Source organism: Apodemus sylvaticus, chromosome 1, assembly GCF_947179515.1.
Source record: "Apodemus sylvaticus chromosome 1, mApoSyl1.1, whole genome shotgun sequence".
NCBI lineage: Eukaryota > Metazoa > Chordata > Mammalia > Rodentia > Muridae > Apodemus > Apodemus sylvaticus.
The window spans coordinates 124140488-124389330 of NC_067472.1; the positions used below are offsets into that span (position 1 = coordinate 124140488).

Here is a 248843-nt window from a genome sequence, read left to right on the forward strand (position 1 = left end):
TGTAAAACGAATTCTGATCAAGCCTGGAACTTGTGCCAGTCTATCAGCAGAAGGCCTGCGGGCAGGAAAAAGGCCTGAGACCTTTAAGCTACCAGGCATTTGTTCAGGAGGATGAGGAAGAAGCCTTAAAAGCTCACCATCTTTATTACATAGTTTTGGCCCTTCTGTCTGTCTAGCAAGGAAATATGTCTCCTAGTCTTTCACCAGTCCTGAAAAGAAAGAGTGCATTTCTGGAAGCTCCTAAAGATGTTTTCTACTACTGGGAAGAATCATCTCATGTGGTCTTGCTTGTATCTTTATGCTTGTCATAGGGAGGTTAGGTGACTGTTTTCATTGTAAGCCTTGTTACTGAGGACAAAATCTGGGCTTTGTCTTCAAGAAAGGTGGGATAGCTGCATAGCTAAGCAACAGAGCACCTGGATACTGCCCATCAAGTGTGATGCTAGCAGGGATGTGGGTTGCTTTCATCTTCCTTAAGGTCACATTACATTAACACTGCCCACACAGGGAGGAACAGATTTAGTCAATAGAGGGATTTAGCAACCTATTCATTCATCAGCAACTTAACTAACATTTTCAAACAATTTATGCTTGTCATAGGGAGATCAATGATGGACAAAATAGACATGTCCCTAGTCCCTGACTTCACACAGTATCTGGTGTTAGTAAGAAGAAAAACACAACAATGTTTCCATCCTGACAGATGAGAAAGGTTTTCTTTTCTTTTCTTTTTTTTTTTAAAGATTTATTTGTCTTATGTAAATACATTGTCATTGTCTTTAGACACACCAGAAGAGGGCATCAGATCTCATTACAGATGGTTGTGAGCCACCATGTGGTTGCTAGGAATTGAACTCAGGACCTCTGGAAGAACAGTCAGTGCTCTTAACCACTGAGCCATCTCTCCAGCCCAGGTTTCCCTTCTTCCTTCCTTCCTTTTTTCCTTTCTTTCTATCTTTCTTTTTAAGATTTATTTTATCTTCATTTTTAATTGTATGCATATGTGGAGGAAACTGGACTCAGATCCTCTGTAAGAGAGGTACCTGCTCTTGACGATTGAACCATCTTTCTAGCCCCTAGGGCTAATTGTTTTAAGCAACCTTCTGTTGCGGGATATTTGATTACATTGTGAACTCTGAGATTGTGTTAGTTACAAAACAAAACAGAACAACAACACCCCCAAAACTGTTTCTAGTTGTGGTGTGGCTCAGTCCTTAGTACATACCTTTCATCCTAAACAATGACGGTAATGGTAGTTTGTAGAAAAAAGTACCCCATGCTTGAAAGTGATGTCTAATTGAGTGGCAAACAAAGTGATGTATTAAAGATTGGACAGAAGAAGATATGCCCAGCTCGCAGCACAGAGAGAAAGAGGAAGGGAGGCAGTTTTACTGGGACAGTTGTACAGAGACAGGTTGTAGAGCGAGAACACACAAGACACAGGTGGAAGACAGAAGCCAGAGACTGAGAAGGGAGATTAGAACACATAGTCAAAATGAGTATGATGCCAAGCAAAGCAACTCAGGAGAAACTGCGAAAAGTGAGATTGGATCAGTCAGCTAGGACAGGAGTTTGAGCCAAAACAGCTGAGTTGAACCCACCAGCCAGAGATCAGAAAGAGTTTGGAAAAGGGGATCATATTCAACATTAAGAGTCAGAGGCTGAAAGCCTTCTAGGTCTAGGTTAGACTGTATGGAGGCTAGAAACTTCTAGTACTAGGTCTAGGAGAAAAAGGCAGCCTCTAGACAGCAAATTACATCAGGTGAATAAAAGTTACTTTTACACCCTTCTCTTCTGGTCATAATACATAAGTCACCTTTTCCATATTAATATGGGGTTGCTTTTACAAATCAAGTCAATCTCCAGTAACTCAGCACCTAGAAGACTAATACGAAAGACAATGTCAAACGTGTAAATGCCAATATCAAATACTAGAAGCCAATGTCTTCAGCTACATGGTTTGTTTAGCTCATTAGCCCTAGGTGGTGGGTGGGGAAAGAGTTACTTCAACAGCAGTGACATTCCTAACACTTGGCTGTGATATGACCTTGTCCCTTCACGTCCCAAGTCAATTCATTGACTAGACTCATGCTAAGGACTCAACAAACACATTTGCTGGTTTGAATTCAAAGTTAGACTTTACTCTGCTAGAATGGTAAGACTCACATAGGAATTCTTAAAAGTCAAATTAGACAGCTGTTAACCCTGGTCCTTGTATCTAATAGGTCACAGCTATTCTCCAAGGTAGATGTTAAACTCCCCCAGCAAAAATGCATACTGTCTCACCTGTGGATGTTCACACCTAAAGATGGTTGTATAGAGAGGTTAGCATCCAAAGACTAGAAAGTATTTGCTGAGGGGCTTTTACATGGCAAATGTGCTGAGATGCTGAGTTTGTCAGACCTGGGCAACACATCTCACCTTAGACAGTCACACAAAACCTAACCTCAGCTCTGCACAGCATGGTGAGCAAGGCTTGCTCTCTACAACACACAACATAAGGGTCTAATAGTCAGATAAACACAAATCAGTTTACTTTTACAGGAAGCCTCCCTCTGTTTAGTCTCTTAAAATGATCCCAAAATTCTATTTAGTTATCAGTAATGTATGAAATCATATTCCACAAGTCCTTTGCAGAAGGACACAGAGACTAAACTAAATAAGCCAGCTTTAAGCTTCCCAACAGGACTGCCACCAGAACATGTGGAATAGGATTGCTATCCTTCCTATTGGCAGCACAAACATGTGGACTTAGGAATCGTTAGCTGTCCTTTCATGAGCTGCATGCTGGTGCATTCTGTCAGGTGGGAGGAACGGTGCTGGAGGAAGACTGAGAGGAGAGGAGACACTTCTCACTTCAGTTGTGTACTCAAAGTCCTCTGTTTTCACTCTGCGTTAGAGTGAAATGTTCTAGCATCTGCTCCTCCTCACAGAAACACCACCAAATAGGGACCTGAGACCATTGCCTAAGGCTACAAGATGGCTCCAAGAGTAAACAAGTCTGATGACCCAAGTTTGATTCCCCAAACCTACAAGATGGAAAAAGAGAACCAACTCCTATAAGTTGTTCTCTCATCTCCAGACCTATGCCCACCCCCAAAATACACGTAATAATAATAATAATAAACAATAATATCACGTAATGTTCACAAATAACTGATTTGTTTGCTTGCTTATTCATTTATTTGAGACGTGGTCTCTGCTCAGTCTGGCCTCAGCTCACTATAAAGTTGGGAATGACCTTGAACTCCTGATCCCCATTTTTGAGTTGGTTTAATTCATATGCAAAACATTGACTTAATACAAGAAACAAGCAGGCAAAATATTAACATGAAACAACTCCCACAGTCTTTGGGGAAAATGAAAGTCAGAGCCAGACGCCAGCTAAAGCCTGGCTAGGGAAGAACAGTTTTGTCCATCCAACTTTAAACAGACTTGAGGCTTTGTGGGCAGGCTTTTGGGAATTCAGGGAAGATATGGCCTTTTAAAACTCAGGTTACTACTGAAGTTGGTACTGGTAAGTTAATTTATGTTAGGATGCTCAAAAGTTTTTTGTTTAAAAAAAGTTATAATCCTTCTTGGGACATTTATGAAGTCTGGAGTGGTGACTGCCCACTGTGGCTCTGGTTGCATTCATTACGGGTAGCCTGGGATGCCCTCTTCTCCCTGAAAGGAAAGCCTGGTGCCAAAGTCCAGAGGAGAGGCTCTGCCAACTGGACACCAGGGTTCATGGTTTCAAAGGCCCTGAGTTATATTTCAAAAGTCACTTAAAGCCTATAGCCAAGACAACAGTGGATTAAAATCGTTGAAACATGTCTTTCATGATTCAAATATCTGGTGCCAAAACAATTCTAGAGAAACTAACATCAAAAAGGACAGATAAGGAGTATGGAATATACAGGTGACACCACAGGGGGTGATGTAAGGTGTGAGGGTGAGAAAGGACCACTTGGACACCATTTGTTAAAACCAACAGGCTCTGCTGTAATTGTTACAGAAAGACCCGCGTAGCCATACCTACACAACAGTCGCCTGCAACACGGGAACACTTACGAGATGGGCCAGAGCATTTATGGTAGGGGCTGTTCAAAAAGTCTTGAATCTCAGCAACTGGTGGTAGAGGCAAGAAGCATGTAAGTTCTAAGACAGTGTAGGCTAAACTGTCTCAAACAACCAAAAGACAAAAAAATAGCATTGATTAGAGGAAAGCAAGGCATTTTTAAGGTATTCAATTCTCTTTCTCAATAATTATCTTTAACATAAATTCCCAATAACTCCACCAGGAGAGAAAGCTGGTTTTGGAGAACCGAATCCTTAAATTATCTGTACACCTACCTACCTTTTCAATCCAGGACAGCCCCAACCGACCTAATCTCTTCAGAGCCCCGCCCTAATCGCACTAAGCCCCGCCCCAGATACCAGAGCCTCGCTTCAGACCAGGGAGTTTGTTCTAACAAGTGGCCCCGCCCAGATGCGCTAACTCCCGCCCAAGAGGCGGGAGCTCCGCCCAGACCGGGGAGCCCTGCTTCAGACTGGGGCTTTCGTTCGGATGGGTAGCCCCGCCCGCCAGTGGGGGCGTGCAGCGCGGTAACCCGGAAGTGGCGGCAGCGTGCGGGGGCGGGGCGGCGCGCTCGAGCGGGCCATGGCCGCCGCCGCCGCGGGCTTTGTGTGCCGCGCGCTAGCCCCGGCCGTCCGCACCCCGCCGGGGCTGCGGGGCTGCCACTGACCCGCCCCGCTCGCCGTGCCGCGCCCGCCTGGCCCCGCCCCTGGCCTCTCCGCCTCCTAGGCTGGCTTCCAGTTCTCAGCGCTCTACCTCTGCGCTCCCTGCGCTTCCCTCCCGCCCGCGGCGGGCGCCAGGCCGCCCCGATGCCCGAGCCCGGCCCCAGGATGAACGGCTTCTCGCTTGGCGAGCTGTGCTGGCTCTTCTGCTGCCCTCCTTGTCCGAGCCGCATCGCCGCCAAGCTGGCCTTCCTGCCGCCCGAGCCCACCTACACGGTGCTGGCGCCCGAGCAGCGCGCGCCCGCTCCCGCTGCGACCCCCGCGCCCGCCCCGGCGGCGCAGCCCGCTCCGGCCGAGGAGGGTGCGGGCCCTGGCGCGTGCAGCCTGCACCTGAGCGAGCGCGCTGACTGGCAGTACTCGCAGCGCGAACTGGACGCCGTCGAGGTCTTCTTCTCGCGCACGGCCCGCGACAACCGGCTGGGTTGCATGTTCGTGCGCTGCGCGCCCTCCAGCCGCTACACGCTGCTCTTCTCTCACGGCAACGCCGTGGACTTGGGCCAGATGTGTAGCTTCTACATCGGCCTGGGCTCGCGCATCAACTGCAACATCTTCTCTTACGACTACTCGGGCTATGGTGTGAGCTCCGGCAAGCCCTCCGAAAAGAATCTCTACGCCGACATCGACGCCGCGTGGCAGGCGCTGCGCACCCGGTGAGCCCCTAGCTACGGGTGGGGTGCGGGCTTGTGCTCCGGGATTGTTGCATTCGCTCGGGATCGCCAGCCTTCGGGCTTGGGGAGCTCAGATTTAAAGGGTCCTGCCTGCTTTTCACTGGCCCGCGCGGCCTGGAGTCTTTGTGGCTCCGGTTAAACGCACGTGGCCGCTGTGGGGGGTGCTAACGTACCGGCCAAACCAACTTGGTTGGGCTTGAGTTGTGTCATGAGCTACGTGCTGACCCCGAAGGTCTGGTAGAAGTGACCTTGGGGTTTTCAGAGCCCGTGAAAGCAAGGGGTGGGGGGGAGCCGATGACCTCTAAAAGACTTTCCAAGTAGAAATTGTCCCTGGGGCGATGCCTGAACTGCCCTTATGGCAGGTTCGGTTCGGGTGTGGTGAGGACTTTGCTTCCTGGTCCGGCAGAATATATGGCACCAGGAGATCAGGAAGTTAGCTGATGTCGGAACCCTCCCTAAACCCCACCAGTAGCGCAGAGTGTCTAATAGGTGTGAGGGAATCTGTTGACCTTGAGCTAGCGTTCATAAAACTGGAAAGTATTTATTCAGGGTCTTTTACAAGCCAGGCACAAATTGTTATATTCTGAGGACAGAACAGGTAGAAAAACTCCAGCTTAAGTTTTACTCTGAACTTAGACGTTTGGTTTGTGGGAAAGTCAAGTGACCTGCCCTGTTTTGGTGCTTGTGACCTTCCCATGTAACCCCAGTAGCACAGGTGGCAACCGTCCCCGAAGTCCTGTTGTAATGAGCTTGGGTTTCTTTAGAGGAATAAGTCCCCAGAATAAGGATAGTAGGCACTGTTGTTTTTAGAGATCTTTGTATAGTTTTTATGAAAAGTCTGTTTGCTGGGCTAAGTACATGGCCAGTAATAATGACTTTATTTCCATATGTGTTGCACATATGTTCATAAATCATCCCATATGCTTCTTGGGAAACGGCTTGTATAATAGAGAAGTACTTAGTATTTACTCTGTGTTGATTACTCAGATTCTTCTGGGGTTTTGGAGGGATCCTAAATTGAGGTATAGTTTTTGGAGAATGATGTAGGCGAGTGAGGCTGGATTCTGTCCTGATGGAGTGAGTGGCTGAGGATCCACAAGTAGTCACAGGCCACCTGTTCCCAGAACAGGTTTCAGAAGTGTGTGTCAGAGGCGGGGAGTGGAGTGCAGGTGTGGGCTGTGCCTCAGCACTCCGGAGGCAGAGGCTGGAGAATTGCTGAAAAGTTTCAGGCTAGCTGGAGCTACATGGTGAGATCTGTGTTGGCTAGGGCCATAGTAAGATCTTGCCTGGAAAGAGTATGTGGGGTAGCTGGATGGCTGAGTGAGTGGAGGCTGCTTCGTGGGCAGACAGAGTGACCAGAGTTTCCCCTGTGGAGTCCAGAGGAGGGAGAGAACTGGCGCTCCGAGGCTGACACCCCATAATTGTGCCCACACTCATCTACCATACCCAGTCGCACAATCTTGAGCTACTTAATCTGCCATAGTGTAGGTATTAAAAATAAATTTTAGTACTAGATTTTTTTACAGTGAAACACCAAAGTCGTACCTGGCAGGAGTTGATGTTCTGTAAAAATTCCTACAAAACATTGCTCCCATGTGGACCTTTCTTGAGTGTGTATGTCTGTCTTACCACATAGGTGAGGTTCGGTCTATTGCATATAAAAAGCATTGTTTGGGGGTGTGTTAAAATGTGAATTACTTGGTAACATTTTAAATTTTGCTTGTGATTTATTTAATGTTTTACTGGAACTCATATCTAAAATAAGCATGAGTTCTTTGTTGTTGCTTTTAGTGTTTTTTTTTTTTTTTTTAACTGCTTTTGGAGACTGGGCCTTATGACTCAAGAGGCTGGTCTCAAACTCACCTTACAGCTGAGCCTGACCATTAATTACCTCCTCCCCTGCTTCACAAAGGCTGGTGCTAGAGGAGTGTGTCCTCAGTCCTTGTTCCCAAAATCAGATCTGAAGACACCCACAAAGCCTCATACTCTGCTTTCCCAACTCATTAGATGGACTGCAGTAGGATGCTTATTCTACACCTTGGTCATGCTTGCACATCACATACATCCATGTGAGGCTACATGTCTGAACCAAATGTCTCACAACACCTCCCCATCCCCCACCCCCACTCCGTAGGTACTTTGCATACCAGAATGTGGGGATGTGTTCTGCTTTATTTGACTTAAAAAAAAAAAAGAGAGTGCTGGGTATGAAGAGTATTTCCCAGCGCCCCACCCACCCCAGGATAATCTCACAACCAACCAGCAGGTCTCCTAACTGGTAGTTTAGAATTCTCCCACCCCGAATTTGTAGTCATTGATTTTCTCAAAAGCCTGATCCCGAGCCTGCTTCCTCATCCACCTTCCTCAGCCTGAATTTCTGTCTGTCTCGTCCTACTGTATGTGATCCTTCAGTAACATAGTCTGGAGTAAGCTATCTCTGCCCCTTCCCAACTGTGTTGAGGTCCTTGCTATTGAAGGACTTCTGATCCCAGTGACAGAGGGATCCTCTTGGCTGGTTCAGAAACCCTCTCCTGAACATCAGATATTCTGTGAATGGTTCCCCTCTGACTTTCTGGTTAACCAGTACTGCACTGATACTGACTAGAGAGCTTGCTGCCTCCTGAGTCGTCTCTGTCCTGGCCCGTAGATTATTTCCTGAGAAATAAGTGGTCTAAGTCAGCACTAGGTAGCCCCAAATCCCAGTCACTTCCTGAGCTCCTGGTTGGTGTTTGGAGAATGTCCTTCCTGTTAAGAGTACTGATCCTACCTGGATCCTAGTTATATTAGGAGATTCTAGTGCCCCCATCTTGTGGCCCATGGGTTGAAGACTGTGCTCCCAGCCTCAGTTACAGTCTTCAGAAGTGGAGCTTTGATCGAAGTGATGGGATCATAAAAACCCAACTTCACCCACAGATTATTCCACTGATGGTTCTTAGTCAAATGGACTTTGGAAAGTGGGAACCTGGAAGGGCCTGATTGGAGGAGTTGATTACCATTGTGCTTCTGAAGGTTATGTTTTTCCCTGGCCACTTCCTCTCCTCCCTGCTTCCTGGCTGCCATATACTGGGTAGGTAGGGAGAACTTTATTATGCCTTTCTTCCTTAATAGTCAGCTTTGGCACAGTTCTAAAAGCAGCATAGCCAGCTGAACCTGGATAGAATAAAGGTGTTGAAACTGTGAGCTAAAGTAAATCCACCCTGAAGTTGTGTACCCTGTATCTGTCATAGCCATGAAAAGTCACCAACACACTATTGCAACTGTCACTCAGTCCCTTTACTTGTGCTGGTTGTGGCACTGCCTCAGCTGCTGTTTAATTGTCAGTTCCTTGTGGGAAGGACCCAGAAACTGGCACTGGGACTTAAAATATAGACTCTGATTAAGTATTTGCTCAGGGTGTTTCATTTATAGAATGAGTGCACTGTTGACAAATGGCAGTCAGTCAGTGCTGCTAGGTTGTAAAGAGTGGCTACAATCATTTGCCAAAAATGGTGGGTGTTCAAATGGCCCATGGTCTCAGCTGCTTTCAAGCCGTCATATTGGTGTTCTTATGACATTGTGGTGTCTGTGTTAAACAAAAGAGTGATTATTCTCATTCTTCATTTTTCCTCTGTTTTTATCCATTACATGTCTGTACAGCTCCTGTGTTATTGTGATTTTAACAGAGAGCTGGAATTCTCCTCAGCACATAGACCCCCACATACATTTATAAAGTTCATCAATCCCTTCAAAAAGGGTACAGAGGCAAAAAAGGTGATTTGCTATTTGGGAAATAGATTATTGATTTAAGGATTTAAACATTTTCTGGGGCAAAAGTGTTGGAGAGGAGGTAGAAACCGTGACCTCCTGTGGAAGAAGAAAGTTGGCCTGTGACATAGAAATGGCCTGTAAGCCGGTTGGAGGGTACCTACCGGGGATAGAGGTGCACCCTCTGCAGGTTCAGAAGCATTGGAGAACACACTGTAAATCATGGGGGCTTGTTGGCACCTGTGGTGCTGCTTGACTGGGAAGGTGAAGTGGTTGATGTATGCAGGGCAGGGTGAGGATAGGTGGGTCCAGGCTCTGTGCATGCCGTGTAAGAAGACAGATCGTGTCAAGAATTGTAGACTGCAAATGTTTAACTGTGACTTAGTGGGGTTGAACCCAAATAAGCAAATAATCCCCAAGAATGGGGTGTAAAGTAGGCAGAGAATTTTAGCTGAAGTCTTTTCACCTAGATTTCCAGAAGTGGGAACGTGGCGTGGGGCATTCATTATTAGGTTTGGTTTGGTTTGTCATCTCTGGACCTTTCATTTGATGTAGGTGGCAAGGACAGTGGAGGAGAAAGGCATTTGGTAACAACGCAGATGCCAAGAGGGGAAGATGAGAAGGAAATTTTTTCGTGCTTTGGTTCAAAAAGCATTTTAAAGACCCAATATCTTAGTCAGCAAACTGTTTATTAGCCATTGTCTGTTTCTCTCTCTGACAACTAATTTTAGAAGCAAGTAAAGATACATCCACATGCTGTTTGGTAACTTTAATATCTGCCACTCACAGGCTATGTGATTTGGAGACTCCTGTGACAGACAGTAAAACTATGGTGACATAGGTGATGGGGGTGAAAGGCACTGTCTGTTGATTGTGATTATAGAATTGGCACTCTAGGTATAATTTCCTCAAGAGTCACAAAGCTCTCCTTTCCTGAGCATAGTGAAATCGGTAGCATATCTCTTTGTTCTCGAGGGCATACTGTGTATCAGTTAGGGAAAAAGCCTAGGATTTTTGTCTGTCTTTGATCAGTAGTAAGAAGACAGAACCTGTTTTGAGTACTGTTTGCTACAAGGAGAAAGCACTGTGGTATTTATAGAAAGGAAATGTACTTGTCTCCTGGTATCCATGGGCGGTTGTTTCCAGGACCCTGTGGATACAAAAAATCCACAGCTCAAGTCCTTAGTAGAAAATGGCACAGAATTTGCATATAACCCACATGCACCCTTTAAGTCATGTCTAGATTACTTGTAAGATCTAATGCAATGTAAATGCTATGTAAATAGTTGTTGGATTGAACTATTTAGGGAATAATGACAAGGCAAAGGTCTTGTTCAGTAGAGATGCAGTTTGTGTTTTTTGATACTTTGATGGTGAATCTGCAGGTGTACAGCATGTGGACATGGAGGGTCAGCTGCAGAGGGGGTGGACTGTCTGTGCTGCTCACAGTACAGTCTCCAGCAGTGGGAGACTCCGGTTGGGAAGAACATGGCACAGCAGCGTGGTGGAAGCCGTCTGTCTTCTAGTCTGCAGAGCCCTCCCTCTGGCTGCTCGCTCTTCCTCCACGCTTGGCGCCTAGGCTTACTGCTTCAGCCCTGCAGGGAGCAGTCTGAGTTCTCTCCCGGGAGCTGCTGACTACTTCTCTTCTGATGGACCTTGTACTTCTGCTGTTATCCAGTTATAGGACATCTGTTGTTTTCTTTGGTAATGTTTAACTTCATGATGAGCCTGCTCTCCTCTCAGCATTTTATTTAGGATATTCTTGGAGAGTATCCTAAGTACTCATCATTTAACATTCAGTTGCTAGTGCTGAATTAACGCTTAAGCGTTAAGCCCTTTAAGGCTGTCTGTTCAAGTCTACCTTACCCTTAAGGTCCCTTGCTACCTTCTGCTTCCTCTCTTCATCCTCCACCACACTTTTTTAAATCTTTGTTCAGCAGTCATAATCCCAGGTAAGACTCTGATGTCTGGCTTTAGAAATTGCTAAAGTCATTTGGTCACACCTTTCTTACCTGCACTGTCTTCTGCCAGCCTCACACTGAAGCTAATGGTCTGGTTCAATCCCCACCCAAATACCCACGGGAGATAGAAAACAATTACTTCTTTTTGACACACCTTTAAGTAATTGGCTCCTTGATTTTGATAAGAAGATAGAGACAGTAGATAAAAGCCAAAACTTTTGGATTTGGCAGTCAGTTTTAATTCAGAATCACCACTAACTCTGTCTCTCTTTGTCTCTTTGTGCTGTTGTAGCAGCAATATGCAATTTATAAAGAAGAGAAATTAATTCTTCCTCATTTGTACCCTGTAAAGTCTAAGATCAAGGCACTAGTAGGTTCTGTGATGTGGTGAGGGCCCTGCCTTAGCTTCCAAGTTTCTTTGAATATCTTAGAGGGGCAGAAGGCACATCCTCACAGGGGTTAGAGTTGGGCAGGGTTGATGGGGTTTTGTTTTACATCGAATTATCTTGTGCATGCTTACTGTGCCCTTTCTTGTAAGGCTTGCTTCTTCCCTCTACACTTACCTTCTACTCCCTATGGGTTCTCTATTCTATTCAGCAAAGATGGTGTCCTGTTATGATGAGCCCATCCTGACAGAAGGCATTATTCCTTTCAGGAGGGCCATCTTGGTCTATCATCTCCTAACAGTGGTCCAGTGGGAATGAGTTTCAGCATTGGTCTTGGGGAAGACTGTGGCAGATGCTTAGGTCAATGTTGCCTGCTCTCTCACATCCAGTGCTCCATCCACCCTCACTGTCTGTGCCCAGGTGACTCTGCTTCCCATTCAGCTCGGATTTGTGGCCCAGAATCTCGGCCTTGAAAACCGTACCTGGTTAATTCCTTAAGCCAGGTCAGTGGGGCAGTAGATGTCACTGTTCTTTTGTGACTTCATGTGTGGGCATCTGATCAAAGCCTGGGAGAGATGGTAGAGAGCAGCCAAGGAAGCTGGGGCTCTTCCCTTTGGCCACTTCTGTCTTCCTACACTTCTACAGACAGCAGATGACAGAGGGGTGGTGGAGGTGGCCTGCTGCAGAGATGCCATTCTGAACAGTCCACAGAGCAGAGAAAGCAGGGAAGGGGTGAGGGCGCACGCCGTGCAGAGCAGTAGGCTTGTATGTGGCTTAGGCTAAAGACCCTAGCCTGAGATGGCCCAGTGCTTTATTTCTTCATTTAGGAGATTTACAGCTGGAACTGGTTTTCAATTTATGCCAGAATCACAATAGGCAAGGTTGTTAGAAGGGTAGCCCAGAGAAGCACGTCCCTGCCAGCTTGAGCTCTCAGATAGCGAGTTTAGTGATTAAGGGAACAGATATTTTAGTGGATTTAGGACTTGGCTGTGCCACTTACAAGTTGCTTGGCGCCATTAGGATGTTGTGGCCTTCTTCAGCCTCCATTGAATACTGTAACTGATAATGTGGTGTAAATGGTAATGCCTATGCCAGTCCTGGCGCAGCACCTCCACACAGTGAGGCACAAGCATGAGATGCCATTGGTGGGGATTGTTGATATAACTGTTGCAGTTGCTGCATCAGATGCTCAGGTGATCCTGGAGACCAGTCCCATCGCTCGCTAAGCCCTCCTTCCCCCACTCTCCGACTGTCTGTGGGGAGATGTCCAAGTGGAGCCTCACTTTGTGGGGGTTTAGAGCTGAGAAGAGAGAGGTTCTCAGGATTGTTGCTTTGGAGAGCAGTGTGCAATGGTGCTGTGTTCCTACTATGGTATTTATATACTTGCCAAAGAAGTTCTTTCTAGGAGCAGAAGCCTTACCTGTAATCCAATATCCGCAGTCACTTTGCAGGCTGTCCTTTGTATTGCTACAGCCACAAGGGAGCCCTCTCAGATGCAGCAGGAGGCAGAGGCTCTGGGGGAAATCAGGACAGGGGTGAAGCCTTGGCTGCTCAGGCCATTCAGAACCTTCTGGCTGTTCTTTGCTAAGAGGACAACCATAAGCAGTCACTTGCCCATATCCTGAAGTTGGCCAAGGGACCTGAATCATGTTTCCTTTTAAAATATGAATGTTCCCAGAATGCCTTGCACGTCCTATTCAGGGAGTGTTTTCAGGACTATGTAACAGAGCTCATTGATAAGTTCCATGATATTGATTCACTGTAAAGCTAAAGGGCTGTGGCACCGAGGTGAAACTGGAAGCCTGTTTCCAGGAAGTCTGGATTGCTCAAGTTCGGGGCTCAGGCGACAGTTAGCTGAGTATCAGTTACACACTGAGTAGCTGAGAGAGCCGCTGTAGCTCAGCACAGGAACTTCAAAGAAAAGAACAACAAAGGACCCCTGCCTGCTGCTGCTTCACCTGGCTTTGTAAATGTGTGGAGTGAAGTGTGGGCAGTTGCTTTGGGGAAGAGTGGAAAGCAGACCTATTCAGAATATATTCACCAGAGAACATGTTTGCAGATAGGAAGTGTGACTGCCAGCTGCTACTGCAGTGTTAGGGTTAGAACTCAGAAGGGAGTTCCAGCTTTGCCCCAGTTGACTTTAGTGAATGTCCTAGATGTACCCAAGCTCTGCAGTGATAACAATACTGACTGTAAAGGTTTATGATGCCAGAACAAGATCAGATGATGATGATGAGGAGGAGGAGGAGGAGGAAGAGGAGGAGGAGGAGGAGGAGGAACTACATATTAGTACATGGTGTGGGTGGATGCCAGGGGAGTTTTGCTTCCCCCCTCATGTGGGTTTGGGGGGTTGAATCTGGGTAGGAGAGCTTGCAGCAAGCCCTCTGTGTACTGTGGGATCTCTCCCAGCTTCTATTGTTTTAATTTTTATATACCTGTTAGGAAAAGACTGTTCACATGCTAATTTGTTGCTGTGCATATTTTATATTATAATTAGACTAGATGAAGTAAGTTAAGAAATGAACATGTCATCTTGGAGTTAATGGAAGAAATTAGTTTTTCTACTAGATTAGGAACTTACTGAGCTAAAAATAAGCATACAGAGGGGTAAGAGTTCAGGCTGTCATTGGTGTGTAGAGTAGATCATGAGTTCCTGCAATCTGAAAGTTCACCTTCTCAGGTGGCACTCGCTGGCCTCTTCATGGTGTACGTAGGCTCAGTGTTCTGTAAACATGGTCTACCCTTGTTCTGAGCCTGGAGAGCCCTATGGCGCTTTCCCTCCTTCATCACGTACCTGAGCAGTCGGTCATTTTCCTGATGTAACACCTCTTCCCCTTTACAGCCCTGGTCCCTCTCTGCCACCTTCCTTTGCTGTTTTCTGCAGGCCTCTCTATCCAGTCCTGGGTCAGACCTGAATCTACATGGTTTTCTTGGCTTGATAGTGCTTCTCACTAGCCATGGAACATTCTGGCATGCTGTCTGCTGAGTAGCTAAACAGATGTGTTGGCAATCGCAGGGCTGATGTGAGGGTGTGTGATCTAAATCTTAGGGTCACTGGGCCTTGTAAGCTTGTGGAGTAGGCAGTGGAGAAGCCTGCATGATGACTGGCTTTTAGCTATCACCCTTCCCCTGACATTGCTGCAGTTCTTCACCTGGAGTGGAGAAACATGTCACTGGTGTAACAGACTTTAGAAGTTTGTTTTGAAGTAAACAGATACTGTTTTGTTGTTTTAAAACAGTCTCTGTAGCCCAGGCTGACCTGGAACTCAGCATTCCTCAGCTTCTGAGTGGAAGCTACCATACACGGCTGATGTACAATAAATGCATAGTTCTCCTGGTTTTTAAGCTCTTTTGGCTTTGGCCAGGGAATCACAAGTCCAAGGCCAGCCTAGGCTACATGGGAAGATCCTGTCTCAAATAAATAGATGGATAAATGTACAAATAGTTGAGTTGTAGGAAAGCTGGTCTTGTTTCTGTTGAGTTAGGTGGCTAGGGATAGGGACACCTAAGGAGTGTGCTGGTAAGCTTCTGAGTTTGAGGTGTCCACCATACAAGTGTGGGGTTCAGGAGGGAAAGGACTGGAGGTAAGAGAATTGAAAAAGGAAACCATAGAAAACAAAAAATGTCTGTTCTGGCTAGTCTTACATGAACTCAACACAAGCTAGAGTTATCTGAAACAAGAAACCCCAATCAAGAAACTTCGTTCATAAGATCTAGCTGTAGGGCATTTTCTTAAGTGATTGATGAAAGAGGGTCCAGCCCATTGTGGGTGGTGCCAAACCTGGGCTGGTGGTTCTGGGTTCTATAAGAAAGCAGCCTGAGCAAGGCACAGGGAGAAGCAAGCCAACAAGTAACACCTCTCCATACTTCTCCACGCCTCTGCATCAGCTCCTGCTTCTAGGAGCCTGCCCTGTTTGAATTTCTGTCCTGACTTCCTTTGAACAGCAACTTGGAAGTGTGAATCAAATAAACCCTTTCCTCCCCAAATTGCTGTGATGTTTCATTGTAGCAATAGAAAAACTTACCTAAGACAGCATATGAAAGAGTTGTCACTTTGGGGCCAGCAAGCCGGCTCAGCAGGTGAGAGTGAATGCTACAAGGCTGAGACCTTAGGTCTGAGCACTAGAACCCACGGAGTGGACTGAAAGAACCGATTTCTACAAAATGCCATGACTACCCCGCCCACCCCAACAACAGATCTAGAATGGATGAATATAGAAAGTTAAGAGTTCCCATTTTTGCCTGAGATGAGGCTGCTTCTGTTACCATCCTTGCCAGGACAGCCCTGTAAGAGCTCTGGTCTGTCTATTTTCTCCTTCCAGGGTCTCTGGTTGGTGTTGCCAAAGGCCTGCTAGAGGCCAGTGCCGAAGGCAGAGCACTAAGGGCTGGCGTCCTTTCCTTGGGAGAGAATCCCTTGGGGTTAGATTGTGTGTTCTGTCTGCCTGGCTCATCTGTTTGGATAGCCATCCTAGTTTCCCTTGTACCCTTAACCCTCCCAAAGCCCGTGCAGTTTTGTGCCTCTCTTGTACTGTGCACTGCAGTTTTGACAGCAGGCCCCATGGCTGTATGCTTCCTGGCTTCCAGGGATGGGATCAATTTGGAAAGCCTTCCTACTGGCCTGGTGTGCTCTTGATCTTTTTGATGTGTGAAGTGCCAGAGACCTGTAATTACTTTCACAGGATTAAGGATGGCAAAGGCTAGCCATCTTAATTTACTGGCTGCCTGTCTGTCTCCTCCATCCTCTCTGAATGAACTGAAAGTGGGACAAGTCTTTCTTGGGGGACTTTTGCAAGCTTCTTCTTAATCCTCTTAACTTTACATTTAACAAAGAACTGCAAAGTTAATTAACACCCCAAACAATTGAAATCTTTTAATCTTTTAGGAGTTGGAGTTTTCTGTTCTGTCTTAGCTTTTTTGCAGAATAAGAGACTTCTACCTGTATATTTCTGAAAGGGACTCGCCCCATCCCAAAGGCGTGACTTTCTCTCTAGAATCCTCTGGCTCTTGGTCCCTTGCATGTGCCTTGCCAGCATAGCTGTCTCATTCTCTCATCACTCTGATGTTGCCCCTGCTGGGCCTTGTCCCCACCCTAGTCCTCTGAGTAGCTTATGTGTCTGCCTTCTGGGAATGTGACCTCCGTGAGGAAAGACAGTCACAGCTGATTGTCCTTAGATGTAGTAGACGCCCAGCACGTTTCTTCTGCAGAGCTGGCCCTGCCTGTGCTGACAGCATTAGTGGATGGGCTGAGAGAGTCCGAAGCACCGGGTTGTGTTTCGGCACTTGGCCTTTTCAGATTAAAGATCATAATCTTGATCTCCTTAATTCTGGCTACAAAAGTACCAGTCAGGTTACTGGTACAGTTTAGCTTTCAGTAAAGTCCTCTCCAGGGTTGAGTATGGGCAGATAACCCAGCTCTGGGAAGTACAAGGATCTGGGAAAATTGAGGTCTTCTCTATAGCCTGCAGTACAGCTCCTTAAACAGTCTTGATGAAAGGTGAAGCTTTCAAAAACTCAATATCCCACCCCCCATATGTGTGTCCAAAAAGGAGGGATAACCAAGTTGCTTAGAGGGGACAGGGTGTGTGTGTGTGTGTGTGTGTGTGTGTGTGTGTGTGGTGTTGGGTGCAAGTCTAGCTACTATCAGGTAACTACCATACTTAATATGTATATGTGCAGCCTCCTCATTATGTTCTATAATAACTTGTGATAATGGTTGTGGGTATTACAAATACTGTCAGCTGATGGTGAGAGGAATGTGGTCTCACTAACTGCATCCCCTCTGGTCTATGAGATCTTGATGCTCCCTTTTCCCATACCATATTGTTTATGGAAGGCTACTTTATTTGGAAAATCTCAAAATGTAAGTAAAGTAAGGAAATACGGGAATAAACCCGATGATATTAGTATTCCTCTTTGAGCAATTATTAACATCCTGCCATCCAGCATCCATCTCCACTCATGCTGCACCAGGCTGTTCTTGGTACTTTGTGTAGGCTGTTCATTTTCAAAGGAAGAATGTAAAAGCCTTGAAACACAGCCATGCTGGCTGTCTGATTGCTGGCAGGATCCCATTATCTGGTCTGGTGGTGAGCAGGTGTGGCCCCCCACTTTCCTCACCATACAGTAGACACAGTGCTAGGTGGCAGCTGGAGAGGGCTTCGTGTGTGATGGCCTGAAGGGGCCTGCAAGTACATGCAATGCAGATAGAAGACGGCTCTAGGTTACTGGCTGATTTTTTTTTCCCCTCCATTAGTCGTGTAAAGATGATGGGTGGATCAGTGGCAGAGTTGGTCAGAACCTTAGGGGAACAGTGACTTCTGGGTGACTACTAAAATACACAGCTGTCAGCTCCTGTCTTTAGGCCTCAGTGCCTGTTGTAATGAGAGTTTTGTGCCTATTCTGCTGAGGCAGCATTTGTGCTGAAAAAACTATTTCATCTATTATATATTTTCAGCACACTACATCTATGAAGCAGGGATTTTGGCTGACCCATTTCACAGGTATAGAAACTGAGGACTACAGAAAAATGAATGACTTGATTTGGATCACATTGAATTAAACAGCAAGCCAGAGTTTGACCCCAGGTGGGCTGGCTGACCCTGGAGGCTGTGTTCCCAGATCAGGCACCATTCTACATGGTGTGTGTGTGTTGTGGGGGGACACTCAAGCTTAAGTATAAGGCAAGATCAGAGTTTAGAGTTCTGTGTGCCAGTTACCATCCTCACTGCCTGCTTCATTTTTCTGTGCCTTGGGTGAGCATTAGTTGTGTAGCCTAAAGTCATGCACAGGCGCAGACTCCTGCTCTCATTTCAAGTTCAGAGGCCAGTACCCTACGATTTCTTCTCCTAAATTATAAGATTTGAGCACAACAATAAAATGTTTAGAAAGTTCAGTCTTTGAACAAATTGAGTACCTGGTGTGTCCCTGTAGGATGTAGGGCTAAATGCCAGGTAGGGGTTTTCATTGCACACACTTAATATTTAATTTGCATCTGAAAAGATGACTTTGAATCCTTCATACGGACTTCCACCACCCCTTAGGAACTCAGAGCTGTTGGTTGTGTAACAAACAGTATTCTGAAGACAGTACTTTCTGGCTCTGGAGAGCACCTGGAAGAAGGAAGCAGCTTCTCTAGAGAGCGGTTGTTTGGGTTCCTGAGGAGTTTTTGAGCCTTCAGTTTCCTCCTCTGTAAAATGGTGTCCTGTGTCCCCATCCAACCACCCCACTCCACACACACACACACACACACGTGTTGGCAAAGTTTGGTAAGTTGTTTTTTGTTGTTTTGTTTTGTTTTAACTGAAGAGAATTGAGTCAGTTCAGTGTATAGCTAGTCCTCAGCGATGTGAAAGATAGAAACCTGCTGCTGTTTCTAAGGGAGTTGAGTCTTCAAAGTGCTCCAGGGACCTTTGATCCGGAGAACAGTTCTGTGGGAACAGCAGGAGAGGTGCCCTGCACTTGGGGAGTTAGCAGGAGGAAGCCAGCTGGCAGGTTAGCTGATCCAGGGACTGAGGACTGAGTGTCACTTGTTATTATTTCTCTAAACATTCCTGTGACCCGCCTCAGGGAGTCTGTTGGTAGTTACTTCCAAGTAGTGTCTCCTGTGTTGGACCCTTTCCTCCATATAGGGCAGTTGAGTGTTCTGCCTCACCTACTGATATTTCTGTTGGTGGTGTATGATTAATGATTAACTCAGTTAACTTGCTTGTTTATTTTGAAATACTCCAATGCAGTTGAGGCTTTGAAACTGTAGCAAAGCCATGGCAAGAACACCACCATTTAAGTAGGGTCCAGCTTTTTCTATAAATTGCCATCTTTGTGTGTGTGTGGGGGGGGGGGTGGTATTTAAAACAACAGTTTGATTTTTTTTTTTTTTAAATGGAGCTTAAATTAGCATTGCTAGTCCCTTCCTTCCTGGAGTCGGGTAGACTCATGGGGTAGAGCGTGCTTGGAAGACTGGCACTGGACAGTTCTGGAATGACTTACTGACCTGAGGACCTGGCTCCCAGTGGGCTTGTCTGGAGACCACAGGAACAAGTAAGACAAGTTCTGTGACCCAGTTGGAGGTGTGATTCATAGCTTGTTAGCAGTCGGTACATCGGTCTCAAAGTTTAGACAGTGGTGGCCTCATTTGCTCCTGAAGCAAGGGGGACTCTAGAGACCTGTCCAGACAGAGCCTGTAGACAGCTGGGCAGGATGGAGCCGCCCCTCCCCCCACCGGATCCCACTCAGGTTTAGTCTTAGATAGTCGGAGAGATTCAGAGGCATGGTACCTGTACTTTTCAACAGGTTTTAAGATTTTTGGCCCTTGCATTATTAAGAATACCCTTATACATGATTATACATGATCCTTGGGGTGAGGGGGATGGGAATGATCAAGTAAACTAATGCCAATGGCCCAAGAAGACATTTTGACTCCACAGCAAAGTAGGAAACCAGGAAGCAAAGACAGCTCCAGTTCCTGGAAAGCCAGATGCAGAAATTACCTCCTTTCTGCTTTTTATTGAAATAATTGATTGCTGTTTGCAAACTTATTAACGTCTTTGTTTTATTTTGGGAAAAAAGGAGTAATTTAGCAAGTATAAAATCTAGACATCTAGGATACACTCATACTGACCTAGGACTTAATTCCTCTCACAAAGTTCTGATGCTAAGTCCAGAGTTAGTGTGCATTTCACAGTGCTAGAGATAGACCCTGTGACCTTGCTCATGTTAGCAGGTGCACCAGGATTGAGTCACACCCCCAACACAAAATTTGGTTGATCGAATTATCAGTTGTTGACTTTGCATGACCCGTCTAGCTATCAGTTTATGTTTGCATTTATTTTAAAATGCACTGGGTTTGCCATGGGCAAAAGGTGAAGACGTGGTCATCCACCTCCTGTGTGGTTCCCATCCTGCTCTTTCTCCTGCCTCCCAGCCCAGTGTGCATCTCTACAGTGAATCAAGCAGAACTGCAGACAGTGTCAGGGGCCACTTCATTCAGTGAGTGCTGGAGACAGAGGTAATCTTAGTTATGTCTTGACTTTTAAGGATGATTTTGTAGCTTTTAAGTGTCCCCTTTTCCTCTTTATAAGTGAACATGCACTCTCATCCAGAGGCTAGTGATCATTTACTGTATGGGCTGTGTGTGCTGGGGAATCAAAGCTGTATGTGCTGAATCCTTTTTATCTTCACTGTTGTCATTTCAAGCACATGCGTATTAATTTTAGCACTTTTATCTTTCCATTTGGAGCTAGATGATTGCTTGCCTACTGTGCACAAAACTAAGCCCTGGGTTCAGTTTGCAGTACTGCATGTGCTGGGCACCGTGGACACATATGTGATTCCAGCACTTAGGAGATTCATAATTCATGGAATTCAAGGCCAGCCTTAGCTACATAGTGAGTTCCAGGCTACCCTGGGCCACATGGGACCCTGAAAGCCTTATTTGACTCCTGGCATATTTCTTTCCAAGTAGTGGATATTACACCTAGCAGGATTTCTAAGGTTCCTAGGAGCTCAGGTGCTCTAGTTCTGGGACAGCTTTATCAGACTAGTTTTGCTGGATCTGTAGATCAGGTGTGGGGGAAGCAGCTTGCTCTGGGACTGTGGGGACTCCGTGTGTTTAGCAGTGTGATTGCACTTCACACCTGTGGTAAGACCATCCCCACTGTTTTCCCTCTATAAGAACCCTGGCCAGAACAGGTCCCTAATTTAGTATTTTAATTTTCTAAAACCAGCTTTGAGTATTTTTGAAATACTGTTAGTAAATACCTTCTTGATGACCAGACATGGTAGCACACATCTTTAATCCCATCACTGGGGAGGCAGAGGTAGGAGGAACTGGGAGCTCAAGACCAGCAGGGGTACAGGGTACCACCCTGTCTGCAAAGGAAAAAAAAATTAATAACCATGTTCTTGTAATTTTGAGTGACATGTTTCTTCCATATCCCCCTGCCACTGATCTTGTTAATAACTCTGTCTTGATTTTTTTGATGAGAAATTGAAATGTAATTATTGTGCATTAGCGTCTGGTGACCTGGGGGCTAAGTGACAGCATTGCAGTGAATAGTTTGCATCTTTTGTCACAGCTTAAGAGACAACTGATTTGTAAAGGACAAGAAGTAAGAGAGAGAAATAGTCATTTGGGGGATCTGTCTGAACCAGACCTCTTTAATTTCCCCCTAAAGTGATGACCAGTGAACCCAGGTAGTGCCACCATCCTCAGAATTTTTAACTGGGGACACTCACATAAGTTATGTCTCAGTAACTACAGACTATCTTTAGGTACCTACACTGACCAGTCAGTGCACCTGTAATATGTGCCAGGAGAGCTGAGTGACTCTGATGACCAAGTTTCATGAAGAGAATGCATATATATAATGTCAGCAACAGGACAGAATGCAGCGGAGAGCACAGGTGCTCTCAATTCCCTAACTCCTCCCCACAGCAGCTTCACATAGTTATCAGCATTCTGTAGAGGAATGTTAGTATCAGCCCCTGCCAGGCACCCCAGCTCTTGACAGTTTTGTTTTTGGGTCTGTGCTTTCTGTGCGGGTGATTTTTAACTAGTGGATCTGAACTTCTTACATGTACGTTCGAGGGGGTCACCCTCCTGTTCCCGTACCTCTTGCTTGACTTCAATTCCGCTTTTATTACCACAGGATGTAATTTATGAACATTCACATCCTTTCTATTGTTATCCAGTGACTTTGCGCATGTGTGTGTGTGTGTGTGCACGTGTGAGACAGACAGATGGACAGAGAGACAGCCGGTGCGTGTGTGTGTGTGTGTGTGTGTGTGTGTGTGTGTGTGGAGGTCATAGGATAACTTGCTGGGTTTGGTTCTTCATGTGGATTCCAGGGTTTGAACTCAGGTCATCAGGCTTGGCACGAAGCCATCTGGCCAGGCTCTTTTGGTTTTCTGTCATTTGAATTGCATTACGAAAGCCAACAAATACCATTCCCATTGGCATGAAGATGCGGTAGGAAGATGTCTTCATCTTGGGCCTGATGACATGGCTCAGTGGCTAGTAGTGCTTGCTGCCCAGCCTGATGACCTGAGTTTAGTGTCCAGAACCCACACAGCAGACGCTGAAAAGCAAGTCCCACAAGTTGTCCTTTAATACATTCACACACATGATAAACAAAGGACTGTAAACATGAAAGGAAGAGAAAGAGTATGTACTTCTTTACAGATCAGATTTCTGAGCTTTGGGGCTGCTCCAGTGAAGTCACTTTTATCTTCCTAGATTACCACATAGATCATGTATACTCTTTTTTTTTTATTATTCGATATAATTTATTTACATTTCAAATGATTTCCCCTTTTCTAGCCCCCCACTCCCCAAAAGTCCCGTAAGCCCCCTTCTCTTCCCCTGTCCTCCCACCCACCCCTTCCCACTTCCCCGTTCTGGTTTTGCTGAATACTGTTTCACTGAGTCTTTCCAGAACCAGGGGCCACTCCTCCTTTCTTCTTGTATCTCATTTGATGTGTGGATTATGTTTTGGGTATTCCAGTTTTCTAGGTTAATATCCACTTATTAGTGAGTGCATACCATGATTCACCTTTTGAGTCTGGGTTACCTCACTTAGTATGATGTTCTCTAGCTCCATCCATTTGTCTAAGAATTTCATGAATTCATTGTTTCTAATGGCTGAATAGTACTCCATTGTGTAGATATACCACATTTTTTGCATCCACTCTTCTGTTGAGGGATACCTGGGTTCTTTCCAGCATCTGGCAATTATAAATAGGGCTGCTATGAACATAGTAGAGCATGTATCCTTATTACATGGTGGGGAATCCTCTGGGTATATGCCCAGGAGTGGTATAGCAGGATCTTCTGGAAGTGAGGTGCCCATTTTTCGGAGGAACTGCCAGACTGATTTCCAGAGTGGTTGTACCAATTTGCAACCCACAATACAGATGTGTGTTTTTGGAGTTTCAGTCATCAAATAATTTTTCTCCATGCTATTTTCTTTTTCCTTTCCTCGTGCTTTGTGATTGCCTTCCCCCCTCCCCCCATCTAGCCCTCAGATCACAGCTTTCTGAGATTGGACGGGCTCCATGGTGTGCAGAGGTAACTGAGCCATGGCCTTCCCTAGCACCAGTGAGGTGTCCGCCCACTCAGGTGCTCCCTGGGTGGAGTGAGCCCTTGTGTTGCCCACCACAGCAATGTATGCTTGAAATGTCAAATAGATGCTTTTGGAGAACGTAAGCACCAGATGCGGGTTCTTGTGCGTAGCGCACAAGGTGCTCAGCCACCACCAGCCAGGCATCCTGTGTGTGCCACCTGCTCCCCAACAGGATCCTAAGAACAAGGCAGCCTGGCTGGCCTCTATGGCCTGGATTCCAATGCATGTTCAAAGGCAGGAAAGGGCAAAAAGCCTTTCTTTCCTACAGTCAGGCAGAGCCCCCTAGTCAACTGTGGCCAGCAGTGGTCAGCTGTTAAAGAATGTGGTTTGCGCAGCCAGATAAACATTTGAGTAATTTGGGCTTTTTGTTGAGCTGAAGAGTAGAGTTCCAAAGTCTAGGAGCATTAGACCAGTCTAGGAGTCCAGTTCCAGAACACTGCTGGGGGCAGACACTCACTGGTAGGCCAGATCCTTTTGAGGGAGCTGCAGTCTGGCTATAGGTCTCAGATCTTCAGAGCTGGTGTGTGTCCTTTTAAACTTCAGAACTTAACAGCAATTTGTGATAAAATAGGTCTAAAATGCCTTGATGTGCTTCCTTTTCATTCTGTGTAGAAAATGAATGGCATAGTCATTTATCAGTGACTCTGGATTATCATTAGGAAACTTGGTATTCACTGTGTAGTTTTTGATTGATTGCTAACTTAATATCTTGCCTCAAGTGAGGTCTATTATACATGGAAATAAATGAGAGTAGGGGGGAACAGAATAAAATGGAGCCAGAGGTGCTTCTGGGATGACCTGAAGTTTGTTGATTTGATGGCTGTTTCTACATGGCCGTGCCTTGGGGTGTTTCCTTCTTTCCCATCCTTTCCCCCTTCCTCCTCAGCTTTCTTATGCCTTCTTTTCTTGAAGGTAGAGCTTTCATCTCTCAATTCTTTCTTGGGATCCTTATGGTGAGTTCCACTGGATGGGAACAAAGTAACATCTCTTTAGTTTGCCAGTTTTGATTATGAGTTGCATCATCAGCCTGTACCCAGTGTTCTCTCTATACTAGTTATGTGATTGTCATTTTTATGTTCTTTAGCTCTGGAACCTTGCAGAATAACCAGTCAACTTATCCAAGGATCTCGGGGAAAGGCCTGGTGGCATGGTTTCATTCAGAGATGCTAGTGTCCATGAGTGTCCTAGGTTGAATTAACTGACAACTTGACCCAGCCTGGGATCACAGGGGGAAGGGTCAGGAGGAGGACTCAGTTGAATGGTTATCTCTGTCAGCTTGGTCTGTGACTGTCTTTGGTGGGGTTCTTGGTGGTTACTGATGGAAGGCCCACCTTGGATGGGTTCTACTGGGCTGCATGTGGAAGCTAAATGAGTGCAATAGAAAGTGAGCAGCAAGTTACTGTTCTCCATGGTTTCGGCCTTGAGTTCCTTCCCTGACTCCCCTCAGTGGTGGACCTGCACTGAGAAGCCAAACAAACTTCCTTTCCAAGCCGTTTTTGCTGAGTGTCTTATCACAGCAGCAGAGAGAGAAAACTAGAATGATGGGTTCCAGACTGGCAGCCATATATAGATGAATACCATTGAACTCATCAAGACTTGTCCCAAATAGTTCACAATTCAGAATGTTTTAAATGTCTCAGCTATTGCAGACCCGTGTAGTAGCGATGGCCTAATGCACTCTGTGATGTCCTGAGGATGCTGGGCTGCTGCAGGCCGGAGATGCAGGGAATCTTGCTCCATGCACTTGGCACATGTTGCCTTCCCCACAGTCTTTTGTGCACTGAGTTTCAGATTGTAGTTCAGTGTTGCTGGGGATGGTTTGGTGATGTAGATGGTCAGGGGGATCTGAGTAAGTTACGTTGCCTCAGTAGTTGGTGCTCTCATTGTTTGTTTGTTTGTTTGTTTGTTTTAATCCTGGATTTCCCTCAAATACCAAGGCTTTCCCCTACTCTTGGTTAACTACTCCTTTACTCTTGTGCTGGGCGTCCACACCACAGTGAGAAAGGGTGCCATGTTGTTTACCGTGGTTCTTGACCTCAATCCCTTTCAGCACACGTCTAAGTGGGTTTTTTTCCTTATAGCCTGCTCTGCTGTCCCCACAGTTGTCTGGTGCTAGGGGTTGAAGTAACTTCAGTCTCAGGTCACAGGTAGCCCTGTTCCAGTCTTGCAGAGGAAGAAAGAAATGTTAACCTGAAGTATAAAAAGAATTCATTAGCTCGCTTGTAAATACCGTACTGGGGTACTGGGCACGATGCAGTCAGACCTTGGCCTCATTGCCTCTGTGGAGTCCTTCCTTCCACTACAGAACTGAATCACTGAGTGTGGTCTGGTGTGCAGGGCATTTATGCAGAGTCTGGGGCAGCCAGCTGCGGGAGGCTATGTGAAATTATTTGGCTACTTGAGAACTTGAACGTGAGAAATTCAAACTATGCAACTGGTTGGCAGGTGGTACCTCCTAGCTCTTAAGCGCTTAAGCACATGTGATGAAGTGCATTCTCTGTGCCCTGCCAGCCTTCTGTGCTGTGAATAGTCCACGTTTCCTGAGCCGCTCTGGGTCCTTCAGCCAGCCATCGCTGTCATAGCATTGCATTCTTTTAAAATTAGAGCATGGCCAGGTTCCCAAAATAGTTGCAGTAACTGGGAATGCTGGGCGGGAGAAAGGGAGAGTGGCTGTCACTGAGTGCTCCTGTGGTCCATGGAACCCGTGGCTATACTGGTCTCACAGGCCATGCTGTGACTAAATTGCCCCGTGTCTCGGGCAGCCTCCTAAGATTTGCACTTCATCCTTAGCATCATGAGTATGTTATGGCAGAGGCCCGGGTCACCTCCTTAGGAAATCCTTGGCTGCTTGCATTCCTGATTTCATATTACTTTGCACTGTGTAGCAAGGCTGCTCACTCACCACAGCCTTTACTGGTCTTCTGTGGAGACCTGTTGCTCTGAATAGAGGCTTGGACCCCTAACTGTTGACCTGACTGATGGGAGATGAGTGTCTTGGTCTGTATACTGGAGCTGGCAATGCCAAATTGTTGCTAAGACCAGAGACTAGGTATATAGAATGGTCCTGCTGGGTGCTGGGCATTTGCTAATGACAACAAGATCAAGCCTCTGCTGTAACACTTTGCCTGCCCGAGCACATATCTTCCTTCTCTACAGATACTAGTCGCCCTCGATGTGCAAATATTCTTGCAGAATCAGGCTGTTGTTCACATGAGAGCTGAGCAGATGGTAACAGTGGTCCCCGGGCATTGGTCTGCATTGGTCTGTTCCACTTGGTCTGACCTGGTACACAGGTTGAGCTAGTAGGGGAGCTAAGCCAAGCTATTGTAGCTAAGAGGAGAAGGCATGGGCAGGATCCAGGCCTGATCCAGTCAGTGCCTAGGACAGTATTTAGGATTAGTGACTTGTGAGCACAGGGTCCTGGACTTCACCTGGTTGGTACACCTGTCAGTAAGCCACTTAACCAAGTACCAGGGCCTTCCAAGGTCTGAAGAAAACTGAGACTGCTTTTAGGAGATAGAACCTTATCTCCTAGGTGATCAAAGGGATTATCTAAAAGCACAGATTTCCCAAAGTATATTCAGCCTAGGTTGAGACCCCTGAGTGGCAGCCCTGGGAAACAAATTGGCTAGACTTAAGAAGTCTTGTGTTCTGGTACTGAGTACAGGTAACACAATGTTCCGATGACCTCTAGGGGCATCTCCCTAAGTGAGAACTGCCTTTCCCCAGTTCCTGAGAGGCCTGGTGGGGCAGTGCCAGGATGCTCAACTCAAGTACTTGCCTTCCATTCTTAAATCGCCTTTCTCATGAAGTTTGCTTTGTGATGGAGCATAGTAGATTTTCTTAAATACTTTAGCCATGTTTCCTCATTTTTTCAGTCTGAGGAATTCTAATCCATTGTAGAAAATATGCTCATTTCAAGATAAACATCCAAATAAGTAGATATTATGGAAAGCATTTGTTCTTGCTTTGTAGATTTTATATCATATTTTATTTCCCTGACCTCCACCCCCCACTTCTGTCTTTAAGACCATACTGTAAATTAACAAAGGGGCAGTATCAGAAATAATGAAGAGAGGGTGTCCCTAGGCTGGGGATAGATGTAAAAGTTTAATATGTTGAAGTGCCCAGAGGCATCTTGGAGGGATTTCACCAGGATTTGAAGTCAGGTGGATTTAGAAGGAAGAACCCACAGGGGAAGCTATTGAGTCCCTGAGAGGGCAGATACATGGTAGTTACAGATAAGCCTTTCTCTAGTTTTGAGCCTAGCCTTTAACGGCTGAGCCATCTCTCCAGCCTGATAAGCCTTTCTCTGACTCAGTAATTCTGTGCTCAAAACAGAGCAGGAGCACTTGTCTCTCTGTCTTGACTCTACTCTGCTATTTACGTCATCCCCTGCCTTGGTTTAACCTCTCAGCCGAGGGTACTGGCCTGGATGTCCCCTGTCTTCATAATCCATGAAGCCCACTTATGCCAGCCCGTGCTGTCCTCTTCTGTTCCTGTTGGCTGTCAGAGATGAGGAGCCACCTCCTGCCCACCTCCCGGGCAACTGAATGTGGATGATAAATGCATCCAGATGTTACAGTCTGAAGGGTTTACAGTGACAGAACAGTTTCATTTCAGAATATGAAGTGGGTTTGCATGTAGAGCTGACTGAACATTTTTAGCGTGTAGCTTGTAGAGCTAGCACCATTTCTGAAACAACTGAAAACAGGAGATAGATAATATTTTATGTCCTGTCAAAGAAGCGCGATCATTACCATGACAACAGTGTAAGACAGGTGTGGGCCTGCTGCTTAGATGTTTGTGAATGTAGCTGCATAGTGGTGCACACCTGTACTTCCAGCACTAGGGAGGAGAGGGTCTCTGGGAGCTTGAGGCCAGCCTGGTCTACATAGTTATGTTCCAGGACAGCCAGAGCTATATAGTGAGACTTTGTCTTAAAAATAAACACCAGGTGCTGAAAGTCTTATCGTGAGCACGTGGTGCTGTGTGTTTGTCTTGCTTGCCCCAGCACTCCAGAGCTGCTACACCTCTGGGTACTTTGCATTTACTCCAAGGAGTGCATTATAAGATATTGTAAGTGGTTATGGGGAAGTGTGTGGAATGGAATGTGGTTAGCTGGAGATTTTGAATTATTGATCATGTTACTTGGTGTTCTTAGTGACCTGGAAAGCCTCCTGTTTATGATAAGTAAGAATGTAGGATTTGCTTCATTAAGTTTATACATGGCATAGTATTTTAATTAGAATAGAACATTGAAGACTTTATTTGAGGCCGACTAGGAAGAGAAAATGAGAGGTTCTATGGGTTAAGCCTTAGAGTCACAGAGTCGCATCTGCTGTTTTCAGGGTATAGAGATTGGATTTGGCACACAAAATCCTAGAGCCCTTGACAGGAGGGAGAGATGGCACATTAGAATGCAGCCAGCCCTGTGACAGCTGCCCTTGAGTGTTCAAATATGGAGTTCTCTTACGGTTTTAGTCAGATGAAATAGACCATTGAGAGGAGTGCTTCTGTCCTCAGTACGTTCCCACTTAGCACATAGCTTCCTGTTGTGGGTCCCCAGGGAGTCCTTTCACCTCCTGAGAATAGGCATGGTAGACAGGTACCTTCTCTAGGAGGAGGGGCGACGGATGCCTTCCTGGCAAAGAAAGTAAAGGGATGTTCACACGGCAGTATTTAGGATCTCACTCATCACCCAGCTTCCCTGAGCCTTTTATGTCTCCTCCCCTAAGTATCCCAGAGAGGAATAGTCTTCCACATTGGTAAAAGAACATAGCAGGATTACAAGGGTCACAACACCTGGCTAGAGAGACTTTTGAAAAAATAATAGTACCAATAAACCTTAATGCCCTTGGATTTATAGTAAAAAAAAAAAAAAAGACAGTTTTTACTGTGTTTCTGTTTTAGCCACCTTTTGCTATCTTTACTTTTATAGTAAAATCTCATTTAGAATTTGGGAGAACTGGTCTTCCATTGTAGAATCTAGAACAATAAGGAAATAAGATGTTGGTTAGATTTGGGAGGAATGGCCACACTATTTTCTTCATAAAAGTTGTGGTATATATATTGTAATCTGATACTGTTTTTTAAGACAGTCTTAAAATGTAAACCAAGCTGGCCTTGAGTTCAGAGTAATTCTTCTGGCTCTACTTCCTGCATGCTAGGATTACAAGTGTGTATCAGCACACCCCGCCTTTACAATTTATTATTTATCACTTTTAAAAACTTTTTTTTTTTTTTTTTTGAGAAGAGGTGTAGGGGCACACACCTTTAATTCTACCACTTGGGAGGCAGAGGCAGGTAGATCTCTTTAGTTCAAGGTTAGCCTGCTTTATGGAGTGAGTTCAAGGACAGACAGGACTACAAAGAGAAACCTTGGTTTGGAAAAACAAAACAACAGCAACAACAACAGCAAAAATTGTGACATAGGGTATATCCTTGGTTTATCCTGGTTGACCTGAATCTTGCTAGACTGGCCTTAGATTTAAGATGATCCTCTTGTCTCTGCTTCTCTATTGCTGGCCTTCTAGGTATTTACCACCATGCCTGGCTCCAGTTATAAACACTTTTTTGTAGGTGGTCCCATGGCACTGGGCGCCCTGACATTGTTGTGTAGGCCTCTCCTCCCCATAAAAGCTAAAACTGCTAGTGGATGGACTTGTTCTACTGTTGGATCCAGCAGCATCACCTGGGTATAGACTGCGGCATCTTTTGAGTTGTGGGTGTGCTTGTGCTAATGAACAGTGCTGAGCAATCACCCACTACCTCTGGTAGGGAAGACTGGCACACGGTGGGAACTAAAATCCAGTTCAGGGTTGGAAAGCATGCCCCCGACGTGTCAGCGGTGGAGGTGGAGTACCGCAGTTACTGACCTATGGAAGCTGTGTTGATACCAGCTCACTCAGTACCTGCCAGGGAGCTTGTAATCCACAGGATCTGTGGTCCTTTTCCTGCTTGGTGCCGACTGATTCCCTCAGACCGTTGTCTTGGTAATCACACCCTCAGTTTACTCAGCACCCTTGCTTAGAACTAGTGTTCCTTATCTGTCCAACATAGTCTTCCATCTGCAGTCTCTAAGGACCTTGCTAAACTGTCTGTCCTGTGGTTTGATTTATTTCTATAATTGATGATGTGAATATTGTATGCTTTTAAGAAAGAGGGAGATGGAAGATTCTGGAAGCAGAAGGAAGAGTGGAGAACACAAGGAGACAAAGAACACGGTCCATACTTGGAAATTTGACGCAGAGGAATGGAGCTGAAAATACCACTGAGGAGAGGCCAGTTGGTCGGATCTGCACAGAGGTGTAATGGAGCATGTCTGGAGCATAGTCAGGATGAGTCCAGGGGAGGGCCGACAGCCAGGCAAGTGAGCCAGTGTGCTAGCCTCAGTCTGGGGATGCTCTGTGCTAGCTGGGGCCACAGTAAATCCTAGCTCGGCAAGGCCTGAGATAGGAGTCAGGGAGACAGGACTGTGGAAAAGAGCGCTTAGAACTTGTTCACTTGTAGGTGTATAAAAGTTAGTCTAAGAATCGGGATTGCTGCCCTGTCCATCTATCTGTTCTTCATTTGCTTCATTTGTCCTTCGCTGCAGTCCAGGAGTCACCCGCTTTGTGGCCAGAGAAGCAGGGTGTTGGAGCCCTCCTACTGTGGTGCAGTGGAGACCTGGGTGTATTCCTAGGACTACTAGTTCCCAAATGTGTATTTCCTCCTGCTCTGTTCTGCACATCCCACCAAAGTCATGACCACACTGTTTACCAGAGTATGTTGTTACCCAGCTTCCTCAGGAGTCATCATGGTCAAAGTACAAGACTGGGCGTGGGTCCTCAAGCAGTGGCATTAAGAACCAGTTTCACTTGTACCCTTATGTGGCTTTCCTTGTAGTAATTGCCAGGGAGGCTATGTGGTGACAGAGATGTCCTGCCTTAGTCCAGGACATGGTTCATTCAGACAATAGTGCAGACACCCAGGAGCGACCTGGAGAGACCATGCTTGAGTCCTGTGTTTACCCTGATACTACCTGTGATTACCCTGTTAACCTAGACGCTCCAGACCTCTTTGACCATCCCAAATGTCGTACTCTCCAAAAAAGAGTAAGTCATAGGTAGCCTCTGTCTTCTCTCTTACCATTCCAGGACTTCCTAGTGGAATCTGTTTTGCTTCAGGAGCTGATGGGACGTGCAGTGTCCGTCCCACTCCTGCTAAGGCAGGGCCACGTAGGAAAGCTGCTCTGAGACTGTGTAGAGTGAGATCAAGTACTTCGATGTTCTAGTTCTGAGAAGTGACTTTCTGCCTTGCCAATCATGTGGGTCATGGAGTTGGTTTTTGTTTTTTAAACTTTGTCTTCCCATGGAAGAGCTTTCATGAAATCTGTAACTTTTCATTGGGGTTTCTAAGAGGTGAGATGTGTGTTTAACTGTGTTTACTGTGGACAAAGCTAACACTTACCTACCAGTCTCTTGTCAAGTGCTGATCTAGGATTTTGCATAAGCCAGCTTCCTAGGCCTCTGAGGACTTAAGGGCAGCTGTGCTCTCACCTGCTTGAAGGTATTGTGCAGCTGTGGGGGAAGTGGCATTTTCTGGCTTTTCCAGCATGTCAGATAATTATACAATGCCAAGAGTCTGATTATCATTGGGATAATTTCATGCTCAATTATATTTAGATGAATTCAAGTAAGTGATTCTATTTTAATTGTAACAGATCCAAAGACAGTTAATTCTATATTCTTTAGAACTGTAGTTTTCCTCTGAAAGATGGTTTTTAAAATATTAAAATTAAGTCATGTCAGGCTTTATTTATTTTTGCTTTGACAGAGAGTTGGAGTAGGGAACAGTTTTGAATGTCAGAAATATCGAGTTGTCAGAGAACCCTTCCCTTAGTCTCTATTTAGAAAGAAATTGCAAGCATCTAAGCTAGAAGGGCTCCTTGTGACAGGGGTGGCGCTTTATGAAAGGAAGTGCACAGCCTAATGGTGTTCAGATAAGCACTGAGAACAGCTGCAGTGATAAGCATTGTACACCACGGCGAGCCTTCCTGTAAGTTATTATTTTTCTAGAGCCTTCTGTGTCCTGTGTATTTTATTTTATCATTGGAGATGGGATCTGGGCTACTTGATCCCTCCCGGAGTCTCTGGCATTAGCAACACTGTGAACAGAACATTCCTTACCCATGGATTCTGCATCTATGACTCCACCGACTACAAATTGGGAATATCTGGGAGAGAGAATTAGATTCTAGAAAGTTCCCAAAAGCAAAACTTGAATTTGATATTTGTTGAGAAACATGCTAAAACCCATATGAATAGAGTGATATGTATGCATGCAGCTCCTGCCTCTCAGGACGGTTTCCTCTAGCCCCCATTGAGCACTGTGGACTGTAGTTAGACCTGCTGTGGCTACACTTGTACTGAACATGTAGGCTTTATTTTCCTTGTCATTATACCATAAACAATATAGTTAGGTATCATATAGAGTATAGATATATGATTTAAAGTGTGAAGGTATGCATAGTTATATACATACATTACACTATTTTTTTGATGTTGTTTTGTGTTTTGCTTTGTTTTTCATGAGAGGCTTAAACATCCCCCAGTGTTTACATACACTGGCATGCACCAGACTGCCTTTCCAGCCAGCCATCTTCTACATTGTATCAGAAGATAGGATAAGGAGAACTTTGCACTCAAGGATGCTCTTTCTAGCGTATACATCAGACAGTGTATATGGACAAGGCTGTTCCTTACAGCTGATCTTGAGAAGTTATATCACTGAAATTCCCAAGTTCCCAGTGACAAACCAGGTTACAATCCTACCAGAGTTCACTCTGAGTAACCAATGAGTTGATTAGGCTTAGTTACAGAGATAGAGTGAGGGGCTGTGGGGAGGGCATAGGTGGCCTTGAAGTAGTCACACTGGAAAGTTTGCACCCAGCAGGCACAGTTGAACTCATGGAGATTGTAGTAGTTTCTCGCTTGGAAGAAGATGTCATGCAACAGGTTGACTTTTATGTGCCTACCTAGTATTCCAGTTTCCTGAAATTCAGTATATTTCTAAACAGAACTTCCTACTGAAGCAAACAAAATTCTAACTAGATCTAGTGGATCTCCTTTACAACTCTTCAATTCAGCCAGTTTTCTCAAGAGCCCTTCCCTCTGGTGTAATTTGAACACCCCCTCTTTTTTTTTTTTTTAACCCTTCCCTGTTCCTTCCTGTCATCAATGTAAACAGCTTCTGACTTCTACCCCTGGACTTCTCCAGACCACAGCTTACAACAGTCCTTATTCTGGGTATCTTGTGCCTGACCCTCAAGTCCTTCCTTTCATGCTGCATCTTCACTAATTTCTAGTAGCACCCTTCTACACCCCAGGTCCTTGTGTGAGCTGCCTTCCCCATCTGGGGCCCTGCCTTTTGTGGGGGGGGGGAGGGGGGGTGTGGTAATTCTAACCCTACCCCAGCTGGCTTCTAACTGCCTTCTGGAGCTTTCCCCAGCTGCCGGTACCATCCTCTCTACCCTGTGTTTGGACTAAACCTACCAGCTGTATTGTTCATTTTGCCTTCATTTGTACCTGGGTTTCTGTCTGTTCTCAGCTTGGGTCTGTTTACTTTTTATTTCCCCAAAGACATGTGACTCAAGAGCACATAGTTTACACCCCACCCCTTGTAACTTGGATCCAACAAGGCTACTTTTCATGGTTTAGGTGGCCTGTTTGATTTTATAACCAGTATGGAAGGATCGTGGTTGTGCTCACATTGCTTTTTGTTTTTTCTAGACAGGGTTTTTCTGTGTAATTCTGGCTATCTTAGAATGCAATTTGTAGACCAGAATGCCCTTGAACTGACAGAGATCCGCCTGCCTCTGCCTCTGCCCCTCTGCCCCTCTGCCCCTCTGCCTCTCTGCCTCTCTGTGCTTCTGCCTCCTCTGCCTAAGTGCTGGGATCAGACATGTATCCCAGCATGCCTGGCTGTGCTCACATTCTTAAAGCTTCCAGCAGGGACAGTTTATGGAGTAAATGTCCCTTTCAAGTAAATTAACTAAAAGTTAGAAAGAAAAGAAACATAGCTCATGGCAGTAACCTGTAAATCTTTTACTTTCTAATGTGGCACCATACAGCAGATTCAAGAGTGCTTCCTGTTTATCACTGCAATAAACTCCTGGGGAAGCCAGTATGTGATGCTTTTGCTAGTCTATCACTGAAAACCCTCTCCAGATATACAAAGGTGTGCCTAGAGAAAGGGAAATGAACATCTTTAGTGGTGGTTGTCTTTTCTCCTCCTGCTGTCCGGCCTGTGTGCACCTGCTTCCCTGGCTGGTGTTCTGCTCTGCAGTTCTGACCCACAGTAGACAGGGCTTCTCCTTACCCTTAGTCCCCATCCTTCAGTTAGCATCCCTGCTGCCTTGTCTATGTATCTTCATCCTGTGACTTAAAAAATTTCCCCTAGGAATTCTAGCTCTGAAATATTTAAAATGTTGACTTCAAAGTCAGCGGAACTGTGCCAGGCACACTTGTGAAGATAAATGAGGAAGCTTTTGACAAGGGACAAAGCCAAGGTCCATTAATGCACACAGGACGCGGGGTGGGTGTCTCAGGGAGGCTGGGCTTGTGCTCTTGTACGGAGAGAAGAAAGCCTTACACAGAAACAAAAACAGATGACTTTAACCTTATAGGAAATGATTCCAATGGGACAGGAGCTCCTTGACACTCAGCTTCTGGAGTAGGTCTTCTGGCGGCCCAGCAACTCTGGATGCAGAGAGGGTCCTGGTGCCTCTGGCTCCAGACCACTCCTGGACTTCATGTAGCTTGGGTTACAAAACTACAGCGCACATTTGGAGTGGCTAAGAGGATGATGTGCAAGGGTGTGTCTGCATATAACCCTGTGATTACAGAGTGGTACCCAGGGCCATGGCTTCCTCAGACACCGACTCTGAGACCTTGGGCATTGTTTCAGGAAAACCTTAGGCCTAACCTCTAAGGCCAAAGCTCATATGCTTACTGGGTACTAATATGGATAATATTCCTGTCCTCTTTGCATATCAGAGATTCTGCTCCTGTCCAATAGATCCAAGGAGATGTCAGACTTTTCAGTGAGTTTATACCATAGGAATATTAAGTATGCATGGAATTTAGTTTTAAGAAAATAGCTTTTGGGTCTGGAGAAATGACAGAAATGGAGAAATCACTTTATAGAACCTGAATTTGAGCTTTAGAACCCATGTGAGAAAAAACAAAACAAAACAAGACAAAAAAAAAAAAGGCATGTTGGTGCACACATGTAATCCCATAGTGTAGGAGACAGATAGATACTGATCTGTGGAATCTTGGGGCTCACTAGCCAGCCAGCTTAGCCTACTTGGCAAGTTCCAGGCAAGCAAAAAAGGTAGGTAGTATCTCATTGCCCCCACCCTCCTGCATCGTGTGTGTGTGTGTGTGTGTGTGTGTGTGTGTGTGAGAGAGAGAGAGAGAGAGAGAGAGAGAGAGAGAGATTGTGTGTATGTGAGAGAGATTGTGTGTGTGTGAGAGAGAGCGTGAGAGAGAGATTGTGTGTGTGAGAGAGAGATTGTGTGTGTGTGTGTGTGTGTGTGTGTGTGTGTGTTTGTATCTCATACAAGTAGCCTTTGACTCTGATCACATTAGTTCAAAGCTGGAAATGCCTCCCCCTGATCCCTAGACATGGGTGTCCTTGACTTTCTTTCCTAAGGCGTAAGTTAGGGTTGTAGGCTTACACTCTGAAAGCAGTGCTGAGCTCACCTCACTTCACAAATGGGCACAGTGAAGAATAGCTCAGGCAATGGTAGTGCTGGTGGATTAGGGGCAGAGGGAAGTGTGGGAAGGAGGTGAGACTGAGAGGAACTTGGAGGGCTCTGCAGGGCCCAGTGTTTTGCAGTGGTGAAGAGCAGTGAGGGCTTTCAGGAAGAGGGTGTTTGTGATCAACAAGAAATTCAGCAGTCCATGGCCGAAGGACCACTTGCAGAGAAATGTGGAATAGTTATCTGGGTCAGGTGTAGGTTTCTCTTCGGGATGTAGGCTTGAATGTAGGGATTTGCTGAAGGGCTTGATTCGATAGTAGCATGATAAACTGTGTTTTGCAGTGCTTTGCTTCTACACAGGCGCCTTCTGTAGTGAGAGCAGGAGACATGGGCAGGAATGAGCAGCGTGAAGGTCCGTGTAGATAGAACTGGGAGTGCGTCAGCTGAGAAGGGCCGAGGTCCGACACAGTCACTTGTCAGGTGTAAGTAATATCTGAGCTTCGCCCTGGGCAGAGGGCAAGGCCAGGGTGGAAGCTGGCAGGTGGCAGAGTTGTGTATCATTAGCATGAGTCAGTGAGCCAGGGGCTTGAAACTAGGACAACTGCCTCCCGTACTCATGAAATGATCCACAGAAACAGGAAGAATGGGACAGATTAGAAGTCAGCAGTCTAAGCACCCTGGGGAATGATCAGACAGTGCCAGTGAGATCTCCAGAATAACCTATGGAAACACCCCAGATTCTGCGACAGAAATGCGCATTACCTTGAAAGCACACCTCCTCTTGGAAGTACACCTGTCTTACCAGGACCCCCTGCTTAGTTGCTCACAAGATACTGCCATGTGGAGCCACCTGCTTGTATGGGCAGTTAGTGTGGAAAACATCTCACAGACAGGAATGGGTTGGACTCAGTGACTAAGAGGGTGTGCAGTAGAAAGGGGAGATAAAAGAAAGAAATTTCCTCCTGGATCCCAGCCCATGGGCACAAGTTATGGGATGGGAGAGAAAGAAATATTAAGATGAGGAAATCAGTATGAAGAGTCACCCTGGGAAGGTGCTGAGTGTGAGGTGCCGAAAGCTCAGAAGAAATAGCAGCACAAATTGGGGTGAAAGTCAGGCCTACCCACTCATCCATCCGGCAAAGAGATGTTGCACAGCTGTGATACATCTGCTACTGTTGGAAGCCGACACTGGAGAGTTGTACATGGAAATGATTATGAAGAGATTCTAGAAAAGGCTGAGGACAGAGGCTGTAGGGTTCCTGAGAGGACGGAGACATGGGCAAGGGAGCAAAAGGAAGACCCAGAGGGAGAAAGAATGTAACACTCTCACGGAGATGTGCAGCCAACAGCAAGTGCTGCCTCAGTACCTTCCTCACTGGAGAGGAGGTGTGGTTCGCCCCCTTCCTGACCAGAGAGCACAGCTGCAGTGAGCCCCTAGTCTCCAGAGAGTGGTTTTCTGAGTTGTTGGCTCCTTTGAGGCCAGAGAACTTATACAACCTTTTACCCGTTTGTTGTTTTTTTTCCCCACAACTCTCATCTTGGCTTACTGGACATTTTCTTCCTTGTCATTTCTCAAACTGATGGTGCCAGATAACTACTCAGCAGATGCCAAGTGGCCTAACCTTTGGATACACTCATGTCTCGCTTCCTGCTGCCTAGGTTTGCTTCTCATGTTGATTTTTGGACCTCTCCTCTCCACACATGCATACTTCCCAGGTCCTCTGCTGACTGACTCTGTGGTACAAGATGCAGCACCTACCTCAGTTTGCCCTGAGCTCCTTCCATGTTCTTCTGTGAGTCTCCCTGCTGGCCTGCAGCATAGTGTTGCCCCTTGACATTAAAACAAAACAAAACAAAACAAGCCCTTTTTCTTGAGGTGCGTCTTGATTTCCATGTCCTCAGACAGATTGGGCTCTGAGTCTTTACTTGTTTCCCATTCTGTAGGCTGAATTAGCTGTGAAAAAAGGGGGAAAACGATTGGATTTTACCAAAACCTGAAAATACACCATAATTACCACTTCCCATTCTGCTCAAAAGTCCCTTTCCTTGGGTTCTTTAAGTTTTAAAGGAGCACTGTCTTATTTTTGTAGGTTGCTTTTGCTGAACATTCTGGTGTTAGCTTTTTTCTACAGTCTCTATTTATTGACCTGTTTTGTTAAAACGTGACATTTTTGGAGACTGGAGAGATGGTTCAGTGTTTCAGAATACTGACTGTTCTTCCAGAGGATCTGGGTGCAGTTCCCAGTACCCACATGAATACTAACAGCTGTCAGAGGATCATAAGCAGGCAAATGTCCAGCTTAATGACCAGCAAGATGGATAGTGTAACAAGACACATCATTACTGCTCTGCGCCCTGTGTGGGCAAGGCTTCTTCCCAGATGAGACCCTTCCTTGTCCCATCATCACTGTCCTGACTTCAGGGATTCAGTATTTCTTTTTCAGTATCCTATCAAGTTAACTATAACAATGTTGTTGATGAGTGAACAATATGCAGTAACATTTCATTTTGGTGGGTTTACACACTTTACATATGGTACATTAGTGTGGCCAGATAATGTCAGATTGCCAGATTGCTTCCCTAAGTTTCTGTAGCAGATGATACTCCTAAAATAAGGTAACACACTCTACTATAAAATCTTCTCATCTGTATTCCATTTCTCATTGCTGTGGCAAAAGTAGCAAAACAGCTGAGGAAGGCTAGGGGTTATGTTGGCTTCGTGCCTGAGGGCAGTGAGGTCAAGGCATGGCAGCAAGAGCAGGAATTGCTGGGCTCCGCAGTCAGGAAGGAGCAGAGAGATGGGGCCTAATTCTTAATTTCACCTAGAATTCTGGTCTTCCAAGACTCCAGCCCATGGAATGGTGCCCTCTTCAGCTAGAATTGCTGCAGAACTTGCACATGTTCAAAGATTCTAGGGTTTCCTAGAGGATTCCAGACTCCGCCAAGATGACGGAGAAGATTAAATGGCACACTGTACCTTGACGTTGTCAGTCTTATTTTCCTCAGTCTTTTGGATATAAAATAGCTATTCACTGCTTTCGTGTGTATCTTCATGAACAGTTATGTATCTGTCTGTGTTTGTGCCATGTTGCACATATGTCAGTCAGATGACAATGTAGGAATAGGTTCTCTCCTTCCATTGTGTGAGACCTAGAGATAGAACTTAGGCTCTCGGCATTGGCAATAAGTATTTTTATCCATTGAGCTATCTCTCTGTACATTGGTATTTTTTGTAGGCCAATAAGGGGATGTACTTGGTGTCTGCCTCCTGATTTGTTATACCTCATAGGAGAGTGGAGCATTCTTTCCTACCTTCACCAGACATCACTGTCCATCCACATGGACAAAGGGGAGAAAGGAGAGCAGACTTCCCTTCAGAGCTGCACCTAGCGCTTGCTCCCTTCCATGTGCCTGTGGCTGGAGCTGCCTGAAGGCTGGGAAGTGCAGTCGTGTTCTGAGTATGGTGTTTACCTGGCCAGCCTTTACACAGGCAGATCAGGAGACCACTGCTGAGTTGAAACCTTAGAAACATTTAGCCCCAAGAAGAGGCTAAAAAATGTGATTGCTTTCAAATTTGTTATCTTTTAGTGAACTGTTCTATGATAAATGACGTTGTCTTTCATCTCATTAAAACTTTACTTGAAGAGTTGTTTGCCAAACCTTCTTTTTACTTTGCCTTCAAAAAACATGATTATGAAAAGGGATGTTAGGAAATGTAAGGACTAAGTAAAACCTTAACTGAAGCTCATAGTGCATCTGTTTAGGTGAGTAGCTAGGAGCAAAGTCATGATTGTAGTTTGCAAATGTGGAAGTCAGATTTGTAGTCATTTAATTGTGAAATAGGTCTCTGATTTTATAAAATTAATGTTCATTTTAAGCTAAAATACACAAAATAGAAGATAGCAGTTTTAAGCTAATGCATGTGGGAGTTTGTGGGCTTAAAGTACTGTTGTGCTCCCACACACTTTATGTTGTGTAACCTTTGCTCTCCTCAGGTATGGCGTGAGTCCCGAGAACATTATCCTCTATGGACAGAGCATTGGCACTGTCCCCACTGTGGACCTGGCCTCGCGGTATGAGTGTGCAGCCGTCATCCTCCATTCCCCTCTGATGTCTGGTTTGCGTGTGGCTTTTCCAGATACCAGGAAAACATACTGCTTTGATGCTTTCCCCAGGTGAGCTTACAACTGGACAAGCGAGAAGTCGACCAGTGTTCAGAGTCCACGTTTCTATTAATTTCTAAGTATTGGCTGCACGCCCCTCTATGCCAGGCACCCCTGGCTATCACTGTAGATGTGAGGCAAATGTAGCACACTAAGATTTCAGCTGTAACATGGCAGCATGTCCTGAAGGAACTTCCAGTTCTGTATTCATTTATTCTGGGACCTGTAGTGCTCAGTTACTGAATAGCTATACACAAGAGGTGTCAAGAAGCAATTAGCCCTGGCTGGTATAGACCCTGAACTAAAAACAAGCACACATAAGACATTTCTTTTTTCAGTCAGAGAATATGGGTGAGGGGAAAGTGACACTATAATCTTTGTGAAAAGAATAAAAAGATAGCCCTGGGGATGACTGAAGCAGCCTTCCTGATCTTATACTTTGAGACTGTCCCTGCAGAGATACTCTGCCCTGGGACAAGCATAAGACCCAGTTGTGATCATCCTGAGGCCCCTCCTGCTAGCTGACCCCTGCTGTTCTCTAGCTCCTCCTAATGGAAGGGAACCAATAAATGTAAAAGCTGTGAGCAAAATGTTTGCTTTGCAAGTTCTTCTTGGCTAATTGTTTTGGTTTTTTATTTTTTAAGTGATAATGTGAGAAGTGTTTTTAAAGTATTTGCCCCCTAGGTTTTCCCCACAGTGCATTGCAGAAGCTAGCCAGCTTGCATTGCACTTTCCAGGAAAACATCAGCAGGAGGAATGCATGGTCCAAATGAAGATTTTGGTTGACCTATTAATTGCCACTGTTCTGCTGTCACTGGAGAAGAAAATACAGCATTTGGCTGCATGACGTTATGTTCTGAGTGTCTCATTTCACAGGAAGAGACCTTTGTTAGTGTCTTGGCTGATTCTCAACATGTGTAGCTTGTACCAGGCTTCACTGAAACTGCTTCCTGGGAATGGGACACTGCATTTCTGGTGGCGTGGCTGTGAATGCTAAGTAGGGTTGACATGCCTGGCAAATGTGGCCTTATTTGTGCTGAATTGGTAATGAGAGGCAGTTTGTTTAAAGACATGTTTTGTGGGAAGCAGTTCCAGGAGTTACCTTGGCAACAAAATGATGAGATTAGCTTATATCTTATAATGTAGCCACTGAAACTAGTTCCCTTGTAACTAATTATACTGTATTAATTAATAACAACCCAACAACAAGTGCTTTTTGTCTGATTCACCAGGCATTGAAGTCTGGCCCTTCAGTTAGCCTTCCCAGCAGCTTTGAAAAGTTGATCCAGTTACTGTATTCTTTACAAATCAAGCCAAAAGCAGTGACGTCACTGGCTTCGTAAGGTTGGAGACAAAGAGGCCACCTCTCCCTAAATTATTGATGGAATAGATTTCAAGCCATTAATGGCTACACTGGCTTTCATCATTAATTGGATTTGGAAGCATTTTCTTTTATGCTGTTCCTTGCTGTCAAATGGCAGAATGTTGTCTTTCTCAAAGGGAAGACGGCATTCATGGTTCCTTCCTGTGTTAAAAAGATAGAGATTGAGTCCTGCTCATGTTCAGTGTTGTTTATCATCTGCCTTTGCAAACAGGGTCGGTCAGACAGTGACTTTCAACTTGAGATGCCCTCTGCAGACAGTAAGAGATTTCCATAAATAGCAGCCTGGGATATAGTCTCAAGCCTGTCATAACTGTTGAGTAAATACATTTTTTAATTGAGTATAATTGAAGGCTTATAAAGCAAGGCACTTTAAAATTAAATCCAGGAGAAGAGTAAGTTTTTGGTACAAAAACTGGTCTGCAAAACTGCAAAATGGTCACAGAGGCTCTGATCTTCACTGGTCCTGTGGCTTCTGGGGTTTTGGAGTCTTTCTGGGGTGCCTTTAAGCAGTTGGCGGCTTCATGAGTTGTTCATGAAGACTGTGACACTCACTTACAGACCTTTGGAATGTGTAGCTAATGTTAGCCCTCTTTATTGTCTCCCTGGCCTGGTGCCTGTTATTTTATAATCTCTGAGCTTCAGTTCCCTCCCTGATCAAACAGCAGTCAATTCCTCATGGGTCCTTTTTCATAAGGATTAAGTGAGACTTCATGTGGACTGTGCAAAGTGCTCTGCTCTGACGGATGCTGGCTGGTGTTATCAGTCAGGCAGACTCCCACAGATCGTCCCCATCTGTATCCTGCTGCAATCCTGACTGAGGAGCACTGTAAAACAGAGTCAGCAGCAAGCAGGTTTGGGCGGAAGGACAGATGGAAAGAGATCTTTATTCATGGCGTACAAAACCATCACCCCATCAGAACAGTCCCCCAATCACCCAGCCTGGTACAAGCTGATGACCCTTCGCTCCTCCCTGGGATGTGTGTGAGAACCTAAAGCACAACAGTCTTGAAGGTCCATGAGAAGTCGCCCTGTGCGAGTACATTTCTATAAACAGTTGGAGTAAACTCTAAGCACCACATTAAACTTTTGATGGTACTGAGTTTTGTTTTTGTTTTTTGGTGTTTTTTTAGTCAAAAAGTTAGTTCTCTGCTTTTATGAAATGGGACTTGTTTAAAAACATGTTTTTTTAAAGATTTTTTTTTTTTATATGTGTGAGTGTTTTGCCTGCATGTATGTGTACCACATGTGTGGTTGGTACCGAAAAATGCTAGAAGAGGACATCAGATCCCTTGGAGCTGGGGTTACTGATGGTGGCGAGCACCATGTGGATACTAGAAGTTGAACCTGGGTTCTCTACAAGAGCAGCAAGTGCTATAAACCGCTGAGCCATCTGTTCAGCCTGGATTTGTTTCTTAAGAGTTCTGAGAATTTGAGGAATATCCAGTCCCACTTTACAGAGCTATTCATTCAGATTTAGCAAGTGCTTGTTTGTTTATATCTTAAAGTCTTCTCAAAATATTAAATCAAAATTAGTTACTGTTTTTCTAGTTTGATGGCTTTAGTTGTTTTTAATAAAACTACTTTTTAAAAAAAATCACTAAATTCAATATAGTATTCTTGATGGGATGTTGGAATAGGAAAGAGACATGGAAAAACAAGTGAAACCCAATTAGAGTTGGGAGGTTTTAATTAATAGGAAATACTAAAGGTGGTTTCTTGGTTTTGACAAATACATTATGGTAATGGCTGCTGTTAGCCCAGTAGAAAGTGAGTTAGGAGTTATGGGCATTGGTAATATCTTTCTTTGCCATAAATCCTAAATGATTCCAAATTTTTAAAAAAAAAATATGTTAAGGAAAAAATATTAGAAAAACAATGGGAAAGCAGGCTGAGCCATTATAGTATATCAGTGTGAGGTTGTCTCATGGGCATCCTCACACTGTATACCTGGGCATCACTCCTAGTTAGGAGGGCATGGCACAGCTCTGTGATGCCCAGCTGGGATGCTGGTGGTGAGCTTGGCAGGGCAGCATTTCCTTCTCCTGTGAGTGTGACTAAAGGAGTCCTTTTCTCCCCCTCCCACTTCTGTCTTGCAGCATTGACAAGATATCTAAAGTCACCTCTCCTGTGTTGGTCATTCACGGTACTGAGGATGAGGTCATCGATTTCTCCCATGGCTTGGCGATGTATGAGCGCTGTCCCCGTGCTGTGGAGCCCCTGTGGGTTGAGGGGGCTGGGCACAATGATATAGAGCTCTATGCACAGTACCTAGAACGACTAAAACAGTTCATATCTCACGAGCTTCCCAACTCCTGAAGACGGCAGCCAACCTTACCTCATTACTGTGAAGCGAGGAGCCTTGTTTGCACACGCTTTGACTGGATTTAACAGTGATACCCAATAACCACAGAGAAGGGCCCAGCCTTTGTGTGTTCTTCTTAAAGAGCTAACACAGTCTGTCTTTTGTACCTAATCTCCACCTTCCATTAGGCTGAGCAGCTGGATTCTCAGCTGCAAGACCTTGCAGGAGTGGGAACGAGAGCTGACCGTGAGGACTGTTTCCCAGGGCCGTAGACTAAAGTGTGATCAAGTCTGTTTCCCCCCCTGTCACCTCTGATTCCCCCACCGGTGCAGGATCACCGTCTCACCCATGTGCCGGTGTTTGACCTGCGGCGCTTTCAGCCCTGGTGCCATGGGTGAGATTCATTTGTGAAGCTATGGTAGTATAACTGGAAAACTGTTGTGAGAAATCCTCCATTAACTTGTGTTAACACGCCAGTCTTTCCCACACACATGAAGAATGATTTACTGGAACTATCACTAACAGCTTCATCAACTGTTACCATTTAAATACAACTGGAATATTCTTAAACAACAGGAAACTGGGGTTTTTTTAAGTGTAAATTTATTACTAGCCAAGAGTTTTAATATTTTGATTGTCTGGTCTAATAGAGCCTGGCCGACTTTCCTTCTGTAAAGTCCTCCTTGTCGGCTTTCTTAAAGTCCTGTACATATTTGCAATTACATTGTGCACAGATTCTTAATGGATAGATTTCTTTTGTCAGGCTCCAACAACAGACTGCAGATTCCTTGTTTGTATTGTAAATGATTGAATACATTTTGTTAATATGTTTTTATTCCTATGTTTTGCTATTAAAATTTTTATAACATTTCCAAGACAAAAATTCCAAGTTTCTGCTTTGAAGAATTTAGGTAATTAAATTACCCTAAGCTGATCTCTTAGTTTAGGAGTTATTTGGGTTTTGACACTGGAGTTGTGCCAGGTGAATATCAGAAATGAGATGCTTAAATCACTACACTACTTGTATTGGTTGCAAGATTGGGTTTGGGGTCGTTTAGTCTTATTTTAGTTCTTTTCCTTTTTTTTTCAAATTTAAAGCCTTAAATGTACTGTAAGCCTCAGATCGTTGTACAACTGGATCGCGTTGGTTGCCAGTTTGTGTGCTGTTGCCTGGATGCGGCACGGTGGTTGGTAATGGAATAAAGGACGCATGGATCAGAATGTGGACTTGTGTGCTCCTTCCTTCAGCTCGCCATCAAAGGAAATGAACGCACCATTCATCTCGCCTTAAGAGGGGATCCGTGGGGTACCATTGTGGTAATGGCCTGGGATAGTGCCATCAGAAGCTGAGACAGAGCAGCAGGAGACATAGATGGTCCCTAAGTGGGCCATGCTGTAGCATTGCCACAGATGCTCAGACTCAGCTGGGAGAAGACAGAACCTGTTCTCTGGGGAGGGTGAGTCAGGGGAATGCTGTAAGGTCTTTTTGGCCTTTTGATCACCTTTCCAGAGAAAGGAAGCTAGCTTTCAGCCCGAAGCCTTTCCTGATCATACTTGAAGAGGATATAATGCTTGCCTAGCATGGCACATGCTCTGGTTCCAGCACTTAGACAGTGAAGGATATGGATGTGTGCATGCACGAGCAGAGGAGGTACCAGGGAAGTAGCAAAGCCTCCAGAAGTCCAGAGCACTCGATGGGAAAACACCCCAGAGGCCTGTTCTGGAGAAGCTAACGGGATTCTAAGCATCTAAGCACGGTGCTTGGGTCTTTAGTACTCTTACTCCCTCTTGTTTCACAAGTTACCAGTCCATCATCTAAATGTCAGCAGTTATTAACAAATAGGAAACTATACAGTGGGCACATATAAACTGAGAGGCCTGTATTTATTATGCTTCATATGCATTCAATGAAACTCACGCTTTTCTCAGAGCCAAGGGGGGTGTGGGACACAGGAGCAGCACCCTTCTGAGCATGGCTTGTGAAGGAATGGATTCTTGGGGCGGGGGTAGGGGGGCGTGCGTCTTGAGCCCCTGAAACTTGGCCATGCTGACTGGAGGTTCCCTCCTGACCTTGCTCCACCACTACTCAGATGGATGCCCACCAGATTTGCTGTAGTTGCAGAAGTTTCTACGGGAGACATAAATTGCCTTTTTCTATAGTTAACAAGAGAAATCAAGAGGCTATGAAAAGCCCCCTCATAGACTGGAGATTAACTGGGTTATTTCTAATATATGAGTGTGTGCTTTTCACTTACAAAAACTCATCTTAAACTCAAAGATGGGCTTAGAAATCACATTCAGAGTAAGGTACTGTGACCGAGTTCTCTTTCATTCTGATGATTATTATCTCTGAAGTCAAGAAGTCAGTTACTTTTCTATTGCTATGAAGACACAGAATGACCAAGGGAAACTTTAAAATAGCATTTAATTGGAGGCTTAGAGTTTCAGAGGGTTAGTCCATGACCATGACCATCATAGTGGGGAGCAAGACAGCAGCAGGCAGGCATGGTGCTGTAACTGTAGCTGAGAGCTTACATCTAATCAACAACCAAAAAGCAGAGAGGGAGTTAACTGGGCCAGTGTGGGCCTTTAAAACCTCAGTGGATATTAACCTAGAAAACTGGAATACCCAAAACATAATCCACACATCAAATGAGGTACAAGAAGAAAGGAGGAGTGGCCCCTGGTTCTGGAAAGACTCAGTGAAACAGTATTCGGCAAAACCAGAACGGGGAAGTGGGAAGGGGTGGGTGGGAGGACAGGGGAAGAGAAGGGGGCTTACGGGACTCTCGGGGAGTGGGGGGCTAGAAAAGGGGAAATCATTTGAAATGTAAATAAATTATATCGAATAAAAAAATTAAAAAAAAAACCAAAAAAACCTCAGATCCCACCTCCGGTGGCATTCTTCCAGGGCCTTCTGCTAATTCTTCCCGAGCACTTCCACTAACTGAGGACCGAGTATTCTGCCACTCAAACAGCTGAGCCTGTCTGTGGGTGTTGTTCTCATCCAAGTCACCAGTCAGTGAGTGATCCAGACTGCGGTGAATGTGGTTTTCATCATAGGAAAAAACATCAAATCCTAACATAAAGCACTGTTTTGTCATATTCTTTGTAAACTGGAGAGTAAGGTGGTTTTTGTCTCAGAAAAAATATCTTCTGTCCAAATAAAATCGTTCTTATATAGGCTGTGAGAACCATTTGAAGCGTGGAAGGGCCGACGACTTGTCAAGATACCCCTTTGAGGTACTACAGTTCCCTTACTCTGGAGATAAGCAGGGGAGTGCGGAGTCCACAGACTTCTGAGACAAGAAACCACAGATGTGTGCTGTGTCAGAGAACAAAGCTAGAAGCATCAGGTTCAACCTGAAAGCCTCTGACTTGTCTGCTCCTGAGGATAATTTCAGAGACCTGGGAACAGCTTTTCTGGCCTTTAATAGGCGGGGTACAAAGGCCTTCTCATAGCAGAGATACTCAATTGAGGCGTAGCTTCCTGAAGAAAGCGTGCTGATAACTGGAAAAACTGGTAAAAATGGAAAACTGTCTCCAAGGCTCAAGTAGTTCATACAGATAGTTGTTCACATTGTTAAAGGAAACAATAAATTCATGTAGAGACGTACTTATGAAGACCAGAGTAGCACTCCCAGGCAGAAGCCAGTGCGTGGAGTGGACCGGTAGGCATTCTCTCAAGGTCACAGCATTCTGATTACACAAAATGCAGATACTTGTTAGTAAGTAAAGCAAAGTCTCAGAAACACAAACAGTAATGGTTTGGGGATCAAGCCCAGGATTTTGGACTTATTCAACAAATGCTCTACTACTGACCTACATCCCAGTCCAGCAATAATAATGTGAAGTTCATTTGTTTTGTTTTTGTTTTTGTTTTTTGTTTTTGTTTTTCGAGACAGGGTTTCTCTGTATAGCCCTGGCTGTCCTGGAACTCACTCTGAAGACCAGGCTGGCCTCAAACTCAGAAAGCCACCTTCTTCTGCCTCCCAAGTGCTGGGATTACAGGCGTGTGCCACCACTGCCTGGCAAAGTTCACTTCTTACTTGAAATCTCAATAAAGTAGGTAGAGAAGGATGGTTTCTTCTTTTGACAGAGTCTTATCCAGTAGACCAAGCCGGCCATAAAATGGCAACCAGTTCCTCCTACCTCAACTGAGACTCAGGTATGCACCACCATGGTTTTTTAATTAATTGAAAAAGAACTAAACACTTAGGTCTGTGGTTAGCTTATATTGGTTATATTCAAGTTGTTTGCTCTGTAGTCAAGGATTAATGTTGCCATCAACACTACAGTATAATGCCAGGAATTCTAACCATGTGTTAATTAAGCCTGGAAATGGAAAGAGACTGCAACAATCTCAAGAGAGGCAATTGCACAAAGATGTAAGATTCATAAGAACCATGACTTATTACTGTGATAAAACTCCTTGGACAAGCAGGGCAGTGGTGGCGCATGCCTTTAATCCCAGCACTTGGGAGGCAGAGGCAGGCAGATTTCTGATAAAATCCTGGTCTACAGAGTGAGTTCCAGGACAGCCAGGACTACACAGAGAAACCCTGTCTCGAAAAACAAACAAAAATTCCTTGGACAAAAGCAACTGGGAGAGGAAGGGGTTTATTTGGTCTATATTTCCCCCGAGGATAATAACCAAGGCAGGAACTTGAAGGCAGGAGCTGATGCAGAGGCCGTGAAGGAGTGCTGCTCACTGGCTTGCTCTCCATGGCTTGCTCAACTTGCTTTCTTACAGAACACAGGACCATCAGGTCAAGGATGGTACTGCCCAGAGTGTCATGAGTTCTCCCACATCAATCATTAATTGAGATGATACCCTATAGAGAACTGTTTTGTTTTTTTTTTATTAGAACTCTGTCTTCCCATTTATGTATGGGTTTGTGTCAAGTTAACAAAAACTAACCAGCAAAGTTGACAAATAAAAATGGACAAAAAAAAAGTTAATACCAAAATTATTAATAATAATAATGAGTTAGAAAAAGTATTCATGAGATCCTGTCTCAAGAAACCAAGCCACCCTCCCCACCAAACACATACACACAGACACACACACATACAAACTCACTAATATTTGCAGATTTTGAGGATTGTATAAAGGCTGTGGAGGGGTTGAGGAGCCTGAATCTACTTTGCAGGCTCAGGGATCCCCAGGAGGCATGTCAGGGCTTTGTGCATAAAAAAATTAGTATCTGGAGATGAGAGAGTTGAGCGAGGAATGCCCAGAGAGTATTACACAGTTGCTAATTCTGTGTGCAGCAAGCCTGGCTTGGATTTCTTACTGTGTAGTGAGCTCATGACCTTAAAGAATCCCCTCCCAGAATCTCTCTGAAATAATGGTAATATCTGCCACAGTCAAGAAAGAATTGAATGCAATTCTGCAAGTAGAAACGCCTGGCAAGAAGAAATGGGAGCGTGTACCCATGTTAAATAGAGGTCCAGAGTCTGGGTTTAAAACAAAAACGAAATAAGAGACTGACAACTATTCACTGAGTTAATTTGTCTGCCTGTGTCCTGCCCTGCTGCATGATCATTGCTGTGTTCCCTGAGAACTTCCCATCTGACTGCTTCCAGCCTGTTCATAGCTGGCCCTGTCTGCTGAGGTCTGAAAGTATATGGAGGTCGCTCCCAGCTTGCAGACCTACGGGGACAATTAGCTGCTTGAATCCCTACACTACCCTAGCACTTCCAAGATGGGCTGCTCCAGGCAGGATCTGGCTGTGAGTAGCCCAGGCTTAGCCCATACTGACTCTGAGCCTTCGAGTCTCTTATTTATTTATTCATTGTTTGTTCATTCATTGGACTGTAGAGATGTCTCCGGTTAAGACCAATTGCTGCTCTTCCAGAGGACTATGATTTCATTTCTAGCACCCCCGTGGCAGCTTACTATTATCTGGAACTCCAATTCCAGAAATTTTGAAGCTCTCTTCTAGCCTCTGAGGACATCAGGCATGGACTTAGTGCATATTCATCTGTGCAGGCAAAATACCCTTACACATAATATTAAAAAATAATGAAAATAAATTACCCCCCCCCAATTTTACAACCAGATTTCTGTTATTGAATTAAGTAATAATTATCTTGAAGACCTTAGAAAACCATTTTGTTCCCTTTCTCCCAGGCACACTCTCTTTCCTCCCATATTCCAGAGGGGTCACAATCCCAAATACCCTCCTTTGCATCTGTTCACATTTCTGTGTAGCCAGAACATCAGTGACATGCTGGAAATAATGTAAGACATTCAAGAGACTAGTAGTAGACATGAAGCTGTTTTTAACATGCAATTCCGCATGTTAAATAGGCACACGGTGGGGCTTTTCAAGTCTGCTAGTTGAAAAAAAAAATTCTGTCCTCTTCTCCCAGAGTCTGGGACTTGACCTTTCCCCAAATTCCCCATTTCACTGGTTTAAGACACAGAGCCATAGTTTGGGATTTGAGCCTGTTCCCGTTTTTATTATGGGCCTAGTCACATTCTAGACAACTAGTAATTCTACAACATTTAGAGCTCTAGCCACCACCTACGGAAGAAAAGGCCCAGGGCCTCCTGCTCATCTAACTGATGACACTAAGCACACCTCATATGGAAAATAGACTAGTACAATCTTACAGGCATGTTCATGGTATGACTATGCATGTCTGTATGTGTGTATGGGAAATGTTCCTCACAAACTCATGTTTGGCTGCTCTATTTCCAGTTGGTGACACTAACTTGGGAACTTGTGAAACCTTCAGGAGGCGGGGCCTAGATGAAGGACATAGATCCCTGGGCACCAGTCCTTGGGGTGTATCACCCCATCCACTTCCTGTCTCCCTTTCTGCTTCCTAGTCAGCCATGAAGTGAACAGCTCTCCCCCACCGTTTGTTCCCCACACCCTGATGTTTTCCTCTAAGCACACAGATCCAGATGGCCAAAGATTGATCTCTTTGAAACCAATATCTTGCCTCCCTATCATGGTCTGTAGGCAAGATGCTTCTCAGGCTGTATTTGAACATGTGCTCCCCAGCTGGTGGTGATATTTTGGGGAACTGTGGAACCTTTAAGCGCTGGGCTTCGAGGCTCTGCTTCCTGCCCAGGCTCCCTGCTTTCTGACTGATGCCATTACCAAACAGCTGACTCCAGCACTGGCCATCTGAGACCAAGCCACATGGGTTGCCATCCTTTTCCTGCTGTGGTGGGCAATCTCCCCACCACCACCCCGCGCACCTTTTTAAGATTTATTTATTATTATATGTAAGTACACTGTAGCTGTCTTCAGGCACACCAGAAGAAGGCGTCAGATCTCGTTATGGATGGTTGTGAGGAGCAACCACATGGGATTTGAACTCAGGACCATTGGAAGAGCAGTCAGTGCTCTTAACCACTGAGCCGTCTCTCCTGCCCCGACAATATCCTTAAACCATGAGATAAACCTTGAGATAAACCTCTCTCGGCTCTTAAGCTGTTTTAGCCAAGTATTTTGTTTACAGCAACGAAAAGCTAACTAATGAAAGTGGTGATAGTGAACACCTTTGTCTCATTCCTGATTTTTTAGAAGAAAAGTTTATTTTTTAATATTTCCCCATGCATTATCATATTGGCTGTAAGTTTGTCATATCTAGCCTTTTCTATGTCGCAGTATGAACGAACCATCTAGTCCCAGGTTCTTTGGGATCTCATTATGAAGAGCTATAGACTTGGTCACAGGCTTCTGTGTCTTTCAAAATAGTCATGTGATTTTTATTGGTAAAAGTAGCTGGAGGAAGAATGGGTTTCTTTGGCCGAGGGTTGAGGGTTTAGCCTGTCATAGCGGGGAGAGTATGGAAGCCCTGTGTGCAGAAGGCCTCAATGTCTGAGAGAAGCAGAGAGAAAGGAGCTGGTGGTGCCCAGCCTGCTTTTCCCTTTCTTCCCTATTTCATCCCATCCAGAATCACACACAACTGTAGGATGATGCCACCCACATTCAAGGGAAGTCTTCCCTCTGCATTTAAACCTCTCTGGAAACACCATCGCAGACATGCCAGAGGTGAGTTTCCATGTGACTCCAAATCCAGTCAAGTTGACAGTAGAGAATGACCATCACAATATCAAACTACCTTTGCATCATTGGTCCTAGCCAGGGTCCACCATTTTGTACAGATCTTGCATTTTGCTTGAACTGTGATAATTCCTATAACATTAACACAAGTCATTTGATTTTTAGGAGTAAATTAACTTTGTTTCTCTAGACCAGTGGTTCTTAACCTGTGGATTGTGACCTGTTTCGGGGTGCTATCAGAAGACCTTTTCTTTCACAGGGGTCACATATCACATACCTGCATATCGGATACTTATATTATGATTTATAATAGTAACAAAACTACAGGTATGAAGTAGCATCAAAATAATTTTATGGTTGAAAGTCACCACTGCATGAGGAACTGTATTAAAGGGTTGCAGCATTAGGAAGGTCGAGAATCACTGCTCTAGATGACTGCCCTGCCCTGTAGAGCCCAAGTGATGGCCAGCCAGGCAAGATGCATATTGATCACCTAACATTCTTTAGCTTACAGCTCACTGGGTACCCTCTAGCAATGCAAACTGCTGACCAGGAGAGGAAAATCTTCCACTTCTTTCCCCATAAGTGGAAGAGGCTTTGATTCTTCCAGGAAGCCCCTCTGTAGAATCATTCCCCTAAATACAGACCTTCTCTGTTTCAAGTAGCTTGCTCTCTCGTCTGTTTTTCTTTCTTTCTGACTTTTCACCCAGAATGAAAATGCTGTGTGACCTTTCAAAATGACCTTTTAAGATGTTTATTTTTTATTCGGTTTGCAAGTATAGTTTAACAATGTAGGTATTTATAGTGTCTTAGTTAGGGTTTCCATTGCTGTGAAGAGATACCATGACCAAGGCAAATCTTATACAAGACATTTAATTGGGGCTTGTAGTCCATTATCATCAAGACAGGAAGCATGGCAGCATCCAGGCAAACATGGTGCTGGAGGAACTGAAAATTCTACATCTTATTCTGAAGGCAAAAAAAGAGAAGACTGGCTCCCACTCGACTAGGAGGAGGGTCTCAAAGCCCAACTCCACAGTGACACACTTCCTCCAACAGAGACACACCTCCCAACAGTGCCACTCATTCCCTATGGGCCAAGCATATTCAAACCACCACATATAGCCATCAAGGAAACTGTTCTATAGTTTTCCCTCTTGGTGTGTGTGTGTGTGTGTGTGTGTGTATGTGTATGTATCTTTATCTGATTTTGGTATCAGAGTGATGCCAGCTTCAAAGCACAAACTTCCTTCCACTGCTGTTTTATGGGCCTGTTAGATCATATTGGTATTGATCCTTTGTTGAAGGCCTGTAGCATCCAGAGTGATTCTGTTGAGTTTTGGGCTGCCATTATATTTATTTTATTTTAATGTTTTTGCTTTCTATTCTGCTTCAATCTCTTTTCTCATTATTAATGTTTAGGTTGTTTGTATCCTCAACTCAATTTTCATAAATTGTTTGTGTCTAGAAACTTAGTCAATTCTTCAAATTTTTCAAATTTATTCAGTGTATGCTTTCAGAATATTCCCTCAATGAATCTTCGAATTTCAGTAGTATCTGCTGTGATAGCTCTTGTTCCTCTCATTGCAAATTTTATTAATTTAGCGCTCCCTCCCTTCCTCCCTCCTTCCCTCCCCCATCTCAGTTTCACCAAGGGCTTACCAATCTTGTTAATCTTTTCAAGTAACCAATTCATTTTTCACTGATCCTTGCATTAATATCCTAGTCACATTTTGTTAATTTCAGCTATGATTTAAGCTTATCCATGTGTCAGTTAGCTTTCCATCGCTGTAACAACATCATAGATGAGCCACCCTGTTGTATTCCATAGCTGCCTGCAGCTATCACGAACTGGGTTGCTGGAACAGAAGCTGAGGGATAGATAGAGAAGGGGCGAAAAGAAAGAAGGCCAGGACAATGTTTCACTGATGAAGGCCCAAACTTTAATGTCGGTCAGACCTTTTAACAGTTTGGGCAAACCCTTCCCCCCAGACTCAAGGAGATATCTGAAAAATCAATGGCTCCTCTTCTCAGCGGGTCGCCTGCTGGGATTAAAGGACTTCATGTCTTACAGTTCCCAGGATGTTTCTAGGTGAGACTGCCCTGAAGCAGCCTTCATTTCCAGGTGAAAGCAGCTGTATTGTTCTCAGAAGAACAAAGGCCAGGTATAACACAAGCAAGGCTGGGGGTGGGGGCCAGGAATGTTGCAGACTGATCGAATGGGCTGAGAAGCCCAGCTCAATGCTGTGGGGGAAGGGACAATTCCACCCCAAGAGAGGGATTTAGTTTTGATTTAACTTTGGAGAGTACAACCCACATTCATTGGCTCCGTGCTTTTTGTTTATGTGCTGTGGAAGAACATTACAGGAGAGTGTGACGGATCAGGATGCTCATCTCACACTAGCCAGTGAACGAAGAAGTCAATGAGGAGTACAGTGGATCCCATACTTCCCTTAGAAGTCACCCTCTAGTGGCCTCATCTCACACTATACACCACCTCTTAAAGATCTTGAATATGTCCTGATAGCACCAAGGTGAGGGCCAAGTCATTAACATGAAAAGAACTTGAGATGAGATGAACTAGAGCCATTACAGCAGATATTACTGATATTTAGAGGATCACTGGGTTCTATTCTGTAAGCATACACTGAATACATTTGAAAATTTACAAGAAATGGCTAAGTTTCTAGATGTAGCACATGGGCTTTGGGAATGCAATCCAGATCCAAACTGCAGCCCCTGTTAATTCATGTGGCGGTAGCACATGGGTATTTGTAACTATTCTATGAGCATATTCCAGTTTATGCTATGGGTGGATGGTGGGCATTTCATTTGAATTCCATGTTGTTGTTGTTTTGTTTGTTTGTCTTTGGTTTATTTGTTTGTTTGGTTGTGAGCCTAGCCTTTAATGACTGAGCCATCTCTACAGTCCCAGGTTTTTGTCTTACTAAACATGGTTTTTCACATCTCATGATTTAAGAGACTTCTTCCTGATGGTCCTTAATCTTACTAATGTGTTGAAATTCCCAAGCTACATTTAACTGTGTTAGTACCTGAATCCTCATCCTCATAGATTCTAATTGGGTTGCTGTCTAGTTACGGTTTTACTGCTGTAAACAGACACCATGACTAAGGCAACTTTTACAAGGACAACATTTAATTGGGGCTGCATTACAGGTTCAGAGGTTCAGTCTGTTATCATCAAGGTGGGGCATGGCAGTGTCCAGACAGGCATGGTACAGGAGGAGCTAAGAGTTCTACATCTTCATCTGAAGGTTGCTAGCAGATACTGACTTCCAGGCAGTTAGCATAGGGGTATTAAAGTCCACATTCACAGTGACACAACTACTCCAACAAGGCCACACCTACTCCAACAGGGCCACACTTCCTAATAGTTCCACTCCCTGGGCCAAGCATATACAAACCATCATACTTGCTCTGGGCATCTAAACTTTTAAGCAAAATGCCTCCAGATTCCCAGGTAGACATGTAAAAGTGGAAAAGTTGACCTAGAAGGGCTTCCTGGTCTACATGTGCACTCCCATTTTGTAGACTTTGACTCAGTACATCCATGATGGTTTGAGATCATAGACCATGATGGTTTGATTTCATAGAATCTCCCAGATGACCCTGGTCCACTGCCCCGGGTGGAATACAGCTGGGTCTTACAGATGTGCCTTCAGCTCCATTAGAGCCATGCCAACTCATTTTTAAAAGCCAGGACACATGTCTTCTCTCTACATTGGATTAGAGTTCTAGACTTCCACACTTGTTGTATCTAACTTGGTGTCTTTTGTCTAAATATGAAATATTATATCCCTGATCACTCAACAGATAAGAAGATTTTAAAATCCCAAGGGACATTTGAGAGTTCTCTACTGAAAGGAAAAGTATTGGTTCAGGAAACCCAAGACCAAGTTGTCAGACTAAGTTCTCAGAACAAAGGAGATGTATTTGCCCCAGAGGGACAGAGAGCAGGGATGAGGGACAAAGACAGGAGACCCAGGATGAGAGAGAAGGAGAAGGGAACAAGAAAGAGGGCTAAGGGGTATTTGTCCTATAGTGGGACAAAGGACTGCTTCTGGAGACAGAAAATGGCAGTTTATAAGGGTACATGGGGAAACCCTGTGTTAGGATGAGGTGCTTAATTCTCACTGGGCACGTTAACTAGGTGAGCCAACGGAGACTTTTCATTGCTGGACTTTATACTTAGAGAGCTGGACCTTGGTCCTCAGGAGGAGGAAGTGGCCAAATAAGGGAATAGGGACTTTTGGGGCTAGCTTCAGGAATGTCATCTAAGGCTTTTAGCAAGGCTGAGGGACTCAGGGACAAGGGCAAGGCCTGCCAGAGCTATGCTTGCCCCACTCAAGCTGGCCAGAGTCCCTTCATAGATGGCTGGCCCTCGCCCGGTCACATGGTAAATGCTGTACTTCCATTGTTCTTAGTAATTCCTCATTAATTCTAGGTAGAACTTTCTCTTAGTCAGGGTTTCTATTACTGCACAAACATGACCATGACATCACGACCAAGAAGCAAGTTGGGGAGGCAAGGGTTTATTCAGCTTACAGTTCTGCATTGCTGTTCATCACTAAAGGAAGTCAGGACTGGAACTCAAGCAGGTCAGGAAGCAGGAGCTGATGTAGAAGCCATGGAGGGATGTTTCTTACTGGCTTGCTTCCCCTGGCTTGCTCAGCCTGCTCTCTTATAGAACCCAGGACCACCAGCCCAGGGATGGCACCACCCACAAGGGGCCCTCCCCACCTTGATCACTAATTGAGAAAATGCCCCACAGCTGGATCTCATGGAGGCACTTCCCCAACTGAAGCTCCTTTCTCTGTGATAACTCCAGCCTGTGTGAAGTTGACACACAAAACCAGCCAGTACAAACTCCTTTATTTAATATATGTAAATATACTCACTCAGTTGTCCCTCAAGGAAATGCTCTTTTCGAGAATCATGTCTCAATGGTGTTCTCATTGGCACACTAATCCCTGGTTAGGAAGGATTCTTGTGAGGTGCACTGAAACCCGTCCTGTGCCCCAGGTTCTCAAGCAGTTTAAGAAAATCTCAGGCAACGAAGGGTGAAGAAACTTCCTCAACTCACACAAGCAGCCATGCTGCTGTGACAGAAAACATGTGTTCACAGTCTTGGAGGACCTTTTACTTCTCAAACAAACATTCAGCCAGGGTTGTGAAATCAGAACCATCCAGCTTACAGTGTTCTGATCTGATACCCTGATTCTATTACAGCATTTACTCCCCCACCAAAAATGATACTTAAAAAACTCTTTGCCTGGGGCTTGGAGAGATGGCTCAGCAGTTAAGAGCACTGGCTGCTCTTCCAGAGGTCCTGAGTTCAATTCCCAGCAACCGCATGGTGACTCACAACCATCTGTAATGGGATCTGATGCCCTCTTCTGGTGTGTCTGAAGAGAGCAACAGTGTACTCACATAAAATAAATTAAAATCTTGTGACTTTCGGGGAGTGGGGGACCAGAAAAGGGGAAATCATTTGAAATGTAAATAAAAAATATATCGAAAAAAAGAAAAAAACAAAAAAACAAAGAAAATCTGAGGCAATGGATAGATTGGTGAGACTAGGCGCTTACTCTTCACATTACTTGTCCCCTTAAAGGTGACTTCTGTTCCTCTCAGTGTAAACCCCAGGCTGCTTCTTGGAACCAAGACCACCTGACATATAACTAATGTATAAGGAATGTTTAATACAGTCTTTTAAATATTTTTTTTTACTTTATATGCATGGGTGTTTTTGCTGCACATTTGTCTGTGCACCATGTGCATGTTATTACCTGCTGAAGGACTTTCGGCACCACGATGAAGGGGCTTAAAAGGGGGGAGTATAGGGGGTTAGGTGAGTGTAGCTAGGCGGCGTGGGGGAAGGTGTCCAGGCGGGCCCTTGCCTGGGCACCTCTGCCCCTGAGGGACCACACACACACAGACATGGTATAGAATAGAGTTTATTGGGAGTTAGTGGTAGAGAGAGGTAGAGAGAGAGAGGTAGAGAGAGAGAGAGAGAGAGAGAATAGAGAGAGTGGAGAGTGGAGGGCAAAGAGAGAGAGGAGGGACAAGTAGCCCCTCTTATAGTGGGCCAAATCTCTGGGGCAGGGCATACCTGGCTATTGCCATGTAGGTATGGGGTGGAGCTTAGACAAAACCTCAACATTCCCCAATGTTTGGTTAATTAATAAAAGAAAAAGAAAAAAGAAAAGAAGTGATGGCGCATACGGCGAAGCAGGAATAGGGTCGTTGTTGAGAACTGGCTGCTTCATGCTGACATTGGGGCTTTATTTAAGATAGGGAAGGGGTAGCGGGCGGGAAGGAAGGGGAGAAGAGAAAAGAGAAAGAGGAAAAGAGCGCTGCCCAGTTATATACCAGGGGTGACGTAATTACAGGTAAAGGTGGGCTATGGAATTCTGGGTAAACGGCAGCTGTTGCCTTGGCAACAGACCTATACATTGCTTGTATGGCGTCACAAGCTTTGCAGGCCTCAGGTACCTACAACTGCCAGAGGCCAGAAGAGGACATCAGATCCCCTAGAATGAGGCTTACAGGTGCGATGTGAATTGCTAGGTGGGCACTGGGAGTCAAACTCAGATCCTCTGGAAGAGCAGCCAGTGTTCTTAAGCCTTCTCTTCCACTCCGTATGCAATCTTTTAATCAGACCTTAGAATGGTTGATATCCCAGGTTCAGCACTCAGAGAACACATTCTGACACTCCTGTCCTGGGCTTCAGCAGAGAACAATGTACACATTCTTTCAGAGCTTATTCTGATAGAAAAATGACAGTAAACAATGTAAAAATTAAAATCCAAAGTGAACTATGATTTGCACAATGAACAGAACACTGAGAAGAGGCTAAGGCTTAACACATCCTTTAGTCTTTGAGGGGCGGAGCAGTGGATTGACACATGTGGAGTCTGTTACCTCAGTGAGCATTTCAGTCTCCACCCTGGAGCCAGCTGTCTGTCACAGGGATGCTTTTTAACCTCTCTGTGGTGTTTTTTCTTTGCTAAGCAATTTAGGAGACCACTATCTTCCATCCATCTAAAAGCTAAGAATGCCATCAGATGGCGTCTGGGAGCAGTGGCAGGGAGTTCCTGGCTTTGCTATAACCTACCTCTTGGATGTTCCTGGCATGGCATTTGAAAAATATCTTGATTATGGTTTTGTTTCGTTCTGTAACTATAAAACTACATTGCACTGTTTGAGCATTAGAGCACGGCATGGTAGGCAGCCCGAATCTCTATTCTTGGGCCACAGTCACACATATTTGGCTTAAGAATAATCAGCTTTGTATCTCCTTTGAGGTGAGTGTTTGCAACACAATGGGCCTTCTTCATCAGAATTACTAACCCAAACAAGTCCTTGGAAGCACTTGGTCTGGGAATTCCCTCATATGAGACGGACCACAATGCCAAGAAAGAAGATGGGGCGATAGAACCCACTTTTCTGACCACAATATGTAGATGGAGGATATCTCACTGTCAGCACCAGCAGCCGTGCCTGCACGGGGCCTGAAAAGCCCCGCAGAACCGCACCTCGGGTACTCAGCTCCAACTGGGTCCTTGAAAACCCAAAGAAAAGAATTTTAGGTCAAGTCAGAGCAAAGCCAGCAAGTTTATTCATTATTAGAAAGGGCAGCTGCACTTTACAGGAGTTCAGGGCTAATGCTGAGAGGGACCTATCTAATAAGTACTGCAGAAACCACAGGACTTTTGCAGTTTTGTTGTTCAAAGGAGGTAACATAGAATAAAGGTTGATAGAGAGAAAGAATATCTTGATTTGTTTATTTCAGCACAAGAAGGCTTTAAGCAAGTATTTTATTTATCGTATGAGAGTGGGTATGGAGGTCAGAGAACAACTTGCAGGAGTAAGTTTTCTCTTTCCACCATGTAGGACTCAGGGGCTGAACTCATCAGCCTTGGCCACAGTCACCATTTCCCACTGAACCATTTTGCCAGCCCACAGGAACGTTTGTTGGTGTGCATGTGTGTGTGTGTGTGTGTGTGTGTGTACGTGCATGCATGTGGTGTGTGTGTGTGTGTGTGTGTGTGTGTGTATGTGTGTGTGTGAGAAAGAGACAAGACAGAGACAGAGAGACAGAGAGAGAGAGATGAGATTAGATGACAGAAGAGTGAGCTTCCTAGGCAGGTTTACATATCAAGAACACTATAACAAATATAAGGACATGGATAAATTATTAGAAATTGAACAATTTTGCTGTACCTAGGTCATGCAGAGCTTAGACCATGGTTCAAGAGCTGTGGTTTCAGCCCTGTATGTAATGGTGACTGTGTAGAGTATTCTCCAGCCAGCAGGCTGTATAAGCCAGATCTCAACAAGGTAGGTGAGGGACCCTTTTCCTGTCTCATGGCCCGTCCGTCATTCTGTGTTATTCTAGCCATGACTCTGAAATGCAGATAATGCTGTCGTAAACCAGGCTGTAATCTTACTTTAAGGTGTCCTCAGACCCACTAGTATCTTATTGTCCATGTGAATCCTGTCACTGCCCCAGTAGAGATACTCAGACTTAATTCTGGGCCAGTTGCAGCCACTTCACTGGAACTTGGGAATTCGGAAGGCAGATTCTTGGCCCCGCTCCAGGCCTATTGACTGAGAGAGTCAGGGCTGGACTGGGTATGTGGCTCAAGGATGGACTGTGTTTGTTTTCCAGTGATTTCATTTCATCCACAGTGAATCTGAGAATCACTAAACAGATTATTTTCTATTTAATTACAAAAGGGATTCTCCAGAGTATTGATGGCTCTTGAAAGTCTCTGTTGACTATTCTTAGAAAGAAAGATATACTGTTCTCTGGTCATAGAAAGAGGAACAAGAAGAACCGGTTTCATTTATTGATTTAAATTATTTACCCTTTGACAATTTTATATGTGTAAATATACATTCTGGTCACACTTGTTACCTCACCCTCTCTTCTCTCCCTCCCCCAGTCAAGCCCTCTTTGTGTCTTTTTGCTTTGCTCATATTTTGTGACATTTGGGTTTTACCAGGACCTCCCTTCCTGGCACAGGCAGAGCTATCCTCTGGAGAGCACGTAACTCACCAGCCGTTACACCACTAGTGACAAGGATCGAATCTTCCCATCCCAGAAGCCATCAACTGCCAAGAGCTCTCTGGAATGGGGCTTCGACCCATGAGCCTCTCTCCTACCCACGACTGAATATTGACAGATGAGGTTTTGTGCAGTCCCTGTGCAGGTAACCACACCTGTGAGCATGAATGTAATGGCCGTGTCATGCTCAGAAAACACGGTTTCATGGCCTTCCTCCACAAGATCTGGCCCTTATGCTATTTCTCCCCCTTCTTCAGGGATGTTCCCTGAGCCTTGGCAGGGCTAATATGAATGTTCTGTTGAGACTCCTTTCCTGCACTGGGAGGGGTTACAGGCACGCACTGCTATGCCCAGTTTTTTATGTGGCTGCTGGGGACACACACTCAGGTCCCTATGCTTGCCTGGCAAGCACTTTACCAACTTAGCCATCTTTCTGGACCCTCTGGAGCACACTTTTTTGCTTTCAAAGAAGAAACAGGGTTTTGCAGCACCGAAGATCCAATATGATGCTGTGTCAGCAGTGAAATCACCAGGGGTGCGTGTGCCACCTTAGGCTATCTCCACGTCTACTTCTTCTCTCTGCAAGAATGACGAGCATTTTGCTTACACATTATGTTCCATACTAAGGCTTCTCTTTGGGAGGATTGTCTGAATCCATCTTAGGGTTTTACTGCTGTGAGCAGACACCATGACCAAGACAATGCTTATAAGAACAACATTTAATTGGGGTTGGCTTACAGGTTCAGAGCTTCAGTCTATTATCATCAAGGTGGGAACATGACAGCATTCAGGCATACATGGTGAAGGGGGAGCTGAGAGTTCTACATCTTCATCTGAAGATTGCTAGCAGAATACTGATTTTCAGGCAGCTAGGATGAGGGTCTTAAAGCCCACACCCACAGTGTCATGCCTACTCTAACAAAATCACACCTACTCCAACAGGGCCATACCTTCTAATCGTGTCACTTCCTGGGCCGAGCATATACAAGCCATCACAGAATCCTTGTAGAGAAATGTTGTTGTTTGACATAGCATCTACTTGAGTCATCCTTGTGCTAACCTGTGGTCAGAGATGGGGTGATGTGGATCACTATTCCAGACTCACAGCTGGAGAGAAGAAATGGACAAGACACCTATGCACATATGCACACCTCTGGGATTCTATAAGGACCTTTTATAGTCCACTACTGAAGCAGCATAGAAAGACAGGGGGAAGTGAAGGGGAAATGGGAAGAGAGAGCACTCCCTCATCCCTGGAGTCTGACTGGGACGTCTTCCCAACTGAGAGTCAAAAATTCCAGCACAAATGATAAAATGTACTTTGAAGAATACCTACACAGAGACAACATCCCCCTCACTATAGAGATATTTTCAAATAAGAATGGTAAAATTGTAATGCACCATGCTTTGAGTCTACATACAAACAGATTGCATTCCCAGCATGAAACCACTAGTTTTCCAGGAATTTTACAAACAAGATTACACATTTTTATTTACAGTAAAAACATCTCAACTTCTGTAACCCTTGTGACCCAACGATTTTTTTTTACTTTATTAGCTGTAAGCTCACCCAGTGCACCTCAGCAGCCACCCTATGATCTCCCTTAAAACTTCTCAGCAATGCTTTGAGGTGCAACAAACTTCAGAAGCCACAAAAATCAGATACACGTCTGCCGTGACGTCATCTCTCCCTGGAGAAGCCCACTTTCATACTGGGCTCTGCCTTGCCTTTTCTCTGAGTGTCTCTCTTTCTCTAACTCCACTCTTAAATATATGTTAAAAACTCCACCCAATAAGCCCCAGCACTACTTTACACTGAGTCATCCTGAAATGCTTTTCTGTTGTGACTTCAAGTGATATGGAGGTTTCTGAACCAACCCCCATAAGTGAAGGTTTCTGAAAATAACATATGTATCCCAGCTTGAGCCCCCAGCCACTGATGCCATGAGAATTCATGGGGAGATCAGAATATTTCTCTAAATAACAGTGACATTTGAGGTAGGTATTGAGGGTGGCTTCATGCTTGCCAGACAATAGGACAAGGAGCTGTGTGTGTGTTTTCCTCATCTTCCCAATCTTCAAATTATCAATAGTACCAAGCAAGAAATCAGGCCAGGCATATGGCTAATCAGGTAAAAGAGCTTGCTTTCAAGCCCGATGATCTGGGTTCAATCCCCATGAGACTGATTGTGGAAGGAGAGACTCCTAAAAGTTGTCCACTGTCCTCCACATATGTGCCATGACCTATATGCACATATGCACACACCCACCACATACCTTAAAACATAACTATATAAACATTTGAAAAAGAAACAGTAGTTGCTCAACTTTATGAATCTACTAAATATTGCTGAACACACACACACACACACACACACACACACACAAAAACAAAACATCATGTTCTTAGCGTCTTATGCACCATCTAGGTCATTTATATCCATGTGCATTTTCTTCCCGTGTGTGCAAAACTGGTAGTATTCATTTTAATTTTTCATTTTATTTAAAATCACTTGAATTCTTATTATGGGGCTAGATAGATGGCTCAGTTATTGAGACTATATACTGCTTTTCCAGGGGACTAGAATTGAGATCCTCACACCCATGTCAGGCAGCTCACAACTCCTGAAGATTCCAGCTCACAACTCCTGAAGATTCCAGCTTCAAGGAATTTGGTATTCTCTTCTGGACTCTGTGGGTACCTGTGTTTATATGCATATATACACAGACATAGACACATATGACATAATTAGAAATAATAAAAGTAAATCTAATAAAATAATAATTTTTCTCTCTCCTTTTGTTCTCTCCCCCATCTCTCTGTCTCTGTGCCTCCCTGTCTCTCTGTCACTGTCTCTGTCTGTCTCTTTCTCTCTCTCTCTTAGATGTAGTTAGATGTCGTTTTACTCTGCCACATGGGCTGGTGTTGAGTTTGCAGATCTCCTGCCTTAGCCAAGTAGCAGGGATAATAGACGTATACCTCTGTGCTTTTTTTTTTCCAGACAGGTACACAATACTCCATCCTGTGGCTTAACATCTTTAGCAACTCCAGTTGTATTGTAAACATTAAGCCATTTGCTTTGCTATAATTATTAGATATAGAGTTACAGGAGTTGGGGGCATGGCTCAGTCAAGCACTTGTCATGCAAGCATGGGGACTTGGGTTCAAATCTTTAGAAGACACTTAAAGCTAGTTGTAGTACGGTGCACATCTGTAATCACAAAACTCTTTCAGTGAGATGATAGACTGGTAGAGGCAGGAGATTCCCTAAGAGCTCATGAGCCAGGAAAGCCTGATGTACACAGGAATGAGAAGACCCTGTCTAGAACAAAATAAAAGGCAAAAGGGTTGATACCTCAGGGTGTCCTCTGACGGCCATACCCACACTGGCACGCACTCACACTCACATAGACCAATATGTGCATGAATAAACACACACACACACACACACACACACACACACACACACACACACAGAAAGCTGCAGTGTAAATCTGGTGCTAATCATTTTCACATCATATCTGTAGGGCACATTCCTGAAGGTGGAGTTACTAAGTGAAATGCTATGTACATTTCATAAGCCTTGTCAAACTGTCCTCACATATTGCACGGACACAGGCTCATGTCAGCAAGGAATGCGAGGGTCTGTTCTCCACCCTCACTGCCCAGCGCCAGCAAAGGTACTATCAGATTTTTGACTTTTTCCAACCAGATTATTTGCATTTTCTTACTTTCTCTCTCTCTCTCTCTCTCTCTCTCTCTCTCTCTTTCTTTCTTTCTTTCTTTCTTCTTCTTTTTTTGTTTTTTTTTATTTGTTTGTTTTTGTTTTTCCAAGACAGGGTTTCTCTGTATAGCCCTGGCTGTCCTGGAACTCACTCTGTAGACCAGGCTGGCCTTGAACTCAGAAATCCGCCTGCCTCTGCCTCCCAGAGTGCTGGGACTACAGGCATGTGCCACCACCGCCTAGCTTTGCATTTCTTTATTAATGGACAAAGTGGAGCATCTTTTCAAGAGTTTGGGCCTCCTCTTTTTAAATACTTTTAAACAGATTGTGTGTGTGTGTGTGTGTGTGTGTGTGTGTGTGTGTTACAGCATGAATGTGGAAATCAGAGGATGACTTGGGGAAATTGGTTTTCTCTTTCCACCATATGAATTTTGGGAATGAAACTCAGCTTGTTAGTCTTGTTAGATGGCAGATACCTTTACCTGCTGACATCTCTACTGCGTTCACCTTGTCTGTCTGTCTTTTTAATTTTTTTTCAAGATAGGGTTCCCCCCCTTCCCCCCCCCAACAACCTCCCCCACCCCCAATCCCCCCACCCCCGTGTAGCAATCCATCTCACATTGTCTTTCTAAGAAACATGTATTCGTGTGATCATTCATTCCTAACCAGTTATACCTGGTTGGGCTGGAGGATGTAGGAGTTACTGCAGGTAGACAAGAGCATCCAAAACAGCCCAGGACACATACTGTGGTGGAGAAGGATTTTGAGCTATAGGGCCATTTGTTGAACACTTATCTAATTCATGTATTTCTGCATTTCTCTAAGTAACATACATGGGCAAATGTTTGGCTGTGTATTGAAACTAACAGAGATGGGATTGATTTGAAGAGACTTTCCCTCTTTGTGTTTCAATTCATTTTCAAGCTTTGGTTTTGCTTATTTGGGATTAGCCCTCAAATAGCTCAACCTGGTCTTAAACTATCTATCTTAGGCTTCTGTTGCTGTTTATAAAGATCATGACCAAAAGCAGCTTGGGGAGGGAAGGATTTATCACAGTTACCATGAATGAAAGTCAGGGCAGGAACTCAAGGCTGCCACCTAGAGGCCAGAATTAGAGCAGAGCGCATGGAGGAACACTGCTCCCTGGCTGGGTCCTCTTTAACTTTTTTTGCTAAGCTTTTTCATGCCCGACAGGACCCTTGGCCCCAGGATGATATCAGCTACAGTAGGCTATGCCCTCCTACGTCAATCATTAACCAAGAAAATGCTCTACAGAGTTGCCGACAGGCCTAAATGATAGGTGCTTTCTCGATTCAGGTTTGAGATGACCAAACGCATGTCTACAACTCATCAGCACCCATTTCTGTGGAGCTCCAGGTTTCCTTTCCTCTGCCTACTGATCTGAATTACAGGCGTGAGCTACTGTGTCCGGCTTTTAAAAACATTGTCTACTGTAACTGTCTACATGGTAAACTTGTTGGTACATTGTACCAGAAGCTAGGTGATACCCCTCCCACCTCCTTCCCTCTCTACCACTCATTCATTTCAGAAAATGAACTCATTCATTTTCTGAAAAAAAATATTTCTCTTGAAAATAGGAAACACATAGAATTTTTTCAATTAGGAAAAATATATACACACCAGCTTACATGTATTTTATATATACTTGTTCTCTGCGGTGAGGACCAGCTCAAAGGAGAAAGGTAGAAATTCACTTAAATGGCTCCTGAGAGGTTGACCAGGGTCCGAGGACTTCCTGTCCCAAGTTCTGGCCAGATGTGCACTCTTCAGCAACACTGGTGACCTTTCATCCCTCCCTGCCGGGCAAGCTCCTTTGCAGCCAACAACCAGGAACCTAGCAAGTTGAACTTGCTAGAAACCGGGCGTCAGGATGCAGACGTCAGAATTTTCTTTTTCTGATGCCAGCTTCAGGCTCTGTGTCCGAGGGTGACCCCTGTTGGTAGGATTTCAATTTGCTCTTTTTCTCTACCTGAGCGTTTTGGGCTCTGGGGATATACCTGAGGCTCGCTGTTTTGCTTGTCTAGGAGAACTCTCAAGGCCTACAGCCAACTCCTGCGGCCTCATCCTGCTTCTTGTTTCTAATGGTTTTCTCAGTACCTAGAGGGGAAGCCAGAACTAGAGGCTTGGAGAACAGAGCCACAGGTGTAAACAGCCCTTCAAACTTTGCACAGGCATGTAGGGGCGATGGTAGCTTCGGTGGTCAATAGGTGAAGTGAGGTGACCTTTGTTTTAAGGGATGGATGTGGACTATGGCTGGCCGGCCAGAATCAGGCAGTTTGTGGAGCAGGGGCAGACAGGCTATCGCGTCTCACAGGATGAGGTCTAAGGAATGAATATCCCGGGAAGGTGGTGTGAATTCAGTGCAGGATGTGGAGGCTGGGTGCGACTCCGTACCGCCCCGCCCCCCCAGCTGAGAGCACCACTCTTCCCTCTGGGGATCCTGGCAAGAATTTGAATGCTATCAGTTCATTTTACAACCAGCCTCCATCTCTGCATTTATAAGTCTTGGATTTAGAGAAGTGTAGATAGGAAATCCATCAGGTTCACATTGCTGGTATTCACCCCAAAAGAATTACCCGTCATACCGTGCGGGTCACAAAGGACTGGGTAGAAGTGCTGAGTGGATGTGGCTGGAGAATCTGGTTTTAGACATGTGGAGCCGGTCTGTAATTCATCAGCATTGCTTCTCCCATCCCGGGCATTGGCCAATGAGAAAGAAAAAAACTGGATGCCAGCGGAGTGAGTGGCTTGGAGAAAGCATGACAAAGCACTTCCCAGAGCCCGTCCCCTTCACAAGGGACTACTCCTCACCTCTGAGATGCCTCCATTGCTTTGCAGCCTGTGCTCCCCTGCTTGGAGAGGGAGCCCCAGTGAGGCCTTTGTCCTCTGCGCACAATGCCCAGCCCGCCCCTCTTTGTTGGTGGCCAGGGGAATGGTTTCCTTAGGAAAGGGATTCAGCCAGACCCACACTGCAAGGACAGGATAGGCACTTTACAAGGAGGTAAGGTCCCAGTTTCTTTCTGCTAGAAAGGAAGGGCCGAGAAAGGAAGCCTGCCCTGGACCCTGCTGATGGTGTTCTTGGATACCAAGGACAAACTGAGACTCCTGATCGTTGTTTCCAGCTTCCTAGAAAGGATCTGGAAGCCGAATGCTGGGCTTCTCTGGTTCCAACACGTGCTCACAGGCTTCTGCCCAGAGGACCTAGACAAGGCTTCCACAGTCTGCCATAGACTGGCCCTAAACCTGAACTTAGATTCCTAAAGCTGGTGGCCACTTCCTAGAATGAACGCCCTTTTGCACAGCAGTGAGCATAAGACATTGGCAGGAAGGAAGAAAGAAATGGGTGTTTGAAAACTCTTTAATCAGAGGAGGGAGCTGGAGCAATAAGTCTCGAAGAGTGATAGGATGTAGAGTTGAGATAGGATGTAGAAATTGCAATCAAAGCTGTCATCTTAGAATTAAAATGAAATGGAAAAAAAAAATCCCCAACACCTGTCGCCCTTTGCCGCCTCAGAGTGGGTCAATAGCTGGTGCTCAGGGCACACACTGTTGAGAAGATGCTCTATGCTCTGGGTGGGTTTATTTATTCCTGTGTCAGAGAATAATTCATTGGTGACACTGTCTTGGTTTGACCTTTGAGAACACTGACCTTGGCCTGTCCAGGCAGAGAGGCTCAGGGTCCTCCCATCCTACATGCAGGATAGCAAACACTTGCTATGAATTAGTACCCAGAAAATCTCACTGAAATGCTCTCCCCAGGCTCACGGGAGCCCAATGGCGAAGTCCCTTGTTTATGGTCAACTGGCATGTGCAGAAAACTGGCACATGTGAAGTAACTCTACCATCCGTGTGTGTGTGTGTGTGTGTGTGTGTGTGTGTGTGTGTGTGTGTGTAAAGCAGAGGTCAAGCTGCTTGGAGTGTTGTTTATTTGTTTTTGAAACCGGGTATCTTTATTTTACCTGGACTAGTCAGCAAGCCCCAACAAACCCCCTGTCTCCACTGCCCCAGCGCTGGAATTACAAATTAGGGCTATCACCCAAGGCCTTTTTATGTGGATTCTGGGAATTGAACTCTGATTTTCAAGCCTGTAAACATCTTAGTGACCATCTCCCTAGCTACTTTCTCCCTAACCTCGTTCCTCTAAGAGACCTCTAGACCTAGGCGATCCTGGATTCTGTTGCTACTTTGGCTTACAAAAAGGGTTCCGGGTTTGAAATCTAACAGCCTGAACGTAGAGTGGTGGCGACTCTGTGAAAGTCTTCCTGCCTGTCTGTCCCTTGGGGAGGGCACTGAGTACAAGGCGCTCTTCCTTCACTACAGCCCTTGGAGGTCCGCAGCTCTCGTCCTAGGCTCCAGCGCCCTCACCTGGTGGCCGCGGCTTGTCCCGGCGGCGGCTCTCAGACTCAGGTCTGCTCCTCCCGGAGCGGCCGCCAGAGCCCGCCCGGTCCGGCCCCGCAGGCCGCCCACCGCGGTGAGTGGGAGGACGCTGCCCTAAGACAGGGGTGGGACAGGGGGGACGGGATGAGTGCGGGCGCCGGGGGCTCTGGTGGGGAGGAGTCAGCCCCGGAAGGCGACTATAAAAAGCGGCGGCTCGGGCTGGCAGCTCCGAGCTAGCTACTAAGCCAGTGAGCGCGCGGAGTCGAGCGACCGGCGCCTTCTGCGCTGAGTGGCAGTGGTCTGGTGCTGGGGGAGCACTGTGCCGAGTGAGGCCAGAATCTTCACCCACTTTCCACGAGCTCCCGTGCCGCTTGCTTACGCTCAGGAGCTCAACGCGTGGGATCAGATACCAGACTCCGGGATGCTGCACTTCAGATCCCCGAGGCGTGGCGGGGTCTCGGTCATCAACCTGAGGTAAGAGGACCGGAGCTAGGGCACGAGGGCTGCTTGGATTAAGCCATGGGGAGGAGAGGAGAGACGGAATCCCACACCTCCCCACTGTTTAGGTAGAACGTTGCCCTCGATCAGTCTGATTGTCCAGCCTATTCTATGCTGTCTACCTCTGTCTGTCTGTCTGTCTGTCTGTCTGCTTGCCTGCCTACCTGCCTATCCATGAATATATTGGTGGGCACACGCCCCCGTCACGGTCCTTCGTCTCTGAAATCTTTACAAACGTCAGGTATTGGGGACACCATCGTCCGGGAATGCATTCGACGGGAGGTGGATCTCTGTTTTGCTTAGCTTGTGCCCCTGTGAATGGCACCGGATGTTCACACAAACAACAGTGTCTCATCGAAGAGAGATGGCCCCTAGGCAAGGAGCCCGGTGCAGGGAACGCGCTTACCCTGTGGCTAATGGTGAGCTTCGCAAGTCTGCACCTTGTCGCTACCACCTAAGCAAGGTCTCCTGGGCCCCCAAGCTTGGCTCTGCCCTCCCAGCGATACGCTGGCACAGGGCGGAAGGAGATGATCTGATGTTAGACGACCTCGGTGGCCTCTGCAGTTATTTAAACAAACGCTAAGCCTGGCAGCGCTGCAGGAACATTTGGTGGCCCCTAGCAACAGATATCATCTGCAAGAAGGGTCGCGCTAGATTGACAGAAAAAAACCAAGGTCTCCACAAGGCACAAGTCTGAGTTGTCCACGGTTCTCAAGCTCTCCGCTCTGGGACCGAGGTCCAGTGACATCTCGGAATAAACCCCAGAGAATGCTTGTGCTCTGGACCAGAGCATTGCGCTGCTGTTTCCCAAGAGCTGGACGTTCTACCCGCACCAGGTCTGAGCTTCTCAGTCCTGCTCCGAGCAGCCAACTCTGCCCACAGGTAAGCCCTTCTCTTTAAAACCAAGCTTTTGATGTGAGAGCCATGACCTGGCTGAAGCCTGCCCAGGAGACAGAGAGCCAGGGAGTCATTTCCATCTCCGCGGTCTGGAGAGGGACCCCAAGGCGCGCCCGCGGGCGGGGAATAGGCTGCTCTGCGTGCCCAGGCTCGGCGCCACCATGGACAGCTCCCAGCTACTTCCGCCACTCGGGGCCTGTGGCCCTGAGTCTGGTGTGTTCAGGCACCTCCCTCACCGATTAAGGTGTTTAGACTCTAGGAAGGTAGAGAGGGACTAGCCTCGGGGGCCTAGGTATTTTTTCTAGAGACGCTAAGCACTCAGGAGGGAGCCTACTTTGCCGGAGGCTGTGGTTTTCTACCAGGTCCCAGCAGAGCTTGCATCTTTTTCTGTGTAGCCCCTTGATGTCACTAGGGGCTTCCTTTATTCTTATGTGACACCATGGAGATCCCTCAGAGGTGAGACAGGTGTAAAACTTTTGTTATATGACCCAGACAATGAGATAAAAGTATATATAATTATGTACAGAACGAAATTGCTTTCAGTGCAGGGTGTAAGATCATTTTTTAAAATAAAACAATTTAATAATTATGGTAATGAATCAGTACTTTAGTTTCACAGTTTATGAGAGAATGGAGAAGAAACCACATTTAAAAAATTTCAAAGGAAATGTCTGAGTGTGTGTATAAAGAAAGCAACAATGCTCTTTCTGATCCTAATGGTGTCCTCTAAAGCTGGACTCTTGAGGCAGCTTCCAAAGGCTCCACATAGCCCAGTAGCTGATGATGCTTCAAACTGATAACTTGGGAGTAGAGTGAGACGTTATGTTCTTCTTCTTGTAAGAAGTGATACTGCATGGGCTCTTCTGTCAGCACCACCAAAACTCAAATACAGAAATGTGTGCCCCTTTATTTTAAAAACTATAAGAAATCAGCTCTTTTTTGCTTGTGACTGAAGCATACATATAATAAATAATTACAAAAAAGAGAGGGGGAAAGGAGGAGAGAGGGAGAGAAAGAGAGACAGAGAGATCTATGACTTCGGGAAAGTCGGCTAAACTACGCTTCCTCACCTCTAAGTGGGGGCAAGTGGAATCTCTCGGTAAGTGGCTGAAATTACTAGTATAAGGCCAAGCAGTTAAGCCCAGTGCTGAGCACAGAGAACTCTGCTAAAATGGTTCAGATTACAGGTGCATTTCAAAGTGCTGCACATTTTTCTGAGCTGTCTACCCGCCCTGTGTCCTCTTTCTTAGCCCAGTAACTGGTTGGGAGCAGTTCCACCGCCTTGTTATTTTCATATTGGTGAAAGTGCTGAAGGAAGAGAAATGGAAGGATTTTTATGAGACAAACCGGTTTACTGTTTCCCCACCTGCACCGCTTGGAGGAAATACTGTTTTTTAAAAAAGAAGTAAGTAGTTTTCAGTGCTTTGTTTCAGTCCTTTGATCTAGGACAGCAGTTCTCAACCTATGGGTTGCAACCTCTTTGAGGGGGTGTCGAGTGACTATTTCACAGGGGTCACCTCAGGCTATAGGAAAGCACAGATATTTACATTAGGATTCATAATGTAACAAAATTGTAGTAACATAATTACAAACACAATTATGAAGTAGCAAGGAAAATAATTTAATAGTTGGGGTCACAACATAAGGCACTGTATTAAAGCGTCGCAGCATTAGGAAGGTTGAGAACCACTTATCTAGATAATCATTTCTTCCTGATTCTTTTCCCACATGATCTGGTAAGAAGCCTCACTGTCTTTCTAAGACAGTGCAGGCTTGGGGTGCAGGCCTGGAGGGTCTCCAAGGCCTTGTTTCTAGATACTTCTGGTTAGCTACAGAGGAAAGACATTGGTCTTATTAGACATAGAGTGGTCATGTCAAACACTCTCAGTCATGTTTGAGTTTTGCTTAGACATGACAACTTAGTCAAGACTCTTGGTTCACGATATTCTGGTCTATATTGGATTTGGAGGTGCCCTTAGGTTCTGCATTTTGGGGTTCTGGTAGAAACCACTAGAAACACACCACAGAAATTTGACTACCGGACCCATAAGCATACAGGACTGTAGGTAAATCTTTCCCTACAAAGTGTGCATGCGCATGTGCCTATTTCTGTCAGCTTCCCATTCCGATGTGCTCAGATTTTCCTTCTTTCCTCCTCTCAACAGATCAGAAGGATTCTTTGTTTCCTCACTTGAATAAGTTCAGGAGCATCCTGCAGATGCTGAGAGTCTCTCTGTGTGTGACTCTCCTCAACTGGTGATGTCCCTACAGCAGAAGTCTTTTCCCAACTCGTGCTGAAGTCTGGGCTGTGTTCTTTGTGCTAGAGTCCAGTCTCCTGTGTCCCTGTGACTTCTAGGTAAGAAAAATGACTGAACTGCTGAACCCTTGTGGGAAGCAAGGCCAGTGGGGAGCACGCTGCCTGGGTGGAAGGGAGGAGCTCGTCCTTAGTCCTGTAGTCTTCTGACCGTGCTAGCCATGCCTGAGTTTCTGGGGCAGACAGTTTCAGATGGCAAGGGTGGCGTTTGATAGGAAAGATGACTCTAGTTATTCTCGTTGGCTCCTTTGAAGCCCGAGGCATAAGTGACCCCTTTCAGTCCCGTGTACTCTTGGCAGATGAGCACTATCATGTGGATTACGTGCACTTTACATTTTATCTGTAGCTCAAAAGACACCTACTTGCAAGGAGGTTGGCTTCCCATGGGGAACAAAGTTATGATCATGAGTTTCATTCACAAGATTCCCTAGCTGTGACAGTTTGGGTGACATGTGTCTTTGTGCACGATGGCGAATACACAGGTATTTGATCTCATCGGAGTGATGTGTCAGCTGTCTTTGCTGTTTTTCATCACTGCAAAGGCAGCTTGTTTCCTTTGAATGGGGACTATGAGGATCTTGCTTGTTTGACTCTGCTTGGGTTGGCAGCCATCGGGAGTGGGTACTGGATAGGTTCTCAGGGCCCTGTGTGTCTTTCTGTGGTTTGTCAGCTGCTCTGCATGATCTTCAGCTCCCCCAAAAGCCATACTTGTTGGAACTTTGCAGATTTGGATAGGGTGGCGGCTGTCATGGTGACTTTTATTAGTCTCCGCACCTTGCTGTCTAGCCACTCCCTTGGGACCATCCTGGCCTCTCTGGCAGGTTTCTCGGTTTTCCCTTTATCTTCTATCTGCCCCAGTGCCAGGCTTTATTCTAGCCTAGGTCTCTGGCAGGGAGGCTGCTTGCTGAGAAATATCATCAAATATACATTATACTGCTCCATAGTCCCTCGGTGCCAGGAAACACACTTACCCACCCAGAGGGAGAGGAGTGCCTTCCTGCCCCTGTTATTTTCCAGGGCCTGTCCCCAGATTCTGCTTGGCTTCTCGAGGTTCTACTTGGCTCCAGGAAGCTAATATGGCCTTCCCTTCCCAGACCTACAAGGGAGGGGTCCTCTGGAAGCCCAGCAGACTTTCCCTGCAAAGGCACCTACTCTGAGCAAGAATCTCTCTCTCTCTCTCTCTCTCTCTTCTACTCTCCACCATAGACAACAGAGCTTCTTGCCTTGGGAACTCACTAAGGTATTCACTTTGAATCCTTTGCAAGGGCAATGAGACCACAGGATTAGCACAACTTTATATTGCTTTAAACAACTGCTTTGGAAGGAACTATGCATTTTTTTCTCCATCTGCTGAGAAACGTAGCCATCAGGCATTTTCTCTTGCAGGGAAGTCATGACTAGAGTCTGGTGGCTTTGCCGTGCAAAGCATCGATGGCTGACAGCTGTCTATCTGTTTCTAGGTAGGACAAGGGGACAGAAAGTCTGAAGGCTTCTTCAGTAGCCTACTGCACAGCTGTCCCATTTTGAGCTGAGGGGCTTGTGCTGTTGACACCCGTCTTTATAGCTTCAGGAAATGGGGCTGAGGACATCATGGTGAACATCAAAATGGGACTCAGATTTCCCTTCGTATGACTGCACTTCTCAGGAAAGATAGAGGACACTGGGGCATCCTTTGGAGATTAGATAGAAGGTGATGGCCCTTGTCACTCTGCTCCCCACCTGGACTGTCAGTCAGACCTTGGGCAGGGTCCTTGGCTCTTCCTATCTTCTGCTTTCTTACTTTCTTACATTAGAGGAGCATCCTGCGCTTGAACGTGTAAGTAAGAAGCTACAGGGGGGCTTGAGAAAGCAGGATTCTGGCTCAGCACATGAGGGACAGCCTTGGAGGGCCTGCTTTCAGGGGAGAGCACTTCTGATTCTCCCATTGACTTTCTGTGATTCCAACTAACTCACTTTGTTGTCATTTAAGCCAATATCTGATGTCCCAAGTAGATGGACCCAAGCTGGCCCATAACCTCTTAGTGACCTTATAAAGACCTTTCGAATTCCTAGAGACGATTATGGTCATTCCTAAGCTGTCTTATCAGCAGACTAAATATCTTGAACCCCCTTTTCCTGTCATAATAAATTTCCCCAAACTCTCTGGACCCAGTTACTTTTAAGTGCAAGATTATTGTGTAAATGGTAATTTATCTTTGCCTGGCAGAAGTATTTGAATGCAATTTTGGTAGCATTAAGAGATCATTTGAGGAATTTCATCTAACTCTGGTCCCAGACAGTGAGAATGCATGCTTACATTAAACAATTTTTCTGGACTCTAAAAGATTACATTTTTCTCAAAAAGTGAAAATGAAATTTAAAACCCCAATTGTCTTCCCCAGTCCCCCATCCCTGCAGCTTTCCTACAAGGGTGGGGTGGCCATGGAAAATGCACTCTGGGAGCTAGAGATGCAGTGTGCTCTTGCAGTCTGCCATGCACCACCACAGTCAGAAGCTGGAAATAGAGAACCTGTGATCAGCCAAGTGGCTTAGCTTCTGGGGACACAGAGTAGAAGCCATGGCCCAAGATCTAGAGGAAGGACAGACCTCAAAGCCTTCTGGGAAGTTGCTTCAGAGAGTGAGACGGACCACTGGATATGGCTCACAGGGTGGAGGTTAGGACAAACTGGGGCGGGGGGACAGAGGTGTTATTGACTGAGCTGGAGGTGAAGCCAGGAACCTTTGTGGAAGTCTAGAGGCTTCTTCCTTCCTTCCTTCCTTCCTTCCTTCCTTCCTTCCTTCCTTCCTTCCTTCCTTCCTTCCTTCCTTCCTTCCTTTCTTCCTGCCTTCCTTTGACAGGGTTTCTCTGTGTAGCTCTAGAACTCTCTCTGTAGATCAGGCTTCAAACTCAGAGATCCACCCACCTCTGTCATCCGAGTGCTGGGATTAAAGGCATGCTCCACCACCTGGACTAATAGGTATTTTTAACTTAAGCAATATGGATTCTAAGAGGGAAGCTCAGAAGCATTCCACATAAAGAGAAGGGCACTGAGAAAGGTCCAGAAGCAGCAACAGTCCTAAATGGCTCAGTTTTTGCAAGTCTCAGGTGTGTATCTGACTCGGGGACACATGCTCCCTAACACGCCCAGACCTTGGACTATACCATGGAGAAGAACAAGCCTGCAAATGGTGGTAGGTCTTGTCTCCTAGACAAGAGGCTTACAAAAGGACTTTGACTATAAAGTGTTTTATTTCTATAAAATCCAACTAAATTCCATTCACAAACCAGATAAAGAGTATCTGTGACTAGGAGGGGTAGCAGTCTTTGTATTGACGTCCATACAAGGTTCCAAACATCCTCTGGGTTTCCAGGCACACAGTTGAAAAGCTTTTGTCTGGGATCTTTTTGTTTTGCTCCAGGCAGCCATATTAATGGTGTTATCTTAATTTCATTGTAGTCTATCTTGCTGTGTCTTCTAAATATTTTGGTGTCTTGCTGTTTTTTTTTAAATGGTATCTGTATGTGTGTGGCATTAATTTTCAAAGAAATAAGGCCACAGTTATTTTGTATGTGGTAGCTTAGAACACAGAGGAGGAGGCTTGCTATTGGCAAAGTCTCTCTGATAGAAAACGCCAGTTGAGCTCACCATGGGAGGAAGCAATACAGCTGTGAGCTCTCTGCAAAAATAGGCTGTTTATTTTCAAACCTGTCAATCAGTATTAAACCTCCTAAGACTTTCATATGTTATAAAAGCTGGAAATGAAGAAAATTGGTTTATTTCCTGGATGTAAAATGTTGACACATTTACAGAAGACCTTGAATCTTTTTTTCATTAATGAAAGGTAGCCAAATTTGAATGCAAAGTGTTTTTGAAGGAGGAGTCTGGTAACCGGAGGCAAGGCTGATAGGTAGGTTATGGTGGAGTTTCGATAGCAAAGTAGTTCAGGTTATGGTTCTTGTGAGCCTCCTACAAAACTCTCTCCTAAAGAGGAAATGGATATCCTGATAGGACTCCATTTGAATAGAACCTGTCCATTCCTGATGAGTGGTCCAAGTCACTCAGAGGGGATCTGGAAAGCCAATTCTGGGGCTGGTACCAGCTCTTCCAGTATAACCAAATGAATGATTTAAGATGGCAAAAGCAAGTCCTGTTTAGTCCGGAGAACTAGAAAGCACTGCCTTTAGAAGAACCTGCTAGGTATTTGAGGAACCCTGGCAGAGGCACACAGCACATCGGTATATAAATTCCACCCGGCTAAGCATCTGTGGTTCTCGGAGGTTCCCTCTGTCCTTTGGGAAGTTTCAGAGAAGGCTGCAGAATAAGGGCAATCGGTGACCCTGTCCTCTGGGGAGCATCTGGCCTTCATCCCTCATTGCCACAGCAATTGGAACCCTGCACAAAGACTGGTACCCAGAACATGGTGTCTTGGCCTCTCCCTTCTTCCTAGGCTATTCCTTGGACTACACTCAGAGTAGGTCCTGCATTGCCCTAGTGTCTTGACAGAGGTGGTCCCTGACTGTGGTCCTCTCAGCCACATGGGAGGCTAGCTGGAGGTAAGCCTGAGCCATGGTAGACACGGGTGTAGAGGCTACTGCTTACTATCATCAAACTTCACCCCTTCTTTCTCTGCCTTCCTGAGGGGCCGTGGTATCTGCAGGTAGGACTTGAGTACACTAATGAGTTACTGAGGTAAGCCTGTGTGGTTCTTCTGTCCAACTTTCAGCTTAAGGCACTGCCGTCTTGCCTTTCAAAATAAAATCGTTTGTGTGTGTGCACATGTGCAGCATGTGTGAATGTGCATGTACTTGTTTGTGCATGCACGTAGGGGCCAGAGGTCAATATCATCCTCAATTGTTCTTTACCTAATTGTTTTGAGAAACACCTCTCACAGAACCTGGAGCTTACAGACTCAACTGTAAGTTGGCCAGTGAACTTTAGAGATCCTGGTGTCCCAGCCACTCCAGAGCTGGGATTATAGACACAAGCCACTACTCCTGGGGACCAAACTCAGGTCCTCATGCCTCCCTGCCCTGATTCCTGCCTCCTGTAGAAGACACTTGTCACACTGTCTGATGGGACACTTGTTCCTGCCTTGTCTCTGTGTGGTGGGACACAGCTGTCCTTCCTCGAATGAGCAGTAGAGATCAGCCCCCAAAGGAGTGTGCAGTGAGCAAGCTTGAGTGAATTACTAACAAATGCTTTTAAACAGGCTGGTGGTTTGTGACAAGCACATTTCAAAGCTGGGTGGCAGGCCCTGAGTAATTTGTTCATGTGCTCATTTTCCAAAGGATCGGGTTAAAAAAAAAAGACCTCAGACACCGCAGCTAAGTACTTTTCCTTTCCTTCCCTTAAAAAATCATGTTGTTTTTCAAAGGAACTTAATCCATACATTTCAGATCCATTTCCATGTTACTCAGCAAAAATGTTGCATTTCTCTACTGTTGCTCAGTCCTGAGTGAGGTCACACATTCCTCTTTTGCTCCGACTCATGCACACTGGCTGGCTCACAGCTGGGCGACTCTACAGCCATCCATTGCACACTAAGAAGCTTATAAACAAGAGACAAAGGGAGAATAATCCACTGAACTGACCCTATTCTTAGTTAGAATTTTCTCCCTTGGTTCTTCATGGAATGGAATGTTTAAATCTTTAAATGTTGGATTACAGTATTATTTATACATTAAGGACTGAGCTTTCTGTTCTTTCTGATGATTGTGTGTGTGTGTGTGAGTGTGTATGTGTGTGAGAGTGTGTGTGTGAGTGTGTGTGAGTGTGTGTGTGTGTGTGTGTGTGAGTGTGTGTGTGTGTGTGTGTGTGTGTGTGTGTGTGTGTGGTCTCTTTATTTTATACCTAAGGTAAGTATTTTTACTTGCTTCACCCTAGGCCAAGGCGGCTGTAGCAAGCCTGTGGACATGCTGAGGGCACTTGTGACTCTGTTGGGATGTGAGAGTTTTGGGACTGGCATCTGAGAGGCACACAAAGCCTGTGTAGGCTCTGGAAATGAAGTTTCATATTCTCTTTCCCCTTGCTTACCTGTCTGTCTGGCCCAGGAAGAAACTGGTGGCTGATATAAGGGCCTTCTGCAGGTTTTGCTCTACTGCACCGGGCCTGTGTCCGTGACTTCTTCCTCTATCCACTTTCTCTAGGGTTGCATGCATCCCAGGCTGGTCTAGAACTTACCGTGTAGCTGAGGATAACTTTGACTTTTTTATTCTCCTGCCTCTACCTTCTGAGTACTGGGATTTTAGGAGTGTGAGTCCAGACCCAGTTTATGTGGTGTTGGGGATGGAATCCAGGCTCCTGTGCATGCCGGGTACACATTCCACCAATTGAGCTATGTCTCTAGCCCATATCCCGGGACTTTCTGAGAAGGCACCGATGCCATGAGAATCCTTCATTCTCTTCCAGGTAGTAAGAGTGAAATCAGTTGAAGGTTTGGGCTTCAGGATGCCCAGACCCATGGTTTTCTTCTTACCGAAATGACGTTGTGAAAGTGAGAAGGCCTGGCCATGCTGGCGGTGTATATTGGCATCACAGCTTCCAGCAGCTTGGTGATGATGCTGACCACATAATTGTGGGCTGTTCATACGTTGGGGCTTTTCAGGTGGCTGAGGAAGACCTTACATATGATTCAGATTTTAAAATCATAGGGTACGGTTTGTACAAATGGTAGCGATGTCAACATCTGAAATTTTCTGAGAATGACCATGTGATGAAAGTCTTTTTTTCCTTTAAACATAACCACATACAGTTGCTTTAAATAAGAAGCTATTCTTGACATAAAGACAGAGGTGATGGTTCTTTCAAATGTTGCTTTGCAACTATAAACTTGAGCCCACACTCTGTGGAGGTTGCCTGAGGACACTGGGATCTGGGGAACTGAAAGGGGAGAGTCATAATTTGAAAAGTGTGCATGCATCTTTCCCGCTACTTGTTGACCATTCTGGAGACTGTGGCCCAGGAGGCTGTGGTTTCTTTTAACTGGAGATGACTTTTCTCTCATCACCAATAACGCAATCAATGGCCCTTTCCCCATTCAGAGACAAAATCCCTACCTGGTGCAAAGCAAAGACTTGTGTTCTACTTATTGCCAATGGCTAGCATGTAGTAGGAGCACATGGCTCTTGTAGGTTTTACAGGCTGTCCAGATACCTAGAACTGTGCTCAAGCCTGGACTACAGGAGGATTCCTGGTAGTTAGAGAAAAGCAAACACTCCTCAGGAGCTCATGAAACTAGTTTCCTACTGCCAAAGGGGTCATTTCCCTTATCTCTGTCGGAAGGGACATATGGCTCCATTGACACATGGCTATGGACTTATCATGGCTCATCAAAGCCCCCACACCAGTGTCCTGGCCCTTCCCTGCTCCCAACTACCCACCTTTCTTATAACCTGATATTTCCTACTATTCAGACACTTTCTCTTATTCTCTCTTTTTCTCCCTTCTTCCCTCTTTCTCTCCCTCCCTCCTTCATTCTCTTATCTCTTGCTATCTCGGTCTCTCCACTATTCTTTCCCATTCTCCTGTTTCCCTAGCTCCTGACATGCCCAGTCTGCTGGTCATGTTCATTTTGCTGCTCTGTTCTCTCTTAAGACCTACAATAAAATCCTTAACCATATCATGCAGTGGTCATATCACATCACGTATGTTAGATCATGAGTTTCTTTGCAGCACTTTGAAACAGTGGCTCACTAAGTTACCCATCCTGACCTTCAACTAAATTCATGGACCCAGCATGCCTGCAAGTTTTGATCTTTCTGCCTCTCAGCCTCCTGAGTGGCTGGAATTTCAGGCTCGGGCAGCCAAGGCTAGTGCTGATAGTTCTTCTATATTTCCTCTGGGAGTAGGACAAAGCTAGAGACTGCCAGTAACTTCTGAGTTGTGTATGCTCCTGTGGCCCTGTGGTCACCTCCATCATTTCAATTACTGCCTAGAATCTACTGAGCACTTACAAAGTTTAGATCCAGGTGAAACACTTTGTACACACCACCATATTTTATCTACCTGACAACTATGACAAACCTTTGTCCCATTCTGCAGACAGAGGGGACCCAGTGAGGTGACATGATTTAGTCAAAATCACCTACTTAGAGGTGGCAGAGTTGAAAACTGAGACGCAGGGCTGCATGACCTAAAAGGTGTTGCTCTTGATAATGACTGCTGTGGCTTGACTCTTGAGCTTGGTGAAATACGTTTAGGGGAATGTTAATCCTTCTCAGTAGAGCAAGGTGAAAAGGAGCTGCGGCCCCAACGCAGCCACTGTTAATTGTGGATCTGTTCTAACACCGGGGAGATTAAGGGTGTCTTCATTGTCTCTCCACAATGGCGAAGTTCACAGCTTAGCTGGAGAGATAGACAGACAGCCCTCTTACAATCTGGGCTGTAAGAGGGTGTGAACAAAGCAATATGGGGTGCCACTGCAGAAGCAGCACAAACAGCTCTTCAGGCAAGGATTAGGCTGCAGGCATCTTGGATGAACTGATTAAGTCTTAAAGGAGAGGGCAGTTGGTTTGCAGGCCAGAAAAGACAGGGTCAGGAAGAAAGCAAGAGTCTTGGCCACAGACAGAGGAGTTAGAGAATGGGTGTTTGGAAAAGCTCTATAAGTTTCCTGGGACTGGAAATGAGAGGCGAGGGAGGTTCAGGTAAAGACCTCCCTTAAAAGCCGAGTCTAAGAGCCTAGCTTTCAACTTCAGAGGCTCTGAATGGAGGAGGGTGTGAACAGGAGCCAGGCATTAGGCCACTGTTCCTGGGGGCAGGGGTGGTGGGGGTGGCCTAGGCAAGGCTTGTGGTATTTTGGATAGCCATTACTTTCCAGAATCCCCACGGAGAGGCCAACCGGTCCAGCTCTGAGCAGACTCACAGACCTGAAGGAAATGACACTGTCTGGCTTACTCACTGGCACCAAGGCCACGTGTGGCAGTTCCCAGGGAGCTCTGCTTGGGAAGCATCTCAGAGTCTTAGGGCTCACTCCTTGGGATGTGGATTTTGGTTGCCATACAGAAAAGGCTCAAAGATTTGAGGGAGCATTTCTGGATTCATCAATTGCTTGATGATATCTGTAAGTACTGTTGGATGAATTTTGTTTTTGTTTTTTGGTGTTTTGTTTTTGTTTTTTTTTTTGTCCAACATCAGGACATGGGCAGTGTCTTCATCCTGTAGCCTCTGCTGCTATGTAAAGTTTTTTTTCTGATTCTTCAAAAACTTCCCATGATGCTCAGCCTCTGAGTCTGAGTCTGCTCAGCTTTTTTTTTCCCATATACTGTCTTTCCAGCCAGAACACATCCTTTGCTTACTTGACTAAAGTTGACTGCTTTGGCAGGTCCATGAAGCCAGTTCATAATATCAGAGTCTTCTCAGAGGTGACCATTGACCCATGGAAGTACAGTGGGAGCCTTAGACAGACTTTGGAGTATTCTAGCCATCCCGATAAAGTGGAAAGGGCAAAGTTAACTTTTATTGGCTGGGGAAGCTGGTCCAGCAGGTAAAATGACTGCCCCTCAAGCACAAGGACCAGCATCCATGTAAATGTTCGGTGGGCGTGGCAGTCCAACCTTAATCTCACCCATCACTTAGAAGGCAGAAATAGAGGATTCCAGAGCAAGCTGATAACCAGACTAACTGAACTGGGAGGCCCCAGATTCAAATAAGAGACTGTTTCCCAGCATTTATAGTGTACAGAGTGGTTGGCAGATAACCATTCTCAACTTCTGGCTTCCACATGTGCATACACAGACACACACACCACATACTTATGCACACATATACAAACACATGCATATATAAAAAGCTCATTAATTTTTCACAATATACATTGTATGCATTATTATAATCTAATGCATACAAAATATTGCAGCTTCCACAATAATTCATAGATAGTATAGTCAGTCTAAAAGATAGTGTACATCTTATTATAACAAGTCTTGAAAATTAGTGTGTATCTTCCATTTAGGGCATATCTCAACCCTCCTACCTGTTCTGTCCATTAATAGCTATGTGTGGATAGGGGAACAGTATGGTCCAGAGGGAGAGAGCAGGGGAAAGCAGCACACAGAACACACGTGGAAACTTTAAACCGTCGTCAGTGACATGAATCAAAGGAGCAAGGTCTCAGGAGGGGCAATAGAGAATCTGAGTGGGAATCTGACTGCAGGTGGCCGCCGGTAGAGGTAGAGGTAGAGGTAGAGGTAGAGGTAGAGGTAGAGGTAGAGGTAGAGGTAGAGGTAGAGGTAGAAATGGGCCCAGTTTGTAGCTCTCAGATGTTTCATATGGGTGGGTGTGGGTGCTTATTGTTAGCAAGAGGAGAGGCACAGGAGGCTAGGAGGCTGGGGTCAGGACAGGGTGGTGGGGGCTGAGATAAGGAGAAAGAATGTGGAAGGATCTGGGTGGGGTTCAGGAGATACAGTGGACATGGTTTGATGGTGGACTGAACACAGGAGGAGGTCCTGGAGGCTCCAGCTGCAAGACTAGAGAAGGTTTGGGCTAGACATTTATACTCTGGGACACCATTGATCAAACAAGGAACCCTGAAATTTCAACAGCATTATCCATTGCAGGATGGGGGGGGGGGCATTTTCTTTAAAATACTGTGGAATTTTAGTTAGCTCTCATTGAGAATGTTATGAAATTACTTTTGATCTGCCTTACATTATTATTGTTGTTATTCACAAAACTAAGCAGGTAAATAGAGATTGGGATTGTCCTCTTTGTTGGGCAATCTTAAGGACCCGTTCTACTTTCTCGGTAGAGTGAGCCGTAAGTGGTGATCTGTGGTGAGGTCCAGGGCCACTAGTGTATGCCTTCAGGGCTCCCATTTTGTTATTCTGGAGAGCTCTGACTGGGAATCTGAAACTCAAGATGTATGCCAATGGAGACTACCAGGACAGGAATGAGCAGTCTCGGGGATTCTGGGTGAGAAGCTCTTACCACTTGGTGCTTGCTTTGTGTCCCACTTAGGGCTGTGATGAGCCACCCGCGAATTTAACAGTCTGACCTGTTTACTGAAAAAAAGCTAGATGAGTTGGAAAGTCTGGAGTCAGTGTCAGTGAGATCTAGAGTTTGCTTGGACCCTTTATGCTAAAGGTATTTATTAACCAGCCACTCCACACTAGACCGGGAGGGCACAAAATCAAGTGATTACCTCTTCCATCTTGCAACCCCGAGGCAGTGGTGGAAGCGAGTGGGGTGTGGTCATATAGACAAGTGAGAATAATATATGCTTATAAAAAGCACACAGAGGGCAGAAAAGGGGAAAGTGTTCCTTAGGCTTGAGGAAGCTGAGGACTATTTAAACATTAAGAGATCTAGTTAGAATTTGTCTGCGGATCACAGATGGGCCCTCTGGGGAAAGAGAGATCGGATAACCTAGTGAATTTAAGAACCTGTAAGCAGAAGGGACACAATGAGTTGGAGGTTTGTTTTTGTTTTGTTTTGTTTTTTTGTGACTGTAAAAGAACACTAACAAGTCTGCAGTGGTAAAGTGTTTCCAGAGGTTGGTTTGTTGGTTGGTTGGTTTTTTTAAGACTGGGTTTCTCTGTGTAACAACCCTCACTGTCCTGGAACTGGCTTTGTAGACCAGGCTAGCCTTAAACTCCCAGAGATCTGCCTGCATCTGCCTCTTGAGTGCTGGAATTAAAGGTTTGCACCACCACACCCAGTTGTTTCCAGGTTGTAAGGCACTGTTTAGAAAGAAAGTGCCCAGTTATTTATATATTTCTTCATTCATTAATGATGTCATTCATTTTCTACATTACTTGTCTATTTGTTCATTACACTAACATTTAGTGTAATGAACTGGATACTGTAAGGAATCAGTCTGATTTACATTTTTGACGGAAGAAGCAATAACTGGGAGCTAGGTGACTAAGAAAGCATGTGATTAATATTTTAAAAATAATATGAAAGTTGCATATGTATCTGTATTTAACAAGATACTATATAAATACTACCAGATATCTATATTTATGTACTGTTTAGGTTCGATTGCTATGATAAAAACCATGACCAGAAGCACCTTGGGGAGGGAAGGGTTTGTTTCAGTTTACAACTCCAAGTCACAGTCCATCATGGTGGGAAGTCAGAGCAGGGACTTGAGGCAGGAGTTAGAAGCAGAAACTGAAGCAGAGGCCAGGCATGAATGCTGCCCTCTGCCTTGCTCCCCAGGGCTTGCTTAGACTACTTTCTCACCCACCTTAGGACCACATGCCCAGGATGGGACCACGCCATGTTGTCTTGGCTCTCCCACATTGATTTTTAATCGGGAAAATGCCCCATAGTTTTGTCTATAAGAAATCTGGTGGAGCCATTTTCTCAGTCGAGGTGCCTTCTCCCAAATATGTTTAGGTTTGTGTCAAGTTGACAAACCAACCAGCGCAATTTATCAATTGGAAATCACAGAAAACACAACTCTAGGACAATTACCTAAAAGCCACGATAGGAGTCTGGATGAATAATTTTCTGGTGTTATTAGGTGTCTGTATAATGCATAAGTAACTTTAACTTACATACATATGGTTTTATGTTTTTGTCTCAGTTTTAAAAATCATCAGTTTTATTGTTTTTTAAAGGGTACCAAATTCCTTGCTAAATCTTTTTTTATTATTAAGAAATTAGAGAGAGTTATGTAGCATTTCCCTCAATTTTGATAGATTTGCACAGGAAAGATTCCTAGACATGGAATGCAATGGGCCAAAGTGTTTGGCTACTTCTGATTCTTCTTTCAAGGCATCTCCAAAGATTTATTAAAATCTATGCCATCACTGCTTATAACAGTGCCAGGTTCACCAACAGTCAATATTTCTAAAGTTAAAACTTAATTTTGGTATGTGAAAATCATATTTATATTTATTTGTTTGCAGACACATATTTGTATTCATTTACCACTGGTAATGTTGAAAATAATCAAGTCATCTCATCTTTTATGTTTACTTATGAGGTGCTCATTTTTTCCTTATAATGTCTACAACGCCTATAAATTTGTAAAGTTCTCTCTTCTATTTTTCACTTAAAAAATAAAATATGGTATGTGAAGTATTTTCATGTAGCCTAGTCTATCAGTTAGTTGCATCTTAATCTCCTTACCAAGGAAAATTCTAGAGCTACCTGATGATCCATGAGTTGATTTTTAAGCTCTTTGACCTGTCTGGAATTCCTTTCAGCTCCTGGTGCAAGGAGATACGCTAACTCCATTATCCCTTCAATTACTAACCTGTTAGCCCAGCACAATTCTATCAAACAATCTTTCCTTTATCCATTGATTGGTGCTGCCAGGAAGAGTATATTTGATCCAGTTACCAGCATAGAGATAACAGGAATGCGATAAAGCTAGCTCAGTAGGAATTCAGGCAGACACTTGATCTGACCATCTGGGCCAACTTCAGTGATTGCCTCTGAGCAGGCCAAGCCTGGATATGTCTGGGAGTGAAGACTGGGACCAGCCTGCAGTGACTGCTCTGAGGGTTAGCCAAGTGAGGATTAGGCTGTGGCATGCTGGGGCGCTGGCTGCTTAGTGTAGGAGCCACTGAGTCCTTCTCCTGAGTTGGCTCGGTAGCTGTTCCCTAGGTGTCTCATCAGCCTCCATTTGTGGCCACACACAGTCCTTTCACTTCATCTCCAACTTCAGAAGTCACACTACTAAGCTTCATTGACTGTCTCTCAGGAGATGGGGGTTTATGTAGGATTTAATTCACAGGTGGTGGAAGAGGCAGCTGTAATCACCACTGTTTTGTTCTCTGAATGCCTCCACTCTTTCTAGCCACATGAGATGTGGTATGTGGCATAGAAAGACATCATCTCAAAGAAAACACTGCCTCTCTCTAAAATCAGCCAATCAATCAATCAATCAATCAATCAATCAACTAATCTTGGGAAACAGGCTTTCATCTCACTTTGGGACTTCTTTCTCGTCTTCTCATCTTGTTGGGACTCCTTCCTTATTCTGTCATGGGCATGTTCTTGAGGGGTCTGCACTAACCATAGTTTTAAAAACTTTCTATCAGAGCTAGAGAGGAAACTTGCATGATAGTTGACATCCCCACTGTGGCTGCTCATCTTTGAACTATTTCACTCCTCAGCATGGGGGCAAATGGGGAGGACTTTGCCCCTTTTGATACTTTGTCAATTATCTGTGATAAAGTGAGGCTATTCGGTCAGAGGTCTGGGGACCAATGGGGAAGCATCTCATGGCTGGGTAGTATCCTTCTCTCAGAGTCTGGCCCAGGTACATCCCCCTTACAGTTTATATTCTAGTGACACCCCAACATTCTTCATGGCCCTTTGGAGCATATTTTTTTTCTTTCCCATTCTTCTCTGCTACATGTTCTGTTTTCTCTAACCAGTCATTCAACAATCCATTATTTCTTCCTGCTCCCTTCTGGGTGTCATCCTCTCCTCTGTGAGGCCTTCTCAACATTTCTTCTCAATGTATGCTATTGCTGTGTAACAAAGCATTCTCCAGACCAATGGTTTAAACAACCATAAGTCTTCAGCCTGTGGACTGGCCAGCTGGATTCACTGATGTAGATAGGGCTTTTGGTTCCTGATGAGCTCTTAGGTCTACATTTAGTTGGCAGATAGCTTGAAGCTGGTTGGTCTGGAACAGCCACATCTACATGTCTGGTCTTAGAGTCAGCTGTCTACTAAGGGGAGGAAGGTTGATGGGACCACCTGTCTCTCAATACCATTAGATCAGCCCGGAGTTGTCCCAATGGTGATTCATACAGTTCTGTGAGGTAGAAACAGCTTGCATTGTCTCTCTGAGACACCTCCCAACTTAATGCTACATTTCTCCTTTCCTTTCTATAGGTTTAAATTAGAACTGTCCCCCATAGACTCAGGCATTTCAACACTTGGTCTCCAGTGGTGGCTCTGTCTGAGGAGATTTAGGAAGTGCAGCCTGCTAAAGGAAGTATGCTTCTGGAGGAGGGCTTCCAGGGGTTAAAGCCTGGCCTGTGAGTTTATCCTCTACTTCATGTTTGCATTTGGAGACATGGAACTCTCAGGGTCTCTTTTCCAGTTGTCATGCCAGGTGCCAGCTGTCATGCATCCCCACCATGATGGACTGTGCCCCCTGGAACTGTAAGCCAAAATAAACCCTTTCTTCTATAAGTTGCTTTTCATCATGGAGTTTTATCAAGACAATGGAAATCTTCCTTCTTCCTTTCCCTTCTGGCTAAAGCAAGGCCAGCTCCTAGAAAGAAGAGATGTAGAGTCTACCTCCCATAGGGAGAAGCTAAAGTACATGGATCTGAGGAGAGGCAGGAAGGTAGGCAGAGAAAAGGCATTTGTGAAGTCAGCCTGCCACACTCATTTTCATCCGTCATGACACTGGGTATAGTGGAATGTCACACTGCATTATCTGCCCGAGTCCCAGTTCTGCCAAGGGGCCTTGTTGTGTTCATTTCTTATGGCATCTAGCTGTCAGCTCATCTCCTTGGGATATGTGGGACAAATGTGGTAGCAAGGCAGGATGGGAGCAGGGGAGGGTGCATGCCCAGAATCTCAGCTGCAGATCTTAAAATCTACTTTAACCTGACAGTGGCTGCAGGGAAAAGCCAGAGAACCAAGGAAAGCCAGCAGTCCCCTGACCATTCCCAGTGCCCGGCCTCAGACTCCAGCCAGGCACACCAACCTCTCCAGAAGGCGGCTTCTTCCCTACCCACTGCATCAGCATATGGCCCTTAGGGGCCTGCCCACACAGCGGATGTTGACAGGGGCACAGCTCCAGCGCCAGCTTTCATAGATGGTCTCATCACTTTTAAAATAATGACCACGGGGCGTGGGCTAGCTAGAACAGTGACATCACTTTCCAGTGATTCTGGGTCAGTTCTCACTGTTTTCCTCTGAATCTTTAAATGACGGAAATAAGTCTTTCTGGTTTGGTACATGTTCTGGGAGCTTTCTCACATGTCCATATGCCCGTCCTTACATGTAATCAAGATGGCTTCAGATTTCAAGTCAGAGGTCCCATGTTTTAGGTTCTGGAACTGGTTCGTGTGGGATTTGGTACTGTTACTGGCAACATAATTTCCCTAGTTTTTATGTGTACAATGATAGCAAGAAGTCACTGGTTTGGTAAAGAAGTGAGAAAAATGAGTTGGCATCTTCTCTCAGAGCCCTGTCTCCATCACTTTGGTTTACTGTAATAAAGTATTGGGTGGGTTATAAATGAAGTTGGCTTCCTATACTTCTGGATAGTAGAAGTCTGAGATCAGACGGCAGCATGGGAGCTCTGATGAGGGCTATCTCTGGCTTATAAACATCCATCCTCTGGCTACATTTTTCATATGACAGAAGAATGTATCTGCCCAGAGTCTCTGTGTAAGAGCATTGATCTCTTTTATGAGAGCTTCCCATGCATGGCCTAGTTACTTCCCATAGGAAGTTTAGATACCGGAGGGACCTAAGCATTCAGTCTGTGGCATAGCCGCTGGGGTTTGTCAACTGCACAAAAGGCCTGAGCCAGCATCAATGTGAGATGACATTCCTTTTAAATAGGAAGCAGTCATTGTCACAACCTATTTGGTCACTGGTAGTTAAAGGAGGCAATGCATAGAGAGTGCTGGAGCTGGAGCCAGCCCTTGCTAGAGTTGAAGAGGTGACTCACTGCGTGCCTTGCTCATTCCAAAATGAGAGTTGTATTTCTGGATGAAGAGAGCAGTGGAAGGGCTTCTGTCTCCTCTTCATAGGGCAGAAGCACTCCAAGAGAGGAGATAATCTGTGCTTGCACCTCTGTGAAGGCACTGTCGCAGGAATGAGCCACTTGGAGTGTGCATGATGTACAGACCTTCTGAAGGATGGCTTCTCAGAACTGCTGTTCTTTGTTGATGCCTTCCAGAGCTCAAAGTAAGAAACCATTTTCCTGGTTTGATTGGAACTGTTCCTCTTTCCACTGCCCAGTCTATACATTCTTAGTTAGAGGCCAGAAATGGCTCTGACTTTCTCTGCTGAGTAAAAAGGTGCCTAGACCTGTCCATCTTTGCACATGAAAGCCAGATGGATTGTGGTACTGTTCAGAATGAGTATGCTCATGTGACATGGCTTTGGGTACCTTGAGATGGTCATCAAAGGAGCAACCAGGGGTGCTACTACCTACTTAGCAGATACACGCAAAGTAGTTTGAACCTAGAGTTGTAGGTTGTGGGAAAGGTGAAACCAAGAAGGTTTAACTCTCAGACTTATTTAAATATCAAAGTAAAGGAATCATTAAAGAAGAAAAAATTGCAGTGCAAAGTGTCTTGAATTGAGAAACAGATGATGGTGGTGGTGATCATGGTGAGGGCGATAAATGTGTGGTGTGATGGTGATCATGGTGATGGTGTGGTGTGATGGTAGTGGTGGTAATGATGATGGCCTGACTATAGTTGTGCTGATGGTGGTTGTCTTAGTTATTGTTCTACTGCTGCAAAGAGACACTATGAGCAAGACAACTAATGAGAGAAAGCATTTACATTGAAGCTTGCTTACAACTAATTTCAGAGTGTTAGTCACAGAAGGAAGCAGAAGGCATGGCACTGGAGCAGTAGCTGAGAGATTTACATCCTGAGCCACGGGCAGCAGGCAGGGTGTGGTGGGGGATGGGGACTGGGCCTTGCTTTTGAAATCTCAAAGCTCACCCAATGGACCTTGGCGGGTATCATATGATTCTGGCATCTCCAACATCTCCTGGGGTCTTCAGTGCGATCCAGGCTTCATTTTCACAGCTGTATGCAGTGGCCTCTCTGGGCCTCTGTGCAGGGACACCCCTGATACATGCCTGGCCTCAGCAGCTTTTCTTAGCCACAGAGGGAGACTCTACAACTCCTTCCTTGTATCCTTGAGTCTAAAAGCCAGAACCATGTGGCCAAAGCTGCCAAGTTTTGCTGCTTAATGGAGCTGGAACTTGGCCCCTTCCCTCAATTACATCTGCATCAGCTTTCTGCTGTTGATGCTTCTTCAATTCCTTTCCACAAGTTGGAAGCTGGAATGGGTGGGGTCTTGAGCTGAGGTCACCTCTCCTTTTATTACACTTACCATCAGGCTTTTCTTTAAACCTTTTATCTCCTTGAGCACAGGAATTGGCTCCATTACACTTTCTGGTGCTCCTTTTTTCTTCAAACTGTACTTTTTGTATTTCTCTTTGTCCAGCTTTCCCCATTTCGTATAGAGCTGCAGAAGAGTGATTACTAGTAACCACACAACAAAGTCAATGCTAGGCTGCCTTAAATCTTCTCTGCTGATGCAATTAATCCAAAAACTCTTTAATTTAGCCTCAGATTTTTAGAAGAAAAAGCAAAAAGCATCCACATTCTTTGCCAAAATATCACAAGAATGGTCTCCAGAGAACTTGCTAATATTCTTTCCTTCTGACACCTTTTGAGTTGGGCCCTTATAATTTACATCACTTTCAGTACTGTCTTCTGTCATTCTACTGCAATGGCCCCCTTAAGCCCCACTTACAGTGTTCAACCACTTCTAGTCCAAAGTCCCAAAGTCTTCTATAGTTCTTCACACAAAAGCATGGTCAGGTCTAACACAGACTGTTGGTACCGGCTTCTGCCTTAGTTATTGTTCTATTGCTGTGAAGAGACAGTTATGAGTCTATGGGGGCTATTCTTATTCAAATAACCACAATGTTGTAGTGGTAGGGGTAACAGCGATGGTGGTAGCTACCAGAACACTGGATAAGTCCTTACACTCATCATTTTGTTCTGATTTTCAAACAGGCTATGAGCTTGGCTCACAGCTAATCTGTGGCACACAGAAGGTGTGCTGTCTAATCTCAGGGACTCCCTTGGACTCTGCCTACAGGTCTTCTCTCTGCCTCTGACTCATTTTTCTCTTGTGGATAAGTAACTATATCTCTGAGCCTCAAAAATCCTATCTGGAATTAATTCTTAAGAGCTCTCTCTCTCTCTCTCTCTCTCTCTCTCTCTCTCTCTCTCTCTCTCTCTCTCTCTTTCTTTCTCTCTCCCTCCTCCTCCTCTAATATTTTGTTATTCATAATTGCATTGTGTGGGCTATGTGTTGGGGTAGGACACATGTATGGTGGTCGGAAGAACAACTTTGTAGAGTCCATTGCAGTGCATGGATTGAGCTCAAGTTGCCAAGCATGCACACCTTTACACACTAAGCTATCTTACCAGTTCTTAAGATCTCTTTTGGGGTCTAAGACATTCTGATTTCCTTGTCTTGCATCTTCCTGAAGAAGCCAGTGCTTTCTCAGGACCATCATTGCAAATGATGTTGCTGCTTAGCTAAGGAATGTGTGAAACTGTGCCTCCTTGTTTGGAAGATGTAATCGTGGTGCTCAGGAAAGAGTTCTGAAGTACGGGTCAGCTTCAATACCAAGTGCTTGTGTGAGCTGGCATAGGTGGCTTTTATGAGCTTGTCCCTAAACAATGAAAGAACAACTTGTACTACATTATCTCTGGGCTCCTTCCAGCTCTGACAGGAGGCCGAGGACACCAGGTTTCTTTGCCAGTTTTTTTTCTAACTATCCTAAGGCTAATTCCCAGGCAGGATCAGGCTTGCTTGAAGTATTTTCCCAATGTATTCCCCCCACCACCACTTTTCACCTCAGGTAAAGATTTAAATCCTCTGGGAAAGACTCTGATGTTAGAATAGATGCTTCCCTTTAATGATGAAGCCAATATCTTCCCTCCAATTGATAAGAAACTGGCACGGAATTCTCACCTTAGTACCCGAATGCAGGAGCAAGCAATAGCAACAGGTTGGTTGTTATTTCCATTCCTTTTGGAAGAGCTTCAATGCCTCTCTGACTTAGGAGCAGCCAAGGCTGGGGACAAACTCTCTGGCTATATGCAGAGCCACGGTGGCAGCAGCTCTGGGTTTGCATGCTTCCTTATAAGTTTGCCTGCACAAAGGCTTCAATTCCTGTATCCACACCTCTCCTCCTCTTAGCTCCCAAGCCACATGAAAAGCAGGAGGGGCAGATTTATCCCTAAACAGGCCAAAGAACAAGCTTTGTACCTCGATAAAATCAGAGATCCCATCAGCCCTGGAGAAGGCTGGTCGGCCTTGCTGCCTGGCAAAGCTGCTAGGGGCTGTTTGCATTCTGGAAGTCAGACCCAAGGCAGAAGGAACACAGAAGAAGAAGATGATTATGGGTGTTTTGAAAACCTGCCCCTTCCTGCCCAGCCCGGGACAATATTTACAAAGAGGACTTATGAACAAGCAAACCTTCTTTTCAGGTTAAAATCACCAAGGCAGGTTCTTCCCGTGCCCAGCCATGTCCAGCACCAGTTAAAGGTTTGGAGAGTGAGTTTGCCTGCCAGCTGCTGCCTTTGCCTCGGTGGTTAAGCTGTGGTTTATCAGGCTCAGGACCAGTGTTGCTCTTACTCCTGCAGCATACAGCCTCTTTATAAGGGAAAACATTCCTGAGGATGCCCAGTGTTGACTCAAGCCGCCTTTATTATTATATTATTTAAATGTGTGTAAACATAAGACTAGGTACAGATCCTTCAGCTTATACTTCGTATACACTCTTAACTCTAAAACAAATTTACAAATGATATACAAACAAAAATGTAACTTGAATAAAACCCAAACTGCCACCATGAAGTTTATCTCTCTGATGGTGGCCTTAGTGGGAAGCGACTCACCTCTCCATTTCGTATTTCACTAACTGGTGTCTTGATTTGATTTTTCACATAAAGGACTATTTTCTGAGTCATCATAGGCCACTTTTCCTACTTTTTAACATGGGACTGATTCTGTGCCACAGATCCATTATTCAATTAAGCCCACTTAACAGCAGTAAAAGAAAATACCAAATTGTTGCTCTGTGTGTGTGTACACGCATGCATGTATGTATGTAGGTGCATGTAGCATACATGTAAATGTCAGAAGTTAGTGTCATGTGTCCCCCTTGGTTGGTCTCTTAATTACTAATTCGGCTTTTCTGTCTGGCCAGCAAGCCCTAGAGAGCCGGCTATCTCTCCCTCCCAAGCACATCGCCATGCCTGGCTTTATTTTTATTTTTGTGTTTTTAACTTTGGTCCTTGGCTATCGCTCTCAGGTCCTCATGCTTTCATGGAAATCATTTTACCTACTGAGCCTTGTCTGCAGCCTGGGAATTTCATAGCACCTGATGCTTATCTTTATTTTTTAAATTCAAGTTCTAATTGGTAGAATATTCTTCAGTGTTTACTTACTTATCATTAACCAGTGATGTTGGTGTGGCAAAGACAGAGTCTGAAGAATACATCTGCCGGCCCACAGAATAACCACTGAGACGTCTACAATCAGGAGCTTGGCATGGCCACAACACAGGTGCCACGTGACAGCTGTTCTTTCTTTACCTACTAATGGTCGTTCTCTCAACATTTCTTAGATGCTTCTAGACACTTGACTTTGGCTGCTCTAATAAATTCACTAATGCAGTGTGGGTAGGGGAATATGAGCAGCACTTCCTTCATGGTAACATGTTCACCCTGCCAGGCCACACAATTCTTGTGTTGTAGAACTCAGAGACCATGTCTACAGGGGCTCAAGAATCCTTGTTTTGGAAAATATTCTCTGAAGTGAAGCATTATGTGTGCTTAGAGGACAAATACTCTCCCTGCAGCATGAGATGACCCAGGAGAACCGTTTTCTTCCAAGAAAGAGGAAGGAATACATTTGATCATTTGGTCACCAGACATTTCTGGAACTCCATCTTTTGCCTGTATGTCACTCTGAGGACAGAGGAGAGGGCAGTGGGTAAAATGCAGTGTGACTGTGCTCTTGGACAGCTGCTTGGGGCAGTCTGGAAGCTCATTGGAGCTGATTTCTAAGATAGGCCATAAGCCCCAAAAGAAATTTATGGCTAGTCTTCAGAGTCATAGGATCAACATCTTTTACAGTAGGGTTCTGTTTGGTCATTTGCTCATCACTACTCTTCTTTTTAAGTGATGTCTGCCCATTCCCAGGAAGTAAATCATAGGAAGTATTTAAAAAAAAAAAACCTGCACTGTTAAGAGTAACCTTAAACTGGGCATTGTGACACAAGCTATAAGCTTAACATTCAGATTAAGGATCCTGAGTTTGAGGCCAGCTTGGGTTGCATAGTGAGTCTTGGACTCAACAAAAACAAAAACAAAAGAAAAACAAACAACCAAACAAATACTCCCCCCCCCCAAAATCTCAAGAGTGGCCAGCAGGTTGTCCCTCAAGAATTACACTACATTAGGTCCTTAGTTCCTTCAGAGGGGCTGTAATGACGGCCCACAAAGTCTGCCTCTTTATGGGCCTACCTTGCATCATTGTTATGGAAATTTTGAAATGAAAAATTTTTTTAAAGAGGGGACATTCTACACACATCCCATAATAATCCACATTCAGGCCCCCTCGTCTTAAAAACAGTCTGAGCAAAACCATATACATATATGAAGGGCTTCTTTCAGGATAGGATAGGCCTCTTTAGGCATGTCCAGCAACTTGATATTGTGACATGATAGCATCTTCACTGTTTTATGCTTGAGAATCACACAGTCAAGTTTTACCAACCCCTCATGGTGTTTTAAATACGTTTGGAATTTTGTTTTAGGTCCTATTCATAGCTATCCCTGGGTGTGTGTGGTCTGCAGACTCCAGTTAGACACACCTGGAACTATGTTCATTACACCGGCATCATGAAAGCCATGTGATTTGTGTTTGGGGATGCTAAGGCCTCACCTTAAAGGTGTTAAAGAGCCCAGGCCCATCAAACGGCTGTGGTATTCCCAACCCCCACTGTAGCCTCTAGCCTGCATGTCTTTCTTGCAGGGATTGCTGGGACACCAGCTCATGGGATCATGCTACCTACATTCAGGGTGGTCTTTTTTCTCCAATGAACTCCTCTCTGGAAACACATTCACAGCTGTGCCTCACCAGTGCCCTAGGTGTCTTTTAATCCAATGCTGCCTTTGTCCGGTGATGGCTGTTGTACTGATTTTTGTGCAGACCTATTTTTTTTTAATTTAATTTTATTTATATGAGAACTCTGCAGCTGTCCTCAGACACACAGAAGAGGGCATCAGATCATATTACAGATGGTTGTGAGTCACCATGTGGTTGCCAGGAATTGAACTCAGGACCTCTGGAAGAGTAGTCAGTGCTCTTAACCACTGAGCCATATCTCCAGCCCCCTGTGCAGACCTATTTGTGGCCAGGACACCTCACCTCTGGGATAGGGGACTGCTTCCTGAGTCTGTTCCTTTGTGCTTGTCAGCCAGTATTCTCTGGAAACAGCCCATGCAAGCCCATTCTCTTGTCCCCAGGCTTGGCTGGTATGTATTCTGCTGTGTATCAGCTACTTTTCTCATCACTGTGAACTAATACTTGACAAGAAGCAACTTTAAGGAGGAAAGGGTTATGTTGCTTTTTGGTTTGAGGGAGCAGGACATCATGGCGGGAAGGGCCTGGCGTGGGAGCATGCAGCTGCTTGCTGCCATCCAGGAAGATAAGGAAGCAGGGGCTGGGAATGCTGATGCACAGCTGGCTTTCTCCCCCTCCCCCCTTTTATTTTTGTCTTCAGTCTGGGACCTCAACCCGGGCGATAATGCCACCTACATTCAGGGTGGTCTTTCTCCTCCAATGAAATTCTCTCTGGAAATACCCTAATAGCACATTCACAACCATGCCTCACTAGTGGCCTAGGTGTCCCTTAATCCAATCAAGCTGCTGATCAAAACCAGCCTCCCACCCCACTTCAGGTCTACAGGCAGAATTCTAACAGCATCCACAGAGGCAGCCATGAGGTAGACTATTTGTCTATACCGTGGCCATGAAAACCAAGTTGTGATTAGAGTGGTATCACCAAGAGCGAGAAATAAGAAAATTCAAAACCAAGCCCTGAGCCATGTGCACGTTATACAACAGCAAAGCTAACCATACTGTGAACATTGAACAGACACAAAAACAACATAACAGAATCATCACAGGAAATGGGAGAGAAGCTTTGAAAGCATCTGTTATGGAGTCTGTATTAAAGAAAACCAGTTCTATAAATGAAGAGCCATCAGCCTGAGATTAAAGAAAGTACAGGAAGACGTCCACAAGGAGATCAGCAACAGAACCGGGCGACTTGCAGCAAGTTAGAGATGCATGCTAGAGGTGAGAACGGACTTCCAGAAAGCTGTAGCTGTTGCATTTGATTGTCAACATAAGCTGTTCCTCAAAATTCAGAGACATGGGATGAGATGCCATTGATATATGTGAAGGACAAAATAGTGAAGTGTTTTCAGTGTCTCGCCTGTGGACAGGCATGGGGACTTGAGCAAGTCATATAATAGTAGCAGAAAATAATTGCAAATGATAGGCAGCAATGTCACTTCTTAGACTTTAATTTACTTTTTAAATGTGTCCCAATACATTTAAAAATATTTACTTTTAATTATGTATAAATGTGTGTGTGTGCCTATGTGTGTTTGTGTGTGCAAGTGAGTGTAAGTACCTGAGGAGGCCAGAAGAGGGTGTCGGATCCACTGGATCTAGAGTTACAGGAAGTAGTGAGCCACCTATGTGGGTGCTGGAGACCAAACAGAGGTCCTCTGTAAGATCAGCAAGTGTTCTTAACTGCCGAGCCATCTCTCCAGACCCTTGGACGTCACATTTTAGAAGTTCCCAGTGAAGAACACAAAGTTTCATCTACAACATACTTTTAATAAAATGATGGTCATAATAACGAAACCTTGGAAATTCCCAAATACCCAGCAGTAGGGGAAAGGTTGAATCCATTGTTCTGCCTCCACTGATTATGTGGCCATTGAAAATCCAAAAAAATGGTATTTAATTTCATTGGGAAAATATTCCTGTCATACAGTCAGCATTTGAACCACTCTGAGAAACACTATTGCTGCTGAATATTTCCTCAGTCAATTAGAAGGGAACCCATTGTTTATCTAGACTGAAGTTCTTTATGAAATGTTGTGGGGGAAATTAATGTGTCAGTTTATATGACTGCCCTCAGTCCAAGGACTGAGGATCTGGGTAGGGGTTCAGAGAACTTTGTGCCCTACAAATGGGTGAACTGTTTTCACTTTTCTCTTCATTTTTTTTTTTTTTTGGAGGGGGAAGGAGGTTGGATCATACTTTAGCATTGAATATTCTAGAAAAACTGAACTACACTCTAACTCCCATTTGTTTTTTTTTAAAGTCATATGACATACAAAACTGCGACATTGTTGAGACCAACCTTAATAAGACAATTGAAATGAATAATACAGCTTAAATAAAATAGCTTAAAATTATTTTCCATTTTGATTTAGGTAAGATTAGCTTTGGGTTGAAAAACAACCACCAATTCTCTTTCTTGAGTCATCTCAGCCTTTAAAACTTATGTTTAAGATGACTCAGTGACTTGGCTTCTGGAGATCTTGTCTGCTCTTTGTCCATCTAACCACCCACTAATCTCTCCACTAACTAAATTTTCTTCCCCTTCCTTCCTTCTTTTCCTTCCTTCCTTCCTTCCTTCCTTCCTTCCTTCCTTCCTTCCTTCCTTCCTTCCTTCCTTCCTTCCTTCCATTCATCTATCCATCATAACTCCTCTTATCTATCTGGTCACCCATCCAACTATATATTCAGTTATGCTCACCCATCTCTTTGCCTGTTCAACCTTCTGTCCATTCACTCACTATCCACCAAGTATCAACTCAGATGTCATCTTTCTTGACTTACTAAACCTGTTGAAAATACTATATCACATTGAAGGCCTTGTGGTGGGTGTCACAAACTTAGCATAAAACCTTTTCTCTTAATTTGCTTATGTCTAGTAAAAAGTGGGACAGGAAATAGATACAATTCAATGTGAAGAATCCTGTAATAGAAGTCTGTGTTGGGTGGGTTAGGAGCCCTACAGGGGTAACATCTGGAGAAATCAAGAAAGAAAACATAGAATTTGATTTTGAAGGATTAACAGCTGCCTAATCCTGAGTGAAAACCATCTGTGTCCATCATCAGAGCTCTCATTCTTTAGGAAGGCGAGATTTGTTGAGTGTTATTGATACACTACAGGAATCTTAGTCCACAGCTCTGGAGGACTAAATTGGGGCATGGTCTTTGAACATGGTCATGTAAATGATGACTCTGAAGACTGAGGCCATGAGCCCAAACATGGCCCACAAACACCTAGATTTCTCTGGCATAATTTGGCCAGTACTGTTCAGTGCCTGGTACTCTCCCTGTATTCTGTGGTTAGGCTCACAGCAGTATACTATTTACTGTGAGTCCAATGATGGTTCTAACCTTAGGTTTTGACAGTCAGTTTTGGCAAATCCATTATGAGAAGAGTGTTCTGGTTACCTGCATAACATAGCATATAGGAACTACTTAAATACTTGTCATATTCACCTGAGACAAGTTTCAAACAGAGGCTTGGAGGTCCTTTGTGTAGATTCCTCTTAACCCTTTTCTGTATGAGTTACTGTTCTCACCAATGTAACCACATTCCTGGCAAAGAACACCTTAAGTGAATAAGGATTTATTTTAGCTCAAGTTTTGAGGTAGTAAGTCCATCATACTGAAGCAGGAACTTGCAGACGCTGCTTCTGCACATGTCTGTGGTTCGGGAAGCAGAGACAAGAGAATGCCTATGGTCAACTGGCCTTTTTCCACATCTGTATTTTATTTAGTCAGGGACCCTAGCTCATAGGATGGTACTGACCACATTCAGGGTGGATCTTCCCTCCCCAGTTAAGCCTGTATGGAAATGTCCTTGCAGATATACTTAAATATACCTAGATATATTCATTAATACTTTAGGCATTTTTCAATCCAATAAATATGACCACTAAAATTAGCCAGCAGAGTCTTCTGTTTGTATTACCCCGAGTGAAAACCATCTGTGTCCATCATCAGAGCTCTCAGATGGTGTATAAGAGCAGGGAGTTTGGAGATAATCTTGGGTCTAAACTGTGTTGTGTTGCCAGTCAACTGTACAGTCCCTCATCCTGGCTGAGGCTCAGGCCTCTCACCTGCAGAGCAGACACAGTGTCACCTGTATGAGGGCTTGCTGTGGGGGACATGTGCTCAGGCTTCAGGGTGCAAAGCATGAGGCAAATTAACATCATTAGTAAAAGGGAGTGGCTTTTGTCACTGCTCTCAGTACTGTCACTTGCAGGGACATTTGATATTTTAAGCTCCTTTGGGAGAATCTCATATTTTTCTGCAGGCAGAATTGGCTCACTGATCAGACGAAGCAGATTTACGGTTAAACATGTTTATAAAAAACATGCAGTCATGTCCTTTTAAATGCAGCAGGAAAGCAACTCATTAGGCCTAATTTATTAGGCTGGGAAAATGCTGGAATGAAAGCGTTCATAAACACAGCAGAGGCCAAGCAATGACCACAGCGCTGTATCTTGAAAGGTTCAGATGCTGTGTTGGAAGAGGGAATGGTGGGAAAGGGAGGGGGGCCCGGATCTTGAGTGACAATCAAGGCTTCTCAAGATTTGTGCTGAGCAGGGACATCTCTACCCCAGAGTCAACCCTGAATTGCAACAGACAGGCTCCAACGACACCACTGCCTTCTCCCTTCCTCAGGGATGGTTAGTTTTGCTTCTATTCATGCATCTGTCTCTTGGAAATAAAGGGAACCTATGAGCAGTGCATTTGGTTGGTTTTCTCCAACCCCTTAGCCTCTGGGCTTCACAGGGACAGGAGAGCCCCTTCCATTACCTGGCCTCTTTCCAACTCCAGCTTCAGAGCTGCCAGCAGCCAAGGTTTATTGGTCAAAGCTGAGCCAACCCCTCCTACCATCTCAGGGTAAAGTCCAGACTCGCTGGCTTGTTACTGGCTATAACTCGAGCAGCCTAGCTGCTGTCCTCGGCTAAGCCTGGTCCCCTGCTGATCTTTGTCTGCTACAGCTGGGATGGCACACTGGCCTTTGTCTCAGAAGACCCTCTCTAAATTCCAGGTTTCTCTGACAGTCGCTTATTTTTCCTTGAGTCACAGCTCCACTCCACCATCTCCTAGAGATCTCCTCTGTCTGCTTTTGACTCCCCAGGCCTCTCAGAAGAACATGCAGCTGCCTTAGTAGGTACCATTTCCTCTCAGGGTCTTCAGGAGGCTCTTAAAGGACAGGTGTGCTCTGGGCATGTACAGATGAGGCATCTTAGCCTCACAGTACACAACAGTGTGCGTGTGTTAGGGAAATTGGTAATGCATGACTTCTGGAGACGCCACACTTGAAATTTGTATTTTCCTCAAAGTTAATTGAATGGCCTTTTCCTGACAGGACAGGGCTAAATTCCATGTTACACTCTCATTTATTTACCAGCTTGAGGTGGTCCCTCCCCTCTGTGGTATAAAAGCTACTGTTTGTGACTTCATCTCTGATTCTTTTCATCAAGGACGTGTGTATTCTGAATATCAGTTGAAGCTGTGAATGAGATTCATTGCTGAGTTTATTCTTGTTTCCGGACTTTGGTGATGTTATTATGGTTTTCAATGTCAGAAGTTTTTTTCTCCCCCTCCCAACCATGGGCATTTTTAAAATTTGTTTTGTTTTGTTTGTTTGCTTGCTTGCTTCATTTTCTAAAAGGCAGCTTTGAGTGACAGACTTAACAATTTCGATCTAGGCCTGGTCTGAAGCAGTCTGATCTCCTGCACCTTTTGTGAACGAGGGCAAAGGCATTTAGCCACCTGAGCTGCAGGGAGCAGGAGGTGTCAGTTACCCTTCTGATTGCAGTGACGAAATGCGGGACCAACGGAACTCATGGACTGCACATTGACTTTGGCTTGTGCTTTACAAAGGGATATAGTTCCTCACAGCAAGGGAGGTGGGGTGGGGGCGTGGGGCAGCAAGCTCGCACAGCCAGGAAGCTGAGAGGTGTGACACTCACCTCACTTTCACCTTTATCCCTTTTTTTGAAAGTCAAAGGCTTTATTTTTTTCATTGAATATCTTCTTCATTTACATTGCCAATGGTAAAACCTTTCCCGATTTCCCCCCTCCCCAAAGACCCTCCCACCCCTTCTCCCACCCCCCACCCCCACCCACCCCACCCCCCCGCCTCCACATATATGCCCCTCCACCCACCTCCACCCCCACCTCCCCACCCCCCTACCTCCATATATATGCCCCTCCCCCCACCTCCACATATATGCCCCTCACCCTCACCCCTGCCTCCACATATTTGCCCCTCCCCCCACCCCCACCTCCACATATATGCCCCCCCCTACCTCCACATATATGCCCCTCCACCCAACATTCTTATTCAGCCCAGGATGACAGCTCAGGTGCTGTGTAGATAGGCAGGCCATTCCTCTTCCTTTAAACCTCTCTAGAAAAACCCTCACAAGTACACCGGAGCTATAGCCCCCCAGGTGATTCCAAGTCCAATCAAGTTGACAATGAAAACCATCTCAGGAGGCATCCAGGTTGGTCTCCACTGGGGAGCCTTCTCTCTACCAGCAGAACAGATTTCTGACATCTGCTTCTGGTTTGGTGTGTCCTCCTTAGAAAGTACCACCAGTGACTGTGACCCTGCCCTTTGAGAGCACATAGCTACAAAAGCAGACCATGACTTGTTTCAAAATGTTTACTTACAAAAATAAGATGGGGAGTGGGTTTCCAGATAGCTTGGCCATGAGGGTGAAATATGGTTGCTTGGTCCCTGTATCCCCCAGATTCTTGGAGGATGCCCTTCCCTCACCCCAACCCACCCTGCCCCTTCTAATGTCATATCTCTCTCCTTCCCCTCCTCCCTCCCTCTTCCTTCAGTTTGTCTCCGTTCTTAGTTTAAAAAAAAAAAGTAAAGTTGGAATAGAAATCTTCCAGTTCAAGTGTTCAAACCATTTCCTTTTAAATAAAGAGAATCAAACACCATTTTTATTCTTTTGTTTTTTAAAGCAGGATATTGTTTGGAAATATAAAGGAATAGGCTTCTTTGCAAAGGAAGGGCAAGATTCCTGTGTCTTCTGCCCCAGGAGCAGTAGAGTTAAAGGTAGGCTTAGAGGCCATCAGAACTGCAACTTTATTTCTATTTTAGCTTTCACCATACAGCTTCATGCACGATGAGGTGCTTTTTCCAGAGCAGAAACTTTCCTTGGCCGAGGAAAGGCGAGAATAAATACTTTTCCTGGGATGACTCCATTGCCGGTGCCCTCCTTCCAACATTCCCCCACACTGGAATTTATGCTTAAAATCCAAGTGAGTTGAGAGACACAGATTTTCTCCAGCAGACCCTTTGCGGGAGGGTTTTGTGATGCAAAGCCTGAGATGGTCTTTTTTAAGGCTGAGCTAGCTCTTTGTGTATGCCTCATTCCTCCTGTCTGGGCTATTGCTGCTTCACATGGCCAGGCCTATTCACGACTCCCACCCACACCAGCTACCTTTCCTGGCCCAGGTAAAGCTGCATCTCCTCCTCTTGGAAGCCTTCTCTGATTTCTCCAGGTCTCTCAAGTTTCTTTCCTGAGAGCTTTCAAAGCTCCCTCTGAAACAGGGATGTTTTTGTTCTTCCAGAATCCTAGACTTCCTCTCCAGTTGAATTTGAACTCTCCTCTTGAATGCATGTGTGGAAGGGGTAGATGGGCCTCAGGACAGGCCATTGTAGGGGTGGAGAGTGATGGAATTAGGTGAGGGAACTTCATTTCTGTGCATGTGCAACCCAGAGCTCAGTAATACATATGGACCAGGAGAGCAGTTGGTCCCTGTGACTGGGAACTAGCTGCTTGTTTTCCTCCAAGGCAGAGTCAAGGAGGTAGTTTCCTCTCACTATTTCATTGCTGACATATTTATATGCCCAATGAAAAGGCGGAGAAATCTACTATGTTTTTGTGTGTGTAGCATGTGCTCTGCCTGCTTGTGGAAAATAAGGAGGCTGGCTCACAGTAAAGTGTTTGCAATAAGGCTATTTATGTGAAAGTAGACATGGAAAGCCATTGTATTAGAAGGAGTTAAAATTATAATATTGCCTGAACTAATAATAATTATTATTACATATATACTTGGAAGCGGCTATGGAAGTCTGTTGGGCAGGCTATCCTGGAATGTGTAGAATCTTGTCATTTAAGAGAATAGGACTGGAGAGAAAGGTTTAAGTAAGTGCACACTGCTTATTTATGGAAAGGATTTCCATAAATAAAGTAGGGGCAGAGAGGATGATGGGAACATTCAGGGGTGTGGCTGGTCTCGGGATTTGGGTGACTGTTGCAAAGGGTGTGAACCTTCATTTAGGAGGCTCTGGCGGTAAATTATGACTTTATTTTTAAATGACTGTATTTGCTTATCATAGAAATGATTTTGGTGTTGAGTCAGCCTTGAATCTTCAGTGAGGCCTTTCATCTCTTGTGAAAATCACATGACTTGGGCATATAAATCCCTTGTTAAGATTAGTTGGCTAGCTAATTACTTTACTTTTAGGCACTATTTAGATATAATTTGTATATGTGATGTATACATGAATGTTATTTATAGAATGTGAACAGTAACATGTTTCCCCTTTGCAGAAGGCTGTTGATAGGATCAAAAGAACTGCTGACTGGTTGTAGACATTTTATAGGAGTCAGGTTCAGCAAAGCAATGCTACAGAGACAAATAATTCCAACTCTCAGAAGCCCAAAACAAAACAAGTCTTATTTCATGTTTGTGATCATGCTCAACATGGAAATTAATGAGGAAATGCCCATCATACTTACTGGCCAAAAGTTGCATCGTAGCATGTGCTCCCATGATCACCAGGGTGGAGGGAAACATGGTGGACTCCATGCTGACCTTCTGCATATGATACATGCTGCTCCTGCTCACATATCATTGGCCAGATCAAACCACAGTACCACATCCAACCTCAAAGAGGGCTGAGAAAGGCAAACTTATCGTGGACTCTTAGAAGAGCAGGATGAGTGTGCGCATGGTTAATGCAGGCACTATTGTTGGCTCTAGATTTTAAAGTGCTTGTGATTTGTTCCAAACAGATATGAATACTCCACTCTTGAGCTAAACAGAATCCGTACACACTAAGCTACAGAGAGCTCTTGGCCATATTAGAATATTTAGAGCTCAGAAGGTTAGCCTCACAATACGAACAGAAGCTAGTGTGCTGCTTGCTAGTGATTGAAGAGAGCATGAAGAGATATTTTCCTGCAGATCATCTCCCACTGACCATTGTTGGTGGTTTCAGGGAGTCTTGTGTAAAGAATTCAATGTGGGATTCACAGAATATGAGATCTGTGATTGATTAGTAATGCCTAACATGGGGAAAGAAAGCAAAAGCCAGGTCTTTGTCATTCTTGATCAGTTTTGTCTCTTGGATGGAAACATGGAGGCTAATGAAAGGATTTGTCTATGGAGAGCCAGATGGGGAATGGTTTACAAACACCTTTCCTCCTGGCATGCATTTGGGAGCCTGGTCAGAACTTAGGAAAGCTTCAGTGCAGTAAACATTGTTCCGTCATAGTCTACTCTCCTTTGTTGGTCCAACCAGCCTGGGTGTCTTCATCCCTCTTTGGTGGTGTCAGATAACCCAGCTTCCCAAAGACCCAGAGAGGAAACTGTTTTTCAACTTCCCTCAGGCTCTCCAGAAAGACTGTTAAACAACTCATCCAGCCAGTTCTTTCCCAAAATACCCACTCCTGTTTAAAAAAAATGGAGGCTTATATAATTCTTCAAGCAGCCTCACCCATTTCCCTTCTTGCCTAGATGCCATGGCTGTCACTGTGTGGTTAGGATCTCAGGAAGCCATGGAGAGGCACATGGGAAGAGTTGAAATCTGGAGCCATACAGCCAGGAGGTCTGTTTCACTCATGATGGGGCTGGGTCCCACTCGAGGACTGAACACTTTCTTCAAGATGTTCCAATATGTCTGGCTGGGTTGGTTTGAATATATTTGCTTTCAAGTAGGAGGCCAGTGGCTACAATTCAAAAGTTGCTTTTCATCTGGGATCTTGTCACACCCATTTATGTCTGGGTTAAGGCAGGATGTGACCTGGAGTGAGAACTCTGGTACATTTCCTCAAATTAGTATCCACTAAGCCAGCCTGTGCAAGCCCTCCTTACTCTCCAGAGCATTCATGAATAGAGGTTGAAGAGACGCCTCATTTAGAAGAAGGGCTAGATTTTTCTCAGTGAATCTCATTATCATAAAGAAGAGAAGGAAAGTGACAGACCAGCCTAGGACATGCACATTTATAATATACAAAGTTTATGAAAGCCTTTGAGAGATAAGTCTTATTTATGCTGAGGGAAACTGAGGCTCAGTTAAATTGAAATATTTTGCATCTTATCTTCATTCGGGTAGTCAGGGTTCAAGGGTGAGCTGGCCTAACCATCATGGGTTTCCGCTGATATCTTCAGAATCAAGCGAGAGACATCCCAAACTGCCCAGGCCCAGCAGCCTGAGTGCAGAGAGCAAAACTCAGCCTGGATTTTTCTCACCCATTGCTAATCCTCTCTTCTTGGCCTCTGTGAAGAGCTTTCCTGGAATTGTGTGGAACTGTACAAAGGCACTAGACCCGGCTTCTGCATGTGTCTGTTCCCAGACTGGCTTTTCACTGTTTAATCTGGAATTCTCCTGGGCAGTGGCATCCCATGGAAGTTTAGCTACTCAAACTGGCTAGAGGAAAGTGGGCAGTCTGTTCCTTATAAATACTGTGAGCCACATGTCTTTCCAATTGCAAAAATGATGCAGGCAGAGCTCAGGATTTCTCTGGCCTGCATAAATTTCCAGAGGACTGGTAGCACAGTACAGGCTTTATATTCTGGCAAGCTTGCTTTCCTGGGATCTTCTGAGCTTAGGATGCTGCTCCCCATAGGTCAAGCTCTCCAATCCCAGATACCGCGATCCGTCGTCAGGCCCACCTGATGGAGAGAGTGGTAGGTGGTCATTGAATAGAGAGGACAGGCATAGCTACTTACTAGCTATGTGACTCTGAGACACCCTCTAAACTTTCTAAGTCTCAATTTCTTCATCTATAGAATAGGTTAGTAATAACTTGTAAAGGCTGCTGGTTCTAGACTTAATTCCTGAGGATTGGGAGCAAGGGAACTTTAGTCTAATTACCCATCCTTTTCTAGCCTCAGTTTTATCAGCTGTAGAGTGGACTGATAACAGTCCTTAGCCATCAGGGCTAAGGAACATAAACAAGGAAACTCATGGCAACTTCTCATTTGATGAATGCTGAATTTTTTTTTGGATATTCTCATTTTATTGTAATTAGTGTCTGTTTCTCAAGGAAGGGCTGAAGTTCAAGCACACTGAAAGCCCCAAAGTGTCTACTGTGGAATGTAGACCACAATGCACAGACTCCAAGGTCAGCACATTTAGACTTATGAAAGGGTGTGAAGTCTTTGAAAAGGCAGTGATAAGAAAGTAACTGTTCAAATAGCAGGTTCTGTGCTGGTTGCTGAGAATTAATTAACATATATATGTATATATACATATATATTTATATGGTGTGCATTCATTGTACATTGTGCATCCATGCAAACATATCATGTACTTTGACCATATTCAGCTGCTACACTTTTCCCCTCTCCATACCCTCTCCCGCTGGTCTCCTTCATTCCTTCAGACAGTTTCATGTCTACCCTCATGACACAGATACATAAAAGATTTTATGTCTCTATAAAATAAATCTAGGACCCATGAACGAGTGAAAGCAGGTGATGTTTGTCTTTCAGAGCCTGACTTATCTCACTTAACATTATGATCTCCAGTTGCATTCATTTCCCACCCAATGGCATGATTTCTCATGGCTAAAACCTCTGCTTTCTCTCTTACTCTCTCTCTCTGTCTCCTCTTTTTCTGTCTCTTTGTCTATCTCCTCTCTCTCTGTGTCTCTCTGTCTCTCTGTTTCAGTCTCTCCTCCCCACCCTGTATATGTGTGTGTGTGTGTGTGGGGGGGGGTCTTTGGGATGTAAATCCAGGAGTGGCATATCTGGGTCATACAATAGTTCTATTTTTACTTTTGTTGAGGATGACCTATCCTGACTTCCATAGTGACTATGAAAGTTTGCATTCCCACCAGCAATGAATAAGGATTTTTATTTCTGTACATCTTCATCAGCATTTGTTGCCATTTTTATGGGAGTGAGATAAGATCTAGACACAGTATTAATTTTCTTTTCTCTAGTAGAGTGATGTTAGACACCATTTATATATTTATTGGCCATGTGTACTTCAGCCTTTGAGAACTACCTATGCATTTGATTAGCACAGTTAGTCTTAGTGTTCTGGTGCTGTGAAGAGACCCTATGACCAAGGCAACTCTTAAAGGAAAGCATTTAATCAGGGACTTGCTTAGTTTCAGAGGGTTAGATCATGATCATCATGGCAGAAAACAGACAGGCATGGTGATAGAGCAGTAAGTAGCTAAGACTTTACATCCTGATTCCCAGGCAGCAGGCAGAAAGAGAGAGAGAGAGAGAGAGAGAGACAGACAGAGACAGAGACAGAGACAGAGACAGACAGAGAGACAGAGACTGGGCATGATGTAGACTTTGGGAACCTCAAAGTTCACCCCCCAAAAGGGTGAATGTAGTGGTTTGAATAAATTTGTCCACAGATTTGTGTATTTGAATGCTTAGTCCATAGGAAGTGACACTATTAGAAGGTATGGCCTTGTTAGAATAGATCATACCTACAGTGTTGTTGGAGAAGGATGTTACTGTGGGGGGCAGCCTTTGAGGCCTCATATGCTCAAGCTCTACCTAGCATGGAATTCCAGCCTCCTGGCTGCTTTCAGACCAAGATGTAGAATTCTCAGCTCCATCTTCAGCACCATGTCTGCTTGCACCCTGCCATGCTTCCCACCATGACGATAATGGATTGAACCTCTGAAACTGTAAGCCAGTCCCAGTGAAGTGTGTTTCTTTATAAGAGTTGCTGTGGTCATGGTGCCTCTTCATAGCAATAGAAATCATAGTGAAGGCAATGACACCTCCTTCAACAAGGTCACACCTCTTAATCCTTCCCAAACAGTCCATCAACTAGTGACTAAGCTTTCAGTCATATGAGCCATTCTCATCCAAGCCAGCACATTGATGGTGCTGTTTTTTTCCTTTGATATTACTATATTGAGAATTTTATATCTATGTTCATCACAGAGATTGGTCTAAATTTATTTTTTCTTTCTTTTTCTTGAGTCTTTATCCAATTAGTATCAGGATTACCAAGAAATTTTTAAAATAACTTTTTTCATACAATATATTTTGATCATATTCTTTCCCCTCCCCCAGTTTCTCTAAGTAATCATTCCTACCTCCCTAGTCACTCAATTTCATGTCCTCTCTCTTTCTCAAAACAAAAGACAAAACTAAAAATCAATACAGACAAACTAAAAAAACACAAAACAAGAAAACCAATAAGACACCAAAAAAATCAGACTAAAAATGCACAAAAAAACATGGAATCCATTTTGTGTTGGCTAACTACACCTAAGCATTGGGCCTTCCTCAGCGCAGCTGATATATCCAGTGACACTCCATTGGAGAACATTGGTTTTCCCTTCTCCATCAGGCTTCAATTGCAAATAACTTCTTGATCAGGGGTGGGACTTGAAAGGGAAAGGTATGTCTACTTCCACCTTTCAGTCTGATGAGCCTATCTGGTTTGGACCTGTGCAGGTCTTGTGTGTGCTGTCACACTCCCTGTGTTCATATGTGCATCAGTCCTGTTGTGTCTGCATATTTCCTTGGAGTCACATTTAGGGCTGAGTGCTCCAAAGTCTCTTACTCTCTGCACACTGTCCACTTGTGACTCTGAATATATTAAAACGAAAAATTTACTTTCTAGTCTACAAAATGACTTGAGAAGAAAGGCATGGTAGAATTTAGATATTGAGGATTTAGAGATGGAATTCATGATCCCCATTCTCCATTGAAGCAGATATACTCTTACTGAGACAGCCCCTGACAGCACGGGATGAGGATTGTGATGGTTCATACTCAGGATAGCACATGGAAAACTCCATTCTCCACTGGCTTACTCTAGTCACAGACTTTAATTCCTGCTTCATTTTATTCCTGGTAATTTCATATGCCAATGAGGTCAGTGACCAGAAAGACAAATAGAAAGACAAACAGAGATCAGGCTGAAGGATCATTATGAGAAATGATGACCCTTATGTAATTAAGAACCATGAGGTTAGGAAGACTCCAGTAGGAGAGAAGCATGAGAGCATTTGCGTTCAGGGAGAGGTTTGGGTTAAAGAGGTAAGGCAAGGGCATGGACACTGGCTTGGATGCTTTGCCCTTTGGTTTTTGTTTTTTGTTTTTTAAATATATACAACCAAGGATTTCAAATAGGGAGTCAGACCCAAGAAGTCTTCAAAAGTTGAAAAGTTTTGTTCAGGAAGATGGAATACCAGGCTTCTACTTGGGGTGTGAGGTAGGGAAATGCATGAAGTGGAGATGGGGGCGAAGCCAAGGCTGATGTACAAATGCTTCAGGTCTCCTTCCTTTCGGATCCCTTAGATGTGCCCGTAAGTCAATAGTACAAAGTTCAGGCTGACAGGAGATGGGACTTGGAGCTTTACTCAGGGGAGAGAGAACTCGTGGCAAATTCCTAAAACAGCCTCCAGCTGTGCCTTTCTGCCTTCTCTTGGGATTACAAAGAGGTACATGTCAGACATTCTTGGAGGCTCTTGAACTTTGTAGAGACCACCATAGTAGGGGTGGCTTCCAGCTGTCACTGAATGCTCAAAGAATAGCATTTCTTTCCCTCCTTGGTTATTGATATTTGAGACCCTAGTTCAGTGATTGGATTGTTTCATCTAGAAGTTGGGAGGAAATGGAAGTTTGCTGACTTGTTTCAGCTTTACCTGGATGGAATCTGCTAGTACCTGAAGTCATGGTACAGCCATTGGCTTTGATGGATGTTCTGGTTAGGACAGAAACCCTATGGATGTCCCTATACACAGATGCCTGGCTGCATAGGGGTCTTTAGTTGCATTTTCCATCATCCTCAATGTTTGGCCCAGAGCCAGATCTCTCCAGCCCTTAGAATGGTCTTTTGGTGACATGCATGCCTCTCCTTAGGGTCACCACCTCAGTGGAGGTGATAGATGGTTGTAATGATCTCATGGTGTTTTGATGCTCCTCTCATTTGTAAAATCATAGCTCTGTTCCTTTCCAAGCCAAACCCAAGCCTGTGCCAGGCAGCAGGTCTCGGGGGGCAGGGGGCCAAGTTCCCTTTGGCCAGGGTATCTCAAGTCTCCCTTTCAGTGCCTACCATCTGGGTGTCAAGCAGATTCTGTTTTCACAAGCCTCTGCCTTCCTTCATTTGTCACAGCAGGACAGAAGAGATTATGGACAAGCCAGGAGCAGAAAGCTTGGATCTGACTCTAGCAGAGTCATAGTCTTTGACATAGTCACTCGCTGGGGGACAGTGAACATGATGGAGGAGCTGTGTTTGGAGAAGCAAATACAGGCACTCGGCTAGTGCTTTGGCTTTCTTCCCCTCCTCATGTCACTTGTAGCATAAAAGGAAGCTATTTTCAATCTGAGAACATCTCTGCCCCCAGTGTGGTGCCATTTGGTTCATACTCTATGACTGACTTCCATCTGCTGTCACAGAGAACACCTCACTTTGCAGCCCCTAGAGCAGATGGCCAGAATGAAGAGCCAAGTTTGGGAAACAGGCAGCCTAAGTGAGAACAGGGGCTGGGGAGTTGAACCTTGCAGGAACTACTGTGGATGGTGTGGTCCTGACAAACATTACCTAATATTTCCGGGGCCAGGCTATCTTATACACTAAAGCATCAACAGCAAAACCCAACTCTATTTTACACTGAGGGGTGGAATGGGAAAGAATAGGATTCCAGGAGGGAACTGGAAAAAGGGCCTGTCATAGTTCCTTGTTGAAATGAGAGTATGCAGGTGTTTCTTTCCCTAAGAGTGTTAGCCTGTAGGATCTTGCAAATGTTTGAAGCTAAGTATGAGACACACCATAGATTAAAGCTGGCTTCAGGTGCAGTGGGACTCCTCAGATGGTGAGCAAGGAGCCAACTGTCTTCTCCGGTCACACCTTTGCCGTTGACTCCACTAGAGAAATTTCTTGTGGCAGCGGAAGGCCAGAACTTAGGACAGAGATGAGGACCGGAGACCCTCCCCATAGCTATAGAACTCTTCTAACACATCCCCATAGAGCCACAGGCCAGCTCTCAGGTCCCTCCTTTACCCCACAGACCCCAGAGGTCTACTGCTTTCTCTTCTGTAATCCTGACACTACCCATGCTATCCCCAGACCTTCCCTACCTTCAGGACAGATGTGAGGTGGCCTTGTTCTCCCATCTCAATCCCTTGATAGGTTCCTCACAAGCCAGATGTGGACAGATCTCAATGGGTTTACTAATTGTCATGATGTTGAGGGAGACACTAGGCATGCCCAGTGAGCTGCGTCTGATTGTACCAGATCTCCCCTTTCTCAGATACAAGAGTAGATACAGAGTACCTCTGTTATCTACTCCAGACCAGCAACTTCCCGCCCTGGAGTGTGCAGTGCTGGCTCTCCCCCCAATACTATTCTTGGACACATCAGCAAATTCTACTCTCCTGTCTTCCTAACAGGAGTCAAGGCATTATAACTAGTTTTACTAACTCTTATTTCGTTCATAGTATGAAGAACGCTTACTCAATGGCAACGACTCATCGGTTTTTACTGTTACTCCCCTCAACCTTCTTGAGATATCCAGGGTCCATACTTCATTTTCAGGTTCCCATGTGATTACGGAGCTCATTATGACAGAGGCTTGCCCTTCAGAAAGTGATCTTCGTGAACCTGTGAAGAAGCAGGTTCTTCTGAGAAAAAAAAACAACAGCTTTGATCAGTTTGGGTTGAGATGTAGAATGTTCTCAAATGTTCCAGCTAGCGGTTTACCTATGAGCCTTAATAATAACTTCCATCTCCATTTAGGTTAATGTGTTTTTTTTTTAATCAGCTAAATAGCAGCAGTGAGCTCCAAGACTGTTTATATGTTTTATCTCCTGGGTTTTCAAGACAAATCTGTACTGCAGGTTGGTTTAGTCTTGGTTCCTCCACTGATGACAAAGAAAACCATTGAATGTGATATAGCATGTCCCAGGGCTACCTCATCACTACAGGATGCCCATAACTCTCTGAAAACCTATATCTGTATCACCATCAATTTGCAAATGGAAAATTAAATGCTGTGGTGAAGGACTTACCTGTACCAGGGTAAGATTGAAATTCTCACTCAACTCCAAGGCTCCACTCCTTAGCTCCACCTTCAGAGAGGCAGGCATTATTTTCTCCTCTCATTCTTGGAAATGGTCATAAGAGTTTCCAGGACAAGGCTGGGCTGCGAAGGCCCCTGCCTGACCTGCTATTTAAACCACTCCAAACACTGAGCACGTGCCAAGCCACAGTACACATGGCCAAGGTTCAAACAAGTAAGCTGGGCCATTGCACTTTCATTAGCATCTGGGATGAGAACAAAAGTCTCCACCAGCCACTCTGCGCTGGAGCCAGGGCAGTGACTTCTGGCTGGCCAGGGAGCTCAGGTATCCTACTATCCAGAGGAACTGCAGGACACGAGGGGACTTTTCAGGCTTTGAGAGTGCTCCTTTCCTCACTAAGATCTGTGGGCAGTCCTCCCATAAAGGTTTGTGGCTGCTCCCCGTCTTGACCATTGCAGGCTATCTGAAGGTGAATGTAGTGTGTTCAGTGCTGTGCAAACACCTGAAATCCTAGATAAGAATGGGGTGGGTGCATATTGTTATATGTGTTTTGCATTTCTTACAAAACTCATTTCTTGTCAGGTGTACAGGTTGGGTAATTTGTTATCTGCTCAGGTATTCTTTGCTCACAAGGACCCTGCGGACTTTCTCGTGCATAGTGATTTCTATAGCCCTGCATTTTGAGTTTGCAAGTTGGGATAGGAAGGAAGGTTATTTCCTTGGTGTCCATCATGAATGTTAGCACACTGTTGTATTTGGGGCTCTTTTGGTTTAGTGGTGTGTAGACTGAGCTGTGGCTTCATACAGAAGTTGATTTTCTCAGGGTGTAGCTGAGAGAGAACAGAGATCTGAATGTGAGCTTCAGATCATGAAAGCCCTCGGCTGCTAAATTCTGCAGGCCTCAGATCAGACTTTCCAGCTGCAGCTGTTGTACTTAGGACAGACCGAGTATCAAAGCAGGGGTCAGAGGTGACAGTAACAGGCACAGTTTGGCCTTTGACCTTCATTAGTATAATTTGAACGCTTTCCAATGCAACATTCATTCTTCAGGGCGACGCCCACAGTCTCTACTGCTCTGTCTTTCATTTGTCACCTATGCATTCCCTATGGAAATTCTAATAGGTAAGTCTCTTTCCAGTTCTTAAGTGGAGGTTGTGCCATATGTCCTGAGTTCCAGAGTAAGAATCAAGATTGAGGCTGGAGTTTGTCTTTCTAAGGTCAGGTTCTCCCATTCAACCTCGCTGTGCTATAGCCAGCTTGACCTTTTGTCATATTATTAGCAAACTGTTACCAATATGGCCCCAATGACAAGTTCATCCCATGACCCCAAAATACTTAACTCAGGATTCTGTACCTGGGACAGGAGAATGGGTGGAAGTTAGAGAGGAAGGGCAGTAAGAGGAGCGAGAGAGGGGAAGGAGAGAGGAGGGAAGGAGGGAGGATGGTGGGAAAGAGAGAAGCTTTTTTATAACCAGCCACGAAGCAGTGACTAGAAGATGAAGGGAAACTAGCTTATTGACAGAGTCTACAGTTAGCCTGATGGATGATTTTTAATACGAATTCAAAGTCAGTGAGTGATCTGTATAGCACTTTAAAAGCCCTAGCCCTCCCTCTTTGGAAAAAAATCTCAAAGAAAAAAAAAAAAACCTAACAAGTCCTAACAGGAAGCAAGCATGTTACTTTTGTGCTGACAGGGAAAGGCATACCAATTCACCTGGGTGTGGAAACACTTTGATAAACTTTAGTAGAAAGAAAGTCAGAATGAAGACCTCCTTCCATTCCTTCAAGAATGCCAGGGTCCTCCGATAGCAAAATTAATGCAGCATAGTACAAGTCTGGCCAGTTTACAATCTATCTAAATTGTCCTTGACTCCCCTCATTTTTTGGGAAAGATGTAGACAGGAATTTGCATTATCTGGCAGGATCTAAACCAGGCAGCAGGTAGTGAAAAGGGATATAATCAAAGGGTTAAAGGAGAGAAAAGAAAAAGAATTTCTTACTAAGAAAAGCTCTTAGATTTGTCCTAAAACTTCTTCAGAACATGGACTCTCAGGAACTGGTTCCAAAGCTGGATACAAAGGTTCAACCCAAATATCACACTGTTTAAGATATCAAGACTATAAACCATTTGGGCTACTGTATCATCAAGCGTCTTAATTTGAAAGATATAGCTTGATTGCTGAACCTCATATTTTAAACAATCTGTATCTTATTTTTTGCAGAGTAAATCAACTCCCCTCCCCCCTCTCTCCAGTCAATATCTCCCTAATGATGTAAATAAGCCCTTCCAGAATGTTCAAGAAATTCATGATCTAAGAAAATGACAATAACTTGTCAGGGTATGGGTGACTTCTTGTTTGTCCCAGCCTGTGTTGCAAGTTCCATCATGAAAAAAGTTTCTGTAATAGATCTACTGAGTAGCGGGTCTCCACAGAAGTGGTCTTCAATAGACTTAACGCTTGCTTCATGCTTCTAAGATAGTTGAACCCATCTAGGCAGGTGTCTAGAGATTGGAATTACAGTCTGGGTTTTAGATCATTCTCCTTTTTTTGATTGAGACATACTAATTAAACACTTATGGAGTATGTTTTTATAAGTTTTCATATGTTGAGATTAGCCAATGTTACAGACATACAGAATAAACTGCCATGGCAAAGCAAGGAGAATGTAGTCTTACAGTAGTTGACAAGTACTTAGAATTATAAAATATCTAGAAAGGATGTTTTAAACATCTTGTCACAAAGAAGTGGATTGATTTCTTTTCTTCTTCTGGGAAACCTAGTCAGTCCCTTCTTCTCCACAGAGAACTGTTGATGAGATTAAAGGATCAAACAGTCTCTTGGCAGCCATGCTGGGATTCTCAGTTGGGTGCTCATACACATCCCACCACTGCCCCATGCCTTCTGTGCTCCCCAAATGCCCCAACCTCATAGAGCATATGCTATGCTCTGGTTGTCTTCATCCCTGCCTCTAAATACTTGCCATTGCCTGTGTCTTTGGCAACCGCTTGGTTCTCAGTAGTGAACTGGGTTCTCCTTTTATTTCCTTTTGCCACTTGAGCATCCTATGGTGTTAATTGGTCACTGAGCCACCTAAACCTCTGCTGTTTCCTGAGGATGCATGTGCACTGCCCTCCCCCATTGCCCAGTCCCTTGCTTTCACTGCTGGCTTGAGGGGCATTCAAATACCACTGATGGTTCCCATTCTTCTGGGGCTACTCTGCTGCTCTTTGTCACACCTCAGGTCTGTAGTCCTCAGACTGTTCTGTGAAACTCCACCCTAACCACAGACGTTTCTCGGGTGTTTTGGAGGAAGAAAAAAGGGCCAGCTGGTCTCTACCCAAATTCAAGCAAAGTGGATCTCCTCTTGACCTGTAAAGACTTGGGAAGTTCTGAGGAGTTATTAGAGCAAGGTTGTGTAGCCCAGGCTCTGGTCCTCATCTGGATGTGACTAAATATCCTACTATAACACATCATAGCCAAGGTGAGATTCTCCAAGGGTCAAATAAACATCTCCAGAGAGAACTGGACTTGTATATGGAAAATGGAGAGGCTGGTAGACTACTTCTTTCATTCAAGTACCCCAATTATCAGTCCTCTCAAAACTCTTCAGACTTTTCTCTAAGAGAAATCTTAGCTTTTCTCTAAGAGCCTCTTATGAATTCATGCTTCTTAACCCAGCAGCCCAGAAAGCAGACATGTGTCTATGTGTGTCTGTGTCTATGTATGTCTTTGTATGTCTGTCTGTCTGTGTTTATGTGGTTTTGTGTGCCTCTATATGTCTCTGTGTATATCTGTGTGTGTCTGTATGTATGTGTGTGTCTGTATGTATGTGTGTGTATGTGTGTCTTTTGTGTCTATGTGTGTATGTGCATGTGTGTATGTGTGTCCCCAGTGAGTGACAAGTCTTAGTCCTGGTCACACCTAGCCCATTGTTCATGTTCTAAGGTGATCTGGGACAACTCTGCCTAGAATCCTCTTCTTTCTCTCCTCTGTCCGTGGCCCAGGTTTCTAGTCTGTGCCGACAGCTTTCACATCCACCAAAAAGCTTTCTTTGTTCAGCATGCCTGTTGTCAATTGCTCAACATTCTCTAATTTGGTTTCTTTCATATCTGTCTGTTGAACCAAGTTCAACCCTCTGCAGTAATTACCACCATCACGGAAAGCCCCAACTGACACTGCAATCACAGCTCCTAAGACAGCCTGCTGAGAGGCCATCCTTGTCCCTTAGCTGTCAGCCTAAGAGCAGCAGGAAGGAGGAGTGGGGCACACCTTAGTCTGGGGTGTCCTGCTGGTTCTGGAACTCCAGTTCCTCTCTTTTGACTGCTCTGCCACACGCTGGGCTCTCTCCCTCCTATCTCAAATGCAGATTGGGTGAGATGGGCCTCATGAGATTACCCTTATCAATGGCTTATGTAATCCTATTGTATGTTAAGCAAGTGCTGACTTCACAATGAACCCCACACCCCAAGCCTTCCACAAGGTTTGGGAAGTCAACTGAGAAATACTTATGACTCAGGGGACTTATATCCTGCTGATTTGATAGACATGGCACCACTCTCCAACCTGGAGGATCTGGTAGGTGTGGTAAAGAGATTGGTAGCCTTGGGAGGCTGATGGGAACTCTGGGAATGAACTAGGCTGAGATGTAGGTAGGAGGTGAAAGAAACCCTCTGGAAGGAGGCTAAGGCCTGGGCAAGGTACAAGGTTCTGAGAGGTGCACTGATTAGACCAAGCACAGGCTGCTGGGGTTGGAAAAAGCAATACCAGCGGCCTGCTGGTGACATCCAAGAAAACTGAAAAGTCACACACATAGCGGCAGCTACAGCACTTCTGAATCACTGATCTCTCCTGGGAGGGTAGAGGAAGAAGCAGGATGCTAGGATGTGAGGAGGGAGCTTTGGGAGGGGCAGCGGGACCTGGGCTAACCAGGCCTCCTTCAACCAGGCAGCAGCAGCTGGACCAGGAAAGAATAGCTTCTGTCTAGGAGTCCCATGTGGAGACAGTGAATGCCAGATGCCTTCAAAGGACCCCATGCATTAAAGTTCAAAAGCCAAGGCTGGAGCCATGGGCTCCCAGATCTCTGCGTCCATATCCTGGCACCCCTCCTTATAGATGCCCAAATTCTGAGTGTCAGAAAGTTTTAAACTGGGAATGTCAGTACTGAAGGTCAGTGTCCTTAAGCTGGCCACAAGGTACAACTTGTCATCGGTCTTCTCAGAGGACCCTGGGTACAACTGCTGACCCTGTGGCTCCCTCCAGATCAACAGTAGCAATTTCCTTTGACATTCCCCAGGTGGGTGTCTAGGTACTGAAGCCTGGGAAAGTTAGCTTTAGACTGAGTGACTGAAAGAAAAGGGACCTGAAACAGGCATTTCCTGGCTGTCCTTTTGTTGTAAGCCTCACCTGCTCAGTCCTACAGGATGAGAATGTGCTTAGGAGAGCTTGCATGCCTAGCATACACTGCCACAAAGCCCTTCCTCGTCGGCCAGCTTTGATTTAAAAAATCTGGTTGGAGGCTTTTGCCCTTTCCACATTTAGCACATTTCCGTGGGTGCAAGCTGGTATTATTAGAGTCACGGTTGCAAGTAGTGCATTCTTTGATCTGGGCTGTCTTCAGGTTACTGTCCTGGACGCTGCTCCAAACTGATGTAGCTTTCAGTTCAAGCAAAGCGGGCGTGTGTGTGTGTGTGTGTGTGTGTGTGTGTGTGTGTGTGTGTGTGAAAGAGAGAGAGAGAGAGTACAGAGGGATGAGGGAGAGAGAGAGAGAGGAGAGAGAGAACTTACGCAAGGCATTTCCAATTCCATTTTATGGTGAATGCTTTGGTCCAAAAGTTGGTAGAGACTGCACATGTATCAACACCAGGATTCAGTGCCTGCTGTCACATACATTCTCAAACAATCACATGATCTTCATTTACTATCTCAGAATGAGCTAGTGGTGGTCAAAGTGCAGCAGGCTCACGGAGAACGTGGCATCTACGAGTGCTTGAAAACTCTGGCAAGTTCACACTAAGCCCTAGATACTCCATGTATCAATGACTGCCCAACTGTCCCAATACTCTGATTTTTTAAAAAAGCAATATTTTTCCTTTCTCACAACCCCAGGACGTGGGCAGCTCGGCAGGGTCAGCTGCTTTGGTCATGTTCTGCTTCAGTTGAAAAGCTGGGGCTGGAATCATCTGAGGCTGCTCACGTGTCTGGCAGCAGGAGCTGCCTCCCCACAGAGACCTCCCCTGGGCTACAGTGGCCTTTCCATGTGGCTGTCTGGCTTTTGCACAGCATGATGGCTTTATTTAAACCGTGACAGTGAGTGGGGGAGAGAGGGATGAGGAAAAGGAAGAAGAAAAGAAGAGAAAAGAGAAGAGAAAGGAGAAAAAAAGACTCCCCACACCTGCTGGTCTAACCTCCTCTCACAGACAGCAAGACGTCACTTCACTTTACTGGTTTCTAGGATGAGTTGGTAGCAAGTATAATGCCGTACACCCACAATCTCAGTATTTGGGAGGCCAAGGAAGAAATATCACTACCAGGTTATAGTAGCCTGGGCTACAGAGTCAAATCATGTCAAAAACAGTCCCCTGCAAACTGAGTCATAGGCCTGGCCCATGGGAGACACGTTCAGCATTGGCACGGTCTTCATACCACCATACTTAATCCAGTCGGACTGGATCTGAACCGTACCTGCCCGAGCACAGGACCTATGAACTCTGGTTCATCTGAGACCAGTGTTACCCCTACCTCCTGTGTACCTGGTCCCTAGACCCTCAATGTCACAGTCAGAGACATACAGCAGTTCCCCATTTGCAAGGACTTCTCATTTTGAAAAGTTAGAACCAGTCCCAGAATGTGGTAAAATTTACCCAAATGAATACAGTTTTTTTCTGGAAACTATGGCTCTCATTACCCATCCCTAGGGTGTCAGATATGTGGGTGGGAGATGGTGGTGCTGGAGCTCTGTGCTACATGACCCTAACTTGTGTCTAACTGATAAACAAACAAACAAACAAACAAACAAACAAACAGCTAGCCAGCACATCTGACTTAAGATATCAACAGTGGGAAGACTGAGGGACCCTATTCTAAATTCATTTTTAAAATTAAAATTAGCAATCTGGTAGGAAATGGACAAAGGTTTGAGGAGAGTCTCATGGATGAGAACATTTTAAGGCCTGTCAAGAGCTCCCTGGGGCACTGGGAGTACATACTGTGACCACGCTGTGCCACACAGCGTATGGTGAAGAGACTTGGAACAGCCGACCCTCTCCTCACTACCAGTAGGAAGTGCATAAACGTATTGGATCTTGGCCAATAGCATCCGTGACAAGCCAAATGCAGGATGGATCTAATGCTCACCATCTGCTGATGCGATAAATAAGTGGTACGCGGATAAACAGTGGCAAATAATTAGTCTTCACTTTTTTTTTCCTTCTTCAGGATTGTTTTCATGGTTCTGAGAACAGAACCCAGGGCAAGTGCTCTACACTGAGCTATGTCCTAAGATGCTCACAGACACACCCAGATAGCCATGACTCATGTGTCATATATGGTGATCCAGGCAGACAAGAGGAGGGACCAGAGTCAGGGTCTGGGGAGGAGTAGCAGTAGACTGTGCTGGCAGAACCAATACAAGGGGAACAATCAGGAATTCCCAAGCGGAGAAGAGGGGCGTCTGCCTCCCAGTAGTGCCTCGTCTTGTACAAGAGCACAGAGGCTCCATCAGCATGCATTCATGGGTAGTATTGTCCGGCCCGGGGTCAGCGTGGCCCTGGGTGCTGTTGAGCCCTCTGGGGACAGTAGATCTGTGCTCTTGAGCCCACAGAAGAGGCTGATTTGATGGAAGTGTGTGGAATCTACCAGGCAGTCTTTAATAATCTGAAGCTCTGGGGTGTCTCAGGAACTCTTGGAGCACACGTAGCCTTCCTTGGCTTTTATGGATTGGAGTCGTGATTGAAGATCTGTGTGTGTGCACCTGTGTTTCTAGAATTTCTGAGAACCTGGCGGTCCTCACAGGTTTCCTCTTCCCAGGGGACTGCGTGGAGGATGCTTTCGTGAGCATCTGCTCTCTTGCTTCCCACCACCTGTCCCCACCTGTCCCCACCGGGTAGGACAGGCTGGAGCCCGTGTCTCAACTTGAACAGTATTTTCTTTTTTTTTTTTTTAAGTAATAATATCCATAAGATTCAGGTGAAAATGGAAAGATCCACACTTTTATTTTTAAGTGGCCTTTTCAAATGTTAAGTGCTTTGTTGGGAAACATCAAAATAGGTCATGTGTAACTTGGTCTGCTCGTGAAAAAAAAAAAAAACCATGCTTGGTATATTTAGAGAGGGGAAGAAACTTTTTCTTTGTAACTTTTTGGTTCTTTTTTTTTCCCTTTTAAACTAAAAAGTGTCTGGAAAATTCCTCCACCCTCTCTACTGCTGGTGGTTTTCCTGGCCTCAGATCCCTGGTGTGGGTTCCTGTTGCCCTGACTGAAGAGGGAGATACAATGAGTTCTGTGGGACCTGAGCTCTGCTCTCTATCGGCATGCTGACAGGGCTGAGGCTGCTAATGGCCAGCGTGGTAGAGACTGAGGTGCCTCCTTTTGTAAGTAGGTTAGGTAGTAATTTAAAGTAAATTGTTTTTATCACTGTCTGGCTGTCCCTGTAGCTTGTATTGAGGTTTTGTCCATTTGTACCAAAATTGGCTTGAGGGGCTGGGGAGCTAGCTCAGTCAGCCACGCCAGGAAAACGTGAGGATCTGAGTTCAAGTGTTACACCCACTAAAAATGCTGGGTGTGGTGCTATATGCTTATAACCCCAGTGCTGGGGGACAGGTAGATCCCCAGAGTTCAGTATCCAACCAACAGTGTTGCCAGTGAGCCTGAGGCCCCAGTGAGAGACCTGCCTCAAAAGACAAGGCAGATGGCAGCTGAGGGTTCTATAAGTTGACCTCTGACCTCCATGCATTAACAACACACCCAGACACACACTTCAAAACACAAACTAAAACCCGGCTTGAAACCCATCTCTAAACACATGAATCCTCTATTTCCCTCTTCCTTCCAGGATCCAGTCTCCCCAGCTTTTTCCTTCTCCTTTTCCCCCTTTTCCCCCTTCTCCAGTCCTCACTCAAACCAAAGCCTTTCCCTTCCCTGCAAAATCCTGTCTAGCATCAGCTTCCATGCCCAAACTTCTATTGTCTAAATCCACAGGGTGTTGTGCAGCAAACGTTCTCTAAGGACCTCGGCTGCAGAAGGCATAACGGTGTTTTATAACAAGCCAGAATAGAAGACGGTAATGTGAGGACCAAACTTGAAAACCTCTAAAAGACTTTCTATTACTTGGATGCTTGGAGCACTGTTCTAGAAAAATTATCTCTCATCTCTCTAGCTTTTATTTATACCATCCTTCCAGGCCAGGACCTTTCCTTGAGGACACGTTTAGCAGTTTCTATTTCTGCAGTCATTATTAAAACAAGATCCAGGTGATGTGTCTTCAAAGGCTGAGGAGCAGCTAGAGTTACTAAACCCTCAGAGGAGTCCTGAGCCTTCCTGGCCATTCTGTGGCTGCCTAGAACCATCTAGAAAGCGTAGTATGCCCAGCAGGCACCTCAGCATGCATGCTGGGCAGATTGTTGCATGCAGGTCCTGTGATACAGAGGTGTGTGGATGGCAGGGATTGAAGGGGCGTAAAGGATGAGGGGTACCGCTTAGAGATGAATAAGCAAAGGGACTCCCCAGGCTTTTCTGGGAGAGCTGTTTAATGTGGCAAGGCCGAAATGAATGCCACAGTTTCTCCATGCCAGCCTGGTATGGAACATGTTGCAGACATCGGCTTGTGTCTGTCTTCAAAACATTCCTGAGAGGTTGCTGGAAGGAAAGAAAACCAAGTAAGAGCTGTCTAGATTGGAAGCCACCAAGTTCAGCCAGTGGACCTCTGAGCCTTGCTGCGCCAAGGAGTTTAGCTGGCTTGCTGGGACTCCTGTGCTAAATATTGTCATATGTTTCCTTTGTCCTCATCTGCCTTCCATCAAGAGAAAGTGTCCGGATATTGCAGAGCATCGGAATCCAGCAACCTTGTATTTATTTAGGGACACTGCTTGCTGACATTTCTCGATATCCAAGATGCCCACTTGTGGAAGAAAAGCCATCCCAGATGAACTGAGCTCACAGTATAGCCAGGATGGTGGCTAATATAATTCACTCTACCAGGAGGCTTCACCTACACTCACAAACCCTCCGCTCAGTTTGTGGGTTTTCTCATGGGACTTCTCTGGTTTCTGTCTAAGCCCCAGGTCTCTGCAGATTTTCCCTGGTCCTTGCTTCTGGCTCTCTTGTGTCCACATCCTAACTATGGTTTGAGTTCAGGTGTAATGTTCCCTCTCTCTGCTGCCTAGCAGCAGCTGGCTGGATTAAACTCCTTGATAATGATGTGTGATGCCTCAACGGTCCCCTCTCAAAGGTCTCCTCTGTGTTTGTCTGCAGGTTACATCCACCTTGCTTATGGAGAGGCCCTAGGACATCTTTAATAGCCAAGGCCATCCCAGAGCCTGGTCCACAGCACTCTCAGAACCATAGAGTACTTACACTTGGTCTCCTTGGATGGAAAAGGAGGGAATTCTCATTATTTTCTCCAGAGATAAGATAGGTTAGGCAACTAGCTTCAGTGTCTCAGCAAGGAAAGGCAGAGGGAGCATTCAACCTTAGGCTTTCCTGCCCCCAAAACACATGCTCCCTGCCGCTGTCCCACTCTCTCCGAGAGACTGGCATGTTTGATCTCAGGTATCAGAGAGTTTGAGTCTTGGGGTACCTAGTACTTATCATCTGAAGATAACCAAGGCATCCTGATGTGTGCAAGGTCCTTTGAGGGATTAGGGATGGAACAGCCAGGCCTGGTTAGGGTGTTGCTGAGGCTGAGGCTGAGGCTGAGGCTGAGGCTGAGGCTGAGGCTGGGCTGTTCTGCCTGGCAGGATAGAAGCAGCAGTGAGGTCACTCCACTCTTCAAGGTGGAGTGGTGTCCTGCCCCACAACAGGAACCCTCTATTTTAAGGAGACTTGTCAGAAGAGAAGACTCTGGAGTCAAATGTGTGTGTCTGTGTTTCTCTGTGTCTGCCTGTGTCTCTGTGTGTGTTGTTGTGTCTGTCTATCTCTCCACCACTCTGTGTGTGTGTATGTGTGTGTGTGTTGGAGACCTAACTAAAGACTGAATTAAGGGGCTGGGACATACCTCAGTTGGAAGAGTGCTTGCTGTCATGCAAGAGGCCCTGGGTTCCATCCCCAGAACCACATAAACTGGGCACAGCTACATCTACAATCTCAACCCTTGGGAGATGAAAGCAGGAAGATGAGCTACAAAACTGGGTTGAGACGGGCCTAGGCTATGAAAAACTGTCTCAAAAAGCACGATCGAATTAAGGCAGACAAGGGAAATTGTCTCACATTAGGGAGTGATGAGAGGGGTCAGGGGACATGAAGGCTACGGCTACCCAAGGCAGTCAGCTGTAAAGTCATGGTCTTCCCCGGCTTTATGAAATCCTCCCGCCCTCATCTGCTCCTGCAAGAGTACCTGAAGAGTGCCCCTGCTGTCTAGTAGGCCACTGTCCCCTGCTCGGCCTGTAGGGAGAGCATTCAGAATCTCTGTGCTCTGAGCAGAAAATGCTCTTGTTTGTCTTTCTGTCCCCGCAGCATCTCTGCAGCCCAGAAGTTAGATGGGCTCAGAGCTAGGCCAGATGATGGTTCTAGAGCTGACCTCCTGGGATATGAGCAAGTGCCCAGGTGGCACTGTCATGGAAACTCTCACCTGCCTACATTCCTGGGGGCCAGTGCAGCATCAGGCTAAGGGGGCTGTGAGTCCCGACTCTCCCATTCAGGGCCTTATTCCTCTGGATTTTTGTCAAGTATTTCTAAAACCCTCCTTGTATTTCATCATGATATAGACTCATCACACACCCCTCCCTTTGGCTTCCCAAGTCTTCCCCGAGAATGTTGTGAAGCTTGCGTAGCTGTAGCTATAGAAAGAGAATTGTAGGGGTGGGGGGAGGGAGTGGTGACTAGCTCATCCAAAATCAGCCATCAAGGAAAGCAAGGTGGGCACTTGGGGACTTAATTGAAGTTTTTATGAATTCTGTAATGTTTAGGGTCCCCCAAACACAAAAGGAAGAGAAAAGTGCAAGTTCCCAATTCTAGTGGCAGATGGGCAGCAGAAGAGGGGCCCCAGGCAGAGGGGATTGTGGGAAGGCAGAAGCCAAAGAGGCCAGTATTCGCAAGGTTCTATTAGAGGTTCCTGGGAGCTAGAACTCTGGTGGAGGGATGGGAAATCCAGGCCAATAGGAACAGAGATGACTGCCTGCTATGTCCTGCTCCATGAGAGGAAGGTTGGGCTCTCCAGGCTGCCTGGCCCAGTCGGGCGTGTCACCCTGGCCTGTGGGCATCCTCCCACCTCTCTGGGTCCTGCTGGCTTGTCATCTCTGCCCTTCTTCTTGGCTCTGCCTCTAGAGTCATGGCAAGGCTGCTGTTATGAAATATGTGCTTGGATTTTTCTGGAAGCTTCCTGAAGTTGGAAAGAAAAGTCTGCCTGCTGGTTCTGAGATGGCTTCCTTGCCATCACTGCCTCCCCTGAGGAAGTAAACAGGTCTGGGCTCCAGGGAAGCTGCCTGGGATACACTGCTCAGATTGTAGGGTGCCACCAGCCTGAAGTGCGGGCAGCCAGCCTGAGCCTTCAGTGCCCAAGTGTTTGCCCAGGTGCCCTGGGCAGACCAGCCTGGGGCACGTGGGGGTGGGGAGAGGGGCACTGTGGCCAGAGGAAGAGCCCTTGGGTGTCCAGGCCAGGAAGCCAGATGTGTTTGATGTTGCTTTAAAAGTCCCAGAAGTCTTCCTGGAGGGCCTGAACCCCGTGGTCAAGAAGAAATAGGCAGCTTGGAGGCTTCCTGGCTCCCCACCATGAGGCCACCATACCTCAGCTTCATTAGCTGACAAAGCCACTCTGTGTCCTCACCAGCTACAAGCAGAGGAAGGTACAGCCTCTCTCCTAGCAGCACCCAGGGCCTGGGCCAGGGATGGCCGGAGGGTACCCTCCCTCTGTATTTCCCAGAAGAGCAGCTATGCCCAGCTGAGGCAGCAGCTGCAAAGCCCTCCATCTGACAGTTGCTGGAGCTGCAGATTTTCCAGCAAATCTGGAACTCCAGAAATGTGTGTGAAATTTCTCAGTTGCTACAAATTCTTACAAACAGCGCTGGAGGCTCAGCTAACCACATCTGCAGGCCAGACTCTCCCTGGGTAGCGAGCTAGGGACTACTGTTTTCAGCTTGCAGACACCCAGGGCCCTCATCTAAACACAGTCTCCATGTCAATAACAGAAAATGAGGGAAGGGGAAGAGTGATTGATGGAGACTCCAAAGTCCAGAGACAGCAGAGCAAGTGCTCTCCCACTCTCTTCAAAGAGAGAAGATTGCTTCATGTGTCTTGGTTCTTGCTGTCACTTTAACACAAGGACAGAGGGAGGCATTGAGGACATATTCTCTCTCTCTCTCTCTCTCTCTCTCTCTCTCTCTCTCTCTCTCTCTGCATCCCTCCCTCTCTCTCTCCCTCTCTCCTTCCCTCATCCTTCCCTCCCTCCCTCCTTCCTTCCATCCATCCATCCATCCATCCATCCATCCATCCATCCCTTCCTCCTCTCTTGTATTTCTAGTCATAGTTTATATCACTCCATTGGGTTGGTTCACAAGATATGTCTAGAGCAGATCTTTCTAAATATGTTATTCCCTTCTCTACCCATATCCTTGGTAGACACCAGTGCCCCCCCTCTAAAAGGTGTTGGCCAAGAGAAACCTACCAGTCAGTGCGGTAGGCCATATCAGAAGGGATTAATAGCAGCATCTCATGGGGAAGGGGAAAGGCATAAGCTCTGTGGTCAAACAGAATCAGATGCCGCCAACAACTCTTCCTAACTGACCATATGACCTTGAGAGAATTACCAGATTTCCTAATCCCTCATCTGTAAACCAGGGTACGAGTTCCTTCTTGGTCATACTCACAAATGGAGATGAATGGAAAGTGCCTGGCGTGGTTCCTGGAACAGATTATTAAGTTACATGGGTTGTCTTAGTTAAGGTTACTATTGCTGTAGTGACATGCTATGACCAAAGCAACTTGAGAAGGAAAGGGTTTATTTGGTTTACACTTCCAGATTATAGTCCTTCCTTAAAGGAAGTCAGGACAGGAATTCAAACAGGGCAGGAACCTGGAGGAAGGAGCTGATGCAGAGGCCATAAAGAAGTGCTGTTTACTGGCTTGCTCCTCTTGGCTTGCTCAGCCTGCTTTCCTGTACACTCCAGTATCTCCAGCCCAGGGATGATCTCATCCACAATGGGCTGGGCCCTTCCCCACCAATCACTAATTAAGAAACTGTTTTACTGGCTTGCCTACATCTGATCTTATGGAGATATTTTCTTAATTGAGATCCCCTCCTCTCAGATGACTTCAGCTTCTGTCAAGTTGATATAAAACTACCCATCACACTTGGTGTTGCAAGTGTCTTGAACTCCTCTTAAGTCAAAACTCTTCCCAAAGACACAACACAATACCAGGTCTTCAATAACCCACATGGAAACTTATTTGGGTGCCATCTGTGCCAACTTTTTCCTTTACTTAGTTGTGTGTGTGTGTGTGTGTGTGTGTGTGTGTATGTGTGTGTGAGACTGGTGTGTCTGTCTGCCTGTCTGTCTGTGCATCATCTGTTTGTGTATGTGGGTCTGTGTCTGTGTGCCTGTGTATGTCTATGTTTATGAATGCATATGCATACTGAGGCTGTATATGTGGGTCTATGTCTATGTGTGTCTGTGTATGTCTATGTTTATGAATGCATATGTGTACTGAGGCTGTGTATGCGGGTCTATGTCTATGTCTGTGTGTCTGTGTATGTCTATGTTTATGAATGCATATGTGTACTGAGGCTGTGTATGCGGGTCTATGTCTATGTCTGTGTGTCTGTGTATGTCTATGTTTATGAATGCATATGCATACTGAGGCCAAAGGACAACATCGGCTGTCATTCTTCAGATGCCATCCACCTTGTGTTTCGAGACTATTTCTCTAACTGGCTTTGAACTCCTTAAGTAGGTTAGACTGGCTGGCTAGTGAGACCCTGGGATCTACCTGCCTGTCTCCTATGTGCTGAGATTCCAACTGTATTGCCACACCTGGATTTTTCTTTTAATGGAGTCTTAGAGATTGCACTCAGATCCCCATGCTTGTAAGTTGGGTATGCTGTTCTCGCCATCCTTTTCTTAGCCTCTGAAACAGTCCTGGTCACATAAGGGCTATCAGCTAGGCCATCAGCAGTTCCTCATCTTGGCTGCTTTTCATTTTTTTCTCCCACTGTTGAGCTTCTCCATTCCCCAAAACTCTTTTTTGGGCTGCTATGTTCACTGTTCACTGACACATTAGTCAATAATTCTCCACAGAAGCCTTGTCCTCCTGGGCAGCGAGAGTCAGACCTGCAGATAAAGGTTGAGGAATTTGAGGACAAAGGTATTCTGGTTGGGTGTGGAGAGAGTTACAGTCCTAGAGATACTGGGGGAGGGGAGGGCTTGAGAGAAGATTAGATCAAGGAAACAGGAAGTAAGGAGATGAATTCCAGAGCCCTGTGGATGACAGTGTGGAATTGTGATCAAGGAGGTACTAGGGATGATCCTGTGGGAAGAGATCCAGGAAGTGACCTAGTTTGTTCATGTTGGTGTTCAGGCCATCAACTGAGATTGAAAACGGTAGAAAGAGAATTTGGCTAGTGGGGTGATGTCCTGGACTAGGCAAGATGGCCTTAGAGGTTTGAGACACACAGGAGGAACTGCCTGGTAGCCAGGACAAGTCTAGGGAACCATTAGAGAACTCTAGGCATCTCTGTGGCCTGTCAGGAAAACTACTGTTTATATCCCACTGTTTTAGGTTCTGAAGGTCAGAATGAATAGAATGAAGAAACTAATGGGCCTGGAACTAGTAAGTAGAGCTAGGCTAAATTTCTGACTTGCTTAGCTTTGTCTGCATCCAGCCCACACATGCTGTGCTCCCTTGAGGCTGGGTGTGTTTACCTTCGTTCAACAGTTAAAGACACCTGCCCAGAGGAAGCCCTCTCACCTGTCTCTGCTGTCCCTGTGTATGGCGTGGAGGACATGGAGTGTGAGTAGGAGCAGGTGTGAATTTTTAATCTGAAAGGTTTTCTCTTTACCCCGCCCCCCATCTCCCCGCCCCTCTCACTCAGTTCCTGGCTGTCCAGCCTAGGTTCAGGAGAAAGGCCCCTTATACACTCTGACAAGAGACAGGCACAGATGATTTAGAGATTGCAGCCACATGGCACACACACACACACACACACACACACACACACACACAGACACACACACACACACACAGAGAGAGAGAGAGAGAGAGAGAGAGAGAGAGAGAGAGAGAGAGTTATAATTTTACAGATGGCTAATCGAAGGCAGGGAGGGAGCAGGAATTACCCAAGGCCTCCCATGAATTTGAAACATGGCCAGGTGAGGATGGAAGCTGGCCAGACACATATCTCCAAAAGGTATGCCACTAAGGCCTTTGCCCTACAGCCATGCCAATGGGTCCTCACTTCACCCATTCTAGCCTAGAGAGCAGCTGGTCAGTGGGCATGGACTTCCTGCTCCTGTGACCACTCTCCCTTTTGCAAGACAAGTTGAAACTACCCTGGGCTTCTCTGCCTGAATCCTCCACCCACCAGCCTGTATCCCCTGGCAACATATGCCCTAGGATCCTTAGTGCATCTGGGGAAAAGAAGCCCAGGCCAGAAAAAAAAAAAAAGGCCATTAAAATAAGCAGAATGCCAGGATGGAGGGGGTGGGAACAGCTGCAGTCTCCTTCCTAAGCTTAGGCAGGTTACAACTCTGCCTGTTCCTTCCTCTCTGGGCTTTTTGGATGACCACGGCCTCCATGGTATAAGAATGCTACTGAAAGCCACCCCCAGGGTGACTCACAGGCTGTGGCAGCCTAGAGAGGAATTTCTCCTCAGTTCAGTTGGAGCTTTTTAAAGCCAGTTGAACCCGACCAGCTGCTGTACAAGGGCACCCTTTATTTCCTGTGTCCCTACCCTACTTCAGTGCCTGTTGCTACAGAGTGGCAGCGGTTTGGGTGGAATGAGGAGGTGATGCTTAGACATCAGAGATGTTTAGAGATGCTGAAGACTCCCTGCTTGTTCTAGAATCCAGCAAGGCATGGAGCCGAGCCAAGTACAGCCTCTGTTGGGCGAGCAGGACACCAGGACACAGTGCTCAGCATGTCCAGTTCTCAGTCTTAGAAATATCCTCCAAATCACCTAGTCTAGAAGTCTTAATTGGGAAGTGATATATGGGTGGCATGAGGTTACAGCACAGAGACCAGTTATTGTCCCTGAGTACACAGGGTGCTGACATTCATACGCCTCCAGGTTTTGGTTCTCTGGTCTCTTTCTCCATTCTCCCTCCATGGTCTTTGTCTAGGAGGACCAGTGTCCTCCCGAAACATTTTTCCTGGACTGATTTTCGCTTAGCTGAGTCTAGGACACCATACATTCCAGGCTTTAACATTCTGTGTTGACTTTGGCAGCTGCTGTGGGGCAGACAGGCCAGGACTGAGGTGGAAAGTCTTGTAAGTGAGTTAGACAGACTCACCAGGCGGGGCCACATTGAGCCAGAGGAAATAGGAGAGAACTGAGTCTAGAAGCCTTGTGCAAAGTTGCACCTGATAATTTGTGATGCAAGCAGACATTCCCCGACCTGCTTTCCTGTCCAGAGCTGAGAGACTTCCCTGATACACCCCTTCTCCCCACCCTAGCTGCACCTCAGTCTGACCCTGTCCTGGGTGTGCACACTCTCTACTACACCCACCTGATTCAGGGGGCAGGGCTTCCTATACCCACCCACATAGATCCAAGTCCCCACACAGACCATTAATTTACTTAAGTCCAGACCAGGTGGCAGAAGGAAGGAAACACCAAGAAAAGACCATCAGAACACATTTTCTTTGTTCATTTTTTTGTTTTCCTAATTCTTCTGTAGCATCAGATCCATAGGGAGTCTGCTGTGGAGTTAGATGCACCCCCCCCCACACACACATACTTGCATAAACTCATACACAGGGTTCAGAGTATGACATTCAGCCACTTACTCTGCCCTCTCTTCTCTGGCCAAGTACATAGGTCCTGCTGATAGCCCAATACTCAGGCCTCTATATCCCGTCCCTTTTTTCATACTCTCTATGACATTCTGTGGCAATAATTTACCATGTCACTTGGTATTCATTTGTTTTGGTGATTGACTGATGTTATCTACCCCAGTAAATTGCAAGCTCTGAGAAAACAGAAAACACGCCTACTCTGTTAGACACTCATTTCCTAGGGCCAAATCTAGTGCTGATAGGTAGTAGGTATCCTATCAATGGTTCCTGAGTAAGGATTTGGGGGACTTTGGAATCGAACCAAGCAAAAATTAACCTTGATTCAGCCTCTTCCTTCCTGGTTGTTGGACAGTCAGCATACTGAGCATCATTCTTTCCCATGTAGTGAGAAGCAAAGTTACGTACCAGGTCATGCTGCAGAGAGGGTGTGGCAATGTGTGGACAGAGCCTAGATTCTCATGATGGGAGTAACTACAATGGTCTCCAACAGTTTTCATGGGCTGTGTGACACCAGTATAGTCCTTATGATATTTTTTCTCATCCTTGAGTGACAGACAAGACCACAGCTTAACAAAGGCCCAGGGACTTGTCCATTGGAGACTGAGAAAATGACTAGATTTTTTTTCCTGACAGCTTTACTGAAATGTAATTTGCATCTATAATGCCTTCCTTTAAAGTGTGTGATTAAGTAGTTTTTGTAGAGGGTCTCTTAACTGGCACCACTATAATATACTTTTAGGACATTTTTGTGCCCCAACTCAGCAGTCACCGGCTATTGCTACTTTCCAATCACCTCTCTCCCAGTGCTTGACAACCACTCAACTGACTTCTGTGTCTGTGACTTTGTCAATTGTGGACATTTCTGATAATGCATCAGAATCAGACAACATGCAGTCTTTCTGATCTCTTTCACTGAGCATATTTTCAGGGTTTGTCCTTGTTCAAAATATATCAGTACGTTGTCCCTTTGCCTGGCTGACTAATATTCTCATGTGTGGAAAGACCATATTTATTTATCTGTTTATGTGTTTAGCTGATGGACATTTGTGCTGCTTCTGTTCCTGGCTGTTGTGAATGATGAATGCTGTGTGTCAATTTTTATGTGTAGATTTTTTTCCCATGGGCAAAGATTCTGATTTCTCTTGAGTTTACAGGTATGAGTGGACAGACATTCAGGGTCCCGTGGTAACCCACTGAACAAAAGCCTGACTGTGTTCTGAGGTAGCTGCACTGATTTCCATTTCTGCCAGCAGAAGACAAAAGAAGCCTGAATTTGAACCCAGCTTGAACGTTCTTGCTGGGTGCATGGCCTCTGAGATGTTTATTTTGCTACACTAGTTATCACTGCAGCAGGTACCTGGAGTCGCTTGTTCATAGGCTTGAAGCCTGGGCCAAGCCTGTATTTGGAGCCTTTTCTTTTGATCTGGACCTTCACAGGGTCTGGCTTTTCTTTGGGGAAGTGATGATTAACCTAAATCCCTTGTTAAGGATTATCTTTTAGGGGTGTTTTCTTCCAGTGAGGATCAGCCCAGGGAGGTGAACCCAGAACACCCTAACAGCCTGGAGTATGTCAGGGCAGAGCTGCTCTGCAGCTGTGGATAGCAAGAAGGTGGCCCTAACTGAGCAGGTGGTGTGGCTGGCTGGCAGCCAAGTATGGCAGGTGGACTGCCAGCCCCACAAAGTGCCAGACAGCAACTTCAAACACTCTGATAACATCACTGGCCTGAAGGTGTGGGCTTGCGTGAAGAAGAAGGGGGTGTGGGAATTTGCACCTCAGAAGCAGTTGACCTTGATGCTGTAACGCAGAAACAAGACCAGGGTACAGCTTCTAAGACAAGGCCAAGGCTAATTGCATCTGTGCTCTTAGGGTTCAGTCTTGGAAGTTGGCTGTTCCTCTGATTCGTGACACATGGCATTCGAGACTTCTTTTTTGTTTGTTTCTGTGTTTGTTTGAGACATGGTCTCATTGTATATCCCCCCAATAATCTGAAATTTCCTGTGTATATCAGGGTAGCTTTGAACTAGGACTCTTTAAACTATGTCTAAAACTCATACCTCCCTCTTGAACCTCAACTAACTCCTGCCTAATCAACTCTACACTCAATGGCTCCACCATGGTTCCAAGTGAGGAGGGACTTCCAGAAGCTCACTGCTTTGCCTTTCTCTCAGCAAGGGCTCCGTCCTCTGTTTCAGCCACAAAGCCTCAGTTGACCTGCTCTCCCCCACCCCCTTCATCAACCCTGACCATGACATTGGCAGTTACTTGCCCTGCCCGTGAGCACAGACTTCCTAGACCAGTAATTCCCCAGCTCCAGCTGTAACTGGGGCAGATGTGAGGAACAAAGGAATCAGGGACACCCGGGGTTTCTCTTTCTGGGAAAGTTGTGTGTGGTTAAGAGTGATACTCCTAGAGACAGTCGGGAGAAAGAAGGGACGTAAGGAAGTGAGTTGTCTCTTGGTATTTATCAGTGAATTCACAAAAATGGGGCTCAGTTAAAATATGCCAAAGTAGGTGGTGGTGGTGCACACATTTAATCCTAGTACTTGAGAGTCAGAGACATACAGGTCTCTGGGGTCGAGACCAGCCTGCTCTACAGAGCACAATCCAGGATAGCCATAGCTATACAGAGAAACCCTGTCCCAAAAAATGCTATTCCTGAGTACATATATCGAAGGGAGAAAGATATATGAATAGGAGAAGAGATGCCAAGCACAGAAAACACTGAGTCAAGACAGACAAAGACCCTCAAGGGAGGCCAGTTCTGCTTCCTTCATGCTGAGGAATGATTGCACAGATGTGACAACCAGATGGAGAACACCCTCTCTGAGCCACGGTATCTGGGAGGAGTAAGCATTTGGGGCTTTGGAGTAAGAGCTGGATATAAGGATTGTGTACTGGAGTGAATCAGTTGACAAGATAGGTGGTGGGAATGCTGGCCTGAATGGACCAGTCTGGCCAGAGGAAGGGTAGGTAGTGCAGGTATTCATGGCAGGAGCTAGGTGGGAGCAGTGATTGCTAATCAGGCTTGATGCTATGTTTGGAGACTGTTAGCAGTATCATTATTTAGTGGTCACCTAGGACCAGCCAATCAACTGAGCCAGCCAAGGTGGTGCAAATTCCTGCAAGGTTAGGGGTCTGGGAGGAGAAGGTGACAGATAGGCTTGGATCCTCCACCAGTGTCTCCACTGCAGGACTAGAGGCAAGCGAGGAAAAATGAGTCACGTTGGGCCAGTGACTGTGACTTCATCACTCCTTGGGTGAGACCTTGGTCCACTGATCTGGGAATCAGTAATTCTGTTCTTCGTATTTGCTAAGTGTCTGTTCCGGGCCAGATCTCAGATAAGAGAAAGAAAATAAGACTCTCAGTCATTTAGTAGCCCACTTAGCAGCATGGACATCTCATGCAATAATATCCCCTAATAACAGAAACAAAAGGCAAATGCTATATAGGATAGGAGTGAAGAGGGAAGCTTTGGGTTCTTGTGACTTCTTTCAGGGAAGCAATGACTTCAGGGCCCCTTGACAACTCTGATAACTCAGGCACAGACAGTGTAAGCACAGAAGGCTTTGATAGCTGCTGTGTCATCTGTGTAGGTAGGTCTAAGTGGGTTCACTCTAGGGAATAGAGGATGATAGGTTTTGAGGGGTGAGACTGGGAATCATCTGGGAGCCACATGCAGGCCCTCATATGGTACTGACATTTTAGGATAAAAAACATAAGACCCACTGTTGAGAATGCTCATTGAGGGCAGTGTTGGTGACTTAGTCATGAGATGGCAGGCAGTATCTATGAAGGCCACTGTGGATATCAGAATACAGAGCCTGGGTTGGAAAAATGAAAAGAAGGTGAGAGGTCAAAGGTGGTACAAAGGTCGAATGGGATGAGGAAGGTACAGAGTAGGAGAGACCCCTGAGATTTGTAACTGTGTGCTAGCGGAATTCTGAGTTCCCTTTATTTGACTTCACTCCCGTTTTTTTGTTCTGATGTGGATTCTAGCACACCCTTATAGATGTCTGAATAGTTGTGGGCATCGCCCTGTGGTCCACACCCTCTCCCTCTCTAAGCTGGAGAAAATTCAAGAGCTTAAACAACTAATAATTTGGACTCTAGGATTCATGCTAAGTTTTTTTTAAAACCACTTAACTTCTGAGGTGTAGATAAATATCTCTCAATGGCCAGTACAGTGAAGAACCCTTTATCAGAAAACTACTTTGAAATAATCTCTACTTTTAATCTCTTTCCTTTGTTTCCTTGGAGAAAAATGAATGATAAGTAACCAGTGGGAGAGTGTTCTCCATCTCCTAAGAGGCACAGTCCTTATTTATATAACACAGGAAACTTTCTGAGCCAGCCTGGCATTTCCTCTGCACTGCCTTCCCTTAAACTGAGATGTGGTTTTTGGTTTTTGTAAAACAAAACAAAAAAGAAAAACAAAAAAAACAAAACAACCAACCTTTGTCCCTATTCTCAGCAAGTTCTTATATGTCAACACATTTGGAAGAGTTGTCTTCCCTCCCTTCATCACATGTCGGAACCCTGGAGACCAGTCAAACAAGGTGGGCTTAGCTCATTTTTAACCCCAAAGGAGGAGGAAGACTGCGTGCTGTTAACTTCCTCAGTTTATTTGATTTTGCTCCCATCTTTGTTATGATGTGGATTCCAGCACACCCTTATAGACATCTGAGTAGCTGTGGGCATCGCCCTGTGGTCCACACCCTTTGCCTCATCATCATCAATCCTCCCAGGCCATCCAGGTGACCCTGGGGTCCTGCCCTGGGATACTGAATGAGTCAGAGAATCACTTCCTCTGTTTTTACAACCTGTTGAACATGAAAGACAATGAGGCTAATACACACAGGAGCGGCTGTAGAACAGGACAGAAGTCCATGCAGGAGTCGGACTGAATGTCCCTAATGGGTGGGGGAATTGGGCTTTTCTGGTTGCCATTACAGGAATCAATGTCGGCTGCCTTCAGCCAGCATACATGTTAGAGATTGTGAAAGACAGGGATTCTCCTGTAATCAAAAGCCACCGTAAAATGGGATTGGGGTCAGGGTAAAAATGACCACTCGTGTTCAGTTGGTAAAAATCTTGGCCTAGTAATTTCACTAATGGCAGAGCCTTCCAAGTCTCCAGGGTAAGCCTAGCTACAGGAGGTGATCCTGCAATCTCTTGCTTCTGATGATCTGAATAGAGTGCAGACTTTGCTCAGGGTGAAGCCTGTGGTGCCCCAGAACCCCTAAGAAAGTGACTGGCTCGGTTTCAAGGCATAGATCGCGAAGTAAAAAGGTGGGGTGCCCTGGGAAAGAGATACAAACAGGGAGATTAGATTTTAAAAAAGTCAACACACACTCTGAAAGCAGCTCTGTCCCTCTAATCTTGTGTCCCCACCTCACCCCCAGTCTCAGACACAATGGTGTCTGTATGCACTGAACTGCTAAATGATGAACAGGTTGAATTTCATGGGCCCCACATTTTTGTAACAGTTGAACATGAATGATTTCTTTTTGCTCAATATAATTTGCAAAACATGTGTTGACCAGAATTGAGGTTGCATTTTATTGAATTTTCTCTGTGAGACCCTTGAATAAGTTAAGGGTTCTGTGGGGTTCTCACTTTCATGTTTTATGCTTACTTTGTATTGGCAAGTGACTATTTATGTGCTACAAGGTGTTTCTTCTTTGTCTTGTTTTGAGACACTGTCTTGTGGAGCTCAAGTTGGTCTCAGACTTGTTATGTAGCCAAGGGAGACCTTGAACTTCTGAATCTCCTAGCTCCACTTCCCAAGTGTCTGGGTCATAGACATATGCCATTATATTGCTTTATATGGAGCTAGGGATTGAACCTAGAGCTTCATGTGTGTTAGGCAAGCAATCTGCCAACTGAATTTTGGAATATTCACAAAGGAATATTTTGATGTCCTCACACATGGTGGAATCATGAATATACTGTGACTATATCACAGTAGTTAGCAGAGCTATCACCCCAGATGGGTAAGAGGAATCTGAGGAACAGGCACAAAGTTACAGTCAGGTAAGAGGAAGACTTTGGGCATTAATAGGTGATTTCTGATAGCATGTATATTTCAAAATAACTGAAGAGAGGATTCTAAATACATAGAGGTCTCTGAAAACTGTCTCATTCTCAGTGACTTAATTGCATGGCAAACAGAATCAGGAAAAGGCTAGAGTCAGGCAAGTCTAGTCACCCATCCTCTGGATGTCTGCAGGCTGTGAGTAAACTAGTGAGGACAGCCCTAAGTGACAATCCCCTCTTCTCTCTGCTGGGATACACATCCCCTCTCTCAGTGAGGAATAACTTTTTCCAGAGGAAGCTTCTGGAGGATCTTGGGCAATGCAGTCAACTCGGGTTAAACTCAGGCCAGCATCACGGACCTTTGCTCGGCTCAGGAAATGTAGCCAGAGCTGGAGGCAGGGACTATGCTTGCTGCTTGGCCACCATTTCTACCTAGGAACCCAACCTAACATGGGCTGTAGCCTGAGGGCCTAGGGGCTGCTTCAAGCACTTGGTAGATGGTCTCCTTACATTTTACTCTTGGTACCTTCTCACAGGCAGGGAATCTGAGGCTGACCTCTACTATAGTCAGTGTTCTGACTTCAGAAGCTATAACTCTCCCAGAGTTTCTTGCTCTGAACATTCAGAGAATACAGCTGATGTGTGCTTGGGCACAATTGAGTGCATGTGCATGCCTCTGTGTGTGTGTGTGTGTGTGTGTGTGTGTGTGTGTGTGTGTGTGTGTACAGGTACTTTCCTAAGCTGACTCCTCCCCAACTCTTATCTTTTGGTTCAGGATCTCACCATGTAGCCTGGGCTGACCTGAAATTTACAATTCTCCTGCCTCAGCCTCCTAAATGCTGAGAATCTAGGTGTGAACCACCCACACTTAGCTATTATCTGAAAGTCTCCCAAACCATCCAGTAAGAAGAATGTACTAATCTATTATTGTGCTAGAGTAGATCCTTAGCTGGGAAACAGAAGGGAGGTGGTGGTGAACACAAGGGAACATGGGAGAAAAAATAAACCCGTAAGATAATATCATAAGATAGCTTGAATAGTGAAGCTTAAAAGGAGCCTATGGAAATTTTCCAGACTCACAGAGCTTCGGTGTGGCACACGCTGGGTGCAAGCTCCCACCCATTAGCAGGCAAAGCTCCTCCTCCCCAGTTGATCGAAACCTCTCCATGTGCTCTGCTGGCTGCTTCCCAGCCACATGAGGATACTTTTTCAACTCTCAGGACCTCTCAGCTGAGGAACCTGGAGAACAAAGAGGCACAGACGCCAATCTCACCATTCTCCCAGTTTGTTAGATATGTGGTCTTTTTTTCTGTGGCTTCAGTTATCCATAGTCAACCATGGTCCAAAACTGTCAAGAAGAAAATTTAGGAAATACATAATTCATATGTTTAAAACTGAACAACACTACCATGAGTCGTGTGATGATATCTTAGGGCATCCCATGCTTTCCTGCCCAGAACGTTTCTTAAGTCAATGTAGCCACAGTGTTTGCTATCTGTTTGCCTCTTGGGAGCCATGTCAGTTATCACTCTGTTGTCATTGCATTAGAGTGCCTGTGTCCAAATGACCCCAAAGCTTCCTTTAGTGTAACATGTACACATACTTTGGAGCTGTCTGTGGTCCCTGGCATCCACCAGGAGACATGGCCTGTATCTCCCACAGACTAGGACCTACCCAAACTGGCCCAGTAAGTTGTGAAATGGATTTGATCCAAGAATACCTACTTTCGCAGCATATTGACCATCTATCTCAGTTTTCAGAGCAAAGCTACACTCTTCTTTAGTCCCCAGTATTACTTTATGGGAATTGCCTAGAACAGCAGTACCAAAGCCACCATGTGGCATACATAGTATGCATGTGCACAACTGGCTACGACTTAGCATGAACTCCTGATAACACACACAGCGACCAAGATACATCTCTAAAGTGCACTGGGTGTGAGCAGTCTTGCACAATGGGCCGCATGCTATACAATGCTTTGATATGAGTTCAAAAAGAAGCAAAACGTGTGCTATTCTCCGATACTTTCAATTGGAGAAATGGCTGCCCTCCATGAATAGACTAGACTGGGCAGGAGCTTACTGGAACAACAGCCTTGTTCTGTGCCTGCGTGGGGCTTTGGTTAATAGGCACACTATGCTTGCCCAAACTCAATACACACATCCTTTAGCTTTGTGTGTCTCATTCATATGGATGAATTTTGAACTCTAGTGTACAATATGCATATCAAACACATTAGAAAGCCAGCAATTTCTTCATTCTACTTGGAAATGCATCAAAGAACTAAGGTTGATTTTTGAATGGATAGAAACATGGATAGATGAGTAGTTAGTTACATGAAAGGTCAAACAGAGCATGGTGTTGCTGGTAGCAGGGAGTTGTGGGTCAGTAAGATTTACTGTAAAGTGCTGAAAAGTTGCCTGTGGTTTTGAGCATTCTCACAGCAGAATGTGGAGCCCTGGTGTCTCCTGGTGGCCAGTCAAGGGCCCTGGGACGTGGAAGGAACTTCTACAGGCAGGAATCTATCTGTGTTTTGCATTTTCCAGTCACAGCTCATGATCTTAAGCAAGTGCTAAAGGTCCAACGTACATGTTTCCCTTGTGAAGATAAGGCTGAGGCCCCAGTCTTATGATTTCCAGCCATGTCTTGTCAAAACTCATTTTCTTCCTGAGAATGTGGGCATTTGTTGCATAGCCCAGGGCTTCAGATCCCACCTGAGAGGTGCGATGCAGGTAACACAATAAGCTAGGCTCTGAGAGAAGCAACTGGTTCTACTGTAGAGCTTTCGCCTGCTGGCTTCCTGTTGGTGGATTTGGAGTAGTAGGAAACCACAGTAGTTATTACAAATAAATAACCCAGTAAAGACAAGTCTCTCGGATCAAAGAAGGACTGTGGGTCCAGCCTGGGGCCAAAGCAGGCATGCCCCTTGGCACCTACTGTGGCCAGGGGAGGAGGGCGTGGAGAAGGCCTATCTGCTGTGCAAACATTCCCTGTCTCAGCCCTTCCTGGGTTTGTGAGAGCCTGAGAACAGCCGCCTGGAGGAAGGCTAACTCTCTGAACTGCTGCCAGGCCTGCTAGGCTAGGTCTCCCTCATGACCTTGCAGCCTGCCTGCCCAGCCCAACGGGCCAGCTGGAGCTTCTGGTTATGTCCCAACTGGAAGCGCTCCTTTGTGGGTGACTGTATGCCTCAGAACTCTCAGGGGATCCCTCTCTCATCACCCCCCAAGGAACTAGTCTGAGTAGCCTTTTGTCATAGGTGTGGTGACCCTGGTAGCAGACATGATGTTGGGGGAAAGGCAAGGAGCAGAGAGATAACATGACAGCAACATAGACTCTTCCTGTGGAGCAAGAGAGGATACAAAGGTATCTCTGGGGCCAGCAAGTTGAAGTTCGCACACTTCAGTGTGCACAGCCGCGACTAGAAATTTCTGATCAGTTGCCTGGGCCAGGACCTCATTACTCAGAAGCTTGCAAGTGATGTGGAGGCTACTGGTTGCAGAACCACATTCTGAGTAGCATTAAAGCTGGCCATGGTTCCTCTCTGCATGAGGTTCACACATCCTAATCAAATCTGAGGCCATAAACTGTGCCGAGTGAAGAAAGCAACACAGAGGCTGTGAGAGGTACTAAGGGCAGGGTGGGAAGGGGGGGGGTCCACAACGGCTCTCCAAGAACAGGAGCGTGCACCGAGTCCCCAGGCTGGGGGTGGGGAGGGGGAGGATATTAGACAATGGGAAAGCACAGGAAAAGGTCACAGGGGATCATGGGCTTGGTGTCTCCAAGGAAATGTTCAACAGGCCTGTGTAGCTGTAACAGACACCAGAGTGTGCAGCGAATAGGGAGCAGCCATCAGAAGATCTGACGTAAAACTGCCATGATTGTCCCTGGCAGGTCTGGGGAGGTTCTAAAGAGGTGAGGGTTGGGAGTAGGAGGTTAAATGGATGGTGCAGAAAATGTCTTTTCTTTCTTTTTCCTTTCTTTTCCTTTCTTCAGTGGTGTTGGCAGTTAAACCTAGGGCCTTGCATGCTGGGTAAGTGCTCTATCACTGAGCGATAGCCCCAACCTCTTAAAATTCAATTTTATTTGGGACAAGACCTCTTAAGTTGTCTAGGCTGCCTTCAGACTTGTAGGCCCACAGGTCAGGTCCTACCCACCGCAGTGACAACACTGTTTTCTTTCTTTCTGGGGTGGCCCACATTTCTTGGGGAGACAGGCATGCTGCAGTTTGGAAAAGGAAGTCTTTTGTCCCTGTTTTATGAGATCAAAGAGACCTGGAAGAACTTTCATCTTGGTTTCCCTTCTGGCTCCTTACTAGTTGGGACCGTTTCCATAGTGAATGTCAGAAACACAACTCCAATTGGCTTAAACAAAATAGAAACGTTATTTCCACGTGTAATTGAAAGCCCCGAGGATACTATTACTTTCAAGAATAGTTGGATCTGGATGCTCAACGCTTGCTCTTTGTCTCCCCTAGGCTCTCTGCTCCCCTGTGCAGACTTCACTTTCACGGTGTAGAGGCTGGCACATGCCAGCCACAGTAGGATGAGAACCTGCATCCCCAATAACTCCAGCCAGTGCCCCTCTCTTCATTGGGTCATATGGCAATCCCTGAATAAGATAGACCAATGGATCCAGTCACTGTTTCCGTCAGGAGTGCATGTGGGGGGCTTAGTCCCACTCGAGCCCATAAGAAGTTTCAAGAGGCAGAGGGGAGTGCAGACAGGCAGGCCAAGTGCCCCCCCCCCCCACTCTGGGAGCTCAGAAAGCCTGTGGCACGTCCTCTTGGTCATGCTCCTTCCTGGCCATCTCCTTTACCTCCTTCACACCGAACACAGCATGTCCCTCCATCAGCCTCTGAGGCTTCAGATTAATCACCTTCATTCCAAATGCTCTCTGGACGCTCGTCTGAGGGAATCCCCAGGCCATACTCACATACTCACCCTCCCCTGAGTGTATATGTGTGGGTGTCTGTCTGCTCTCCAATCTCCTCCCAGCAACGTTCTGATTAATTTTCATGTTGGTTGATTGGTTTGTTTATATTTTTGGAGATAGGATATTTAGTTCCAATTGGCATTAAACTTGTAGCAATCCTTCTAATTCAGGCTGCCGAGTGCTGGAACTGCATGTAGTAAGCTTGCTATGATTAGCTACTGTGTCGTGAAGGATGCCTAGTTCACAGTGTAGGCATCCAAATTCCAGCATGAGCCCTTTCTATGGTAAATAGGTGTCAACCCTGTGAAGGCTGTAGACACACAACTCACGACTCTGCCGGGACTGAACTGAACTGCAGGACACCAGTTAGTGTGTACAGAGACCTGGAGACTTGTGTGGTGTGACGCCCCCTGGCATATTCAGTGGACAGTGGTATCAGTATACTTATGGGAAAATGGTTTTCCTTTATTTTGGTAGAAAAGAAAACACTTTTCCATTTTGTTATGCCTCCAAGAGAGCTCTGCCTATGCCAATCTTCCAAAGGTCTGGGCCACAAAAGGCTGGGCCGTGCATGGAAACAGGATCTCTGGGAAGTGAGGAAGAGACTGTAAGCTTGTCAGGTCTACACTGTGATGCCCCCCAACACACACACACACACACACACACACACACACACACACACACACACACACATTCTTTCTTGTCAAACACTCGCACACCCACCACACCTCATATCCCCCAGACCCCCCAGTTCACATCCCTTCCTCGATGCCTGCCTTCTGAGCCCATGGTGTGCTTGCTTTCTCTGATCCTCCTCTCCTTCCTTTAGTGAGGGAAACTTTCAAATGATATTCTTCCCAGGCATGGTGGACCAAGCCTACAAGCTCAGCATTTGGGAGGATGAGGCAGGAGGATTAACTGGAGTTTGGGGCCAACTTAAGATAGAGAGTTCTAGGCTAGCCTGGGTTGCAGAGTAAGACTATCTCTAACAAAACTAACTAGCTAACACCTACTCTATACTCTGTCATACAAAAGCAGCTTGGATGCCCAGGACAGAACTGTGTGCAGAGCCCTTAGACACAGACTTTCTTCAACTGTCTCTCTGACAAAATTTCCCTTCCCATGTGTCCTGTGTGGGCTGGGAAACCACTTCCCTGGACCTACCACACTCCGGCTCTCCCCCAGGGTCTAGGTTCAGTTTTTAGCAGGGCTCACTCAGGCCTTGTGATATACTTAGCATGTTTTTGGAGGCATTTCTCCAGGAGAAATTATGGTCAGCACGGGAGCCATAGATGGAGCATGGCCCAGCACAATGGCAAAGGCACAGAAGGAAAACAGCAGCCAACAAGGGAAATGCTTCCCCAGGTCAGAGAATGGATTGCACACCGGCCAAGTGGGTCTCTGCATCAGACAAAGATGTCAGCTCTCTGACACGCCCTGGACAGACTCCTTATTTCTTTCACTGCCCCTTGCTCATTCCCAGTAGAGCTCCTAGCGGCTCCCTACCCACCTCCTTGGTCCATGGCAGCATCCCTTTTGCCATCAGCTCAGCCCCACTTGTAGCTCCCCTCAGACACTCTCCTCCCCCTGTGGACGCCCAGGCACTTTCAGCTCCACTGTCTCTCCCTTAGGTCTCTGCTGACACAGCACCTTGTCAGACGGTTCTTTTCTTACCTGTTCCTTACGGTTCTTCTGCTGTGCCCACCCCACCCTGCCAGCTCCCAACACCAGCAGATAGATAGATACATCTGTGTGTTTGGTTTACTCTTCTGCTTTATCTACCAAACCCCAGACAGACTGTAAGGGTGGAGTATTTCCTGCTGCTTCCAGTGATGACCCGTCTAACAGGCATTAGTGTGTGTGTGTGTGTGTGTGTGCGTGCATGTGTGCATGTGTGTGCTTGTATATGTGTTTATACATATATATGTATATATACATACATACACACATGTGCATATATACATACATACACACACACACATGCACACATGCATATATATACATTCTGAAGTTCCCAGAATGCTCTTCTTCCTGTCCCAGCATCCCTCCCCATCCTACCACTATGTCTCATAAAGCACACACTAGCCAGCTTCCAGATGCTCCCATCTCCCCATCGGCCGGTGGCTTTCATGCTTTCAGGAACAGTCTGTTAACTTTACCTTGAAGCTGCTCTATAAGCTGCATCTGCATCCCACACTGATCTGCTTAGCCTTGTCATCCTCACTTTCTTGTAACTTTCTTGATCCTAATCTCTTTGTGTACCTATGAGTCCCCACCCACTGACCCCATGCATACCCTAGAGAGGAGCTGCATGGATCTCCAGCCTGATGGGACGCCTGATGGGGAGGGGCACTTGGCAGAAACAAGTGAGCATGCACGGGGAACTCTCAAGCCAGAAGGAACACCCAGTCAATCGCTGATGCTAGGATTTTCACTTAAAACTCCAGCTGATGAAGTGTTTACCACTGCAGTCACTTTCCGAGCCAGGGAAGACATGAGGCCAGCGTCTCTGACTCTGCTCCACAGGAACTCTCCATGTCTGTGATCCAGCCAGATGCTCATGGTCTGATGTGTCCTGGCCACAATGAGTTTGCCCAGTCTGCCAGGAACAAAAGCCTTCGGCAGATGAAGGCTTAGGAAACTACAGTTGAGGTCTAGGGCAAGTTGCCTTTGAATCCAATTGACAGTTCCTGTCTCCAAATTCCTACTGGAATCAGCACACTCGTCAGGAGTCCGAGGAACCAGGCCTGGGCAGTACAGTTTCAAGTTCTTTCCAGATAAAGATAATTTTTCTATACCCATTTGATGGGCCGAGAAGACTATGTTCCTATGTAGGGAAGGACAAGAGTCTCCCGAGGGAGGCATGACACAGTGGAAAAAGGTATCATGTGCCATGCACACAAAATGCTGGAGCTGAAGGGACAGTGGGGAGGGCCTTAGGATAGAGGGCACAGCTACCCATGCACAACATGTTATACAGACCTCTGTGTGCTGAGAAAAACATTCTATGAGCTTCTCAGTGCCTTCGTGGGATGTAAACCCAGCTCAAGCTCCATTTCTATCCAAGTGAGATGCAAACAGCTTTCATTGTGAGATAGGAGGCAGCCCCGATCCCACCCTACCCCACCCAGGGATGCCCGCAGCACTAGGTATGGAGCTAGCAACAGGGCCAGAAGCTGAAGCTGAGTTGGCAGGGGTGAAGCTAGAGGTCCGTGAAGCTCAGCGTGGCAGACACGGTGTGAAGTCCCAGGGCATTTGCATCTGGAGTGGGGAAGAGGTTGTGTGCAGGAATCACGATGTATCTCATTCATACCTGAAAAAAATAAGACACTATTACCTATGTGAGCAAGTGAGTCTTAGGGGTGTGTCAGGTGCTCTGTTAACGTTTATAGCATTCGGTGGCCTCTCCGGAGATCACTGGAGTTGCTGGAAGGGGCCAAGAGCCTTCTCTCCTGCGACCTCAGGTCACCCCTAACTGAGCTACAGGCAGGCTGACCTGGGTTGGCAACTGTCTCAGTCAAGACTTCCTCTCTTGCTTCATGATGTGTGGGGTCAAACCCAACTTGACATTATTTTCCTCAGGTGAAAGTAAGGCTTAAGTGGCAGACAGAAAACCAAAGGAGAAGAAATAATATTTTTATTTAAATGGATCCAGTTTCAGTATCAAAAAATACACTCACCTGTTTATGGAGAGTACAGAACCGGGTCCAAAGTTAGAGTGACTAGATGGATAACTGGTTTGTTCATTCAGTGAAGAGCTGGTAACCCCTTTGGTGATTGTCCAGTGCTAGCTAGGCCCTCACTGTATGCCAAGCCTTGAGCTGATGTCTTCAGTTAAAGAACTTGGTTTGCAGAGTCTGGACACTTGGGCAAGTGTGCCCTAAAGTGAAAGGCACAACAACCTCACAGCTTAGTGAAATACTTTTAAAAAAAAGATTTAAGCAGGGCCTAGGGAGCTAGCTTAGTCAATAAAGTTCTCACCACACATACATGAGGATCTGAGTTCAAGCACCCACATAAAAAGCCAGTGTGGTAGTGGGTGCTTATAATCCCAGCACCAGAGAAGCAGAGACCAGTGTTCCTGGAGCTTCCTGGCCAATCAGCTTTCTCTAACTAGTGAGACCCAGGTCACAGTGAGAGACCCTGTCTTTAAAAAAAAAAAGCTAGATGTTTCCTAAGAAACAACACTTGAGGTTAATCTCTGACCTCCTCACATAAGAGCACACATATATACCCACATAGAGATGAAAACACACACACACACACACACACACACACACACACACACACGCACGCGCGTGCTTATTCAGTAACCTACAGATGCAAAGGAAGAAGCAGAGATGGAGACTTTAAAGGCAGGGAGAGCTCAGGGAGGTGGAAATTGAATATTCAACTGTAAATTACAAAATGTGTGGGGCGGCAGTGGTGAAGTGGGAGAACATTTTTTTTTCTTTTTTGGCATTTATGTGCTTTATTGTATAACTAGTGTAAGTTTGGCATTCAGTAATTCATAAGTTATAGCTAATTTATTCATCTTGTAGAAATATTTATCAATTGAGCTCAATACTTTCTTTTTTATTAATTATTTTATTTATTTACATCCCAAATGTTGTCGACCCTGGTCCTTACTCCCAGAGTTCTTCACCCCCATCCTCCCTCCCCTACATCTCTGAGAGGGTTCTTTCCTTCCTCACGGGGCATCCTCCTTCCCTGGGGCATTGAGTCTCTACAGGACTAGGCCCATGCATCCTCTGCCACTGAGGTCAGACCAGGCAGCCCTCTGCTACATATGTGCCCGGGCCTCGGACAAGCCAGTGTATGCTCTTAGGTTGGTGGCTCAGTCTCTGGGAGCCCCCAGGGGCCCAGGGTCTAGGTTAGTTGACACTGTTGGTCTTGTGAGGAAACATTTAAATTAAGGAGGCAAATCACAGACTGCGATGGAGACCTGTGGGCATCAGGGGGGCAAGGTAGGCTGGGGCACAATGAATCTGCTCTCTGGGTGCCACATGCAACTTTGTTCTCTTTCTCGAGCACATCTTCATACAAAACCACAAAAGTGGTCCTGGAATGCTGAGTTGGATGGACAGGGTTGTCTTCTTCCTAGATTTTCATCTCTCTCCCCTTTTTTGGGAGTTGGTTTTTGCTTAAATTTGGGGGACACCCAAGCCTCCCCTCTCCATAATAAAATAATCTGAACAAAATAAAAAATGTAATTAAAAATGTAAATAATCAAAGAAGCGTCCCTCTCTGGCCCCCGAGCCCCAGCCTCTGAGGCAGAAGGACAGCTCACAGCTTTCTTGTATTCTCTCTGATAAATAGGCTGGCGGCATCAGGGACCCCAGATGAATGGTGCATTCGCCACACTGCATTTTCCAGGTAGACCCTTTGCTTGGAGCCCAGTGTGTGCATCCCATTAGGTCATGTTTATGTTTTCTCCTCATTCTGTAAACACACTGCCCCATGTTGCAGCTTCCTGCTGGCAGTCCTGGTGACAAGCTTTGAGAAAGCACTTCTTGTTAGATACACCACCAGCCCATTACTGAGAGACCATCAGCTCTAATTAATAACCCAGGCTGACTGCAGACTGAGTCAGACAGCAAACACAAGCCAGGTATGGGTGATGATGACATGCCAACACCCGAGGAGGGTCACCCTGGACCCCCACTGTGCCATACACTTTAGGGGGATTGTGTCACTGTACCCAACAGCTCTGTGCCTCTCCTCTTTGAAGCTGAGTTAACCAAGTCTCGGTTATTACAGGATTGGATAAATTCACACTCAAGTGGCCCATCAGAGGCCCCCGGTGCAATGCATCAGGAACTGTTAGCAATTAGCCAATACCATGTCATACATTCACAAAGCTGACACTTAACTGCTGGCTGACAAGTGTTCCTTTTGGACTGAATCAATACTCTGCCCACATCACAATCACTTGGGGGATTTGTTAGAGAAGGTTGTATGACCCTGAACAGGACAGTTTCTGATAGGATGGTCAGTAGGCCTGAAACTGTGTTCTAATCGCTATCGCTGACCTGGGCCCAGATCACACCATGAGCCCCCTTAGCTCTAAAAAGACTCATCCTGTCAGTGTACATCGTCTGAATCCCCAGTCACCGAGGCTGGCCGCCAGAGCTGAGCATGGGCAGACTGTTCAGGTCCAGGGCTCACTGTGGAAGCCCACCACACACTGCACCTGCTTCCTGTTGCTAGGAAACTCAATTTGGGGCTTGGGAAATAGCACAGTCAGTAAAGTGATTTTCATGTAAGCATGAAAACCTGAGCTCAGTTCTCAGAATCCATGAAAAAAGTTGGAAATAGTAACATATAGCTATAATTCTAGTGCTGGGGAGGCAGAGACAGGGCCATCCCCGTGACTCTTTGGCTAGCCAGCCTAGGCTAATCGGCAAATTCTAGGCCAGCGAGAGACCTTGTCTCGGAAAGCAGAGTAGGCAGTGCTTGAGGACTGACACCTGAGGTTGTGCTCTAGCCTTAACATGTGTGCAGTGTGTGCATGCATTGCATGCATTTAGACACACGCACGGGGCCGGGGGAGATACAGACACATGGGGGAGGAGGGGGATGGGGAGAGATAGAGATAGACACATGGGGGAGATACAGACACACACATGGGGAGAGAGATACAGACACACAGAGGGGGAGAGACAGACAGACAGACAGACAAGGGGAAAGAGAGGGAGAGTCTGAGAGTTTTTTTTATTTAAGTTGACATAGCCATGTGTAATAAGTAGATACTGATTTAGACAGCCAAGCTCTAAACAAAAAAAGGAAAGTGAGTTGTCCCTTGCAGGGTAAAAACTTAAGCACCCATGTTGAAGTAAGCATCTACTCTCACTGCAAGTATCTGGTTTGCTGGAGATCTGTGCCCATCATTTCCATTTCGGGGCCTTCTGCCTAAAGCGATGTGATTGGAGGGGTCCCTGAAGGCAGAAGCCTGGTTTACTTCTTCCCACACCAGTGTAGTGCTCACGGGGCCCCAAGTGTGGAGGGGAGCAGGGTACGGGGGCTGCGCTTTCCCGGCTGTGCTGGCACAGCTCACTGCTGATGATGCGGTGACAGGGAGACGAGGAGCAGCCGATGGTGCAGAGGACCGTGCAGGGTTCTCGATGCTGTGCTCGGGTGTGGAATAAATCTGTGATGAGGATTCCAGCCATGTGTGTGCACTACAGCACCCAGGCATGGCTCCCACAGGTGGCTCCAGTGGGAATTTCCCAGATCAAAGAAAGTTCCTCTGGGCAAGAGAGTCATCCATGGTGGATGATGGATGACTCTCTGCCTCTGCAGGACACCCAGGACATGTGTTCACATTCTAAACTGTGACTTTTGGGGGGAAGGGACAAAAGGGAGAAGCCATCCACCCAGTTCTCCCAGTTCCCCCTTCTTCCTAAACAAACAGGATGCCAAGGAAGATGGCATGTGCCTTGTAACTTTGGTCCAAACATTCTCTATTAGATTCTGAATCGAACTTTCCTTTACCTGGTTCTTCTTAATACAAGCAACTTCCTTCTACTCTGTGGGTCTCCGTTTGTCCACTTGTAGATTGGAAAGTAGCAAACTAGACCCTTGCTGCTAAGAGTCTACTACCCAGCCGTATTGGCCTCACTTAAAAGCCTGTCAGGAAGCCTCAATTGGAGCCGGATGCAGGGACAGTGTCTGTCATCCCGGAACTTGGGAGGCTAAGGCAGAATCATGACTTTGAGACCAGCTTGAGCTATGTAGACCTTGTTTTCCCACCCCATCCAAACAGAACAAAACAAAAAACAAACAAAAGCCCAACAACAAAACCTAAAAAAAAAAAAAAAAAAAAAAAAAAAAAAAAAAAAAAAAAAAGAGCTGAGCGTTGATAGCACACATTTGCCCCAGCATTTGGGAGGTAGAGACAGATGGACCTGAAACTCAATGTCATCCTCTGATCCACAGGGACTTTGAGGCCACCCTGGCATGCATGAGACCCAGTTTTTAAAACAACAACGCACAAAGCAAGCAAAAGCAAAAGCAAAAGCAAAAAAAAAAAAAAAGTAGACCTGCCAGGTGAGAATCTGCTCATAGAAGGGTTTCCCTGGTAACAGGTACCCACAGGGAAGTGCAGCTGGGAGCAGTGCCTGTGGGCTGGAGAAAAAGTGTTTCATCTTAGGAAGCAGTGGGCTTGGTTTGTGAGACCTGCTGAGGCTCTGGTCTGCAGCAGTGAGGCGGGGTCTCAGCAGGTGCATCATGGTGGACAGGCACATGCCCAAGAAGCCAGTTTCATGGAGTAGCCTGGGGACTTCTCAGCATCAGAGCACCTATCTGAGGGACAGACTAGACTCTGTGACCCTGGCACAGATGTCTTACATATATCATCAAAGTAGATTATGATAATAGGGCACCCTGAAAGGGCAAAGGGGCTCAGGACTAAGGGGGCTTCCTAGGGACTCAACTTCCTGTTTACCCATTATTCAGAGCAGGACTCAATCTGTCTACTCTCCTGCTTCCTTCTCCTTTAGAGCGCTGCTTCCAGATCAGGTGGCCAGAGAGATACCTGTCCCTGTCAGGAGAAGGCTAGGTCTGGGTACAGATCAGGTGTGACCATGGAACTGCTGTTACTGGCTTAAGGAGGGGGTGGCTCCCTTGGAACATGTTGGAGAAGGTGTCTGCTTTGTTGCATCTGAAGGGCTTTCTACCCAGTGAATGACATCTCCTGGCTTCTGTATTTCGGTTCTGCTGTGATTCTTGGTGGCTACTGGGATATCCTGTGGGTGTCCAGAAAAAGTCTGAGCCAATACCATATAGGTGACCTGGCTCTTGGAGCCATGGTGGAGGTGTGGGGTTCACTGAGAGAAAAGCTTGTTTTTATGAAAGAAGGTTGAAGCCACAGCCTCTCTGACCTCTAGAGTGTTGGGAGAGAACACATCTCAAAACCTTGTTTCAACTTTACTTCAGGGTCACAATTAGGTCTTCAGGGGTTTACGGTAGAGATAAAATTGGTGTGCCAGTTTTACGGCGTGGGATGCTAGTCAGACCCAGGGGTTAAAATCCTGATGGAGCTGCCTTCCAGCTTTGTCTCAGCCCTGTGTGTGAGAATGTGCCTTTTAATGAGCACTCTTGGGAACCTACGGACATGATGAGGTGTGAAGGCCCCGGCAGGTGGAGTGAGCTTCTGGGCACCTCAGAGCTGACGGGAGCTACAACAGGAACTCAAGCCTAAAGTTCTAGATTCAAGTCTTTCAGGGTCTTCCTACTGGACCCTGAGCATTCCTGATATGAGCAGCTCCCAATGCTCTCATGCTGTCATCAAGTCAAGCTCAGAGCTCTGTGGTCTTCATGGGGAGGGCGGGCAGCAATTCTGATGCTCGTAATGGCCCTGCCGCTTGGTTCTGTTTCATTTCATTTTTCTGACCTCAAAGAATGAGAGCTCCCTAATGGCTGTGGCCTTAGGAAGGCTCTGGCGCCCACATTCCTGACCACCTTGTTGTATTGTTCATCTGTTAAGTCAGGGTTGTCTAGGGCTTGGCTGCTGTGTCCCCCATAGGGATGTGCTCTGGCTCACTCTGGGGGCCTACGCTTCAGGAGACATTTCTCTCTGCTTGTCCTTATTTCTTCCTGGAATCTCTATGGAAAGTCCCACCTTCTGCAGCCTCTGAGGTATCAATAATTCCCATACCTGGGAGCTGGGAAGCCACAGGACACATGATGTTCGTGTGCATACTCTGGGACACCACTGGATCCTCTTTAACACTCTGCTTGGTCTACAGGTGACAAGCCCAGGACTCCAGGACAGTGACGGGAGGATGAGCCAAGCCCCTGTGCCTGGCAGCCATGGACATTCTTGCTCCTCTGTCGATCCCTGCACCTTCAAGGCTGGTACAGCAGTTAGGCTGGGGTCGCGGGACATCTGGAAACTTGATTTGTTACTGTGAAGATGTGCAATGGCCTGGAGTGAGGTCTGCTGAGGAAACCGTACGACTCTTCTCACGTGCTGACGGGGTTCCCACACCCTTCGGGAACAGGCCAGCTGAGGCCATCATCACCAATCTCTTAGCAACCCTGTAGCCTGTCCAGTGCAGACTTGGCTGACTATCCCCAAGAAGTCCCCAGCATCATTCCCTGTGAGCTCTTCTGAGACCTTCCACAGCTGGAACCTGCTTCCAGCCTGTCTCACCAACAAAGAAGCTTAAGTCCACTCCTATTGCCAGAAGCTTCTGTGGCCAGCTGAAAGTGCTGTCCTTCTGGGAAGACAGCTCCCAAGAGACGCTTGGGGATCTGTAGGATCCACAGTAGCGGGACCATCCCAGGCCCTGGGAGCCACTCTGCACGGGAAAGCTTGAAGTCTGTGTGCTCTGCCATGGGGCAATTCTGGGCATAGGGACCTCTCTACCTCCTGTGCCTCAGACACTGAAGAGAACACAGCCGAAGGTGTAATGTCAGGAACGGGTTCTGGACATCACTCCCTTCTGTGGAAGTGCTCCTCCATCCATTCACAAGGAAAACAACCTCTGACACTTGGCCACTTACGCATGACTCTGTACATGAGAACTGTGAGGTCCTCACAAGTCCATCCTGGGGAATGTCCCGCCTCCTCATACTGCACTACCAGATTCCATTATAAAGTGAGGGCACAAGTTGTCCAGTCAGACCTCCCTGGAGAATGTGGCCCAGGGAGGTTATAAGGCCCATTGGCAGCTGGTGGCAGCCTGCCTTTTCTTTCTTTTTGCTAAGCCAGTGGAGACCTGAGAAGGGCACTGTGCCCTCCCCCCAGGTCTGGATGCACCACTCACTACCATCCCTCTTCAAGCTATGCAGCACTCCTCTCTGGGAGCCTTGGGAAAGGTGGCCTCCCAGATGTAGAGACAAGTGCCTCTGTTGTTCTGGCAGAGGCAGTCTGGGTCGGGCAGGGTGCTGGAAGAGGACACCCAGGCATTGATTCTGAGTTCTTTCTTCCTCCCCAGTCCTCCTCCCAGCCCACCTGTGCAGAAGGCCCCCTTGTCCTGCCTCGGTTGGCTGAGCTGGCACAAAGAGCTTCACTGAGCCCAGGGTCAGGGGCATCAGATTAGCCACTGAGCAGGCCTGAGAGGTGGAGTCTCTGTGAGCCACTTTCTGGGGATAATGTCTGCTTGTTCTAGGCACAAGCACAGGTCTGTTGGGAAGGACCTGGGGAGAGGGCTCTGCAACTAGAGTTATCCTTCCCAAAGCTCAGACGGAGCCTCTGGGCACAAAGACAAAGTCAAAACCAAACCAAAACAAAACAAATGAACAAATATCTGTGCTGTTACATCCCCATCTCGATCCTGTAGTCACCTTCTACATAAGTACAAAGTAAAATGAATAAATCACAAAACAAATCCTTTAGAAACACAAGTCTAATGAAATAGAAATTAAATTGTCTCAACATAAGAAGGAGCCCACCACCCAGCATTATTTTTGCCTCAGATGTCTTCTCATTCGCTTTGCTGTTCCCAGAGCTTGGCTCCTACTTTGTGACTCATGGGAGTTACTGGAGGTCCAGCCATCACGTCTGCATCCCAGCCAGCAGGAAGGCAGAAGGAAGGAGGGGAGCCCTGTTTCCTTTCCCTTAAGGGCATTTGCTGGAAGTCTGCTTCATTGGTTCAACTTAACCCCAAGGCCACAAGGAAAGTGAAGAATGCTCTGCCTATTCGAGGTGGCTAGGCACCCACATAAAAATTAGGGGTTCTGGTACTGGGCAAAGAGGAGACAGCCGCTAACAACAAGTTCAAAGGTCAGCAGATCTACTACATCCCCAATTAAGCAACAAGGTCCAGGGAAGTCCTCCAATCAGCAGAGAGCACACCAGCAAGCCTGTGGCATCAGATTCCCAGCTTACGCTTCCTTTCTTCTCTGTTTGCTGGCTTAAGTAGAAAGGTTCCATTTCAGAGGGAGGGAGCTCAAGGGCCACTCAGCTGAGAGCTACAGGACAGGGGCAGAATGGTGACCGAGTTTGCATGTCCAGATCTGCCTGGCCCTGAGTCACGGTAGGCGAGGAACTACTCGCCAGGTCTCCGCTCTGGGCCTGTGGGGTGTGCCTCTCTTGCCATGACCCTGTCCCCTGCCTCAGTGTGGGTGAGTCTCGGCCTCATGTTGGTGCTTATTGTGGGGCTGTGCTCTGACACTCCACTTGTGTTTCAGGGAGCAAGCTGTTGGAATGAGAGATGCAGGAAGGCACAATGTCTCCCTCAAGACTGTGCTGGCCACGGGCTGCCTCCTCCTGATCGGCTTCTCAGGGGCCACATCTGCAGGTGAGATGCCACGAAACGTGGACCTCAGTTTCAGCCAGGCTGCTGGCAGAGGGAGTTCACAGGGAGTCTCTCAGGAAGGTCCTCACTGAACACCATGGTTTCTGGCAAGCCTCTTCCTGCCCCAAGTTTTCTTAGGAAATGACAGGCTGGCCTAGAATCATCCCGGGTTGCAAACTCAGCGTCTGCCGGAGTCCATTATAAGCGAACCTAGCTGGAAAGGTACTGTGGTCTCCATGGAGCTGAGACTTCCCTAGTGGGGCCCCCATCGCTCAGTTCTGGACAATTGGGAAGGGGAGACGCTGTTGTAAGGTATTTTGAATTATTTAAAGAGACCAGAAATTTGGATTTAAAAAAAAATCTTGTTTTTAAATGTTAGTTACTAATGTAAAAGGTGGAATCTGTCCAGGAGAGAGTCGGGGAGTTGGGAGGGAGAATTCAGGGAAGATTCAGCTTCCCTACCTCTGGTCTACTAATTTCAGAACATCCCTCCCCAGTGCCATCAGGTCAGGATCTGGGACCGTGAAACCCTTTTCAGCCACAAGGCTCTCAGCAAGGATTAGATTGTGTTTTTCTTGTTATTTGGTTTATATATTAAGGTAGGACCTCACAAGATAGCCTAAACTCACAGATCAGCCTCTTTCTGCCACTGGATTTCTGGCATCAAGGTACACACCATCACACCCAACTGTTTTCTGTTTGAGACAGTGTCTCAGTATAACCCAGGCTAGCTTCAAACTTTCAATCTTCCCACCTCAGCCCCCTAAGTGCTAGGGTTACAGGCCTGTATCACAGCCCAGCACCCTACTCAGATCTTCTTTACTGTCTCAGTATTGTCAACTTTGCTTTAAGTGGTTTGTTTTATTTTTTCTTGTGTGGCTTTTTTTTTTCCCTTTTCCCTCATGGTACTAAACAACTGATCTTTAAGTGAATTTTAAATTAAGATTAGAAGCACAGGACACTTCACCCAGGCTACAAGAAGCAACCACTGAATAACTGGCACCTTTGGCAGACACTGGAGACACAGAATACAAATCTTAGAAATTGAGCAGGGGGTTTAATAAGACCACCATGGATACCACTGCTCATCATAAAATGCTATCATTACTCATTGAGTTTTACACTCTTCCATGATAAAGGCTCTTCCATTGAATTGCATTGTTTACCAGCCCACTGGGGGCTGGAAGCACTCTGCAGCATGGAGTGCCTTCACAGTGATGTCTTAGAAAATCAAATCAATTCTTGGGTGACACAGCAAGTAGGCAAAGTGTCAGTGCTCAGTGCAATGATTTACGACATTGCCTGAGTTCATTCATCTGTTCTTTCAATTAATAAACACAGTGTAGGTGTTGACTCTGGGCTAGGAACTGTATTTGGGTTTATGTTTTGGGGTGATTCAGCTTGGGGAGTATTCAGATATGTCCTGGGTGTTTCCTCCCAAACCCCAGTTTGCATGTAAACGCTTTGGAACAAAGGCTGTGCCTCTCTCTGGTACCCTTTAGTCTGTGTTCTTTGGGAGAGAAGTATAAACTGCCTATGTCATTCATGCTTTAAGTAGTCGTAGCCTGCACGCTCTTACAGCCTGCTTTACAGGCCCTTTGCTGTAGTCAGGGAATTCAGTCCGGTTGCCATGGTGATGTTTCAAAGATGGCACTGGTGGGTTTTTAGATGATTTACTGATCCATATGTATGAGCACCCAGCTTCCACAAAGGACAGCCCACCACATCCAGTCACAGAAGTACTCTGTCTTAGCCAGAGGCTCGGAGCTTTGGGAGTGGGGCTCATGATCCTGATGGTGGCCAAACCTGTAGTGTGAGGCCCACCACAGCCAAGCTGAGGGGCAAAGCTGGCTGCAGAGTCGCATGCCTACACAGGGAAAGGCTTGCCTTGAAAGCGAGACAGTGAGACCTGAAGCACTGTCCACTTAGTGGTCCTGCCCAGGGGGCTCTTGGTCTGGAGCACTGGGCACTCCGGGAGGCTCCGTTTGGTCTCCATACTGTGGTAATCAGCTCCTGGAGATGGATTCCCACATCCAGGTGGAAGGCGCCTAGGAATGCGTGACTCTCCTCTTTGGAGACAAGCCTGGGTGTGGGATTTAGCACTGGCTCTCAGAGCTGTTGCTCTGAGCACCAGCTTGAGCATTCTGAATCAGGGCGGGGAGCCGCCCAGCCTATGCACGGGCTGGTAGCAGCTCTTCTCTCCAGCCAGCAGGGAAGTCTGCTTCTGTTTCCTCTGTGATTATTACTTGGAGCCTAGTGACCCGTTGAAACCCTACAAATGTTCTCATTATAGTGACACTTAAAGTCTGAGTTCACACCAACAATGAATCAAAGGTGCGTGCTGCACACCTGGGAGAGGATGTGGGGGCTGGGGACCCACACTGAAAACTTGGGCTCAGTGGAAGACTACATAGTCCTTATCTGGTGCTGTTGAGTGTAGACAACAGCATGTCTCCCTCTAGAATCTTCTTTAGATATCTAACTACGGCAATTATGGCTTCCATCTTGCATAACTGAAGAATAATTAAATATCCCTTAGAGCAGCTATACCTGCCATGGGACTAACTGAATTGGAACTGGTTCTGGTCCCATGTTATAGATGCGACTCCTGAGCCAACTTTACCTGTGGGATGTAGTGATTCCAAGTCCCCTGCACTGTGGTGCTTTCTTCCACTCCTGATACCCACTCTGGTCTCCCAAGTGAACCCTTTACCTTATGGGCTTACCTAAGCCTCATCTCTATCTCCCCTCCTCTTCTCCACTATGTGTACATCTGATTTGTACATCTCTGCTATTCTTCACAATCTAATTGCTGAGAAAATGAAAATAGTCTCACATCAATGAGCCCCTTCTCCCTGCTTCTTTTTCTGGATCTCCACTTGCTTTCCATAGGGTGGTTGTCCCAGCTCCTGGGACATAGATATGTCCCTTTCTGTATCTCCCAGGGCATAGATTTGGAACAGATCTCAGGAAACCCTGTGAAAATCCACACGTCTCCCAATCCAGCTAAACACTCTGGCTGCATGCTTGCGTCCACACTTGGCTACTGACTGCCTTGGGGCATATAGGGCCGGAAGCACAGCCTGACCCTAGAACAACAGCAGGTGGCTCCCTACCCTGAGGAGTCCACACAGAGAGAGCTCAGAGCCAGGAGGTGGTGGCACATGCAGTTAATCCCAGCATTTGGGAGGCAGAAACAGGAGGATCTGTGAGATCAAGGCCAGTCTGCTCTAAAGAGTGAGTTCCAGGACAGCCAGGGCTACACAGAGAAACCCTGTCTCAAACCAAACCAAACAAACAACTAGCCAGGACAAGTGTAGAAACTGCCCCAACTCAGTGGCCATATACTCCACCAAAGGCAGTGTCTTATAATGATGCTACACATGTCACATGGTAGATGCCTGCAAAGGATATGTGTAGTGATAAGAGTTGTTACCCACAGAGGAGCCACCAGGCAGAAAGTTATTTAGGACAGGCATGGAGGAGATAAATACAAGACTTGCCTAGGTATATGGTTATTGTTGTCTCAAAAATAATACTAATACTAATACTATATAGTTGCTCCTTGTTTAAAGGTCATTACTAATGGCAGATCACATGTGTTGTAATCAGTGCTACTTATTTATCCAATTCATTCCTTGCCATCTTTCTCTGGTCTCTAAGGGAACAGAGTTAGAAAGATATTGGTTGAATCAGAGGAGGAAGGGGGCTGTCCAGAGTAAGGTGACAAAATCAGGAATGGGGTTTGGCCATACCCAGGGTACCTGCTTCTCAGATCAGTGCATTTCTCTGGAGTCTGAGAACTTGTTTATAAACCTAGTAGAGAAGAAATGTGTGTCATGAAGTGTATTGCCCTCACCCTGTCATTCTTTGCCTAGTGATGTGGTTGATCTGAGTGGTGGCATGTGATTATCTTTGGCAGTGGCAGCTGAGTGTCCTGACCAGAGTCCTGAGCTGCAGCCTTGGAACCCTGGCCATGACAGAGACCATCGAGTACACATTGGCCATGGCAGGAAGCTACTGCTCACCTCTTCCGCCACAGTCCACTCCATCACTATCTCAGGGGGAGGTAAGCCTTCCTGTCCCTTCCACTACACCTTGAGTCCTGCAAATGGATCTACAGAGCCAGCTGAGACAGACAGAACAAAAGCTCTGGGTTCATGTCAGAAGATCTGGAAATTAGAGATCGCTATCCACTCAGAGCACTGAGAAACGGCTTGTCAAGGTTCTAATCTTGAGGGGGCAGGGAGAGAATGTTTAAAATGACAGTTCCTATTTGTGCTCTGAAGGGACATGTTATTCTTACATCTACATGCTTGGCAATTAAGCTCAGGACATGGGGTAGTGACAATGAACCGGATGACCACTGTGGATATCGTGCAAAACAGATGATGGAGAAAAGTAACTTCTGCAAGACAATGGGCATAGAACTGCTGCGAAGATGCCCCTTTGCCTGCCTGGGGGGATGGGGTACAGGGAATCTGCTCTGGGCTCAGCTCTAACATTACCTAAGATTCTTGTCTTCTCAGACATCCCCTTTCCTCTCTCTTCAGGAAAGCTTGTCATTAAAGACCACCATGAACACATCGTGCTGCGCACCCGGCACATCCTAATTGATGACGGTGGAGAGCTGCATGCTGGGAGTGCCCTCTGCCCTTTTGAGGGCAATTTCAGTATTGTGCTGTATGGAAGGTGGGATGACTTTGCTCGATGGTCAAGCACTGCTGTTGGGTCTAACGGGAAAGAGGTTTTCCAGAGGAGAGGGAAACCAGAAGTCTAGACTTCTATAAAGAACAGGAACCACCGCCGTGTTTCACTAGACCGTAACCATGAATAAGATAGGCGTGATGAAGTGGGTAAGCAGGTATCCAAGGGGTCCTTTGTTTATCATGTCATATACGGAGCAGCTGCATTGCAGCCGTCCCTGACAGGCTCTCAGTAGCTTTCCAGTCATTCTGTGATTTGAAGAGACTCTGAAAGAGGTTACTTAGTGCTATAAACACGTGTGCAATGTTTCAGAGGGAGGTGTGAACAAATGTGAGGGCACTCCAGTGAGGGCACCAGTGACAGACCTGAGACATAATTCTACCCAGGTCTAGCCTGTAGAACCTGTGGGGTTATTGGGGTTACTTTTAACAGCATAGGTGATTCAAAGTAGCTGCATCATGTGAAAGCAAGCACAGCATGGGTACTGACTCAGGAAAACTGCATCCCTGGAGCCTGCCGCTCAACAGTCAGGCCACTCCACTGGAGAGCCCCCTCTACCTAAGCAATTGTTTACTGCTTGTATAGAACCACGGGAGGGGTCCTCCTGAGACTTGTAACTTACCTTAGGTTTCTGAGTCTTATAAACATCCCTCCACTCTCCAAGAAAAAACATTTGGAGAACAGAGGAGCAATAAGACTTAGGAAAGTTCCAGGTGCCTTTCCCTCAGTCCTGTGACCCAGCCTCCTCCTCCTCCTCTTCCTCCTCCTCCTCCTCTTCCTCCTTCTGCTTCTGCTTCTTCTTCCTTTTTCTGTGACCCATCTTTAAGCAATTGAGAGTTATAAGAAGTGATAGTTAAGAATGCTTGACTGTAGGCAGGAACACAATGGAAGTACCTGTGATTCTACAGCCCATAGGGCAGAGGCAGAAACCAGGGATGAAGACAGAGGCTGCGAACAGTGTCTGCTAGGCACTCCTGCTGCCCTGTGCTCCCACTGTCACTCTGCTTTGGGAAGGTCATACTTGCTAATACTTTTCTGCAGACCTAATGTCATCACCCAAAATTCCAGCTTGGCTGTCTGAGGCCACAGTGGGAAGCAGGGACCAGTGATGTTCCCCTAGGGGCTCAGCATCTATCTGACTGAGATGTGCTGGCCAACCCTTTGGGACCTTTCTCTTTCCAGAGCTGATGAAAACATCCTGCCGGACCCTTACTATGGCCTGAAGTACATTGGAGTGGACAAAGGAGGCACTCTTGAGTTACACGGGCAGAAAAAGCTTTCCTGGACTTTTCTAAACAAGACCCTTCATCCTGGTGGCATGCAGGAGGGAGGATATTTTTTTGAAAGGAGCTGGGGCCACCGTGGAGTCATTGTTCATGTCATTGATGCCAAATTGGGCACAGTTGTTCATTCTGACCGGTAAGGTTGGCTTTCCTCTACTCATGCCCTCCCTTGTTCAGGATCTCCCCCAGTCAGAGAGCTTCCCCAGGGGCTGGCATGTTGTGTGGATGGTGCGGAGGGAAGTCCTGCTCCTTTCCTAGACATTTGGCCAGCAAAGCTGAATTTAACACAAATGTGTGCAAGTAAACACACACACACACACACACACACACACACACACACACACACACACACTTCAGGTGGTGATAACTGGTGATAGAAATGTAAAAGGCATCGTGGAATAAATTGGAATAGTAGGAAGGGAACCAGTGCGTCACTTCACACAGGTGATCAGGAAAGGGCAGTGTGAAGGAGCAGCCTGTGAGCTGAGCACCGTGTCAGAAAACAGCTCAAGCCAAGTGCAAAGGCCAGAGGTTCCCAAAGCACTGCACTCTCAGATCATGGAGAGGGCCTCAAAGGTGGACATGCGGAGCAGGGAGGAGGAGCAGGGGCACAGGTGACAGTAAAGAGGTGGATTTTATTTTCAGTAAGATGTGAAGCCATCTGAGGTCTTCAAGAAAAGCATCATCTAATTGAAGAGAACATTCTAGTGACTGGGAAGAACCTGGGAGGATAGTGGAGAGCAAAGTGATGACTGTCAAGTGTTGAAATGATTCAATTGCAACCCAGGGTTTCTACCCTGCGTTTGACCATGTAGTTCCCGGATAAAAGACACGCATGATCTTTACATTTATAATAAGCCTTAATCAGCATAACAGCTGGGCAGATAGCTACCTCTATATTATTATGTCTATTTCCCAACCAGTAATCCCATTATATAATTTGCCATGTTTCATTTGGGCTGCTCTTAATTCCAATTAGCCAACCCTCATGGCTGTGCTTTCGTGACTCATCTAAACCATGTTGCTTCCTCCTCTCCCACCTTCTTCTCCCTCTCATAGCTCTTCTCCCACCCCAGCTCCGGAACCCTAAACCCTGCCTATGTCTCTTCTGCTCAGCTGTTGAGTCTTAGCCAATTAAAATAACTTGGGAGCACACTGACTCTATTGTCTCTGGAGCAACAAGGTCTTGGTGTGTGTGTGTGTGTGTGTGTGTGTGTGTGTGTGTGTGTGTGTGTGCTGCATTTAGCATTACAATACATAGCAACAGATGAGACCTTAACAGTCAAGCCCTAGCAGTGGTCCAGGAGAGAGGCATAGGTGAGGATGAGGCGTCTGCAGGAAGTACTGAAGATAGAAGACTCTAGTGCAACTTGGAAGGCAGAGCAGCAGGCCTCTGGGGTCTAAGAGATTCCACAGAGCTGGACCTGCTCTGTGTCCCTGTCCCTGAGGCTCTTAAGCTCCCCTCTAGAAGGGGAAGGAGACAGCTGCAGAGTCACAGAACCTCTTGGGGGCAGGTATGGGAATTAGTGCCACGTAGCCCAGATGCGGTCAGAGGAGCTAAAGTGCTGTCAGAACAGGGGACAGCTAGTACAGGTGTTTGAGTGACAGGTGCTTGCTTCACCTCCTTGGCTTAAAGGATGTTGGAGACCTCGAGGATCCCACAGCTGAAAGAATGGGGAGAGGTTAACAAGCACAGAGAAATGCAGGTTATAGTCACATGGGGAGTTTACCTGAAGGATCGAGAATTGGGGCTGGCTTTTAAAGGTAGCTGAGCTTTGATGGGGTTGGGGTCAGGGGAGAAGGCAAGGCTCCTGAAGGGGGAGCGGATGTGGCATTACAGGTCTTGGATAAGGGCTGGCTGTGGGGACAGCACTTCAGAAGCACACTAGAACCAGCGAGATGATAAGACTCAGCAGCTGGGTGATACCTCTCTAGTCACCACACTACACTGTGGTACTTTGTCCTTCTCAAAATTTTCTTAGCTAGTCACATGCGCTTATTTTTCAAGATTCATTTTAGAACACTTTGCTTGTTAAGTTCCAAGCCAGTTCTCTTCTATTATAACTGTACAAACTGTCACATGGCCAGAACAAGGACCACACCAGTAGATATGGCAATGTGGAAGTGAGCGGTCAAAAGGCCTCAGCCCTACAGAAAGAACCATGGGCAACAGTGAATGCTGAGAGCGGGGGGAAATAGCTTTCCTTGGGGAAAACCACACCAGTTGGTTACTAATACCAAGTGGTCAGAGCTGAAAACATACATGTGAGCAACACTATACAGACAAAGCAGGTTGAATTTAGAAACACACACACACACACACACACACACACACAGGACACAGTTAACAAAAAAGGTCATACATTTGAATGAGACACAGGTGGATGTACATGGGAGAGGTTGGAGACAGGAGAGGGACAGTTTGGGTGAAAATGATATAATTATATTATAATTTCCAAATTAAAACAATCATTAACAAAAGAAAGTCCCTGCTGCGGCGTTGCCACCTTAGATTACTGATGCTGGAGCAATTGTTTTCCTTTATGATTTCTTACTAGCAGGGTATAGTCATTGGCTTTAAACATCTGTATCTTGTGTAAGTTTTATTTGTAAGAATGAACTAGCAAAAAAAGAAAGAAAGAAAGAAAGAAAGAAAGAAAGAAAGAAAGAAAGAAAGAGTGAATTAGCCAGGCATGGAGGGGTGCATCTGATATTCCAGCTACTTGAGAAGCTGAGAACGGATTACTTGAGTCCAGGAGTTCAAGGCCAGTGGGATACACTCTTCCATCTCAAAAAAAAAAAAAAAGTTAGAACCCAAGGAGATGACACATTCCTGTAATACCAGCCTTTGGGAGGTTGAGGAAGGCTTCCTCTGATGTCAAGAACCTATCTCAATCTGTAACACACACACATACACACACACACACACACACACACACAATGTAATAAGGGATGATCATTTCTTACAGCATTGTACTTGTAAACAGTCATAATGTGTTCCATACTTAAAACTTGTTTAAGATCATTTCTTACAATATGGTACTTGTAGTCAACCATGATGCTTTACATACTTTCTGTCTGTCTGTCTGTCTGTCTGTCTGTCTGTCTGTCTGTCTGTTTTGAGACAGGGTTTCTCTGTATAGCTCTGACTGTCCTGGAACTCACTCTGTAGACCAGGCTGGCCTCGAACTCAGAAATCTGCCTGCCTCTGCCTCCCAAGTGCTGGGATTAAAGGCGTGTGCCTCTACTGCCTGGCGCATTACTTACTTAAAAGTTTGTTTAAAGGGGTGAATTTCTTGATTAGAGTTCTTACTATACTAAAGTAAATTTTTTTAAAAAGAGAGAGAGAGAGAGAGAGAGAGAGAGAGAGAGAGAGAGAGAGAATAAGGGAACAAGCAGAAATGCAGTAGCACTCACAGTGGTTAAAACGTCTTACCACTGCTGCAGTAGAATCAGATGCGACAGCTTAATGACTCTGAAATACACACGAGCTGCTGCAGGATAGGAGACAAGATGTGAAGCAGCCTCACAGTCATTCCCAAGAACTTTGGAAGAGTTGCTTTGGTCTGGATCAGAGAGAGAAATCCCTGCTGCTCTAGGTGTCCCAATTGTCTCCTAGTGCCAACCCCTTCCAAGAGGCATGAGCAACAACTCCCAGGAAGAAGGCGGTGTGTATAAAGCCTGAAACCCAAGCATGTGACTTATTCTACATCCCAGATCCAAAGATCTCTAGCACTGGAGTTATTTCTGAGGTATTTTCCTGTGTGAATAGTGAGTGTGGCTAAATCAAAGCCCCCTTCTTGAGTGTCTCTGTATGGCAAGCCAAACAGCCAGACTAGCTTGCTCTCTGAAGACACTTCCTTGTTCATAGCTCTCAAGGTCTACGGACAATATCTTAGCTGCTAAGACAGATGTGTACTTAGGTCACTGTCCTTTTCAGACTGCTGCCAAGACCATCCCCATCTTCACTCTTTCTGCTCCTTTTAGGTTTGACACTTACAGATCCAAGAAAGAGAGTGAACGTCTGGTCCAGTATTTGAATGCAGTGCCCGATGGCAGGATTCTTTCTGTCGCAGTGAATGATGAAGGTTCTAGAAACCTGGATGACACCGCCCGCAAGGCAATGACCAAGCTGGGTAGCAAACACTTCCTCCACCTTGGATTTAGGTACTGCCCATCATTTCCATCTCCGCTCAACTGAAGCAGTCCGCGCTAACCAGGGTGTGCCTCCAGCTCCACAGGGCTTAGAATGACAATACAGGGCACTGAAGGCACATTGCTTACCCGTACTGGACAAACTCAGGCATGGTGCTCAAAGGAAGCCTGCGCTTTTTATTTTGGTTTGGTTTGGTTTGGTTTGGTTTTTACAGGAAAAGCCCACTACTGCAATGCACAGGTTTCTATATGAACTTACTTCCTCAATCAGTGACTTACAAGCCCTGAGTTTGCCTAGAATGAGCAAGGAAATAAGAACCCCGATAGACAGCTAAGGTCCGTTTACCCTTTCAAGGTTCGTATTGTGCCTGGGGATTGGCAGACAGTGCTTTAGGGATTATGCAATTGTCTCCACCCAGCTAAATACCCAAGGAAAGGGAACCTTATTGAACAGGTTCAAGTGTGTAGCCTCTTGCTTTGGATTGTAGCATCATGCCTGATGTTGGCATGTGCACACACTGACAACTGCAGGAAGTCTTTTGGCACACTGCAGTCACATCTTTTGATCCTGCAAGCCAACTCTCAGCGTGGCTAAATTTGAGATGATCGGCCTCATAGCTGTTTGAGACTATGCTACCCATTTTCAGCTCCTCCGACAAGGGCAAGCAAGAGATGCTCAAAGCCTTTCCTAGCCTGCAGAGTAAATTAGCTGGCTGGACAAAGATCCTCAGGTCCCAGGCTGTATTCTCTGGCTGCTGCTTCTGGAAGGGAAACTGGGGCAGGAAACTCAGGCAGCCAAATATGACAATGATATCTTGGTATGGCAGGTTTCCTTTGTCAGCAAACGCCAGACACACTTTCATTTCACCACATTATAAACCAAAAGTCAGTTTATTAATTTATGATGAGAGAGGGACCGTGAAGAAAAAAGCTACTGAAGGGCCTTTGGGAGAAGGTTGCAGTGGCTCAGAGCCCAAAGCCTGGCTTCGGATGCCTGGCTTTGAATCTCTGCTGTGCTGCCTTTGAGGTGTGACCACAGGCAAGTGACTCAGCCTCTGCTTAATTCTCGAATCTGTAAAATAGGGTATCTAAGGATCTATCGCAAAAGAGTGCCGGGAGGGGTTCCATGCGATAATATGAGTAACAGAGTTGTCACCCTGCCTGGCAGGTTCTCTCCTTATAAGAGAGTCACTGGAACAATGGTAACCTCCACGTCATCCTGGTCACAGCAAGCAGGAGTTACATAATCACCTCTCTTTTATATGTTTGGGTGATAAGAGCTGAGCCTCTAAAATCAATAGATGTGCTGGGACAGGGACCCCTCATTTATTCATTCAGGAAATAGGAGGTTTGATGAGAGTCACCCAGCTGGGCCCGCTGAGCTTGCATGAGTAGATGGAGATGAATGGGACCCCATGAGAGGTGGGGGGGGGCAAGGGGAGCTGATCCAGGGGAGTGGGCCACAGCTCACAGGAGGCCAGGCTAGCTGGGAAACCAGTGGAGTTGGGAAGGACTTAGTAGTGATGTGTGTACATGGGAGGGGTGCGTGAGAGACAAGGATGCAGGACTGACGTTGGAGGGTCAGGCTCTGTGCTGAGGAACTCCAGCTTTGCTCAAGGCAATGGGGAGCCATTGAAAGATTTAAGGACGAGTGTGGCATAGCTTAATTTCAAACCTCAGCTGAGCATCGTTCAGCACTGACTCACCAGCTCAGGAGGCCCAAGCAAAATCAAAAGCTACTCACATCATGATCTTTTTTTTTTTTTTTTTTTTTTTTTTTTTTTTTTTTTTTTTTGGGTTTGTTTGGATTTGGTTTTTTCGAGACAGGGTTTCTCTGTGTAGCCCTGACTGTCCTGGAACTCACTCTGTAGACCAGGCTGGCCTTGAACTCAGAAATCCGCCTGCCTCTGCCTCCCAGAATGCTGGGATTACAGGCGTACGCCACCACCACCCGGCTTCATCGTGATCTTTTGCTTTGTCATAAAGAAGCACTTGTTGCATTCCTGGGAGATGGGAGAGTCTTCAATAAGAGTCCAGTTCTCATAAGAAGGCTACGCTATGCTAAGTTAAACACAACGGAGGACCTTCCTAAGGAAGCAGAAGCCACAAGAATCCAAATAGTGAGCTGGGCGGTGGTGGCACACGCCTGTAATTCCAGCACTCTGGGAGGCAGAGGCAGGCGGATTTCTGAGTTCGAGGCCAGCCTGGTCTACAGAGTGAGTTCCAGGACAGCCAGGGCTATACAGAGAAACCCTGCCTCGAAAAAACCAAATCCAAAAAGCAAAAAAAAAAAAAAAAAAAAAAAAAGAATCCAAATAGTTCATTCAGTCTGAATATTTTTGTGCTAAGTTTCATGAAATGTGGAGAACAATAAGAAAATCTGAATAAGTCTTTGTCCAATCAGCCAACTGTCATGAACGAACAGACTTGGAGTTCTTACCGGAATCCCTCTTCATTCGGTTCTAGAGAGGACACCTCTGTCCTGGGTGTGAGGAAGAAAGGACAGAGAGTCATTTCTGTCATTTCTCAGTTCTCTTCATAATAGAATGCTCAATATGTCAGGGTGGTATATTAGGGTGGGGCCCTTATCCCAATCACTGTATGCAGCATGCTAGGCAAAAACCACTAAGAAAACCTCCCAATGAGCAGTGTACTCTTTCAAAGGGAAAGGCTATGTGACTTTTCCAGACCACACGCCTTTCTTTCCTTCCCTCCCCATACAACATACTTCATCCCTTTCTAAGATCCAAGGCTTATGGCAAAGCATCCAGTCCCAGTAGCCTGTGTCATTTTCCTTGAGCTCACCTCTTTTGGGCAATGGACACGAGTGGAATCGTCTCTGTTGGAACTGATCTGACATTTGCTGCAGGATCTAATTGGGCTTGGCGGGTGGCATGGTTGGGTGAGTTGTTGGCGTGTTTGTTTGTGATTCATCTCCAGGGAAGAGATGCCCAGGCTAGCTGGCTGCTGAGGAAGCAGGCAGCCTTGTGCTTGCAAAGAAAGGTTCTTGTTTTATGGGAAGAGGAAGCCCATGGATGGATGACTGGGAAATTCCTCCGGTAGCTAGGGAGACTCAGCTGTGAGAATGTGTCTTCACTCTGTGAGCCCTACTGAGTGCCAGCTCCAGCATGTAAAAAAAACCTGACTCTTTGTTGTTTTCAGACATCCTTGGAGTTTCATCACTGTGAAAGGAAATCCCTCCTCTTCAGTTGAAGACCACATTGAATACCATGGTAATAAATGATTGGTGAGAGGCCCAGTCCCCTCCAGAGTCTCCCTGATGAGAGACTGTGGGTTATGAGTCACTAGCTACACTCAGAACATAGCTGCCCTCTGTAAGGACCCAGATAAGAATCTGGCCACTTCATCCACTGCACTGTGAGCCAGAAACACAGGTTCAGGCCAGAGGGAAGTAGATCTCTCCCTAAGATTTTGTATGTCCGAAGAGGTCTTCACTGACAAAGAAAAGCTAAGAGCTGGGAAGTGGTCTCTTGGCCTCAAAATCAATATATAACAGAAAATGACCTTGAACTTCTGACCCTCCTGCCTCTCCCTCCTGAGCGTTGAGATTACAGGTATATACATACCCCAATATCATAAACCTATGGCTGTATGCATGCTAGGCAATCTCTTTGTCTGAACTACACCCAAGGCCTGTAGAGGGTCTTTCCCAGACAGTGTAGTGTCTTTGCCCCATGTGGTTAGGGTGAGTACTGCCAGTTTTAAGCCCAGGGCAGAAATAATAGATTTTCTCAACTTTCCCTTGTCAGAAGACTGTAATTGAACTTTCAAAACTGAAACACACACACACAGACACAAATGGATGTAACCTCTTTCTAAGTGACAAGAATTATTTGAATATGGGAAAAATATTCCTTAATGAAATGGTTCAAGATCCTTGAGTTTTTTTTGTTTTTTTTTTAAATCTACTGTGAATTGGACTTGGTAGATGGAAGCAAGAAGACAAGTTTAAAGTTATCCTTGGCTACATAAGTCAAGGCCAGTTTGGACTACCTGAGATCCAATCTCAAAACAAAAACAAAATAAGACACTAAAACTAAACCAAATCAAAACAAAGAAACATGAGTATAGGGGTCACCTCTTTGCTAAGGTCAACATCACCATGGATTTAAGGGTCTGTCGGCTTCCTCACATTCTTGTCCTTCCGACAGGTCACAGAGGCTCAGCTGCTGCCCGGGTTTTCAAACTGTTCCAGACAGAGCATGGTGAACATTTCAATGTTTCTTCATCCAGCGAATGGGTTCAAGGTGAGATGTTTAAGACAGACTGCTAAAACTGAATAGCAGCAGAACAGGCAAGGAGTAGCACGGATTTCTTATACCGGTAGGGACACCTTACAAGGCATCAATGGAGAAATTGCAACTGAAGCTGTCTTTCATTAATCAAGCCACATTGGCAAATTGTTAGCAAGCTCTCGCCTGTGGTTAAGATTTACATTGTGCCTCCACAGGTAGCCTTTGGTTTTTTTTTTCCGTTTTTTTTTTTTAAAGATTTATTTATTTATTATATGTAAGTACACTGTAGCTGTTTTCAGACACGGGAAGAGGGCCTCAGATCTCTTTTCGGGTGGTTGTGAGCCACCATGTGGTTGCTGGGATTTGAACTCATGACCTTTGGAAGAGCAGTCGGTGCTCTTACCCACTGAGCCATCTCTCCAGCCCTCATAGCCTCTGGTTTTATATGCCAGGTAATAGAACTGGCCGGGAAATGCAGACAGAGGCTGAGATAGAAACTGGCTTTCGAGTAGCTACCTCAGGCTTACAGAAAGCCAACCATGGTAGCGATGACATTGGGGGCAGGCTTACGCATGGGCTTTTATTTCTTTCTATCCTGCTCATTTCTTTTGTAATAACAAGAAACTTTTATTGCCTTTGTAAAAGGAAACAGTCATTAGGAGACAAGTCAAAATGAAACAAGGTCCTGTCTGACATTGTCTCTGCTTTCTACCTAGATGTAGAATGGACGGAGTGGTTTGACCATGACAAGGTGCCTCAGAGCAAAGGTGGGGAGAAAATTTCAGATCTTCGAGCAGCTTACCCAGGGAAAATCTGCAATCGACCCGTTGATATACAGGTACCAACTGTACAACAGCCAGGGAGTCTGTAAGGCTTGCCTTTGAAGAAGGCTCTGCGGGTCAGAACTTTTCTTTTTTATTTTCTCTTTTTTTCATGTTTACCCATTAATTAATTAATTAATAAGTCCCCCGTCACATATCCCATCCCCCATCCCCTCCCCTTCTCTGATAAGGGGGAGGCCCCACCCTGGGTACCAACGCACTCTGTCACATTAAGTCACTGCAAACTAAGCACATCCTTTCTCACCGAAGCCAGACAAGGCAACCCAGTTACAGGAACAAGATTTACAGGCAGGTGACAAAAAGTCAGGGGTAGCTCTGTCTCTAGTTGTTGGGGGACCCACATGAAGACCAAGCTGCACATATGCTACATATTTGTGGGGATTGGAGGAGCTAGGTCCAGCCCACGTGTGCTCTTTGGTTAGTGGTTCAGTGTCTGGGAGCCCCCAAGGGTCCAGAGTAGTTGACTCTGTTGGTCTTCTTGTGGAGTTCTGATCCACTCCAAGTCCCTTAATCCTTCCCCCAACTCTTCCACAAGAGTCCCCGAGCTCCACCTAATGTTTGACTGTGGGTCTCTATGTCTGTTTCAGTCAGCTGTTGGGGAGAGCCTCTCAGAGGACAGTTATGCTAGGCTCCTGTCTATAAGCTTAACTGAGTATTATTAATAATGTCAGGGATTGGTTCTTGTCCATGGGATGGGTCTCAAGTAGAGCCAGTCATTGGTTGGCCATCCCCTCAGTCTCTGCTCCATCCTTATCTCTACACTTTTTCTAGGCAGGACAAACTTGTGGAGGAATAAGGACACTAACTCGCCCAGATCTTTTCTTGTCACCTGGGTGGAATTACTCTCTGCCCTCCTCTGAAGCAGGTTAACCAGATTGCACTATTCCCACGTGAGAGACAGAAGGGAAGGTTCCTTATCTGTTTGAAGCCATGACTCCAGCCCCTGTCTGAGTTCCTTCCCCCTGTTGTCACTGCTTCTTCAGCCATGGCTACAGGATCCTGCTTGGCCCGCCAAGCTCACTTCTGTGTTGATGCCCTATGGGCCCTTAGGCACACAGTGGGCAGATAGGATTTGAAGTACAACCCGATCCCAGTAGGTACATAAAAGTCAGCATTCATGAAGTCTGCAAAGGATCTCCACTCACAGTTGATTCTACCTGGAGAAGGAAATGACCTCCACATTGGGCACACATTGAAGTGATATTCATATACCATCTTTGCCCCCATGGTTCTCACGTCCTTGGGGACTCAGGGCACTCACTAAGCCCTCTTCATGGTTGTACCACCCCCACTGCCCAGGATTTGCATCTGACACAGGCTCTGGACACCTGTTCCACCTAGACGTAGTTAGATCATCTGGGACGGAGTAGGATGGACATCTGTGACCTCCAGAGGACTAGAGACTGGGGAACAATAACAGGATTATCATTGTCACCCGATGGTAGCTGACATGGGGATGGAAGACAGCTCTGACTAGCTGAGAAGGTCTCCATCCACATCACTTTGGGATGACTGCTGTGAATGATCTGGGTGGTGTGCCACCTCAGGGTGACTGTGTGTGTACTACCCTTAGAGTGAGCAGCTGTAAATCCTGTCCTCGAGTTTTGCATGTATACTCTGGCTGTAGATATACATAAAATATTTGACTTTATGGCTAAGTGCAAAAATAGGAGTCATAAAGGTTCCCTCACAACTTGGTTTCGTGGCCTGGCCATGTATGGACATGGGTGTCTGAGTGTCCTCTATAAATTTTATTCAAAAACCCAGAGAGGGGTTTGAGACAGGGTCTCATGATGCCTGGCTGGCCTGGACCTCACTATGTAGACCAGGCTGGCACAGAAACCCACCAGCCTCTGCATCCTGAGTGTTAGGATTAAAGGCAAGTACCATTGTGCCGCACTGCCCTGCTCAAAATTAATTTAATTTACTGTTAAAAATGAAATATTATTAAGTGTTTTATTATTATCTGCAAGCATGGCTAATACTAATAATTCTTTAAAGATTCCTGCTATTTAATGGAATTAGATTTAGGATCTCTTTTTACTCTTCTTATACAAGACTGACTGAGGTCATTAAAAGAGAAAGCAGTATAATTAAGCAGTTCCCTTGAAATCATTACTGGATTTTTTTGTACTGTGACAAATATCCAACTCTAATAGGTAACGAGTTGAGGCCCTGTTGTTAGGGTGACAGGGCTCCCACTGAAGATGGAATTGGCTTCGTGGGACTTTGGGGTCAGAAGAGCAGGCCTTGGTGAGCTTAAACTTGGTGATGACACCTTTAGGCTTTTAGCAGGTACTAAGGGACAGGTTTACTGTACCAGAGACCATGGAAATCACGGCTGTGAGGGTGATGTGGAAGGAGCTGGATTTTTATGGAATTTTAGTATGCATGTCTGGGAGACCTCCTCTCAGGCAAAGACAAAACTGGTTCTGTTAGCCTGTTAGTTAGATTCTAGATAATCTTTCCTAAAAAGTCTCTCTCTCTCTCTCTCTCTCTCTCTCTCTCTGATTGGTGATACTTTTCTCCTTCTCTAAGCCTGTCTCCTTGTCTCCATGGTTTCTGTGCCAAAGATGGCCCCAGTGCTTTTCTAAATTGCACATGTTTGAATGACATCCACAGTCTGCAGAGGGACACACCCTGGCTTTGGGATGAGCCCCAACTGGCAGGAACCACGGTCCTTTGAGCCTGTTACTAAATTCTATCCTGTCCTTGTGCTTCTTGCCTGGCATCCCTGGCTGGTTGCAGCCTCACTTTCAGGGATGCAGTGGGGGTGGATGGGGGGATGGGAAACAGGACATTTGAACAAAGACTGTTAGGCTGGGCTTACCTGAAAGCTAGAATGGGGGCTTTGAAGCTAAATGAGCTTGGGCTTTAATTTTCGCTGCACCACTTACTGGCCTTGTGATGTTTGGCAAGTTACTCATCCTCTCTGAAGGCCGTGTTTCTTATCTGTAGAACCAACTACCACAACATAGTTTCACTCTGAGGATATAATAGATATTCACACACACTTAGGTCTTTAACTGAGAGATGATCCCAAACTTTCCTACCTGTTAGAATCACCTGGGCAGTTTTTAAAGTCCAGATGCTCAGGCCACCACCTAGACACACCAGACCTCAGCCTTTCAAGTAGTGTTTGGTTGGAACCACTGCCCACCCTTGTATAAGCTGGTAAACCCCATCTGCTCTCCTTCCCTCAACTCCACCCATACAGAGAAAACTCTGGCCTAATGTGTCATCACTCTTACTTGTTTCCAGAAACCTACCTGAGAGTGCCCTCCAGAGGCTCAGGCTTTAAGCAGATATGGGCACAATCCCAGATCTCATCAGACACATCATTCCTCCTCACCTCATTCTATAAAAACCCCTTGCTTTAGAGGGAATACTCAACTTCACTGACCTGCTCTTTTGAAATCGGTGAAGATCTTAAAAGCGATCTACTTCCCATTAAATCTGCCTTTAGATTCCTGATTTGGGCTGAACTGGTTTATTATATCAGTAGAGAAACCTATTAGGTAGAGCCTGGGCACAGAGACTTTTGAGATTCCTGATGGCGTACAGAAGCCCATTTGGGCGCCTGTGGGTTGTATAGAATGAATCCTCGGTAAATAAATGCTAGCTCCTTTCATAGACTGATGGCGGTAAGGTAGTCATAAGAAGAGACATATCAGGGTTCTAAGAGAGCCTGTGTATGGTGGGTGCTTGGTCAATGCGCACACAGTGATGAGCAACAAGTGGGACTCAGGACTCCCGCTGGGTGACCCTCTCCAGAAGTCAGGCCTCACCACCTCCATTCTGAGACTTAACACTGTCTTTCTTATAACAAAACTCACAAAGAAAATTGGGATACTAGTCCTGGGCTATTGTAAGTAGTTTCGCAGTGGGGACAATTTTTAGACTTGTAAATATAAGTTATGGACATTAATCAGCACTTTCATAAAAAAAGGCATCCTTGCTCTGTAATTTCATTCCATTCTCAGGCCACAACAATGGATGGAGTTGCTCTCAGCACTGAGGTTGTCTACAAAAATGGCCAAGATTACAGGTTTGCTTGCTACAACCGTGGCAGAGCCTGCCGCAGCTATCGTGTACGATTCTTATGCGGAAAACCTGGTAAGCAAGCAGACAGATCCTGGCTTCTTATTGGGTTAGAAATGCAACTGCGCTCTGATCCCTGACCTGGCTTCTGTGCACTGTGAAATAAGATGGCTGGGTTAGCTGAGTTGAGTATTAGAGTGTCACAGTCACCCCCACTGAGTGCAGAAGGAGCCAGATGGTCCCAGGCACTGGAAGCAGATAGCAAATCTCTGTCCTATTGTAAGCCTTTCTAGAAGGAGTGGGCATGGTCTAAGAATGCAGTGTGCTGATGGACAGGGCTGACATAGACAACTCTCTGTCTCTTCCGGTGCTGTTGTTTTAAACCCAGTTTCCCAGGCAGTGCTCATTAGAAATGACTGGAATGGCTGGTTTGTTCTGGAATCAGCATCTCCAGAAAGCAGTCATTAGGGATGGACTTGGGGGATGGGACTTCAGGCTACTGTAAATAATAGTGGAGAGGGACTATATTTGTTTTACATCTTGGGCAAAGTGGGTGTGGTGAGGCAGCACACTGAACACCAGCTTAGAAGTCAGTGGAAAGTTTCTCTGCCCAGAGCTAATGAATGGGTCTTTTTTTGGTTGGGTTTTTGTTGACTTCAAAAACCTGTAAGTACTGAGACTGGGATGAGAGAGCGCCTGGTGATTTGGGTTTTGGAAGGGCACACCTGGCATTTACCGATTTCCAGAGGGGGAGGGGAAGAGGTGGGCAGCCACATGTTTGCTGAAGGCAAAGGGCTCCATCTCAGTCCTTCCTGTTTTGGGTTACAGTGAGGCCCAAGCTCACGGTTAGCATCGACACCAACGTAAACAGCACCATCCTGAGTCTGGTGGACAATGTGCGGTCATGGAAGCCTGGAGACACCCTGGTCGTCGCCAGCACCGACTACTCGATGTACCAGGCAGAAGAGTTCCGGGTGCTCCCCTGCAAAGCTTGCAGCTCTACCCAGGTCAAGGTGGCAGGTAGGCATCTCCTCACTTCAGCCTGCAGGAATCTGAAGGCTGGTAGACCTCAAGTGAAAGATCTCAATCTGTGAGCTATTCTCAGAGTCCTACAAACCAAAGAAAATGCTGAGATCCTCACTGGCTCCTTACTGATGCATCTGTACATTGTCCAGGCAGGCAGCCTAACTGACATCCGAAATAAATTCACTTAAGAAGAAAGACTCATGGGTTTGGAAGTTTCAGTTCATGGTTCGTTAGCCCTGTTGTTTAAGACAAGAACTAGTGATGGAGGAAGTTACTTATCTCTTGGCATCCAAGAAACAAAGAAAGGAAGATGTTGGAGTCCTGCATCCTCTTCGAGGACATCTTCCCACTAGACCTTACCCCAATAGCATCACAGGTTCATGGCAAAGTTTTAACTCATGAGCCTTTGGGGGACACTATCATAGCCCAAGGCTTAAGCCTCTCTTTCTTTCTTCCTTTCTTTCTTCCTTCCTTCCTTCCTTCCTTCCTTCCTTCCTTCCTTCCTTTCTTTCTTTCTTTCTTTCTTTCTTTCTTTCTTTCTTTCTTTCTTTCTTTCTTTCTTTCTTTTTCTTTTCTTTTTCATGTATGGTTTATTTTGCTTAATATATTGATTTCTAGTTTCAGTACTTTCTTTTTGTTTGTTTGTTTGTTTTTGTTTTTTTTTTTATTGAATATCGTCTTCATTTACACTGCCAATGGTAAAACCTTTCCCGATATCCCCCTCCCCTAAGACCCCCAGTCCCTCCCCTTTCTCCTTCTCCCTGCCTCCAAGTATATGCCTCTCTACCCAACACATTCCTCTTCCCTCCCCTACCTCTGTTTCCCTTTGTTCGGGCCTCTGTTGAGCCTTTACCTGACCAAGGACCATTCCTCCCACTGATGCCCAACAAGGCCTTCTTCTGCCACATTTTTGGGCTTAAACCTTTCTAGGCCGAACCTAGCTTCAATCTAGAATCTGGGCTCAGATTGGCTATTCTGAGTCTTTCCCAGGTGCATTCTTTTCATGACAGAGGGAGGAAATTCCTATAGAGGGGAGGGGAGAATGGAGGACTTCTAAGGTCTGGGCTTAGAACTGGCTCACAATAGGCATACTAGTTCATGTCTAGAATTCTAGAGCTCGAGAGACCAGAGAGAGAGAGTGGCTGTGAGTTTGGGACCGGCCTGGGATATACAGTGAGTACCAGGCAAACCCAGGCTTCGTGATAACACCTTACTTCAAAAAAATTGCAAACAGAATGAAGTCAGAAAAATTAAACAAAACAGTCGCATTTTGCTGGCCAAAACACAGGTCATTATATAGTGCATCCCATAGTCAAGGTCAATATGAATTGTCAGAGAAGCCTATTTTTCTCCCTGAGATTGAGAGGACAGAATGAACGTTTGTTTGAAAATGAGTTAGCTGGCCTCAATGCTTTAAATCTCTTCTTTCCATAGCTTTTGAGTTTTCTTTTTTCTCCTCCTGAATCTTAACTTACATGTCCTATATGCCCTGTATTTTATGTTTTGTGATATTATCAGAATCACAGGTTCTAAGAGAGCAAAAAAGACTGCCTTAGTCAATGTTATATTGCTATGAAGAGACACCATGACCACAATTCTAATAGAGGACAACATTTAATTGAGGCTAGCATACAGTCCAGAGATTTGGTTCATTGTTGTCGTAGTAGGCAGCATGGTGGGACAAAGGCAGACATGGTCCTGAGAGTTCTACATCAGACTGGCAGGCAGCAGGAAGAGAGGAAAACACTCAATCTGGCTTGGTAACTTAAAATCCCAATGCCTACCCCTAGTGACACACTTCCTCCAAGAAGGCCACACCTCCTATTCCTTCTCAAGTAGTGCTACTCCCTAATGACCACACATTCAAAGATATGAGCCTAAGGGGCCATTCCTATTCAAACTACCACAGAGACCTTATATATAATATAGGTCAATTGTTCCTGGAAATTATGTATTTATATCTTTGGGTTGTAAGCAACAGAATCCAACCTGATTATCTGAAACAAGAAAGGAATTGATGGGCAGGCCATTCATGTCAGTTAGATACTGAAGAACAAAGCTTCAGAGGACTCAGTGCAGGGCAGCTCTGAGTGCCTGGGCAGCAGGGAGCAGTAGGCAACATCTCAAAGCATCCCTGTCTCTAGGAAGCATGCCAAGTCCCTGGGATATCATGCTGCACAGCCACTGTCCAGGGAGAGGGGATCTGGCCAGGCTTCTCTGAGAGGTCAGTACTCATACCAGCAATCTTTAGACTGCCTCAAGTCGATAAAAGAGTCATTTCTTAAAGGAGAACCAGAGTGACCTGCCAGAAGGGAAGAGACTCGCTATTGAGTGTTCAGACTATCATATGCCTGGGGAAGTAGCCCAATCTTATGAGAAGACTGAGCGTTGAGAAGGCATGGCCAGTATATTTCAAATGTCTAGTGTTTTAGAAATGAAGCTTGAGAAACTAAAACTCAAAACAATGTCTTTCCGCTGGTTAGAAAGTACTCGGAAGAATTTGAGCCTCATTTCAGTGAAGTGAGAACCAGTTATAGAGTCCCACCTCCTGAATTTGTTCTTAGAGTAAATGGCCCTGTGTGTCAGATGCATGAGGAATCCCAAGGCACAAATTCTCAGATTAGAATTGCAAAACACACAGTTTTAGTGAGATGCTAGTTTTGGAGTATAGCTGGAGAAAGGAGGTAGCAGTGGGCAGGTCGTGTCTAGAAGTCCACAAGGTAAGATCTTATTCAAGTGACAACGTTTGAACCCCTACAGTCTTCAGGAACGACATTGGGACATCTTATAAGTAAGTCCAGATCAATGTGACACCCAAAGGAAAGAAATGAAGTGAAAAGGGGGTCATCTGGAGAAGAACGTCTAAGTAACAAAAGTATGAAAGCAAAGGTCTGATGCGTGGTGGACATACAGGTTATCTCTGAGCCTCCACCAGCCAGAGCAGAGAAACTTACCTGGATTCAAGAAAGGGAAGGAGATCGACCTAGAAGATCACCCTTCTCTTACACCCTGAGCTTGAGGAGTTTGGCTCATTCACAGGACAGCTGCATGAACTTGACACTACGCTAAGATGCTCTGGATGGGGGTTGTTTGAGGTTTGAGTCCCGATGTTAGGAGGGAATGAGATGCTGGGCATAATCTGTGAACACATTCTGCCAATGGCATCTTTGACCTTGTGTTGTTTGGCAGAGGCAAAAAGGAGGACTCAAGAAGCTGTGGCCCCATTTGTAGAGATAAGATCTCAGTAACATAGCTCAGGATAGCCCCAACTCAACAATCCTGCCTCTATCTCCCAAATGCTAGGAAGAGCCTGTGCCACCACACCTACCTTGCTGTACTTACTAGTAACATCAGCTACAATCACTGTTTATATTCCTCTTATTTATGTATGTGTTTAGTGTTCATATGTGTATGCATGCTCACATGTGTTTAGGCATATGTTGGGGGATGTGCATGTATGTGTATGGTAGCTCAGGTTTCATATTGGAAATCATCCTTTATCATTCTCCTGCTTGTTGAAATTTACTGAGGTAGTCTCTCAACTGAACTCAGAGCTCGCTAATGCAGCTAGTCTGACTAGATCGCTTGTTCCAGGGATCCCTAGTTTCCACCTTCTGAGCCTGCCTTCTTGGCAGGTTCTTACAGCCAAGCAGCATTCACATAGGTTCTGGGAACTGAGAGAGTCTTCACATTCATGTGACAGGTACCACAGAGCAGTCTCCACAGCCCTACCTGCAATAATCTAGCATCTAACCCTCAGTATGAAAGGCTAGAAGGGGCATAGCTGATTACTAGTCGTTGGACCTTGTATGCTTCAGTTTGCCATTTCTGCTATTTAGGACCTGCAGGTACATGGCATTGTAGAGGAAAATGCAACTTCTATCATCATTATTAAGTAGAATTTGAGGCTGTGGCAGCCTGCAGTAATTTTCTGGAGATCTGACCAGCTAGGTGTGGTTCAGGTGTGGGAGTCATATCTGTCAGCACCTTCCTCCCCTGGGGATGGGGAAGTACCCTAGGATCTGCCTTTGTGGGGACAGAAAGAAGGTTGGACCATGTTATCATCCGTATACCCAGAAGTTCCTGAGCACGTAGCATGTGCCAGACAGTGCATCCAGATGCCATCATGAGAGAGATGGACGACATTCTACGCCCCAAGGGAAGCTGCATCCCAGCAGGGAGAATGGCATCCATCAAAGAGTCACTACACTAAAAATGAGACTCCAGCCACAATAATTATAGAAGAGATGTGTAAGGAACTGGGCAGAGGGAGGAGGCTTCTCTGTTGGAGTGGGCATGGTGCGTTCCCTGAGGAATTCACAATTAACTGAGAAGCTGGGAGAAAATGACAGAGTGGCCAGGAAAGAGAAGCATTGCTAGAAGGGAAGGCATATGGCCACATCTCCCGAGCAGGGATGGGCCAGTCATGAGGAGGACAGGTAGGGGATGATTATGCATGCACAGCTGCCCTTCCATCTGTCTGTCCTGAAGAGATCCATTGCTCCTCTTCCCAAGGTCCATTCTCTTCTTCCCATCCCCCACTAGCACAGGGTAAGGACTCCTCCTGTCCATCCCTTTCTATGCCTGAATTCTTCTCTCACCTGCTGCACTCTTTCAGGGTCAGTTCCTCAGCCTGGCTGCAGAGAGGGGTACATTCTTCTTGTACCCCTGTCTCCAGTCAACAGCCCTCTTTGAATTTTAAGATTTTTGTTGGTGAGAAACAGATGGGAGTGACAATGTGCTGGAAATATATGACTCACCTAAAAAAAGTTTTTTTTCAAAGTTTGCCAGCCTCAGTGTGATTCCCAGCACCCCTTGGTGTGGCCATGGCACTTGAAATCTCCGCCTTGGTTATTTTTGCCATCCTCTCTCTTTGTCACCATCTCTTGTCTTATAAATACTTCCACCCTTGAACTACTATGAGGACTACTTAGGATGAGCACCATTTCCCAGTCTCAGTACCGTACAGGTCCACCCGTCCCATCTTTTTGAGGCCCTTACTATCTGGGAGTTCTAGTTTTATATATGAAGCAAATGAAGAAACTGAGGCTTTAGAAGTCAAATACCTAAGTCCATGATTTCCATAGTGGTAGCCACCAGTCACATGTAGCTGTTTCAATCTAACTAAAGTTAAATAAAATTTCACCCTGTTCCTCACAGTGGACAGATTTTAAGTGTTTAAAAGCCACGTGGGCTTAGTTGCTACCATGTGGAACAGCATTCAATCTGTTGTTAGAGGATGCCCTTGTAGGTGGTGCTAGTATAGACCAAGCAAGCCAATATCTTTCAAATTCCCAGCTGTCTAGCTACAAACTCATGTATGCTACATTATCTTCCACAAAAGTTCACAATCTTAGTACCTCCATCTGAAATAGCCACAGGAGCACCAGGCTACTCTTGTTCCTTTGGACTAGTCCTTGTCCCTGATGGTATGAGAATGAAGTTGCCATCTTCCCTGACTCCTTGGGTTCAAATCTCTAAGTACCTGTTGTGTCAGTCTCCCAGAGAAGGTGTTTGTAGTTTATTTGTCTCTTGTTCTTGGGGTGTCTGGTTCTCTCCTTGTCCTGTGGATGTTCAAAGAGTATGGTATTGGGGTGCCTATGGATAAACCCAGAAAATACCAATGTTTAGAGCCTCCCTATGTCCCAAGTCCCCTTCCCCTTTCCTAGTAGGCCCAAGTCATTTGAGACAGTTCTGACCTGGTCAGCTTGCACATAAATGCTGAGAGAAGACAGGGAGTGGGCTGGGGGAAGATGGAGAGTTGTGGGAGAACCCCACACTCAGGAAGGAATGAAAGAAATCAGGCACACCACTTCCCTGGGATTGCAGTTGGGAGTGGCCTGTGAAAGGGACAAGGAGAGATAACTGCTTGCACTGTGACAGAAGCAGTGTTGTAAAGGTTCTGATAAGGAGTCTTGAAGCAGGGGAGGTGGCTGGGACTGCAAAATTCCTACAGTTCTCAGTGGGACCTGCATTTCCTTAGTCCATGGGAATCTGACACACACAAACCTTCCATCTACCTGAAGTCACTCATGCCCTGCTTCTCCTATGAAGCCAGCTGTCCTTTAGTTCCTGTCACTGGTGAAGCTCTGGAGACAAAAGCCCTGACAGCTGCAAATGTCATTTCTGTCTCTCTAGCTTCCAACCATGTGCCCAGGGCTGTTTAAGCACATTCTATGAATTAACTAACTTGTTGATCTAGCTACCTTTTAGAATGTGAGCTATTTTTATCTCTGCTTCATAGATGAAAGGCCCGAGGTTCAGGGAGTTTAAAGCATAGGCTCCAGGACTCTACTGCCAACTGAGTCATACAGCCTGTTTCAGAGCTATATGGAGAATAGCTCTCCTCATAGAGGCAACCAGGTGGATGGGAACTCTGAGATAACAAAGGGCCTCAGGAGGCAATCCCAGCCAGCCTGGAGGGAACTGAAGAGATGAACCCACTAGGAGCCAGAGTGTCTTATCCATCCTCCTTGGACTATCAGAGGTGGGCATTCAGGGCTGATGTGACAGAGTCACTTGCTTAGAGTGCCACCTGTTCCTAAAACAAGTCTAGCCTTCTGGGGACATATGGAAAGCCAGCTCTAGGCTGTACCTCTCAGCATACCCATCACTTGCCTTGACCCATTCATGAACAGTAGCAGTCCATTCTCCCACTGTACCCCTGACACAACCCCAAGCCATCTTGCTTGATGGAGAAATCCTTTGAGAGTTTCCCTGGGCATTGTCAGTAACACTGGCCTTTGGAGTTTTCACTAGGAAAGAATAGCTCTGGATCTAGCATGACTGGAGGCCTGGGACCAGAAGACCAGGATCCCAGACGCTTTGGGGGATGGATACCTAGCTTTGTAAGAAGACCCAGTTCTCTGCATATTGACCTGGGGTGGTTTAGGAGAGCAGATGTTCTCCATGACAAGGAAAAGAGAAAAAAGGAAGCTATATCAGACAGATGTAGATGTGTAAGAGCCCACGCTGGGAAGATGCATGGGAGGACTCTGCAGGATCTGCAGGCTACCATGCAAGTGCAGAAGGAAGGATGGAGAGCAATCAGATAGACCTCTTCCTTCCAGGAAGCTCTGAGCAAGTTAGAGAGGATCAACAGGCATTCTGGAACAGAGATGGGAGGAGTTTGAGGCCCTGTGACCTAAAACTGCAAGAGCTGGAATAGAAGGAACAGTAGTGGGAGAGAGCTCTTCAGTCCTTGAAGTGGCACACCCCTGTGGCCACTCACAGTGGTATACTCCTGTGGCCACTCACAGTGGCACACTCCTGTGGTCATCATACAAAAGGACACAGAGATATAGTGATCTGCTCAGACCTTGAATCAAAAGCTAGCAGAGCAAAAGCAGGATGGTCAGAGGTCCTCCATGACCAAGACATCATAATTAGAGAAGAGATACATCAACTTCTAAAATGTTAATTTCTGAATTTGAGTCTCTTTCCTCTTCATCCACCAGACAGGCTTCATGTTGCTTCTGTCTGGCTCTCCAAAAGTCCCTCAGAATCCATGCACACCACTTTTGAGGACAAGCTTTGCCCTTTAGAGGGCAGGCCATGGGGTTAGCTTGCTTGTGAAGGCCACAGAACCAACAGGCAGGGAGAGCAACGGGGATAGAAGCAGAGGCTTCTACAGGAATGGCCATAGGACCTTAAAGCAGTAAAGACAACACATAGCCCATGACCCAAACCAAAAGCCACAGTGGGTTCAGGGAGGAAGAGTCCAGCATTCTGTAGTTAACTTGTTTCCAATGATCTTCTCTAGTATGTTAGACTAAGGTAGAACTGTTGGAAGGTGGTAGAACCTAATGGAGGTTTTAAGTTTATTTGGGATAAGTCCTAGAAGTAGACTGTGAGATACTAGTCTCTTCTCCCTACTTCATTCCTGGATACAAAGTCACTTTCTGTTACTATAACTAAACTCTTAAGGACACTGTAGTAGACTGAATCTATGTCGTGATCCTTAGTTCCTGTGAACATTGCCTCACATGACAAAAAGGGTTTACAATGATGACTAGATTAAAGTTCTGGAAGTGGAAGTGTTCTGGATTATATGTGTGGGTCCAATGTAATTACAAAGGAGAAGAATCTTCCAGAGAAGAAAGATTATGAGGAGATTAGTAAAGAGGAAGCAAAGGAATGACAGAAGCAGAGGGAGCTATGGAAAATGGTAGATGGGGGTCTCAAGCCAAGGAACACAGGTGGCCACTGGAATCTGAAAGTGCCAGGAGCAGATTCTATGTGGTACTTTCTCAAGCAAGCAGCCATGCCAACACCTTGACTCATCCCACAAAATTAGTTCCAGGCATCTAACTTCCAGGATACTAAAAAATAAACCTGTGGTAATCTGTCACAGCTGCAACAGAAAACACATACCGTTCACTTGCCTGGAGTTGTTTTCTCAGCTTTAGTATGCACCAATGTCACATTGCTTCAAAGAAACCACTATCTCACTGAGTCTGCAGAATTCTAAAACCATAGGCTTCTTTAGCAATACCGTCAGCTCCCAGGATGTGCGCTTGGTGATGGGGAGGGCAAGGGTCAGCTCTTCCTGTGGATAAGAAAGCAAAGGAAGGTCGCTGTGGTGGGTATTGCTAATTTTAACTGTGGCCTTCACACATGGGCACTAGCGGTATCTCAGGGTTGAGGCAAGCACCTCCTTGATCAAGTCAAGGCCAGAGCAGAAAGCTAAGTGGTGCCAGTGTTGTGGTTTGGACTGGAAGTCCACACAAAAGAGTGTTGCTCTTTGTAATTGCATCCTTGAATGAAAGAGAAAAGTATACACACGCCCTGTCAGCCATCTTAGCGACGAGCCTGTGTTAAGCTGTGTTTTCTGCACTGATGGAGGAAGAAGAGATGGGAAGTAACACGAAGGGAATTTGGATAGAGAAGAGGTAAGGTCATGGGAGGAAGAAAATGGGCAGAACACAGGGTCAAGGATTCAGCTACACAGGACAGGGACTGGAGTGGGTGTGGCAGGGTGTTTGGTTTGTTTCTCAAGGATAGCAAGGCCTGGGGATGTTTGAGGGAAGAGAACGTAAGAAATGCAGATGAGGAACGAGATGGCCACACTGGAGAGGACTGCCAGCTGGAGGAGATGCCTTCTGAACATGCCACAGGACAAGGCTAGGGTCCATGGCCTCAGAGAGTGCCTCCGCTGAGGGATGCCGGATGAAGTCAGCACAGATCAGGATGCAAGTCCTTCCCCATTGCTCCTTTTGGTACAAAAGGGCCTGTGTGCAAGCCCAGGGCTTTAGACACAGGAATGCCAGTCTGCTCTTTCTCCACGAGGCTGCTGGGAGTAGAGCATGGGTTGGCCCTGCTCTGAAGCAGGGGTCTGAAAGGAGGTTTGTTTTATCCTAGGAATTACAGCTAGAGACCTACTACAGTGAAACTCTCTGTCTCTCTGTCTCTGTCTCTCTCTGCGTGTGTGTGTGTGTGTGTGTGTGTGTGTGTGTGTGTGTGTGTGTTTCTGTCTCTCTTCTCTGTCTCTCTCTTATTGTTCTGCCATCTCTAGGCTGTGACTTTCCTCTGCTAGGTGAGGTTGGCCCACCAGAGAGACACACCCAAGATTACAACACCTAGCACTCTATGTACATCCTGTGGCCATGCCTCCCTGTATAGAAGTGGGGAAATGCAACTCCTTTGGAAAGCCCTGCGTGAGATGATTCATGGGAGAGTCTAGCTCTGAACGTCAGAAGCAGAATGTATATTACAGACAAGTAGCCACACCTTCCATGGCCTTAAGAGCTAAGCACGAGTAGCTATGACCTTGTGGCTCCATTCCTAGGCATGTGACTACATCTACCAGAGCTTTGCTCTTCCTATCATGGGAGCAAGGGCCATGGGGCCCAAGATGAACAAGGGGTCGGTGAAGAGCAAGCTACGGCTGTGGGAGTACTGGATGGGAACACAGTGGCATGCTTCACCTGTCCTGCTTCCCTACCCCTCTTGTGCCCTAGGGAAGCCACAGTACCTACATATTGGAGAGGAGATTGATGGTGTAGACATGCGGGCCGAGGTCGGACTCCTGACTCGGAACATTGTGGTGATGGGGGAGATGGAGGACAGATGCTACCCCTACACCAATCACATTTGTGACTTCTTTGACTTCGATACCTTTGGGGGTCACATCAAGGTAGGAATGTGCCTGGCTAAGGCTCTTAGCCCTACAGGAGGGTACTCAGGCTTCTGACTGTGGACAGAGACTCATGGGAGAGAAAGGGATGGTGGAGCATAGGGTAGGAAAAGAAGTGCACCCTTAGGAGATGTCTTCTTTACCAATCATGGGCCTTTCACATGTGTCGCATATCAGATATTTATCTTATGTCCATGGGAAAGCACAGATATTTTATAATTCATAAAGGTAGCAAAATTACAGTTACAAAGTAGCAATGAAAATAATACTGTGGTGGGGAGTCAGCACAACATGAGGACCTGTATTAAAGGGTCAGAGCATTAGGAAGGTTAAGAGCCGCTGGTCTAGGAAGACAGTCACACTAGCCGGGCGGTGGTGGCGCACGGCTTTAATCCCAGCACTTGGGAGGCAGAGACAGGTGGATTTCTGAGTTTGAGGCCAGCCTGGTCTGCAGAGTGAGTTCCAGGATAGCCTGGGCTACACAGAGAAACCCTGTCTTGGAAAAAAAAGAAGGAAAAAGAAAAAAAGAAAAGAAAAAAGAAAACAAAACAAAAGAAAGACAGCCACAGGTAGCAGCAGGTCTCTCAATGCCATAAAGCAATCCAAGTTCTCCAGTTCTCCTAAGTTCTTCAAAGAGGAACTTTGTTTATCTCTGTTCAAAATGCCTTTATCAGGCCTGATAAATAGTCCAATAAACACAGATGTCCTCCTGTTCCTTCGTGTTCTTCACAAGGTTAATGGCTTCAATGCTAAGAGCTTAGAGAGAATTTTGTAAAAGTATTCTCTTGAGGCTAAAATCATGTGCCGTAAGCCTAATTCTTTTTTTTTTTAAAGATTTATTTATTATTATATGTAAATACACTGTAGCTGTCTTCAGACACTCCAGAAGAAGGCTTCAGCTCTCATTACAGATGGTTGTGAGCCACCATGTGGTTGCTGGGATTTGAACTCAGGACCTTCGGGAGAGCAGTCAGTATTCTTAACCACTGAGCCATCTCACCAGCCCCCAGCCTAATTCTTTTTGATAATGTAAGAAAAAGAGGTCAACAGAGGGAAACTAAGAGTTCGCAGTGGGAACTCTACTGATCTTTCAGGAGGGGAGAGCCTTGTGGTACAGATCTACGTTTAAGAGTTCTAGTCTCCAGTCCGTAGTCTGTGGTCCTTTCTGACTATGGTCACCATCGAAGGTACCTGAGAATCTAGCAAGATCCAGAGGAAGTAGCAGCCTTCTGTCACGCAAGCTACTTCACCCCTCCCAATCTTGAGGATGGTCCTGAGTGCCCATCACCCTTTGGTGAAGCCCAAGCTTCATAATCATTCTCCACACTGCTCTCCAGGCACTGGCCACTGGACCAGCATTCCAGTGATTCCTGAATCTAGAAGAAATGATCATTGTGTCACCAACTCCCCTGACAGAAGTTGGCAGAGCCCACTTCTGAGCCTGGATGCTTCAGACTGTGTGTTCTGCTGAGCTCCTGGAATGCAGGCATCATCCACCCAAGCAGTTTCCCTGAGTACATCCCAGAGCATCCCTGAGCTGTGACCATCGGCCACCCACATGCATGTCCCCAGAGCAGAGGCTCGTGATATCTCCAGAGTTAGCATCCCTTCCTTTCCCAGAAGAAGGTTTCACACAGTAAACAATTGCACCCCAAGTCCTCCACTCTCCAGCACTCCCCATGCATGGTTCATGTCACCCCTAACCCCTAAGCATTTTAGGACGATCCCTTCCTTATAGTTGGCTATGGAGGTGGTAAAGGACGATCAAAGCAAGCCCTGTTGTCCTGGGCATTTCCAACCCAAACAGTCTGTTATCCTGCAGCATCCTGGAATGCCTTGCTAGACACCCTTAGTGTAAGAAGGACTAGGCATCTTCAACCATGTGCACACAGCCTCATTAATTTATTGAGTATCCAGGATGTACTCAGTAAAACTCAGTGAGGAAGCACTAGGAAGATAATACCTCTGTCCTCTGGGAATGCAGGTCCCCCTTAGCATGGTGGGGGAGGGGGAAAACCAGGGGTTGCCTTGGGGCTCTTTTGACTTTCCCTTTCCTGTTGCAGTTTGCACTGGGGTTTAAAGCAGCCCACTTGGAGGGCGTGGAGCTGAAGTACATGGGGCAGCAGCTGGTGGGCCAGTACCCAATTCACTTCCACCTGGCTGGAGATTTGGATGAACAGGGAGGCTATGACCCACCTACCTACATCAGGGACCTCTCCATTCATCACACATTCTCCCGATGCGTCACTGTCCATGGCTCCAATGGTCTGTTGGTAAGTGCCTGCTGGGAGTGTGTTTACACTTAGGCTGTGCAGGGGAAGGGAGACCTTGTGCTGTGCTTTCTCACTGTCTTACAGTATGAATATGGGCAAGTACTGAATCAGTCAGGTCTTCCATTTCTTTCCTGTGAGGCCTGCAGACCACCACGTTACCTTCCGTTTGATTGGACAGAGGATGAGAGTGAAATAGTCCTGGCTGTATTATCGTAGCAACTCATCTTCAGAGCAGGGAGTCCAGGTCTTACCACAGAACAGCATTGGGGAAGCTGAGTGGGCATGTGGGACACCCACCAGAACAGCATTGGGAGCCAGTACCTCAGTGAGATACAGCCTTCCAGAACTGTCATGGGACCATCCTCCTCCTAGATCTGGCCTGGGACAATTAGATTATGTCGATGGTCCCCACAATAGAATCAGACCCTTAGAGCAGAACCTTGGACAACTTCATCCAACAAGATCTGTGCAACACTGTAAACAAAGACTTCTTCCTGCCTAGTTCTGGGGAAAGCCCAATTGGGAAGGAGCACCTCTCAGCTCTCTTGTCATCTGGCTACCACATGGTTGAGGTGCCAGTTCCAACCTTAATCTAGTGTCCATTCAGAGACCTGCCACCAATCAGTTCTGAACTGTGTCTACTGGCCAAGCTATCGAGAGAGATCTGGAGGCGCAGTCTTGTTGCAGTGTTTCCAAGGTGGAACCAAATTGCATGGCTTGTCACTGAGATGGTCCAGGTCTCCAGGTCTCTGAGCCAAGCAGGCAGCAGCAGGGCCATATCCCAGACAGACGGGCAGTTTTACAGATTGGCTTTGAATGCTCTTGGAATTTGCAATTGTACGCCTTCCAGAATGCCACTGCCTAGGGAGCTGGCTTTCCACATTGTGTGCCTTTCTTTGCTGCCTGAATTGACGGGTTTACCAGTAGGTGACTATGTTTTCTGTTTTTTGTTTTTTGGGTTTTTTGGTGGGGGAGTCAGTTAACAGAACCAAAAGGGTCCATATAGAGACAAACATGCTATTATGCTTTAGAGTGTAGAGGACATGGTGATGTGTGTGTATGTGTGTGTTTGTGTGTTAGAAGTCTTTTGCTAGCATAATCCCTGGTCAGAAGTGGGTGCATCCCAGACAAGCAGCTCCCCAGCACACTAGAAAGACGAGCTCCTAGCTGTTTGGAGCCGAGAGGAGCCTCAGTGCCTTGCTCTACCCAGCAGATCCTGAAGTGTCTTAGCAGGCCATCTCTCCTATCTCTTCCCTCTCTTCCTCCCAGATACTTACTCCCATCCTTGGGAGCCAGCTTCCCTCGTCCCCTGCTTCAGGCAGCATTCCTGTTCCCCCATTTATTATTTTGCTTTTAAAAAGATTGCTTTATTTTATCTGTTTGAGTCTTCACATTGAATGTTATGTATGTATACCAAATGTTATGTATGTATGACAAATTGCCTGCCTGGTACCCACAGAAGTCAGATCCCTGGAACTGGAGTTAGGCCTGACTGTGTGCCATGATATGGGTAGTAAGAACCAAACCTGAGTCCTCTGCAAGATCAACAAGTGCTTTCAACCACTGAGCCACCTCTGTACCCCCTTCTAGTTAAGCCAATTCCCGCTGACAAAACAAACAAGCAAACAAACAACAACAACAACAACAAAAATCCAAGCTCTTCAATGTCTGCTTTCCTCTGAGTTTAGGGGACAGCAATGTGACTCTAAAATGCTACTGAGTTTAGCAAACTATTGTTCCCGCAGTTCCTGTATCTCTTTGCTTGTTCTCTGTGTCAGTGTTGTGGGACTCAGCAGAAACTCAAAAGTCACCAGCACAGAGTTGCAGGGATGTACAGAAATGTCCTGGGCCTCAGTTTCCTCTGGTGAAAAGCTGATAGAGTCAACTACAAAGGGTGGTTAGGAGGATGAATCCAGATGACAGGAGTGGCATGCTTCGAGGGGACATCAAATAGCAGCAGCCCTGTGAGCCCCTGCATCTCTATGTGCTCTGCGAAAACACCTCGCTTGCAGGAGGTAGCACCATGTGCTTCCACCCAAGTGGGGCCAGTGCAGTCAGCTGCTCTTGGCCTCCCTGCTACTTTGAAAGGTCCCAGTGTATGCTCACATAGGAAGGGTCTTCAGCAGAAACACACCACATTGATGAACCTGTTAGCAATGCCTGCCCTCCTCTGGTCACGGAGGCTCCATTCCCACACTGCTTTTATAGCTCACTAAGTCCCTGTCTTAGTCCATGGACTGAAGCAGTAGGAATGTCTCCTGTGACAGCAGCATTGTTGAGTAGATTGCCCTTCTAGCAACCTAGCAGAGAGCACCCAGGCTCCCTGGCAGGTGCTGAGAGGAAGCCTGCCTTCAGAAGGAGGCTCTGCACTGACTCTATCCCCCCAATGCTCACAGGTACAGAATTAGAGACATTCCCCAAGGAGACACTCTGCGTACACTCTTTGCAGGGCGGCAGGCAATGGGCTCAGAGCATCTTCATGTGTATTTTGAGCTCCTGAGCAGGACCTTGAACATCGTCTTTCTATTATGGGAAAGCAATTGATATATTCCTGGCCTGTAGCAGGAGGTGCAAAGGTGCAAGGCCTACGCTCTTCTACCTTCTTTCTTTAAGCCTGGGAGACTGCGCAGGAGAAAACACATCCTTTCTGAGTGAGGCCTTGCTCACAGCTTGTCTTTATTGTAAATGCCTGCGCTATGAAGCCAGGATGTGCCCAGCAGGTTGCAGCTGCTGGGCCCTTCGTGGCTCCAGGTACCAGAGGATCCAGTCAGTCCCTAAGCATTCTATCCCTGCGGCCACACCTGGAGCTCATGATGGGGAAACCCAGCATCCTCTCTCCCAGCTGCACGGCCTTGGGAATTGTGGGAAAGGCTCCCATTTTTTTTTCTGACTCACCACCCCTTTTCCAGTGTCTTTGAATGTATCCTGCACTTTTCAAGCTGCGTAGCAGCAGTTCTCTTCTCTCCTTCCCACTTGAGCCCAGATGTTGGACCCAGATTGCACTGGGAGACTGAGGCACAGAACACTCCAGAGCAGAAGACAAATTGACAGTGTGGAAGAGAACCAGGTCTCTCTGGTCTCACAGCTCCTTTCCAGGGTGCACGCTTTCCCTCGGGACACATACACCCTGACCTTGCGAGCTCTCTCCTCCCCCCACCCTCACTCCCCCACCCACCCTCCACCCCACCCCCACCCCTCACTACCTTCCCTGCAAGGCCTTGAAAGCATTCCTTCCCTTTTTAGGTTGGGTTTTGTTCTGTTTCCTCCCTCAACTTCTATTTGCATATTCCAAAACTCATTAAGATCTTCAAAACAAATGACCCTTGCCTCTGCTCCAAGGCCAGCTTCTCCTCAGGAATTTTATTTTTAAGGTTTTTTTTTTTTTAAATAATGTCGGAAACTTGGAAATAATTTTTCTTTTTAAAAGGACTGAATTTGCTGTGAGGCTTCTCAGTGATGTGTATCATATCAGAAAAAGCACCTCTTTGGTACCAGGAACCCGTGAAGGGTGCCGAAATATTTCATTTCAAGTCTAGTATACAATGACTGTTATTTGCTTAGTACCGATGTGTTTGCTCCTTTGCACTTAAAATTATCTCTAGTTGGCTTATGATGCTATGTAAATGACTACTAAACAGTTGGCATCCCATATTGTTTGGGGACAGATGACAAGGTGAAAGAATCTCTCTGTACATGGTCCTCTTAGGCAGTTTCTTTAAAAGAAATGTTTCCAGTCTAAGCTTGATTGACTGTATCATGGAATCCTGCATATTCAGAGTCAACCAACCACTAATTTCTGCTTGTGCTTGTTTAACTGAAGCACCATTCTTCTTAGAGAATACAGGTTGTTGGTGGAAGCCGGTTCAGACTGGGGTGGTCATTTATCTTGAGGTACACAGAAAACCGTCTTCAGACCTAGGGCTGCCTCCTGCCTCCTCTAGCACTAGCACCCCTCTCCCACCTCCCCCATCCCCCAACAATGCCTTGACTTGATGACAACTAAATGGCCTCACTTTGAAGTGATGCCTGACAGCTGTTTCTGGATCTCTCATTACTGGCAGAACCTAGGAATTTTCTGCTTTACAGTCTCATGACCAGACCCTGCTACAGTGAAAGACTCAAAACACCTTCCAGGAATCATGAACCGTGGATAGCAACAGGAAAGAAGATATGAAGAAAAACAAAGGGGAAAGATAGTTTTAGCTTTCTCAAAGAGAATGGCAGAGGAGCTTACACATTATTTCTGGCTGGCATGTAAGGACAGCCCCCACTGGGGGAGGCAGTATTCATTTAGTTGCTATGTCTATCTATATGAATCTATTATCTGCCTATCTATCCTATTTTCCTATCCATTTATTCATGCAACTACCATCTGTTTATTATTTACCTGCATGTCTATCTACCTAACAACCATATCTATTTTTCTATCTACCCACTATTACTATCTACCTACCTACCTACCTATCTATCTATCTATCTATCTATCTATCTATCTATCTATCTATAACCTATCATTTATTCTTCCATCACCCATTTCTTTATATCCATCCATCCATCCATCCATCCATCATCTACCTACCTGCCATCTATCTATCCATTCACTTATTATCGCTAATAGTCCACTCTGTGAAATGTTCTAAGGAGAAACAATCTGAAGACATTTTTAGCATCCCCTCTATCACACAAGGGATGCTCAGTGCAGCCAAGTAAATCCGTGACTGAGTAATGATGTGAACTGCTCTTCGTCTCCCGCTCCCGACTTCCATTTGCTCTTTCCCTGCTTTTCTCTTGACTCTGCCAGACTCATTGCAACAGCAAAGCCACGGACTGGTTTCTGTTTCTGGCATTGATGGAAATCAAGTCTGAGTTCCGTCCTAGCAAGTGGCGTCCACTGAGATACGGTTGGAACACGTGTAACATGTGTAGGAACTGGACTTCTAACAGCGGCCGCTGTTTTTCTTCCGTCTGGTGAAGCCTTTTCTGTTCACAGCACCTCTCACAAGTCTTAGAAGCTAGTTCCTCTCAGTGTTTTAGAAAAATGTCCCTAACTCATTGCCGTTGCAGGGCAACTGGATAGGCAAAAGTCGGAAAGATCATGAGCAGAAGACAGCAGACTCTAACATAGAAATTCTCCGGGATACCCCACGTCCCTTCTCTGGGCACGGTTTCCTCCTCTGCAAGGCCAGACATTGAATTTGATCTTAGAAGTCTCTGCCAGCAAGAGCAGCCGCATCCCCTCCCAGACTTGTCTTTCTGGGCTATTTATAACAAGCTTTCATTTCTTACTAGGAGAGAAGGGAACATCCCAGTGGGTGACCTTGGCATTGACTGAAATGCCCATTGAAGGAGTGAATGAACCTCAAGGTCATGCACTTGCCAAAGATTAAAGGAAGATTAAAGGAAGGATGCTGGTTTTGAGAGGCAGACAGCTTGCTTGGTATAATAAGCAAGGGGAGAGTGGAGTAACCGACAGAGTGACCACACAGGCCCGAAAAACCAAATGTCCCCGCCCTGGCTTTGCCCACTAAGCCTTTGTGACCTTGGGCAACTGCTTAGCTTCTCCCAGCCTCAGCATCCTCGTTTCTAAAACAAAATTTGCAAGAGGACTTTGTAAGATTGCAGAGAAATTAAAGTCCAAGAGGCCAGCCAGTGTTCAGCCATGCAGGACCTTGCTGTGGGCGAGATTGTAACAGCTGATGGCCAGCCTGGCAGGTAGGGAGCAGGCACCTGAAGTGTAAGAGCCTGCAAGGACCTGGGTTGCTCGCCTTAGATCAAGGCTTTTCCATTAGACACAGTCTTGTCATCTCTCCTACACAGTGGACTACTGAGTAATGGAAGTCTGGAAACAGCTTGTAGGTGGTGTGTGATATTGGTACCTGGCAGGGACTGACCAGGGTTACTGAGTGTCCTGCAGTGAGCAAGACAGTCCCCTGTAGTGAGTGGCACCAGGGCTAAGGGCTATGACCTTGGTATTTCAGTCAGTGCCAACGGCATTTGAATGGTGTACAGATTTTCCAGCTCCTGGTACGCCAGCAGCTCCTTAAGAGGTGTGGGTTGATCTGAGGTCACAAGGAAGTAGGGAAGATCTCATTGGATGACGTCACTGGACAAGCAGGGATGGAAGAACACAGTAAGGATATGCAAAGGGTTCCTGTCCTCACCCACTGTACCTTGTAAGCTGAGAGCATCTCTAGGGTGTTTGAGCCAAAGCCAGAGCCTCTGTAGAAGAGATGCTGCTGTCAGAGTCAGGTGTGAACAGGGAACTGGGGCTCAGGACAGGGCTCCCTAAGGCTTCTGAGGCTTTGGGAATGCTGGAGGTCAAGCCCCTAGCACTGTGGCAGTGATTGAGCCAGGTAGGCAGATTGGGGTAAGATCTTCCTGGTGCTCTACTCCGGTGTTCAATCAGTGTCTCTTCAGTATGCTCTTTCTAATTTTCTATCCAGGAAGATGATCCAGGAGCTGGATTTTCTAACCTGCTCTGATTTTCAGCCTGGGGTACAAAGGTGTCCTGCTAGGTATTGTGGGCTAACAAACTCACTTGGGTTGTAAAGTAGATTCGTGTTGCCAGGTGGTGGTGGTACACACCTTTAATCCCAGTATTTTGTGAGACAGAGGCAAGTGGACCTCTATGAGTTTAAGGTCAGCCTGATCTACAGAAAGTATTTCAAAACACCCAGGGCTACACAGAGAAAACCTGTCTGGAAAAACAAAGCAAAACAAAACAAAACAAAACAAAATGCATTAGTTCAGATCTTCATGAAAGGTCTCCCAGGCCTCCTGTGGTTCTACCCACTGGGGGAGCTGTGGCCCTGGAGACCCTCCTCAGGAAGTACTGGCAAGCTGTATCCTCAGCAGAATAGTCTCTGGAACCCAAGCTTACGTTTCCCCCTGAAGGCGCCTTTCCACTTCTGATACTTCATCCTCATCCCTACCCACCAAAGCCCCATCCCCAGCACACTCAGCTTCTTGTTGCCACCCTGCCTGAGGGCAAGGTTGTCTCTACTCAGGCCTAGTTTAACTCAGCGTTGTTTCATGCCTGTTGAATGAATGTGTAGACACGTGCACACCTGGGTGCTGAGTAAAACTCCTGTCTTGATCCTGCAGATCAAGGATGTTGTGGGCTACAATTCTTTGGGCCATTGCTTCTTCACTGAAGATGGGCCAGAGGAACGTAACACGTTTGACCACTGCCTTGGCCTCCTTGTTAAGTCGGGGACCCTCCTCCCATCGGATCGGGATAGCAGGATGTGCAAAGTGATCACAGAGGACTCCTACCCAGGGTACATCCCCAAGCCCAGGCAGGACTGCAAGTAAGTGTGCGCACAGGACTGCAGGATTTTCCCTACACTTGGGTCTGCAGGAGGGAGGGGAGAGGGGACAAGCCTCCTGCCTCAAGACCTTTTAAAGTTTACTGCTCACTTCTGCCTGCTTCTCAGAGTGAGATGCCAAGAGTAGCTCCTCCTTCTCCCTTTTCCCTCCTTCCTTTTCTCTCCTCTGTCCTCCCCTCTCTGTGAGCCTCACTAGCACTGTTTAGTCTGGAGAACTGTGACTCACCTGTGGCTCTATACCATATGGAATCTTGTGAACAGGAAACAGTTATCACATTAGCTCCTGATATGTGCCCACAGAACCATAGTAATCTCTTTCTAACTGAAGAGAGACGTGGTGTCACAAAGAGACACAGAAAGGCAGAGATAGAAAAATACAGACAGGCAGGAAAACAGAGACAGACTGAGAGACACAGAGATAACAAAGGCAGGGAAACAAAAGGAGAAATAGAGGGAAACACAGACAAGGAGACAGAAAGACAGAGAAATACAAAGAGGAGAGACAGAGTCACAGAGGAGAGACACAGACAGAGATGGAGAGGCAGATGCAGACAGAGACACATCTCTTCTCTTCCTGCACAGACAACTTCCCTTAGACAGGTCTGCTTTCTGGGACTCAAATTCATGCTCCTGCAGAAGTACAAACAACGCCTTGCTTTTCCAGCCCTGAACAGTAAACAAGTTTAAATGCTCTGTCTTATGGTGAGAAAGTGAAGTCACAAATAGATACACCAAGCATCTCTAAAGTCTCAGAGCAACAGCCTCCACTAATATTGCTGTCTCACTCGGGCTCTCCCCCTGGGCAGCAGAGACAGTTCTGGTTCCTCATTATGACTGAGTGATCTCATCTTCTGTCCTCTCCCTGCAGTGCTGTGTCCACGTTCTGGATGGCCAATCCCAACAACAATCTTATCAACTGTGCAGCTGCAGGGTCCGAGGTAAGCAGAAACAGGCAAGGTGGTGGCTGGCAGCAGCTGCCCTGGAAATGCTATGCTTAGAACTCAAGACCACTCTTCCAGGTGCATGGGGAGTCCTGTGACTTGGTTTTTAATAACAGTTCAGCCTGAAGCTTTGTAACCCTCATGACCATAGCTTATAAGTCATTTATTTTGGCTTGTGGCATAAGGGAACACAGCCTGTGGTAGGAGGCAAGGTATGGTGGCAGGAGTCACTGTGGCTGAGGCAGTGAGAGCTTGTACACATCTGGTGGATCAAGAAACAGTAGAAAGGGCTAAAGAGATGGCTCCATGCTTAAAAGTATTTGTTTTTGCAGAGGGTCTGAGTTTGATTCCCAGTATGGTGGCTCACAACCATCCATAACTCCAGTTTCCGGGGATCCTATGTTTTCTTCTGACCTCTGCGGATACCAGGCACGCGTGGTATACAGGCATACGTAAGAACCAAGTGCTCACATGCATAAAACATTAAAATAAAAAGATATTTTAGAAAACAGAAGACAGGAAGTGGAGCTAGGCTATAATCCTCAAGCCCCACCTCCATTCGCCCACATCCTCCATTTTTTGTCTCCCTCTCCTAAAGGTTTCACAACCTCCAAAAGCAAGGCTACTGCCTGTAGACCAAGTGTTCAAACACAAGACCCTGTGGGGGACATTTCATCCCAGAGAATTAGCAATTTATGCAGAGTAATTCATTAGAGAATGAGTCATTTTGCCTTAGGGTGGTGCCTGGTACACCTGTGCTGTAAGCTAACCAAGTGATTCTAACATAAAGAGTACATATAGCTGGGCGGTAGTAGATAGGCAACAAGCGTCGTGTTCTGCTTCAACAGCCTTGATCTAACCCAGTTCTCCCCTGCTGCTGGTTTTGCTTGAGGCCTTGACCCTGACCCTGTCTCTTGTTCTTTCTGGGCCTCAGCATCCAGATCTCTAAGGAAAGCTGCTAACATTGACTTTGGGAATTCTATCGATCAGGAGTCTAACCTCTGCAGTGACCCACTAACTCAGACCCACTAGCGCAGACAGAGAACAAGGCCAATGTGAAGAGTGAGAGCTGTCAAGGTGGACCCCACAAGTTAGCCTCAAGCTTTTCCCTTTATCCAAGCACTGGACCACATGGATGTGTCTGGTGATCTATGGTGTCCAAATACTGGACCACTCATATGTGAGTGGTGATGACTTGTTCTGGTCACAGTACTGCATCCACTACACCAGCCTAGGCCACTCACTGCCACTAAATTCTGCATCTCTCTCCTGTGCCCTGCCCTAATAGGAAACTGGATTTTGGTTCATTTTTCACCATGTGCCGACGGGCCCTTCTGTAGGAATGTACTCCCCAGGTTATTCCGAGCACATTCCACTGGGGAAATTCTACAACAACCGAGCACATTCTAACTACCGGGTAAGTCTTGATGAGCTTTATTATTGCGGCCAGCCTGCTCACTCTCCTGTCCCAACCTGCAGCCTAGAAGAGCTGCATCCTTATTGTGGGTCCAGAGCAGCCTTCCAAAGTCTTCAGGCCACTAACCACAAGTCTCCAGTTGGGCCCTGCCTCACCACAGTGTCTGTATACTGCCAAAGGAGCAAGGTGTGCCTTCAACCCAGCTTCCACCCCCAGAAGATGCTGGGTTGAACATCAGATTTGATTTTGCGATACTGTTGTGAACATCAGTGATATTGACTATGAAACGAGGCCTGGCCGTCAACTATGGGAAGTTTGGACATGGTTCTGAGTGGCATTGGCATCCAGGACTTTCTCCTTTCTTTCTGGGGAGTAGGTGGCTCCATCTGTGCAGTGTTAAGTCAGTAGGTGGAAAATGAGAAACTTCTTGACCACCTTCATGTATCACCCTCCTTTCCTGACTAGCAGTACAAACTTTGCTCCAAACTAGGGTCTAGAGCAAAAGGGAGAAGCACTGAGATGGCTGGGACCACAATATGTCAAAAACCTTCCATTGGAGCAATAGATAAGACTAGAGCCCTTGTTCATACCAAGAGAACTTGGAATAAGGCTGAGATAAAGATGGCCCCCTGTGTCTCTAGAGCATAGGAATGGAAAACAAACAAGCTGGTATCTGGTCCAATTCTTAATAGTACACCCAAGCGACTGCCAGAGAGGAATGGATGACAGCCAGAGTCAAGAAAAGATACTTCAGAGAGCTAATGAGACGGCTCAGAATTTAAGGTTCTTGCTATGCAAGCACAAAAGCAAAAGCACATGCCTGTGATCCGGTGATGGGAAAACAGAGACAGGCAAATCCCAGAGCCTCTGGGCAGCCATTCAGCCAGTGAACTCCAGGTTCAATGAAGGAAGAGCTATCAGAATAACAACAACAATAGAAAGCAATAGAAAGCACTTGTCATCCTCTGGTCTCCACATTCACATACACAAACAAAACCTGTTTCAAAAGCGTTGAAGCTGGGAGAAGACCCAGAAAGAAGGAACCGATCCTTGTTGATGAAACCTGGGGGTAAGAGGACAACAGCCAGTGATGGGGAGAGAGCCGTGAGCGGGGGAGAGGAGGCATCTCCTTAATCATGTCTCTGAGACTGAGCAGGGGAACAATTCCAGAGGCAGTGGCAGAAAGGTGGAGAGGAGTTTGTGGCTGGATGCTGTGTTGTCCCGTACAGAGGAAGCTGCTTAGATCATATCACTGTCAGAGAAGGACAGAAAACACGTTGACCTCTTGTTGGAACCCACCATTCCCTGGACCTTCAAGATTTCCTACTAGAGAGAGAGGGTCCACAGGACTGGGAAGCAAAAGGGGCTGGGACTGGGGAGTAATACAGTCAAAAGCCACATCTCTAATGGGAAGGCAAGTCAGAGTCAAGGACATAGACATGTGTAGGAGGGAAAATTTAGCACTTGTAAGGGCAGGCGGGGCTCTTATCCTCTGAGATAGGCAGGAAGAAATTAAAGAATCTACAGCTAGACCAACTTGACAGTCTGAGCAGAGACTATAGGGTTTGCATCCTGGATGCTTCTACAGGAAGACTGATACCACACTCACCTCATGTAGTCATGGAGTCATTTCTCAGGCATCTTGTACAGTCACCATAGCAACTCTGTGAAGTAGGTATCATTAGCCAACTTTACAGATAATCATATGACTGGCCAAAGAAGAGAGGGGACTTGCCAATGTCAGTGTGTGAGAACAGAGAGAAGAGTGTAAGCTCGTGTCATCACTGTCGTGAGGTTAAAGCCAGCTGGAGAGCAAACAGGAACTTGGAGACACAGCTGCTATGAGCCTCCTAAGAGGCCAGGGGGATCTGGGAGTGAAAGGGACTGGATGGTGGATTCTAGGACTTCCACTTCTATTCCAACCCACTTTGTGTCTGCAAATGGACAGCTTTGGCACCAAAGAAGAGAACCAGGCTCAGAGCTGGGGACGTAGCTCAGTTGGTAAGAGTGTTTGCCAGATGAACATGAAGTCCTGGGTGTGTGCATAGACTAGACTTAGTCCCACGCACCTGTAACCCCAGCACTCTAGAGGCTGAAGAAAGAGAATTAGATAGAAATTCAAAGTCATCCTGGGCTACAAAGCAAGTTTGTGGCCAGCTTGGGTTAGATGAGGCCTTGTCTCAAAGATTTTTTTTTTTAAAAAAAGAGTTACCCTTTCTCCTCAAATCAAGCAGGAGCTGGAACAGGCTGTAGGAAGTCACTGACACTCACACAATGGGAAAGAGAGACAAGTTCAGTATTTCATTTGAAAGTCTGTGACACATTTCTGAGCGTACACTGGTAGCCCTCGTTTGGTAGTCTGGGATAGGAACTATATAAAGGAGTGTCAGTTCTGTATATGGAATTGGCTGTATGGCCCCAGGTTAAACACACTCAAATCCTAGTTTATGGAAGCTGGAGAGGTGGCTCAGAGTTTAAGTGAATATGCTGCTCTTCCAGAGGTCCTGTGTTCAATTCCCAGCAACCACATGGTGACTCACAACCATCTATGATGTGATCTGATGCTCTCTTCTGGCATGCAGGCGCACATGTAGATAGAGCACTCATATATACATAAAATAAATAAATCTTTTTCAAAACCCTAGTTTATTCATCTGCATCCCACCCACCCCTACTCACTGTAACACACACACACACACACACACACACACACACACACACACACCGGTCTGCTACTCCCAGATCTGGTCAGAGAACTACAGAATGACACTGGCTTTCTCCATTTCTCACTTTAGACCCTATGTCCATGAACATAGCCTAAGAACTGCTGGGTTTATGGACATATTCAAAAGCATGTCCTTAGGCTAGTGTGAGAAGGTGGCTGTGGGAGTGGTAGTAGCTAATGTGCCCTTTGTCCCCAGGCTGGCATGATCATAGACAATGGAGTCAAGACCACTGAGGCCTCAGCCAAGGACAAGCGGCCCTTTCTCTCCATTATCTCGGCCAGGTAATAACCCCTGGGAAAACTTGTCCCTTGGGACCTCTTGACTCACTTCTTTTCTTCTGCTTCAGTCATGCATTTCTTCTTACTAGCTTGCTCTGAGGCAGTTGTTGAGATACAGTACTGTGCTAGAAGGCTAAACCAACTCTGAATTAGAGTCCAGGCTCCAGTAGCTAAAGGGAGACTGAAATTCCTAGCAATTTCCAGATTCCCCCATAGAACCAGGACCATAAAACAGAGGAATGGCCAGAGCTGTGACGTGATGGCCAGGGACACAAAGGTGATCAGACAGGAAGCATCTACTGCCACTTTAATGGTAAGGGATTTGATAGCCAGGCTGATAAGTCAAGTCAGAGCTTAGCTGAAGACCAAAGGCTGCTTTTAAAAGGTTGATGTTAAGGCTGGATGTGGTGGTACGTGCCTTTAACTCCTATAATTCTGCACCTGGGAGGCAGAAGCAGGAAGACGCTGCAAGTTCAAGGTCAGCATGGTCTGCACAGTGAGTTCTTGGCCACCCAACCTATCTCAAAGAAAACAAAAACAGTGTTGTCAAACTTCAAGGCCATTAGCAATAGTGCGACCCTTTATCTGTCTCCTGCATGGAGCTGGGCCCTAGAGATGTAACCTCCTGCCTCTAGGAGAAGCTCAGAGTTGTTCATGACAAAGCTAATGCATATCTGTTGAGTGAGAGATATCTGGGACCTATAAGTAGAAAGCAGCTTACAGAGCTCAGAAAAATCACTCCCTGTATTCTCCCATGCTGCAGGTACAGCCCTCACCAGGATGCAGACCCACTGAAACCCCGGGAACCAGCCATCATCCGACACTTCACTGCCTACAAGAACCAGGATCATGGCGCCTGGCTGCGGGGTGGGGATGTGTGGCTGGACAGCTGCCGGTGAGTCTAGAAAGGAAGGTGACTGCCACAAAAGAGGCTTGCTCCTCTCCTAGACTGAAGAAGAGTGAGCAAGGCAGAGAGGACTCTAAACTTAATGGCACTCAGTTTTCTGCTCCCTGCAAGACAGGAGTATCGGACGACAGCAGACAGTGACCAAGGGAGGAGGAAACCCCACAGCAGCATGCCAGAGTCCCCCAACAGTGCTGGGCACTCTTACAGGTTCTCTCATTCACGGTTACATGGTATGAGACATACATATTAGTCCAGTGTGATCAGTACAGGAAGGGGAAAAAAAAGTCACGGTCCTTAGTCACTGTGAGTCTTTTAGCTTTTATTTTTTTTCTCAGTGTATTTCTCAAGAATGTAAATTTTAAAAATAAAAATGCAAAATCATAACTCCATTGATGATAAATTGAAGCTCAGTTAGTGTCTTAAGTTGCGTAAGTGGAGAGAGAGGGGGGAGGAGAGGGACTTGATGTTTAAGGCCATTAGACTCTATGCTCAACAAAACAAGTCAAAAACATTGATTTATGGTGTAAAATCCCTAGAAGTCTGATACCAAACATGGTTTTCCTTCTGCAAGAAAATGATGGAACACCCTGCCAATAGGGACACATCTTCTTAATCCTCCACCAGACAGTTTAAGGAAGCCCAGAGTCTGGCTGACATCAGGGCTGTGGTCCTACAAATAGACAGAGTTGACATGGTCTGGAGCTGACAGAATGATATCTTCCAGAACTTTAGGTATTAATCCAGTGTAGCTACTGGGCACTTAGGGAGGCTCTAGTATTCACGGATGCAGACAAGGATGGAAGAGGTTACTTCTAGAGGTAGAAGAGTAGACAGCCAACTGGAATACCACACTCTAGTTGTGGTGGGAAAGAATCATAGATAAGGGGAGTGTGGATAAGCCCCAGACTTCAGCACAGTGAGCAAGTGTGGGTGAGTAGCTGTGTTTTAAGATGTGTCGAGTTGGAAATTCTCACAAAGTATGCAGTAGAAATGTCCCAAATCTTCCAAAGACAAGATAGGATGAATTTTGCTTTTAGAGTCACCCATATGGGTGGAGAAGGAATTTATGAGTGACTTTAATGTCCCTAGGGTCACAGTGGAGTGTGAAGGGACCACAGCAAAACACCAGGTGATACCAGAACAAGGAAAAGCTGGGGACAGGGATTAAAAGTGAGCTGGAGAGCTTGGTACCCTAGATGAGACTTAATTGATTGGTTTGACTAGATAGATCTTTGTAGAGGGAACACAGAATGCAGAAAGAGTTCTGTTGAGGTGCGTTGGGAACTGGAGAGCTTGTGGAAACCAGCATCAGCCCAGCATAGCTGAAACAGAAGGGAACATGGATAACTTGGGGCTTCTGTGCCAGAGCAAGACCCAAGCTTGGATTTAAAGGAGATGCGAAGCCACTGGAGATTCCAGAAGCAGCAGATGGCGCATGAAAATGGTGCCTGGAGGAGATGAGCTTCTTGGGGAATGCTGGACAGGAAGGGAGATGAGGAACAAAGGAAATGAAGGCAGCACAGACCCAAGGTCCTGCTCCTTCAGGAGGCTATTTCAGTTTCTTACTATGTAGTTCCCACATAGCCTACCTTCAGTAGTGCTAGCCTTGGGGTGCAAAAGCACAGCCCCCTACCCATGCCACCACCCACTGCCTGCCATTTCACCTGATCAACCCCACAGGCCCTAGGGGCTCATCCAGAGGTGGGCTGGCAAGAGAAGCCTGTGAGACTCAGCCCTCCTGTAGCTAAAGCCCCATGTCTCCACGTGCTGAGTCATTGAGTACCCATGCCAATGTGGGTACACCTTCTAGCTCTTTACCCACCACTCCAAGGAATAACAAATCTGTGAGTAGTAACCAGAATACCTGTTTGTTGTGTAAAGTGGAAAATTACAATTCCCTCACCAAAACTCCTACCTCAATGTCCACATAGACTCTAGTGACAAAGAAGAGTCCCTCCTTGGGCAACCTCATTGACTGTGAAGTGAGAGCATGGGCTGACTGTGTACTCTTGTCCCTAGGTTTGCTGATAATGGCATCGGTCTGACCCTAGCCAGGTAAGAGTGACTGCCGTCATGACTGGTCTTCCGTGGGAGTTTATATTTGGACATCTCATTCCTAACATCTCCTCTCTGCAGTGGTGGAACCTTCCCATATGATGATGGCTCCAAGCAGGAGATAAAGAACAGCTTGTTTGTTGGCGAGAGTGGCAACGTGGGCACAGAAATGATGGACAACAGGATCTGGGGTCCAGGTGGCTTGGACCACAGTGGAAGGACCCTCCCTATTGGCCAGTAGGTTTGCAATGGTGGGAACTGATCTTTGTGTGTGTGTGTGGGGGGGGCGGGTCTTGAGTCACAGCCATGGAAAGAAAGAAGTTAATAGGTGACTTCTATTTGTTGACTCTGGATTTTTCTGCTCTCTGTCAACCTGCAACATGTAATAGTCAAGACACAATGAGGGTGAAACCTGGAATGAGGAGAGAAATGTCAAATACAGTGTAGACTCGATTCCAAAGAGCACACAACTATCAGATGTTCAGGGGAACATGGTGTCGAGAAGGAGGGCTTCTGAGTCCCCTTAGCAACTCACTTGAAGTCGTTCACCTCTCATTATGGCAAAGAGGCAAACAGGACAAGCAGAGGTAATCAAACCTGCAGTCTGGTCTCACACAGATTGGACTCTGACGCCCAGAGACCAATCATCCCTAGCTGGTCACATCTCAAGGTAGTCATGCATGCAAGAGGCTAGGCTTATTCCACTGAGGCCCTGGAACTGGCTTAGTCTTCTTTTCATGAAAATAACAGTTTTTGCTGCTATAATCAGGTCAGAAACATACACACTGAAACTTTCAACCTGAGTGCACTTAGAGGCATACAGAGGCATTTATTTACCTGGTCTTCTTGACTCATCAAGAAGCCATTGCTTCCATTTTAAGAGACATGGAAGACCCTTTTATTTATAAGTGATTTTGCATCTGAATTTCTAAAATTTCTTTCTAGAAGGTTACCACCCTCCAGGGACAGGATATTCTGGTGACTTCCAGAAATATCTATGGTAGCCTGACAGGCTCAAACAGGTTTCTTCCAGTGCTTTTGAGAGAAGAGACCTAGGAAGGACCGTGCAGTTTTTATTGAGGTAGATTAGGATCTTAAGCATATGGTTTATGTAGAACTAGCAAGAGTGTGCTGTCTGAACACCTTAACTGGAAATATGCATGGATGTGCCCCATGAGAACCAGGATCTAAGGTGATGGCATCATGGATTACGAATACAAAAATATGGAAATACAAGGGGATTTGGGGTGAGTGGAGACTTCTTGGGAGCCATATGCAATGTCTGGAAGCCTGAATAGAAGACTAGGGACAGCAGTGGACAGTCTCTCTCTAGGAACAGAGCCTTCACGTGCTTCCTTTTCCATCTTTGTTCCCTTGCTTCCCTAAGCTCCCCATGGAAGAAAAGAGAAGGGACCAAGCCAGAAGCAGAGACATAGGTATAAACGAACATATTAGGCATAGAAAATGACAAGTTTAGATTTGTGACCAGCCCTGGGAAAGGCCACCAAGCAGTCTGATCAGTCCCCCATGGGCCTTCCTTTCACATACCCTGCTCAAGAGTCTCAAGTAAGTGGGAGAGGTACCTCTGAGCCCCTCCACCCTGCTCTGTCACTGATTCTTTCCTGGTCCCTCCATGTCTCCCATCTCCCACCTCTTCCCACTTCCTTCTTGCTGCTTGCAAGTATCAGACCTTCTCAGGGGCCATGTGTCAGTCTGTGGTCTTACTTTTCCAGCAAAAGCTGTCTTTGCCTCCGGCAATGTTTTAAAAGTTGCACTGTAATCCTTTTCTATCATTGCCTATTCTTTGAATTTCTGTTCCTATTTCCCAAACCCAGCACATTGCCAGTGGATAGGCTTACAGAGGAAACACATCTGGATCTTAATCTGATTAAACTGTTATAGCAACTAAAACTAGGGCGATAGTGACTAACAGTGCTCCCCTCCCAGGGGATAGGATATTGGCAGTCTCTAGAAGTATTTACAATATTTTCCTAGTGACTGGGCACAGTGATGGGAAGAGCAGAGAAACTGCCTAAACAGAGGGTCCTAAGCCAACAACCTGATAGACAGTTATTTATCTACCAAGTTACCTCATTCAGCCAACTAGCTTTCTATCATCCATTCATCTTACTCATCCAGCTACCTACCATCTATTCATCCACCATCCGTATACCTACAAACCCTCCATCTATTCATCCATTCATCCACTTATCAGCCAGCCTCCATCTATCCATCCATGCAACCCAATCCACCCACCCATTTATCTACCATCCATTCCTCCACCAAACATTATCCAGTCAATGCATTCCTACCATCCATCATCCATCTATACAGACATTTATCCATTAGTAACTATTTCACTGATACTGTGCCCTTGCATGACTTCTCAGTGAATTAATTGACTTAATGGTTTTCAGTGGAAGGAGTTGCTGGAGGTGGGGATCAGAAATGGATTTACCCAGAAAAATTTCTTATCATTCACCTCCAAAGAAGCAAACAGCATGGCACTCAGCTGACACCTGACTTCCTTAACTACACAGGAATTTTCCAATTAGAGGAATTCAGTTCTACGATGGCCCCATCAACATCCAGAACTGCACCTTCCGCAAGTTCGCAGCCCTGGAGGGCAGGCACACTAGTGCCTTGGCCTTCCGCCTAAACAATGCCTGGCAAAGCTGCCCACACAACAATGTGACCAACATTGCCTTTGAGGATGTCCCGGTGAGTATGGTGCCAGGACAGGCTCCCGGCACTGCCAGGCTTTGAGTGATGACTCACTTGTCCCCCACAGCTTGGAGATTGAGCTGTTGCCACCACCACAAGGGTGGAATAGCTTCCTCCAAGCAGGCTGGACCATGTCCCAGTTTGCTCTCTGCCCAAACTGGAAAAGTACAAGCTCAGGTCACAGCAAGAGGTCAAGTCTGGGTGAGTGCCCACTGGCCTTCTATCTATACCACAGTAAGAATCTGGAGATGAACTCAGGGTTCTGAGGCCATCCCTCCAGACCCTTGACACATTGGATGAGGTGACCAGACTACTCGTGCTGGCACAGATCATCTCAAACTCTAGCAGTGCTCAAGGGAAGTCTTCTGAAGTCATTGTTTTCCACCATCCTGAGAGTAGATGTAAAGAGGGCCTTCCTGGATGTAGATGGAGAATGTGGGGAAACTGAGGGTCAGAAGGGCAGTCCAAGGCTGCCTGTGAGAACTGCTACTTCTCACTATCTATAGCAGACAACATATACAGCCTGTTTAGAGAAATACTATCTATAGCCTGTGGTCTCCCAAACCTTTCCCTCCTCCCTCTCCTCTCCCGCTTGCCCTGCCTCCCCGCCCTCCCCCCCCCCCCCTGCCAGTTCTTCCTCCTTCTTCATGCTACTGCCTTTGCCTGTCTGCTCACTCACAGATAGGGCCACTGAGATGATACAACACTCAAGTTATGTAATTTCTTCTCTCAGACCTCTGAGGGCCTGTAACAGAGGTCAGTAACAGAGATGTCTGATGGCTTTCACTGTAAGACTGTCCTTCTTAAGCCCACCACATATACAAGCTCATCCACACACTCACACACAGGGACCCCCTACACACTGCACATGCTTTCTCATACAAACACCCACACACCCTCACCCCTCCCCAACTCATTCTTCATAGCGCTCAAATTCACCCAATCCTAAGCCCCTCCTCTATCAGACCAGCCTCTAAGGCCACCTACAACAGCCAAACCAGTGATCAGAGCCAAAAGTGTGTGCTAGTTTTTGGAGTTAAGGCATGGTGACACTCTGACTCTTTTGGGGTTCCATGAGATGGTCAGCCAGGCGGTTTCCTCAGGCGCCCAAGGGCAGCCTCTGTCTGGCTGCTTTGTAATGTCAGCGGAAACTGGAAACTTTGCCCCGGCCTGATGACGGTTGCAGTTTCCGTTTACCTTCTGGCTCAGCCTTATTTTCCTGGGCTCTGTTCAGATTACTTCCAGAGTGTTCTTCGGAGAGCCTGGGCCCTGGTTTAACCAGCTGGACATGGATGGGGACAAGACATCTGTGTTCCATGATCTGGACGGCTCTGTGTCGGAGTACCCTGGCTCCTATCTCACGAAGGATGACAACTGGCTGGTTCGACACCCAGACTGCATCAATGTCCCGGACTGGAGAGGGGCCATCTGCAGTGGGCGCTATGCACAGGTGGGGATGCCACCCTAAGTCACTCGCTAGTCACTCACTCACTCACTCACTCACTCACTCACTCACGTGACAAGCGCTCAGAGAGCCTGCTGTGTGTCCAGTTAGTTCTACGCTGGGCCAAGAACAATGCGAGCTGTTCCTTCCTTCCTTTATCTGCCCCTCACTCCCATCCACAGAATTTTTAGTCAACACGCTGTACTGGGTCCATTGTGTCCGGTCCCTGCACTTACTAACTGCTGATCTGCACACTTCACCCTTTAGTCTCAGCATCCTCGGTGTGAATTTAAGCTAAAAGCCGAAGTTCTATGATGGTATTTTAGGAACGGTTTCAGATGGTACAAATAAAATCCTTCCTCCTGTCCTTTTTTAGGAATAGAAAGATAATGCCAGCCATGGCTTTGCTAGTAGTCATATTAAAAGGTTAAAAAGAGAGAAATTAATTCAGTAATATTTTACACATATTCAAAATATCCTGTCAACATGTAGTTAATATAAAAATTATTAATCAATTTTTTCTGTTCAGACTTTAAGCTTGCATATATATTTTATATTTCTACCTCACTTCTTTTTTAAATATTTATTTTATGTGTATGAGGGTTTTGCCTGCATGTGTGTCTATGTGTTCCGTGCATGTAGGTGCCCACAGAGATCAGAAGAAGGTGTCAGTTCCCCTGGAACTGGAGTTATGGATGCTTGTGAGCCACTACATATGTGCTGGGAACTGAACCCCGGTCGTCTTCAAGAGGAGCAAGTTTTCTTAACTGCAGAGCTACCGCTGTAGCCCACTAGCCCACTCCTTTTGAAATGTTAGTTCTTCTCAAAGTAACACAGAGACCTACCAAAATAATCAAGTTGTGTTTAATAAGAAGAAATTTTTTCACTGCTTTTGTTTTGAAATGTATTGAGCAGATTGCTTTCATGACTTAGAGCTACATTTTGTGGTTTTAAATGAATTAAAACAGCATTTTAAAACTGTTTCCTGGGCCCACACTGTCTTCATGTCCAGGACGCAGTGTGACCCATGACTGACATATGAAACAGTGCTATACAATGTCTGGAGTGCAACAACCTGAAGTAATTGCCATGACCCTGTAACCATTATTGCTTTTACTTGGACAAATGAGTGATGAATGAGTGAGTGAGTGAATGAATGAAAATGAATGAATGAATGAATGGAAAGAGGCCAGAGAAAGCTGTCTGATTAGGAAGGAAGCACCAGACCAGGTGGGCCAGAGGAGAAGAACGTATGAAGGTGTCTTCATGACCATGGTAGGCATCCTTACCACCATAGGGGACACCACAACATGGAGCTAAGCTTTAGGAGAATAGCTAAATGGAGCTTTGGTGATGGACTAGAGGTAGAGAGAGAGTCAGGGAGTTGGTGCCATGCCAAGAGGACAGGGCCCCAGGGCAAGGTGGGTACAGAGTGCAGGTTGGGGGAAGGGCTGGCTTTAGCAGAAGGAAGGCAAGGGCAGGAAGTTGAGGCAGTTTCCTTCTAAACTGGAAAGTGAGGTCATGCGCTGAGAATCCAGGAGTGGGCCCGAGGGTGGCCCGCAGAGAGAGATAGATGGCTGGAGGAGCTGCTGCAGACCATGGAAAATGTTGACAAGAGACGTGCAGACAGACTGCCTAGCAGTGTTGAAAACTCCGTGAAGATTGAGACAATGCCTCTCTTCTAGGCTAGGGGATTTTCTCAGCCCCATCTGAGAGCTCTAGAAGCAATGGTGAAGGACAATGATCCAGGGCCAGGCTTCTGTCATATGTGTGGACAGGGCAAGGTCCAAGATACCAGTGGGAATGATGATCTACAGAAGGGGAGGAGAGGAGAGCCCATGGGTGGGAATCATGCCTGCATAACTGAAGGGTGACCAAAGCATCAGGAAGCACCCTCACCTCTAGCACTATCCACCTGGTCCTTGGGCTGAGGCAGAGTGTGACTAGGACAACACTCACAGACAGACTCTCAGAGTGAAGGCCTAGTTGTATCTGCAGTAGCGTTTGAATATACCCCTCCCAAGGGGCCTGGTACTACAGGCCCTGACATCTCAACTGCTAGGGAAGTGGAGGCAGGATTGCAGGTTCATCGCCTGCTAGAGCTACAAAGTGGGTTTTAAGACCTGCTTGGACAGGCAATGTAATGAGACCTTCGTTGACTCAAAGAGTAAAAGAAGGCGTAGGGATACAGCTTAGTGCTTGAGTGCTTACCTAGCACATACACAGTGTTTAATGTCCTATATTTAATGCCCAGTATGGAAAAGAAAAAGACAAAAAAGAAGAAATAGAGGGAGGGGTAATGTAGGAAGAAAGAAGGAAGGAAGGTGGGAGGGAAGGAAGGAAGGAGGGGAGGAAGGAAGGAAGGAAGGAAAGAAGGAAGGAAGGAAGGAAGGCAGGCAGGAAGGAAGGAATAGAGGAGTGGAGGGAGGGGGGAGGGAGGGAGGACAGTCTTCTCTCCCCTCTTCTTGTCCTTCCAGACATGCTTCCATTTTCCACAATTCACTGTGTGACTAGCAATCACCTCATAGCAGTTCCAGTGGTCACTCCTTCAGCAAAGGTCATTTTTTTGGAAACCATAGACCATGTCATAGAACTGAGCGGCACACTGCTACTTGGGCTGTGTCCGCCAGCACAGAGACATCCCCTTATTTGGTCTTCCTTTCATTCAGGCTCTGCAAAGAGATGGTACCTCTGAGAGCGCCCTCTGAGAGCAGATGTTAGCCAGACCCTCTAGAATAATCCCTGCTAACAGCCTGCCTCGTTGTATGTTTCCTTTTTGGGTTTTTGAAGATGTACATCCAGGCCTACAAGAGCAGCAATCTGCGCATGAAGATCATCAAGAATGACTTCCCCAGCCACCCCCTCTACCTGGAGGGGGCCCTCACCAGGAGCACCCACTACCAGCAGTATCAGCCTGTCGTCACCCTGCAGAAGGGCTACACCATCCACTGGGACCAGACGGCCCCTGCAGAGCTCGCCATCTGGCTCATCAACTTCAACAAGTACGTGGGGGCAGGCAGGGAAGCATGGCCCAGGACAATGGTGCTGCCTGAGCTCAGGCAGGCATGGAGAGAAGGCCTCACTGTGGAATCCTGGGGTTACTGTTCACAGAACCTCAGGCTGATCCTTTTAAGAGCTGCCCAGACAGGTTCTCATTACCCAGAGTTAAGAATCCAAGGACACAGGCTGAGGCTGCATACTGGGTCTACTTTTGGAGACCTGGGGTGATTATCACTTGCCAAACGAACAAGGAATATCATATCATTAGTGAGCTAATGACATGATCGCCCAGCTCCTGGTTTTACCACGTGCTCGGTTAATGGAAAAAATACAAGCATTGCCGATGTTATTTATAGAGAAGGGAGCAGAGCTCTTAATTTTTTTTTGTTACTGTGGTAAGATATCCTAATGGAAGTGACTTAAGGAAGGAAGGAAGGATTTATTTTGGCTCAGGGTTCGAGGTCTGCCATGGTGAGGACATCACACAGTCAGGAGCTTGAGTCAGCTGCTCACATTGTCTCCCCAGTCAGGAAGCAGAGGGAGATGACTGCTTTGTTTTTATTTGGTCCAGGACCCGAGCTAATGGAATGATGTCATCCACATTGAGGATGCATCTCCTGCCCCCTCAGTTAAGCTAATCAAGAAGGTTTCTCACAGGCATGCTGAGAGGCTCTCCAAATCTACATAACTGCTCAAAGCTGAGACCAGGGGATTGTGCCCTTTCCTAGGTGGTCCAAGGGCCTGTCAAGTCCACCAATATTAACCACAGCCGAGAGGAAGCAGTTGGGTTAAGCACATCAGGTCAGCTGTGGATATTCACACTGAAGCATTTCCTGCATGCTCTCTGTTCTCATCACTGTACTCCTAGGACAGTTGCAGAGAACAGGGTGAAGGGCCCTCCAATCATCCTTTTAGGGTCAACCCCAGCCCTGAGTTGCTTATGGTCTTTAATCAAAGAATACCATTTTCCCAGCCAATACCCACACAGAGTCCCTCCAGGTCACCCCTTGAATGCTCACATGTGACCCATGCTAGTGACCATCCTCAGCCACTGATGGTTACATCCATCCTTTTCTCCCTGATCACTTTGTGACTTGGATACTGTTGTTGCAAAACTTCTCACTTAAGAATTCTTTGGCCACCAGGCGGTGGTGGTGCATACCTATAATCCCAGCACTCTGGGAAGCAGAGGCAGGTGGATTTCTAAGTTTGAGGCCAGCCTGGTCTACAGAGTGAGTTCCAGGACAGCTAGGGCTACACAGAGAAATCCTGTCTCGAAAAAAACCAAATCCAAAAAAAAAAAGAATTCTCTGGCCGCTATTCCTGCGGTGTGCTCAATGCCCCTTGCCCAGAACTAACCTCACTTTCCTTTTTAGGGGTGACTGGATCCGAGTAGGCCTCTGCTACCCAAGAGGCACCACCTTCTCCATCCTATCAGACGTTCACAATCGCCTGCTAAAGCAAACGTCCAAGACTGGGACCTTCGTGAGGACCCTGCAAATGGACAAAGTTGAGCAGAGCTATCCTGGCAGGAGCCACTACTACTGGGATGAGGATTCTGGGTAAGGAGGCTCCCATGGGCTGTAGAAATGAGTCTCCTTCATTATGTATCTTGGGTCTCCCCGTAATCCTAACAAGTACAGTGTAGTTTATGCTAATGAATACACAATGCTTCCTGAAGCACTTCCATGCTCACTAACCATGCTCTCAACCACTTAAAGACATCAAGACTTTAGAAAGGAAATAAATTATTAGATCTACAAGTGGATCATAGGGAAATTTTCAGGAAATAAGTTAAGGCAATAAACAAGAGCAAATAAGCAAGCATATTATGCTCCCAACCCCCAACCCAAATGGAACAAACAATATTCGAAATCGAAGATGTGAAAAGAAGACCCTGGGAGAAAAAGAGTAAACTGCTCTGGGGTCACAGCACAAACCTACCCCAGCTGCATCTGAGCCTAGGACTATCTGTACCCCAAGCCCTGCCACTTCTACTAACTGGGTACTGGTCAATGGAGACACAGTGGAAGCAAAGACACTAGGGAACTAGTGAGTATACCCCTTAAAATAAATCCATGGCCAGGAGACAGTTCAGGCAGTCAAGCTCCTGATATGCAAACATGAGGACCTGAGTTTAGGCCAGAGAACCTATGGAAAAAAGATAGGCACAGTGACATGCATTTGTAGTTCCAGAACTAGAGGTGGAGTGGGGCCAGAGAGACGTAGATTCCTGTATCACCTGCCAACCCAGTTTAATCTGAAAAGTCTGGATAAAAATGAAAGTTCCTTTCTTAAAATTTAATATGGACAGCTCCTGAGAATGACACTAAGAGTTGACCTGTGGTTTTCAGAATCATGCATACATATATGTATCTACACACACACACACACACACACACACACACACACACACACACGAAACCCAGACTAATTGCTGAGGAAGTTCAGCATGCCCCAGAAGGATAAGGATAAAGATGGTCACAGAAACATGAAGATGTCCACAGAAGCCTTCTAGGGAGTAAAACATTTTGCTTTTTTTATGAGGAGAAAACAAAGTAGCTGTTCTCTTTTAAAAGGATAATCAACTTGCCATAATTAGGGGTAAAATGAATATGGGCCAGCTAAGAGAGAGAGTATCTAGGTGGCAAATGAACCCTGGCTTGGTTTTAGCTGTATTCTGTACAACTGGGTTTATCAGTTGCTACCCAAGGGAGTATCACCGAATAATGAAATATGGTCAAATAGAAGGCGTATGGCCTAGTTTCTTCCCTATCCCGGGGCCTTGGCTTTCAGCTCAGCCCCTGGAACATCCATAGGTTGTAGGTCAAGACCAGAGCTATGATCTGTGTGGGAGTATGGAGTGGATGATCTCTCAGACTCCCCTTGCTCTGATCTAGTAACAAGGAAATCTTAACACTGTTAAGACCAGTACAGAAGCTAAGGGACCATGCCAACTTCTGCCTCTGGGTCCTTAGCATTGATTCTTATGAGGAAGTGAGCACCAGTGTGATGTACCCATGGCAACACTCAAAGAAGGTGTCACCTCTGCAGCCTCCCCACCTCACAGAGCATATGGATGACACTGGCTCCGTCCTTGACCTTGAGCTGGGGACTCTTATATCTGACAGTTTCCATTTTAGTCAGGGATCACTTAATAGCAAGAACAGGGGTAGTTTTTGTTTGTGTGTTTGGTTTTTGTGTTTTTGAGACAGGTTCTCATTATATAGCACTGGCTGACCTAAAGCTACTTACTATATAGACCAGGCTGTCCTTGAACTCACAGAGATCCGCCAGCCTTTGTCTTCTAGGTGCTGAGATTAAAGGTGTACACTACCACACCCAGCAGAACAAAGGGTTTTGCTTTTGAGTGCCTTGAAGCAGCTCAAGTCCACCCCATGTGAGGTTTATTCCCTCACATTCTCATGCATACACGTGTATGCCAAGTCTCTGGCATCAGGCTCTTCTCTTGAGCTGCCATCTTTTCTCAGTTCCTCAGGACAGCCAGGGTACAAAAGAGTCACAGTAGCCACTTTTCGCGTGCTCTCACAAGTCAGGTACCACCTAGTAAACAAGACCCGTCACTTCCTTCATCCCAGCTCACAAGGGAGTGAGTCCTCTTGCCTGCCTATAGCGAATAAGCAACCTATTAAGAATCCAATGTGAGCCCCTACTGTGGTCAGAACTACTGTGGGGAGAGTAGGCTCTGGTGCCCAAAGCCAAGTGGGTTCATTGAAATTTGGCTCTTCTAAAGAAGAATATGGAGACAATCAGGACCTTATCTTTAGGCTTTACAGACAGGACTCAGCTTGAGAGCATTTCTCTGACATGAAAGAACAACAGTCATAAATGCCAAGTTAGTACTGTGGCAGCTACACGGTCTGCCTCCCTGGAACACGGGCCAGACTCCTTCGCAGCAGTTATAATTGGAATAAGTTATGACTTGAACAAAAGTAGACTTAGGATCTGTGGTGGGATGGGAAAGCTCCCGGCTCTGTTACTCCCAGGGGTGTGGTCAGTTCTCTGAGCTAATTTCCCCATCTGGCAATCAGCATGATAATAGTACACTGTGGACAGGTTGACGATTAAACGAAATAATATGCCAACCTACAATTGTATGACATGTAGATCGTCCACAGAAAATAATTGCCAGAATTTTTAGCTCCTTCTTCAATATCTATCCATCTATCTAAATATACACATATGTGCATGTATGTATGTATGTATGCATGCATTCATGTATGTATGTATGTATGTATGTGTGTATGTATGTATAATTATTCTTCCAGCTACATCTGACTCTGACTGACAGAGTTCCATGATTTAAGGCCCTTAGGATGTAACCTCAGTGACCAGGAGATTTGCTATTTGTTTGCTCATTTGTTTGCTTGAGATAGGTAGTCCTGCCTGGCCTTGAACTTAATATGCAAACCAGTCTGACCTTGAACTCGGTTGGGGTGACAGGTGGGAGCCATCATGTCTGAGTCGAGTGTGTAGGAGGTTCTAAGTGCCCCCATAAGAATACCCAGATTCTTTCTGTGCACAGGCTGCTCTTCTTGAAGCTAAAAGCCCAGAACGAAAGGGAGAAATTTGCCTTCTGCTCCATGAAGGGCTGCGAGAGAATCAAGATTAAAGCTCTGCTCCCGAGGAATGCAGGCATCAGTGACTGCACAGCCACGGCTTACCCCAGGTTCACCGAGAGGGCCACAGTGGACGTGCCAATGCCCAAGAAGCTCTTTGGGGCTCAGTTGGTAAGTAGCCATGGCGGGCTGGGCCCTTTGCATGTAGGAGGCTCAGACAGAGCCGAACTCATCTCTGGATACCTACTCAGCTCCACAACTCAATTCTGGGTCAAGGCACAGAGCAGCACATGAAGAGAAAGAACCCCCCCAGACCTCACAGCCCCGCAACTGTCCTGTCTTTGCTTTTCAGAAGACAAAAGACCACTTCCTGGAAGTGAAGATGGAAAGTTCCAGGCAGCACTTCTTCCACCTTCGGAATGACTTCGCTTATATTGAAGTAAGCAAAGATTCTGCAGGTGCAAGGCACTGGTGTGGAATAGGTGCATTTGTTGCATTGCTCTCACTGTGACACAGTCCGTGCATAATCAGTGATGACTGAGGGGAGGTTTGGCTCTGGGCTTCAGGGAGCTTTGGTCCATTGTCACGAAGAAGGTATGACAGAATAGGCCAGTTCACAGAGGCCTGATGTCATAGTTACTTTTCTATTGCTATGACATTTATCACACAGTGTGACTATTATCACATTGATTCCCAGGCGGGGAAATTATCTCAGAGAACTGATCACACCCCTGGGAGTAACAGAGCCTGGAGCTTTCCCATCCCACCATGGGTCCTAACTCTACTTTTGTTCAAACCATAACTTATTCCAATTATAACAAAACACCACAACTAAGAAAGCTTGTAGATGAAAGTGTTTGATGTAGACCTTACGGTTTCATATGGCTTGAGCTTAGGATGACAGAGAAAAGGTCTGGTGGTAGGAACCGCTGGGAGCTTCCATCTTGATCTACAAGTAGGAGGCAGAGAGAGACAAAGGGAATGGCAGACTCTTTTGAAACTTCAAAGCCTGTCCCTAGTGACACACCTCCTCTAACTGAGCCATACCTCCTAATCCTTCCTAATCAGGTCCAGCAACTGGAGACCCAATGGTTCAAATAGATGGGCCTAGGGAGCCATTCTCATTCACACCACCACACCTGCACACATAGCAAAGGCTGTTGGCCTCATGGAGGACCAGGAAAAAATGAGGGAGGCAGGAAGTGGGGACAGGAATAACTTTCAAACACTGACTCATAGTAACCGATTTCCTCCAGCTAGAGTTTACTTCCTAAAGGCTCCACACACTCCTGAAACACCGTCACCAGGCAGGGAGAAAACATTCAAAACATGAGCCTGTGGGGGCGTGTCAGATTAAACTCTAACAGGTGGTATTGTGATAAGTTGCCCCATGCTAGAAGGGTTAAAAAAAATAAAAGAGGGGCTAGAGAGATGGCTCAGTGGTTAAGAGCACCGACTGCTCTTCCAAAGGTCCTGAGTTCAAATCCCAGCAACCACATGGTGACTCACAACCATCCGTAACGAGATCTGACGCCCTCTTCTGGAGTGTCTGAAGACAGCTACAGTGTTCTTACATATAATAAATAAATAAATCTTTAAAAAAAAAAAAGAAAGAAAGAAATTATCCTTGAATTTACTTAAAAAAAATAAAAGAAAAGAAAGTTATTCTCTTTTCAGTTTAGGAATCCAGAAAGCTTCCTCTAACTTCTGGCAGCCCTACTGGACCTTTGGATTAGAGTTACATCACTGACATCTCTGTCCCATCTTCATGAGGCCCTCCCTCCTTTGAGCCTATCTCCTATCTCTTACCATTCTCTTTAAGGGGTCCCCAACATTGGATTTAGTGCCCACCCCAAACATTCTTGATGATCGTTAATATATATGTCATTAAGACATCTTCAGAAATACTATTTCTAGATGAAATAAAGCCCAGAGGTTCCTAGTGGGCATATCTTTTGGGAAGTCACTATTCAAACCTACCGAGAGAAAGTTGGATGGGGTGTGAAGGGTGCTCATAGGTTGAGCAGCTGTGTAACCAGACTCTGCCTTTAGTGGTCACATAGGAAGGATACAGACAGGAAGGAGAACCTGGGCCTCAGCTGCCCCAGGACCTCTCACTCCTCTGTTGCTTTGGCCCTGCAGGTGGATGGGAGGAAGTACCCTTGCTCAGAAGATGGCATCCAGATGGTGGTGATCGACGGGAACCGAGGTCACGTGGTGAGCCACGGTAGCTTCAGAAATGCCATTCTGCAGGGCATACCCTGGCAACTCTTCAACTACGTGGCTGCTATCCCTGACAAGTGAGTCTATGTCTCAGTTTCTGAACTATCCAGTGACACAACAGATTCCTGGCTCGGGCTCAACCCCTCGTGATTCTTGCCAGTCAGGATGATCTGAGCCTACAGATTGTGTCTACTGGCTGGAGAGAACTTCATGCCTGTTGCCGCGCATGCTGGAGGCAGGTCTGCTGTGGATGTAGGTCAGGCTGAGGCAGAGGGGAACACTGCCTCACTCCTTGGAAGGCTGCCTGACCCTCTGCCCCATCACAGCACTCTCTCCCAGTGATCTCATCCCCACCCACACCTCCAATAGGATCCAAATGCTGGTGGCTTCTGAGGCTCCCCAGCCTGGATCTCTTTCCTAAACCCCAGACATTCATATCCAACTGCTACTTCAAGGTTGCCACCTAGATGTCTTGAATGGAACTAAATTCTCATCCCTTTTTATCTTTTGATCCTCCAGATCAACCCTCCTTCTGTTTTCTCTAAATTGTTACTCATCCAGATGTTTGAACAAGAATCTGAACTTAATGCCGAGTATCTTTCTTTCACCCACGTATTCTAACACAGTCTAAAACAGTCCATTGCCTCCTTCCTAGTCCCTCCCTGGTGTCTTCTCTGGCCCTTCTCTATCACTGCTGGTCAATCAACACCATGACCATAGGTTCCTCATAGGCTTCTTCCCATCTCCCATATCAAACGCTAGGATCCTCTGTAGCCTCTCCTCACTTCCTTCCGCCCGTTTCTTCCTCACTGGTGTCTTTTCCCATCCATCCACTGTTTTCCACTGGAGCACTACTTGAAACAGAAACAGAAGCTTCGAATGATGCCTTATCAAGGAATCAGACTTCCTGATGTTGACTCCACAATAGACTTACTACTAATGCATGTTCAGTCTCTGAACTACAATGTGGGTATGGAAATCTCTCTGGAACCACAAGCTGTGGAAATCCTGTATGATTCATGTGGCACCTGTCACCCCTAGGTGCTTAGTAAATTGTTAATGGATGGAGACAAGGACCCTTCAGGATGAACTCTTGGGGGGCCAGGGGGGCTGGGACTGACTCCATGTGTGATTCTGGAGAGTAGTTTGTATGTTGTATCTGTCCTTCCCACACTCAGTTCTCCTTTCACACTATATTTGCATGCATGTGTGTGGAAGTAAATGTGCACATGTGTGCATAGGTATGCACACATGTCTGTGGAAGCCAGAAGATAAATAACCCTGGGTGTCACTCTTCAGGCACTTGGTTTTTGTTTTTGTTTTTTTGTTTTTTTTTGTTTGTTTGTTTGTTTTTTTTTTTTGAGAAAAGGTCCCTCACTGGCTTGGGAGTCACCAAGGCTCAACAGCAAGCCCTGGGGCTCTGCTTGTCTCCACTTCCCTGTCACTGAGGTTACAAACACAGGTGCATGCCACCACACCTGGCTTTATTTTATGTTCTGGGTTCTGGAAATGGAACTTGGGTCCTTGTGTTTTTAAGACAAGAGCCCCTCAATGACTGAGTGAGCCCCCTAGCCCCACGTTCTAGCTCTCAAGTGCAGATTCATCCGGAAGAATCTGACTTTCCAAGTTGTGAACGTACATTTATCATCTAGAGATCAGTAGGTTTCAGGCTTTTTTTGACCATGGGCCTTTTCTTGAAATGAACCATATTACAGAAGCTGAGTGAGAAATAGCTCCCAGAGTTCTGTTTGGAGCTGTGTGGGGTTCCTTGCAGCCCTTGTACTAAGAGAAGTGAGGATGGTCTGAGTCAGACTTAGGCTGGCAGTGGATACACACAGAGGAATGGGCACCACCAACCCCTCCCTGGCCTCCTGAGAGGCAGCAGTTGAGTGGGAAGGAAGAGGTGCTTCTGATTTGTGGCTCAGACCCAGCCTGGACCTAATCCCTTCCTCCAACCCATCCACAGGACCACCACTGGCCATAGGGTCCCAACTGCTCACATCTTAGATACTGAGGAGAGCTTCTGGAAGCCCCCTCTGACCTTCCACCTGTGGGAGATTATGTCAGGAGGCCCAGGAGCTAAGTGGTCAAGAGAATAATGTACCAGAGAGGGAGACTGTAACGTGAATCATACCCGGAAGCTGTGTGATAAACAAGCCTCTCTCCCTGTCCCTGATGCCACCCTGAGTATATGACCTTCCTTTGAGTTCACTAGTTCAGCCAGGGGCCTTCAGTGTTTATTCTCATCTGAACAATGTGGAAATTTCCTCCTGGGAGCAGAGCCTGGATCCACCCCAAGGATGTGTTAGCAATGAATCCTTTCTCATTAATGGGCCTCACCTTGCCAATCTCTTGGGCCTCTTCCTTTTAGCCTTCTTAAAGAGTCCAAGACAGACTCTTGACTGCCCTCCCATTGGTCCTTACTGTACACTTCCCTTTGCCTGTTGACAGCTTTCCTTCTGCTCCCAGTGGGATAAAATTGGGGGTAATAGCAAGTTCCAGAACCCCATGCAGTTTTTCCATGTCTGGACTGTGGTCTGTGGTTACAGAATTCCACTGAGATGGGAGCTGGAAGCCCCGTGGAGCTTCTGCCTTGGTCTGTTCTGAGGGTGGTGCTCACTCCCTGTGTCTGGCCCAGCATGAGTCTGCCACCACAGGGGCTGTTTTCTTAGCACTGGGGGCTAAATGCAGCCCAAGGGAGGAAGAACAGACTTCCCAGCTTAACTTCTGCAGATTGGGTTCTTCTGGCTTCTGCCCCCTTCCCTCCTGAGCAACCACTCGAGGAAGCCCTCACAGATAATGTGTAGCTGCTCAATCTCCCATTGACTAAATCAGGCAGGCAGATATTGCCTGACCAGAGAGGGTGGTGACACGTAACAGAGCCATTCTGGAAATGTAACAACTGCATTGCACAGCATCCTTCCCAGAATGTTCTCAAACTGGGCCTCACTCTTCCTGCAGCTGAGAGGAGGTTGGGCGGGCAGCGCAAAGCTCAGGGTCTTCCACAGAAACCACTAAAATACACAGATGGACTCCATGCTTGCTGCTGCACATGTGGGATGAGAACTCAGATCCCAGAACCAGTGTAAAAAGCCAGCCATGAGCTACACCTGTGCCTGTAACCTGTGGGAGACAGAGACAGGGCTCAGGACTCCCAGCCTAGCAGGGTCTCAGCAAGAGACCCTCCCTGGATCAAGAGAATAAGGTGGAAGGTGGTAGCGCAGGGCCCCTGATATCATCCTCTGGCCTCTACATGCGCACAGCACCCAGAGATCCACACAAAAAGGAAGACAGGAAGAGAAAAAGAAAGAGAAAGAATATGGGTCCCACTGGGAACCTAACGTGGCATGTTCTCCATTCTTACGAAGTCAGTTGTGGTCTTGTGGGAATGAAGCTTGTAGGTCAGAAGGCCTGCTGTGAGAAGGCCGCCCAGTCCTTATGAATGGCTTTCCCAAGTAGAGCCATGGTAGCAGGTTTCTAAGGCTCCGTGCTGTCTGTCACCAGCTGTGACAGCTTTGCCTTTTGATGGCCACTTCCTCCCCTTTCCTCCAGCACCAAGTCTCATTCCTTCTTTGCTCCCTTCAAGGTGCCTTGGCCTTCTCCCCCATCACCTTCCTATCGGCTTTCATGCCAGACAGTGTTGAAATGATCTGAATTAAGAAGTACATATTAGCTGGGCAAGGATAATGTATGGCTGTAATGCCAGCATTCAGGAGGCAGAAACAGGGGGATCTTTATGAGTTTTGAGGGCATCCTGGTCTACATAGTAAATTCCAGGCCAGTCAGGGCTCATAGTAAGACTCTGCTTCAAAACAAAATAAAAAAAAAATCAGAAAGGAAGGAAGGAAGGAAGGAAGGAAGGAAGGAAGGAAGGAAGGAAGGAAGGAAGGAAGGAAGGAAGGAACGAGAGGAGGGAGGGGGACAGAGGGAAGGACAGAGGGACAGGACAAGAAAGAAGGAAACAGAAGTGCACAAAACAATGAAATAGCTTTGAACTTTATGAGAAATGTATCTCAAGTGGAAAAAATGCAATGCCCTAAATAAAACTATTTTATCAGACATAAAAAGAGGGGGGGAGAGAAGGAGAGAGGGAGAAGGAGAGGGAGGGAGGGAGGGAGGGAAGGAGGGAGGGAGGGAGAGACACAGAGAGAGAATGCCTATGAAGTTTCACTGTGCTGGTATAGCACACAGGGGTTGGTGTAGCACCCTGAGATCACATGCTCCTCACACACACTCTGTCCTACTTGCTGGAAGACATTTAAAGCAACGAACCCTGTCTAAGCTTAAGAAGGCCACAGACACCAGATGTGGGCAGATGCTGGGGGATATTTGCCATTGAAAGGGAAGAGTATGTTGGTTAAGATGGAAGGAAGGATAGCCTCTCTCAAATCCCTGGCCAGGCGCTGGCACTGGCACCTCAGGTCCTACCTGAAGCCAGCACCCCTCCCACGCCCCTGGATGGAGTTTGCTCTCACTCCTGTCTTCTGACCAGTCTCTTCCTCCTCAGTTCCATAGTGCTCATGGTATCAAAGGGCAGATGCATCACCAGAGGCCCATGGACCAGGGTGCTGGAAAAACTTGGGGCAGACAAAGGTCTCAAGTTGAAAGGTAAGTCTGGGTGGGGTTTAGTGACCTCAGAACCAGGGCAGATGGGGTGGAGATGCCACTATCCTGGCTGCATGTAGGACATTGCTTCCCACAAGGCTTGGGTACAACCCCTGAACCCTCAACATGGTCAGTGGTCTCCTGGCCTGGTACCACGTACTTACCATGCCTGGACTAAAGCACATTCATTTCTCCATAGGACCAGACACTGGCAGAGGGCTGCTAGAGCTATTTGCCCCTATACTCCTCAAGTGGCCCTTTATTCAATGAAAGCATCATCAGAAACTGCCTTTGTCTGACTATTCAGCCTGGCCAAAGGTCTGCATCCTCTTCACAAGTCCAGATGATGCCTGCTTTTGTAGAATCTTTTACAGTTTGAAAATTCTTTCTTGTCTTCTAAGATAGGAAAAGAAGAGAGAATTAAGTCCCAGAGACTTGTTTATGGTCATACAAGTCTTCTGCGATGAAACCCAGCCCAGACTTCCAGGATCTGCTGGATAAATCTAGCTGGTTATAAATATCGACGTGATGCTTGTTAGTCATAGATTGTTCAGAGCAAGGCCCCAGGGAGGTATAAATGAGAGAGAGCAGATGTGTGGATGGTGGTGAGCATGACAGCTACCGTTTGATGCCAGGCCTGCACCTTGTTGAACTTCCTTCAGTTATCTGTGCATTTACAAATAACTTGTGCAGCAAGGATAGCTCCCTCCACAGAAGAGGGAGAAATCTACAGAGACATAGTGAGGTGCTTTCTTCAGCTAGGCTATGGACCCCTGCCTCCCTGAACCAGGCCAGGCCTATCTGTGTCCTGATTATGATGAACACCAAAACTAGCAGCCTGGCATGCAGATATTTATCCCAGGTAGCCAGAGAGAAATCCAAAAAGATGCAAGCCTTTCACAGCAGCCAGTAGAGAAAGAGGATCAAGGTCCTTTCCTGCAAACCCCAGGGCTATTTGGGGGCTTCTATGTGTTAAATTAAGATACTGTTGCCAAAGTCTCAGATATACGATGATAAATATCAAGTGGTACTTGTCCAGAGGTGATAGATGTGCACTGGCCCCCAGCCTGGGCCGCTCCTGAGTATGGACGTGAACCGCCGAGTCACTGAAGTACAGGGCAGAGCCAGAGCATGCAGCATGGAAGTGTAAGGTCTGGACTTCTGCTCAGACCCATATTGTGTGTCATTGTGTGTCCCTCCTAGAGCTGCAAAGTTGCAGCGCCTAGGCTGAAATCTTGAAGACAAATAAATGCCACCATTTCACAGGAGGGATCATAGGATCTAGCTGACTTTCTGGTGAGTCAGCTAGAAAGCAGGCAGGAGTCCTACTAGCGCTCTTCCCTCCGAAGTCCCCCTGTCCCGTGTTGTGCATAGCTCGCCTGTTACATACAGAACCTTTACCCTACTGAGGTGGACATGAGGCTCAAGAGTGCTACCCACCAACCCCAAACAAAAAGATACCCAATCCCAGCTCCAGCTGGGCTGAGAGCTTACTCTAGGGAGCCAGAGCTCAATGCCACTAGGTAGGGATTGCCCTCTGGGGACAGAGGATGCTGAAGCGGAGTACTAAGGCATGGCTTGCAGCAGTTCTCTGATAGCTTCATTGTTTTCACCCTCTTGATTCCTCACTTTACAGAAAAGATGGCATTCGTCGGCTTCAAAGGCAGTTTCCGACCCATCTGGGTGACTCTGGAGACAGAGGACCATAAGGCCAAAATCTTCCAAGTGGTGCCCATCCCTGTGGTGAGAAAGAAGAAACTGTAAGGAGAATTGTCACTTGGTACCACCCCAGGCTGGACCCCTACAGCAGCCGGGGTCAGGATGGCTACGTCCCCCAGTTCTCAGCTCTGCTGGGCTAAGGGACAGATATCAGAGACCTTGGTGCTGCCGCCTGCCCCTACTCAAATCTACCTGCAGCCCCTGGGCAGTGTTGGCCGATGCTACAACCTCCTCTTGGGTGCTTCTCTCCTAACTGTGCCTCATCAGTAGGCATGGGGACCATACAAAGAGACCTGGGTTGTGCTGGCAGCAAAGGGCCACTTGGGCAGGAGTCTGAGCCCACCTAGGAGATGGTCTGGATAATGGGACCACTCACAAATTTCCACAGTCACTTTCAGATACATTAAGTGGCAGATGGAGGGGATGCTTCTTTATTCCTGTAAGTGAGGGTACAGCTTCCTGGGTTTAGGAGCTGGCATACAGAAAGAGCTGCCCAGCATGGCAGACCGCACTGGGGAGGAGATGGAACCCTGTCTATAGGGATCCTTTTTCAAGAGACTTCAGCTGGTACATTGGGACAGGGACTACTAGGTGGCTCCTGTTGGCCCTTCCTGAGATTGCAGAACTCTACTGTGTTTTGCTCTGTGTCTGGAGCCCATCAGTAGAAGTAATCATTGTAGCTGACATCTCCACTGAGTGCCCTGGATACAGAAAATGGAGAGGTGAGTGCTCACACCTGGGGGTCAGCTGGTGACAGGGAGCCAGGTCCCAGCGCACTTTGATGCTGGGTTGAGAGAACAGACGTGGTTTGGAGGAGGGGAACCTCACCACATCTAGGAACAGGAGGAAGGCTTCTTCTGGGAGGTGATGGTCCTGGCAGGAGTCAAGGACAGAGATGATGGAGAGAGAAGAGGTGGCCTCCGGCATGGCTCAGAGGTGAAGGCTTTCCTGACACCACCTGCAGCGTGTGAGTCATGCTAGGTCACCTCTTGCCCTACGTGGCTGACCCACTTGTGATAGAGAAGCAGGGTCTGCGGAGAGAAACGGACTGAGTCACGATACACAGAACCTTGTTCAGACTGGTCTCCAGCTGTCCCCCTCTGACTCTGCGAGAGGGTGGAGTGAAGTTCACAGACCTGAGGCCCTCCCATGGGTCTCCAGTGCACATCGGCTAGGAGCTGAGCAGAAGACTCCGAGAAATCTGAGCATGCTCACACTACAATGAACCTGGGGTGTCAGAGATGGAAAGGACCTTGGGGGCCCTCGAGGGCAATCTAGTCCAGCATTTTGTACCTACATCTGAGAAAAATGGTACTCGAACCACACAGCCCGGTCATCACCCACTGCCACACCACACTGCCTCAGTGGCTAGCCTGGGGTGTCCGGTATTCCCAAGTAGCTTTTGGAAGGAAGCATATCCCCTGGAATGGGGAGGAGACTCCAGAATATAATGGTCTTTTGCAAAGGGCTTTTCCCTCTTGCCCCTCAGTACACACTGCCCACTCTCCTCTGCGCATCAGCCCTGCACTTTCTTTACACTGCCAGCCACACATGGGCATGGGCTACTCATGGCTGTGGAATTCTCTTGGTGCCACCTTATTCCACAGTGGTGCTGGTATGCCCAATGGATAGCTTCGGGATATGCCAATGCGCTTCTACTGGGCTGATTGGCTCTTTGTGGGAATCTGCGAGTGGTTGGCCCCAGTGCAAGGTCTTTGAGCAAATAGCTTCTTCAATGCCCAGATGAGTGGAAACTATCCATGTTCAATATTCTTCTGAGACATCAGGGTTTCTCTGTGTTTCATGAATGGGATTGGTCCCCTTTCCTCCACAACCACACTCTTTTTTAGAAAGAAGACTTATCTTTGGTCCCCCTCTGTCCAGTGGTGTCAAGGAGCCTTAGTCCCAGGGTCCACTCTCCAGGTTGAGCCAACTCCCAGGGGGTCTTTCCCACTGACTGGGTCTTTCAGCTGCTGGGAGGTGGCTGTAGGACCATGCCTTTTAAGACATAGTGGCCTCAGTTGCCCGCGTCAGAGGAATGACCTCTTTTGGGGAGATGAGTGGAGGGGGAGGGGATAAACGTGACCTCATGTTTTTCTTGTTTAAGTTTCATTGACTTTTCAAGGCGAGGGTCTCACACTGTGAACCACTTAAGACTCGATCACTTTTAGGTGGCCATGAATGTTGAATGTCTTTGGCTCAGTTCACTTCAGCAAATGCCTATTGGAAAGTTCGCCAGGCTGTACATATGCTGAGCAGTACAGGGTTCTGTACAGAAAGGGTTCTTTCCTAAACTATTCACCAACGGTCAGTGTGCAAGCATTTTCTGGTAGCGCAAAAGTCTTTCTTGCTTAGAAAGTTGCTCTTGTCCTGTCTGTTCATCAGCATTGCCATTGAGTCAGGGGCTTTGATTGAAAGGCTCATCTGTCCTGCTGGCTTAATAGCTGGCCCTTTCTTGTGAATTAGATGCAAAGCATGTTTTGTATGTAAATGTTCCTTAAAGGTGTCACCGTGAACAAAGGTATATTTTCTATTTATTTATTATATATTCACTTCAAGAAGTCACTGTCAGAGAAGTGAAGAGTCATCTTAAATATTATATTAGAGGATGTCCTTTTGACCACCGGGAGGAGGTGTGCCCAGAGCCAAGGACATCAGCTCTGGTTTGGAAAAATCCTGCTGTACCATATTAAACATACAAAGGATGTCATTGTCTTGTCTGCTTGTTTCATTTTCTGGTATAGTGGGTCTCATTGTTAAACCAGTCATCTAGAGAAAATAAGATAAAAGTCACCTGAGTTTGCCCCACTTGGTCCCTGGTCTTGTTCCTAAGAGCTGCTTGGGTATCAGAATCCCACCTCCCTCCATCCCATAGGAGTACTGGGAAGAGCAGATAGAAAGATCCACTAGCAGAGAAGATGCTTTTCATGTGACCAGGCAACACAGCGCCTGGCTCATCCTCAAGTCCCTAAGCCATCCTGATGCTCTCAATCCCACCCTTCCAACTGGGGAATCTAGGGAAAGTATCAGGGTCAGGGCTAGACGACCAACTGTCCTTCTTTCCAGATTCTGACCAGATGACAAACTCTGGGACTGAAAGGAACAGGGGCATAAAGATAGAGAAACAGTCCAACCTGAGCTCCAGACAGGGATGGGGATAGAGGTGGGAGGGGCTTGGGAGACAGTGAAGGAGACAAGGGATGGGGATAGGGGTGGGAGGGGCTTGGGAGACAGTGAAGGAGACAAGGGATGGGGATAGGGGTGGGAGGGGCTTGGGAGACAGTGAAGGAGGCAAGGGATGGGGATAGGGGTGGGAGGGGCTTGGGAGACAGTGAAGGAGACAAGGGATGGGGATAGGGGTGGGAGGGGCTTGGGAGACAGTGAAGGAGACAAGTGATGGGGATAGGGGTGGGAGGGGCTTGGGAGACAGTGAAGGAGGCAAGGGATGGGGATAGGGGTGGGAGGGGCTTGGGAGACAGTGAAGGAGACAAGGGATGGGGATAGGGGTGGGAGGGGCTTGGGAGACAGTGAAGGAGACACAGCCATCAGAGCAGAGGGAGGTGGTCTAGACCACTGTAGATACTACCAATTTAAGAACAATTTAAATATAGTTCCATATCTGCACTGGCCACACTGTAGATGTTCCACATCTGTAGCAGTCTAGTGACCACCATTGTGGACTGCACAGATATAAAACATGACCTTGATACTTTCCAGAAAGCTGCTGATACTTACACAGTGGTATTGTAAAACTCTATGCCCCTAGTGTAGGCAATGCAGTGTGAGTACAGGTGTATACAGTTCACTTAAGGGAACTAGCACCAGGTTAGTGGTATTAAGCTGTTGGTGGTATTAATTAGATGATCTAGCCCTGGATTTACTATATAAACAATACAGTGGACAGCATAGGACCCAAGACTTATGGAAATGTCATCATTAAGTCTGAGGGTTATGTCTGTAATCCCAGCGTTGAGGAGGGTGAAGCTAGAAGATTGTGAGTTGGAGAATAGGCTGCACTACAGACAGCTTACCTATAGTTGCCTCTACAGTACCTCCTGGTTGTTCCTGGAGACTATGTCAGGAGCAACAAAATATCCCCAGGATCCACTCTGGTCATGTGTTGCTTCTTTTACTTTGAATCCTGGGAGCTGCATGTTCCTGTTTTAGGCCCATGAGATGGTCCAATGTGTAAAGGTGTTTACCACAAAACCCATGGGGGAAGAAGAGAAGCAACTTCTGAAAGTTGTGCTCTGACCTCTACACATACACTATCACGTAGACATGCACACATACAGACACATAGAGACACATACATACACAGATATTCAGACACACAAGTACAAACATACACACATACAGACCCGCAGACATACATGCAGATACACATCCATACATACACATACATACACAGATACCCAGAGACACACAGATACACATACACACTATAATAAATAAATTTTATTTTTTAAAAATAGACCTAGTCTGAAGAAAAGAAAGGAGACAGAAGAGCAGGGAAAACAGGGACGCAGGGGAGCAGAGGAGAGAATTCAGCATCAGGAAGCAATCACATTTGTACTATGCCAGACACCGTGGACAAAAAGCAGCATGAAAGAGTAAAATATGCCAGGGCATGCCCAGGGAGGGGTGTAGCAAGATTCTTTAACTAGAGAGGAATTTTTGTCATCTAGAATCATCAGGAAGGCCAATGGGCTGGGCAGGGATACCAGAGTTCACCTAGGAGTTATGTAGGACAAAAAAAGGGGCCTTTGCAGTCCTGCCAGGGTTTGAAGACTTGAGGACATCTGAGCAGATAACATGTTACCTTGCAAGAGGGAAGGTGGGAAGGTAGACAGGGCCAAATGAATAGTGGAGCTGGTGATGAGGGGAGAATCCATGGGATTTATCAGCCAATTCTGTCCTGTTTCTCTCTCCCTCACTTTAGTAGGGGATTAACTGAGATAGTTTACTATTTATCAAACAGTTGGTAAGAGAGAAGTAGGAGTGTTCGTGTCAAATTAAAGACTTTGACAGCAAGCTATCAAAATTTGCATGGGATTTGGAAATTACTAGAGTATTGTAAATATGACATTATAACACTAGCAAGTAGTTTTATATCGTTTGGCTTTTTTAGAAGATAATGTGAAACACATTTTCATTTTTTTAATTGATACACTTTTTCCCTTATCAATTTGACTATCCTATAACTGTACAAATAAGTGCCCAGCCAGTCAGAAACAAAGACACCTGAGGGAACTATAGAGAGGCCTTTGGCAGTCTACCATGCCCACATGGACCCAAAGAAGCAATATGGTTGGATACAGAGAACCTGTGGTTGCTTCTGATACAGTCACCAGGCCCCCAAGAAGAGCAAAGGTAGAGGCATTGTTTACCACTGTTTACATGGAGCTGGGAGGCGGGCTGACTGGCTGGCTGGAGGTGTACTTGATGCCACCAGCCTGGGGGAAGAGGTGACAGCAGGAGAGGCTCCCTGGAAGGAGCAGGATGTACTGATGAAGGTTCAGAAGGACATTGCCTCCTGACGACCCCAAGATACAGCCCAGAGATAAAAAGGGCAGGGAAGTGGGGGAACTTCCTGCAGTCTGGAAGGGTTCAGTGAGGGTGAATCGCTTGGGGAGACATGGCCTGGCATTAAGTCAGGAAGCTAGGAGCTAAGGGCATCTGCTGAAATGTATTGGCGAGCCAACCAAAGAGCTCAGAAGAGTCTGTCCTCATTACTAACAGGATATCTTGTCTCAGAGAACGCCCGCCCGCATCTCCGTCCCTACTACTTACTTACCTCCTGTCACCAGATAAACCCCAAGTGTACAGAACTTGTCTTTCCCCTCCCACCTCTCATTTCTTCTGGACTTATGGGTCTCTGTGTCTCTTCCACCTGGTAAACCCACTCCCCCCACTCTCTCCCACTTTGCTCATGAGAATCACTCTGTGTGGTTCCACAAAGCACCCCAGCCCAGTCCTAGGCCCAGAATCCAGAGGTTCACAGCTTCTGTGAGCTGTCCTTTACCCCTTCACCCCAAGTGGTGGCCTCCTGCAAACGGGCCATCTGCCTTTCTTATCTAAGGGAGCTGTTCCACAGACAGCTGGGGGGGGGGGGTGTTGACTAGATTTCCCTTTTGCTACTACCAGTGACTTCCAGGATCCTACTAGCTCCTCAGGTCCCCACCTCAGGTCCCCACCCTGCAAGCTGGGAAAGAAGGAGGCTTCCTACTTTCCTCACAGCAGGAAAAGGAATGGGATATGAGAGAGGAGGGGTGGATCCTGAAGAAGAGAGGTTTCCATGACCACAGACTGGGTTAAGGGTGAGAGAGAGAATAGAGGAGCAGGAAGAGATGCTTCCCTGCTCCCAGAAAACCCCAAGAGCATCTATCAGAATGGAAAATGCTTTCCAGAGAGCTCCCAGAGCTCTGGTTGTAGCCACTGCTTAGCACCAGTGTCAGGGATGCAAGCTCTTGGGGCTGAGCATTTAGCTCCACAGAAGAACCCTTGACCTGGGTTTGGTCCCCTGCACTGAGGAAAAAGAAATTCAAACTCTCAGCACCCTCTGCCATGGGCACAAAACATGCCGCATTATGTTTTATTTGATTTAAAAGATTTCTCTGAGAAGATGGCTTGCTCTGGAAAGTGCTTATGTGTGGCCAGGAGAACCTGAATGCAGATTCCAGCACCCTGTGAAGGCAGATGCTAGAACTGAACAAATGGCTTAGCTCTCGAAGAGGATTTGCACTTGTTTTGCAGCAGCCACATTGGGTGGTCCACAATAGCGCATAACTCTAGCTCCACGACATCTGATGCCCTCTTCTGGCCTCTGTAGGCACTAGCACCCGAACATACATATACAGATATAGACACAGCACAGGCATAGGCACACAAATAATCAAAAAGAAAATAACACTCAGAGGATTGAAGAGATGGTTCAGTGGTTAAGTATACGCTGCCAAAGAACCAGAGTGCAGATTCCAGTATCCATGTTGGGTGACCTGCAACCACTGGTAACTCCAGCTCAGAAGAGGATTGGGAATGGGTGTCCAATGCCCGCACCCTCCTTTGGCTTCTGAATGTCTACACACATGTAGCACACTGTGATGGCTAGTTTTATATCAATTTGATACAAGATAGAGTCACCAGAGAAAAGGGAACCTCAAATGAGAAAATGCCTCCATAAGATTGAGCCATAGGTAAACCATCTTCTTAATTAGTGATAAATGTGGGAGAGCCCAGCCCATTGTGGGTGGGGCCACCCCAGGCTGGTAGTCCTGGGTTCTATAAGAAATCAGACTGAGCAAGCCATGGGGAGGAGCAAGCCAGTAAGCAGCACTCCTCCATGGCTTCTGCACCAGCTCCTGCCTCCACGTTCCTGGCTGCCTGAGTTCCTGACCTCATTGCTTTTGATGATAAACTGTTCTGTGGAAGTGTGAGTGAAATAAACCCTTTCCTTTCCAAGTTGCTTTTGGTGTTTCATAACAGAAATAGTAACCCTGACTAGAACATATACATATATGTGCAAAAGAATAAATCTATTTCATTATTTAATTATGCACGAGGGTGTGTGTTTAATGTGCACATGAGTACACAAGAGGCACAAGGTTTCAGAGTCCCCTGGGACTGGCGTTATAGGCACTTAATATGGACACTCAATATAAGACACTTAATATGGGTGCTGTGAACTTGGATCCTCTGCAAGCACTGAGTGATCACTCCAACCTCACATGCTGCGTTTTAAATGAGCCCCAGAACAGTTGTGGGCATGGTCAGATGTAATGAGCACGGCTCTGAGAGACTCTTAGAGCCTAGGAAGCAGGCTTGCCGTGAGTGTGATAAGTGGGCTGCCAAGATGACACCAAGGCGAAAGGATCAGAAGCTGTCCAGTTGCTCCCCCACTGCCACCCAGCTCCTGGCTCTCAGGTCTCCAACTCACTAAATTAAGAATGAAAAGGAACCAACTAGTCTTGAAAACAACACACACACACACACACAAAAACCAAAAACAACAACAACAAAACGGTATTAGATACCACTCAGAATAAGAGAAACACATAGGTCTGGTATCCAAGACTTGAGAGGGATGGGTGGCACTTGGGTGCTCATCCTTGAAAGAATAAGGTGATCTCTAAACCAGATGTCACAGTACTAAGAATTCTAGAATGAGGGAGAGGTGTCAGGAGAAGAGCTGGCAGCAAGGCTTGAAGTGTCAGAGATATAGAAAAGCTTTGCAGCTATCAGCCCAGCCTGAGGGCAACCGCAGGGTAGCCAGGAGCTAATGAGAGTCTTCAGAGAGGAAGGCTGGCTTTCTGTAATACACTCCCACGAGCAGAGGCAGGGGAGGGAGCAGGTAGGAGAGGCTGTGCAGATCCTCCAGCTTCCCCATGGGAGGAAAATTCGGTATGTTGTCCTAGACATTGATCAGTCTGTAATTGCAGGGTTAAGAATGCAAACAAAAACTAATGATGATAATTAGTCCTTCTCAGAATAAGATGTCTCCTTCCTAAACCACAGCAGAAGATAAAAGCAAACAAAACCCAGTCTGCTCAGAAAGGGAACAGAAAAGTCACCATGAGAAAATGTAGGTGCCCTCATGGCATGTGGGCAGTGGGCAGAAGAGATGCAACCCCAGCAGTAGCTCCAATAGCACAAAAACAAGCTGTCTTGTCAACAAAGAGCTGGAGCCAACTGGGAAAGGGAATTAAATGATTTGTTTGTGACTGGATTATTACTATGAATGTTTGTTATCATGTCAGCTTTGAGAGACCACTTTTATCTCCCTGTGATTAATCTTCTGTAATTGCAAGAAACTCCATACCTACTGTACACACACACACACACACACACACACACACACACACATACACACACCCACAGGACAAGCTGCAGTTATATTTATATATACACATACATATATGGATATACACTTGCACATACATGTACACATATGCATATAAGTCCATGAGCTTACTGGTCTGGAGGATAGAGGGCATGAGAAAAGAAAACTGAAGACCCATCACACCTGCCTGCTGCCTTGGGTAGGGGAGATCTATAAGGTGCCTCCACTAGGGGTGTCCAAAATAGGCAGAGGTAAGAGCTCCCCTTGGAGCATGGAATGGCCAAGGCCAGCCTCTAGAGAACACACTTCTGCCTTTCAGGGTGAGTAAGGAATCCTATGAGCTCTGCACCCAGGTGGAAGCAAGTCTGGCTACACTGTGTACAAACTTGGAGGACCAGAAGACTGAAGGCTCAAAAGGGGATTCCTGTCTCAAAGCGGCTGTGGATCCTCCAAAGGCAGAAGTTGCAGGAGGAAGGGGTTCCTTGACTGGAAAATCTTGGCTGAGATTACAGTAAGTAAGCGGTAGGTAGCTTACAATGGTCTAAATCTAAATAAGTCTAAATGACAGTGAGTCGACAAAACGCTTGCCACAATTCTGAACACTTAGAAGCACTTTACAGCATGTGACACTGAAGACTTCCTAAGCTTTTTCTCCATTCTCCCCTGTGTGCCCAGACCATCAGCAATAGAGAAGGATATGGGAGCAGAGGAGGAAAGCAATGGAGAAAGAGAGTCACTGTCTTAGTCTCTGTGTGAGGTCAGGAGGCCAGGGCAGTAGAGAGCAGGAGAAATGGATGGGCAGAAGGAAGCCCTGGGCTGTACCACTTCTGTTTCCGTAGAGTAAATCCTTTCACCATAGGAAGCACAAGATATAATGGCTGAACAGTCAGATTGCAAAATCCCGGCTTAACAACTGTTTACAAGCTGGCACTAGCTGGCCAGTCACCAGGAAAGCTTGAGTTAACAGAGGTGTTATGCTTGAGCACAGCTTAAGAAAACTCGGGATATCTTCCTGTGCCTATCAGATCAGCCCATGCAGCCAAGAGACCACACAAACCACGGGGCACTGCAAGAATTCACACTAGGAAAGAACTAAGTCTCAAAGATGGGATTCTGCTTGTGTATGTGTGTTAGTGTGGTTTGGGTTTGCATATAGCCTAGGCTGGGTGTAAACTCAGTTTGTAGCTAAGGATAACCTTGAGCTCCTGATCCTCCTGCCCTACCTTCCAAGTGCTGGGATTACAGGTGTGCACCATCACAGCAAACTCTATGTGCATCTTTTACCTAGATTGGCTTTTCTCCCTCTTCTAAAGTGAAATACTCAATATTTAGTTGAATGGTGATAACTTCTGGGATAGAGCAATGGCTAATCTTGGTTGTTAATTTGACTATACAAGGAATTAACTAAAACCCAAGCAGCTTGGCACACTTGTGCAGGATTTTTCTTGATTGGATTATGTGAGGTGGAAGACATACCCTAAATCTGGATTACTTGACTTCAAAGGACCCACCCTAAATCTGGACCACACCTTCTAGTGGGTAGTCTACATACAAGGACAGGAAAGAAGGAAGCTGCACCCTCTAGCACTTGCCCTCACTCTCACCAGCATCTCTCCTGACTCATTCTTTGAATGGTGTTAGAACTGAGGTCTTTGGGGTTCCAATGTAGACTGAAAACTGGCGTCTCTCTTAGACCTCTCTGGAATTTCAGCTCCAGATTGGCACTGCTGAGACACCTGGTCTTGTGGACTGAGCAACTAGTAGTATGTAACATGTCAGTTGTTTAGTCCACTAGACTAGCGTGTGTGTGTGTGTGTGTGTGTGTGTGTGTGTGTGTGTGTGTGTGTGTTCATTCTGTCAGTTTTGTTCCTTAGAGACCCAGACTAACACAGATGGGGAATATCCTCCTAAACACGGTATCAATGGTGCCTACCACCAACACTGGCTGCGGCAGAACGAATGAGGTGGCCCAGTGGTTAAGGACACGTGCTGCTCTTCCTCCAGAGGCCTTGAGTTTGGGTCCCAGCATCCATGTCAGGCAGCTCAGAACCGTCTCTTAACTCCAACTTCATGATGCACATACTCACATGCTGACAAACATCTATACAAAATTTGTAAATGATGCATTTATTTTAAAAAAACTAGGTGATACAACTATGTTAAATTATTGACATTAAATAATACTGAAAATAAATTCACAGAGGAAATGAGTTAAAATGTATATCACGGGTAGGAGAGGAGTGCTTTGAATGCCTGTTGCTGATTGTCCCCATACCACTTCTCTTACCCTAGTATTTTATTCAGCTCCTTGGTGTATTATGAAATATCTGAGGCAGTGCACATCTTTGGACCTAAGTTATATCACCTTGGGATAAATTCCTAGATAAGTAATTAGGAGGACAAAGAAAAAGACTGTTTTCTAGAACATTGGTTTATAATGCTAAATTCAATCTAAATGGCCTATTTCTACTTTTCAAAGACTTTTGTCCTGGAAACACTTTAAATGAATACATAAAAATGACTCACTACAATCCACAGACCCCAAGAAGCCAAATCACAAGGAGGACCCAAGGAATGATGGTTGAATTTTTCTCAGAGGGGGGAAATAAAATATATATCATAGGTGGATGGATGGAGAGAACTGGGTAGGAGAGCAGATGGGGAGGAACCAGGCAACAGAGAGCAGGGGAGAGAGAATAGAAATCTGCAATGGGCAGTGGGGGAGGGGCATCTCTAGAATGTGCTAAAGACCTGGGATGGGGAGGTCCAAGGTGTCTATGGGGGCAGCTCCAGCTGAACCTCCCAGCAGTGGGGGACATGAATCCTGAAGTGACTACTTCCTGTCGTCAGGCAGGGCTCCCCACGGAGGGATAAGGATAACAACTGACCCACAAAAAGGAACCTTCCACACAAAATTTGTTCTGCCTACAAGATGTTCGGAGACAACGAACAGAGACAGAAAGAATGGCCAACTAATGACTGCTCCAAACTGAGTCCCATTCCACGGGCAAGAACCAACCCTAACATTATTAATGATACCTTGATTGGCTTGCAGACAGGAGTCTAGCATAATTGTCCTCTAAGAGGCACTGCCCAGAAGCCAATGAAAAGAGTTGAGAAACCCACAACCGAACATTAGATTGAGCTCGGAGAGTCTTATAGGAAAGCTGGGGAAAAGACTGGGTATCCAAAGAAGACAGGGGCTCCCCAGGACGACCAGCAGAGTCAACTAACCTGCACCCTTGGGGAGCTTCCAGGGATTGAACCATCAATCAAAGAGCAATCAAGGGCTGGACCTAGACACAAATGCAACAGATCCACAGCATGGTTTTCACGCGGGTTCCCCAAAAATTCAAGCAGTGTCTGCTCTGGAATCTGTCTTCTGCCTGTGGATCCAGTTCCTCTAATGGGGCTGTCTGGTCTGGTCTCAGTGGGAGAGGCTATGCCTAGTCCTGCAGAGACTTGATGTGAGGGGAGGGAGGGAAGGAGAGAGAGAGGGTGGGTGAGGATGGAAGTAATGGAGGGGGCTTCCCTTCTTAGAGAAGGAGAGAATGTGGGGAGGGTCGGTGTGAGGGGGTACTGGGAAGAGAGGTGGGGCTAATATTGGGATGTAAGGTGAATAAATAAATTTTAAAATTATTTTAAAAGTAAAGAAAAATAATAAATGTAATAGAACCAGAAAAAAAAATACTGTGAATCACCGTGGGTGATGGGTGTCCCGACGTCAGCTTTAATAGTCACCAGTATTTCAATGGTCACTTGACGCTTCAACTGGGAGGGGTGCTGATTTAACCAGTCTCTGATCACTGTTTGGACTATTTCATGATGTGCATGACCACAATAAATAAAATAAAATAGTACACCGTGTGCTCTTTTCCTAAGTCCTTTGTGTCACTGAAGCAGGTTCTTTGGAGCCAAAATTTGCATGCTGATACCGCTCCTCTACAATACTGAACTGCTCTGCAGGAAAGTTGCTCCAAATGGTTCTTCTAACACCGCTGTCCAGGAGGGTCTAGTTCTTAGTTTTTTCAACGTGTTTATTTTCTAGTTCTTTTTACAACCCACTTGTTTAATAGTTTAATAGATGCATCTCACTGTTCTTTCCAACTATATCTTGTAATTACAGAAGACACGGACACACATAAAGTTTTAACACATTTGCCCTCATGTGAACTGGCCACTTCTGATGAGTTTAGTGGTTTACTTGTTTGTTTTGCTTTCTTTCTTCCTTAAATCTTACTTCTTGGTAGGAAATATTTCTATACGCAAAATATAGTGTCTAACAGTCCTAGCTACATGGGAAGTGGAAACAGGAGGTGAAAACAGGTTCACGAGCTTGAAATCAGCCTGGGCAATCTAGTGAGACCTGTCTCAGGAAACAGGAAGAGGGGGAGGGAAACACTGGCTAGAGGTGGAACTTTAGGGAATTGACTAGAGCAAGCCATTAGGATGCAATCTCCACAGTCTGTGACTGGTTTGTAAGGCCTTTTGAGGAAAGAGACCAAACAGGCCCAGGTGCAGCGTTTTTCTAACAGGTTTGTAATAACACACAGCTCGTCACATGGTCTGGAAGTCACAGAATATTCCAGACTGAAAGAGTTCTGCTGACCCAGTGTTCCTCACATTAGGGATGGTCACTGTGGAACACACACACACACACACACACACACACACACTCTCACTTACATGCACATTTATACACGCATACCCACTCACACAAGGTGTTATTAATCTGTGGTGGAGAAAAAAATGCTCTTACCAAAGCAACTTAGGGAAGAAAGGGATGAAGGCAGAGGCACGAAGAAGACAGATCCCATTTCATGAGAGGAAGGTAGGAAATAGGGTAAGGCGCTCAAAGCCCACCCCAGGGACATCCTTCCTCTGGTGAGCTTCCATCCACATCCTAAATGCTCCATATTGTTGGCAAACACCACCAACATCTTGGACCAAATATGCGACCTGTGGGAGGCATCTCTCATTCAGTCCACCATATATATACATTGTACTCATAAGCACCCATATATACCCTCATGTACACTCATAAACCCTCATGCATGCGTGCATACATTTTCTCAGATATGTACAGTCAGCTCTCTCACATCACCTCAGGCTGGGCTCCATCTCAACCTGGTGCTCATGCCTTGGTGCTTACCCCTTGGTGCTTGTCCCTTGGTGCTCACGCCTTGGTGCTCGTCCCTTGGTGCTCGTCCCGTGGTGCTCGTTCCTTGGTGCTCATCCCTGCTTCATGCTGGTCTTGGTGGTGGCTGTTCTGGGAGATCCCCTCCCCACACATGCCTGGCACAGACTCTCATGAGCTGGCATCTCAGCTCTGCCTCTCTGCCCCTCTCTGTCTCAGCTGGGTGGCAGTTGGTAGGAAATTTCCCTTGGCCTCCCTGGAAGACCCCCTCTCCTGAGGGCTGCCCAGCCCTGTTCCCAGCAGTCACCATGCACTCTAGTAGACTGATTTGATCCAGGCCTCTTCTTACATCCCATTGCCTCCGCCCAGAGCTTGGCGCCTCCTCCCCCTTGGCTGGGCATCCCCAAACACTAAGCAAGTAGGCTCAGCAAGGAGCTCGGCTGGAGAGATGGCTCAGTGGTCACGAGCACTGACTGCTTTTGCAGAGAACCCAAGTTCTGTTCCTAGTGCCCTCCTGGTGGCTCACAAGTTTGTAATTCCAGTTACGGGTGCACCGCACCGATGCCTTCTTCTGACTTCTGTGGGCCTCAGGCAGGAAAAACATTCATACACATAAAATAAAAAGAAACCTGGCAAACTCCTCCGTGGTAGGCTTGGATAAACTCCAGCTGAAACCCAGAGAGGGGACAAGTTCTGGCCCAGAAAGCCTTGTGATGTATACTGTCAAGACAGGGCGTTCCTTCCTTATCCTGCAAGGGTTCAACCCAGGAATACAGCTCTCGGGGGATTCACAATGAAGGTCTGCCCTAGAGGATGCAGGGACCTGCTTGCATTGGGATGAGGGGACCCTTCGTGCCATTTTTTTTTCTGAGATATAAATCTCGAGCCCAGAGGGACCAGTTATCCCTGCTCATAGAAGAGGTTAATCTGTAGAGATCTGGTGATGACCACCATGCCATTAATGGAACCACTCACACAATAGGCAGGGACCTTTCCCATCAATCATTAATTGAAAAAAGTACCCTATAGCCTGATGTTATACAGGCATTTTCTCGTTGAGGTTCCCTCCTCTCAGATAACTCTAGCTTGTGTCAAGTTGACATAAAATCAGCCAGCACACCCTTCAAAGGAAATTCTGCAGAGGGAAGGCTATGACTGGGAAATTTAAATTGAATTTAACCCTGTAAGCCTCTGTATATATACCTATCATAAACAACAACAACAAAAAGCCGGGCAGTGGTGGCGCATACCTTTAATCCCAGCACTCGGGAGGCAGAGGCAGGTGGATTTCTGAGTTTGAGGCCAGCCTGGTCTACAGAGTGAGTTCCAGGACAGCCAGGGCTACACAGAGAAACCATGTTTCAAAAACACCAAAACAACAACAAAAAACCAAACCAAACCAAACCAAACAAAACATGGAAAGCTGTCTTAGTCAATGTTTTATTGCTATGAAGAGACACCATGACCATGGCAATTCTTATAAGAGAAAGAATTTAAGTGGGGCTGGCTTACAGTTTCAGAGAGTTAGTCCATTATAGTCATGGCGGGAAGCATGGTGTCATGTAGGCAGACATGGTGCTGGAGAAGGAACTGAGAGCTCCACATCTGGACCTCCAGGCAGCAGGAAGAGAACCAGACAGTAGGCCCAGCTTGGGTCAAGCCCCACCTCAGCGACACACTTCCTCCAGCAAAGCCACGCTAGTAAGTAGTTGGTCCTCTCCTTCTACCTAGGGAATCTTGCGGTCAAACTCAGGTTATTAGGTTTGGTGTGCCAGGTTTCTGTGTTCACCAAACAGTCTCCCTAACCTACATTAACATATGTTACATTACAGGATGCATAGGGGTCAAATGATCACTTATATTTCAAAGAGAAATTGAGGCACAGGGGTGTATTTTCACAAGACACCAGTATGGCTGAGCGATGAGTAATAACTGAAGAATTCTCATCAAAGGACCTTACTGAAAAAAGCCAAAAGAGCTGGAGAAAGAGCAAGGCACAGCCGGTCTCTGCTGCCCCCTAGTGGGTACCACTCAAATTTCAAATCGATTCCCCAATGGGAAGGCTATCTTGAGATAGACAGCAAAGGACTTCCCAGGAGCTGTCTTGTTTTTCAGGACCATACAGAGAGAGAACGTAAAGTTTTACATTATTGCACAGGAGCCTTTTTTCTTTCTTTTCTTTTTCTTTTTTTTGAAATGAGATTTCAAATGGCCTTGACCCCACACCTCTCTCGTTTCAGCCTCTCGAGCGCATGCAGCACGCCACCAGAAGATTTTTGGTGCATTTCTCCCTATGGAGTCCTGACAAATGGAGCTCAACTACACAATGTGAGATGCACCAATGCATGCGTGTTGTTAGCCAGCCTAGTTTACAAAGTAAGTTCCGGGTTAGCCAATTCTGCCTCAAAGCAAAAATACAGATCTATAGTGAGATACTGCCTAAAAAACAAAAACAAAAAAATAAAATAAAAAACAACCCCCCAAACACACACACACACACACACACACACAACCTTGCTTTCTCAGTCCAACCCTTGGGGTATCCACAGAAAAGAGAAAGAGAGAGAGAGAGAGAGAGAGAGAGAGAGAGAGAGAGAGAGAAGGAGGAAGGGAGGGAGGGAGAAAGAGAATAAAAGTAAATTATTTCATAGGAAGAACTGATTTCTAAAATTAAAATTTTTATTTTGTTTTGTTTTGAGACAGGGATTCTCTGTGTAACAGACCCAATTGCCCTGGAACTCAGCCTGTAGACTTGGCTAGCCTCCAACTCACAAAGATCTTGCCTGCCTCTGTCTCTAGAGCACTGAGGTTAAAGGGTTTGTGCCACCACACCCAGCTATAAATATTTTATTACATTTATTTATTGGTGTGGTAAGGGGAGGGTACACATGCATCATGGCAGTCATGTGAAAACAGGCTAGCTGGATGGAGCCGGTTCCTTCTTCCCATCAGGTGGGTTCTAAGGATCAAATCTAGGTGGTTCAGTTGGCAGCAACACAGTGGGCATGAAATCTCATTCACTGAGGCTTACAAATTAAGATAAGCTAACTTTGTGCCTGGCACATAAGTGATCTATAACAATATGTGGAGTTCTTTTGTTTTTGTTTTTGGTGAGTTAACAGTACGGCCTGGTCCCACTGAGCACCTGGATTTATGGGTCCACTCTGTAGAAATCAGAAACGCAGAACCTTCTCCAAACTTGTCTTGTGGATCTTGAACTCTTAGAACGTAATGACAACACACAAGCCAGGTCAGTCTGGAAGCCTGCCCAACAAACATCTCTGGGCCTCCCATCCAGCTGTCCATCACCACTGAACTACTGAATCAGTCCCTGGCTGAGGAGGATCTGACGTGCCGACCCCATGTCAGGACACCCCAGGGGTCGGGTGTTCAACTCAGTCTCCATGACCATCCAGCAAATGGGTGGGCTGGCGGGATGACAGGAACCTTGGGCTGCTGCAAATGTTCAAGAAAGGGACAGACAGGCGAATGCTTTGAGGTATCTACCAGAGATGACTACTCAGACCTGAGTTTAAGACAACAGAAGTCTTTATCAGCCTGCCAGTAACTACCCTGGGTGTTCAGAATCCCACTGTAGCCCTAAGCCTTTTTTCAGGCTGAGCTTTTTTTTTTTTTTCCTTTTTTTAACAATATACTTTTTATCAAGCTTATAAATTTAAACAAATAATCTGAAGCATTTTACCCAATGAGATACAATTTAGTATGTACAAAAAAAATTAGGAGGGAGAAGGGCTGGGAAGGCAAGTTTGCAGTCCCTGGATTGTTGGTGGCTGAAACCCAGAGGGACTCTAGGCAAACCTTACCTTCTCACAAGATGTGTGGAGCTGAGGACACAGACAGGGTGATCAGAGGCTACAACGATGCTGGTTTCATGAGTTGGAACCAAAGCAGGACAAGGTATCTGGCCTCAGGGTGAATGTTGACACACAAAAACTTTATACTGGGTTGACATACTTCAGATAACAAGAACAGTTAGCCAGAAGCAGAATCACAGAAACCAAGAAGCAAGGTTAGCCCATTTAGAGGTTTTCCCAGAACCATGGGCTTTGAGGGATTAGGTGTTTATTCTCATTTTGGTAGGTGATACTGTCTACATGCTGAGTTTTACAGCCTGAATGGTACTTCCATCATGGAGTGGGGTGTGCTAAGGTCTGGGGCCTTGTTACAGAGACAGGATTGATCTGACTCAAGTGCTTCTGCAGAGTCTTCCCTGAAGTCATATCTAGTACTATTTTCTCCATGATGTCATCTGTAAAATACTAAGTAAATTATGGTATAGTACAAGGACAGAGATGCTATAGCCACTAGGCATAAAGCCTAGGCTGGGAGATGGAAACAGGACAAATGAAATTCTATTTCTTCTATGATAATAATGACATCAATCTGAAAATAATGCTTAGAGATAATGCCCCCCCCCACACACACCTCCCTGAAATCTTTATCAAGTGAGAAAGATGTCTTGAAAGAAGAAGCTCTTGTTTTATTTTGAGGTGAAATAGTATGGACTCCAGAACTGACTTGACACCCCCACCCCCAACCCCCACCCCCCCACCCCCCCCATTGCTGGGAATGACTCTGACTTGCTGATTTTTCTGTCTTCATCTCCCAAGTGTTGGATTACAGCTGTTCATCATCGTACCCAGAGTCTTTGATCATCTGTTCTTATCTTGTTAATTATTATTGTGTGATGGCATGCTCTCTCTCTCTCTCTCTCTCTCTCTCTTTCTCTCTCTCTCTCTCTCTCTCTCTCTCTCTCTCTCTCACACACACACACACACACACACACACACACGTACCATAATATAGTCGGGCAGTGGTGGCGGCGCACGCCTGTAATCCCAGCACTTGGGAGGCAGAAGCAGGCAGATTTCTGAGTTCGAGGCCAGCCTGGTCTACAGAGTGAGTTCCAGGACAGCCAGGGCTACACAGAGAAACTCTGGCTAGAAACAAAACAAAACAAAACAAAACAAAACAAAAGTACCATAATATGCAGAGGTCAACAAACACTTCTGAGGAGGAGTTTGCCCTGTCGTTCTACTGTGAGAACGGGGATGACACTCAGTTTTCTTTGCTTGTGTGCTCGGTCATTTGGCTTGGTTTGCTCTTTTTCAGGGTTTCACCAAACGCTTTCACCTGTTGAGAAATCAACTCAGCCCAGGTTGTTCTTTTGAACAGCTTTTTACTGTTGCCGCGACTTTATTTATTTATTTATTTATTTAGAGTTCAAGCTAGCCTTGAACTTGCAGTGATCCTCCCATTTCAGACCGTACAAGCAAGAGCTACCATAACCTGCTTTGTGATACTATCCTAGTAAAAATCAAGGTTTCAGATGGGTATGGTAAGGACTTATAACAAGACCCTGTTTTAAAAACTAACAAACAAAAACAAATGAAATCAAGATTTCAATTGTTATTCTAAGAAACCTGGGAATTCAGAGAATGTGAAGTTTTATCTCAAGGAATCGGCAAGAACCGTTTTGGCATTCCAGGAAAATCCAATGTGTCTTCTTCCTCCGAGCCCTCCGATTCCATTGACATCACAGCAACAGGAGGCAGGTGTGACTGCTTACTGCATCCATTTCTTACACTGACCTACTCAGAAAAAGTGATTTTTTAAAAAAATAAATGTTATATGGGGAGGGATTTTGTAACTTGAAATTTTCTCCATTTTCCCTTCTGTTTAAAACTACATAAAGTCAGATGTGGTAGTACACACCTTTAATCCCAGCACACTGAAGGTCTGGTCTGGTCTACATAGAGCCTTCCAGGCCAGACAGGTCTATACGGTAAGACCCTGTTGGAAGGAAGGAAGGAAGGAAGGAAGGAAGGAAGGAAGGAAGGAAGGAAGGAAGGAAGGAAGGAAGGAAGGAAGAACACAAGTGCTCTCAAAGAGGACTGGCTTGGCCGGGCAGTAGTCTCACATACCTTTAATCCCAGCACTTGGGAGGCAGAGGCAGGTGGATCTCTGGGTTTGAGGCCAGTCTGGTCTCCAGAGCCAGTTCCAGAACAGCCAGGGCTACACAGAGAACCCTGTCATAGAGATAAGTAAGTATATAAATAAATAAATACCACGTAAACTGTGTTTTATATATAAAACAAATTATAGTTTTTAAGTTTTTCAATTTATTGTAGTGTATTTTAGTTTTGCCTGTACCATTTGCAAGCCTGGTGTCCACAAAAGCTAGAAGAGGATGTCATGTCCCCTGGAATTGGAGTTACTGACGGTTATGAGCTATCATGTGAGTGCTGGGGATTGACCTGCATCCTCTGGAAAAGCAGTAAGTACTCTTCCGCACCCATCGAGCCATCTCTCTAGCCTCCTTGAGAAGCTGTTTAAAGGACTGCAGGTTAAACTAGCAGATTAGCCCCGCCCACGACCCTATGTCTTACAGCCTTTCACTGGTTGTGCTGAACCATTTATATCAGCTTGACACAAGCTCTAGTTATCTGAAAGGAAGGAACCTTGATTAAGAAAATGCCTCCAAGAGGGCTGGGATTGAGAATGGAAATCCGTGCAGGGCATCTCTGGGACCAGATGGAGGCCTGGGACTTGGAGTATACAGGGAGTCTGTGGGGGTGATCCTAACTGAGATTCCTACCAGAGGGAGATATAGACACTCAAGTGGCCATCTTCTGTAGCCAAGCCAGGATTTCCAGAGGAGGGAGAAGCACTTCAATCCGCCCATAAAACCTTCAACCCAAAATTTGTCTCACCTACAAGATGTGCAGGAATAAAGATGGGGCAGAGACTGGGGAAAACAGCTAACCAACGACTGTCTCAACCTGAGACCCATCCCACGTGAGAGAGCCGACCCCTGTCTGCATTCATGATACTCTGCTGTGCTTGCAGACAAGAACCTAGCGTAACTGTCTCCTGAGAGGCTTCACTCAGCAGCAGATGGAGGCAGATGCCACCAGGGCATTTTCTTAATTAGTGACTGATGGGGGAGGCCTAGCCCAGCCCATTGTGGGTGGGGCCACCCCAGGCTGGGAGTCCTGGGTTCTAAGCCAGTAAGCAGCACCCCTCCATGGCCTCTGCATCAGCTCCTGCCTCCAGGTTCCTGCCCTGCTTGAGTTCCTGTCCTGACTGGCTTCAGTGATGGACTATGATGTGGAGGTGTAAGCCATATAACCCCTCCCCCCACACTTGCTTTTGGTCATGTTGTTCCATCGCAGCAATAGAAACCCTAAGATACTGTTCTTTATTAACAGGTTGATTTTTTCTCATTAAAAGCTTTTTAATGTTAATTTTCAAACTTCTGCATCAAATTTTTATTTTGATTACTGGATTTGTGACAACCCCAGGTTGTCTACCCATGGAAAGTTCTTTATTTCCTATACCTCAGTCTTGACCAGGTCACCACATACACACCCACACACATTTTCTTTCTCCATGTAAATGTCCATGTTTATGTAAGCCAGAAGTGTCATCCTCAGGAATACTGTCTACCAGTTTCTTTTGGAGATAGGGTCCCTCACTGGCAGGAGGCTCACCACTGATTAGACTACACTGGCTAGGCAGGGAGCCCCAAGGAGTCTCCATCTCTGCCTCCCCAACGTTGGGATTCCTTCACTGGAACAACTGGATTCCTCCACACCTGATATTTTCAAGTAGGTTTTAGGGGAACTCAGGTCCTTGTGCTTGTAATTACTTTATCAACTGAGCCACCCTGCCCTCATCTGTACCCCCAAAAGCCACAAATTATGAGGCCTTTCCTTTTGCAGGATGTGGAAGTGAAAACCAGATCAGTAATGCGGAGAACATGCATCCTTTCCCAACAAAGAAGTCCAGGTTCACAGCTACAGGGGTGGAGCTCAGAAGTCCAGGCAGCTTCTCCCCATCCTGGGAGGAAGACCCTAGCTAAGCCACTTCCTGAAAGCCCAGGGGGCCAAGGCCACCTGCCATACCAGACCAAGATCGATGTCCTCTGAACTTTTCTCTTCTCACCGTTCAGTTCTGAGAAAGCAGCATCCAACACTAGAACACATCTTCCCAGTTCAGAGGAGGGAGGGAGGTCCAGGAGAACTCCCTGAGAATCAGAAGGCAGGTATAGGCTCAAGGTAGAAGAAAAGCTGTATCTATTCAAGAATGAATGAAAGAGAAGAGAAATAGGTGTGGCGCCTACCCAAACATTTTGGAATGAGACCACAAAACACCACAGCAAGCCAAAGCTACAAATACATATTTTAAATAGACAAAGCCTCATTATTCTAGGCTGGCCTCAAACTTTCTATTTAGTTAAGGATGACATTGAACTTCTGATCCTCCTGCCTCTGCCTCCTAGGCACACAAACCTGGTGTGATGATGACACATGGTGTGAACTTACTTTAGGCCTCTGTGCATCCTAGCAAGCATTTTACTAAGCCATGTCCTCTAGCAAGCACTACCGACTAAGCCATGTCACCAGTCTCAATACAGACAAATATTCTATCAGGAAAAAAACATAAGTCAAGATGAGGAATCTCCATTTGTGTTTCTCTGAGTTGGAGAACTTAAAAAACTAGGTTTTTAAATCAAATAGCTCAAAGATGTGATTTAAAACTGATGGAGATTTAAAAGTCATTTCAAAGACAGGCATGTCATGTCATCACACCAGCATTTGGGAAGCTGAAGTAAGAGGGGCCCTGTGAATTAGAGGCCTGAACTATATAGCAAGCTCCAAGTTCCAGGCTAGCCTGGGTCAGAGAATAAATTCCTGTCTTATAGATATGATAGGTAGGTAGGTAGGTAGGTAGGTAGGTAGATAGATAGATAGACAGACAGACAGGTAGATAGATAGATAGATAGATAGATAGATAGATAGATAGATAGAGGTAGAGATATATAGTCCAATGCTTGTAAACCAACTATTTGAGGAGTTGAGACAAGAGGCTTTTCAGTTGGAGTTAGCCTGAGCTCCATAGAAAAACCTTGTCTCAAAGTAACAAAATAAAACAAACAAAAAAAAAATCGCTGTGCAAAATCTGTACAGAAAACTACAAATAGGCAAACAAATAAAAAGATAAAAGATAAAAGATAAAATAAAAAGATAAAAGGTGAATGACCCCGAAGGCCTACCTTCATCAATAGCATCTGATATCTTAAAGAGTGTCTGTCCTGTTGCCACAGTAAAGAGAAACTTCCTGCAGAAGTCTACAATGTCATGGTTAAGTGTCACCAGGAGGCATCTCTGGCAGGGGGGCTTTGTCCCCTCATCTGTCACTGAGGCATCTGTGAAGTGTGGTTTTGAATCCTCACCTTTCCTCTGTCTCCAATATGCCTCACTGTAGACCCAGGAACACTGATTCAAGCAACTGTAGATTAAAAACTGTGAGGCAACATTAACCTCCCTTTAAACTGGTTTTCTCTGGCCTTTTGCCTTAGCAATAAAATGCTAACAAGTGTAGGTTCTGTGGAGTTTCTGGGGCCTCTACTAGAAACTTGGTTGGAATTTGACTTTGGGCTAGGATAAGGAAGTAAGTTCAGGCAGGAATTTGATTTTGGGCTAGGACAGGGAAGTAGACCCAGATAAGAATATTTACATTTGGGCTAAAACAAAGCTCAAGGTAAACCTAGGAGAGGGAAGACCGTTTATCTAGGTCATCTAGATAAACCCCTAGAAGCCAAGATCTTTATTGCCTAGTTTGTTCCTTGACTATTTGTGCCTATTGCCTTGTCTATTACTTAACCTAGAACTGACCTTACTATTTGTATGTACTTAAAATGTTATAAAAGCAGACTGGGAAAAAATTAACCCGCCTCAGCCTCAGCACTGGCTGGAGTCCTGTTACAGTTTTGTCTGTCTTTTTCTTTTCAGTCCTCATACCCTCCCTTGAGGTTGACTGACTGTGAGCTGTCTTGGTCAATGTTCACCTTGACAAGTGGCTAATTCCTATGTCTCCAGCATGCACATGTGCGTGTGTGGTGTGTGTACACACACACAAAACCAATAGAAACACTAAAAAGTACAACAGAGCTGTCACACACCAGAGAACTCAAGGATGAAGGAAGTCCTAAAACACACTTATCTAACGAAAATGTTATACAAATCTCTTAGACCACTCAACAGTCTTAACTGAAAGTGTGGCTTATGAACTTGCAGACTGGCAAGGCTGTGTGCCGTAAGGCTCAGCTGAAAGGCCAGTGGTGGAAACCCTGTAGTCCAACTCCCAGATGCCTGTGCAGGCGACACTCATAACCTTAACAGCACTGGCTGCTCCTGCAGAGGACCCTGACTCAGTTCCCAACATCCAACACGATAGTTCACAACTGTTTATGACTGGTTCTACAGCAGTGGTTCTCAACCTTGTTAATGCTGCGACCTTTTAATACAGTTGCTCATGTTGGGGTGACCCCCCAACCATAAAATTATTTTCATTGCTACTTCATAACTATAATCTTGCTACTGTTAGGAATTGTAAAGAGCTGTGGTTTCGGATGGTCTTAGACACTTGCGAAAGGGACCTTCAACTCACACAAAGGGGGCATGTCCTATATATGGAGACTGCTATTCTAGGGGGACCTGATGCTGTCTGGCCTTACCTGGCACTGCAGGCATAACACTCTTCTTTTTTAGAGGCTTTGCTTTTAAACTGTTTGAAATGCCACATGTGATGGACAAGGCTGTCAAGGACCAGAGATCTGCTGGGAAGCCTCAAGTGACAGGGCCATCAGGAGCAGCTATTTAGCAATGCATACCAAATGTTAAATTTTACACTGTAAACAACTTACCCTTCAAATGTAAAAAGCTCACCAATAAGAAAATGTCCAGAGGGGCTGGGTAAGGTGGGCTTCCTTTTTATCCCAAACCTCAAAGACAGAGAGGCAGGTGGATCTCCAGTGAGGCTAGTCTGGTCTTCATAGGGTGTTCCAAGCCAAAAGAAAAACCAACATCCAAACATTGACTTAGGTAATAGGTTATTTCTGTTGCTGTTAGAGGTAGTGTTTTGCTTATTTCGTCTCATTTTGAGTGTCTCGTGTTACGATCTGATCTGGAACTTCTGATCTCACTTCTGCTTCCTCAGTGTTGGGCTTACAGGTAAGTTTGGGTGTTAAAGCACTTTTAGGGATACATAATTTGGGGGAGGGCTACTTTGGAGCATATTTCAGAAATTTCAGCACATCCATCCCAAAGACTTACAGCTCCCCCTATCCCACCACCTCAAAATCTTTAGATGTCCTTTGAAATTCCCTAGGAAATTCAGAGAGGGGATGTGCAGGGGATCTGTTTAGAAACGCTAATAACTAGCTCAATACTAGGACCAATTCCCAGTGCAAGAGCTTCCTGGTGCACTCCCGTGGCTCTCCCCATGGACAGATGGCTAGCCAAGGAGCAGATTGTTCTCACTTGAGAGAGAGCGAAAAGCCATGGTCCCAGGGGACACTGGACTGAAGCGGCTGTGCTGTCCAGATGCCCCTGCAGTTGCTGTAACAGGGGCCAGTCCTCCTGAGAACACAAGAATATAGTGCAATGTTGGTAGTGTTAGCCCGTATCTTTTCTGCTAGCAATTTTATGTAGGAGGCTGAGAGGGCTCCTTTTAAGAAAAG

At 46.1% G+C, this 248843-nt stretch overlaps 2 protein-coding genes across 2 annotated transcripts; both read left to right on the plus strand.

Annotated features, from left to right (window-relative positions):
- The first annotated feature begins 4602 nt into the window (after window positions 1-4602).
- Window positions 4603-45475, plus strand: Abhd17c (abhydrolase domain containing 17C, depalmitoylase). The gene is made up of 3 exons (XM_052159354.1): window positions 4603-5429; window positions 40401-40580; window positions 44049-45475. Exons 1-3 carry the CDS (start codon window positions 4867-4869, stop codon window positions 44266-44268), a joined length of 963 nt encoding a protein of 320 aa, XP_052015314.1. The 5' UTR covers window positions 4603-4866; the 3' UTR covers window positions 44269-45475.
- A 24253-nt stretch (window positions 45476-69728) lies between these two features.
- Cemip (cell migration inducing hyaluronidase 1) lies at window positions 69729-226017 on the plus strand. The gene is made up of 29 exons (XM_052159366.1): window positions 69729-69975; window positions 154548-154657; window positions 158577-158723; window positions 159208-159346; window positions 160544-160780; window positions 164632-164811; window positions 167962-168032; window positions 168972-169067; window positions 169772-169893; window positions 173881-174013; window positions 174767-174958; window positions 184924-185099; window positions 187163-187372; window positions 194477-194682; window positions 195569-195638; window positions 196930-197058; window positions 199980-200065; window positions 200826-200957; window positions 202989-203024; window positions 203106-203261; window positions 205565-205745; window positions 206983-207198; window positions 209983-210194; window positions 211569-211754; window positions 214739-214943; window positions 215125-215211; window positions 216915-217072; window positions 221503-221603; window positions 223237-226017. Exons 1-29 carry the CDS (start codon window positions 69923-69925, stop codon window positions 223362-223364), a joined length of 4155 nt encoding a protein of 1384 aa, XP_052015326.1. The 5' UTR covers window positions 69729-69922; the 3' UTR covers window positions 223365-226017.
- Window positions 226018-248843: the final 22826 nt, after the last annotated feature.

Coding starts and splice junctions, on each gene's coding strand:
- Abhd17c (XM_052159354.1), top strand. CDS start 4,867: ATGCCCGAGCCCGGCCCCAGGATGAACGGCTTCTCGCTTGGCGAGCTG. Junction 5,430..40,400: donor TGGCAGGCGCTGCGCACCCG/GTGAGCCCCTAG, acceptor TGCTCTCCTCAG/GTATGGCGTGAGTCCCGAGA. Junction 40,581..44,048: donor TGCTTTGATGCTTTCCCCAG/GTGAGCTTACAA, acceptor TCTGTCTTGCAG/CATTGACAAGATATCTAAAG.
- Cemip (XM_052159366.1), top strand. CDS start 69,923: ATGCTGCACTTCAGATCCCCGAGGCGTGGCGGGGTCTCGGTCATCAAC. Junction 187,373..194,476: donor ATGGCTCCAATGGTCTGTTG/GTAAGTGCCTGC, acceptor TTGATCCTGCAG/ATCAAGGATGTTGTGGGCTA. Junction 210,195..211,568: donor TGGCTCATCAACTTCAACAA/GTACGTGGGGGC, acceptor TTTCCTTTTTAG/GGGTGACTGGATCCGAGTAG.